This window comes from Arvicanthis niloticus, chromosome 2, assembly GCF_011762505.2.
Source record: "Arvicanthis niloticus isolate mArvNil1 chromosome 2, mArvNil1.pat.X, whole genome shotgun sequence".
Taxonomy (NCBI): domain Eukaryota; kingdom Metazoa; phylum Chordata; class Mammalia; order Rodentia; family Muridae; genus Arvicanthis; species Arvicanthis niloticus.
Genome location: NC_047659.1, coordinates 36,955,733 through 37,244,090, shown reverse-complemented (window position 1 = coordinate 37,244,090; position 288,358 = coordinate 36,955,733). Strand labels below are relative to the sequence as shown.

The following is a 288,358-nucleotide window of genomic DNA, read 5'->3' as shown; positions in this document are numbered from 1 at the left end:
GGGACTGTCCAGGTGTTTAGCGGTCTCTACAAATGGGCTAAGTTTTAGAAGCTATGCTTTGTGCTTCCCATTATTTCAGTTAACTCAGTCATTCTGGATTTCTGATGGGGTTGAAGACTTATAGTCTCATAGCCAATCCTGGCTATTTACTTTGAGAGAAATGATTTGAGTGGATGATTTTCAGCTGAAATTCAGTCTAAAGAAAAAAGCCAAGAAAAAAGCCAGGTTCAGAACTAAGACTTTTAGTTAGGAGAGACAGAGGTAGAGAGACAGAGGCAGACAGAGAACACATAAGAGGTCTAAGAAATACAGCCCCAGTCAGCAGCTCTCTAGGAGCTGCAGGGGAAGAACAGGGAGGGATCAGTCACACAGATGAATGACCGGCACTGGGAAAAGGCTGTCTGGATGGCTGCAACGTGTTTTCCAATGATTCAGAAAACAAAGGATGCATCAATACTCAAATACAGATGAAGCAAATTTGATGAAATGTTAACTCTAGGTGGTAATTGGATGTTCCCTATTGGGTGTTATAATTAATTATAATTGTCTTTCTTTCAGCTTTTCTGAATGTTTGAAAATTTCACAAAATAGCAAAAGCATGTTATACTCCTCCATGAAAGATCATAGGAAACCAACATGATTATGACCATGGAAATGGTAAAAGAAGACACACATTGAATTGAGCAGTTTTTCAATAAATCCCTGAAAGTGAAATGGATGAAATGTGATCCAAAACACCACGTTTCATTTTGTTTCTGCCTCTAACATTCAGAGGTTGATTTGGGTATTTGCCATTCTCCTAGGGACATCTCTGTTATCAGTCCCACACTTACCTCATTTGCCAACTTCAGGAAAGCTAGGAAGAGAAACAGAGAGATGGTTCAGTTGTTGGACAAATATGAAGACCTGAGTTCAAATCCCCAACACCCACATGAAAAGCCAAGTATGGTGGTGCACATGTGTAATCTCTGTCCCAGGGAGCCAGAGACTGGCAGATCCCTGATGCTCACTGGCTAGGCAGATCTACCTTAATCTTTCCTTCCAAGTTAAGTGATAAACCTTGTCTCAGAAAAGCAAGGTAGATGGCTTCTGAGGAAAGAAAACTGAGGCTGTCCTCTGGTCTACACACACATGTGCACTGCCACATATACAGACACATGCATATAGACCATACAGACAGACACACTCAGAGAGAAGAGGGAGATAGCAGTTGAAGATACTGAGTGCCCTCTGACCTCCACACCTAATGAACTTGGGTATAAAAACACCCAGGGCCATCTCCTGCACTCAAAATTAGAAAAGAATGGATGAGAATCTGCTCTACTTTTTTTTTTTTAAAGGAAACAATTTAGTTGGGAAACATTTTACAGCCACTTACAACACACCAGTGTATTGTGACATTAGAATTGAGAAACCTTGAGCTAGAAACATAGCTTTATAATTACAGAGTCACAGCCATGAGGGAGCTCCTCTCCCTGAGCTGATGATTAATGCACAGGTGTCAGCTGGGGGGAGGGGGGCTCCTGGTGACATCTAAGAGTTTTTTGCCTTACTCCAGCTCTTGGTCAAGACTTGGGATGACTATGGGATGCCATACACATACAATCAGACAGCTGGAATCCACTCTCTGGTTCTCCCACTAATGATCTGCATAAATGTCTGCAGGACATTTCATCTCTCATTAAGTGCCTCTGTTTCTAGTTCATTGGTCAACAAATTATAACAGCCTAGTGAGTCCATATATGGGAAGCAGCTGAATCATATTTTTTCACAGAGTAACATAAAAAAATGTTGCTTATTACTAGGGAGTGTGGCTGTATTCTACAGTAGGAGTATGAGCTCTATTAAGTAACTGATACACATTAAAGAGACTGTATTTGTGGGATGGGGTTGCAAAGGCATCTATGATATTTAAGGCTACATTCATTTTAGTTGTTACTGGGATACACACAACAAACTTAGCCATTCTAAGTGCACACTTCAGTGGTGGTAAATACATTGTGTTATTTTGCTACATCATGACTATCTATCTCCGGAATTCGTCCCACCTAATAAAACTGACTTTCTATACCCATTGAACAATAAGTCCTATTGTCACCAGCCCCCAAAACTACATTCTTCTTTCTGGTTCTACTATTTTAACTACTTCGAGAAACTCACACAGTATGTGTGTACCTGGGACTGGGGCTTATTTCACATCATTTCCTCCAGAGCCATCCCTCTTGTAGCATATGTCAGAATTCCTTTCCTTTCAAAGACTGAATAATACTCCATGATTACAATAACAAAATGTTTCCGTACTCTCTCCTCCAGCAGCAGACACTTGGATTGTTTTCACATTTTAACTACATGAATGCTGCTATGAATATAGATCTTTAAACATCCCAAGTGAAATTCCCATTTTAATTATTTTGGGTATATACTCAGAGTGAAAATGGTGGATCATGTGGGAAGTTGGTCTTCTTGCAATTTTACATTCCTACCAACAGCATGAAAAAATATTACAAGTACACACACACACACACACACACACACACACACTCCCGCATTTCCTTTACTGATGTTTCTGTGATGTGGTATTTTGTCCTGTTGTCATTTCAACTTAGGTTAAATTTACATACTGTGCATTGGACACTTGTTTATCTTCTTTGGTGAATAGCTGAGTGAAGTCTCTAGCCATTTCTGGATTTGGCTGTTTGTTGTTAAGAAGGCTATTTTGATAGAACATTTCTTTGGATGAGGTTGATGAATGTCATCTACTCTGTTCTGCTCAAGGTGTTACTAGAGCCTAAGCAGTCCAGACTCCATGTTATAGTTTCAAAATATCAGACAAATTAAAATCTGTTGAACACAGAGCTGAGATTTGGGAACTATTGTCAGAATTAGACAAATCAGGCTGTCTAAAAACTAAACGAGCTGTAGGGTAGAGTTTTGAACTTGCTTTTTATGATGCCTATTGATTTCTATAGTAAAATGAGTAGATTTTAACACAACAGACTCCATGTCCATATAATAAAAGTGTGTCTGATGGTGGTGGGCCACCGAGATGGCTCAGCTGGTAAGGATGCCTGTTATCAAGCCTGATGACGTGAGCTCTAAAGAACTGATTTTTATAACTTGCTTGCAACACACACATCACACATACACAGAGACACACACACACACACAGAGGGTGGGGAGGATAGAGGATATAGATATGATATAGATAAATAAACAGGTGGACAGACAGACTGACAAACAGACCAACAGACAGATGAACTGTTCTTTGTGTCCTTGTAAGCGGGCTTGGGAGAGCTGTTTTGATATATGCTAAGTTCCCTGGCCCTTCAACTATAAGGTATTATACATCAAGATAGCCACATGGTGAGTCTGTGATTATCTCTTAGTCCTCTGATGTGATTGGATTAAATTTCTTTTAAGATTAACCCCCAGAAATCTTAAGATTTTTAGCTAATGAAATTGTAAGGATTCTGGATGTTTTTTTCTTCCTAAATACATACTTAACTATTTCCCAGACAGCTACCTCTTAAGCTCTTATTGGGTTTTTTCAGGCTCTGGGCCAAAGAGACTGCATTTCTTTCTTTCTTTTCTTTTTTTTTTTTCTTCCTTACCAAATAAGTTAAATACTCAGTGTGCTCGTTTTTTTTAAGGAAATGAAGTTGAAATGATTAAACAGGAAATGTGCACTTAGCTCCTAATGTTGGCTACCTCAAGACAAAATCAATTCCATTTCAAATGGAATGCTATTGCAGAGCTGTTTAGAAATGTGTTGATAGGAAAGAAATATTGAAGGTGAATGCTCCAGAGACAGGAAATGAGAAACTTAAAGATATCTTTTAACACTAAAAGGTACTCTGTCTTTCCTGTCCTGAAAACCTTGAGAAAAAAAAAATCTTTAGATTGCTCTGCACATTTGAGAAGCTAATACGTCGGGCTAAGAGCCAATGACACCTGGATAAAGAACCAAACTGTACTCTCCCAGGTCCCCCGTGCAAATTCGGAAGTTTACATTTGCAGATGCCCAAATCGCTAGCCACACCTGCCCCCACTAATATGAAGGAAAAGACAAATTGAAAAGTGTCAGTTCTGGAGCCTTGATGTGGACAACTCATTTCTCTATCTTGAAGGCCCTGGGTCCTCTGTGGATAAGCATCTTAGGCCAGAGGAGCAGCTCTCACGTTACAAAGAGCAGTGCCTCACTTGCTTCATGGCCAAGAGAACATTTCTAACCATCTCCAATGTAGTTCAAGGCTTTCCACCAGACTACAAGTTGTTATAGTTGGTCTTGTCCATCTGCACCTTGCTTGTGGGTTGTTTTAAATTTAAACTTATTTTTTTTGTCCAACCCACATTGCTTGTGGGTTGTTTTAAGTTTAACTTTTTTTTTTGAGAATTTTCCTCTCAAGTCCTATATTTACATCACGTCTATCCCTCCTTCTCCTCCCCCGACTCTTCCTGTGTCCTCCCCGCTCTCAATTTCGTGACTTCTTTAATCAGCGATCAATAAGTATATTTTGAATCATTGACACTCAGAGCGGAGGATGGGAGTTAATATATCATAGCTACTCTGTGTTAGCTGTGTGTTTAAACCATGTGTGTGTGGATGAGAATCATGTGTGAGTACACACACACACACACACACACACACACACACACACACGGGTTTCTGTGCTGGCTAGTTTTACGCTAATAGAAAACAAGCTAGAGTCATTTGGGAAGAAGAAATCTCAATTAAGAAAATGTCCCTACAAGATGGGCTGGTGGGCAAGGCTGTGGTGCATTTTCTTGATCAAAGAGCTCCTAGTGGATTGTGAGCGGTATCACCCCTAAGTAGGTTGTCCTGGGTTGTATAGGAAAGCAGACTCAGCAAGCCATGAAGAGCAAGCCAGTAGGCAGCACTCCTACACAGTCTCTGCATCAGCTTCTACCTCCAGGTTCCCACCCTATTTGAATTCCTACCCTGGACTTCCCTTACTGATGGAGTATGTCCTAAGAATTGTAAAATGAAATAAACTCATTCCTCTCCATGTAACTTTTTGGTCAGTCTTTTGCCACAGCAATAGAAACTTAACTAAGGCAGCTTTCTTGGAAGGTGGGGATTTTGTGATCTTGAAATTTAAACAAATTAATCTTCCATATGAATTTCAAAAAAACAAACTAATTCAGTACAACTTCTGGAGATAAGCAACACTTGAAGGGATAACAACCACAATTTGTTTTAAACTAGTTTTAAATACATGTTCTGTTATGAAATTCTTTTTCTTCTAGGATAAATTATGCATACATATAGGCAGAGTAAAAAAAAAAAAATAACCAAAAAGGATGATTTTCTGCTTCCAGAAAAACTCAGGTACAATGCTAGGAAAAAATTCTGCCTGTTCTTAGCTTTTCCTAGGTTTTCTTGTGGGGATCATTCAAAAATGGATTTTAAAAAATAGATTTAATAAAGAACATGCTATATTGTAATTCTCATAGGAGACCATTCAAGTCTTAACAACAGTCTTATCATAACAGTTTTCTATTTACCTGAGACATATGTGGACTGCAACATAGTGGAAAATTAATAAATGTTTATTGAGTAAATCTGTGGCTAAAGAAATATATACGAGAGTGGCTGAAGAAAAAGTAAAAGTACCATACCATGTTGTAAGAAGCTGAACTATAGCTAAGTTTCCAAAATGATGATTCTTCTGGTGTAATTGCATTGATAAGTAAGGGCAAAGAGATATGTAATTGTATATCACTTTTTTAGTATATTTTCTGATTTTCTTCTAAGAATAAGCCCAATAGGCACTTACATGTGCAAAATCCGTATTTAGAAACTGCAGGGTTTTAGGCAAGAAACTTGAGCTCTTTGAGATTTCAGTCTCTTCCTCTGCAAAATGGTAATGACCAAAGTAGCAAAGCTAAATGATCTAGGGTTCATGAAGTCCTCATGCTTTATGAGTACTGGTCTGTAATAAATAATAATTATTAGAGTTGGGATTATCCATTTCCTCTGCAAAAATCATTAGGTGCAAGAAAGTAATAAATTATCTTCAAAAGATTTTTTAAATCAGATCCTTCTGTAGCAATGAGTTTTATTTGTCTAAAACTGGAATACAAAAAAAAAATGGGAACATTAGTGTTCATATTTTATACAGCACTGCACCACCTACTATGCCACAGGGTCCAGCATACAGGCACAGATCTAAGGCAGCCAAGATCTGTCTTGGCAAATTACATAAAAGGACCAATGTATGAGAGAACAACTTCTCTACTGACCTTGAATTTGCTTCACTAAAACTTTGCTCATGAATTCAACTTCTACATTTTTTTTCCAAAAACATCAATTATTTCAGGTCCATGATGGAGAAGGGTTTTTGTCCTCCTAGTAGTAATTAGCAAAGGGAATTGGAAAAACTGGAAGTTGACCAGAAAGGTAAAGTACATGACTGGACCCAACTGAAGAATTTCATCATAGAGATGCTTGTCAAAGAAAACAATGCAGAGGACCCATTTTGGAGATGTGCATATCTATATGGAAGGCAAAAAAGAGATCCATCTCTGGTAGGAAGAGACCAGCAGACCTCACTAGCCCTGGTGTGAAAACAACTTCTTGACAAAACTCATTGAGACTTTATTGTGGCAGCATCTTCAGAGCAGTCCTACAGGAGAGACACAATGAACTTCACTTGAGGGATGAAGATGCTGAGTCATGAAAAGTTTGAAACATGCTCAGAATCACAGCTGTGTTGCTGCCCGGGTTGCCCCACGTTTGGGGGCCAAGAATGTTGGGGGCCGCTCTATCAATGTTGGAGCCTGCACTGCCAAAAGCCTTGGGGGTTAAATTGTTAGAGCCTGCACTGCCCCAAGCTGCTGAGGTCCACGGGTCGGGGTTCAGCAAGAAAGAGAGTGAGGATGAACTTGAGGAATGGAGACCAGACAGAGTGTGATTCAATCCCATTTATTCTTCAGTCTCTCTTTCAGTCTCTCTTCCTAGTCCAAGTTCCAAGTCTTGAGTTCCTAGTCCCTAGTTCCTAGTCCCTAGTGCCTCCAAGTTCCAAGTTACTACTTCCAAGTGCTAAGTGCCTTATGTCTAATTCCAAGTTCTTCCCCCAAGTGCCAAGTGCCTAATACCTAATAATAATTATTATTCTTCCAAGTTCTCTAGTCCAAGTGTCTTCTACCTCATGCCTAATAACTAACTCCAAGTTGTACTGAACTCTTCTGCCTGTCTCTCTCCTTTTATATGTCTCACTTCTAAGCCACGCCCTTAAGTCACGCCCTTAGGCCTTATCTCTAAATCTGATCTCTAAGTCACTCCCTTAAGTCTGGCTCTAAATCACAGCTTTAAGTCTCACATACCCAAGGGAAGATCCTGGGTATCTAAAACAAGATGTTATCAGAGTGTGCTCAGCTGTTGTAGGCTAATGTAATCAAATCTCTGTCAGGGTATATGGCTCAAGATGGCTGCAAGGATGATAGCTGCCTTCTGTTGGCTCCCCACACAGCTGGCAAGTGGTAAGTGCAAGATTTAAGTCCAGGCAAGCAAATTGCAACTACTGCTTAGCCAGCACGTGACATTGCCCTCCTCATTAAATTTGCACTGTCTTCTGCACTGTGGCTGAACACATAGGTTTGCTTGAGAAGGGCTTTGCTGTCTGTACCAAAAGGTTAAATAAAAACTAAGCAGAGGATTTGTATTCTACAAGTTCTGGTTATTGTCCCTCTCTGGGTCCAGAGTGAGGGAAAAGTTCAGAAGCCAGTAAAAAAAGGAAAATGATAACAAATAGAGAAGGAACAAGAAGAAACTTCTTGGAGCGAAAAATAGGAGTAAACTTAGACAAGTCTTACTGAAGTATAGGAGAAGATTCCAAAGATTCCCCTAGTGGAGCTCACAGAGGACAAATGGAAGCCAGTTGCACGCTGATCGCTAGAGCTGTGGTTTTTACCCCATGACCCAGATTTAGTTGCTGAAAATAGTTTCCTGGTTTCCCTTTAAAAACAGCCTCCCCTGCCCTCCCCTCCTGACTCTCATATGAATTCTGGAGTTGATTCAACTACAGTCCTGTGCCCCATGTTCAAAACACTCAGCATCCTTATGGTAGCTGGGATGAGTGAGGATGGGCAGAGTCCCAACTAGCCATGGGTTTTTGATGGATTTATAAGAAAGGAATTGGATCTTCTTCCTGACAAACCCTGTACTCTGGGCCTGGACTTGGCTGTGGGCATCCTTTTGTACTAATGGGCATAGCCTGGCTCAAATGAAGAGAGCGTAAGGGATAAGACAGCTGGGGAGGCATGTGGTTTCCTGGAGGTCTCAGGTCAGAATCTGCTGAACCTACCAACTTGACTTACTAGTTCTGTGGGTTAGAAACAAAACCTGCTTCTAAATTCACTTAATTTGGTTTTCTGCCATTTATAACAGAATCCAGACAAGTCTATTGAGTCATGGAGAAAGTCTGATGATGGTCATTTTATTTACTCAGACATCTTTACTATTTTATTTTGTGTCCACACAAAGAAATGTCTAAAAGTATAGCTTCATTTAGAACTTCAGTCCCATGATCACTTTCTTCCTTTAAATTCTAAAATGTCTTTCTTGTATATTTTTTTCCCCTGTGGTGTTTTTAAGACCCTAGATCTCACAAATCAAAAGAACAATCATATAGTATGTTAAATATTTACCCATATAGCTGTCTTATTAAGCTGCCACTTCTAAGCACAATAAAAAAAAAGTCCTGTTATGAACTTGATACAGGGTCGTTCCTTAGACAGCATGTGAGATAACTTAGGAAATTTCCTTTAAAAACCACTATGACTGGTGAAAACCTTAAAGTGATGAATTCAAGTAGAACAGTATTCCTCCCATTTCAATAAAAGTCACAGAGGAAGCTGAAGAACTTGAAGGGTACGTTAGGAAATACCAATGCAGAAAACGTAGCACAAAACCCAGAAGCATACAGTCTCACTAAATCTTTAGGTAATTCCAACCTTAAGGAAGTCTTGAAGTCTTATTGAACATCATCGAAGATACTGTTCCAAGGTTATAGATATGGATCTGAGTCGATAGAGGCAGCCAAGAATGGAACCTTAAAGGTAAACACGAACTTTCACGTTGTGTTTCATTTCATGTGATCATTGTTAAGTGAGATGATGCTCACGAAGGTTGTTCAACAATTAGCATGACTACACACTCATCAAAATAGAACTGAAACACACTTAAACATTCTAGTATATGTACATAAAGTCCGCTTCTTGTGTCTCGCTAAAAGCGTTAAGATTAAAAAGGGCTAACCACTGTATTGGCTTTAATCCTATCACACCAAACCTTTTGGGCTTTCCAGATTTAGACACTACATTTGTCTGTGCTTCTCTGACCTATTTTCTAAGTGACTTGAAGGTTACAAATGTAAAGTCAGCCTCAGAGGAGGAGATCGGCAGTGTATCAGGTTTGCAGTGCAAACTGCTTTGACACTTCTACCTCATGCTCAGTATAATCTAGTGTTCAAAGTACATGATCCCATGCAAGAATGTCAGACAAAGGTCCCCAGATGTTCTGAGACTCTTACTGCCTCCCACTTCTCTGTATATTAATTCTCTCTCTCTCTCTCTCTCTCTCTCTCTCTCTCTCTCTCTCTCTCTCGGCTCTTTTCTTTTTTCTCATTTGATGTAAGGTTCTAAATTGCTCACAAGCAGTTTTTTTTTAAGATCAGTACCCATGACAGTCACTAGATGTGGAGTGGATTATGTTGACACTGGCAAAGTTACATAATCCATATCTGAATTAAGAAGAAAGTCACTTGCTGATCTTAAATGATTCTGAGGATGAGACTTGTCTTGATGGCCCAGATTTGAAGTCTGGTATTTTGTTTTGAAGTGCCTTGTAAACTTTTATAGTAATCCCTGTCTGCATATTTATTAGTGTTGTAGAAGCCAAATGCGTGAGCCCCAGAGTCGTGATTGTTGCCACACGGCTGCTGTCATGCCAAATACTTCAGCGAGTGATCATTCAACAAAGAGAACAAGAAGGCCCGTTGATTAAAAAGATAAAATCACTACTGCAGAAAACTCACTTCACAAGTACAGCCGGCCTCTCAGAGAGCAATGCAGATATGGAGAGGCCAAATCCAACCAACATAAGAGTCCCTCCATCTGGAAGGGTGTCTGATTAAGCAAAATAACAACAAAGGCTACCCTGTAGCTGGCTATGGTGGAGAATCTGGGGATTCAGGTAAAAGCCATAATCTTCAATACTGTACCAAGACTCACAAAGCCTAAACTATGACATTCATGATAAGCAAGGTGAGGATGCATTGTGTTGAGGCAGCTCATTCTGACACATATGTTCTTAGATAAGACACTGGATAAACAGATTCAGTGGCAACTCTGCTGGCCACTGAGCTACAGATAAGATTATACCAGCTGTTTGACTGGTTAAGGATGCTGACAAATCCCACAATGGCAAGACTGACTCTGACTAACTCATGCTTCATAGAGCATCTACTGATGGATTCATTCACTCAGAAACAACCTGTCATTCTCCAACATACAATTCTCTTTTGACATAGCAAGTTCATAATCTAACTTTGTATTTTCAGTTGGAACTTCATCGCCCAAATGTGGTATGATCAAATGGTACAATAATCTACCAATAATTTGCTACATGCAAGTCATCAGACAATATCCTGTTACTGTATATGCTTTGATTCAATAACCACTCTAGTACTGTTTTCTCCATAGACAGAATAGACAGTGTGGAGAATCACCCAGGGATAGCAGTGGAGTAGTTGCCACATCAGTTGAGACCTCATCTCCCAGTGTTGAATTCTGCAGATCTGTAGGTCTTAGAGAAAGACCAAAGGACCACCAAAGGGAAAAGTGATAATTCTACTGAACTATAAAGCAAGACTTGGCCATTTTGAGTTCTTCTTGCCATCTAATCAGCAGCCAAGACAAGGGCCACTCCATTGGCTTGAGGTGTTAGTCCTGCACAGTGGCAGTAGGAAGCAGTGTATGGAGTCCACATTCTTTCAGTAGCAAAGTTTGTTGCAAAATAATCAAAACTAAAGGAAAGCACGGCCACTAAAGGTCTGGACACTTTAATGTTAAAGATCTGGGTCACTTACCAGGTAAAGGAATTAGACCAGCTGAGCAGCTGACCCAGCATGAAGGAGACATGAAATTCTTCAGAAGTTATTAATATCACTAAACCTAAGAAAGTGATGTATTTCTTATGTACTATGCTGTGTTGTTTAATAGGATTTTATCATATTTTATTACATATCTGCTAGGGTATATAGAATTGCCAATATACTGCAGATTAAAACATATTTTACACATATTAGTAAAATTATTTTCTATTCCTCTTTTTCTCAATTATTTTGGAAGGATTATTGATAGTGATTAATTTTATAATGTAGGTTATTATATCACAGAATAGTCACTGGGAAATTAATTAAGGAATCAAATCTAACCTAGAGATAGACACAATGTCACCCATATTAAATATGTTAAGATAATGTTTAATTTGACTACAGCAACTGTATTTCTCTCTTTGGTAGGGAGATGATAGGGTGAAAACAATTCCTATAAAATAATGAAAATATTCAAGTGTGTTTATAAGGACTATGTTTGTTTTTTAACCCTTTCCCTCTCTGGTCTAATCCTATTTTTTCTATTCTGACTTTGAAAGCTCAGGCCATCCTCTTCAGCCAGTTTGATAAGCTGTATTAGAGTATGCTAGAGAGGGGCCATCTAAAGCTAGAGTATGAAGAAAGAACTCTTGTCAGTGCAGTCTCAGCTCAGCCGCTCATTCTGTTGTTGGTGTTGGTTCTGTCTGATCATTTCTGACACTCCCAGCATCAACTACACAGTATCGATGCAGACATACCAGACCTGGCTAGGTAGTGTCACCTCCTCAGAAACTGGATCCAGGCTCTCAGCATTTTCTAGGTTGTGAAATTTCCTATTAATTTCATTTTGTCCTTCCACCCCAAGTGGTGGGTTTCCCTGGTGTCCACACAAGCTGTGTAATGTAAATGTAATCTTTTTTCCTGTAGGTGTGATGAAAATACTCTTCCAAATGCAACTTATGGTAGAATGGGTTTGTTCGGGCTCACGATGAAGATGAAAAGGTATACGGTATTATAGCAAGGATTTCAAGGCAGCTAGTCCCACACATCCACAACCAGGAAACAGAAAGGGGAATGTTCAGCTTACTTTCTCCATTTTATACCGTCCAGAATCCTCTGCCAAGGGAATGGTCGCATTCACAATTACCACTGGCCTTTCCACATCCATTAGAATAATCAAAATGATCTTTTACAGATATTCCCTGAGGACCATCTCTCCTGGGATTCTAGATTCTGTCAAGTTGACAATTAGCAGTAACAATCACAGCCCCTTTCTGCTTTCTCATTTTTCTGGCATTTATTTAACAAAAGCCTCTATGTTAAAATGACAAAGATGGATTGTGTTTTCTGATTGAACACTGTGGTGTTCAATAAGAACAGCCCTCTAGGCTCATAGATTTGAATGCTTAGTCACCAGGAAGTGGCACTATTTGGAAAGATTAAAAGTATTAGAAGGTGTGGCCTTGTTGGAGGAAGTGTGTCCCTGAGGGTGGGCTTAGAGGTTTCAGAAGCCCTTGTCAAGCCCAGTCTCTTTCTTTCTCTGTGCCAGCAGATCAGAATGTGGATCTTAGCTACTTCTTCAGTACCATGTCTGTCTGTGTGTAGACAAGCTTCCCACCATGATGATAATGGACTAAACCTCCAAACTGTAAGCCAGCCTCCAAGGTAAATGCTTTCCTTTATAAGGGTTGCTTGGCTACGCTGACTCTTCACAGCAACAAAATAGTAACTAAGACAGACGCTAACACAGACAATAACACTGTTGACCATATATGGTATTGAGTCAATGGGTTCACCTATGTAATCAGTCAGCAAATTGCAGTACTATCATTCCAATGCTTTTGTGTGGGGCAACAATGCTGTGCTCAGTTTTCAGCACCAAAAATGTTTCTAAATTCTTCCAATTTTAGAAAGGCAACAATACAGGTACGTGATGTCACATGACAGTCCAGAGGAATTTGGTGTGGAGCCTCACAGTGAAACACTTAAGAGAGTAAATGCTACTGTGGGTCAGTTCAGTTCTGGTCTCAGCATCAAAAAACTTGAAAAACAGATTTTAAAATATTTTAACTTTGGAATCGTTGATGAGGCATTTTGAACCTGTACTGAGGGAAATGATCAAAGATTAATCAAAGAGCTCAGTTTTTTTGGTTGTTGGATTTTTGTCTCACACTGAAGCCCAGATGGCCTGGAACTCCCAGCAATCCTCCGACCTCAGGTGCCCTAGCGTTGGGATCATAGGATCCTTTAAACAACAACAACAAAAATCTAAGATATAATTCAGGTGTTTTCCAGAAAGCACTCAGTAAGTCTGAGTGTGGAAGCAGAGTCTGGCTTCAGCACAGGAGGGTGACAGTGGGCACAGAACCTTTGCAGCCACTCTGGTTGTCTTTAGGGAAAATTACCCCCATTTACCTGCCAATCAGTGAGCTGGTCCTAAGCTGGCTGGGAAAATCTACTCGGAAGGCCTTAGAGCAAACCATAAGAAGTTCTTAACTGCAATGAGGTGAGTGAAGTTGCATACAGAAGTCAGACAATCCAACTCTACAAAGAAGATGATCATGCTGCATGGGACATGTGCGAACACACCCATTTGTTATTTGGGCCTTTGGTAGTTGCAAAATTAACAAGAAAAAAATGTGTAGAAATGTATTACTGGTGATCTAAATACATCCTTCTATCTGCCAGAAGAAATAAAAAGAAAACCAGGTAACAATTACTTCTCCTGGGAATTAGGGCTGAGAAAATGGAAATTGGGAAAGCAGCTGACAGCCCTTTGCCCCGGTTTTTCTGTATAATTTGATGTATGACTAGGTGAATGTGTTAATTCCAAACATTGTAACTACTGTTCTAAAATGTGTGCTGGGAATGCAACATGTCTCTGCCAGTTGTGGAAAGCAAGGGCTTATCTGAGAGAAAAATGAATGCAGTTTTGTACTTTCTGAACAGCAATTTAAAATTTGATGCAATAACACTCATTTAAACCAAATTCAGTCAACTTGCGCATATAATTAACCCAGAAAAGATTCTCCCCCAAAACAACCTAAACAATAGGAATGGTCTTTTCTGTAGCTGGGAAGATAGCTCATTCAGTAAAGAACCTGAGTTTGAATCTCCAGTATCCCTGTAAGTTAGGTCACATGTGTAACCCAGTGTTGGGAAAGGAGCAGAGACAGGAGATCCCTGGAGCTTGCTGGGCAGCCAGTCAGCCAGTCAGCCAGTCTGCCAGTCAGCCAGTCAGCCAGTCAGCCAGTCAGCCAGTCAGCCAGTCAGCCAGTCAGCCAGTCAGCCAGTCAGCCAGTCAGCCAGTCAGCCAGTCAGCCAGTCAGCCAGTCAGCCAGTCAGCCAGTCAGCCAGTCAGCCAGTCAGCCAGTCAGCCAGTCAGCCAGTCAGCCAGTCAGCCAGTCAGCCAGTCAGCCTGTTAAGCAGAGTCACGGAGATCAAGTCCAGTGAGGGATCCTGTCTCAAAACATCAAATGGAGAGCAATTGGGGAAGTTATCCAACATTGGCCTCTGGCCTACACATGCATGTGTGGGCACGCAAACACACACACACACACACACACACACACACACACACCGTGGGGGAGAGACAGAGACAGAGAAACAGAGAGACAGAGAGAGTTTTGTTTTTTTTCACTACTAAAGGCAAAAGATTCTGGCACAAATTGCAAGTCTAGAAAAAAGACAGATAATGGCAGAGCTTTTGCGTAGGCCAAGTTCTCCAAAAGCATTAGGCTGTCATAGAGACCCTGGGTCCCTTAGCTGGGACAGTGAATCCTTAGGGTTCGCTCAAGAATGGCCAGCAGCCTGCTCCAACCTGTTGAAAGACATGGAGCCAAATGGTCTGCCAGTGGGGTAGGATGAAAAGCGGGGTCTGATTTTGCAGTAGGTAATCACCACACCAGTTGGGGTGTGTGTATGCTCACTTGCTGTCTGTGCTGTCAGGAACTACTCCACAGCCTTTAAAATTGGTAAGTCAATGCAAATTCGATTGCATTACATTGCGATCCAAATTCACAGGCATCATGGCCAGGCTGTGTTACAGGTGAGGTGCCAGAGGCATTTGGAGTCTAAGTGACTTATTTGCCTGAGGTTACTGCCTGGGAGTGCAGAACTCCAACACCAGACAGAATTTGTCCAGAATTCCTGCTCTCAACAACTAATTAGGTCGTAGTGCTTCTTAAAGATAATGGTGGATGAAAGAAAAGGGGAAGAAAAAAAAGGAAACATCACACAGAGAATTCACTGTGTACCAGCAGTAGCTAACCAGAACACTCAAGAATGCAACACAATGTGCTGAAAAGTACAAGAAAGGTAATATGAGAGAATAAAAAGAGTCAACTGTGTGACTGTGGAAATTGTAGCTAGAAATCAAAACAATAATACAGCTAATTAAAATTAGTAGCTAAATGAGGGGTCTGTGGAAATAAAAATAAATCCATTTCTTATTCATGGTGGTCAATAGGTAAATATCATCAAAGTTGATGAATAAAAACTTAAGACTATTGTTTTTATTGAAAGGGTACTTTATTGTTTATTTATGTGTATGTTTGTGAGCATCTACGAGTGAGCTTGGGTGCCCTTAAGAGGCCAGAAGAGGGTATCAGATCTTCTAGAGCTAGATGCTGGGAATCGAACTTGGATCCTCTACAAGAAACTGCATGTTCTTAAGCACCATTAAGTAAATTCTTAAAAGCTCTAAGATAACCAGCAAGGGGCTTAGAAACACATGATTCTCTAAATATCAGAAGAAAAGTGCAAGCCAGGAATCTTGACACATGCTTGTAATGTCCAGGTAGGGCCATTGGAAGGCTGAAGTAAGGGATGGGGGTGGGGAGAGCAGGTGAATCACCATTTTAAGGCTAGCTCGAGCAACATAGCAATATCCTATCTCAAGAAATGAAGTTGTGGGCAGGAGAGGAAAACTATATCAGTTACTTTTCTGTTGCTGTGATAAAATACCATGACTAAAGCAAGTTATAGACAATATTTGCGCTTATGGTTCTAGAGAGAGTCTATAATGACAGGGGAGGCAGCAAGTAGCAGGAGCAGGAAGCTGAGATAGCACATCTTCAATGAGAAAAACACAGGAAGCAAAGAGAACAAACTGAAAGCTGGGCAAGGCTCTGAATTTCCAAAGCATTTCCCCAGTGTTCTTCCTCCAGCAAAGCTACACTACTTCCCCAAACAGCACCACCAACTGGGAACCAAGTGTGCAAACACCTTAACCGGTGGGGGACATTCCTCATTTAAACCACACATTTAATTCTTATAGTGTTTGCCAAACAAAAGTATGAGGACATCGATAATGATTGAAATCACAAAAGAGAAGTGAGGTCCAACATATCATCTTATGAAGACAAGGTGAATCTACCAACTACAACCAGGAAGATCTCAGGAAGGTTTGGAAAACTAAACAACTATTCATCACATGCAAAAGATAGATAAATCTCAGGCACACATCACAAAGCAATTAGAGAGAGAGAGAGAGAGAGGAGAGACACAAAACAATCACATTATTAATGTCCAAGTTGATTGCCCTCAAGAAACATAAGAGAAATAAGTTTAATTGATAATGATAAAAGGGTTGATCAATAAAAATATGTCATGGAATACTAAGCCTCAGTACGGAAATTACTCATTCAAATAAAAAGAAACAACCCAACTGTCTGAAGTTAGGACCATTAAAGTTTTTTTAATTAAGAATATTAGAAACTGAAATTCTAGGAAATTCAGATGATAAGAACAATGAGAAGACTATATGTCAGACTGCACGTGCTAGAGAAAAATGCAAAGCCTTACTCAAAGTATTAAAAAAAGAAAAAGAATTAAAAATTATTTAAAACAGGGATAAGAAAAAGAAAATAAATGTAAGGAAAGCTGTAAAAGTTAAAGGCAAAGGTGGGTATTAATGACTTGTGAATAAATTATGTAAAAATAATAAACATAAAATTGGTTCTTCGGAAAGAAATCGGAGAAAAAGAGTCAAAGGGCAGCTTATCGAATTTACAAAAGTACAAAGAAAACCCAAACATACAAAGTCAACAATTAGAATGGACTAAAAGCAACTTAAATAATTGTGTGGGAATATTCTGCAAATGCACTTGAAAATTTAGATAGGACATATCTGTTCCTGGGGAAGTATGACCCCCACCAAAGAGTTCTGAAGACGAACACAAATTACCAGTGATGACGATATGGAGAGGTTGTCAAAGATAACTTGCCACAGAAACACCAGATGCCATCAATCTCTCTAACGACTTCATTCAAAACACCAAGGAATGGGCCCTCACCACACCAGCACTGTTATCTCTGTGTGTGTTAGGGTGGGAGAGAAAGAGGCCACTGATATCAGTCCTGAGAAACAGATCAATGTGTAATTTATAAACAGTCCAGCAGCATTGTGAAATGAAAGGATCTGGAAGTCAGTGCACAATAATTGAATGGAGTTCATTCGGGAGCTACAAGGAATGTTTCAAAATTAGATTATCTAGGTACCTATAATTAACTAAAGGAGAGACCTCACTAATCACCTCTATAAATGAGATGATTCATTTTGCAAAATTGAATAGTGGCACACACCTATAATTCCTACCATAGGGAGACGGAGGCAGGAAAATCAAAGACTCACCTGACTAAGCAAAGCCAACCCAGGCTACAGAGCAAGATGGTGTCCAAAATGAGCAAACAAATATCAGCCCTCAAAAATAACAGCAAAAGGGGGGGATCATACTGCACACCCCAAATTAAAAAGACAGATATGCATGCAGATAAATGTGTTTCTATGTGTAGAAAGATGTAGCTCATACACGTCTTCATGTAAGTATATGTGTACACATCACACATGCACATAACCAAAATCTAGCATCATGCTCAAAGAAAAATCATTGTAAGTAGTTTCATTACCATAAGAAACAAGATGGATACAGACAGCCTTTGAGAAAAAGGCAGGAGACATCAGGGCAAACCCAGTGGCAGCTGCTAATTATGAGAGCAGCTTCAGAACAACAGGAGGGACACTTGGGTGTCAGTTAGCTCTGTGTCCCACTCAAGGACAATATCAGAATAGGCGGGAGGATTAGCCTGGCAGGCTCAGGAAATTAGCTACACTCAGGTAACTGGACAAATAAGCCAATTGTCTAAGGATAATGAGAGACAGGCTTTTCATTAATGAAGAGGAGAAACACGTGAATTTTAGTGAAACTAAACTCGGTAAAGAATTGGAAACCAGACTCCTGCATTGTGAAAACACTTCTCTGTTTCTCTTAGCAGTTAGCCATGGAATTGTTAGGCACCATGAGATAGCCCTTTTCTGCAGCTGACTTTCACCTAATGACTTTAGCCCTTAGCATCTCTGGATCATTCCAGCATGAGTCAATTATTTCACTGACAATTACAAAACGATGGTTTTTTAATGCTGTCATTAGAGCATTAGACACATAGACTAGCTAGTGTTCTTCTCTAGAAACAATTCTTATTGCCTTAAGAGGAGAAATACATTACATTTTTTCCCTTTAATTACAGATTTACAGAGTGAACATTTGATGTAAAAAGTCACCTTCAAGGTAGAAATGAAGCAGTGCACTTTCTCTCCTCCCTTCTTCCCCTCTGGATTTAAAGGTTATTTTTTTTACAGTTTTTTTTAAATGTTAAATTTACCCCAAATTTGACCAATGGGAGGAGGTATGTCTCCTCAAGCTGGTTCTTAGGTACACCTGCTGTGGGCCCCATGATCTCTTCTTTGCTTTGGCAACAATGATATATCTTAAGCCCTGCTTTATACTTGCTCTGCCATCTACACCTGGGATTCAGTTATAGGTATTTTTTTCCAGTTCCAAAATATGTAGAAAACAACATGAGAATACTAAATGCACAGGTTGTCACTGGGGTACCATTGGTCTTACACAGTGTGCAAGTTAGATATGTGTAAAGTTTGATATGAAAACCAGGTGTTTTGTGTTTATATTTCAATTTAGATTTGAATAGTATAGATTTTCCCCCTAATGTCTTTGTCATGTATATTTTTTGCTCATTTTTTTTTAAAATCTGGGTTCCCAGTCTTATTTGCTACTGTATATCAATTGTTTCCCATTTACAGTGATAGCATTAACTGTGAACAGTAAAATTAATTCATTTTGAATTACCTTTGTTGTTATTTTTTCATGTGTGTATGGGAGCATGTATAGACATACGTGTGTGTGTGTGTGTGTGTGTGTGCATGTATGTGTTTATGTGTGTGTGTGTTTGTCTGTGTGTGTGTACAAGTGCATAAAGGTCATAGTAGACTTGCTAGGTTCTTTGACAAATCTACACTTAATATTTTAGGAATACTAAAATACCAAGCCTGCTTGCAAAGCAACTGAAGCCTTTCAGTGCCCCTCCCCCTGGCGGGCGAGGGTTCCAGTTTCTCTGCATCTCAGTCAGCACTTGTCACTATCTTTGTTTTGATCATAGCCATGTTATGGATATGATGGTCTCTCATTGTGGTTTTGATTTGTAATTCCCTGATTGGATCCTTAATGTGATAGTGTAAGGATGAAAATAACTAGAAACAGCTAGGAAAATGGTTCAGTGGGCAAAGTGCCTGCCACACTAATGTGAAGATGGATTTCAGATCCCTAAAACCTACTAAAAAAGCTTGGCAGGTCACTCACCCATAATCTCAGCACTCAGGAGGTAGAGGCAAGTGACACCTGTGGTAAGATGGCTAGCTATGCTATCGAATTGGTAAACTCTGGTTTAGTGAAATACTCACCCCTTTTTAAATGAAGGGTGAGTCATCACAAAAATACCCGATGCGACAGGAGAACGGCACTGCTGAGGAAGGAGGATGGCCGAGCTGCATGGCACAGCAGCTCAATTCCTTGCCAAAAGCAGGGAAGAGAACATGGAGATCCAAGCCATGAGCTCCATCCCCAAGAACCACACGAGAAAAAGAGAAAACTGACCCTCTGACCTACACACACAAAACAAACAAATAAATAAACTTAAATTTTAGAAAGAGTATATAAAAAGGAATGGGAAGAGGGGAGAAATATTAGTAATCCATCCAGCAAAGATCTTGTGTGTAGAGTATATGAAAAAATCTTGTAGGTGATTAATTTTTGTAAAAAAGTCCAATTTTAAAAAGCTTTGAATGGCCACTTCATACATAAATGGTCATGAAGTCGTGAATTGACCGTCAACATTATTTCCCAAGGGTGTGTAAATTAAAATCACAACAAAATACCACAACACATCCAAATCAGAATTACTAAAATTAAAAAGGTCAAAAAGAACAAGCATTGGCTTATAATTCTCATTCTTTTATGGTGAGACATAAAATTGCTGCTTCCACTGGGAACAGCTTTGGCAATTTCTTACAGCATCCAAGATGCACTCAGCGAAACCCCAACAATTAACTTCACACTATTTATGCAAGAGGAATGGTACTGTTCAACAATGTGTATGGCACCTGTTTACGCTTTGGGTGGTAGAGTGTTTAAATGTTAGAATATATGTCATTCAGAGGCAGTAGAAAATACCTAATATATATATAATATATATATAATATATATACCTAATATATATGTGTGTGTGTGTACGTATATAGATATATAGATATATAGATATTTATCATATGAACAGATACCTGTCAGTGGACATTAGGAATAAAGAGCTATATATTTCCTATAAGTGACACTAGATACTGTTCCTTTATAAGAGACACCAACCAAACAGGAAGACATAATGGCTTGGACCGCTGATATCAGTAATCTCACCTAGTAAGGTAGTAAGGTTATGGACCCCTTCCATCCAGAAAGGACCAGAGGTGAATCTCTCAAAATAAATATATAACCCAGGAATAAGCTTGCCTTTCTTGTTCACAGGATTTCAGTCAGTATCATGATCTGAGGATAACAGTGTTCTTAATCCATTAGTATAAGGTCCTCCACATACTTGGGGATCCAATTCGGATCAAAGAATATATGCCAGAATCTTCTGTGGTTCTAGGATCCACTGTTACCAATTGTGCATAACCACCGTAGCTTGCTCACTTACTGGGAGAAACGATTTTATAATATTATCAAGCTTATTCATGGCTCCTTGATTTGTGCTCACGAATTGAATGGATCTATCCAAAAATCCTTTCTATCCACTGATTTTGACGGTCCCTACATGGCCACAGTGTGGTGGTTTGAATATGCTTGGCCCAAGGAGTGGAATATTTGGAGGTGTGGCCTTGTTGGTGGAAATGTGTCACTATGGGGGTAGGCTTTGAGGCTCTCATCCTAGCTCCCCAAGAAGCCAAGTCTTCTCCTGTTTGCCTTCAGAATAAGATGTTGAACTTTCAGCTCCTCCTTTGCTATGCCTGCCTGGGTGCTGCCATGTCCCCACCTTGATGATAATGGACTGAACCTCTGAACCTGGAAGCCAACCCCAGTGATGTATGGTCCTTATAAGAATGCCTTCGTCCTGGTATCTGTTCTCAGCAGCAAAACCCTAGCTAAGACACATAGTTAGGGTGTTTCTCTAGATAGAGAAGGGTTCTACAGTTTCTGCTCACATAGTTGGCTTATGCTGTCTGGTCTGTGATCAGTCCTAGATGGGATCAATCCTCCACCATCTCTTAGAAATGACTCCTTGCCAGTTTGGCCTTATATTGACACAACCCAGATGATGAGGCAGGTTTCAAACTCATGGACATTTGGCCAAACACCTCCCCAACCACAGGTCATTTGCAGCTGTGGAAATGTGACATTTTAGATTATCTTTACTTTCTCATTGGGCAGTTTTGCTATCCAGTCTCCAATTTGTATACATAAATTCCTGGAACAACATAAACAAAAGCTGAGGAACTGAAAGTGAAACAACAAAGGCCTTACACATGCAAAGGGTGCTGACTTTCAACAACTGAGATAGAACTTCTGTCTTAAGGTTTGAATGATTAACTTGCTTTTGGTACTAATTTTGTTCTTGGAACATAAAACAAAGCTTCAGTTCAAATATGACTAAAGGTTTCCAATGCTTTGGCATGTTCTCTAGTTTGCAGCTTTGTCTTTATTTTATTAAGCATATTAAAGGTCCTATGATTAATATTAGAGCAGTTTACTTTTCATTAAAATCTGGGCAAGAATGAAAATAAAGTAAGATAATCAACTTCTTACTTGATTCAACTAAGTATCAAGGATGTCAGTGCTGTCAGAACTGAACTGTCACTGGCTCCCAACATCACATAGAAAAGTTGAGTGTTCATCTATCAACTAACGTTCAAAAAGTAAGTTAAGCTACATGGACAGGTTTTAGGCATTTGAAAGGTTGTCTAAAAGTCAAATACAGAGATCTATTACTGCCTGTATTAAATTTAATTTAAAATTTAAATTGAATTACTGCCTTAATAAAAATGGTATTTGACAAGCTGTGACTTGAAACCCACACAAGCAAACCATTCCAGGGGAAAGTGACTGCTGTAGTGTTTGACTAAGTGTCCCCCAGAGGCATGCGTGTTTAAGGGCTTGGTCACCAGCCTGTGTTGTTATGGGAAGTTAGGGGTGAGGAGGGTAACCTTGAAGAGGTGGTAAGGTCCAGGTAAAAGAAGTAAGGTCAATAAGGGCATATCCTGGAGTAGGATATTGGGACCTTGCCCTCCCCTTCTTCCCTGGATGCCATGGGGCAAACAGGCCTTTCAGCACACACTCTAGCCTCACCACAGGCCCAAAGGCAATGGAACCCAGACCATCAAGTGAAACCTCAGAAATCATGAAACAAAAGAAACCTTTCTTCCTATTAAGCTGATTGCCCCCAAGCAATTATTAGAGTAACAAAAACACAGGTCTCTCTGGCATAACCACTTCAACCACTTCTGGCCATCTCCGTGAGCCCTGAGACTTTCAAATGCCTTTGCCAGAGGTACTGAACACTGACAAAGAGTGAACACCCCTCTTCTGCCTCCCTCCTAGGAGTCCTCAGTGAGTAAGTGGATTTGTCACAGTCCAGCTTTCTTGTAAACAAACTGGGAAACATGCTTTATGTCATTCCTTAAGCTCTCCCTCTTGGGCTAAATTAATGCCACCGTCACTTGACAAGACCCCTTCTCTGGCTGCCTGACCTTTCTGATCCTCTTCCCCATCACCTCCAAACACTCCCATATCTCCTCCACAATCTGCATGTGTGGAAATCCTCCCGGAATGTGCCACATCACTTGACACCCCTACTCCCACAACCAGTAAGCAGAACGGGAATTAGCTGTCCAGTAACCTCTTGGTGACCTGTTTTGAGACCTAGAAGGGTACTGAATGATGAACAAACTAATGAACCTCAGCAGAACCGCTCTTGGGGTGTGTACATGTGGATTGCTTAGGGACAGAGTTGATTGTGGCAGCAGTCAGGGGACAGGAAGGTATAAGATACAAGGGGTGATACAAAGCATTGGCTCAAGCTTTTCTCGTAACTCACGTTTCTTTGTTTCTTTTGTTGAATGAGTGAACCCATACTTGAAACCCTTACTGCCCACCTTTAATGTTTAATGTCACTGCTCAGTGCTCCATTTTCTGTTGGAGTCCAGCAATAGTTTACATGTTTCAAATATATCATTTCAAGCACCGTGGTATTCCAGAGAAGCTATGTTCTGCACTTGACATTTCAAAGGTTCAATAAAATTCCTTGGATTGTCAACTGCTCCAAATGGTCCTCAACCAGAATTTGGTATCTTTCAAGGTTTTAAAAAAAATAAAATTTCTAATCCTTCTGCCATCTGCTTCCTTCCATAGTTTCAGTGTCAGTAAAATGTCCTTCAAGACATCATCAGTCTGCTTCCTGTTAAAGGAGGGATGGTAGATGTCCTCTTTTGTCATAACCCAGACTGCAGCTAAGAACACACTGCTGCAATTAGGGACTGGAAAGAGATTTGGGGATCTTTTTAAAAACAGTTCTAATAGCCTTGCAAAGCTGTTGTACATAAACTGCACAGCCATTTGCAGCTTCTTGGAACCCAGTAAATGATAACACAATATGTTAGAGGTAGTTGGAATATTTCTGTACATGAACTGTGATCCTGGCTTGTGAATCTGTGAGACCAACAGGACACATATTACCTGAAGGACGTGAAAATGGAAATGTGAAGCATTTTGCCAACTCAACAAGGTTTAAGTTAGCAGCTGGGAACCTGGGACCTGAGCCTCCTGGTCCAGAGTCTCCTTGTCTTCCATGACAAGGATGTTGGGTTGTCTGTAATCTGTGGTATAAATACTGTGACTCCTTTGAGGACTGGGGTTATGCATTCCAATTTAAAGGCTGGGGATGCACACAATAAGACATCTATCTTCTAATGTGACCAAGATACATTAAAGAGAGATTTTGGAGCAAGAAATAATCTCTATGACCCAGATTAGTTTTGAAAGAGCATGGTGCTTAGAGTTAGATCTTTTTTAAAAGTCAGAAATATCCCAGAGGTCAGCCCGCCTCTTTGTGCATTCAATCTAACACCTCTTTTGAAACACTGAAAAAAATAAGAATGTGCAGAATTGTTTATTCTGGAAGGGAAACAAAGATTTTTCAAACAATCTAAACTTCATTTCTAGCTAATTGTGGCATCGTGGTGCTGCATTTTGTCCCGTGATGCTGTTTGGCTAGTGATGGTCGCACTAAGTACTAATTTAAAAGCTACACTAGAGAAATAGGCATCACAGTTTATTGTGACTTTACCATTTAGAGCCTATATGTTGTCCTGAAGATAAGCTTCAAGGTTATTTGGTTGGTTGGTTGGTTGGTTGGTTGGTTGGTTGGTTGGTTGGTTGGTTTGTTTTCGGGGCTTTAGAATATCTGTGTTGTATTTCTATATTCACTAGACAATCTAGAACAGAATGAGCAGTTGTGAATAATGCCTCCTTTTAAGAGATAAGCTGGTAAGTTGAAGCTAACAGCTCCTTTCCTTATGATTCCCCATACTCAGGACAGAGGCTTTCTAGCTGAACTGTTAGTTGACCTTTGTTTCTAGCTAACAATGGCATGGTACTTCAGGAATCACATAATTATACCCTATGGACAAGCTCCAGACTCAGCTTCCAAGGAGGCTGCTGAGAGGGGATTCTGTGACAACATTTAGCTTCAGGGCAGCAGGAACCAGCCACCTTGGACACTGCTGGGATTCCTTCATCACTCTCAGAGGTCTGTGGGAAGATGCAGCTTTGTGGTATCTACCTTCCCAATACTCTAAAATGTCTACAAAGATGTCAATGTATGCAGAACACAGAGAGATGTGTTTCCAAAAGCCCAAAGTAGCCACAAGGTAAAATTCACTGTTCTTTTCTCCCTACATTTCACCCAGATGTCTTCCCAGGCAGTTTCTCTGGCAGATGAAGATTGTTCCCCACAAGGTCACCTAGAAAGCCCCTGTGGAAATTTCTGAATGTGTTTTGGGTTTGAGCTGTCAAAGCACATTCTTTGGGTCACAAATCATTCCTTTCTCCTTCTCCTGCACTATATCCAGAGCTCAGAACAAGCTGCATTTTGAGCTGAGAACTCTTGAATTAACATTGATCGTTATAATGGGTTTAGAATCCTGAAAGCTGGGGGAAAATTTCATCTGTGAAGGCTGTCTGTTACCCCTGACAACACTGTTTCTTGGGAAAAGATATATCATAGCATGTTTACATGAATCTGACTTATAATATTTTGAACTCTTTGCTGTGTGTATATTTACTTTACCAGAATGAAATACACTGGGTTGACAGGTGAAGTCTAAAGAATACACTCAGCATAACTTAGCCAATGAGTCTTGTTTGATAGCTGATACAGAAAAGGAGAGATCAATAAGTAAATGAGCAAATAATTACATAATTAAGAAGTCATTTTACTCTCTCCCCTTTTAAGTCTATAATGTGTTAAAATACTCACAAGATGATATTTCTGAGCATTAAGATGCCATTATAGATACTCTATACAGAGGCCATTAGACAGTGTGTGTGTGTGTGTGTGTGTGTGTGTGTGTGTGTGTGTGTGTGTGTTTGCACGTGCGTGTACACGTGCATAGGTCTTTGCCAGAAGGTTATATTCTACAAGTCCTGTATACATTTTTGAAACAAGGTATTCTCTGGCCTGAAACTTACCAAGAAGGCTAGGTAGGCAGACCAGTGATCCATAGAATTTTGCCTGTGTCCATTTCCCTAGTGCTGGGAATAGCAAGTGCATACCAGCAAACCTAGTGTTGTTGTTGTTGTTGTTGTTGTTGTTGTTATTGTTGTTGATATGAGTTTTGCATGTCAAACCCAGGGCCTTGTAGTTGCAAGTCAAGCACTTTAACAGATGAGCTATCTTCTCAGCTCTAGCACTGGTCATTTCTAACTATTTGAGACCTATTTCTGCTTGGTATCTGTCAAATTGTCTATGAATACTTCTTAATCCAGAAGCCAAAATGATCCCCAATATTGCCTAGAAAGGGCATCAAGTTTGGCCACTCTATGAACTTCAACCAAAATTGTTTGAGGAGGGTTCATAATTTGCATAGGGGCAGAAGTTTGGGAGCCAGACCATTCCCACAGTGTAAACTTTATCATGGTCTCTGTAGCCAACAACACTGCTTTAGCTCGTGTTCATCCTTAAGCCTTGCACTCAGGTTTCCATTCATTTCCTGTCTCATTTTATCTCTCCCCACCAAAAAAGAACTGTTGCTTACTTTTTAAAGGAATGAGCCTAGAAACAATGTGCTAAATCAGTTAAGATTGAAGGAGAAAGCAGAATGCTACTTTGAAAGTCTCCCAAAGAAGCAACATAGTGTCCCAGTGATCTGAGCTCTGTCAGAAGTGTTATAGCACCTTGATTGCCAAGTTTACTGGATTGAGAGATGCTAAAACAAATCAATAAAGTACATTAGATTTCTGTGAACACATTTCTATAGACCATGAAAATATGGGCCAGTGAACTAAGGAGGAAAGAGCTATCCTGAGTATGGACCACACTTCTATTAGCACCAAACAATAAGAAGAAAGCCAAAAGGCACAAGCATGCTCTATTCTAATTCAGTGGGCCCATATATTTCTGCTGTCAACTCACTGGGATAGCTTTTTCCAGTCTTTGAAGATGGGCTCCCACCTGAGATTCTTCAGAGACTTTCAGGTCTTTAGTCTTGGACAAGGATAGCATGATTAGTCCATGGTTCTGAGGCTTCCAAACTGTTGAACTGAATAGCCATTGGTCTTCCCAGCTCTCTAATTCACAGAAAGTCATTGTGGGACCATCTAGCCTCTGATCCTTTGAGCCAATCAAATGTTTTCTCTTTATATGCAGCCTCTTAGTTCTTTTCTTCAAGGAGACATTGACTAGCACAAGAAGCCCACTAAGAGGGGCCATAGATGACACTGCATTCAGCCTCCCAGAGCAGGGTGCAAGCCAGAAAGAGAGGAAATGAGTCTGAGTGAAGGAATTCCAGAGACAGGATGGTCAACACAACAACCCTGGAGAAGTTTGAGACTTTTTAAATGTTTGCTATCCCCTAGCAATTCTTAAGCTATAACTAAATATGCTATAATAAAATAACTAATGATAGTTATTTTATTTGACACAAAATCTGTGGCATTCATTCCAAATAGAAAGTAAAGGCAGCATTTATAGGTCTCCACCACCAAACTTTATACTATATAAATAAACATTTATATAATGTATGTATAAACATTATATATAATTTATATTATAAAATTTAATTTAAAATCTCGAATTTTCATATTTCCTTTTCCTGTCCTTCACTCCGATTCCCCACTTGCTGCTTCTCAGTTAGCCACAGTGAGAGCAGCCCCCTGCCTCACACTCCCACCACGGCTGGTGTGTCTGCTCCTGTGTGCATGCATGCCTTCCCTATCATGATGGATGGAAACATGAGAAACTGGAACTAAAATATACCTTCCTTTTCTTAAGCTACATTGCTGGACATTGCTGGACAGTGATGAGAATGTGATTAACAGGAAAAGATATTGTGAGATGATATGGAATGGGCATATAAATTTTATAACACTCAAAATACCAGGTATTATGTATGTAGAGTAACATAATGGTAAGGCAAAACAGGGAAATTTGATACCATTAACTTATGCCCATTGATTTATAGTTAAGTTAATGTCCCATGATGCACTTGGATGATGAGGCCTTGCACATAAGTGAAACTCTATCAGGGAAAAAAAATATAAACTACCCAAAGGATACCATGATTACACAATATCAGTCAAATAAAATTTAAGGCAAAAACTACAATAAAGGGATTCCTTTATAACAACAAATGTCAATTTTGTATTCCTGAGTGACAAAATCAATGAAGTCATCAAGTCATACAACTACGCTTCAACATATATAAAGCAAAAAAAAACAAAAAACAAAAAAAAAAACCTCACAACATAAAAACCGTGACATAGTATGTCTCTACTTCTTGACATATTCACCAAAAATTACAATATTGAAGAAGTATATCTTTAAAAACTAATTTGTGACTAAAAGTGGAATGTAGTGTTCAGTAAACAGAAAACATTACTTCTATTTTAAAGATCCATGGGAAAAAAATCATAAAATTGATCACGTATTAAGACATAGAAACCCTCAGTGGAGTTCAATAAAGCAGAAGTCAGGCAAAGCAGAGTCTTTGACCACAGGCCATTGCAACTAGACATTAATTTCAACACTGTAAACTGAAAAAAAAAAAGACAAATGGTTATAAACTGAAAAAAATAAAACCAAATGGTTATAAACAAACATTAACAGATGACTCTTGGGACAAATATGAAAGCCTGAGTAGAAAAGAACAACAATGGGAACCCAGTGTCATTATCAGTGAGAGACAGCCAGCAAGAACACTTGTCTGAAGCAAATCAGAATACAAGGAAACAAAACAAACTGAGTGATTATTTCAAAAAGCCAAGACAGAGCAACAAAATAAATGCAAAGAAAGTATAAATGAAGAAGTAATTCTAAAAGACATTAAAATAAATTACAAATAATACAAAAATATTAAATAAATGTATCTAAGAGCTACATGTTAGACATTTAACTGATGATACTAAGCACACACCAAAAAAAAAAAAAAAAAGATTATCCACTATGGTCAAGTCGACTTCTTCCCAAAAATGCAGGAATGGTTTGAGATATATATATATATATATATATATATATATATATATATATATATATATATATATATTCCACCATAAAAACAAACTGAAAGGAAAAAAAAAATTGAAAAACTGATCATCTCGTTAGATGCACAAAAGACTTTTGAAAAACATCTAACATGTCTCATGATAAAACTCCTGGAGAGTTCAGGAATACAAGGCACACACTTAAACACAATAAAGCCGATTTACAGCAAGTTCATAGCCAACATCAAATTAAACAAAGAGAAATGCAAAGCAATTCCACTAAAATCAGAAATAAGACAACGGTGTCTACTCTCTTCATATCTATTTAATATAGTAGTTGAATTTTTAGCTAAAGCAATTAGATAACTGAAGAAGACCTAGGGGATATACATTGGAAAGGAAGCAGTCAAAGTATCATTATTTGCAGATGATATGATAGTTATACATATGGATCCTAGATAGACCACTAGGGAACTCCTACAGCTGATAAACACTGTTAGCAAAGTGGCTGGATACAAGATTGACTAAAAAAATAACAAACAGACTGAGAAAGAAAGAAGGGAAACAACACTTTTCACAATAGCCTCAAATAATGCAAAATGTCTTGGGGTAACTCCAAGCAAGTAAGTAAAAGACTTGTATGACTAAAACCAGACAACACCTTTTAACTTTAGAAGGAGTTTTTAAAAGTTATATAAGTTATAACATGCCATGCCATTTCTCTACTTATATGCTTCCAATTACACTCCATTTTCTTTCAAAGTGAAAGTCAAAGCTATTACAATGGCTTCTAAGCACTTAACATGGCCTGCTTGTCAACCAAAGACTGCATGTATCCACTGTTCCTTCCCACACAACCCTTACTTGCCCAACTCCACTCATCCTGTCCTTTATGAAATTTCTTATTGAGGGAAAACGCATTTCTACCCCCAAGGACTCTGTACTTGCTGGTTCATCTACCTGAAAGCTCTTAGCTCAGATAAAGGGGCAACTCAGTTCAATGCACACCCACAGTTGTCTGTTTTATTTTCCTCCAAAGCATTTCATCATTGACCTAGCACATACTTTATTTTATTATATATCTGCCTCCTCACTAATGTATAAACCCCACAGGGAGCTGACTGTTCCATCTACTCTAGTCTAACCCACAGTGCCCAGTACATACAACGCTCCTAATCAAAACCAATCACAAGGTAAACATACCAAAAGGATTTTGGAAAGAGTGAACCCTACAAAATTGAAGAATTTACTAAAGAAAAATTTTTTAAAGTCCACACAAAGATATCTATTTAAATTATTTTTCAATTAATTTTCTTCATTATTAAGAACATAAAGTAAGATTATACTTATTTGTTTTTATACTTTAAAAATTCTTAAATTAATAATTGCTAGTATTGAGAGTAAGAACAAAATATAACACTGCTAATCTTGCTTAAACTGATACAAGTAGCTTGGTCATATGTATAAAAAAAAAACATTTTTAAATCATCCTTTTTCATTGGCATTGTTCCTGGAAAATCTGTTGTAAGGAGCTTGGTGAGGAGTGTTTGGGAGGAGCAGCCTGCAGACATAGTTTCCCCTGCCCAGTTTGTCCTAATCTGAAACATGAGCAGAGGAAAGCCCCCTCCTGGCCTGCCTGCAGACAGGACAGTCTGTGTCAGCTTGAAGGTGGGGTTTTAGTGTTGCAGAATCTGAAAAACAAACAAAACACCGGGTAGACTCATAACTGAAGAAGAGAGCATGATGATGTCAAAAAGCTGGAGGCCAGCACTAATTGTTTTTGGTGTGAATGGATTCCAGCTTACTTTTATACAAACTTACTTTACAATACAATTTCTCTACCCTAAGTGTGATTTTCAAATGAGTGACAACTAAACAAATTGGTTTTCCTAAAATGGAAACGGAGGCTGGAGAGATGATAGATAAAGCACTTGTCATCCAAGTGTTGAATTGGAATCCCCCAGAGTCCATACAAACTGGGGTGATGTCCTGTGCCAGTTGCAGTCTGAGGGCTCCTATAGTGAGCTAGAAGGCAAAGACAGAAGAATCCTGTGAAGCTTGTGGACCAACTAACATGAGCTAATCAAACAACAGACCACCAACAGAGAGGAGATACTGTCTCAAAGAAAGTGGAAGACAAGACCAAAAATACCCAGACTTGCCCTCTGCCTCTATGCATGTGTTCTACATACACACACACACACACACACACACACACACACACACACATAAATAAATGTCACTGATATAATATTGAGAATGAGTGAAGACTAGCAATATGCTTTTCTTTCTTCCTTTCTTTCTTTCTTTCTTTCTTTCTTTCTTTCTTTCTTTCTTTCTTTCTTTCTTTCTTTCTTTTTTCCTAGACAGGGTTTCTCTGTGTAGCCCTGGCTGTCCTGGAACTCACTCTGTAGACAGGCTGGCCTCGAAACTCAGAAATCCACCTGCCTCTGCATCCCAAGTGCTGGGATTAATCAGCCGGGCAGTGGTGGCAATATGCTTTTCTAGAAAGATTATGAAGTTACTGATGGTATCAACAAAATCTTTTTAATTTAGAAATTAAACTAGAATTCGGGCTCCAAATGAGCCAATAATTTTGGGCATTCGGGTTCAATACAGTACCTGAACACATGGATTTTTCTCTTTACCATCTTGAAACACATTTAAGAAGAAATGAAGGATTTAAATATATATTAGCAAATATAATTGCACAGGAAGAAGAAAGGTTAGGAGGCATTTTTAGTTAGGTCATACGTGATTTCTCCAAATTTCAAGAAAAAAATGATTAAAAGGTGTGTATTGATAAATGGGGGAAGGGAAAGAGAAACGACCTTGAACGTGCATACAAGGAGCCACAGACAGGAAAGGGAACATGATAGAAAGTAAGAGAAGCTGTGGGCCCATAGCTTCTGAGAGCAACCAGGACTCATTAGTCATGAGTAAAGCATTGAGGAAAAGTCACTAATTACACCTCACCTTTACTGGGGCCTCACTGGGTGTTGGTTAATTGTACTCATAAAGAGCTTTCTAAATGCTTGCCAGCTGTACCATCTGTAGAGCTGTGTGATGCTCCAGGAGCTGGAGGTGGAGACGCACACTCTATCCAAAGACCCGGAGTCCATCTGCATTACAGGTCAACCGTCAGCACAGACCACCACTTCATATTGCCTATCACTATAGAGAGACAGAAAGCTGGGCCTTGAAGAAAGAGATAACTTAAACAAGCTATATTTTATTTGAAATTCCAGGAAACATTACACTTTGAAAATAAGAAAAAGAACAATTGCAGAAGGAGTGAGTTCTTGACATTTTCAACTATAATTTCAAAAAATGCCCACCCAAAGTAGGGTGATAAACCACACAACTTCTCTTTTGAAATGCGAGAAGACAGAGAGCAGGACACATGGAAAATCATCAAAAAGCCAAACATGCATCTGACAGGTGCAGAAAACCTTGTAAGGCAGGAAAGCAGGGAAGGGAAGACAAGGACAGGAAGTCCCTAACTACCTTTCAGACCCAAAACAAGAAACGTGTCTTCAGACAGTAAAACTACTGTCCTGATGAGGACCAAAACTCATGCACCTGTGCTCTCACTTCTGAACCAAAGATAAGGTGAATCCAAAGGCCTCTAAAGAGAAAGAATTTACAGAAACATGAGCACTAGGCAAGCATCAAAATTCTCATTAGCAACTCTTAAGATAAAATTAGGAAAATTGCTTCCTCCCTCCCTCCCTCCTTTCTTTGTTTCTTTCTTTCTTTCCTTCCTTCTTTCCTTCTTTTTTCCTTTCTTCCTTTTTTTCTATCTTTTTTTTTTTTTTTTTTTTTTTTTGAGACAAGGTCTTTCTACATAGCCCTGGCTGTCCTGGAACTTTTTATTAACAAAGATATTCCTAGGAAATGTATCCTATTACAGAGACACTTGCTTATCTATGTTCATTGTTAATATTTTCATAATAGGTAAAACAATTTTAAAATCAGCCTAGAAATCTATCAATAATGAATTGATAATGAAAATTTGTTAAATCTGTACAATGTAATTTTATTTTTTCCCCAAATAAAATGTAATTCTGCAATTTGAAGGAAAATACATGAGCGGAACTAGAAAATATTAACTGAGGCAACCAGACTTGAGAAGAACACTGAATATTCTGACATATGAAGGTCTTAGTATCTAGCATCTTCTAAGACATACCATCCATAGTGAAGAGGGCAGATGCCAGGAGACCAAACGGGAGCCATTGGAGGGGAAAGTTTGCTAGTAGCAGAAAATTATCCTATAATTAAATTTCAGTAATTGTCATTTCAGTATGTGACCTAGAGATTGTTTTGTGGTATTTTAGTGAAGAATGTGGATAATTTTTGCCCTTGTCTGAAGAGTGCCTGAGGCTAAGGTAAAGAGACTCAGATCAATTGCACTGACAAAGGAAGTCTCAGAGATGCCCATCATAGACTTTGATTTCTGGTTAAGTCTCATGAAGACCATTTTAAACAAGCATAGCAAGCTGGAAAAGGGAAAATATATAATATATGATTCAGCATTAAAGGGGCATCAGGAAGTGAAATGGAGCTGAATCCTGTATTCAAGTATATTAAATTGAATTAAGGGAGTAGTGACCTTGGGGTAAGATCCCACACAACTAAATTTAGGTCCAGGCACGGAAGTACAAGTCTTTAATCCCAGGAGGCAAAGACAAGCAGATCTCTGAGTTCAAGGCGAGCCTGAGACAGAGCATTCTAGGTGAAGAAAAATTTAAATCCAGGCATGGAGAACCTCATCTTTAATCCCATGCTTGGGAGACAGGCATGCAGATCTATGAGTTCAAAGTCGTCTACAGAGCAAGCTCCAGGACAGCCAAGCTTAGGCAGTAAAGGAGTTGGAAAACAGAAAGCTGGTGATGATATCATAGAACAAGGGAGCCATGTTCCAGCCCCAGAAAAACAGCAGCTTTGGCCATGTGGCTCTTGACTTTGCAGAATGGATTACTGGGACATTTGATGCTGGTTAGCTGGAGCTAAAAACTTACTGGTGATGTAGAAGAGACCAGCATCACTGAGGTAAAATCTTCTTGGAAGTGTTTTCTGGGAGCACAAAGAAGCTGTGTTCCACAGATAGCCAAAGTGTACCTCCTGTAGCAGCTGTATAAGTGTCACCTAGGTGGTACTGGTTTTGAAGGTATGAAGGGGTCATGAAGAACAGCTGTGGCTTGACACTGTGAGAGGCCATGGAAGGACATTGGTGAAGGTGCAGCTTCAACTGCAATTAATGGCCCGGGATTGAAGGGATCATGCAAAAACGTTGAGGCTTGGCATCATAAAGAGTGCCTATGAAAAGCTATTAGTGAAATCTAATTGCAGCAGAAGACCCCAGTGTATTGGAGAAGCCAGTACCATGAGATGATCACCAAGAACAGCAGCAGCAATCAGTGGAATAGATCAAACTGAGCTTAGAGTGCTACAGAAGGCAGAGCTGGAGAAGTGATGCTGACCCTTAGGAGAGGCCCAGAAGATCATGTATGGATCCCAGACATTGAAGAAGCTCTAACATTGAAGTTGCCTTGGAGACCCCAAGATGGTCAAAATATCAGAGCTGTGGGTTATCTGCTACAGAAAGCTCCTAACGTGGAGTGGAACCAGCCCAGGAGAAAAAAGTTTGTTGCAGTCAACAAAGATAAAAAAGTAATGGAGATCTCACTTTGACATCAGCCATGGTGATACAGAGTTTGGAGTTTGCCCAGCTGGTTTCCTGTATTGCTTTGGGAACTACAGTTAAATGATTAGATGAATTTCAGAAGAGACTTTGAACTTTGGACTTTTAACATTGTTGAGACTGCTATAGACTATGGGGACTTTGGAAGTTGGACTAAATGTATTTTGCATTATGCTATGTTTAGATATGGCCCCCCATAGACTCACATGTTTGAACAAGCCTATGGGGGCAAAGAATAGAATGTGGTGGTTTGTATGTGCTAGGCCTAAAGAGTGGCATGATTAGAAAGTGTGCCACTGTGGGTGTGGGCTATAATACTCTCATCCTAGCTGCCTGGAAGCAAGTCTTCTATGGCAGCCTTCAGATGAAGATATAGAACTCTCAGCTCTGCCTGTATCATGCCTGCCTAGATGCTGCCCTGTTCCCACCTTAAAGACGATGGGCTGAGCCTCTGAACCTATAAGCCAGTCCAATTAAATGTTGTCTTTTATAAGAAAAAAATGAATTAGGAAAATCTCTTCAATCAGAATGGTATATGAATCAAGATTATCCAGAAAAAGTAAAATCTATAGAAGATGCATGGATGTATACATGACAGACAGATAAATATTTGGACACCTAGATATATACATAGATATATAGATATATACATGATAAAGACAGTTAAGTAGATAAATATGCACATATATAGATGGCTATGATTCATACATAAATCATACATTCAAGCATACATAGATGTATACATACATGCATATATAGATAATAGATGTCTATATATACATATTCATATACATATACAAATGTATGTATATATCCATAAACACACATACAAGCATGCATGCATGCATATATAGATAATGGATGGATATACATATATATATACATACACATTTACATATATATATATATATATATATATATATATATCCATACACACACACACACAAAAGCCACATGCATGCATACATGAATAGTAGAAATAAAGAGAAAATAGGTATAGGTCACTGTAGGGAATAAAGGTGCTTTTCAGCAAGTTTGAAGATCACATGGTAAAAGGAGATCCCAAAGCCCACATGGTAAAAGGAGAGAACTGCCTTTTGCAAGTTGTAGTCTGACCTCTACATATGTGATGCGCTGCAAAGTCACACACATTTACACACAGTATACAAGTAAATACACTTGATCTTAGCTAAAAGGCTGTAAAGTAATTCAATAAAAAATAGAAGATATATGAGATAGATAGATAAATTAGATAGATAGATAGATAGATAGATAGATAGATAGATAGATAGACAGACAGACAGATAGATAGACAGAGGATGGATGGATGGATGGATGGATGGATGGATGGATGGGGAGTTTAAAATTGGCACACAGTGTGAAAAGCAACAAGCCTAAAATTTTCAGACAGGACCAGCAGAATGAAAAACAAAGCAGGATTTGAAGATGCTGCAAGTTTGAGGTTGACTTTCTGTTGCTCTAAGAGCCTCCCTACTGGCTCTATAAAGGCCACCCGGGTTGTTGAGTGTAATCTCCCTTTCTTAGTAAAGCTTCAAATCAAGTCAATTACAAAACGTCGAGAACATCTCCAAGTTTCAAGGCAACCTCCATGTTGGATTTTATGCTGTGTTAAAGCCTCAACAAGTTGGCAAGTCCAACTAGCCACCTGAGTTACACTAGCCTTTCTCTTCCATTGAGTTTTTCGTTGTTGTTCCTGTTTTTCAGATAAACGCAGGACAGGGGCTGAAGAGATGGCTCAGGAGTTAAGAGCAGTTTTGTTCTTATGGAGTGTCAGCAGAACACAGTCCAAGCAAGAATGGAGTCCTGTGAGGAGAACTCTGAGTGCTTGTAAGAAAACTTCAAGGAAACAAGACAAAAGTCTTGTGACCTGAGTTTCTTCAAAAACACTGAATTGTTCTTGGAAGATGCTTTTGTGCCTCTCCTAGGTGTAGCAGATAGGAGTGAGTTTACTTCAGATTAGTCATTACAACTGGCCTTTGTTATTTGGTTATATGCCTCTGAAAAAAACATATTTTTTGACATGTACAGCTTGTCCTTGTGATTGTACATTTTTCTCACATGACTACACTTAACACTCAAAGTATAATTTGTCTGATGCTCTGAATAAAACTGGCTAGTGCATGAGTGTGCCTCATTTATCAGCTCCATTTTTCCGGATCCCACTGCCTTTAAATCAGTAAACACAGAGGACCTAGCTTTAGTTCCTAACAACTACACAGTGGCTCACAGCCATCTGTAACTCCTGCTCCAGGGGATTCTATGTTCTCTACTTAACCACTGAGGGCACCATGCATACACATGATACACATACATACAGACAGAGAAAATGCATAAAATACAATAAAATGTAAATAAATGAAAGATAAAATGAACACAGGATAAGCAGCATACTGGCAGTGTCCCACAACTTTGCCATCATTTCCCTTTTCATTTTCTCTTCTCCTTCCCATGGAAATCCTAGAAGATGTGAGGTAGAATCTCATCTCACATCTTGTTCCAATTCCACTAATAACTAAATAACATTGAACATCCTTTCATGCGCTTCTTGGAAATTAGAATATGTTCTTTGAGTAAATGTCTATTCAGAACTATTCTTTGTATTTATCCATCGTTCAATTGAATTTTTTATTGTCAATTTGAAAGAGATTTTTATATATTCAGAGAAGCAGGACTTTACTAGAGAGATGATCTTAAAATACCTTATTCCACTGGCTGTTTTTTCTTCTCTTAGTAGAGTGCTTTGAGGAGTTAAACCTTTTCGTTTTGATGAAATCTAATTTATTTTTCTTTTGTTCCTTGTACTTTCAGTGCTACATCTAAGAAACAGATGGTGTCAAGGTTTAGCCCTGTGCTTTCTCCTGAGAATTATATAGTTTTAACTTTTACCTGGGCCATTAGTATATTTTGAATTAAATTTTATACTGGAAGTAAATTAAGAGCTTAAGTTCATTTTTTTACCTATATCCAGTTGTCTTATTTGAATTATTGAGGGTCTTCTCTTCACAGTAAGTGGTCTTAGTACTTTTGTTTAAATCAGTTGGCCCAGAAGTAAATAGGGTTATGATCTATACTCAGAACTCCTAGACACTGATAATTTACCTATCCATGTACTGATATGATGACTGTAGTTCTGTAGGAGATTGAAAAGGAAAAATGTAAGACATCTAATTTTGATGTGTTTTTTTTTTAAAATATTGGTTTAGACTTTTTTTAGGCTTACCATTCTTAATGAATCTGAGAAATGGCTCCTTGTGGGGAAGAAACGGAACCTTGGTGCACATTACATTTGATGTGCGCTGCATTTTGATGCACATTGCATTTGATGCATGTTGCATTTGATGCACATTACACTAGGGGTCAATTGCTTTGGGTACTACTAGCTTATCAATATCAAGTCTTCTAACACATACATGTGTATGTATCCACTTGTTTAATCTCCTTTCATTTCTTTCAGCAATGCTGTGCAATTTTTTCTTACACCTTCCTCAACAAAATTTATTATATAACTACCAATTTATTAAAATGTAATAAATTTTATTAAAATTAAAACATAATCCCTAACTACACTCTAAATATTTGTCCTTGTGTCCATAGATAAGTATAGTCCTCACCTCTCATAAAGGAAATGTTTCTTTGCAACAGCAGAGACTACTACTACAAAAAAACAAACAAACAAAAAAACCAAAAAACAAAAACAAACAAACAAACAAACAAAAAACCTACAACTCATCAAAATAGAGAAGAGCTGTGGAGCCCAGCCCCTTGGTTACATCTACAAAACACTCACACCTAAGGCTCAGAAAATACTACAGAAGAGGAGGCAATTGTAACAGTCAGAAGATCAGGGAGTTTGTTGTGAGATAGTGTCTCCTAGTAATGTCAGAAGCTACACCTATAAAGTCTTGTCAACATGACTGTCTTAACATGAGCTGAACACAGACGACAACAATAGACCTAACAAAGTGGATGGGGGAGCTCATGAGCTCTCAATTCCACATAAAGAACCAGAGACAACTAAGGAATTCAGAGTGGGAGAAATAGTGTTTCCTGGGGACGAGCACTACAATCCAAAACCAATTGATCAGCCCTGAAAACACACAAGCAAGTAACATTATAGGGACTTAGCATATTATATTTAGGAATATGTATGCATTGTGTGTGTGTGTGTGTGTGTGTGTGTGTGTGTAACAATAATTTGAAAAAAATAAATATGCCATGAATTTGAAAGTGAGCAAAGAGGGGGATGTGAGAGGGTTTAGCAGGGGGAAAGGGAAAGGGAAATGATGCAGTCATAATCTCAAAAATAAAAGAAAAAAGTAAAAAAAAAAATGTACTCTTTGAACACTTCTGGAAATGGATAATTTCCTCATTTTCTTTTTTGCTTGCTCTTTGGTAAGGAATAGGAATATAACTGAACTTTGTATATTGATCTCATGTCCTACAATTTTTCGAAATTTACTTTTCCGGTTTAATTATTTTGAGGAATATTTTAGGATTCTGCCGTGTATAAGATCAAGTCATGTGTGAACAGAGATGTTTAGTTCTTCCTTTGTCTTTCGTGTGGCTTTACTACACCTTCTTGCTTGCTTTCTCTGGCTAAAACATCAATACAGATTTGAACGGACGTACCAGAAGCCGCCTTTAAACATCGAGGATGATGTTAGTGGTGTGGAGATACACTCCTTTTTATCATGTTAGGAAGTTCTAAGGGATATTTTTTTTTCCAAGCTAGACATCTGCACTCAGCCGAGCTCTCAATCAGAAGTGAGAACAGAATAAAAGACATTTCAAACTTGTAAAGTCTCAGAACCTTTCAGACCAAACATCTTTTCAGGGGCAGTTGCTTGAAAGGGAGAGCTAAAGGAAAACAAAGGGTCACCGTGATCAAAATGAAGGTTCCAAGAAGCAGCAGATCCAGCCAGTCCAGGACTGCAGAAAACAGAGCCTTACGATGACGGTACGTCTCAAAAGCAACACTCTAATTATAATACTGGCCAGACAAAGACATCCCAAAGAGACCTGGGGTAACAGTCTGGGGAGGCAAAGCCACCAAAATGCTACTTTGCCCAAGAACAAGCTAACAAAATCAAGCAGGAAGTTGGAAACATTAGGAAATAATAAAAACAGATTCTACATAGTAAAAAAGAATAAGAGAGAGCTATTTAAATATAGTGGGGAAGACACCATATACTATCTCAGCTTGTTATTATGAAGTTAAACTATGGAATGATTTGAAGGCTGTCCTAAGGAGGACACCTTCATTGGTACTTAACACAGGAAATAGTCCTTGGAATGGCCATTGGGCAGCCCCTAGGTAACCAACAGTCTTTTTTTTTTTTCTTTTCTTTTCTTTTCTTTTTTTGGTTTGCAAAGTCTGCACATTTAATCACCTTAAAACCTCTAACATTATCTCATGCCCATTAAATAGAACCAACAACACCAGGCCTGTTTAAGTCTTACCATTGCTGTACTGCTAAAAGCCACTTGCCGGCCTGTAACACTCACAAGTCTACCAGAGATTTAAAGATAGCTGTGGAGCACAGTGAACATGGAGTCCATCTGATGAGAAGACAGAACACATGTTTTAGACTGTCGCTTGGACAGGTGCTTGTTTTCACTTGTTATCCATATTATGTGCTTTATGGTGATAGAGTCAGCCAACAAGGCCTTCCAGATGTGTGCGGAGAGCGGCAGGTCTTCAAGGGACTATGAAGACAGGCCTCATGATGTCCTAAAACGGAAGGAAACTTTGCAGACATGTTGCTTTGAAAACAAGTGTGTTTTTTTCTTTCATGTCCCGGAGAAGAATAAAGGACTGCTGCTAAGAATACTTGAGGTGGATGAGAAGAAAATTCCCAGAGATTTTGCCAGAATTCTCTGAAAAAAATCCTGTCACTATTTAACTAGTTTCTAACTTTTGCCTGAAAACTGAGAATGAAATATTGCATCCAATTCATTTGAGGCATAAATTTGAATCCATGAATAAAGTTTTTCATTTTTATAGACGCCACACCCTTTCCCGTTCTCTAGTTCTTTTCAATTTTGTTCTATAAGACAATCGTGCCATTATGCTCCATGAAAATCATTCCATGCATTCTTGGCTTCAGCTTCTGGTCCTCTTGGTATCTTTAACTCCTATTAATATGAAGAGGCATGACATCAGTATCAAGAGGTCATGGAACTTGGCACCCAACCTAAGATATGCTTGTAATGGATTATTTTCTGTGCACGTAATATATACAGATTCGAAGCTTACTCAGAATATAAATAGTTCTTGAACATATTCTGTCCTTTTTGAAAAGCAACGCTGTATTTATATGCATAAACCTCATGATTTCTCCTAGCCATTTTGGACATATGATATGTGACTTCACCAGAAAAGCAAAGTGGAAACTTTAAGCAATGATCCAGTGAATGTATTGGATGGAGCCAGTGAGTCTGGACCACATAAGTGGTAAGACACTTTCTCAGAAACCCTTTCTGAAACTGGGAGTATCAATGCAGACACCTCAACCTTCCCATTGTTCGTGTGTGTGCTGCAAATTTCTTAGGATGAGAATACTAACTGGCAATATTTACCTGTTTTTATAGAAAAGAATAAATAGGTCCTTTCTAAACTAATGCTAAAACCTCTGAGGTAGATGCAGTTGAGATTACATTTTTTTCAATGAGGTAAATAGTATAGCATAAACTTTGACTGAATTCTGACGAATGTGTGTTCTCCAGTCATTTGACCTAACATTTTAGAAGTGGAGGAGCTGGGGGGGGGGGAGGAAGGGAAGGGGAGACCAATCCTTCTAGATATTTCAGTGAGTCATCCTACAGGGTACTCTACAAGTTTGTCCATGTTATAAACAACTCTTGGGGGGGGTCAAAGTACAAATTATTAAAAATGTATGAATCAGCACCTTGAATCAAAAGTCAAGGTATGTCTCTCTTAAGCCATGCAGTACGTATAGACTCTCCCTCCTACTCTTCTGACACCTTAAGATGACAACACAGGAAGCAAAAGGAAGAGTTTTTATCTTGCTGTCCTCACAGCCTGGCAGTTCTGTCCCAGGCAAAGGCAGCTCAGTAGAGGTAACCCAGCAGGCTTATTAGTGTCTGAGCCTGATCCAGCAGATACTTCATCCAGGCTTCCTTTCCTGTTTACAAGAGCTGTATAGAACACAACGACTATTGAGATGATATCAACTATAAAAGATAAAATTTAAATGCACTTACAATTAACTATAAGACATAGCTAAGAAGTTATTAATCTACATACAGACCTATCTACTATTTTCAGTGTTGTTTGGCCAAATAATTCAGTTGAGAAATTTCTGCAACATACCTGTATTTCTTGGGGGACTTTAGTCTTTCTTTGTGTGTGTAAACATCTTCATAGCCCATTCTCAGTATTACTTTTCTTGAAATTAACCCTGTCCTCCCTTAATCAATGAATATGTTATATCTTCTGCTTCTATTCTTTGATACTCATGAGCTCACGTACTCAACTTCCCAATCCTCTACCTTGAAAAATCTCAACTCCAGAATTTCCCCATCAGTTGGGAAGTTTTAAATTTGACATCCATCCATCCAACCCATCCATCCATCCATCCATCCATCCATTCATCCTTCCATTCAACCCCATTTTCATTTGCCTATGAACAGACCTCAGATATCCAATACACATTTTTAGCTTTTCGATTTCACTCTGTCCGTCCTACCTTGATAGTCTCCTTAAAGGTGCCACTTAGAGATAAGTCCGCCTTTTTTCTACTTACAAAAAAAATGTGTCCATCAACACATGTCCCCCTTTAAGTTCAGACCATGCATACAGTGGGTGGTTATATATGAAATAGTTGACCATTTGAACAAAATGTTCATCTAAAATCCTTTCAATATTTGCTGTTTCTGGCAACCACCGGCTGCTCTTGGGCAGCTGTGTTCTGTTTTTGTTCTTTCCTTCTTCCAGCCTCCTTCCCATCTTTACAGCAAGCCACGGAACCTGTTCATGAATGCAGTTCCAATTCTATGCCAACCAAGCTCTCTTGTTATGCCATTCTAGCCAAGTGGTTATTTGAGCTGCTCCTGGCATTTTTTCATTTTTCTGAACTCCCAGTATGTTGTAACTATGAAATGTTCCCCATAGACTCATGTACTAGGGGGCTTGCTTGCCACCTGTGGGGCTTTGAGGAATTGATTAGATTATGAAGACCCTGTGTTCATTGGTGAATTAGTTATCTATGGATTCAAAATCTAAATGGAATTGTGTTGGAGAAAGTTGTTCCCTCAGGTTGAGGGCATGTTTTTGAAAGATATCTCATAATGACACTTTCCTTATCTTTTTCTCTCTCTTCCTCATCATATCCTCCCCCTCTTCCTCTCCTCCTCCTCCTCCTCCTCCTCCTCCTCCTCCTCCTCCTCCTCCTCTTCCTCCTCCTCTTCCTCCTCTTCCTCCTCTTCCTCCTCTTCCTCCTCCTCTTCCTCCTCTTCCTCCTCCTCCTCCTCCTCTTCCTCCTCTTCCTCCTCTTCCTCCTCCTCTTCCTCCTCTTCCTCCTCTTCCTCCTCCTCTTCCTCCTCCTCCTCCTCCTCCTCCTCCTCCTCCTCCTCCTCCTCCTTCTCCTCCTCCTCCTCCTTCTTCTTCTTCTTTTCCTTCTTCCTCTCCTTCCTGGTTACTATGTGGCAAATACCTGTATGGCTCCACTATTATGTGGCTCACTATTATTCTCCTAATGCCTGCCACACTGTGGCCAGTTACACAGTTACAGTCTTAAGGGCCCTCCCCCTAGACTGAACCCTCTGAACCAGAGTTAAGTAAGCCCCTTCTCACCACAGTTGTTTGTACATCACAGAATACATGAGGTATTTTGCCTCAGTGATGTGAAATTTCACATGGCCCTCAACTTTGCTCTTTATTTTTCTTTTTCTGGGAAAAGGCTTGGGCATCACTAAAACAGTAAGCATCACCTGAGTTGACACATCTGGCAAGATTCCTGTGGTCTTTGCTCTTGTTATATTTTATTTGTTGCAAATCAGACTGGCTTTTTCTTTCCTAGTTCATGTCTTATTACTTCCCCGGGGGCCTTGTCTTGCTCTCTGCACTGCTCTGCCATGGAGATGGCCAATAACTTACCCATAATCACATAGCTTGTAAGTATAGAGCTAGCCTTCAAATCCAAGCAGCCCTGTATATTCCGCATGTTTATCCATTGTGCACATCACCTGACCTTTGGTTACTCCTCTCTCTCCTTTCCTCATCTCCCAGTTTCCTGGAAGATGTTCTATCCTTGGTTGTATTGTTCATGTTTTAATCCTGCTCAATTTTTCTCATAGCCCATCTGTTATCTGAAATGACTTCTTCCAAGATGCCTTCTTCCAAACACTTTCTCTTGTGTACACCATCCTCAATTGTTCTAGGGGATTTGAGTTTATTGGTAGGACAGAAATATGAGAAGATAACTTTCATTTACTGTGTAATTATTAGCTTTCAGAACCTTTGCATCTGACACAATCTAATTTTCTTCTTACAGCTCTATGAAATAAGTGATGTTTCTTTTCCTCAGCTGAGATAAAATATTTACAAAATAAATGTGCTAAAGGATTCACTGAAAGAAGAATTTATCTTAAACTAAAGAGACTTATTAGCAACCACCAACAAGATTCGAACCCCAAATTTCTAAATAAGCCAAAGCTTTGAGCAAATGCTTTACCAAAGAGTGGCAAATAAATCATAAAAAATTTAACATCATTGATTATTAGAAAACCACAGCCTCCCCTCCCCCAACACACTTGAATGGCCTAAATCAAGAACACTAATAATATTAAGTGTTGATAAATATGTGAAATAGTGGTACCCATTGTCGCTGTGGTTGAGAAGTGATACAGTCAAAGATGAGATTGTTTGGTGGTTTCTAAAAAGTGAAACATACATCACCGCATGATCCAGTAGTCTTATTCATATACCATGTATGTTCACACAAAGACTCCCACTCAGATGCTCACAACAGTTCTAGTCAAATCTGCCAAAAACTGGAAAAATTAAAATCCTCAGAAAATGGCAAATGTATGAAGAATTTGAAGAAAATTTTCAAATTTTATGACTATTCAACAATAAAAAAGGATGAGTTATTATACCTGCAACTATTTGCATTAGTTGCCAAGATATTATGTTAAGTAAAAGCAAGCAAGCACAAAAAGTTACATATGTCCGACTTTGTTTATACTGCTATGATAAACAAATGCGAGCCAGGAAGGAAAAGATTCATTTGACCTTACACTTCCATAGAAAGAAGTCAGGCAGGAACTGAAGCAGGAACTATAGAAACACACTACTTACTTGTTTGTTCAGGTTTTTTTTTTTACACAGCCAAAGACCACATACCCAGAGGTGGAACTACCCATTGTAGCCTGCCTCCCCCTACATCAACCCTTCATCAAGCAAACACTCCATATACTTGCCTACTGGAAATCTGAAGGAAACATCTTCTCAATTAAGGTTTCCTCTTCTCAAAGAACACTAGTTTATGTCAAGCTGGTGAAAATCAACCAGCACTGCACATATACATACATACATACATACATACACACCCATATATACATAATACATACATTCATACATACATATATACAAACATACACACATACATATATACATATGTACGGACATAAATACATACATATGCTCATACGTACATACACATACAAACCTACATGCATATATACATACATACATGTACACATACAGTCATATGTACAGTATACATACATGAATATATACATACATATACACATACATACATTCATACCTACATACATTCGTATGTCCACTTTGTTACTGATATAGTTGTATTAATAAGAAGATATTTATGATAAACAATTCAGCTGTGCTCTAGCCCAGTGCTGAGAGGAAAGAATCTAGTGTAGAAGGTAGGCGAAAACCTCAGCATTGATAAAAAATGCTGTCATGATGGCCATGACGCATTAAAGCTATAACATTTGTCAGCAACAAAGAGTTCACACATTGCTAAATTTTATTACACATAAAGTATTCTTCAATAAAGCAAATAACTAGAAACGAAGAGGTGAGAACATCAGAAAACAATTAGCAACTAGTAGACTCACATCAACATTACTGGTTTCCTTCGAGTTTCTAGCCTATATTCCTCTGTAGTACCTACCCTACATTGCTTAGCAGAATTAGCAGCATTGCTTAGAGGAAACAGAGCAGTTTCCTCTGAGATTGAAACATTCCATGCAGTAGGGAACGCTCCTTAAGCCAAAAGGTAAACAACTCAAAATAGATACAGGAAGTCCCTGAAACCGATCAGAGTTACTAGGTCCCTCCCTCCTGGGGTAAACAATAAAGATTGCTGAGAGTCACTCTCAGACAAGCCAAGCTGCAAAGAAACTCTGAGATCAGACCAGCTGCCTAGGAGAAGCAGAAACCGGTTACCCAAGAGGCCTAGAAAGGTGCAGACCAAGTGGGTTACTTGGAAAAAACACTCTGCAACACCACCAGTTGCACTACCAACAGACTGTGCAATGTGCTCCAGGTATGGAGTCATGTCACAGAGTCTCTTGTGACTTGATAAGCAGTTCTTTACTAGAGAGATTCAGAGCATAGTTATGCTACCATGAATGTTGGCAGCCCAGAAGCATTAGCCAAAACAGGCTGGTGCCTGATCTCTTACTGCTCAAGGTTGACACATTTGCTCCCTCATTATTTCCACGGTCTGAATTTTCTATTTCTACTTCCCTGTCCTTAACATACATCTGTTCTTCACGAGCCACCTAAACACATTTAAGGAGATAAACAGAATACAGAAAAAGGAAGTAAGATGATGATGATGCTCGTGATAATGTTGCTAGTTCTATATACGGGAAGGATTGTGGTAGTTTATACTCCATTTATAGTCCTTTTCCCAATGCACAGAGGTAATTAGTATTTTCCAGTACCAGTCTGTAGTGCTCTGAAATTACAGGGGGGGGTGGGGGGGAAGAGAAAGGAAGATCTCATTGGCTGTTTTACATATAAAATAACGTCAATCTTACTGCTGTACTTGTGAATGTGGCCTTGTTTGACCCATTAATTTGAGCACTTCCTTGATCCTCTTCAGGAGTGCCAATAGCTTGATGCACAGGCTATTTTCTGGTAGCCACTCCAGATCCTCTACATTCCTCTTCTTTGGATGGTCTCGGTGAGCATCTTTTTTCTCTAGCATCTGTTCTAATATGACCCTCTAAGCCATGGGAAGAGAAAGGGGCTACAGATTTATCCCCCCAGCTCTCCTTAGGCCAGTCTACAAGTTAAGTGAATTTTGTCCAGAAGTCACACTGCTGTGAGGCCCCATCCTACACTGCAGTGATTGGCTCTACCTTCCATGGAGTAACCCCTTCCTTTCCCTCTGCAGTCCTAGGTGCAGTGAAGATAAGCCCCATAGTGTCTTAGTATCACTTTCTTGTTTCCCCCAGACACGCTACAGTGTTTCAAATGGTAGCCCCCAAAGTAATAGGTCTACATCCTAACCCCAGAACCTGTGAGAGTCACCTAATTGGAGGGAAAGAAGTCGTTGCAGGTATGATTGAATTAAGGACCTGGAAATGGAAAGATAGTTCTTAGTTGTCTGGGTGGACCTCAAAGCCAATGAAACAAAAGATTAAAGGAGATTTGATGTTATGGAAAAGTAGATGTGGGCAGGGCAGACTAGGTAACGTGAAGACTGCAGAGATGTAGTCATGAGCCAAGGACATCCGGAATGCCAACAGCCACTAACAGTGGGAAGAGACCAGGAAAGGGTTTCCCCTTGAACCTCCAGGAAGCTGGTGCTACGCAGGGAAGCTTTCAGTCCAACCTCAAGCCTTCATCGAACACGGGGTACATTTCTCTTGTAAGCTAGCCATGTTGTGGTGATTTGCTACAGCAGTCTTAGAAACATATACACCCGTCTGTACCATATATATATATATACATAGACCCTCTTAAAATTTGCAAATTGCACAGTCTGTGGGCTCCACTGTCCTGACAAGATCAGCTTGATGTGTCTGACAATGAGTAAGTGTCTCATCAGTACAATTCTAAACTCTGAAGGTGTCCTAGTAACATAAATGCAAAGTTGGTGTTTACAATGCTTGTTCTTATTAAGCAGCCTTTAACTTTATATGCATTAATAACTTTCTTCTCAGCATGTATGAAGTCTAAATGAATAAGATAAGCTGCAACCGAATCATGGGGGATCTTGGGGATCATTCCATAGCAAAGAATTACCACTTTAAAAATGTTCCTTGAAAGTTACAGCACAGTGGGAGTTGATATTTTAGAATAAAACTATCAGTTTCATGAATAATAATTTTTATTGCCAATTTCCACAACAATGGTTCTCATAAAGAATACATTCACTAGGTGGCCCTTCTAAAACAATCATCACTAGCGAGGTCCTAACAAGACAGTAGCAGAAAGATTGCCTATCTTCAGCTCAGAGGAGAGAAGAGTATTACAGCCACTCATGGGTGCTCAGGGTGAACAGAAGCCTTTGGTGGGCAGCGTTGGAGGAGAGCCAGGTGAGTAGTCATGACGGTGTATGTGCTGTTTCTAAACAAGAGCCATAAAATTCATAGCAGTAAGTACTAATAAAAGAATGCTGGCCTGGGGACTTTCAGAAGAGTGCCTGGGACACAGGCCAGATCAGGAGGGTCTGCTGACTACTGATAAGGGTCTACAGTGCTGGGTCAACTTCCTAATACACAAACACCACCTTTTTCAGGGCAGTGGTTTTGGTGCTGGCTCTGCAATTTATCTCCTGGGAGCTTTTAAACATTGCCAGCACAGGAAGGGCCATCCCAGACCACAAAAATCAGGGTTTGAAGGAATGGAGTCCGGGCAATGCCAGTGTTAAAATGTTCCTAGATTTTTCTAATGCATTTTTCACACCTGAAAGTCACTGTGGAAGAGTCCACCAACTACAGCCCCGGCACAAATCCAACACACACACTGTTTTCACAAAAGGAGCTTCCAGGAAGACAGCTGCACCCATTCCACAGACAGGATGCTCTCAATGGCTATGCTCAAGTCACAGCGGTAGGGATGAGTGTAGATATGCTAGAGATTATGTGGCCCACAAAGATGAAAAGAAATTTCTGGGCCTTTCTGAAATTAGTTCCAGTAAGACTTGCTATTCCTTAGCCTCCTTGCTTTCAACATTTTTTATGGAATACTTCTTTATAGTGGGAAGCTGTCTTGTTTGTTTTAAGATACTCAACTGCACACTTGGACTTTGCACTGCCAGTAGCACCCGCTTGCACCTAGCTTTGATAATGAAAATGCCACATATCCCATGGTGTACAACTTACTCCAATAGAGAAACACATTGTACAGTACTGAATTAAAGGATAGTTGTTCTTCATGTTCTTCATGGTAGATAGTTCTAGAAAGTCACTGCACACAGATTAGTGAGAACTGAGTCCTGGCTCCTAAGGTGTTAGTGAGCCCCTCAGCCTCAGCCTTCCCTTAATAGATTAATTCACATTCTTGCTTTCTGTATTATTTAAAGATACGATATTTAACATGTATTTCTTAGAAAATAATTCAATACACGATTTCTTTGTTATAATATATTAGTCAAGAGGAGATTAACATTTTCCTGACCCAGCCAAATGTGGCTGTAAGTTTCTTTGGTTGTTAGCTTCACAACAATTGTTCCTTGAATAAGTTCAGCCACTTTCCACAGCATCACCGCTCACTATTGCCTCTTGAGTCCCTCTTAGCGTGGTCTCGTGGGAAGACTGGGGAATTGCCTCTTTATTCTCCCAAAAATGTAATAGTATCGATTCATTAGCACCGCACTGGATGCTGACAGCGTACAAGGCACGCTTGGATACAGCTTGTAGCATGTGGATTTTCTGCATACCACACAGCACAGTGCTCTTGCTGCGAGGATCTCAAAACAGCATTTTAGCAGTACACTCGGGGTCATTTTGAATTGTAATGTCATCAATTAAAAGCACAACATGAAAAACAAAGGAATATGAAAGAGAGAAGATAAAATGGCAATAAATAGGCCACAAAAAGGGCAGCATGTTTAAAGTGAGCTGGCAGACTCTCCTTTGTTTGACTGAAAACAATAGTGATGGGGACTGAAGCTCTTCAGAAGTTTGCAAATGATGCAAAAGTACCACAAGTGTTGATTTCCTACCTACAGAGAAACTTTGAGTGTATCAAATACTAGTGAAGATGTGAGAAGCTAATACTAAACTATCAGTGTTTACTTACCAAGTTCTTAGACATAGGTTATTCGGTAACTGGTTATGTAATAGGTTAATAAGTAGTCAAAGCAAGTGTTCAAATTTGCTAAGGTCTTTTAGAATGAACAATTCCTAGGTGTGACATGAAGAATAAAACTATGTTTTCAGAGTTCTATTGATTTTTTTCATAAAGAGGTCTTATTTATTTTTGTTTTATGGGTGCCTGCCTGCACTTATGCATGTACCTGATGCCCTCAAGTCCAGAAAAGAGCATCAGATTTGCCCAGAATTGGAATAACAGATAATCATGAGGTCGTTTGGGTTCTCTTCAAGAGCAAAATGTTCATAACCACCAAGCCATCTCTCTAACTCAGGTCCTAGGGACATTTGTTGACTGCTTCATGCTACCCAAAGAAGTCTTCAACTTCTTAGCAACTCGTTTACAGATGTCACACAGATGATACTCTAGATGTAAGTAGAGAAAGTGGCAAGTAAAAGTTGGGCAATGGGCAGGATGGCTTTGGTTCAAGAAAGTTTACAGCAGTGGTTCCAGACCTTGCAAATGCTGTGACACTTTCCTCATGCTGTGGTGACCCCAACCATAAAACTATTTTTATTGCTACTTCACAACTGAAATTTTTCTACTGTTATGAACAGTAGTGGAGATATCTATGTTTTCTGATGGTCTTTGTTGACCCCCACAAAGGGGTTGTGACCTACCTGTTGAGAACCTCTGGCTTAGAAAATGGAAAGACATTAACCCATCCTGACCTATACAGGTCTGATCAGACCAGGCTAGCTCTTTCCTCCTCAAGAAGAATAAGAATGGCTTCTGAGACTCTTCATGATAGGTACTAAACCTGACATCACAAAAAATAGTGGAAATTTAGACCAATAAAGGAAAAATTCCTCTTGTCTACATGTCACCCAAGAGTTTCTGTACTACCTGGAGTGCAGATATTATTTGAAGGTTTCTTTATCTCTTGAAAACTATTTTCAAGCACCACAGTTTTTCAAGATTGTGGTGGTAGCCATGGCATTGAGATCTAGCCTCTTAAAATTAGTTATTGTAGCTAATATAGAGTGCCTTGTTACTCTTCTAAGTGATTTTACTATCATTTAATTTAACAACATATTATAGGAATGGTTATTGTGCTTGTCTTGTAGTGAGGAAACTGAGGCAGAACAAAGATTAAGTAGCTTTACCCTGTGACCACCCAGCAAGTCAGAGCAGGTGGTGAGGATGCTATTAACACAACTGTGGTAATCATGTCACAAAGAAGACAGATCAAAAATCACACAGCACACACACACACAAATGCATGTCATTGTCATTTGCCTGTTACATCTCAATCAAGCTAGAAAAATTAACTAGATAAGAACAAAACCAGAGAAAGTCTGACTCCACACCCAAATTTACCATAAGCAGGTGTGCACACAATGTCAAGAGACCATGCTATAATTTCATATGATAAGCAAATTCATCTTTCATTATAGCTCCCGAGTCTGCAGACCTATTAACCACTTAGTAGTATTTGTAGATCATCTGGCTCCTCACAACTCATAAAATACAAGATTTTGTTGCCCTTGGGGAGTTTGTAGATATTTTACCAGAGCCTACTGAGAAAGATTTAGTATTTTCTGTTTTGTCTTTGTATTTTTTTTACACCATCTAACTCAGACTCTTAGCCTCTTTTGCTCAGTCTCACTAATGTTAATTCTCAAAATTTGTTAGATCCTGCAACCTAAGGTCTGACTCTGTTCTAAGGATCTCCCAAGGCTACATCAAGACAAATTGAAGAGATGCTAACTAACTGTTTTCTTAAGAAAAGTAACTATCGTTGTGGAAAGCTCAGAAGGGGCTGTGGCATGAGCAGAGAAACCTAGCGTTTCAACCAAGACAGACTTTATTACATGGACACAGATGATTTAAGAGTAGGGATAGCTTCCTCCTGCAGCTGCCACAAGAGCTCAGAAAACAGATTCTATTTTGCTCACAACAAAATTAATCATGTGCAGAACGGTTCGATCTGATCGACGTTTCTTATCTAGTACCTGTGGCTGCGTATCTGTTTCAGGGCAGAAACAAACAGATGGGAAGGCAGAGATCAAGAGAATGTTTACATTTTTGTTCATAGTTTTTTTTTTTTTTTTTTTTTTCAGACAACAGAAACTGGAGGAGAAAAAAGAAAAGAGAAAACCGGGCCTATCAAAATGTTGATCCTAGAAGATAGCAATCCGTTTCATAGGATGATTTAGTAAGTGAGCTACTCTAAATGAAAGCAATTAATGCTAGGTGCTATGGGGAGGCGTGGCTGGTGGGAAAGACTCTCACAAGAGAAGCATTTAAATTTTAGCCTAGGCAGCATGGAGAACACCGACTGATGACACTGAGGGATATTCATCAGGTATGGATTAAATCGACACTTCTGTCCTGGTCTAACCTTATCCTTTTAAGCTTCCTCTAATTATTTTCAGCTTTCTGATGATCTATCTACCTATCATCTATTTAACTGTATGTCTGTCTATCTATCTATCTATCTATCTATCTATCTATCCATCCATCCACCCATCTACCTACCTACCTACTTACTTACCTCCCTCCCTCCCTCCCTACTTACCATCTGTTTCTGTATCTAGGATCCATGAACATGTTTGTGTGCATATGCAGAGACCATCACACAACTTTGGCTGTCGTTTCTTGTTCCTCCCCAATGTCAGGATTACAAGCGTCAATCACCGCAATTGGCTTAAAGACAAACAACAACAAAACGAAAAACAAGAGTCCTGGGGATAAAACTCTGATTCTCATGCTTGCAAGGCAAGCACTTTATTGACTGAGCTATCTCTCCAACCCATCTTTCTTATATTTAAGGGAACTAAAATAAAAGCCAATGGGAGGCAACTAGTAGAAAATTAGCAGAATGATAAACAATGATTTGTTTTTTTCTCCAAAGCTATCTGACCTCGTTGGACAACAATAAAACCTAACTCTGTGTGTGAAAGGAGTAAGGGGTCATCACTAATGTGTACTTTAGATATAATCTAATCCAATGCAAGCAAGAAGGAAATCATTTGGATGAGTAAATGTGTATCATTATCTTTTCTCTTATACATAATCCTTTCTTTCAAGTCAAATGTCTACAGACATATAACATCTGTATTTTGTTTTAAATTTTTAATGTTTTTCATAGAAAGTATGATAGTGTGTGTTTTAATGTCATGACATGACATTATGCTAGGATATCTAATACCATAGAAAATAAGAAATACATTCGTTCTTTAGGTCTCTACTTACTATTTTGTTAAGTTTAAATTCATAAAAGATGATGACAACATTAAATACAGCGTTTTAAGAGATGTATAGAAGTTCTTCATTCATAGTGTCAAAATTAAATTGGACATGTGGCTAGGCTCTGAAATGGAGTTGCTGAGCAAATGAGGGACACTCCCAGGCTCGGCATCTTGTTAAAAATAGAGTCTCATCTGTCTGCTGAGCTTGGGTGTGGCCTCAACTAGAAGGAGCAGGATGGACTAGAATAGATGGCTGCACAGTATCCTGACTTCTGAGAATATGATTCTAGCAGCATTTGGACCAGGACACATGCCAGTGTATGAGAGAAAACCCCTTCAGAAAGCCCACTGAGTTACCAGAATCTATAAAGTAACACGTTCTTCATTCTTGTGGATTTCTGCAACGGAACAATGCCTAGAACATATGACTAACATTGTTTGACACAGTCACTGTAGCAGCCTGATCTTGCTACAAAGGATTGTAGATCTTCATATACATGGGGGAGTAACTCTGAGAAAGTGAATCTTCTAAGGGGAGTATTGCTTTTTTATTCTCTTTGAAAAAAACCATTTAGCTTTTCCTTTGCTTTTTTCTTTGACTATATGCTATTTTTCAAAAATAGGGTGCATTTGTGCTATTTGAACCTCACTGAATTTTTTTTAATGATTCAACACTTAGCAAACATATCTATTGTGCCAGTACTAAAATTATAACTGTAAAACTCTACCATGTAGGAAAAAGCAAATTTAAAAGAAGAGATGGGTTGGGAGCATGTCTTAGGTATTAGCAGTAGTGTTTTCATCTGACTTTGATCCCAATACTACAAAAAAACAAAAAGGAAGCAGAGAAAGATGGTGAAAAGAATATTATGTGAGATGATGGAACTTGAACCCCTGAAACTATGTAATTTTTTATTGTTATAACCATACAAACCTATAATTAATTATATGTGAATTAAGATCAGGAGAAGTTTTGTAAAGATCAAGGTGACTAAAAGTTGCAGTGTTGCAGAAAGTTTGTGTACATGTGCTTACTAGATTCCAAAGAAATTGTAAAAATAAACCAAATGGTTGTCTCTTCCTCTGGCTCTTTACTTACAGTGAAGTAAGGCAAAATGCATTAAGGATGAATTCAATTCAAGTCCTGATTCCTCTACCCCGAAGCCTTGGCAAGATGTAATCTTACACAGATTTGTCTTGTCATCTGCAAATGCAAACCTAGTAGCCTACGAAGCAGGGAGATTGTGGGGATTAAGGGAGATAACATTTTTTGTAAGTGGCTGACATTGTGTGAGAGACACCAAGTGCAAGGCATGGAGTCAAATGAGAGCCAACTATAAAATAACTGACTAGGAACTTGATGGGCATACTTTGCCCATTCTCTGCCAGCATCAATTACCCAGGGGCTTAGTAAGGGACCAAATAAAGCAGATCCTCAGAAACGTACAGCCAATCTTGTCTTAGTGCACAGCACAAAAAGGTGCTGGCTCTTACCTCTAAGAACAGAAAAGATCAGCCTTTCAAAGAGTGGGGGCATCGTAATCACTGCACAATGCACACACTATAGCCTCCTAATCACATTATCCCAGCATCTAACTTCCTTCCTTCTAAACATCAGGATGCAGGGACTGCTCTTCTGAATGCTAGATAAGATTTCCTCCTCTCCCTTAGGCCAAGCATCCTCCATGTACAAAAAGTTCCATCACAAGCATCTTGACAGCCCAGGATTTCTTGCATTTCATTATCGTTGCTGTGTTGATCACAGCATATACCAACTACAGACAGTCCTGACAAGGATTGGATGGTTTACAATACTGCATGCTGTATCATGCATACAGGAAATGGAAACAATTGAGGTTCCTATGAGATGGAATTCAGCCCTCTAGACAGATTTACAGTCTTGCTTATGCTCCAATATCCATTAGAGGGAGAGGGACACAGACATGGAAAGGTTCATGCAATCTTAGGGACATAATTTGATGGAGAATAATATCCCCCCGAAGTGCAGGTGAACAGCTTAGTATCGCTCTAATGGAAAGCCACCACTCTGGGGTGAATTTTAGGTCCCCACTGTTGTTTGATATCTCCATTCAGTGATGAAATTGGGAGATTTCTCAATTCTCGGAAGATAGAAAATTTGACATGATTATTAATGCTTAAAATACAGAGAGGGAATTTAAAGTGTTCTTAGAGATACATGTGGAACAAAGCATTTTAATAGAAAAAAATGGAAAGGCAACCTTAAGGTATGTTCAGAAATTAAAATAGTCCCTACCGACACAATAAGAGGAATGATAAGACAGATATAAACACAAATAAATGGGCTAAGATCATGGTGAAACAAGTCAAAGACACTGACACCAATACATCAATAGGGATTTTTCTTACTCCCCTTTAAACTGCAGTACAACACTGTAGTTCTTTAAAGGAAGGTAGACTACAGGAACTTGCAGGAAGTATGAGACAGCACCTTATGGGATCCTTCAGCTGAATCATAATGCTGCATCATAATGCAGTCAATTACAGGAGACCTAGAGTACATCTCACTGTTAGAAAACACTTAGAAGAATGTCCTGGGTTATTTAGTCAAGGAGTTATTTGTCTTGTGGAGCACAGACTAAATATTGTCCATGGTCTACAGGGCAGAAGGTGCATTCTTTATGTCATAAGTTACATTCTGAGCACCTAGAATGGAGATATTTCTTGATAATAAAAATGGTTTGAAAATTTACATAAGTTATTCAAGGAAAACTTGATTCTACAAGGTCTTGGGGGCAATGAGAATTGAGAATCTCTGCCTTACTCGTGATAGTCTGACATTTAACCCAGTTCTTGTATACTATAAACACCACAAGTTTGCTCTTTCTTTGATCCGCTGCTTTGTGTGTGTGCATTCTCTCCTGAGATGATACAACCCCCCTCAATTTTTACCATAACTCATATAGCAAGACTGACTCCCAAGTCTCTCCCCATCTCTGTTGTTTCCTCTTAACTGCAGATACCAATACTGATTATCCATTATACACATTCATTAAGATATTCACTGGTATTCTCAAAATCAGTATTCTTATTTTAAAAAAATCTAAGAACTGGTGTATATGCACTATTTTGGTAGCCCAAAATGCAGCCAACTTAAATAGTCATCAACAGTTGAATGCTTTGATAGACTGTGATATATGTATATATGTATGATATATGTATATGTGATATATATATGTGATGTGTGTATGTATGGTGTGCATGTATGATATGTGGATGATGTATGTATGATATTCGTGTATGTGATGTATATATGATGTGTGTATATATGATATATCTATGTATGATGTACGTATGTATGTATGTATGTATGTATGTATGTATGTATATCCAAATAACAGAATTCCATCCAGTCGTCTGAAGGAATAAAACACAGACACTGTATTGTAGATGAGCCAGCAAAACAGCATGCAAAGTAAAAGGACACTGACACAACAGTCATGTGAGGTATGATTGCATTTAAATGAAGTATCCACAATTAGTAAATCAAATAGAAAAAGCAGACTGCTGATTTCCAAAGATTAGGTAGGGGAAGAAGGGAGTGAGGATCAACTGCTTAATGGGTAACCCCTTGAATCAGCATCCATGCTGTATATGGTGTTTACTGAATGAACAGGTAGGGTGAGTGAATGGAAACATATAGCTAATGGAAACATATTCAGCACACATCGTCATGACAGTAAATCTCCAACACAGCATCTAATATCCATCTCATCTCCTTAATGCGTAGTCAGTCCCTTGATGCATTCTCTCATAGAATGGGCAGAATTGAGTGTATTTCACTTCTGAGACAAGGCTGTAGAGAAAGTACAGCTTCTGTCTTGGATAGCCATGTGCGTAGCCCCCCTCCCTGTTCCTCATTCACTTTTGAAGCAGCTAGCTGTCCTGTCGTGAGTATTTCCACAAATATGCATACATACAACAGGCTATCAGCCAACAGCCTGGAACTGGATCCTTCAGCTCCAGGGCAAACATTCCAGCGGCTTCTCCAAGAGATGGCATTGATCTCATGAGAGACCTTGAGCCAGAACCACCCAGCTAAGCCACCCCCAAATTCCTGACCCTCAAAAACCATATGAAAGAAAGTATGTTGAGTGGCTAAATTCAGGAAGCAATATTCAAACAGCAATGGGTCATTAATATAATGTAAGATATAGTCCTTATTATTGCATTACATCCTTAAAAAAGCCAACCTCTTTACAGCACCCACACGAGATGAGGTTCCAGCACATGAATCTGAGAAGTATTCAGACCATAGCAGCGGGTGCTTGACATTCTAAACCATATTGAACTATTTGTAAACTTTCAGTTATGTTTACAGGAGCATATAACATGCACACAGACTAATCTTTTTGCCCAGAATTCTCTAACTTTAACTCTTGTCCTCCTCTGTTCCAAATATATCCCTATCTTCTAGGTGACTTCATATGACTCAAGTCACAGAACAGCACACACTGGATGTCATGGGAGGAGTACCACATCCAACCGGAAGGAAGTCCTGAGCAGTTCCAGGTTAAGGAGTACAGGTGAGCCAGGTGAAGAAGTCTGAAAGGTACACAGAAGTCCAGAGCTGGTTGGAGTTGTACAGTCTGAAGGCTGGGAGAAGCTGATGTGGATAAGAAAAGAGAGCTGTTAAGACAAGAAGCAACTGTGGAATCTTAGGAATGGAAAGGCTAGTGAAGACAAGAGTCATGAGTTGTGCTAAGGAGTATGAACCATCAAAGCATGTCAGAGTCTGGTGGGGAATTCTTATATTGCCCTTCATGGTCTTTTAAGATATACGTTACTATTTACAAACAAACTACTTTTGTTTAGCAACAACGCAGAGTGTTCAGGGGAGCTTTTGTTTATTTTTTGCAAGGAGTTTTTGTTTTGAGGCAGAGTCTTGTTATGTAACTTGAGTGGCCTCAAACTCACCATCCTCCTGTCCTCAAGCCTAAGGTTCTAAGATTGTAAGGACAGAAAATCACCCCTGGGGACATTCAAGGCTTGATGTGTCTAACAAAATGAAATCTGAATATAAGCAAATGCAAACATCAGTCCAGAAGATTTAGAGATAACCTTTCTTGAAGACTGTAAGACAACACCTGATTCAAAACCCTATTATGGATTCAGGGTATTGATTCCTTTAATCTACATCATTATTTGTTCAGCCCTCTAAGAACCTGGCATATATATGTGGCAGGCATATTTCTGTCTTATAGAAACTCCGTGGCACTTCTTTCTAAGTGTTTTGCACATGTTTTGTACACATACCTCACATAGTGTATGGAAGGAAGACTATCCACCTATCAGTAATTTTTATTTTTTGCATAAAATATTTTCTCTTGAGCCTAAATCCCACGGGCAATCTACTGATACTTGAGCATGAGGGCTTTATATGGCAAAATGACTAATTGTATTATTCACTTATTTCAATACATTCAAACAAATGACATGTGGGGGGAGAAGGCGTTTCTCAAAAATAATTTGTTTAGTCTGCTTCTGATTTACTATAACAAAAATGTTTACCTTTATTTCTAAAAAGAAAGCAGATTGAAGCGTCCAGACAAACGAGTTTCTGCCTCTAGGCTGTCTTACGCAGAAACACAGAGCCTTTAACTTTTCACCCATATAAACTCCTTTCTGCTGACCCATGCTTACTGCATACTCAAGCAGCACTTTCCTTCCGTGACTTAAAATTCCTACCCTAGCTCCCAGTCTTCTCCCATTAGTCTCTCGCTCTCTTCATAGATTTTTTTTAACTGCACTTTGTCAATACCTTATCTCTGTCACTATTCTTAGCCGTAAGTCTCATAAAGCATACAACAGTTTCACTGTCTTCCAATGACCGCTCATAGAAAATACTTCTTCAACATGGTCTAAGGTGTAAGCACAAAACCTTTTCAGGGAAGAGCACTCAATGGCTTGGTTTCTTCAAGGAGTCATATAGGCATCAGATTTCATCAGGAAGTCTTCACGAGCTCTTTGCTCCAGATGTGGTAAGCACATCTGGTAGAATATACTTTAAACCCTCTGTTATTATTGTAAATTAACTTTTAAAAAGCAATTCAAGTTTTAAAGTTTTAAAAGCAAAGTACGATACCCATCACAAATGGTTCCTTAAAATCTGAACAAAACTGCATAACCCCGTGGAACTACCTTAATATGCTAAAAAATAAAAAAAAAAATTATAAAAGACTATTGAGGTGTGATAAAAAGAACCAGCAGCTAATTCAAATGGCTTCCATTGATCAATGATGAGACAATTTGAGCATCTACAAAAATGGTGATGTAAAGGATTGAAGCAACCCAAACTGTATAAAGCCCATGAAATCAAAATGTTTACAATGATAACCTTTAGCGTTTCCTATGGAAACAAAACAATATTCTGAACTTGTCAAATGAAAGAAAAATTGTTTAAGTTAACCAAAGAGTTGGAGAAAAAAATCTTCTCCAAAGACACTTTCCAAATAGTTAACAAGCAGAATGTTAAAATTAGACAACCCCAAGTTTGTAGCTCCTACTGAAATAACGTGTTTGGTTAATTTCTAAATATTAAAACTGCATCTAGTCAAACGTTTAGAGCTTAACCATCTCTTCAAATACTGCTACAATGTTGCAGTCAGACAGGTGGGAAATTCTACAGGTCAAATATTCCAAATCCTTCAACAAATAACAACCAATTTAAAATGAGTGGGAATGAGGTTTTAGATGTTGAGAGACACTCAGGAGCACATAAACCAAATTGATATGCAACATCATTTCGTTAAGATTTAAATAATCAAACTATAAAAAGAAATTTGTGACGATGGAAAAAAAATGAGCAAACACTGGGAATCAATTGATGCTAACAAAGTATGGTTCAATTTATTAGGTGTGATACTATTGACAATATTATTGGTTAAAGGGTACTAGAGATTTTCTTTTTAATGACTCTAGGAAAATAAAAATAAGGTAGGGGTATGTGTGGAGAAATAAAAATAAGGTAGGGGTGAGGGAGAAAGAGAAAGAAAGAGAGAGAGAGAGAGACAGAGAGAGAGAGAGAGAGAGAGAGAATGAAGATGATATGAAACTAAAAAATTAGGAAAAGAAAGGTCATTATTCTACTGTCTGTATTTTTGCATTTACTTAAAAACAATCATGTTTAACTGATTTTTGTTTTAAAATGTATTAGAGTAAGATGTAGCACATGTATATGTGTGTGTATGTATGTGTATGTATGTGTGTGTTTGTACATATATGTATACATACACACACAATCATTAGACCACTCAAAGAGAATATATTGAAATATATTCCTATACATCTATAATCCAGAGTTACCCTTGGTCCCTTCCTGCTTACTCCCAGCCTTCTGCTCCTGTGGAAAGAATCATTATTCTGAATTCTATGTTTATATTAGCTATGTTTTATTTATACTTTAAAAATTATTCGTGTGCTTATTCTTACATACTGTGTTTACTTCTTCTGCTTTTGAAGCTCATTAAAATGGAATCATGTCTTGTATATTGTTGACTTGCTGTTTCTTTTAAAACAGATTTTATAAGTAAGTGTGTGCGTGTCTGTGTGTGTCTGTGTCTATGTTTGGGTATGCACACATAAGAACAGGAGTCTGTGGAGGCCAGAAGAGGGCAATGCATCTCTTGGAGTTAGAGTTACAGGTGGTTGGGGGCCAGAACTTAGATTCTGGGAAACATATCTGGGTCCTCTGAAAGAACAGTGTACACTCTTAACTGCTAAACCAACTCTCTAGTCCCTTGATTTGTTTCTTTGCTCAGCATTAAACTTGAAATGATGTGTACTGATGCTTTTAACTGTGGTTATTTCCTTTTCTATTGAAGTGTCTCCTTGTGTCTATATACCAAGGACTTTTAAAGCATTCTAATGGTTGGTAGACATTTGAGTTATTTCTAGTGCTGTATAAAGATCCCTGTGTACATTTCCTGATGCATCTATAGAAGACTCTTTAATATGTTTGTGTCTGCACCTGGATAAAGCATATAAAGTTGCATAATGGCAAACTATGTTCTGCATTGATGGCAGTACAAACACATGCTTCTGATATTACTCTGATCAATACTCAAGAATTTCCTTCTCCATCCTTCACCTGCTCACATATTTTTTTTTCCCAGCATGGCAAAGAGTAAAATGCTACCTTATCGGAATTGCCAAATTACTAATTGAATGTTACTATCTTTTCACATGTGGGTTGAACATTTGTTGGTCTCCCTTTATGAATTTAAAAAAAAAAAAATCCCTTTTATCCTAACGAGTTGTTTCTCTTTTTCATGTTGATCTGGAGGATTTCCCTATAGGTTCTGCCTATTAACCTTTTGTAGTTATTTGCAAAAGTAATTATTTGGGGGCTCACTTTCTTATTCTTTCTTGGCTCACTCTACAAATCAAGTATTGCAATAATCTCACACTCTTTCCCCTTGTTAATCTTCCCCCACATCAGGATCAGGTAGCTATCCCTCCTGTTTGTCCCCTAACAGCTTGGTGATTTAGGTCTTTTGAGTGTAATCTTTAGTACAGCTGGAATCCCCATCTTTGATATTTGTGAGTCAGGCCTTTATTTTATTTTATTTTTCCAATGTGGATAGCCAATTGACCCAGAATCATTTATTGAAAAGTTCATTCTTTACCCACTGCCCTGTAATACTGACTTAGTCGTAAATCAAACCTCTATACATCTGAGTCTGCTTTTGGGCTCTTGAAAATGGACTGGATTTTCATCATCCAGAAGGAAAAAAAAAAAATGTAAGTAGAACAGTCTCACTTTGGCAATTTCCTGTGTCTTTCAAACCTAGACTGAGTTCTTTCTCAACTTATTTCTCTTCAGTCAGTCACCTTCAAAACCATTATTCCTAGTTTCTCTGGGTCCCCCCAACACAGCACGTTAGCGAGTTCTTTACTTACAAATCAAAGCGTTCTCATATGGAAACAATATGAGAAACATTTTCAGCTCACCTAGTTAGACTCTAGACCACTCTAACCTGCAGCTTGGCATTAATCTCCATAGTGCCCAGCATGTGACAAAAACTAAGTAAATCTAATTTCCTTGTGAGACTTCATATCGATGAAGGAGGAAGTGCTGAGCTGCCTCCTGACATGACCAAATCGTGTTCAACAATTGCATCTATTTTACTTTTTCCAAAAAAAAAAAAAAAAAAATGTATGGCCTAGAAACTTGTCTAAATCATATAAAGATAAGGGTTCCAGCTAACTGTTTTATTATTTTTAAAATATAATCATATAAAGATCTGATTACTGAAGAAAATCGAGCATCTCTGTTTGGCTGGAAAACAAAAAACAAAAAACAAAAAACAAAAAAAAAAAAAAAAAAAAAAAACAAGAAGACAAAACAAAGCCACCGAGCTCTGTTCAATAAATGTTTTTCTCCTTGTCTTTTATCAGCCGGGCAAGGACACCAACTTAGGGACATTTTCTTCCCCATCTTATTGTACATTTCGTATTGTCTCTTTTTGAGCTAGAATATAAAAGTCTTCTGCAGGCAACTTCAGGGACCAATTAACTCCATTAAATTATATCCAGTTATGTAGTGAACTGAACCGCTGCTCGTCTGGGGCTGTCTAGAGCTGAGACAATTAGGAGATGGAGAGAAGCAGAAAGGGAGATTGATTTTATGTGTCACCGAAGCACACTGCAACAATATGCCAGCGTGACTTTCAAAATGGCCTTAAAATATTCCAAACTCAGGGAGTTTCCTTGCTCCTGAGTGGGAGTTGACAGACTGTCTGGCAGCATTAGAAAAGGCAGGGAGAAGCTGATGTCTATATTGTGTCCTCTAATAACGTTCTTCCTCTTTTTGGCATCTTTCCCTTAGACGGACCCGCCAGTTTGGTGTGTGTGTGTGTGTGTGTGTGTGTGTGTGTGTGTGTGTGTCTACGCAAAGAGTATGGTTTCACATCTGGGAAAACCAAACCAAAGGACACTAACCTTCCCAAGGTCACTTAGAAAATTAGTGTTGTGACCTGGTGTGTGGGTGGAACAGAACCCAGGTGTCCTGGCTCCAGCTTTGTGGTTGGACAATAGAGCATTTTCCTTTGTGGGGAGGAAAAAAAAAAATCACCCGTCCGGGAATTTGGGGGAAGTGAGAGATTTATCAGATTTCCTCTTTCCCCCATTCCCTCCCTCCCCCACTTACGAAGATTAAAAACTCGGAAAAGCTAGAGGTGCCTTCTCGGCAGTTCTTAAGCAGGGTCTCTCAAACCTATTCCCACCCTGGACACAAAGCGATCGCCGCTTCCAGAGATTCTGTGCGTTCTCTTGAGAGCCTAGGAGGTGAGGAGTGGTGGAAAGTCAGCCCTCACCTCCAGCGGGTCCCGGGCTCGGCGGCGCCCAAGCCCCGCCCCCGGCCGCCCTTCCCCCGCGGCCTCGGCAGCCAGCCCCTCTCCCCTCTCGCTGTCGGGCGCACCCACCCCAGATGCCGCCTGGCACCGAGCGCAGCCGCCACCGCCGCCGTACTTTCCACTTGTATTGATCACTCCTAGCTGGGCTCAGCCTGCTCCCGGAGCGCAGCGCGGCCAGAGCGCCAGCCCTTGGCAGCTCAGGCACAGTCGGGCTCCCAGAGGAAACTCCTTGGGAGCGCCCTGTCCGGGGTGTCCTCTGCGCTCTGCAGTGTCTTTCTGTCTGCCTGGAAGGAGGAGGAGGAGAAGGAGGAGGAGGAAGAGCAGAAGGAGGAGGAGGAGGTGGAGGAGGAGGACGTCGTCTGGTCCCGGTTGGGAGGTGGAGCAGTGGCAGCAGCAGCCGCTGAGGCAGCCGCCGCCGCCGCCTCCGGAAAGGGAGAGGCAGGAGAGATCGGGACTTGGAAAACCCAAAGTGTCGGCGACCCTGCACGGCAGGCTTCCTTCCAGCTTCATGGGCAAAGTGTGGAAACAACAGATGTACCCTCAGTACGCCACCTATTACTACCCCCAGTATCTGCAAGCCAAGGTAAGGAGGTACGGGGAAGGGTCGCCAAAGGAGGGGACCGCGGAGGCGCACGCTGGCCCGGGCTGGGGAGGGGCGCACGGCGACCCTGCCGCCTCCGGGCGCAAGTGCTGGGGTTGCTAACTATAGCGCTGGCCTGGGCAGAGCCGGGCTGCGCGCGGGGCGGCGGCTTCCCGGGGAGCCGATCGCGGCGATCCGGTTACAGAGAGTAGCGGGGGGAGCGACTAGACAGGAAAGGACAGCCAGCCCCTTCCTGGCCAGCGATGAGGGAAGGGTCTCGCGGCCTCGCGGCGCCCCCTCGTCCAGTCCGGGGTTGGCGGCGGGCCGACGCTTGGGGCCCGAGGCAGGACCTCCTGGTGGCACGGCTTTCAGACCTCTCCAGGGCCTCGCCCTACGGGCAATAACTGTGGGGTCCCCGTGAGTGGCGCGCAGCCCCCCGCCCCGCCCCGCCCCGCAGGACTACCCTCCAGCTCCCGCGCGCGCGACGAATGTAGCCGGAGGGGGCCAGGACCGTCTCCTCCCCGCCTCGGGCCCTGTGCGCCCGCCCCTCGCCTCTGATCTTTGTGCGGTGTGGCACTTCACCTGGTTACTGATTTCCACTTTTACGCTGGTGTTTTGGGTAGAGAAGTGGCCAAAGTTCACTCCGCATTCATTGATGTCCCCTTTAATCTTCTCTGAAGCCTTTACATGGGAGGGACAATGGACAGATTTCGATGAGTAGAAAGAAGTGACTTTGTATTTACTTTTCTTTTTTTTTTTAAACTGCCTTACGTGTTTACCATAGAGTGATTTCCAGTTCTGCTCAAAAGTGGCACACTCTTGAGTAAGGACCGCCGATGACATGTAGGCAGGCAAATTGTGGCTGGCTTTCCAGAGACCCTGGGCCTATGCTAATTTTACAACAGTTTGATGTCTCCTAAGCTAATTTTAAAAATTATTAAGGTTCACGAAAAGTGCATCTTACCGTCCTGGAATCATCTGCCACAATTAGGGAAGGGAGAAGGTGACGGTGGGTACAGCAGCCTCCTTCAGCTGTTAACACCTAGCATGTCCCTCTAGATCACAAAACAATCAGGTATGGATACAGTGTTTGAACTTTCTTTAGGAGGTTGCTTGCTGGCAGATGGTCATTGCTGACCTGGTACCAAGAATTTATGCTTCAACCTTGAAAGCTTTTTCTTCCTCTCAATGTGTGTGGTCCATGTTGCCCTATCCCTACAACGTAGCTCAATGTTTGTCCATGTAAAAAGGACTTGTCAGCAGAGGCCAGAAATTTCCCAGCACCCAAAGGCCTCGTTGCTGCTCTCCTGATTCGCTACTTACCTTCGATCACCAGAGATCTGTAAGGTGCTAGCAACTGCAAGTGCACTACTGTTCATCTCTGTGTGTGTGTGTGTGTGTACACGCGCACACGCGCTTGCTCACGAGCTGTTTGTAATCAATGCACTACCTTTTAGGTGTGTTATATATTTGATGCACTCATTTAAATTATGCAGCATTTGGGTGCCTGAAGGACAAGCCTATTCAACACTTAACTCCATGAATAATAAATACACACATTCAGGTGAAGAAGGGGGGAAAAAAGGCCATGTTTCTATGAAACATTTACCTTAGTAATTTTTATGTACCATTAGTAAGTTAGAAACCAACTACATAGCATTTAATACAGCTAATGCAATGCCATTTGGCTTTTTTCCCCCCTGTAAATAATTGAAGAGAGAGACAAACGGCAAAAGCCTGCTGGAGTAATTAGGGCTGGATCCCAGGAAGCTTTAGGGCCCATTTTCTGAAAGTATGCTTCCTGCATAAAGCATTTAATATTGATTTGTGTTACAGTAAATGACAGTCTCAAAACATATTTTGCTGTTTCTCCTATGAAATTTGAAATCTTATTACTCTGAGTCCCTTTGTTTCAGGAGATAGGTGCGTCCTCACTTGACCTATATAATGCGGTGTTTTAAAAGTTTGGTAATTAAATCTAAACTCCCTATTGTAAAGGTGTCATAATTAGTTCAGAAAGGAGTGTCTCCAAAAATACAAAGAGACCAGATGCAGCTCTAGATGCCAGAGTCAGAGTCGGGGATACACCTCCCCTTTTCTCCTTCCTGTAGTCACTGGTAAGATGGTGGTAGTGTAAGTTATTGAGAAATGTGGAGACTTTATTTGACTTCTGGTTTAATAACAATCATAATTTACCTGAAGAGTTAATGAACTCATGGAGAATCTGTTGTCTACTGTGCTAATGCTTGCCTGTGTGTGTTCTGACCTTCCAGAAATAGAATACGTCACTCTCTGTAAAGTATGTTGATATGTTTGGCTAGTTCCAGCTGTTGTGAACTTCTGTTTGAAAGCTGTGCAAAAACTAAGGAGTGGTAGGTTAGTTATTTAAAAATGTATTTTAACCTGAAATTCTAAAGAAGTAGAAATGTTTTTGTTGGATCATGAAGGAATAGATAGATTTGATGTATTTCATCAGAGGACTAGGTGAATATCAATTTTAAAAAGTTCCTTAAAACAAATGTTATTACCACACTTTCAAACGTTGCCTATGTCGAATGCTTCTCGTGTTAATCGAATCAGAGGCTGTTTTGGCAAATTTATTTTAAAACACACTCCCATAAAATGCATCAATTCTTCATTTTGCAATCAAGAAAATAATATTTAGAGCCAACAACTACATCGGTGTACATCATGCTTTGACAGAAAGAAAAGGTAATAGCATCTGTGCGGAGCATCCGGTTCAGGGAGCATCCGGTTCACGTGAGGCTTCTGAGAAGAAAGCAGGCCTGGACAGGCATAAAATGTAAAGTATCCATCATGCCTCAGCCTACAGTAACACGGAAGTGGAGCACCCCATTTTATCCCATGGGGTTGGATTTGTTTTGTTTTGTTGGTTAATTTCTCAGCCAGTGTCCTGTTATTTCAGCAGGTCTACCTTATCACCTGGCAGTCAGTCTGAAGTATCCTTTGATGTAACTTTGTAAACACACTGTTCTAAAGAATATTCCAGATGTTAAAATGACTTACTGGATAGCATTAAGAGTTAAATTTGTGCTACAGGTTTTAGCTGTTCAAAAAAAAGAAAGAAAGAAAGAAAGAAAGAAAGAAAGAAAAGAGAAAAGGAAGGAAGGGAGGAAATTTTGATTAACATTTTAACTTTGTACATAATAAGATTTTTATGTACAAGTTGTCAGCCAGTGGCTATAGGAATTTCACTTCTGCACAGGCAGCTCTGGAACGAATCATAGCTAATGTACATGAGAGAGATCAGAACATACATTACTGCTGAAGCAAATATTTAAATGTTTATGAGGATTTAACAAAATTCACTCCTCTTTGGAAGAAAGAGAAATATATGTTTTCCTTAATTTATATTGCTTGCTGGATATTTTGTACCCATTGAAGGCAACATGATACATATAGTAATCTTTATTCATATATCTTTAGTGTACAGTTTTCTAAAATGTATCAAAAGCTTCTAGTTTGTGCATATGTTTTCTGTGCTAATGAAATGTTTTGTATTAAAGGGATGATTGCTGGTGAGGGAAAATAATTTTATTTTAAGATGATTTTTGTATAAATGGAGACCATAGGATATGTCTACACTCAGGCTCAAAATGTGAGAAATAAAGTAATTTTGAATTCCACTAATTAAGGCTGCAGGGACCAAACAGTTCCGACCTCAGCCTCTTTCATACACTTCACCATTTCACTGGACTTTTAAAACATTATTTATCTGTAGTCAGTATATATTATGCCAAGCAATCTGTCTGTTCTAGAAATCAAGATCATGATTCTAGGTGAAAAAGTAGCAACTGTAACTAGGAAGACGTGATGTTACAAGGACACAAGCCTTGGGTGCTTTGAGTGAGTCTTAAGATTTGCCCGCCATTACCAGGTGAGGAAAGGTCACTTAAATACATCAGCGGGAAGAAATGCAGCATTTCACACGGATGTGCTAACTTGATTTCCCTTGTAGGATATTTTGAGTGTCTAGACATGGCATGAAAGACTCAAGGTTATGGAAATGTTAAAAGTAAGGCTGTAGTATAAAGCAACATCATTGCACCCTTTCCTTCAGGTATCTTTAGAGTTTTGCAGAATGTAGATATTTACTAGCTCTGGGTTGAGAGGGAAACATTAAGCTGCTAGAAAAGACAGGGGAAGATGTGTGAGGAAGGAGCACTGATCACTACGCTAGACACTCCTCCAATATCTGGCAGTGTTGAGGTGGAACTTACATTCAAATATAGAGAATGTCCATGGAATACATTTTTGGGGCACCTTTACTAATATGTACTGTGACTGTCATTTGTCTAATGGTTTATTGAAACCCTGAAGTTACAACCTAATAATAAAGTTATTATAATAATGAAGTTATAACCTAATAGAATTTTAAGTTATAGATCTCTTAGCTAAATAGAAAATTCCTCTTTTTTTTTTCCTTTCTTTTTATTTAAGAAATAATATCCATGGAAGCAAATTATTTTTTAAAAATATATTGCATTATCCAATAAAGATCTATGAGAAAGGTCTATCTAGAACAGAGAAGTTAAGTGTTCCATAGGAATGGTGTGAATGACTAAGACTTTGTTTGTGCTCATGGGGAAGAGTGAGCCCTTACCTAGTTTGTTTTGCCCTGGGCACTCACAGTTTAACTAGGTTTGTTTTCTCTAAGCACAGTACCACAATCCCTTTAGAACCCTGTCCTCAAAGACACAAGGACTTCCCTGGTTCCAGGCCCCTGATTTCTAAAACAGTAGGTGCTGAATAAATACTGCTGGTGAACTAGTATTATTCATGCAACCAAAAAAAAAAAAAAAAAAAAAAAAAAAAAAGAAAGAAAGAAAGAAGGAAGGAAAGGAATACTGTTTTATTGAGCTTTGTATTTTCATGTACTTTTTTCCTTTAGTGAAATTTTCCAAATGATTTGTGAATTTAGTTAGAACCCTAAAAAGAATTGTATATTAATGGGTCAATGATTTACACAACCCAAAGTGTCCTTCTCTCCTTTCTCTTCTTCCCTCCCTCCCTTCCTCCTTTCCTCCCTTTCTCCCTCTCTCCCCTCTCCCCTTCTCTCCTGAGTGTGTGTCTGAGAAATATACAGTCAAGAACATGGATGCTAGCAAAAATGTCACTGTGGTACTTTAAGGAGATGCCACACAGTGAGTTGGTAAAACAGCCTACCTGGACGTCAACCATTGGGCTACTCTCTTTTACCAACCCTGCTTGAATGTTTTCTGCTTAATTTTACAGAAAATTCCTTTTGGGGGGGGGGAATTTCAGACTTGGCAAAAAACATCTGCTCATCTAGTACATAACAACTAACACACACATTGAGGCTGACAATGTTGAGAGTCATAGTTCTCACTATGTAATCCTAAACTTGGCACTTATCCATCTAGCTCTTGAATCCAGAGAATAGGGTTTTTATTTTTAATCTCATTCATTGTGATAGTTAAATAAAAACAACCAGAGAATGTATCAAGCTGTCCTGAAGGAAGAGCCTTTTTCAATGAAAGATAGCTTATTGAAACGGAAACATAGAATGACGTCAGTTACTTAAACGCAGCACCATAATATTTGGTGGAACGTCAAGGTAAATATTCAAAAGTTGAACATTGGACTCAGGGATGCTGTACAGGGTGGATTGAAGTGTTCTCGTTCCTCTGCTATCTCGTTTTAACGAATAAATAGTGGAAGCTGAACTTGGCAGGGCTTCATGAAAACATTCTTTAGGTGACAGAACTGGGAGTTGAAGCAGGTGACACACAGAAAATGGCCTCTCAGACCCACATGTGCCAGACACATGCACAGATTCCATATTGGAAGCTAAACATGCCTGAGTCCAGTAGGTTTGAGAGGGACAGTGAGAGGGGTTGTGGTAGCCATGCCAACAGCCAATGAATGTATCCAAAGTCTGATTGCCATGCCGACAACTAACTAAACATAATCCAAAATCTAATTTTTCATATTTGCTTGGTGTAGATATTCTCCTTACCATCTTTATTATTTTAATTTTTCAACCAATCCCAGGAAGGTAAGCATGTTGAAATGATGAGAAAGAAACAAAAAAAAGGGATTAAAGAGGAGAGACTGATGTTTTGACCTCTTGGTTCAGCAAATCTGGAATAGTGAGGGTTGTTGTCTCTCCTGCATTATCTTTTTAGCAAATTCTTAAATGGATGCATCTGTCATTTTAGAAGACAATGATGAAAAAGGCTTCTCTGGATAATGACTAAAGATATGGGTTCTCAAAGAGAGATTGTATGCTAATATGCAACTAACTGGCATCATAAGCATGCAAAATCGTCATCTGGTACATGATGTCCTACAGTGGCCATAATATATGTGTGTTGAAATTAGGTTACGTTTTCAGCTGGTTGCCTGTTGGTAAATTGCATGTTGCCCATTCATTGTGCTTCTGAGTGAACCCAGTGTCTATCCTCTGACAGTAGGTAGGATGTGTCAGGGAGGGGAATATCTGCTCCCTGATTCTAGCACACTGTAAGACACCAGGAAGACAGAAGAGACACAGTGTAAGGATCGTTATAATATAGCACAGCTAGACACCAGCATTCCAGCCAATGGTTTGAGTGACAGAGAAGGTACTGAGATCTATATGGGATTAAAAATTCATGTGGATTTTCGTGAGGAAAAGTAGAGTTCCATGAGAAGCTACCACTAATCTGAGGATTTTAGAAAGAAATTGGGTTTTAAATAAATGAATAGAAATTCCTTGAATTAATAATCAGCTTTATTTTATTTTGCTCCTTTGCTTTGTAAGTCTCTTGAGGGCGCTTTGAATTTTAAAAGAATTACATTTTGTTGTACTCTATGTTAACTCCGTCCCTTAAAAATTCCATACTCGATTACTTTATTTTACATTATTTTCAGTGTTCTGCTTACAAATGTGCTGTTAAGCCAACCTATTAGTGTGGTGGCAGGCTGGTAATGTAATCTTTAAATGACGACATAATGAGCGTACAGAAATGTTATTTGTATTGTTATATTTTATTTAAAGCAATGTTTATTTCTCCCAACCCATTAGCTGTGCTTATGGAAAAAGGAAGAAAACAAATTTAGGGTTCTAAATGTTTCTAACTAGATCTCTGCCTGTATCGTAGGCACTGGTGCTATCCCGTGTAAGCCAGCATGGTTGAGAGATTGCTTTCAAAAGTATTCCTGGTCTTTTGTGAACAGCCATTTTACGGGGTCATTTTCTGACTTTATTTTAGATAAGCTGTTATTCACCTCTGTAAATAGATCCAAGTGCTGTAGGAGTCGTATGGTTTTCTGCTTGACTCTGTATGGGATCCAGGACCCATCCTTCCACTGGTTGCTCCCTGGACATGTGTTACCCAGTTGGAGCTCCTGGGTCCTAGACAAAGGGTTTTCCGAGAAACGTTTTTACGCAACAAAATGAGACCATTTCATAGATGCCTGCCCTAAGTCATTTCACTGGTCTTGAGGGACTAGTTTCCAAGCTCTGAAAGCGTGGACTTATTTTACAAAACCCCAGTTCTATTTCCTCCGAGTTGGAAAGTTGACTCTTCAGAATGGCACACACGGGTAGGTGCCTTCACTGAACAACTATGTCTTTAACCTGAGATTCCTGGCAGGGGGAAATATAAATATTACCCAAAATGATTTTCCTGTCATACGCTTACATCTATGTTAGCCTCGGCATTACACCATTTCCCCTGCTAGGTGTTTTTGTCAACAATAATGGTTTTGACTTGACAACAGAAGTAAATTTGTGCAGGGGATTCTCTGGTAAGCTTCCGCTTAGATCACAAGAAATATTTTCATAGTTTGTATTACAGTGTGTCAGGTAAAGTGGTTACGTAAAAAAAGTAAACTTTACTAGAAATTTGTAATATCATCAAGGCTGCTCTTCTCAATGGTGTTTTGGACTTGTCATCAAGCCAAAATGAAGAAATTTATAAAAATAAAGATTTGCCAGAAAAAAAATATTTCAAGTTATTAACTGAAATTACTCTGAAACCCCTCTTGACCTTCTATACAACACAGTTCTGATTAATTCTCTTGTTTTAAACATGCAAGTCTTCTTTTAAAAAGAAATAAGTCCACATGACATTTGCATACTATAGGGTTTTTTTTTTCTTCTTTTTTAAATAGAAAAAAATCGACTCCTGCAGAATTGACGGATATTTTCCTCATCCTCTGTGCGATTCGTTTGGTGATTAGTCATGCCTTAATTTTAAAGTGAGTTGGATATGTGCATGAGTGAGTGAGTGACTGAGTACATGCATGTGTGTGTGTGTCTGAATGTGTGTGTGTGTATATGTGTGTATGCATGTGGTATGTGTGTGTGTGGTGTATGTGTATATGAGTGTGTGTTTATGTGTGTGTATGTGTGTGTGTGAATGTGTGTGCATGTGTGTATGCATGTGGTGTATGTATGTACACCACATGTACACACATGTGTGTACATGTGTGTATGCATGTGTATGTATGTGTAAGTGTGTGTGTATGTATGTGTGTGTATGTATGTGTGTGTGTATGTATGTGTGTGTGTATATGTATGTGTGTATCTGTATGTGGTGTATGAGTGTGTGTGGTGAATGTGTTTAAGTGTGTATGTTTATGTGTGTGTGTGTGTGTTAGAAAGTCACTTCAAGGTCTATACCACTTCCATCACAGACTCCAACCACCCCCTAGGGGATGCTTCGTGGAAAACAGGATGAGTGTTAAGAGTTGGAATTCCTGGAGCTCATCTTGGCCTTCTTCAGTGCGGATGACTTGGTTTACAGTTCTGAAATAAGGCTTTAAGTTTTTAGAACTGAGGAATGGGCTTCTAGGACCTGAGCCATGTGGCTCAGGATATCAGATGAGTCAAAGCAAAGCAGCTGTTGACTCTGGAGCCTCAAGCTGTGGCCAACCTCCTGGGGCCCTCCTCACTCATTGGCTCTCCACTCTCTACTTTTATTGTTCTACACTAATCTAGATAATCTCTGGTTTGCTAACTTCTTCCCAATTAAACAAAAAAAAAGCAGCCCCAAGTGGTGGTACCAATAGTACTTTTCATCTCCAGCTCATACTGGTTCTTTCTGTAAAGCCTCTGTTTCATCTTTTGGTGACCATAGGCCCAAGCCAAGCAAAGCTGGCCTGGCTGGTAACAGGGAAACACAAACACCAAGTCCCCAACCATCTAGTTTCTCTAGTTTCATGGATAGTTTTGTTTTTATCTGGGTCCATGCTGGGCTCAGAACTTCCAGGGAACCCTGCACCTTCTTGAGACAGTATGTATTTCTACTTATGTATTATAAGTTTTTAACCTAGACTCACCCTGTGGAGCACAGATTAAGAATCTGACCCTGTGGCTGGGGAAATGACTCTGTGTTTAAGAGCACTGATTGCTCTTCCAGAGATTCTGAGTTCAAATCCTAGCAACCATATGGTGGCTTGCAGCTATCTGTAATGGGTGACATATGGTGCCCTCTCTGGTGTGTCTGAAGTTGAGGCACTCATACACATAAAATATAAACCTTTAGAAAAAAACAAAAAAGTATCTAACCCTGAAAGGAGAAAAAAGAACAAACTAGCCTATGCTTAAGATGATCCCTTGGGATTCTGTTTGTGGACTGTGGCGTCACCAACATCTAGTGTGAAGAGCTGGACAAACCAGTGTTCTTCAGGTTGGGGAAGGTAAGAGGACATAGCCATAGAGGCTTTTACAAATTCGAGGGTGAGGGTGTAATCCTGCCTCTCCCCACCCCCATCCTCAGCTTTTCTTCCTACACTAAGAGTTGAGCCACTCCCACTTGCTCTGGCTAGATCATGGACCAAGTGTGTCCCACTTATTTTGACTAAAAAACGTCTTTATTACCTTTTAATGCTACAGATCATGACTAAGAAATTGCTAACTATAGTTGTCCATTTGAGTTGGCATTTTCTTCTGATTTTTTTACTCAATTTTATGTGGAAATATAAAATACAGTTTTATTTGTTAATGCATAAGCATTATAGAAGCATTAGATGTGAGGTCATAATTTGGAAAAGACACATAATTAGCATATTCGAACCTATTTTGAGGACAAATATGTGTTCTTGGTGAGATTATAACTTAAGTATGCACAGTCAAAAGACAGGTGCTTACAGTTTTTCCTTGATCCACAGTAAACTGTAAAGTCACGTGCAACCTTTTCTATTTCTTAACTATTTCAATACTTACTTAACCAATAATAGCAAGAGAATTCTGCCTATTTTAAATATGTTCCTTACTTAGTAGCCATTCCCCAGATTTAAACTTTAAAAGCAGAAATCTTAAACATGGATTTGGTTTTTTTTATTGTTTTTGAGAAGGAGATTATTTTTAACAGACACAAAAAGGGGGTGTTCGAGATGATGTTGGACAACACTTAATCCTCTTCTGTGTCTCTCACAGATGCAGATGCATTGTCTCAGCAGCACTGGGTGTTCCAAAGCCTGTGAGGCTGCAGAATTTGATTTGACCGGGGCTGAGGGTCTCATGGAGATCAGTTCGCTGTGATAGTGATCTGTGTCTGGGCCCTAATGAACATCTGCTTTCCAGGGCTCTGCCACAGCGCCTCTCTTTGTTCCCTGTTTCTTTGCTTCTTTTATATGAATCTTGTTAAACCCAGCAAATGGGGGTCGTTTTGTTTGTTTTTCAATATGCAAATGCCCCTGTCTCTCCCTTTATGGGGGAAAATAAAGCCACATATTTAAAGAAAATGTATCAATTAATACACAGATATTGAACAGCAGACCACAGAATAGCAAGAGCTACAGCTCTTTCCCACAACTCGGACACATTATATAAAAATCATCTAGTTGAGATCACATACATGGAATTACCTAGCCAATTGAATTAAGGTGGACTATAACACCTATGGTGCAGGCATTGTGTTGTACCCTGAAAAGTATGAGTATGTAGTGAAGACATGATTGTACCATATGCAACACAGTGCGGTTACATATTTAGTTAGTTAAAGGTTTGCATTCAGGTAGAATATATTCCAGTACAGTTATACACACACACACACACACACACACACACACACACACACACACACACATATATATATATATATATTAAAGGATAAGTTTATATAGTCACAGGCCAGATGCCTAAGTGACAAAATAACATTTCCAGCTCCCCCAAACAGCCTCATCATACTGACCGCTCATAGCCATTCTGGCTTTGAAAATTATTCTTACCTTTACATACGTCCTAAAAATCGACCATGTATCTCCTCTTGTGTTCGTCCTTTCTAGTTCCTCACTGTTTCGGTTTGAGTCTTCAGTGTTATTGTACGTGAGGTGTTTTTAAGATCCTGTGATAGTAGTCTATCACAGATTGTACTGTGTTCATCTATCCTATTATTCATGGGTGTTTGGATTATTTCAGTTTGGGGCTATTTTGCATCAAATTGCTATAATTATTGTTGTTCATATCATGCCTTCAATGCATTACCCCTAATAGTGGAATTACAGGTTGTGGGGATATGTGTGTGCTCTGCTTTGGTAGATATTAACAGATTCCTCTTCTGCCAACAGAGCGCAAGATGGCTGACTGCTCTGGGTCTTTACTGACACTTGATACTGTCGGTCCTTTTTACTCTATCCTGCTGGATAATAGTCCTCCCTTCTTTACTCCTCCTCCTTTTCTTTTCTCCTCTTCTTCTTCTTCCTCCTCCTCCTCTTCTGCTGCTATTAAGATGAAGATCTTGTCTTCCTCCTCACCTAGGATCCTCATGTCTAAGATGGTCTTGAGCTCCTGGGTTCACGCATGTGTCACCTTGTCTAGCTTTTCATAGAACTCAGTGTTCAGTTGGTGTCCTCTTGTAAACTCTGCTTCAGGATTTTCCATTCACTTTTTTAAAATAGCAGTTTTATTGGGCTGTGATACCCATAGCATATGCCTACTTTTCACTACCTTTGGATCACCTTGTGGGGTTTTTAATATGTTCTGGCAGCCATCCTTCATCAAGCATGTATGGGGTGTCCCCTAATTTTCGGTTTTTCCATTCTGTCTGTCTGACATCTTTTAATAAGTGCAGTTTCTCGTTTTAATGATGTTTTATTTGTGAGTCTTTTCTGACCATTGCCTTTGGTGTCTTTTAAGGGAATCTCTGCTGCTTTGAGGTCACGGGGTTCGTTTCCTGCTTCCTACTTTAGAAGTGCTTTGTTCCCCACATCCAGGTCTGCAATCCATTTCTAATTAGTTTCTGTGTATCATATGTATAAGCTCAAGATTTTTCCCATCTGGGTGCATAATGAACCGGCACCATTTGTTGAAAAGACGTTTTCCCTTTGTGAATTTCCGTGTTGCTTTTTAAGTCAAGTGACCGCATTGGTGTGTGGGGTTTTCGTCTGGATTCTTACTTGGTTCCACATTTAGTCTTGTGCCCAAAAATCATTGTCTCAATTACTGTAGCAATACAGTGCGTGTATACATTGTAACGCTGAGCCATTCCAGGTCTTCTACATTTCCTTCCAGATTTCAGGATCACTTTGTCAGTTCTCGTCCAAAGAGAAATATACTAGAATTTTAAAAAGTAAAATGATATGAAATCTATCAGGGAAAAATGGAAGAACCATTAAACATTGCTGAGTCTTCCAAACTGTAGGTGTGATATATTTTCACTTGAGGTCACTGCCTGGAGCGATTAATAAGAACAACAGAAGGCTAGTTCTAAATGTTTTGTTGACTAACTGTATGGTCTGATTTCTTTAAAATGTATAGTATGGTAGTTGTTGATAGAAACTGTGACAAAAGCACTTACTTTGAAGAACGAGTGAATAATTTTTATCGTCAGAGTCTAAATTAAATTTGAAAAGCAGCTTGCTATGGACACTTACCCTTTGAGAACAAAGGACATCTTTCTGGATTGTTCATTTATTCCATCCAAAATGCATTCTTCACCTTTCTGCTCTGTTTTCTCTTAGGGGCTTTGTTTGGTCTTGTCCTGAAAGTACTGTGATGCCTTATGTACATATGTGTGTGTGTGTGTGTGTGTATGTATGTATGTATGTATGTATGTATGTATGTATATTATGTGTATGCATGTACATAGCAATAAATTTGATTCAATGACTTTGGTTTGGCAAATTTTCTGACATCTCTTAAGATTTTTTAAAATATGCATCTGATATTGTAAAACCAAAGGCTGGGATTTCTTAATTCAATAGTAACTTCTGAACAAGACATCATGCTGTTCTTTGGGCTTCCCTTTCCTTCAAAACTTTTCTTAGATGTTCCAAAAATTTACATATATGTTTTTCTTGCCTTGTAAAATTTTAAGCTTTGATTATTGCTGTCTTCAATCAGCCAAAACCAACTATGGAGAACCTTCAAAGCTTATTAGTTCTGGCTATGTTGGCCTAAGTTGAGTGGGTGGTTAAATAGATGATTTCTGAAGTTCCTTTCAACTCTAAAATTTATGATTCTGGGAATTTATAACATCCAAGAACCACAGAATGCTAGACTTGGAAGGAACTTGAAGATCATTTGGTCCAAGCCCTCCTTTACAGATTTGAATGGCTATCCAGGGTGGAGAGACTAGAGGGGAAATGGGTAAGGATGGCAGGAGAGCCAGAGTAGGGGGCTGGGTCTCATTTCACATGACTGTCCAGCATCTTGGCCATGAAGGAAAAAGGGAGACCTCACATGAGCCACAGGAGTCACCCCAGGAAACCAATCACAAGGCTGGATGGTACAAGTATCACCAGCTGGTAACAACAGGAATTAGCAGTTCCCATGATCTGAGGTCATCCTGCAGGGAAGGCTGGCTGGACTGCCCCACTTCCTTCTACCAGTAGAAGGTTACAGTAGGCTGCTTCTCCTGATTTACCAGAGCCAGGCTCTGCACTAGATCTGATTCTCTCTCTGGTTTCAGAGTAGCTGAGCAGCCTATAGGAGGACCTCCTCGTCCTCTGTGGGTTCCGGATTATCTGTGTCCTTGTTCTGTTTCTGGGTCCTTTTACCATATTCCTGAGGGGCTTTGTTTTTATCCTAGCAGAGGTAGACTCCAAAGTGTTTTAATCTGTCCCTCGCTGTCACTTTTTATATTGACTTTAGAGTCAATATAAAAGCTGAGATATATTAAGTAGACAGGCGGAGATGCTGGTTCTATACTCACCAAAAGATCCAACCAAGGTCTCCTTAGTTCATGTCCATACACCCAAGATTGTTACAGGCCACCAGTACTCAGGCAGAAAGTATAATTTGAAGTTGCACAATCAAGAGGCCTAATGACTAAAGATTAATTAGATATTAAGAAAATTAGGAAATTATTTTGAAATAATTGAAGTCCGTTGGAAAAGAAGAGTTTATGATATTTGACTGACAGCCTCCCAAGATTACATAATGGAGTTAATTGTGACAACTTTCATTCACTTATTTTTCACTGTTTTGAGCATCTTCTGCCTCAAACCTTTTTTTTTTTACCCTTAAAGTGTGTGCAGCAGTAGCTGGCAAACTCTAGAAGCTACGGGAACTGTCAGAGACAGCTGTTGGGCAATTTCAAATCCCGTTATCTATAATAGAACCAAGCTGTGCAAACCACTGTTATTTGACACATATCATGGGCAGAGAGACTGCAGTGTTTAAAGGATATGGAGAGTCATACCCATGTAGACAGCTGAGGGAACCTTTTATTATGAAGTAACAGACTGCTCGGACTGAAGATCTTAGTTTAAATAGAGGAAATTGTGTTAACGCGTTGAATCAAAAGATTTTGTTGTTAATTACATTCATGTATATTGTTCTGAGTAAATTGTTCCGAATCTTTCCCAGACACAGCAGAATCCTTGTATTCAGACCTCTTTATTTAAACTTTATTTGTGAAACATGAGTATGCTTACTGCCTTAGAAGTGGGGTACATTGTTCCTCTGTGTCAGGAATGCACATAATCAATAAGGGAATTAAAGTCTGAAAGAAAAATGGAAGTTCAGATCAATAGATAGGGCATTCATTTCAATGAATGTTTTTATGAGATTTACTTTTGGTTTATGTATATTGGGTTTTGCCTGTATGCATATCTGCCCCCCCCCCAGTACATTCCATATCCACAGAGGCCAGAAGAGGGCGTAAGAGTCATCTGGAGCCAGAGTTATAAATGGTAGTAAGCCACCCCCTGGATGCTGGGAATCAAATGCAGGTCCTATGTAGGCGTGACCATGCTCTTAGCAAAGGAGCCTTCTCTCCAGCTCCTGCCTTGAATTGCAAGATACTCCTTTCTCAACCAAACCAACTTGCTAACTTACAAGTTTTAGTACTTTAATCTCACTTTCTTGATGTGTTCTGAAGCAAAGTTTACTCACTTCTTGAGAATCCATAGACATACTACCTAAATAGTTTTCTGTTGGGGCCTAAACACTCTTCAGCAGAGTGGAACCTCGTTCTTATCAAATATAAAAATGTAAGGCACATAGAGTTTGTTAATTGGATTGTTTTACTTTTACTTAAGTGGCACTTCATTCAGACCATTTGTATAATAAATTTATTTATATTTGATCTTAGGAAAAGATTTACAAATAAAACATTATGGAGGTATACATATATTTGGTAGGTTTAGTATAGCTATACTATAGTATACATTAAATATACTATATAGTATACATTTAAGATTTTTTTTTAATGTAACAGGGTCTTATTAGGCAGCTGATGTTAGTCTTGATCTTATGATCATCCCTAGTGCGGGGTTATAGGTGTACAACTGATGCCCAGCAAGAATGTGAGATTTTGAAAGATAAGAAATACTGGTTTTCACCTAGTATAATGTTTTGGAACTTAAACTTTATTGGATTGAATCCATGTCTTTTATTTACTTCAGAGAAACGGGAGGGACTCACCAATCTCTTCAGGGACAAAATGCATCCACTTCAAGTGCACACCTGATTAGACTGACAGGAGCTGGAATCTAAATTACCTTAGCAGTGTAACCAGTGTGGAGTTTCCCCAGTAGATTTAATCCTGTGTCCCCACAAAGGTGATCACGACTGCTAAAGCTCCTTTGTTAGTATCATATAGGAGTACAAGAGCAAGATGTCAATGACTATTCTAAAGTAAATGCATTTGGTGCGTGGGGCACAGTAGTGTGTGTCTGCATTCCAGTTTCTTAGGAGACCAAGCAAGGAGGCTCATCTCACCTCAGGAATCCAAGACCCTGGTGGACAGTATTGCAAGAATACCTCTCAAGCAACACCACCACCAACAAAAACAAACCAAGTCCACTTGTCCCTTGGCTTCCACGGGGAAGAGGTTCCAGACACCTCTCCCCAACAAATACTCACATCTGCAGCTGCTTGTTGCTCAAATGGAACACATTGTATTTGCATATGATCTAAACATTTCTTTTCTGTATTATTTGAATCATCCCTGACTACTTATAATACCTAGTACAATGTGGATGATGTATTTGTCATTGTTACACCATATTGATTTTGAATTTTTATTTTCTATTATATGGCTATGCTGGTTTTATCGCCCAAATATTTTTCAGTTATGGTTGTTTGAATCTGAGGATGTTGGACCCTCTGTGACAACTGTGTGGCTTTTGAATATAGAAATAGAAGAGCATTAAAATGAAAATGTTTAGTAGAATTCTCTTAAACAACATAGATGAGGCATTACTATTTGAAATTTTAAACCATCATTTTAAAAATAAAAAAGAATAAGGGGCTACATTTCTAACATCCGTTTTTAGGATCAGCTATAGGTTGTTACGCTAGATCCTTGCCTGACAAGAAGCCAGAAAAGAAAATTCAATTTCTTTATTACTACTTTTCTTTGTGGCTAGTTTTGTTTCCTTTCCTTAGCAATTCTACTTATTACCTTCTTGGACATCTATCACTACTTAGGAATATAAAGATATATTTAGTGGAGACCTACTACGCACAAAGCAGCTGATAGGCAAGCCACTCTCAAGAAAGGATAACTTTGTAAGAAAATTAACTGTTGGTAGAGCTGTGTCTTTCCTCCCACATTAAATGCGTAAAACCACCAAACAATTGTTGGCAGTAAGTATTTGGAAATAACATTATAAAATGACATTGGGGACTTCCTATGTAATTACTCATACAGCCCGTGCAGCTCTGTCTACCAGAGCTTCACAGGGATGAGAACATTCTGTGTCTATCACTGATCTCTGGAGAAGCATTTAAAGTTGGACTAGTATGACCCGGGGACTGCGTTTTAAGTTTTAATCACCTGCTGCTCTTGTGTGGGACAGATGTGGCTAGAGTAAACTCGCACAAACCAGCACTCCCTGGCTTACTTTTTGGAGTGTCCATTTTGAAATAAGAAGGTGAACCTTGCAATTCCAGGTTTTTAAATCATTGAGAACCCTAAAGGTGCTGGTGACTAATATGCAAAGGGGAAAGAAAGCAAAACCAGCAAAGATTAGAACGATCCCAATCAGTTTGCTAAATTAACCTGTAGGCCAAATGTATGAGAACCCTTTCACGTCTGTAGTACATACGTAATAAAGGTAGGTGTATTTATTCATGCTGAATTGTCACTAGGCCACTGTACTCAAACTTCCCACCATTTGAAGGGCTACTTCAGTGAAAAAGAACAGCACTTAGGTTGCAAAAGCACACTTCCGTAATGTAGTTGATCTGGACATTTGCCCCTTCCCACACTGGTTCCTCTTCAATGTAGGCAGCTGGTGGCTCACACACAATGAAGAGCTATATACACAAGTAGAAGAAAACATGCAGTTATGTTATAGAATATAAAGATGTAAAATGGTAATGCTGTATTTACCTTCTCTTTAAGATTTTTGACATTTATTAATCTTAGTTCTCTGCTGTTGGTCCATTTTCTTTGGCGTAATGATATGTTGTGGAGATCATCTTCGAGATCTTGTCTTTGAATCTGATGTGAATGTTCTGCTTGCCCTTCTGAGAACATTGAACCTTCTCTTTTAAAGCATTCAGAAGTCTGGGGGGAAAATGACCAAAGCTTATGGTTGTTACATAAAGAGAAACATGTCACACTGTAAATATGAAATAGCATCTGTATTGCAAATGAAAACTATTTTGTGCCCTTGAAGTCCACTGACATTTCCTGACTGCTCCTCTTCTGTATGAGCCTGCCTCCTGCCTAACTCTTCCAACCATGCTTTCATTGGCCTGTCTTTAATAGACTGAAGGATTAGATCTGAGACTTCTGCTGTTTAGAAGGATTATGTTCTGGGCTGGAGAGATGCCTCAGAGGATGAAGGTTTTGCATTCACCTAAGTAGGATGCCTAGGACCTCGATAGAAGGAGAAACAACTCTTGTAAGTTGTGTTCTGCCTTCTAAACAAACACTCGACAAAAGTATTTCACATGCACATTACACACACACACACACACACTCACTCACTCATGCACACACTCACCCACACACACGCAGAATGAGCAAAGCAAATCAATTTCTAATTTTTATCATGACTTATAATTACAAATGTCTATTGCTACACATAAGAATTTTGGTTTTTATTGTGTGAAGCTAACACAAAATTTATTATGCCTTTTCATCCTTAAGGTGAACATAAAAGGTAAGGTGATGGTTTTGGTTTCATGGGATTTTTTTTCCTCTTGCAAAAAGAGCATCACTGAAATTTTTCCAAGTCCCCATTCATCTCTGTGTGGAGACACTGCTAAAATTCCACCAAGTGACATTTGCAATGGTCTCACACAGCACACAGAGAAGTCTCCCCCAAAATAACATTTAACATAAGATGACACTGTAAGTAAGAAGATGCTACTATGTTGCTTCTTTCCATTTGTCTTCTGAAGGGATTATGTCAGAAACCCGGCTACCACTGAGGTCCAGTGATGGGCTGTGCAGAGCAACGCCCCTGCTTTTAGTGCACAAGCAAAGCCTCACTTTGTGACTCACGCTCCTTTAATGCTGTTTTTTAAGTATGTATAATAATCTTCAGAATTAAGCTCCCTTTTTTTGTCCATTTAATTGAGTTCTTGAGATGATAATAGCACAATGCAATTTTTAGCTTACTTTTACATGTGGTAAAACACATAATTAACTCACGATGTTTTATGAAAACTATAAAGGATAAAACCACCTTTCTTCCATAACATGGGTGCAGTTTACCTGTTGCTATGGTAACTAGGTAAACACTAATATAGCTAGATGGGTATGAAATTATTACATAAATTGTGTTGAAAATTCTTCATTGGACCCTTTTAAATAGGCATCTGATTAGAGAAAGAAAAGGCTAGTACCAGAAGGTGCCAAACTTCCCAGGAAGAGAAGCAAAGAATGGTCTTACCCAGCTATGACACCTACGAAAAACAACACCAACCAGCATGACACCTGTCAATAGGACTAAGGGTATAACACTGGTGCACATACTTTGGTGATGACCAGAGTACATGGGGCTCATGATGACTTCTTGTGAAGTCATCAATCTTGGAGGAAACTCTACAACCACTCCTTTACTGCAGCATAACCCTGAACGCCATCTCAATATTTATCCTGTACCCACAGATAGTTGTGGTTCTCATCCCTCTTGAAGAAACTTCTCTGTGCAACAGAGATCATAACATAAAACTACAATGTATCAAAACCCACAGAACAGGTGATGACATGGTACCCAGTCCCAGCAGAAACATGAACACAGAGCTCCTGCACCCAAGGCTCAGAAATTGTTGTGGAAGAGAGCATGGTAGAAAGATTTTAGAGCCAGAGAACAGGAAGTTTGCTGTGAGACTGTCCCTCCTAGAAATGTCAAAGAGGCTATACCCATGAAATCTCATCAACATGGCTGCCTAACACAAGACCTGAACAATGGCCACAACACAGCGGACATGCAACATGGAGAGGAGAAAGCTCAGGAGGCCTCAACCCTAGACAACTATGGACAACTGGGAGTGGAGAGGGTCTTCCTTACAGGAGACCCTCCCAGTTAGAAACGCAATACCTAGTGGTCAATTCTGAGAGCATATGCACACAAGTAACACTGAACATACTGAGAAGGTTGCATCTAGAAATTGATGTTGCATATATGAGAAAGCTGCATGTATTTAGGAAGAGATGTAATGTAACAACTAAAGAAAAAGAGTCCATGAGTTTGAGAGAGAGAAAGAGGGGTGTATGGGTGTGAGACGGAGGGGAGGGATTTAAAAAGGAGGAAATGATGTCATTATCTTCTAATTTCACAACATTTAAAAAGTCATTATACAAAAGAAAGAAAGAAAAGACATGAGCTCCAGAAGAGAAGTAGTCAAACTCTTTGAATATTGAAAAAGAGCTGAGGGGGTGTAAATGTGAGTCGGTGAGAAAGAGAGTTTTCAGAGCAGACTGTTCGGGTATTTTATACCAATTATGTGCAGCTATTGCTTTGAATAATTTCACTGCCCTGCTGCGATTTCCTTTTTACAAATCCTGGCTCAATTATAAGATGGAAGTCTGGAATGTATAAACAGTGTCCTTTGAACAGTAAATGAGGCACATTCTTCTAAACTCAAGAGGAGGAATGTGCTACCTCTTACCCTATGGTTCTCTGCCTTCCTCTCCCTCTTAATCAAAAGCTCAGAAACCAGTGTGGAGTTCAACAGCGTATAGAAACATGATTTTTTTTTCTTTCTTCAAACAGTTTAAAATAATAAATTTCATCAAATTACCAAAATCTTGAGGTTGCTCTGACATAATAGCCGGTACACTTAATTCCATTTTGTGCAGCCAATGTTCAGAGATCCCATTCGGCTCTGTTCTGTTTCCAACCTTAACATGAGAATCTGTGATAGATTGTCTTCCTGTATAGCTTCGAAACAAAACCCAGCACCAAGTCGGTGCGCTTCAGGGGAAATGACACCCTTGGAGCTCAGCCTTCGATTCTAAGTTTCTGAGTTCCTAAATGCCAGCTTGTTTTATGTGGCAAACCAGTGTGTACTAGTAATGGCAAACGCTGTGTAAAACCCTGAAGAGAAGTGAACTGTCACTTGACGTTAACTGTAAAAAGCCTGAACTCCATTGTGTAGCAGAACTTACAGACCTTGCACAATGTTTACACTAAGGTTTGGAGAGTTGCCTAGTGTCGGACTACACACAATTAAACAACGTGGTTGAACGGCCTTTTATGCTAGTCCTGCCAGAGGGCGGCCAGCATGCTCACGTGACCATTCTTGGAACTCTTAACATAAACAGGAATGCAGAACATTGATGTGTAATTCCAAGTGCACGCAGGATTTTATGTTTTTCACATAAACCCCCATAGAAGCTAAAGATAGCAACAAAAGGGGATCGCCAAAAGTGAATTATTTCTCTGACTGTCAAAGAATGCGGTACTTTTTATTTTGTTTGCAACTGAGCCTAAGCATTTTTGTTTAGGCTGAACTCAACGTAGGAGTGTTTAAACTAATTACAAGATGAATTTTGTTGGGAAATAATGCTGGAAAATGATACAAAAGAACGTTTCCTGGGTCCTCCTTCCACGGTTTCTCTGAAAAAAGCTGGAACGATATTATACTTGAAAGTGAAACAAACCAGGGGCCAGTTTCAGTCCGCGCCATGTTTAAGAAGTTAGGTTAGACCAACTTCACCATTACAGCTAGCCTAGAAGGAGGGATTCCTTGACATTGATGGTGACAATAGGCGGGAAACTATACAGTGAGGTTGATTTATTTATTTTTGGGGGAGGGTGGAAATACATAAAAGATTGATTCATAGTTCTGTTGTCCAGAAATATAAATATATATTTTTTAAATGTACCTATTGGGTTTCCCCTGAAGTATTTTTCCTGTCAGTTTCTCACGGATGTTTGGCTTTGTAATTCTGAAAAATAGTTTATATCGACACCAACATGAAGCATGGCTCTGTTGTCTAACTTGGAAAGACCAAAGCCTGACTCAGTACCAGGATGGTCTGAGCTCACTCAGGGCCCCTGGAGCCAGTGGCTCCAGCTGTTTCTACCTCCAGTTTCTATTCTGTTGTCTGACATCAGGAAGTGTGTTAAGCACGACATTAGAGAGGTTTGAGCTGCTGGATACAAAGTGTGCCTGTTGTGTATGTAATACAAATGACCACTGCTGACAAATGGGAGAATTTGTGGTATATTTGCTTGCTATGGGCATGGCAGGGCACCTCAAACTATTAAAAGATAATCTCATACATGTAATTTTACAATATAAAGTGTCCTGTTTACTTCCCTCTATCCCAGTCCTGAAACTCACAATTTAGAGTCTATATTATAAATCATGTTTTGTCCTTTAGTTTCTCTCTATTATAAATCCCCCACCTCTACTTCTCAAAATTTTATCAGCAGAGGTGAAAGTCTGTATTGAATTAGACAAAGAATATCTGGGACAAGGGTTTGAAGGTACTTGTGGGCATGAAGGAGGGACTTCAGAGTATTGGCTGTCAGTTAAAAAAGATTAATCAGTTGATCCAAATATCCTTTAAATAAACAGCAGATAAACTATCTTTAAGTGTGACTGAACCATGCTTGGGCCTGTTTATGTATTTTGGATACAGTATTGTAGTCATGCATATTTATGAATTCCAACTGGTTTATTGTTCCCAAGAAAATAAGCATTTTAAATATCTCTTTCTAGTATTAATTTTTTATAATGTAGAAGAAAGCTGATTGCGATTTTTTTACAAACAGTAAAAAATATCTCCCATAAATTAATATTTTCTCTTCTACTGAAAAATCCTAATTTAAAAGTGGATACTTTGTAGAAACATCTCTCTTTGGTTCTTCTTTTGTTGTAATTAAAGGGTGCTAATCTTAGCATCTTAGTGTGACCAGTTTAAATGCATCTGAATTCTGTATCTGGTAACACCATGTTTTCAACTTTGTTGCATTAGTAATTTTTTCTTCATGGTAAGTGTTGTTCTTTTGAGTAAGAGATCATGCTGGGCTGCTATCTTTAGCAAGTGATTCTAAGTCACCCGACTAGTGATCCAGTTGTCATTGATAATGTAGTGGCCTGTCAGAGTATACCTTTATACATGTAAAAGGCTGTCCTCTCAGCTTCGCATTCATTTTTCTATTGTTTCTTCGTCTCGTCTTCTATGCAGATATTGAGATGACTGTGGACCACTTCTTTCTAAGGCTATATTTATGCAGACATCAAATGAAGTAGATATGGGTCTGAGAAAAATCATTCTTGGAACTGAACATAACAATCTTTTCGGTGGTACTTTTAACAAGGCATATAGATAGAATTGGAAAGGCATAGGCTCTGTGTGAGAGAGAGACCACAATACAGTGTGGCTGGAATGGAGCGTGACTGTCAACAGCAGTAATCCGAGGTGAGAGTCAAGGATGGCTTCTGGAGAGATGCTTCTGGAAGAAGCGGACAGTAACCCTCACTTTTGTCCGGGGGAAATAAAACATCCTCTATGGGTGAGATGACGCTTGTGTACAGTTTTGGAAGACAACAGTGGTGGGCAGTAGTGTTTGTTTGGGAATAGGAGCAGAAAGAAGCAGGACAGAACCTGTGTGTCTTGGTCTGCTCAGACTGTCACAGCAACATACTGCTGACTTGGTGGCACTGGCAACAGAAATGCTTTTCCTCACAACTCTACAGGTAGAAGTCCTTGATGGATAGGGGAAAGAGAGAGAGAAATGGGCTTAATCCCTACTATAGCTAACCCAGTCTCCAGAGCTAGCCCACTCTCCAGAGGAAGGCATCTGTCTCTGAGATCCTGTCACCTTCCATTTGGCTGTACTTCCCAGTACTGCATACTAGGATCTATGGTTTTCCAACCAGTTTCAATGGGATACACTGTCTTCAGATCCATTCAGGTAAACCAAAATAACTATAATTTTTAAAACTATTTCAATTTTAAATTCCAGTTGGTAAGACTGAACACTAGAAATAAATCCTACATAGCTGAGGGAACTTCCCGGCAGGTATAGATCGTAGTACAATTAGAATTTATTAACGGAAGGACATTGTTACTAACAACAACAATGACGGTTATGATGATGGCTATCTTTAAACCTTATTAAATATTTACACGTGGCAGGCTCCGATCCAGGAATTCATATGTATGTAAATCTGTTTAAATTTATAGCTAGGCATAAGTGTATTTCCTGGTAGAATAAACAATAAGACAAAAAAGGACAGTGATAAGTTAATATAGTTGATAAACAGAATAAGTTTCATCTACAAATATCCATTTTGTGTAATCAGGAAAATACATATGCACTCTGCTGTGCGGGGAAACGATGTTGCTGTTTTACCCTGACAATTTGAAATTGTTGATTAACATATGCTAGAGAGTAAAAATAAATTCGGTTGAGAGAATAATATTTGGGGAGTGTGATGTGAAGCTATTCCAAGCAGAACACCAGCTTGAGTCTACGTCGACACCCGCACAACCGTTGTGCCTGTACGAGTTTCCCGTCTTGGCTCTGGAGTGAGTTTCATACTCAAACAAAATCATACTTATCATCATTTCATCGCTGAGCTTCAGGTGCAGCCGGTGCTAGCCGAGAGTCTTTTGTTAAGAGTCTCCATTGTCATTCCCCCTTTCCAGATATGGGAAGTGTTTCCACACAGCCCAATGTACATTGTTTCCTCTGTGTGCTGAGTGATCAGCTTTATATCCTTTAGGTTTTATTTTTTGAAGGTGTTAATCCCTTGCAGTGTTACACTGAGATGTGTGCATCCTATAATTATACATGTTAGCTTATAGTAACTGGCATCTCTGCAGAATTGTTCCCAAATTTATATACTTGTGTGAGAGCCAGCCATAGGCTTGCCAGTAAGGCCCTCAGCGAAAACAAAGTGCTCATATAGACTCTAGAATTAATGACACCTTGAAGATGGAGGGTCTTTAGGGAGGTGGTGATCAGTTGTGCACCTACAAAGCCCTTGGTTACAACTCTAGTGAAGTGGGTCCACCCACCCATGAAGAAATTAGAACCTGCTAAGGAAATGAGCTTAGAAGCCAACCCCCCCCACCCCCCGCCCCATGCCTGTCTCTCAGTGTGTAGAGGCTTTGTGTGGGCAGAAACCTCAGAGACACGGGATGAGACTGATGGCTAGGGAAGCCTCAGGCATGGGAGATAGACCCCCGGAGGAGGTCTGGATTCTGCATCTCTGGCAGATGGAGTGAAGGTTGCTTTGAGTTGGACATGAGGGTGAACTTGGAAAACAGTTGGCAAATGCCACAAGAGAATGTACTAGTACGTCAGCAGAACTGGACCACAAAAAATTTGAAGACTATTTATTTATAAGAATGTCTAACTTTTGTATTCTTTCCCTCTCCCATTCTCTCTGTGTTTGTTTACAAACCATTAAGTCAGTCAGCCTTTTTTTTCTCTTTTTTCTTTCTTTGTTTCTTCCTTCTTTTTTTTTAAATCTCAAATGATTTTCTGAAATGACCCATAGAGCTGAAGGACCCAAGGTACGGATGAAATGTTACTTATAAGAAAAAAAGACCTGAATCCAAGTACCTATTAAGGATGGAATTTCCGCAAATTAAAAAGAAAAAAAGCTGTAATGATGCCTAGTTATATTGTATCTATAAAACAAATCCCATAAAACTTTCTCTGCCCTCAATAGCAATTAATCATGCCCACATAATCTATATATTTAAACCAAAAGAATTACCTGTCTCGCACGATATATATAGTAATATCGTGGCGGATGGAAGCTAATAAGAATAAATAGAAAGTACCTTACTTTGTTTTGTTAAAATTGGAAGAATGAGAGCAAGTTCCTTTCTACCAAAGCTGACTTCCGATGGATACCCTTTCATGTTAGATCAAAAAAGTCTGACCTGAGGTCTGGGTAGGGACAATTACTCACCCTCTGTAGCCAGCTGTGCTACTGCCATATTGGCAAAACAGTCTGAATCGAAAACAGACACAGGCATGAAGCCACATCCCAGAGGTACCTGTGAGCCAGAATTGCTTCAGAATTCCTGATACTAACATGCAGATAACACTCATCAACGCCTTCAGAGTAGTCCAGACCAGTGCACAGTACTTCCTCATTCTTTGTAAAATCTGGCTGCTGTGTTTTTTTTTTAAGTCTATTTACACATACTTTCCCCATCTAAAACGCCCCTGAAATCTAGATGTATCTTACGATTGAGAGCATGTTTGAATGGCTTATCAGCTCAAACGGAGCCAAGATCTTCTGTAGACAATCTATGGATTGCCTTTGCTTGGAATCCCCGCCTAGGATCACGTCCCTTCTCTGCTTGAGGCGTGCGCATTTCCTTGCTCTCTTTTGGTGTGGTAAATTGACCTCTTGTGTATTCTCCTCAGAAAATGGGGTCTTTTGCTAGCTTAGTGTGTGTATGGTGGCCTTTTATAACATTATTTCTTTGGAGACATTTTTCATTGACTGGCTCTAAGTAGAATAGTAGTATAGGATGTCATTTTTAGATTTGACAAAACACTGTCCTTATTCAGATTGTCATTATGTAGGAGATCTGAGGCATCTGGAAACCTGGAAAGGTGTGGTCTACTTGAAGGGTTATGAGGCATGTTTTTATAGATGATGTGGTTATGATGTCCTTGAAGACTTGAAATTAGAAGTATGCCTCCCTGATTGGCTCTATCGTAGCAGTCCGTCCTCTCTACGGTGAGCTTTAGATGGTACTTAAATGATAGATAAGGAGTGGTCCTTGATTCTTCCTCTTGGTCCTTCATAGTCTTTCTTTTTCCATGTGACTTGGCCAGAGAGCTTGTTAGCCTTTTGTTATTACTGTGTCTCTGGATGACTGTCAAATCTCCATTGAGGAACAGATGAAAGGAAGGGAATTAGTTCTTACTTCCTACTTTTGTGATGCAAGACACTTTATGAAATTGTTTAATTCACACAGCCATATATAATTTTATGTCTAATATAATTATTACTACCCCATTTTCATTAAGAGAACAGATTCGTGGCCTCGTGTGTGTGTGTGTGTGTGTGTGTGTGTGTATGTGCGCGCGTGCGGCGCGCATGCTTGTGTTTGTGACTGTGTGATTGTGTGTACACAGAGCCATTCAGTAGCTGAGGAACACAGCTTCCACTGGGCAACACAAACTTCTGCCTGACTTCAAGGGTAAACTCTCACTTTAGTTCACAGTTTCCCTGGAAGGATTTTGTTTGTTTGTTTGTTTTTCTTGCTTTTTAAAAGTTCTTAGATACGCATCTAAATTATTTATTCACAACAAAAGCCTCAAAACACAGAAAAATCAAACAGAAACTAATGTAGCTGGTGGTACTTAAGTGCAGGCTCTGAGGACTGAGATGTGTGTTGAATTCTTCTCTCTCTCTCTCTCTCTCTCTCTCTCTCTCTCTGTGTGTGTGTGTGTGTGTGTGTGTGTATGTTTGCACACGATAGCTGTTGGCTGCTGTTTCCATATTTGACAAATAACTACTTCAAATTTTAAAAAAGGCTGGGATCCTTCTTGTTCTATTTCTCAAATTAAAAATTCTTATATTTAGCTGGGTGGTGGTAGCAAATGTTTTTAGTCCCAGCACTCAGGAGGCAGGGGCAGGGGCAGGGGCAGGGGCAGGGGCAGGGGCAGGGGCAGGGGCAGGGGCAGGGGCAGGGGCAGGGGCAGGGGCAGGGGCAGGGGCAGGGGCAGGGGCAGGGGCAGGGGCAGGGGCAGGGGCAGGGGCAGGGGCAGGGGCAGGGGCAGAGGCAGGTGGATCTCTGAGTTTAAGGCCAGTCTGGTCTACAGAATGAGTTCTAGGACAGCCAGTGCTACACAGAGAAACCCTGTCTTGAAAAACAAAACAAACCCAAAACAACAAGAAGAAATCTTATATTTAATATGACATTCTCTTTGGCATCATTTTCCCATGAATGTCTAATCCAGAGAGTTCTTGTTTTCTGCTTTTCCTTTTTACAATGATTTGATAAGGTATCAATTGAAAGCAAACAATATTTTATATTTACATTTGGTTATGTTCTGAGGAATCTTTCGAATGTGTCACTGTAGTATAGCTTATTGGATATATTTGATTCCATAAAGGGAAATGATGTCAGAAAGCTTTTGTTTTTTTAAGAATGATTGACAGATGTGGTGTAACTCCTTTGAGACGGCAATAAAGTACAATAAAAGTGTAATAAAAGATACTGAGTGCTTACATACTGAGTGATAAGACACTTTAAGCTAATACCTGCTTGCTGGTAAATGTTAATAGTGTTAGGCTGGTGAGAGCTAAATGACAGCTACCAGATAAAGATTGGAACTCTGGGCATATAAATGTGTGTATGAAAGAGAGAAAGAGTGGAACACGCACACGTGCCTGCACACACACACACACACACACACACACACACACACCAGCAGTACGCTCTTGAACTAGCTTGTCCCTTCATTCTTGTTGTTTAGGCCCAGCACAGGCTTAGATCATGTTAATCAGCCCCGTAATCTGACTGACTATTGGCCAGTATACCCAACGAGAAGAAAAACTTGTGGCCTTCTACTCTCCAGCCATCAGTATGGGTTCCTGGGTTGAGCCACTATAATAACTAATTCCCAAATGGTTGTGACCTGACTTTTTTCTTATCCATACACTTGTTACTTTGTATCTATCACACAGAGCAGCCTGCCATCAGAAGGGATGATTGACATTTAATAGCCTAAAAGTGCACTTCTATCATTGTTATCAAATCTACAGGGTAAGGAAAAAATTTAGGAATTAGGTAGGAACGGTGATGTTGAAGTTAACGGTGATGATGCACGTTTGTAAGGAAAACCAGGCCACATATGACTTTCATTGTTAAATTTCTGAAAAATCAAGCCTTGGTATGTTGAACTGCTCATGCCAGTTTCAGACTCTATCCTATCACTTGCTTTTGTCATTAATAGTGACAGGGTGGCCAGTTAATCTGTCTCCTTGGAAAACCTTCAAAGAAAGATCAGCTAACTTCGTTGTTATGACTGTCTGTTTGAACATCTTCAAAACTCATTTTCTTAAATGACCTTTAAAATCTCCCAGCAAGAAGATAATAAAACACTGAAAATTATATTTTTAGAAATACATTAGCATGATATTCTGTAAAGAAACACATCATATTTATTCTTAGGCAACTTCAAAAATAGAAATCCTTTCTCACTGTATACAAAAACTAGCATTGCACAGTATGACAAGATTCCCTGATAGAGATGAGGACAGTCATGGTGGAACTTGCAAGAGAGGGTATTTGCTTCCTCTGGGGCTCAGAATATTTGTTGAGTACTCGAGAAAATGGGCAGGCGAATAAAAAGAAGAGGTGTGACTGTCCGAAATAAAAACAAACTACGTTTTAAATTCTCTGCATAATTTAGCCATTGACACTTGATCAATATAAGGATATAGGTTATTAATAGTTTCTCTCAGTGATTGAAATTTTGGGAGAGAAGGAACATTCCTATGTCAATCTGAATGGGTGCATGCAGTGGCTCTAAGGTGTATTAGAAGGTGGAGTGTAGGGTTGTGATTTGGTGTGCTTTCTGCAGTGTCTGACTATGTTCTCCTTACATTAGTGTACAAAAGAATATCTTAATGCATTCACAAAGGGGCGCCAGTGTTCAGTTACTAGAACAGTGGCCTTTTAAACAGTCAAAGTACTATTTGAGTGTTTGACATTCAAATTCTTTCCCATAACTTCAAAGAAAGACAGACAGCATAATACACAAGCTGATGAATTGGGGGAGGGGAGATGCACTGTAATAGATGTTGAGTTAAAATGACTTCTGTTGCCCTGCATAAAGGTCTCTGTTGAGTTCAATCCTGTTATCCACGAAAGAGGCAGCCATTAATCTCCCAAGAGCAACCTTGGTTGAAAAGATCATATAATATCATTTTTAACCCTAAATTCTTAGCCTTGTATGGGCCTTAACTAGAGGTTTTGTTTTTTGTTTTGTTTTTAATTGGGAGGTGTCTTGCAAAATGTAAGTAGAAATAGCATTGAAAGGTTCTGTATTGAAGTGAGTTGAAATCAGGTTCTATAGTTACTGGATTAACCACCCTCCACTTTGAATGGTTTATATCTAGATATTTCATATCCAGAACAGATTTTTTAATATGGAAACTAATTTTATTAGAAATTAACTTGTTGTCAAAAGGAAAAAATATAACTAATTTTTATAGCTAATGGTTTGTTGGTTTTAGTATTTGTTCTGTTGTGACTCAGGACAGGCACACAGTTCCATTCCTTCTTTTATTTAGGAAAGCCCATTTCCTGGCCTGGTTTATCTTTTAATGTATAAATGGTAAATGTGACCCTGTCTCAACCTTTCGTCTCTTGTATTCATTTTTGGATTTTATTCTAAGCTGAGTTGCCTGTTTCAGTCTAGAAATGATTATGGCTGATAGAAGAAACGTTTGTCTCTATCCCTCCTGCCAGACTTCTTATTCTTGAGGGTGTCATTATGCAGTATTAGAGAGTGTCAAAACCTGCTCATTGCCCTTGTCATCAGAATGTCCCCTTTTGCCCCAACTCCTCCCATTTCTTCCTTACCTTGACCAGTGCTGCACAGTAAATTGATAACTAAACCAAAGAAGCGTTTGTCAGGGTTACTACCCAGGAATCCCAGGACTACGTCTTCGGCAGGTCACGGTAGCACTTTCTACATTTTTTTAACTCAGGAAATACGAAACACAAAATCCCGCGTATGTCTACTTACCACTTCCATGTGATCAGTGACTTGGAACTGAATGATTTTCCTCAGAACAAAGCAGACTCTTGGGCCATTTCAATGTCCTTCCCTATGAGTTTTATCCATGTTTGGATTGTATTGTGCTAAAGTGAGGAGAGCTCAGGCCAGGTGTCCAGCTAATATCAGGAACAATAGCACTGATGTCATAAGGTTGTTGCTTGCCTGTTTTTATCGGAGTAATCTGAAAATGGATTGAAATCATCGAGATGATGACAATGCTAGTTCCATTCAGTTGCCTACAGCCTTGAGAAATTCCTTTCTAACTTAAGCTAACAACACCTTGGCCAGTGTCTAAAGGAAATGCGTAGCAGACACATGGGGTATTAAAACCTCCTTTCTGAAATGTCCCTTTCCATTTTTTTTTTAAATGGATATTTGTATTTGTGCAAAGTTTCTGAGTTGTTTGCTGTAGGCAAATACTTGATTAAGCTTCGTGGGAAACAGAGGTTGTAACTCAGGAAGGAAGGAAGGCATGTGCAGAAGTGATGGATGGGCCGGGTGGGAATGCCTTCCACAGTTGCTACGGTCCTTAGCACATGTGGTGGTCCTACATTGCTTATGTAGAGGATGACAGAACCAGCCATCAGCTGTCCATCCAGAGTGATAAGTGTCCAGGCTCTGGCACCTCAGCAAACACAGTGCTCACTCCACAGAAATAAAGTAGGAAGGACAGGAAGTCAACCTCTGGCCCTTCTACCTGCTTGTGTCTGAATGAGGAAAGTTCTAGAACATTTGACATGGTCACAGCTACCCTGTTTTACTCTGGCGCTTGTCACACCACCACATGCTCTTTATTCTTGTTATTGTCAGCTTCTATTTTTCAAGAGCAGATTGTCTACCAAGACTAATGTGATGCTCTATTGCTCATGTACCACTTATGGAGAATGGCTAAAGAATGGAGAAGAGCAGAAGATATTGTCTGTCTCCAGGGAGATAGTGAAGGTCATAGGCAGAGAGCAGAAGAACAGGGCTACTACTCAGAGCAGAGATAACACACTTCCTTCCTCTCTGCCTCATACCCACTTAGTGGGATTGTTGCACTAGTTCCCAGTTCTAAGTGCAGCATTAAAAAGAGCAAACCCACCAGAAAGGAAACTGAAAATACTCCAAGCTGTTGGGATAGTCTTTGGTACAAAAAGGAGTGAGCCATAGTGTGCAGAAAAAGCTCAAGAGGTCTCTTTTCTGGTAGCTGGTTAGTAGATAACCTTGTGGTCAGTGGCCACACCTTACTGATCTCTGCCAGATGCCAGTAGTTCTACTGTGACCTTAGAGAGACTGGTAGTCTCTTACCCCAGTTCTCTTATCTGAAAAGCTAAGGAAGCTGCCTACCTGGCAGGGCTTCTTGCCAACACTGAATAGATAGCCATTTGCAATTGTTGGAGGTGTGCATGTGTGTCTGGTGTCGATTCACCTTAGCCTTGGTCATGTGCCCAGGGAGGAAAGCTTGCAGATCAGGCTACCACACTTTGTTCCGGCTTCTCAGACTCAGCACCTTTCAGAATCATTAAGTGGTTTTAACTTCCTTTTCCTCCCAGAAAAGCAGATGCCACACACAATTAATGACCAGAAGCAAGGCACTGACCCCAGTGCATCTGGTCAGGTAAAGATGAGTGGACTGAGGGAGGAGTGGAGTCATGTCTTGCTTCTAGGAGCATCTCCCTTCTGTGGGTCCAGAAAATTTAACTTATCTACCAAGTTAATGGATTTAATTGTATGTTAGATTATGATTGGGAATTCTTCCCAGTAATGTTACTGGTGTAGGAAAAGCTATAAATCCTCTCAGGGCTTACAGACTTACTGTAAAGGGCCGCTGAGAGGAAGCGATGGTCTAATACATACTCCTGTGCACACCAGTTCAATCAATATTGACGAACTGACCTCATAGGAAGACGATATGTGCATTAAACCTCAGCTCATTTATTAGTGAGGCAGTGGAGGGGCTGGAAGTATTAGTGTCAGGCGCTACTCTGAAGCATTGCTTTCTGAGTAATGGAAAAGTGAAATAAATTATTTATTAAGAACTTCGGTCATAAAATATCCACTGGTTACTGGAGGCAATGAGATTAAGCATAGAAAATGTGAAATAATACACATTTGCGTTCACAGCTGATAATGATACATGAGGGAAGGAAGCAGAAAACACTGTTTTCAACAGGTCAGAAACACAGTGGTCATGTCAATTCTGGCATCTGCGTGGAATTGCTAAGATTAGCGTATATATCTTCTTCAGTTATTTGGAATAGGCCATCAAGAATAAAGGATTCAGAAGTTTCTCTACAATCTGTCTAATCTTTTGAGCATTTGTGCCACGAGGAAGATCATGGGGGGTCAGGGTAAAGCATTTTAAAGGAGAATCTTGGAAGCAGAGAGGATGGCATTGCTTTGTGTCACGCCCTGTTTAAATTTTTCTAAAATGTAATTGAATTTTATCTATTTGAGGAGTCAAATCAGACCTTTTTTTTCTTCAAGGAGGAAAATAGCTTAGAAACCCTGAGAGGTAGTAGATACTTACGGACTTGGAATGTGTATGCCATTGTCAGGAAAGAGACAAGAAAGCTTCAGTCTGCATGAAAGGAAAGTACCTAAAGTACCCAGACACTCCATTAACAGACCCACTGAGAACACAAAAATAGGGGCTAACCCTGGGCCAAATGCTCTCAACACATTCTGCCACAAAAACAAAACAAAAGAGAGAGAGAGAGAGAGAGAGAGAGAGAGAGAGAGAGAGAGAGAAGAAGAAGAAGAAGAAGAAGAAGAAGAAGAAGAAGAAGAAGAAGAAGAAGAAGAAGAAGAAGAAGAAGAAGAAGAAACAAACAGACCACCTGCCTGCACCAGGTCTGCTTCCTTTAAAGCAGAATCCTAAGAATGCTGCTAAAGGATCTCCTTGGCTTTTGTGATTTGTACTTAAGCAAAGTCACAGCAGCACTGAAAGACTTAAAGGCTGTGAAGAGCCTGCTCCCCCATAGACATCCCCCACCGCCCAACATAGTTTATGTGTTAGTTGTTGGTCTCTGTGTTTAAAATGTTCTCTACTGTTTTCTGTCTGAGTGTTCTGAGAGCCAGGAGCCCAAGATGTGCTCAACAATTCTCAACATAGGTCAAAGGACCAGTGTTTGTTTTATTTATTTTATTTTTTTAAGCAGGGTGATTTACATAGGAAGCTATGTTAACCGTAAGAACATTTGACTGAGATGCATTTTAATGTCATATGAACTTTGAAATAAACAGACAAGGTTCTGAGTCCTGTTTAGTTTGGGTGGGGGTGCGGGGCATGGTCTTGTGCATGCTAGGCAAGAGTTCTGTCACTGACCTGTATCTTCAGCCCTCTGAATAGGCTTTTAAAAGATTGATAACTTTAATGATTATTGGGAATGAATGCAGATTCACACCAGTCACTAACTACCTAGACTTTTCCTGCCTGACACCTACTTAGTTTTCCTTCTCTAGCACCTAGGAGTTTCTTCATACTATGTATTCACTAGGAAGAATGCAGACAACCAGGCCATAGGGGAGACAAAACAGGATTTTTGAACAAGATTACCCTAAGAACTTTTGTGTAACAATATGAGAAAAGTCAATGTTAGCAATATCTTTATATCTAACTTGGGTTAGAGAAACATATATTTCATGGTGTATTTGTTTACTCCTGTGCAGTAACATTCCTTGCAAGTCCTAAGCTGTGCCGAAGAATGCCAGGAGATCATCATGGGGGTCACTTGACATGCAGCTGCTACCAGTTCAGACACAGGCTGCACTCTCTCCATCTGGCCGTGTGTGTTGCTCTTCTAGAGTGAATTCTGGCTATTTCTTGGAGCCATTACTACAGCAATAGAAGGTTGTCTTGTACTTTCAAACCCATGTGGCAAGAAGTGGAAGGGCAGAAAGAGCGTGTTCAAATCTCAGCTGGTTCTTTGCCTGTCGTGAGGACCAGAGTTTCTTCTGTTTGTGTGCTGGAGATCAAACCTACAGCCTTTTATGTGCCAACCGTGTACTGGGCTACACTCCTCACCAGTAGATATGAGCCTGTTTATTCTGATATGAAATGATAATACTGTCAATTTACAGAATACTAAGTTATACAAAACCCTCAGCTCTGGTAAGCTGAGATTTGCTGGAGGGTAGCACATAGTGTTGGGTCTGGCTTAGGATGTCTGCAATTACTGCTAATGAAGTCACCCATGGAGAAGGACCCACCAGAGTAGACTTTATAAAAATGTATTGAATTGAGCTGATTGGAATTTGATAGACAGTAGATGATGCAGGAGGGTTTTGGAGAAGTGGACAGTTTGGAAAAAAAGAAAAGGCGGGTTCCTCGTAGAGTTCAGGATCCTCATGGCAACCAGGGAAAGCTGAAAGCCGAGCAGTGTAAAGAGCCAAGGAAGACAAGCCAGGAACAACAAACTCAGAGAGCATTCTGCTTCAGTGGAGGATAAAAAGAAGACAGGCCTGTGGATCTTAGGACATCCTGACCAGACATGTTTCTGCTATGCTCAGTCTGTGATGAATTCTTCTGAGGGTAGCATGTTCAGGAAACATGGGAAACCTAAAATATGATTTACAGACCTTTTCCTTTAAAGGATTAAGATAGCCATTCATGTCAGCTGTAATTTAAATCCCCATTACCTAGATTAAAACAACAGAGAAATGTATATGGAATTCATTTGCACAGGCTGCAGATGGATAGAGCTGACCTCTCGTTCACAGGCCAGCTTCCAGATCCTACATTTAACACAAGTTTCCTTATCATTGAAACAGAAATAGCTGTATTCCCTACTGTAGAGTTCATAAGAAGTTTAAATCAGATGAACCACGGAAGGCACTTAGTAAGAGGACCAAAGCAGCCTGTATTAAATATTTTCGCTTTAATCTTGGCAGTGGTGTGATCTGAGGTATAAGTAGTATTCTCCTCCCCCCCCTTTTTTTTTTTTTTGAGTTTTCCTTCTCTGTTTACATTCCTTTAAGATGTCTGCTCCTTACTCTCTTCTTTGGTCTTTCCTTTCCTTCTGTTGATTTTTCCAAAGATTGGTTTTTTATAACACGGCCTACAATCACTGCTTATAATACAAGTAGGAAAGACATTTGCACGGTAGTGTGTTTTGGCCTTGAGTTTTTCTTTACTGTCCTTTGCTTGGCTGTTCATTGGCTACTGTGGTGTCCTCTCAGTGAGTGGACAGTGTTCCTTCCCCAGTCCTAGCTAGAACTCAGGCACTCATGTGACTCCTTGGCATCCACATACTCAAGTGTGAACTGATGCCTCCTCCTGCCGTTGTTGGCTCTGAGGATCATTGCTCCTTTCTTGCCTTTTCTGACTGTACCATGTTTCTTGGCTTCAGAAAATGCCACAAGAATGTTCAAGCAACGATACTGCATTTTTATCTCTTTTTCTTGTGTGACATAACTGTAAGTATAGTGAATTTGTTCTCTACAGAGTGAAGGCCTATGACATTTCTAAACAAACAAAAATAGCAGCGTCTGCTGTGTCGTGCCTGCCACTCACTCACAAAGCATCCACTCAGGTGGGAAAGGCTGAGTTTTCAACTGAAGTTAAAATGAACATGGTGAGTTTCAGCCTACATCAGGCGACAGCTTTATCTTGACAGGAAGTTTTAGAGATGTTGGTGTGATTAAAATACCAAGACATGTTCAAGGTGGCTTTCTAGGAGCCCAGGTCTGTGCTGTATGAACTATGCTTTTCAGAGAAACAAGGATATAGATGTGGTTTAAGTTAAACTTCAACTGGTGAGTATATTTGATTGACAGATGTTCAAATAACTAGTATTCGAAATGCATTGAAAAGTCAGAGAGCTTTGTCTGTTTCACTAGCAATCTGCCTAAATTTCAGCCTCTCTGTTAAGGGTATATATATTTTTAAATGTAAATTTGCTAGTTGGAAAGGTGGCCCAGTAGGGAATTTCCATACCACACAAACATGAGGACTTGAGTTCAAAAGCTGGGTGTGGTGGACCGCTAGGGAGCCAGCCACAGAAGGATCCCTGAGGTTTGCCTGCCAACCACTTTAGGTGAGTCGGTGAGTTTCAAGTTCAGTGAGAGTCCCTGTCTCAGAAAATATGATAGTGAGAGATGAAGAGACACATGACGTCAACTTCTGGCTTCCACGTGCATGCTTACACATGCGCATGCACACCAGGGCACACATGAACAAACTTTCCCAAGTGAACAAGCCACCTCCCTCAGGACCTTTCAGTGTATTCTCCTCCTTCTTGAATGCACTTTCTCCTTTTCTTGATGTGACTAATTGCTCCTTGTTCATTACTTCCCATTATTACAGCTGCTTCCTCAACCCTGCCCCCCTTAGGTCATTTCCTGTTCTTTTCCTCTCTAGCGTTTACTACAGTTTACAATTGTATTTGTGTTTGTAAACCCTTATATATAACAGTCGAGAAAAGAATAAACAAAAACAGTATGCTGTCTTTGCACCGCTTCGATATCTAACCTAAACAATCTACTTCTTACAAAGCTCCCTCAAAGAAACCACTCTAGATACCCTCGACTAAGTTTTGTTTCTTTTTAAGGCAAGATCTTTGTATGTAGCCCAGACCTGCCTCTACCTCCAAGTCCTGGGATTGCAGGCCTGAGCCAAGACTCTCAGCTTCCATTCTAGTATCTTCTGCATTGGAATAGCAACAACCCAGACAATTACGATTTTTAAGTTAGATGTAACAACAAACAAAGCTTATGCAGACATAGATTCTGTCTTGATAGAACTCATAAGCTGAGATAAGCATTTATGAAGTGTGCTGTGGTGAGTGTTTTCAGGAGAAGGGTCTGGAAGCTGTATCATGGAGAGGTGGACAGAGCAAAAGATGAGGCTGAAGCTCAGTTGGTTGGGAGAAAATAATTAAATTTTGCTACACAATAAGGTTAGAAGACTATTCTTGACATGAAAAATGAAAATGAGCCAGGGTAGAGTGTATGGTGTGTTTGGAAAACTGTGCGAGCTCTATGTGACTGAAGTGGGTGGGAGTGAGGGTTAGCTCAGAGGTTAGCACAGAGAGTCACAGGAAATGGCTTTGGAACAATAGACAGGCTTTGGTCCTGAGCCATTTGGGCAGTTTTCCTAAGGATCCTGGGAGTGATATTGTAGGGTGTGTTTGCTCTGCATGCTCTGATCCTGCTACTGAGGGCATCCAAGTTGAAGGGACATGACCAGCTCTCTGTGAGGCCCTTTCTAAGAGAACCTATGAAGTAGGGCAGTTAGGGAAGTGGACAGTGACAGATGCTGAGGAGAGAAGCCATACCCTGGAAGACTTAGCTTGTTACAGATGAACAAGTAATGAAGCATTGCTGTAAAAAATATATATATATATATATATATATATATATATATATATATATATATATGTGTGTGTGTGTGTGTGTGTGTACACATATACACATATATATGCTAATTTTCTTAGTAGAGAAAACTTAGAAAATGTAAAAATTGTGAATAAAGATTATAAAAATAGATGTTCTTAGGGTAGTTAGGATGAGAAGAAGGACTTTTGAAAGATGCAGAAGATTTTTATTCCCTTTTTATTTTCTTTAGAGATCTTAATTCTACCTACCTAGGACACCAGAAGCTTTGTGCATAATTTGTGTGTAAATTTTGCATTTGCATATAATTTTGTCTCTGCCTTGACTAGTTCTTCATGTTGCCTCCCTCCACTCTTTTTGCCACCTAGGTTTAAAAAAATTTTTTTCACCCAGGTTAATAATTAAAAGAATCACAATTATTGTTGTAATTATAAAATAATTGAGGAAACACATATGGATCGTTAATACAATTCTTGTCACTGTTGTTAATGATTTTGTTTGTCATCTAATCATCACAAAAGTTCCACAGGGTTGGTACTATTTCTCCATTCTATAGATAAAGATACTAAAAAGTATTATAAAATTAATTGGTTTGAGCAAACAAAAAAAAATAACTTTGTCAAGCTGCTGTGCTGCCCCCTTCCAAATTATGAACCCCTAGAATGTCATTTTACAGTTTCTATTGTTTCCTGAGAAACTTTTTGCTTATGAGGACTTGTTCATGACCATCAGAGATGTGTTCCCTGGAGACTGTAAGTCCCGTGGTAGCAGAGCTTGTGTATAATGTTCCCTGTTAGTCCAGCCAGTGCCTAGCTTGGTGATTTCTGGCACACAGCATCTTTGTGTTCTCTATCTTTATTAACAGATCAACCTATGGGGGGTCACACAGTGACCTGACAAAACACTCACTGGAAAGGACTGTTGGCTCGCTGGGACAGACAGCCATAAAAGTCTATAATAAGGACACTGGCATTTCCTAGGAGCAAGGAGACCTCCAGATCAAACTTGCTGTTGCATAATCCCATGAAGCCTTCTCACAAGCCATGTGACCTTGTGGGTCTTGATTACATCCCTACAGATTTCCAGAAGACAGGGCCTCCAGGCCAGTCCACACTCACATGCAGGTTCTGCAGTTGGTCTTTTGTGTGGGGCTCAGATGTGCTTTACACTTAGGCTTGACCCATCTGGTTTGCACTGCAAGCTTGTAAATTGAGGACAAATTAGAGGGAAATCATAAAAAGGTAATTTCATAAGATATCAGTGTATTAAAGTTCCATTTTCTTATTTGATCTGATGCAATTGAGTTAAAATAGATTGCGATATCGTTAATAAAAAAACCTCACCAAACTGAAAAATTATTGATGTTCATATTTTAATTCAGATTTAAGCTCTAAAGTAAATTGCTGTTTGGGTTAGCTCAGAACCTGTTGCTTCTTTAGTCCATTTACCAAAGGAGATAAAAGCTTATGACATGCCAGAAGGAGACCACTCAGCCTTTCTTCATCAGGATGCTTTGACAAGCCCCATCAGCAGCCAGAGAATAAACACTTAAATTAGTCTAATGTTAAGCAGAAATATGTGGAGGATATTGTCTGTTTCTCTAACACTTATTGTAAAGTGTCAGGGAAAGAAGCATTATTATTATTATTATTATTATTATTATTATTATTATTATTATTTAGTTTTAGGCATTTGAGGGTCCTATACCCTCAACAAAACCAAAAATACCAAAACCAAGCCAAACCCCAGGCACAGTATTTAGAAAGATGCTTAAGACAGATCAACACAAGTTGCAAAATACTGGCTCGGGAACACTTTAATCTTTCTCTTTGCCTTCTTGTTTATTTTTAGACCAGGAAAGGAAGGCAGCCTTTCCTGCTTTTTCAGCTTCCTAATGATATCTCAACTTGCCCTGACTCAGTGTAGAGGAAAGGAGTTTTCTGCATCTGTCGAGCTGGTGTCATCAAATGCAACTAGTTAGGGGACTTGTGACATTTCACTTTAAAATTCAGTACTACTTTCTAAAAATCTTCCTGGCACAAAGTACATTAAGAGCTGATGTTATGGGAATGATCGTGTGTGCTAAGAGTGTTATTGACGTTTGTTGTAATCTGTAGAAAAAAAAAAGCAAACAAAAAACAAAAAAACTCCATGGCCTATTTTGCTGGTCTTTCTATGAAGTATTGCTACTTTTTGTCTGAAATGGAATTACCACGGCTGTGAGCTCCTTAACTGACTTATAAAATGGTCGTGCTTGCGTCTGTTCACCCAACATACTTTCTCAGAGTGCTGGATGCTGAGGGCACCATGGTGAGTGAGGCTCAGCACACAGTCTCCAAAACAAGATGGCTTCCGCTTGTCCATGCTCGTGTCAGGATTCACTCAGTTCACTGTGAGAGATCCCAGTCCCTGCTCCAGTACTTAATCTTCAGGTCTTTAAGTACTGTTTCAGCAGTCTAGGTAGGAGTCCAGGAAGAGCACAGAGACTTAGTCACTGATCCATTCATTCACAAGCACGAACTGACTTTGTGGCAGGACTATCCTGGGCTACATGTGGGTAATATGAAAAGTAAAGTCATTACCAAGCCAGTTATGGCGGTGTGTACCTGCTAATCCTAGCACTTAAAAAGTTGTACCAGGAAGATTAGGAATTCAAAGTCAGTCTAGGCTACATAATTAGACCCTTTCATGAGGGAAAAAATAAAAGGAAAAGAAAAGAAGAGTCACATTGCTGCCTGCCAGGAACTCCACATTTCAACTGGGAGCCCAAATGAGTAGAATTTTACCATCCGTTATAGCAAGTGTTATTATGCTTATGTAACTACCCTTTTATAATGGAGTGGTATAGTGTTTTCTTACCTCTTTATAATACCAGCCCTAATGAGATCAGTTAACAGGGCCTTTCCTGGAAAACCCCCATGGAGCCTAACCTTGTTATATTTTCCTCCTATAGCTATCTTTCCCAGCTTCCTTTGCAGACAGTTTGGGGCCCTGTGGTTGAGTGTGATTGAGCAGAAGTAACATGTATCTCAGTCTGGGCAGGGAAACCTCTACACAATCATTTCTGATCATTAACTTTTCTAGGTGGATCTTGAAGGCCAAAAAGAGTATGGCCTTCTTAGACAGGAGGGGCCTGAGTTCTTAGAGACTGTGTACACTCACCTACTCAGCTTTTAAAATGTCTTAGCACCCCAACAATATTGTCCTGTATTATAAGGAAGAAGCTATTGTAGTGTACCTCAGCGTTGAAGGTTGTTTTTTATAGCAGGTAGCTTATACTGAGAGGATCTTCTCTTCACTCCCAGGCTGCCTGCCCACAGGAAGCTTTAGTTGCTTTAAGAGAAGGAGAGAGGACAGTCCAGGCTGAGAGGATCATAAGAGAGGGAGAACACTTGAAAATTTCCACCTACATTAAGTAGCTGAGTATAGCAGGCAGGGTGTGGTGGGAGTGAGGGCAGGATTTGCAATAGAACTGAAGATGGAAGTCAGGGTAAAAAACGTGGGACGTTTTCTGAGAGGGAGAATCCTGAGCCCTGGAGAGTGAAGAGTAGAGTGTGGTTATAAGTAGCTAACTGCCGTTCTGGTGATTTGTTTTATAATAGAAACAATTTCCTATGATGAAAATAGGGGTTTTTGTTTGCTTTATTATTATTATTATTTTGAGGCAGGGTTTCTCTGTTAAGCTCCAGTTATCCTAGAAATCGCTCTGTAGACCAGGCTGGCCTCTAACTCAGAGATCCTCCTGCCTCTGTCTCCGAGTGCTGGGATCAAAGGTGTGCACCATTATCAGCCAGCACGTGAATAGGTCAGGGGATTTCATCACAAACACAGTCTCCAGAAATGAGTGACTGTGGTTGCAGAACATGAGAAAAGTGCTTAGCTGAATGCAGCAGCCTTGCAAAAGCCATCGTCTTTGCCTCTTTTCAACCACCCACTGGAAAGATTGCAAGAGTCCCGATTGACTGAGTATCTCCGAAGGTTGTTGACTTAAGACAAATTTGTTGAAGGGTAGGCTGATAGAATTGAGCTCAGTCCAAGGAAGAGCTTGGTGCTGATTACCTATAAAGCATCTGGTCTATCTTGGAGAAGGGCAGCCATGAGCCTTGAGAAGAGGAAGACTTCAGGCAGACTGGTTTCACAGCCAAGTAGTTACTTTAAGCATTTTTGTCAGATATGGATACAGGATAACTTAGGTGACTGTTGCTTGTAAGTCTCCCATTCGATGATACTTGTCCAAAGCTTAAAACTTTTTGAAGGTTATTATCACTTTTGATTTCAGTGTGAAGGAAATGTTTCATATAAGGTTAAAAAACACTCCCACCCCCCAAAAAGATTATATTTGCCCAAATGCTTAACCATTTGGTTCTTGACTCATTGTAAGGGGAGCTGATAATTGTGCATTTGGTCTGATTAACTTGGCAGGGTGACCTCACAGTGGTAGCACTGATGAGTCTCTCCAGGAGGGTTAGATCTCAAGAATCAGGCAGTGGGTGCCTGAATGAAAGGCAAATAGTATCTTCCTCTGAGATCTGGGGGAGTGATCACTCCCTTAACTCCCCATTTTCTTTCTCTCTCTCTTTCTTTCTTTCTTTCTTTCTTTCTTTCTTTCTTTCTTTCTTTCTTTCTTTCTTTCTTTCTTTTTTCTTTCTTTCTCAAAGACAGATAGCTCAGCTGCTCCTCAGCAACTGTCAGAATTTCACATCGACACCTCTGAACTGATGGATGGGAATCAGCCTTGCTTACTAATTGTGCGCTGTAGCAAGACACAACTTTATTTAAAATACCATTAAGAAGCAAACGCATTACAGCTACTCTGAAGGCCTCCTCTTGCAACATGAATTATTCAAATAGCTTCTTAATAACTACATTGATTTCCACAGTTAAAAGCAGATCCGATTATGGAATCTGCTCAATACCACTTAAATGTTTACAGATGTTAGAGTTGACAAAGACCTTTTAGACACTGATAATTCGTTTCACAAGCTCAGAGTGCCGGGGACTTGGCATCACTAGTATGGGCTGTGATTATTTTTAATAAATGGGACCACTCAAAGAGCCACCATTTAAGGTCTTCACTCTTATTCCATTTCAGCCCCGTGGACGTTGCTTGAAAATCTAGTTATGCTAAAAATATGGCCAGAAACTTTTACATTCATATTGATCAGAAGCTTTTATGTTTCTTTTGCAAAGTCGATGCAGTAAGCGCATCTTAACCTGCATGTATTGGGATGAATATTGAAAATATCTATGAATATTTATAGTGTTAAAATCCAATAAGATTCCAGTTTCTTGGTCTCATGAAAGGGTACAAAGGGGAAAGTTTGCTAGGATGGAGAGAATGTGCAGTGAGCAGTGGTTCATTTCTGTTTCTTCTGATTTCGGAGTTACTGGGAAGAGTGGTCTACAGCCTTTGTGTTGGCTCTGTCTGTTATAGATTGTGTTGTTTAAGCAACAGAAGTTTATTTTCTCCCAAGTTCTGAAACTAAAAGTTCGAGATCAGGGTAAGAGCAGGGACTGTTAAGGGCTGCCTTCCTGGCTTACAGATGGTTCCTGCTAGCTATGTGTCTGTAGGAGGAGAGAGAGAAAGAGACAAAGGGTTCTTCTCTCCCCTTTACCTCCTAAAAGTCTCCTGATCCTTCAGGATTAAGATAGGACTTTTACGACCTGCCTTAGGCATCACTTCATCTTTACAGGCCCATTTCTGTATATGGCCATGTTGGAGATAAGGGCGTCAGAATGTGAGTTCTGGGAGAGACAGGTTAGTGCACAGCAGAAGGTTAGAGCTCTGGAGTCAGACTGCCTGAGTTGGAAGTACCTCGGGTCAAGTTATTTACTCTCTGTTTCCCTGAAGACTGAAGAGAGTTTTCAGTTTGCACTGAAAGTAAAGATATTGTTTGCAACCTTTTTATGTTGAATAAGTGACTTAAGACGTGCAGCGGTATTTGGAATGGTACATGGTCTATATATTTACTAATTACACTGTCAATGTTAGGGATCATTAAGTATCGGACTCAGTAGTGAAGCATTTAGCTGAGATTTCTGTGATGATGATGATGATCTCATATCAAATGGAACCCTCTCAGTGACTCACATGCTTGAAATTGCCCCACAAACCTTAATAGATACTTAAATAAATGTAAGAGAAATAAGGATGTTTGACTGTGTAACATTCTTACAAAGAATGTGTTCCCACTAGCGCTGATCTAGTCACCTTGTGCATATGCAGTGTGCTCTCCAGGTGGTTTCAAGACCTCCTCTGTCCTAAAGATATTAGGATCATACTGTACACATTCTACAAAAATTATCAAAATACAACTGTCCTAGAGGGGAAAAAATGATCTCTTTTCCTGTCTTTCTACTTATCTCCTACACACACACACACACACACACACACACACACACACATACACACACACTTTTATAGTTGTACAATCAGACACATGATAGTGAACCTTCTTGCTATAGGAATACAAGTAAGTCAAACAGAGTAAGAAATCCCGGCATCTTCAGACTCCTATAGGAAGGAAGGAAGGGGTTAAGCCTCCCCCTCCATCTTAGGAATCACAGCAGGAAATGCTTGACAGCCTATTGGAAGCTCTGCACATCAGCAGCATCAGCCAATCAGTTTCTTCTGTTGAACTGGATCCAGAAGAGAAACTGCTCTGGATTGGAAAGGTAGAAGAAGGAAACATACTTTATTTCCAAATAGTTTTTTTTGTTGTTGTTGTTATTGTTGTTGTTTGTTTTTTTGTTTTGTTTTTTGTTTTGTTTTGTTTTTCTGATTTGCACCACATACTATCAGCTAGTCTCCAGACCTTCTGGAATCCTTCAAGGCTGGAGGAGTAGCTGTGTTCTTTTTCTGCCCAAATCAAGGTCATATCTATTTTGTAGGCAGGACTTTTCTTTTTCCTTTTTTTAAGGAAGGAGATGAAGGAAGGACTACCCACGAGCTCTGCCAACAATCATCAAGCAAGCAGCTGTCCTCTCCTGCCTTCTGCATTCACGGTGTCTTAGCTGGAGCCACGGCTGCCTCTCTAGTCCATTTTGGTAGAGGAGCCAATCATGGATAGCTTACACTTATAAACATTTCATTCTAAATACTTGTGAGTCAAATTAGAAAACTTCTACTAAAATTAGAAAACCGAAAGTCTTTTTATATCTGAGCTCTTGCTTTAAAAATAAAATCAAAGCGAAGTATTTCTGTACAGCCGCGTCTCTAGCTGCTGTAGTTTGAAGACCTCTCCTTATGATGCTTCTCAGCGTTAGGGTGGCTGGTTCTGGTAGAATATCGATGGCAGGAGGCAGTGAAATCAGAAGGAATAGCCATGTGCTACTTATGTGTAAGCTGAGACGTGTAAGCTAGGCGCCAGTATTCCCAGCACTGTGGGCAGATACCTTAAGAAAGAAAATTTCTTTGTGAGGTGGCACAGGCTTGTAATCCCAGCCCAATCCAAACATCTTTAGAAAGACTGAAAGGTCAAGGTTAGCCTGTAAGACTCTGTTTCATACAAACAAACAAAAAAATCAAATCAGATACTTGAAAAGACCTCAATAGCCTGTGATCTAAAGGGGAAAAAAAAAGAGTGCCCAATGTCATTTGCCACCCGGAGTGACATCAATCATTGGGGGAGTGTAAATTGGCCTAATCTTTATAGAAGTGTTCAAGGGTTGTTTTTGTTTTTTAAGTAAATTACTGATATTATATATCTGTAAAATAAATTTACAATTTATTGACATGTTTGCCACTCCCACTTTTAAAATCTCAGCTGGGAATGATATGGCTTGAATTAGCTGGAGTACGGACTACTACATAACAACAAAAAAGACCCATACTGAAGGAGCAACAGTGTTGAACTGGAGAGACATCTAGAGTACAAGAGGTCATTTATTTAAAAAAAAAAAAAAAAAAAAAAAAAGAATCAATCCTTAGTTTGCAATATCATTTACATGAAATCAGAAACAGGCAAAACTCATCTCTGGTGAGAGATGTCACATAAAAGTTGGAGAGGGAATTGGTGAGAACTAAAGATGAAGGAGCATCTTGTGGATTGAAAGGCCCACCCTCTGCCTTGGGAGTGATGACCAAACCCTTCATCTGTGGTGTTTTTTCTCAGTTAGTTATATGTCAGTGTGTTTCGTTGTTTTGTTTTGTTTTAAGAAGCCCTCTTCCCTTACTGAAATGATTGCAGTCCGATGCATGAAGAGGGAATATGAGAAAGCACTCTAATAGGACATCACAGAGAAAAGAAACAGCTGCCTCTGGTACTAGGATAACCCAAAAGACTGTTAGAGAGGAGAACCTATAATGGAAAGCATGGCCTCAGTACCAAGAGATCTCAGGATGGCGCTGAGAGCCCATTGAACAGATTTCGGTGAAGAGGAGAGGACGAGGCAGAGGGGGTGGGGAGGTATGAGTTGCCAGCAGTAAAGGGAGTAGAAGGTGGTATGCAGTGGTCCTTCCTGGGAGGCCTCTCACATTCCTTTGCTTGGGCCTTGACTCCCAGACCAGTTAGAGCACATGGTTGATGGCAGAGCTGGCGTGGGAGCCTCCTGAGTACAGGGTTAGTCTAGATGTTAGGATTGTTCCACCTCTCATATGAGGCCGAGTTCTGCTTCCTCCAGGAGGTGGAACTTTGAGAAAAATGCTTCCTGAAAGGAGAATCCTTTATGCTCCTGGATACTGGAAGGCATGGACACTCCATAGATTGCCTTTCATCTGCATGAACAATGGGAGTATATAATTGGACCCCTCCCCCAACCATGGTGGAGCAGCAGGGCCCAGAGGCATTTCCTACTTCTTGTCCAGATTCTCTCAAAACTCAGCCAATGTACCCACCTGATCACAGGAATAGTATAGGAACAGGCAATGTAGCCTTTTGTATATTTGAAGTCACTTGAAAACTATCTCAGGGTGTTTTCCCTATAGGTCCTAATTCTCTTAAATAAGGAAGTATCTAACATGATACACTGTATTCCTTGGTTCCTGCAATGGTTTAGGCCCCAGATTTTTATTTTTTTTTTTTGCAGCTGCAACTGTTTGTGTTGCTTGTGCCGTGGACAATTCTTCTATAGCTGCGGCCTTCACAATCTGAACATTTCCTGTGTTACACATCCGAGTGATGCAAAAAATAAAAAAAATAAAAAAAACAAAAAAAAAAAATGGTATGAGACATTGCCCATCAAACCCTTGCAAAGCTGACCGAAGCCTCATCTGCACACACTGCCTGTGTTTATATTGCTGTAGACATTTCAGGATTCGTTTGTCAGCTACAAAATTGGTCACATTTCAACCTCTGTTACCCCTGCACTGTAACTGATGGAAAGATGAAGAGATGAAGATTGTATGTGGTGAATACTGGATTGGAGTGTTGGCGTTTCTGACAGAACTGGCAATTTTCAAATTGAGTGAGGCGTCAGGTTGCCTTTGCTTTATGGATTTTATTTCAGTTTCTTATGGATTAGATACCAGTCTCGCTAATTGTGTTAAACTGGGAGAGGCCACAGGACAGTGAGAACAGCCTGTAAGGAACTTTCAGAGGGGCCCAAAGTGGGTTGTAAGCTATGTAAGAAATTTAGACAGTAGCAGGCAGAATGAGAGTGACCCAGTGTCACTAACAGCATACAGTGGGGCTCTGGGTGGTAGCCTTTAGAGCACCAACTGCCATTTGCCATTCTGTTTTTTTAATGTAGGTGTACTCTTGCTTTTGCTAACTCTTTAGGGGTCCCATCTAAATAGGCATAGCACTTGAATGCAAGTTTTGGCTTAGAGAACGCCTCCTTTAAAAAAGAAAATTCCCATTTTAGGTTCCTCTAGCTTATCCATCTCCTCTCCCCCCCCCCCGTTTAGAAATAACATTTATGCTTATGATTTTATCTATTTAAATAATTTTTCAAGCATAATTTCATGGTAGGGAAACAAAGCCATCTCCTCCACAGCAAACAAGATGGGGGTGTAAGTGTAGCACTGATCTACCCAGGCTTACAATAGTTGAAAATCCTCCCACTGGTGCATTAATATTCATGACATGAAAGAAAGAAAGAAAGAAAAAAAGACAGCCTGTTGGTTGGGCAAAGGTGAGTTCTAGAATGGGCTTCCCGGATGGGAAAGCCAGTATGCTAGGTTTATCCAGCCACCGCCCCCTACCTTCAAATCCCAGTCTCACTTAGGATTCCTTTGTTGAGCACATCTTTTCTAAGTGGTAGAAAGCATGAACTTCCGGGAACCCAAACACTTCCGGGAACCATGTACTTCTGGGAACCTATTACTCCATTAGCTTGCATTTTATTTACTTTAGTTGCCGGTGACAACAAGGATGAGGCCAATGTAGCAAGAAACCTGGAGGGTGAGCTTTGCAGATGGTGACACTCAGAGATGTGTTCAGCCCCGCATAAACATGAATGAAACTGGACCACTCAATCTTCCTAGTTGCTCCTTTCATTCAGAATAAAACTTTGGGAGCAAGTTGGGCAGTGGAGTTTAGAAAGACACCGGGTAACAAATCAACTCCAAGCTTTGTGGCTCAAAACAACTGCAATTTGTTATTTCTCACGATCAGAAACTTAGACTGTGTCTGGGCTGTGATGTGCCGGTGGGTGACATTCAGACAGCTTACTCAGCTACATTCAGCTGGTAGTTCAAAGCTGTATGTGATGGTGATACAGTCCAGTACTTCTAGCTTCGTGGGATTTGGAGGCAAGAGAATTGCTTGATTCTGGGAGTTCACTGCCAGCCTGGTCAACATGGCAATTGCCTGTCACAAATAAGCAAAGCAAGCAAACTAGCACACAGCTGAGTGCTTGCATGGTCTAGGAAGCCCATTTTACTGTTAATAGCTGGCTTATCTTGCTCTGCTGTTAGCTTTTCTATCTCTTCACGCAGGTAGTCTGGTGTGTGTCGCTTCTGCTGGCTTCATTTCTTACCTGGTGGCTGGCTTCCAAGAGGGAGAGTTAAAGCTGCCAGGCACGTGTGACTTACTCTGTTGGTCAAAGCAGGCCGCCATGCCAGCTGATACCAGCACAGTGCTATGCCCATGTCTGAAAGAAAGAAATCCACTGTGGTTGCTTGCAGATTACTTACTCAAGTTATTTCCATGTGTTGCCTAACCATTTTAGAGAAATGGCTAATTTTAACTTGCCACGATGAAGATTATGCAACCCTTCTTAGTGGGTGCACTGCACAGGGGACTTTATAAATCCAACAATGTTGATCAAAACTCCTCCCCCAACCTGCTTGCCATTATGTATACTTATTAAATGATAGCTTGCTTCTGTGATGGAATGTTGATTTATGTTTTGTAACTAAGTCTTTTGGATAATTTGATGAATGCATTCTTAATTGGGAGCAAATTTAGACAAAATTAATTTAGTCTAGACCAGGACCTACTTCTGGTATTGCAGCATCGTATCCTGGTTGGCCTCTTCTTGTAGCCCCTCCTATTTCCTGGAGGAATGGTACAAGTTCATTTTCTTATATTTAGGAATGATCTTTAAAAATAAGTGTAGCATAGAGAGTCCCAGGATAACCAAGGTTACGCGGTGAGACCCTATCTTGAAAAATCGAAATGAACGAATTAGTTAATTCATTAATTAATAAAGCTGGAATTTCAACATGAAAAAAATCTCAAATACAAAGACTAAGGTTTGATGAGTACAAATACCTGACATTGATAATTAAAAAATGTGTTTTATAACTCATATGTATTTAGTTCTCTGAAGAAAAGGAAGATAGAATAAGTTATAGTATTGATGATCTAAGCACCTTTAGCTAGTTCCAGGCTAAACTGGTCTACATACCAACTTCTTAACTAAGCTACAATAATGGATTAAAACAAGTCCAGTCATTTCTAGAGGTGATTGACAATAGCTAACTTTTTTGTTTCCAGTTCTGCTTAGTTCTACAAATTCTATAGAAAATCTGGGTCAGGCTGAACCATGATTCAACCCCTTTTAATGTCTGTTCTGAGAAGGTTGTTGACAGCACAGAGTGACCACAGGACTCAGGACTGGGCTCCTTCTTTGAACTATGGTACCCTATCCATGTCTTCCCTTTATTGACAGTTTTTTCTGTCTTTGCAATTGAAATTCCCTTTCACGGCAGAGTTGATGAGGCATTTAGAAGATAATTATAAACTAAAAAGAATTCAAGATTTCTGGTGGTCATAATAAAATAGTTGCCATATTTAATCCTATGCAATGGGTTGCTTCTACATTTTTCAAGGATTGAGCAAGCTACTTGTGACTACTGGAATTTTAAATAATTAAAGTAGAATGCACAGATCTCCAGTCATGTTATGCATGTATCCAGGGCTTACATATGTCTGTGCCCAGCATCACAGAAACATGATAATAGACAGCAATGTCACAGGACCTTTGCTAACCCACGTGGTACTGTTTTTCTTCTTCAGAGTCTCCTTTTTTTTTTTTTTTTTTTGGACTTTTGAGACAGGGTTTCTTTGTAGCCCTGACTGTCCTGGAACTCACTCTGTAGACTAGGCTGGCCTCAAACTCAGAAATCTGCCTGCCTCTGCCTCCCAAGTGCTGGGATTAAAGGCGAGCGCCACCACTGCCCGGCCAGAGTCTCCTTTTCACTTCATCTGTTTTGAATAAGCAACAGGGAGAAGAGAATGCAAATATTCACCGTTTTTTAAAGTTGTGATAAATTGATGGTAATTGAATAGACCATTCTGCCAACTGGACTGACTTTTAAATACTTAAATCTTAATTTGTATGTAATGTTTTCTAGAGATGATTGTAAATGATTTTTTTGCTTGTTCTCTTAGATTTATTTATTTTATATGTATGAGTGTTTGCCTGCTTTATATATATGTATCACATGCATACCTGGTGCCCTAGAGAGCAAGAAGAGGCCATTAAATCCCCTGGAACTGGAGTTAGAATGGCTATGAACCACCATATGACTGTTGGGAGCCACACCTCGGTCCTCTGCAAGAGCAGCAAGCACTCTTATCCACTAAGCCATCTCTCCAGCCCTGTTTGCTGGTTTGTTAGTTTGCTTGCTTGCTTGCTTGCTTGCTTGCTTGCTTTGACTCCACAATGGCTAGAATCATCTGACAGTTAACTTTTCTTATGAACTGGTGACCACACATTTTGCATTGAATATTTTATCATTTCTAAAAGCCTTACAACAGACTTCTTTCCCATAGCTGACTGAGCAGGTACGCTCACATTCAAGAGCGTTGAAGTAATATGTGCCCTTTTCTCAGTTTAAACAGAATTTCTAATCCAAGATCTGTGCAGATCTTGACATCTGCCAGTTAAAATATTGACTTTAAATAGAGAGGTCATAAAAAAGCGTGAGATTAAAGTGAGTCGTCGATGAGTCCTTATCACACAGCCCACAGTAAATGGAGATTGCACAATGCTGGGCTGAAGAAGTTGTAGGGTTGAACTGTGCAGACATGCTCCTAGATTTTCCGAACCCGGTTTAAATCACAGTGCTTCCTGATGAGAGACTGATGGTATAAGAATGCTTGGGTCAAAATTTTACTTTGTGTTGAAGGGTTGCTGAAAGGCATTAAGATAGTGAGTGCCACGAAGCTCTGGCAGGAAAGACAGCAGTTCCCAAAGCCAAGCCACATTTCTTGGGATCAGAATCAGAAAATTTTGTGTAAGCATCGTGGTTCACCAGACATGCCTTCCTTAACGGAAGTCTGTTTTCCACCTTAATATCGATATAATTTATGCAAGGCTGGGAAACCAAATTCTACCTTAATGTCACTTAATGTTTGTCACTTGGGCCAAAATTTAGTGATCTTTATTTTGAAGCTAAAAGTGAACTTTTGTGGCCCACATCTTACATTTCCTGTCTTGTCAAGAATAGCTGCGTACCGATGAGATCCGGCAGTTGCGGATAGCTCATCGTATTGGATCTTGGAGAAAGAAAAGACAAGTGGAGACTAGGCTGCTGGGGCAAGCTCCCTAGAGGAACTAGCTTGTCTTTAAGACCTCTCCACTATGAGATGATCCTCAGAAGAGAAGCTGATGGGGACTGGTGATCTAGATTCAAGGTTTTTTTCTTGGACCTGTTTTTTTCTGGAGGTAAACCGCTTTGTTATGAAAATCAAGTCTAGCATTGACGCTCCTAAGTTCGCTGTTGGTATTGTTGCCTAGATCAAGAAAATGGCCTTTTTGAGTTCAAAGAAATGGTTCTCCCAACCATTTACAATTCCTTTCCAAGAACACTCATGGAGAGATCTCCATGTCTTTTTGTTGCTGGTGCTGTTTGCCCTTATCTATCATGGGCAAACTCTTAGGTAACTGAGGAGAGGTGAGAGGACCAAAAGGTTCAGGACCTGTGCTTTGGTGCCTATCATTGGTTTTGTTGAGCTGGAACTCAGTGAGAAAGAAGAGTTGAAAAACTTGTGAATACAAATGAAAAACAAACAAACAAACAACAAAGACCATCGACATGTGCCTGTGACATGGTTCATCCCTAAAGGAGCTTGCTCCTAAGCCTAGTAACCTAAGATCTGTCCCAGGGACCCACAGGATGAGAGGGGAAAGAAAAGAAACAACTCTTGCAAGTTGTTCTCTGACCATCTTAAACATACCATGCACCTCACTCCAACACAAATAAGTAAATAATAAATTTATTTAAAAATAGAAAAGAAATCAGGTATCATACAAACATGTTATTTTGATTATCTTTTGGTGATTATCATGCTATGGAAAACAAAACAATGAGCTGTTGATTTTCATGATTCCTTAGGTAGGATGGAATTAGCTTGGTGGCTTTTCTGTTCCAGGTGACTTTGGCTATGCCACTGATGCAGGTGGATACAATTGGAAACATAGTGCTCTCACTCACTTCCTTGAGCTGTCCAGTTGTGGCTAAGAGTGCCTTGGTTTCCTGTGTGACTTGTCATTTTGTAAGACACGGCTCCATGTGGACTCTAACTACATAGGAGACTAGTCTAGGCTTCCTTAAACTTCTTGATGCTTGTGCTTCATGGTTAAAGAAAGCTTGAGGGCCTTGATGGGGTTCAGTTGGGAGAGTATCTACCTAGCACAAGTGAAGCCTTGAGTTTGGTCCCCAGCACCAAATAATATCAAAAACCTGGTGTATCAGCAGATGTCTGTTGTCTCAGCTCTCATTTGGAAGGCAGAAGGATCAAAAATTCATCCTCACCTGCATATTGAGGTTGAAGCCAGCCTGAGAAATCTGAAACTCTATCTTGAAAATAAAACAAAAGAAAGCTTGGGAAACTAAAAGACTCCACTCCCAATGATTAAGCAATTAGAACCAAATGCAGTTTATAGCAGTTTCAGAGATTTGAGGGGTTTTGTTAAGTTGCATACATAACTGTCACATACTTACAGTGGGTTTTCTTGTTTACCCCCATCAAAACCTTATTTTTAACTTATCCCCAATGAGTAATGAAAAGGAAGTTTACTCTAGTCATACTTAATATCGCTCCAGATGTTAGCTTCATTCTTCCAGGGCATTCACTGCAAAGGCAATTCTGAACCCCCTCTAGTGGCAAAATTTTTTTTCTTTTTTTCTTTTTTTCTTTTTCTCCAAAGAGCTTGCTTTGAGTTAATAAGATGGCTGACTAGCATATAACAAAACATAGTTTCAGAACTACATGGTTTCTAGCACAGTGCCCACTGTGTGTGTCGTAAAAGGTTCTTCGGTCCCCTGGGACAAATGCACATCTCCCTAAGCAACATTCAAAACAAAAGGAGGCTTCCCGTTAACTTTTAAAGTATTAAAAAAAAAAAAAAAAAAAAAAAAAAAAAAAAAAAAAAAAAAAAAAAAAAAACCTGCTAACTATTCTTTGTAGTTCATGCTTTTAAATAAAAATGATATTTTGACAATTAAAACATTCTGGTGACTGATTTTTAAAGAAATAAGCTGAATTTTAAATGTTCTCTAAAGATTTTTTTTTTAAATAGATGTCTGTCTTCAGATGGAGAGCAATAGGTACTGATTGGATGTGGGGCTTTGCAAAGCAATGGTAGCCAAACTTAAACAAATACAGGTGCCAAATCCTTATATTTTCATTTTTAAAAACCAAAGCTTGAATTTGTTTTCCTCGAGCCCGTGGAGAGGCAATACTTATAACTATCTCCATCAGTCTGCACAAAAGAGGCCACTAGTGCCAAAGATGGGAACAGGGAAAGAGCTCCATGTTGTGCTGATTAACTCCACCCACTCCACGGCTGAAGTTAGTTAATGATATTCACTAGCTTACCGCATTACCGGCTCATCAACGGACAGAGCTAGTGCTGTCTTTTAATATGATATTTTCTATACTGCTCCTGGAAAAGACCTTCTTACAAAATAGCATCCCCAATTATTTGTGGAAACCCGCTCATGCACCCCCTGGCATGTTGAGACCCACCTCCCTCTACCCCCTTTTCCCTGACCTCAACAGTAGGGAAATGTAAGAATCCACAATGGTTCTATTGTTTGTTTTTAAATCTCTGCAAAGTAGAACCTGGGGTTACCCAAATAATTTTCAGAGATTTTTTTTTTTGCTTTGTCTGAGAGTACGTAATGGACAAAGTCTATTCAATCAAAAGTTAGGCTGCTTCCTTCCAATACCTCTTAAGTTCAGCGTTTGTAACCAAGTGCTCGTCTCTTGAGGTCTCAATTACATCCGGTGTTGTGAGCTGGCAGCATTTCCTCTGTTGAGACCGCCCCCATAATTTGTCAGGCTACACTTCTATGAAAACAGAGAGAAGAAACAGTGTCGCACTAAAGAGTGACATTTAAGTAAAAACTGAGTTTACGTAGAACTTTGATTTTGGAAACGAGCAACCAAAAACTCCAACTCACTATGTATTGTCAACAACCTGGTGAGATGATTGTTCAAATATATAGGTGACAAAGGCACATGCTGCCCACCTCAGAAGCACCCTGCTTGTTTTCTTTCAAATAATTTTTTTTAAATCCATTTGGCTAACAGAGATCAGAGATTCCGTCCCTACTCTACTTGAAATAATGAAAGTGAATTTGCATTTCTTAAAATGGTCTTCTCATAGAAATATTTCTTGGAACCGTAGTCTGTGCACACAGCTGCATTCAATTGAGTAAAAGTTACTCCCAGACAAGAATGAAATTCAACTTAACGGTTTGAACTTTCTGGGAACACAGTCCTGTAGGGTGACTAAACCACACGATTGGGAAACTGGACGCAGGTGTCCTGCTGGGGAGATTTCTTGTAAATACCACCCAATGGGAACTGTCAAGCAGGGTTGGTATTTCTAGCCAAAGATTTTGCATTCTAGAACAGTGTTCACTCATACACATGGCAATCTTATTTTGAAGAGTTTTCCTCTCTGATCATTTTAAAATTTCATTTTAAAGATAACAATTCCCTTTGGAATTATATTCTTATAGACTCTCTGTCATGGTGTGTATACATAATCATTAGACGGATACATACAAATGTGTTTATGGCCAAGCTTTTCAGAATTTAAAAACTTTGTCATTCTTCATTCTCAGACATTTTATTACCTTTCAGTTTTAGTCTTTCACTTATTTCTTTATTTCAGGGTGAGTACACATTTTCTCTGTGTAGCCTTGGCTGTCCTGGAACTTACTATGTAGACCAGGCTGGCCTAGAACTCAAGAGAGCCGCCTGCTTCTGCCTTGCGAGTGCTGTGCCCATACTACCCAGTCATTTTAGACATTTAAATAGGTTTTTAAAAGATCTATCTGTTGGGTAGACATTGCTGACTTCTGTTTTGCTACATATTGTACTTCTTTGGTTTCAGAGGGGAATGTTGCTTTGCTGTAACTTGTATACTGCCTTAATGACTTAAGGTCCTCAATGAGAAAATTGTAACAAGACACATGGGTTCTCTGCAGATCATTTTTGTCCTCTAAACATCTAGTAGGCACTTTTCAGTTAGAGGTTATCAGTCTGAAATAAAGTCTTACTGCATTAAGCCAGAATTAACAAACATACATTCCAGCCTTCTCCATTTGCAGGAAGTAAAACTATTTCCGGCCTTACTTTGCTGACAAAGAAGCCAGACATTTTTTTTTCTTCATTTTTTTTTTCCTTGACAGGACTACTAAATTGCCTTGAAGGCTTTTGTTTATAATCCATCCTTCCTTCCTTCCTTCCTGCCTTCCTTCCTTCCTTCCTTCCTTCCTTCCTCCCTCCCTCCCTCCCTCCCTCCCTCCCACCCTCCCTCTCTCTCTCTCTCTTTCTTTCTTTCTTTCTTTTTGTCTTTCTCTCTCTTTTGCATTCTTTTCCTCCTGAGGAACTGCCCTCCCTCCAGCAGTGAGATGCTTATTAAAGAGAGACTGACTGCTCTGCTGTGACCCGAGGTTGTTTAGAAGTCACCTAAGTCACCAGGAATGAGGTTGCAGCACAGACCTGGACAGGAAGGGCCCATTCCCAAAATATAACACAGTTCTTAAAAGTAACTCATCACAAATCTGCTGGCTTCTAGTAGCAAGAAAAATGTCTCCTTTGACATAAAACATATACGCTTCCAACCAAATGAGCCGCAGACTCATACACTGTGAGAATTCACCACAACTGATATGAACTTATAACTACAAATTTACAATTTGTTTTAAAGGTATTGATATTTGTAAACATTAAATATGTATTTTAAAGTTGAGGAAGGATAGTTCATTTGTATGTGTTTGTGCTTCTCTCTCTCTCTCTCTCTCTCTCTCTCTCTCTCTCTGTGTATGTGTGTGTGTGTGTGTGTGTGTGTGTGTGTGTGTGTGTGTGGGGGAGCTGTTTCTAGTTACTCCTGTTCAAGAATATGGGGCAGTTCACAGTACAAATGGAAGGCTTTTTACTATCCCCAGAACCTTTAGTTGGAATAAAATTAATGGCGCTGACGTAGTTGAAAGGACTACAGTGTCTTTAGTAATAAATGTTTAGAAAGAAAAAAGATAACAGATAAGCAAGCAGGACTGACTGACATTAAATCTCTCCCTTTAAAATGGCTTAAGATTGGCGAGTGCTAACCTATAAGGTTGACAGAGTGCTCATTAGTTGAGCACAAAGCCCGACTTTGAGCCCAGAACTGCACAATTCGTGTAATTGAAATTAATCTGTAAGAATCTGTTTCTCACCAAACTCTGTTAGTATTTGTTAAGCAGGCCATTTTGATTGTGAGAGAGACTCATTACTGTTTATCTTAAGTAATGGGGTGAGGCTGTACTGAGGACATATAAGGGAATCACCTTGAGTTAGGAAACCAGAGCCTAGGCATGCTACCTTCCCCCATCTCAGTACTGACTAGTGAGCATGGAGCCTGTGAATGCCAACCGGATAGCCTCCCTTGGTTCAGGCATAGTTTTCAAGGGAAGGGTTCTAAAAAGTCCTCCTGAACTCTGACCGTTCCTGTCTTCCAGTTGCTCTTGGCTTAGTGAGTTTCAGAGGGTGGCTCTCTTGCTTCCTGGTATCCACAGCTACTCTTTCTTCCGGAGTCTATGTTGAAATCCTGTGAGTCACCATGTGTCATTGCTTCTAGCATCAGCTTACTCCTGGCTCCTCGACCACAGAAGACTCCTCCTTTGTGCTTGGTGTCCAGTGGCTCGACCATATTCAGTTCACCGACACTGTTTGAACAGACTGAGGAACAACCGGTTAAGGGATGCAAAATATTTTTAGAGTCTCTTTTACTTTAAAAAATGCTAATAAGATATGAAACAACTAAGAAAAAAAAACAGCAACGGGACAGGAAAAGATGTTTTGAAGATTTTAAGAGAACTCCTCATCCCTTTAGGTGAAAGAGAATTCCCTATGGGAGCTGAGGCAGTGGCTTCTGGGGGAAAGTGATTGCCGTGCCAGGTTGAGAGCATCTAGGCTCTCCCATTCAAAAGAGTATTGCTCTGAAGCCCTCCCACTCCACGCTGTCCCATATAAGCAGCTGGATCTTCAGGCATGGATGATCTTACATGCCAAGTAGATTTGTAGTCCTGTCAAGAGGCAAAATTCAAGTTTCTAATAAGATTTGAAGAGTACTTTTACTAAGCCATCAGATATTAATAATTTCTAAACGTAACAGAAATTTCAAATTACTTTAAGGTAAGCATCCTGTGTTTATTTATTGTTGCCTGGAATTGAACTCAGATCCTTACACATACTAGGCAAATGCTCCACCTCTGAGCTGTAGTTTCACAGTTGCAAATGTCCTCTTCATATTTGCCTTTAAAATTCCTTTCTTTCCGGTTACTGCCCACCTTTTCCCTTTTAGTTGCTCAGGAAGTAAAAATAAACACCAGGGACGGATCCTTAATTATTCATTCCTTCCCATCCTTTTACTTTTTAAAATGTGAACAGAGGTTCTGAAATTCATTATGCAAAATCAGTTTTAGTTTTTGCTACATGTCTAGTCACTTGCGGGTGAGTAGACAGGAGATATAATTACATCCAAGTGTGTGATTTTTCTTTCGACTTGAAAGTTTTCGACCAAAAATTGTGTTGACATTCAGTTTAAAATTCAGTTACTCGGCTCTTAGCGCATATTAGATCCAACAGTTGCCCATTAACGGGGCTTTCATTGCCCTGCACTTTGGAAGCCGTAAGCATTCCCAAATGCACTTAGGAGTATTTCCACTCATTAGAAACCAATGTTTCTCAGAGCCTTTGCTGAAGGTTTCCTGTGTGAGCACCAAACAAAATGGGCAGTAGGACTGCCATATGAGTAGAGGAAAACTTTGTTCATAATTTTATAAAACTATGATTTTTTTCTTAGACTCTTACGTCAATGTAAGAGATCACTTCTGATTCCAGTAGCATACAATACAGGTGAATATATCGAGGAGAGATAGGTGATAGAGATAGATAGGTAGATAATAGATAGGCAGACAAAGGATAGATGATGTATAGATGATAGGCGGATGATAGATGATAGAGAGAGAGATAGGTGGGTGATAGATAGATAGATAGATAGATAGATAGATAGATAGATTATGATGTGGAGACACAAAAACTCAAGAGAGTATGTCCATGATAAGTGAGTTTGGCTTCCAATCAAAAACCTAAGTTTGGAACCATATATATAGGCTTCTTTGGTCCAGTGGAGATTATTATGATTTCTGTGGGCAAGATCATATATTTTAAAAATCTGGAATAGGGAAGAGAGGGGACAAAAGAGAACTCGGGATTCCATAAAGCAAGTGGATGACATGCTTACAGAGCTCAATAATGTTGTGTAGACAGAGAGAATGTAATAGGGAGATGGTGGTCTAGATACAGTGGTCTGTATCTAGAATGTAAGCTGTCCATGTTCAAGCTTCTATTGCTGTGCAGTCACTCAGGAACTTTGGCTGAGAAAGAGAAACAGCTTAAATAACAAGAAATGCCTTCGTTCCTTTTCTTGGGATAGAGAAGACATGAGCGAGTAAAGACCCTAGGAAAAACCACCACATCTTCTTTCCTAAAAGGAAGACATATTCATAGATTTATTTTGTACATGTGTGCATGCTCATGTGAGCATGGGTGTGTGCATATATATGCTTGTGACAGTCAGAGGACAATTTCGGTGACATTCTAAGGAAGCTTTCTTTGTGAAAGGGTTTCTCATTGTCCTGAAAACTACCAATTAGGCTAGCTGGGCTGGCCAGCAAGCCTCAGGGATCCTCCAGGCTCTTCCACCTGGTATTATGAGTACCGGTCACCATGCTTGGCATTTTGACATGGATTCTGAGAATGAAACTCACGTCTTCATTTTTGTGAAGCAAGCTGTACTTTCCCACCTGATAAGCTATTTCTTCAATCCTGAAAAAGAAATCATTAATGGAAATGAGTTGAAAGCAAACAGACAAACCACCATTTGAGGCGGACGTATCTGGATGATGCTGGGACAAGGGATACAAACCAAGCATCTACATCTTCTAAAGAACTAGGGAGATTTCTGAAACTACTGGCACAAAGAGCAATGCCAAGAAAATCTGGAAAAATATAGAGATGTGTTTGAGAAGAACTGAAGACATTTCCTGTAATTGGTTTCAGGTGACATCTCAATATTTGGAAGTGAAGGGGGAGCCGAGGGTTTGAATTCTAATTTATGGAGGGATGGGGCCAAGAACATTTGGAGATGAGTAAAATGGACATTTCACAGCATCAGGGGTGTATCTAAAACCGGGTAAATGGTGAGTGAAATTTTAAGTGTGCATTACTACAGTTTGCACGGGAGGTTGTTGGCAGTTCAGGAAGAGAAGTAGAAAGCTTTTATCAAAAGAAGAGTGGAGGACCTACATGCTAGAAACAACACTCTTGATTGGCCCGTTGTGACTTTAATGAAGCGAAATGAAATGGTAGATTGGTGATGCTGTGGGTAATGATATGGCCTCATGGGCCACTGAGTTTGCCCAGATCCATCTGTGTAACTATGAGTTTAGAACTATCCACTGGAGCTCCGTAAGCCCACAGTGGATATTTAATGATGACAATGAGCCCCCCTCCCCCCAGTTCAACAGGGAGAGGAAGGGCCTGCAATTCCCACCCTGATCCATGCCTGACTGTTGGTATGCACAGTCTCGGGCAGCCCCCCACGGTAGTCAGTCATCTGCAGGTGCTCTGGGACTGCAATGGTTGTGTCATGCCCAGAAGATAGCTTTTCACAGTCCTCCTCCTTATCTAGCTGCTCCCACATTTTTATTTCCTGATCCCTCTTCTGAAATACTCCCTGAGCCTTAGAGGGGATTGTGTAAATGTCATGATTAGGGTTGAGCACTCAACCGTTTCTTATTCTTAGTATCTTTGAACAGCCACAAGTGTCTGCATTCACTGCTGTTCCTTGCAAATGGAAGAGTCTCTGATTAATGCAGAGAGTAGCATTTTCCTATTAGTATAAATATGTAGACAGTTTGACATTATGTCAATGCAGCTAAATAATAGCAGTAAGTTTTCCCTAAGGCCTAAGACCTCTCAGCCATAAAGTTTAGGCCAGGCATAAATTCCCTCCAGTGGAACAGGCTTCAAATTCAATCTGAGCAGTTGGTCACCCTGTAACAGCTGTGCCACTATTAGGTAAGTGAGTGCATAGGCACTGGCAGGTTGGTATTCATAGTTCATAAGTTGACCATTGATGTTATATTTCTGATACTCTGCATAACACCCTGCGGCGCTACAAAAACTAACCAGTAAAAAGGAAGCTTCCAGATCAGTTCCAGCCTGATTAGTCTACATATTAAAACCAAGGTGTGTGGTGTTTTCCACAGGGTCTTATTAACCACTTCTTCTGAATAAGGAAGAGGAATGGCAATAGTCTGTATTGTCTTAGGGGCTTTCCACACCTGAAACAGGATGTAGTTTAATAATCCGTAGATTTTTTTTAAGAGCAATACTATCTAGCAATTCATGATATATTCTCTCTCTCTGCTTACAAAGTAATAGATTTTTATCTTTTCCATATACCTCTCCCTTTGATTAATCCTCCTTCCCTTTCTCGTCTTTCCCATTTCCTATCCCTGTGTTGACACACTTCCACTTCAGTGTTACCCACCCTCTCTTCATTTTACATTAACTATGTTATACTCTGCCTCCTTCCTTAAGGCACCCTCCACACCCATCTAGATTCCTGGCTTCTGCAGGCACTCCAGACCCAACAAAAAAATCTATAGTTTTGAACCTAAGAGCTACATATAAGAAAGAATGTATAGCATTTGTCTTTCTGAGTCTGGATTACCTCACTTGTTCTTGCTGTTGTTGTTCTGTTTTGTTTTATTCCAGTCCCATCCATTCACCTGAAAATTTTGTATTTTAATTTTCCCTCACCGCTAACTAAAATTTCATTGCGCATCCACACCACATTTTCATCGTCCACTCATCAGCTGATGGACATCTAGGCTGATTACATTTCGTAGCTATTGTGAGAAGAATGGCAATGAATATGAATGAGCATGGCTCTCTGCAGAGGAGATAGAGTCCTTTGTGTATGTCCAGAAGTGGTATAGCTTGGTTATATAGTAGTCATAGTTCTAGCTTTGGGGGGGGGGGGCTCTAATTGATATCCATAGTGGTTATACAAGTTCATACTCCCACCAACAGTGAATAAGGATTCTCCTTTCGCAACATCCTCAAAAACATTTGTTTATCATGTGATAGCCATTCTGACCGGGGTGAGATGGAATTCAAGTGTCATTTTGGTTTGTGTGTCCCTGATGGCTAATGACAGTAAATACTTTTTTAAAAATCATGGTTATTTAGTCATTTATAATTCTTCTTTTGAGAACTCTTGTTGAGATATGTAGCCCATTTATTTTATTTTTTTTTCCTGTGTATGGGTATTTGCCTTCATGTCTGTCTGTGCACATGTGTGCCTGGTGCCTGTAGAAGCCAGAAGGCATCAGGTCCCTGAAACTGGAGTTACAGATAGTGTTACAGATAGCTGTGAGCTGTTCTGTGGTTGCTGGGACTTAAACCCAGATCTTCTGGAAGAGCAGCCAGTGATCTTAACAACCACCATTGTTTGATTGAGTTGTTTGTTTTCTTGATTTTATATTTAAATTCTTTGTATACTCTAGTCCTCTGTTGGATCAATCACTGACAAAGATTTTGTGTGCTGCCAATTGATTCAGCCAACCATTCCCTTATTGTTTTTATACTTTGTTGGTTCCATTTGTGTGTTGTTGGCCTTCCTGGGTGACTTGCAGCATTCTTAGAAAGCGCTTACTTGTATATGATCTTGTAGCATATTTCCTCTCTTTTCATAGTTTCAGGTTCTTAGTTGAGGTCTTCAATCTGTTTGTGCTTGATGTGTGTGTGTGTGTAAAATGAGAGATAAAGATCTAATTTTATTCTTCTACAGGTAGACATCTACTGTCCCCCAACAATTCACTGACAAATCTCTCTTTAGTGTGTATTTTTTGTCATCTTTCTAAAAGTAAATAAATAAATAATACAAGGTAGTTATAAATTCAAGGAGATTTATCTGGGCCTTCGGAGTGGTCTATTCTGTAGATCTGTGTGGCTCTTTTTGTGCCAAAACCATGCTTTTTATTACTACAGCTCTGTAGTATGACATGAGATAGGATGTAGTAATCCCTCCAGTAGCATAGCTTTGGTTCTCAGGGGTCTTTTGAACGACATAGAACCTTTGATTGAGAGTGCATTGGAACTGTAAAGTGTTCTTGGTAGAAGGGTCCACAAGCATAGGGGGAGTATTTCCATCTGCTATATCTTCCTGTATTTCTTCCATCAGAATTTTAAAGTTTTCACTGTAGAGGCCCTCCAGCTTTTAAGTTAGGTTTGTTCCGAGGTGTACATATTTAAGAGTATTGTGGATGGAACGGTTTCTCTGATTTCTCGCTCAGGGTCTTTTTTACTGATATATAGAAAGACTGCTGATGTATGTGTATTAATTTTGCATCCTGTTACTTTGTTGAAAATATTGATAACTTCTAGGGGTCTTGTGATGGAGTCTTTAGGGTCTCTAATAGGTAGAATCATGCCATCCAATAACAGGGATATTCTGTTTGACTTCTTTTCCTATTTGAATGAACTTTATTTCTTTTTTCTGTCTTATTGCTATAGCTAAGATTGTGAGCACTAATTTGAATGGGAGTGAAGACAGTGGACAGCCTTATCTCATTCCTGATTGTAATGAGATCACTTCAGATCTTTCTCTATTTAGCATCATACTGACTATCGGTTTGCAAACTGGAGCCTTTATTATGCTGATGTATGTTCTTTCTAAGATTTTTCTGTCTAGGGCTTTCATCATGAAGAGATTCTATTTTTTTTTCAAAAGCCTTTTTGACATTTATTGAAATGATCCTGGGATTTCTGTCTTTGAAGTCCATTATATAATTTATTATATTTATCAATTTGAATAAGTTGAACCAGTCTTGTGCCTCTGGAATAAAGCCAACTAGATCATAGTAAATATTGTTGATGTGATTGAGTTTTCCCCTCCTTTCTCTTCTTTTGAAACAAGAGCTGACTGTGTAGCCCAAACTGGGTTTGAACTGATAGTAATCCTCCTGCCTCAGCCTCCTGATTGCTGGGATTATAGATATGTGTCATGCTGCAGGGCAAAGACTGGAATTTTAGGTGAAATAATATCACTCATGAAAATATCTTGGCTCTGAGCTGAAGGTATATTAAGAAGGCTGACATTGTTGATGATAAATATAATAATTTATCTTAATCGCTTACTAAACTTGTGGTTCTCATAATTATTTTTCTCACAGAAATTATTTGGTAGGTGTTATCTTTTTCTCTTGTTTGGCTATAGATTTAGATAAAGGTTGCTAAGCTTATTGGTTTAGACTTTTTTTTATTGTAGTTTTTATTGAAGGCCTGTGCTTTGTCCACTTCTCTGGGATACAAGTGGCAGTGGCAGATTGTGGTGTTTGTAGACGGTGTGGCAAGATGAAGTGGCCCTCTGGGAGCTCTACTGTTTGCATTAAAGAAGAACCAGGAAGAAGCAGATGCTTTGGAAAAATCAACCACTGGAGTTGCAAGGTGGTGTGTCATGAGGGAAAATAATTCTTGGTGATGACAATCATTCTAGAAAGCCAGAGCATCTTGGTACTATTTTTGATTTTAATAAGTAATTGTTTGTTCAAGAGAAACTAAATATGTATTTATTTCCAAGCCTCTTAGTTCAAGAAGCTGTATTTTGTATATACCTTATAGTAAATTTTTTTTTTAACTAATAAGGGAAGATAGGTAGGTATGTGGTTGGGTGGATTATGGCTGCACGGATGGATCCATGGATGGATGGAAGGATGGACTGACTGGAGGGCTCCTATCCTTTGTGTTCCTGTAACCATTCTCAGGTTCATTCTTTGTAATAACTATCTTCAAGTTAGAATGAGAATGGGTGTCTTTAATGGGTGTCCTTCAATAAATAAAGAAGTCTAAACCGATAAGCTTAGCAACCTTCGTCTAAATCATTAAGAACTGAGCCACAGGAACTGCTGGGAGTTTATACAGAGACTCTCGAAAGTGCTGGACTGGCAAGGACACTGAGAGGGACTAATTTATGGTGCAGCCAGGTCAATGAGCATGTGCTGATCTCCTGCTGGATGCCTTTCTACAGAGTAAATAGTGCAGAGTGCATGCTGTATCTTGGCACAGTTTCCTCAAGGGAGTTCATAATGTACAACGTGTTGTGTAGTAAGATGGCCTAATTTATGCATTAAGACAGCCCTTAGAAAACAAAGTGAGAAGTCTGGGGAAATGGGAGCCTGAAAAGCTCAGAGGGGGCAGACTGTAAACTGTGATCTCCACAGAGTAAACAGGGAGGGGTGAGTGTCTTTGTCCAACTCTTCTCCATTTCTTGCCTAGCAAAGCTCAGAACCAGGAAAGAGCAAGTCTGTGGCAGCCAGAGCCTGAGGAGTAGCTGAAATAGAGGTAAAGGGGCAGCCAGAGCATGAGGAGTAGCTGAAATAAAGGTGAAAAGGTAGAGGAGTCAGAGTGGAGTGCTGCACGTTTCAGGTGTGTGTTTTAGGAGGAAAATACAGTCTCTGATACAGTCAGAGATAACAAAAAGCAGTTTTGAAACCTTAGAAAACAACATTGTGAAGGAACAAGGGCTGGCTGGCAAGAACACGGAGTAAATAAGAAATAGTCACAGGAGAAGACAGAAGAAGCTAGTGCTTATAGCCTGGGGAATGGAATGGATAAAAAGATAGAGAAGGAACCGGAGCCAGTAAGAATCACAGTTACATAGTTACTTCTAACTCAGAAATAGGAGGAGGGCTTGCCATCAGTTATGGCAATTAGCTGAATCCACTCCATTTGTTCATTTCGATTAACGTCGTTTCCAAATGGAGGCCTTGTTATTACCCTTACATAATTAATTACACATCTCAGCTTTTTAAATGGCTTGTCTCGTTTTTCTTCTTTCTGATGAGAATATTTGAGAAAAGGGGAAATGGGCAGTTAAAGGAGTTGTTTGGAAGAAAACCATCCTCTGGGTGGTCACTTCCTATACATAACAGCACTAAGGATAAATTCAGCTGAGGTTCAGTTCGGTTCCCCCGAGGGTCAACCTCCCAGGACATTTTTATGCAGCCATCAACTGTTTGTCTGCTCTTATCAGGTAAAGATACTTTAATTGTGGAGATGTTAAACAGTTGCCAGAGTGGAGTACTAGACAAGCCTCCGCCACTGAGCCACATCCTCACCCTGTATGTATTTAGGATACATACATGCATGTATTTAGGATAAATGGTTTGGTTGTTAATTTACATATTTATGAACTTATATTTGAATACTTCATGCGTACCAAGTCCTGAGTTAAGCGCTTGGTATATATCCTTTGTTAGGTGTGAAGATGATTTTTCAGGGTTATAACAATGATAATTTTCACTGGTGATAAGAGAAAGTTAACAGGTAAGTGAAATTTATAGGTAATCCCAAAGCTTTGGCTAAAATCAGTTGGCTTTGTTTTCCTTGTCAGTCACGCCATGGAGGTGACAGGGTGAGCTGTGCAAGGGCTAGGGAGGAACTGCAAAAAGACCAGTCAGTTCCTGAACACTGGAGTCCTTGCATGAGTGTTCCAAGGACAGAGCAGTCGGTGGCATCTCTGCCTCTAACTGGCTTGTCTTGCCTGGGAAGTGATTGCTTTTCATCCACTTTGTTATCACCTCTCAGTTTTAAGGACCTTGATAGCTGTTTCAGATGCGTCTTTTCTCTAACTTCACCTGAATACACTACAATTGCTTTTCTAATCGAAAGCCCTAGGAAGACTTAGGACTGCCATGCCGGGTGGGTATATCTCAGGCTATGTCGGCCGTTGATACCTTTCAAAGCACTCATAGCGGGAAATGGAGAAAAGCTCTCCAGCTTTCAAACTTACAGATTTCAGTTCATCTCCCTCTAATCTTTCCTTATTATATAAGTGTCTGTAATGCATAAATACTGCATAGATCACTGGATATGATGGTGAGGAAATGGCCGAGGGGGGAAAGACAGCTTAGCTCTTGGTGACACATGTTCCTGGCGAGAGTAGAGAAACTTTCTCATCTTGATGTCCAGTGACTGTCCCTGCTATCATCTTCCTCTTTAGGAAGATTGAGTATATGATTTCATTTCCTCTGTGATCTTAGTTCCTAGGAAGGTTTAAAATGGATGTTTGACAAAATGGGTTTTTTTTTTTTCCAGAACTGAAGGTAAATTGTGAATGGAAAAGACGCATCTGACCATTTGCATGCTGTATGCTCTGCACCTGTGCGCTGTTGATACTAAGACTCGTTCTTCAAATATCAAGCTCTTTGAAATTAGTATACATTATAATTTATGATGTCTTATAATTACTGTCATCCGCCTTTTTAAAATGGTAGCATCTTAGTAACTTTGGGCACTTATAATCAGTAATATGTTAGATTACATGACTTAATATCTAAATGTTTATAGGACAGTGGTGGCAGAAACATAAGAAAGATACTTCTTTCTTTTAATCCAAGAATTCCATTTTCTTGGAAGTCACATACAGGGCCCAGACAGATGGTTCAGTGGTTAAGAGCATTTCTGGAGGACCCACATTTGATTCTTAACTCACAATCACTTATAATAAACTCCATCTTCGAGGGATCCAATATCCTCTTCTGGATTCTGTGTGCACCTGTTTTCATGTGCACATAATTACAGATAAAAATCATTTTTTAAAAAGTCACATAAAGATACAGAATGCAGCATGTGCTAGAATCTCTCTAAATCCCAAATAATCTATAGATTAAATGAAGATTTTCTGTAACAATATATATTCTGTAAAATATATTCGTTTTGATCTCCCTCTTTTTTGACACTTAGTTCTAACTTAGGTTTTCATGGTCTTGTATAGAAAAATAAAACAGTCACTATGCCATTATTTATGTATTTATGTGTGTGTGTATGTATATGTATGTGTGTATGTATGTGTGTATGTGTGTATGTATGCGTGTATGTATGTATGTATGTATCTTGCCATTCTTGCAGCCAACAAAACCTCCTAGATGCTAGACTATATGTTAAGTAAACAATCAGAAGTTCTATCCTAGAAGGTTGAGGAGACCCCACAAAGATGGCTGCACCCACTTTTTAGGGCTATAGAACACAGAAGAATTTACCATCAGTCTCCAGAGGACATAGATTCTGACCCTGGAATAGGATTGATGGTTCCAGAGGCTATTTAACCGAGAAGTTTGTTATAAATGTGGGCAAGGATGGAGACAGGGAAGATATTTATCATTGGCCAGTGTGCCCAAGGAGAAAGGGCAGTGTTCATTCAGTTATTGAAGTGCTTGTTGAGGGCTTGTGTGGTGGCTCAGAAGAAAAAGAGGTGTCACCAAGCCCGATACCCCTATTTTACTCCTCAGGACCCACAGAATGAAAGGAGAGGACCAACTTCTACAAGTTGGGTTCTGAGGTTAGAGCACATGTCTTTCCCACCAAAAAAGGAAAAGTAATAAAATAATCCTAGGTTTATTTAAAAAGTATTGTGGAATGATTATTGTACATGCTGGACACAGGGACTGGCCCTTATACAATTATCCTCTGACCTTGAAATTCTGTATTTTTGCCTTCATAACTTTTGGCAAGTTGCTGAACCTACCTTTTCTCATAGAAGCATGGAAACCTCTGCCCTGCCTACATTTGAGTCTTTAAGGGGATAATAAAGGGTTTTTATATATGGTAGCATGTTAATTAATGTGTTACTGCTATAACTATGACACAGAGAGTCAGAGAGACAGAGAGATAATAAAGCATTCTAATGTCTTCTGAGAGTCAGGATTTTTATAATAACTCTATGGTTTACATATCATTTTTTCTGTCACTGTACTTAACATAAAGATGGGGGTCAGATGGATGGATGCTCAGGAGTGGGTATGTGCTTAATACAGCCTGAGTGTTCTAGGAGTGTCCTTACAATCTGGAATTAGGAATTGCTGATGTCATGATCAGCCATATTGTCATGACAACCCTAGAATTTCCTCATTTGCCTTCTCTTCGCCTTGGGAGTATCAATTTGCCACAGGTCTGTAGTCAGTATACCCCATGTGTTAAATATGTTAGGTAACCCAGAACTTGTCGTTCTTAAAAACACTTAGGGTGGGGAGTCTGTGTAAGCTCCTTAGGTATCCTATTTCAGGATTCTCAGCTACATATCCCAATGTTGGAAAGTTTGCCTTCATACATATTCAACTGAATGGAAATCCACTTGTAATTCTATTCTTATTTGAACTTTATAATTTGGTGGAGAATGAGAAACTTTTCTTCATTCCCATTTCCATAAAGGACATCATTAATTATTCTAGCATCTTCCTCTTCAGGTGAAGTAGACCTAACTTAATGATGATCTTAGCAACTGAAGAAACCAGAAGCCTTTTATCAGTTTTCTTTTGTTTTGGGGATGCTTTGAGCTGAACTCCTGTTAGGGACCTGCCCCCACATTTAGCATTGTGTTCTAACAACCTTGTTACCGGTCTCAGCTGACATGGGCTTTGTTTGTCCCAGGTACAGTTTGCTGTGCACTGTCAAAGTTGTCATTCACCCAATTGAATTTTACTCATGGAAAGGAGGTGGTTATTCCAGGTTTGAACTAATTTTGTTTTCCATCACTTAAAGATTTGGGCTTTAGTTTTGAAAAAAAAAAAAAAAAAAAAACTCTGTTCATTTTTCTCAATACTCTGTCTCTTTGAAGATGCTGCAGCAGAGAAGAAGGTGCAATTAGCAGTTTTCCAGCCTTCCTTTCCCAGCTGTTATTCTTACCCCCAGTTCACACATGCACAGATGATTATCCTACTTCGAGCTCCTCAGGTAAACTAATTTCAGGGACTACCCAATAGTCGTAGCTTTCCTTCCTAACTTGTGAGCTTTAACAGTTTGTGGAAACACTCCTGAGTTATCTGAAGAGTCTGAAAATGAGCTCTCACTATTTTATAGACCTCCCCATAGCCCAGCATCTCTGATGCTACATTTCCACACTCCAGGGAGTGGAAGGTAAAAGAGTTTCCATTGGGGTGTTTCAGGAAGACAGCAACATGCAGTGTTTGGGAATGACTTTCACCTTACCCCAGTTACTCAGACACTTGACATCTTTTTCCTATAGACTCTGAGCAGCAGGTACAAATTCATTATAATACAAACCGAATCAATATAAACTATTCAAGTTTTATTCTGTCCACATGAAAGATTTTGTTCTGTTTTGTTTTAGAAAGACTAAGCTATCTGTTTTTATATTTTTTAAAATGGGGAAATTATCTTTTTAATTTTTTTATACCAGAAATTTAAGTGAGCTTTTAATTTGATTAACCTTTTCAAGAAAAGAGTATCAAAAATATTTATCTACAGCTTCTAAGAAATTTAAAGCATTTTTTTCATAGAGATAAATGTCTTAAATAGTTAAGGTTTTGGTTGTCTTGACTTAATATTACAATTAAGCTAATCTTAAATTGGTCTTATATTACTTTTTGAGGGAAAGCATGTTGCTGATTTTATTTCAGAATTCTAGATGTTTCTTAATATCGTGTCATGCTGTAGAAGATGCCTCTTTCACAATTACATCCCTCCAACTGACTCCCTAAAATAAAATGGTTGCAAAAGAGTCAACCTTAGCAACCATCAGTAAAGTAAGATCTAGGCACTAGGTCGAAGCCAGACTTTATATCTGGACCATTCAATATATATTCTAATAGTGGAAAGTTTGCCCAGTAGTCAACTGAATTGAAGTTTAGCATCCAGATCTCCTCAACCTCCAAAAGCACAGTGTAATTTGGATATATTCTAAACTGAAGACGCATGTGTTGGTTTCATCTAGAGAACAGCATGACTTGAGAACACCATAGTTGACTGCGGAATATTGGTTGTCTTCCCTTGACTGTGGCTAATGGTAACTATGGTTTACACTACTTACTAGCATTGTGTGTGTGTGTGTGTGTGTGTGTGTGTGAGAGAGAGAGAGGGGGGGGAATTATTCATTAACAGTTAATAAGACATCACATTGGTATGGGAGTGTAAGAGATCCAAGTTTAAGCCCCACTTGCCTTGCCCTATGGGTTAGATCTGTGACTTTGGGTTCAAAGAGACAGGCATTCTGGCATGTGTGGTGTGTCTAATATGTTCGTGTGGAACGACGCAGCAAATGACAGCTAGTATTAGTTAGTCATCCGTTCCGACAAGCTGCACTTGTGCAAAACTCAAGTCTTCTGCTTTCCCCATTAGGAGAGACTTAAGAGTAATCCAAGCATGGCTTCTCCTAAGAGTCATCAGCGTAAGGCTATGTCTATGGCGCTCTGTGTGGATGGATGCTAGACTTACAGCTACAGTTTTATTTTATTGTGGTGGTTTCATCTTTATATGTGTGATTTTGTACATATCTAGGGAGCCTTTAAGTCTGGAATAAGATTTGCAACTTTTTATATATATATATATAAAGGAAAACAGTACATACTAGAAAATATTGTTCCTATTTCAGAGATGGGGTACTTTCCTAAATATTTTGTATAGAACCGGAAATATAAAGAATTTTTGACCTTATATTTTTTTGCTTCTATTTTGCTAGCAGGCAGTCAGAAGTTTTGTGAGATTTTAAACAACTCTTAAATGAGTTCTTTTTCCATGTGAATGACTTATACTAACCATTAATGTACTCTTACGTTTTGTGATTTGGAACAATGTTGAGTAAGTTTTTATTCTTCCTTTCAGTGTTTGATTTGACCTAAATAAAACAGGGTCCTTTTGCTGTAGTAGGATGTGACACAAGGACAGAACACACTGGAGATCAGCTTTTTACTTGTAGACTGATATATATATATATATATCCAATATATCCAATATATCCAATATATATATATCTATATATATATATATCCAATCTTGTTGGATAGCCTTTCAAAAGTTAGCTCCACCACCATACTTTATATATACTTTATATATACTGTCTTCTTACTAATGTGTGTGCATGTGTGTCTTTGTTCATGAATGTGCATGTGTATACGTTTGAGTGTGGAGACCAGAAGATGACTTTGGGAATCATCCTTAAAAGCACAGGTTACATCCTTGGAGGCAGGCGTCTCTCATTTGCCTGGGTCTCACTGATTAGACTAGACTGGGTGGCCAGCAAGCCTAGGGATTTGCAGGTTTCTACCTCCTCAGCCTTGGGGTTACAGGCGTGCTCCACCACACCTAGTGTTTTCCATGAGTGCTGGGGGCTGAACTCACCTTAAGCTTGCAATCCCTCAGCCCCACTGGGTTTTGTTTCTTATTCTTGTTGTTTGTTTGTTTGTTTTAATGTTTAGTAACTTCCCTCAAATGCGCCACCCCCACCTCAACCCCAGATGGTTTCTCTGTGTAACCCTGGCAGTCCTGGAACTCTGTAGACCATGATGGCCTTGAACTCAAAGATCCAGCTGCCTCTGCCTCCTGGGTGTTGGGATTAAGGCCTTCGACACCACTACCTGGCAAATGTTCCTCTCTTAGAAGACGTGCAGTAGTGTGGCTATGAGAATGTTTCATGAGAGGAATCCTTGGGAATTTGACTCTTCCCCAGTTTTAACGGCCCCACATCTCCACCCTGCTGCCTACCATGTCTAGGTCTGGTTTTCCTGGTCTTCTGTGCAGTGCTTTATTCTGAACATGAACAAATCATTGATAAGCTGAGCATCCCACACACTCCCTGGTTGTGGACACCCACATTGCGTTACAGTCTAGACCGCTTGCCCAGTCTCCACTTAAGTCTTTGCATTACTGCCCAGGGGGGTTACAGATAGTTGAGTAGGGATTTGAGATGCAACATTACAGATTTTGAGACAGTGCAGGACTCAGCCTTTGAACCCTACCGGAGCCTCCACTTTTAACACTACTCTGGTATTACTTAGGACCCAAATAGGTAGATGAATCCGGTTTTCTTACCTTTTACTTTCTTTTCAGCATTGTAAGCCTTATAACCCCTCTAGCCTCAGAGGGTCCTTATGGAAGCGAAACGTGAAAAACCAGTCTTGTTTTCAAATTGTTTCTGACGGATAAACGTCATCTAATGTCACAGCCTCAAATTCCAGTTGTACAAGCTCTTTGCTATCACAGAAGGCATCACTACCCATGTCTCATCTCCCCAACTGGCACACAGGCTTCTGCTTGTCCAGGTTGCTCCATTGTTCTTATCCTTGTGTGTATACTTTGCCTGCCCTACAGGATGATCTTTGATACCGCTCAGTATTCCTACTCATGAAGTAGCTCTGTTCTAATATATGGTTTCTTAAAAGGAGACTGGAGAACAATAGAGAAAAAACTATTCGATGTATCTAAGCTCTTGAAACAGACTCTTCATCAAACTATTTTCTCTCCTTGTTGCTACTATCGGTGTGGTTGGATAGCCGCAGAGAGCATGTTCCTTCAGCCATTCTACAAACGGGTACTGAAAATGACCTCCCTTTAGCTAGATATGTTTGTTACTTGCCATGGAGTACCAGTGTACCCTGCCTTCTGTTCTTTGATGGCCTTTCACACTTATTATACATGCATGAGATACTTGACTACACTCCCTCTGCTGTAAAACCTAAAGACAACACTAATAGCTGCCATTTATTGAGTCTGGAACCTTTTTGATGTAACACTGTCTTGTGAAGACAATGTGGGATGCAACTAACCTGCCCCAGATTGTGTGTGGAGTAAGTGGGGATCTGAAATATGGAGTCCGGCTTGCTTAGCTCTTCCTTCATTTTGTCTCCTGTGTTACAAAGAGACAAGAAACTCTTTCGACTCATCTAACCAGGGCTGTGACTTAAGTGTGTCTACACAGTGTCTGAGGGCTGCTGCTATTCCGAAGAGCCAAAATGTCTCTAGGGACAGCAGCTCCCTCCATTGTCTGTCTCTCCCCACCAAGTGCTCAGGGCTCCTGGTGTCTGCTCTGCTGTTCTCCTGCTTGCTGCCAGTCAGCTTCCTGTTTACTCATAGCTTCTGCTTCCTCATAAGCTTGGCTTGCCTATGGTTCTGGCCTGTTGTGGCCTCCTCTGTACCCCCAGGCAATTCTTGCTGTTTCTGTCCCTTTCCTAACTGGAGTTTTGTGAATCAAATTCCCAAGGGTGAGAATCACACCGGCAAGCTCATGTTTTCAATCCCACTCAGATCATAGGTCACTGGCCAGTCTGTAGAGTGGCTGCCCCTGGGTCAGGTTCCCACAGCTTCACCTAGGGCTGAGGGTGGGGGAGGAGGAGGTACACATGCTACTGTAGTCTCAGTTTCCCTGCCAAGAGGACAAAGCTCCACAGCACTGAATTGTCACCCTAACAGTGTACAGGCTCTCTGGTCAGTTCCTCTAGTTTGTGTTTAAAAATAAGTCTCTCAAAAGCAACAACAAAAGTGGATTTTTCTAGATGGACCTCACTGGACTCCGTCCCTATAAGTGTTCATGGATTGTCTATAATTGATTGTGTATGTTATATATACAGAGTTTCATATTTCTGTTATTTCCCTTAAGTTTGAATTTTTGGGTTTTGGTGATCCTATTTTGAGGATGGAATAACAATCTTTTTTTCTTTGTATAATGCTTGATAGGTAAGAGATGGCGTCTACTTAACATTTGGAACTTTTGAATCTTAAGTTTACATTTATTTTTTAAAAACCACATGTCTGTTTTTTTCTTTTTAAGCAATTCATGTGAAACTATAAACAGCATGCTAATTCTTTGATCTTTTTTTAAGTCTTAAAAGTCAGTCCGTTCAATGTTCTTTCAGTATTTTTTTGCACATTTTACTAGTATCAGAGTTTTTTTATTTTGTCATCTCTTTAACTTTTCTTATCATTTAACATTTTCTTATCTGGAGAGAACTATTATCAGAATGCCAATCAAGTGTTAGCATTTTGGAATAGCGCAGTATCCAATGGGTCAATGACCCAGCAAGTGCATCATGGCTTGAGAGGAAAACTAAAAAAAAAAAAAAAAAAAAAAAAAAAAAATTAATGTTGTTCTTCTGTGGTTTCGATTGTGGTTTCCTAAGAGACCAGTCAGAACAACTGAGGTTGTGCAGTGCCTTTTTCTATAGATGACTGGTGGGAATCATGGTAACGGTGCAGGGGGTAGGGTGTGTCTTGAGTCCTCAGGAAAAGGCATCTTCAACTTGAACAGTTGGAACTAAAACTGTCCACTTTGTATTTGTTCTGGGTCATAGTGAGGAGAGACAACAGGTCATGCCATACAACCAAATGCATGTGCAGTAGAAAACAGTTTGGGTGTCCCTACGGGCGCACAGTCTGGCTGTGATGTAATCTTTAACCATTTTAAGAGCAGATAGCCTGTGAATTTTAAGTTTTTATTTGCCCAGTGTGCACCTAGTACTTTATCCTTTGCTGTTTTTTTTTTTTTTTTTTAAGTGAAAAGAATTAGGATTTCCCGTGTGTTGTGGGTGTGTCTGTTTTCCATAGGTGAGACTATTTCTTGTTACTTTTACTGGAGCTCTGGGGACTTTGGAAGCAGCTTACTAAGTCATCAGCAGGATTTCTGGGAAGTGTATTTTTCAACTTTGCCTCTGAATGGCTACACTCTTGCTAGAAAGTTGACATTCCCCGCATCATTGTGACAGCCGAAGTTGAGTTCCCTCTCTTGTTAGACAAGCTGGGATTTTTCATTATCATAGCAGATGGGCCTTTCCAGGAAGATGTTAGAAGCCAAGGAAGACCTGTGTATGTGTAACGTGGCTGTAATCCCAGAATTCAGAATACTCACCAGGGACCAAGTCGCCAATTTAAAGATGGCAACCAGCCTGGTAATCCTACCCAGAAATGGCTTGCTTGCCATTGACCACCCTCCTGAGGCCACCACATCACACAGGTTCAAAGCCTGCTACATCCAGAGAGGTGACTGCGAAAGGGGCCGCAGGAGAAGCAGTTTTTATTTTTTTTCACTTGAGAACAAAGGAAATTACTCCTGTCTTTGTCCCTTTCTTGCCTTGCCTTTTTAATAACTAAATTGAATTCCTATTTATCTTCTGTCTTTTCCAGGAAGGGCAGGTTTCCCTCTCGGATGGCTCACAAGGTTTTTTGATACTGTTGTCTTGAAGGAAAAACTCTTCCTCTGTGACACAAGAATGAAATTGAAAACTTTCCCGGGTGTATTTGGGTGAGGGACTGGAAAGAAAGAAAAAAAAAAAACCCGTTTGCTCTACAAAAATGTAGCATGTGAATAACTGGGGGGGATGGAGAGGTGTCCTGGGAGGTTGATCTGGACCGGGAAGTGAGAGTAATTATCCGCGCCTTTTCGGGACCAAGGGCTGCAGTGGAAGATGAAAGAAAAGGCGGGACGTTGGCTTCCTATCCAGGTGCTCCAGCGGTTCCCGGAGCGATGCCCTTAAAAGGGGCAGCCAAGTGGGGCGCGAAGCCCCGGCGACGCCTCGCCGAAAGGCCTGGGGTGGTTGCTCCCAGGAATGTGCGGCACGCGGGGCGCCAGAGCCAACCATTGCGCGGGATGGGGGCGCCGCGCAGCCCGGGTTGCCGCCCCAGCCCGGGAGGCCGAGCGCGGGGGCCGAGGCCAGGGGAGCGGGCGCGGCCCGGCGGCGGGCGGGCGGGAGGCGCGGGAGGGTTGGGCGCGGCACTAGGCGGTGCGCGGCCGCTTCCCCGCCCCCGGCCGGCGCGCTCTCGGGGCGGTGGTTGAGGCGGCGGGAGGTGGGGACGCGGCGGCGCTGCTCGTCCGCTGCCGCCGGCACCGCGCGCGAACTCCGGTCCATGGCACGCAGGGCGGCGGCCCCCGGAGCTGCTCGAGAGTCGCCGGCCGCGCGCGTCGCGCCGCACTTTTAGGGCGGGAGCCGCGAGCCAGTTGCCGGCCGCATCCTCCCTCCGCCGGCCCGGACGGGCGAGAGAGGGAGTTCCCGGAGCGCCGCGGCCCGCGTTGCCTCAGCTCCCCGCTCCCGAGATGATCTTCCCCAGCGGCAGCGGCCACCCCGGCGCCGCCGGCGGCTGCAGGACGCCCTACCGCAAGCAGGTGAGGCTGCCGCGCTCCCCAGGCCTGCGCCGAGCGCGCGGGGCGGTGACCCGGTTTCGGAAGGAGGCGGCGGACGGGGAGATGCCCCGGGGGACCGGGACGGGGAGCGGGCGGAGAGGAGGGACGGGCGGGCGCGCGGCCAGGGGCTCCGGCAGCCCGCAACAAGTTTGGGGTTTTCCTGGAGACCTTTGTGTACAGAGGAGCCGGGGATACGTCGGGGCAGCGCTTTGCATTGCACTGGGGACCTCCGAGAAACCTGTCTGATTCATGGGGAACCCGGAAGACGTGTGTGTGTGTGTGTGTGTGTGTGTGTGTGTGTGTGTGTGTGTGTGTGCGTGTGTTCGTTCGCGCGCGCCACCCTTCTTATTTAAAAAAAAAAGACAAAAAAGAAAAGAAAAACAGGAACTTCTGTCACTTTCTCAAGGTTTTCAGAAACACAGGGAAATCCTGTGACAGAGATATGAGGATAAGCCTGAGTCATACACACGCCTTTTCCTATTCTAATTTTGTTTCATACATTTTCTAACAGATTGAACTCCAAAGGCACTTGAAAGGTTACATCCGAATCCCCTGCCTGGAAAAGGAGTGGAACTGGCAGGTTTTAGTTTCGGTCTTTTGTTTTTCATCTTTGTTTTTGAAAGAAGGTTACTGAAGCCATGTTGTGATAAAATCCCACAGCCTCTCAGCAGCAGCAATAACAAAAAAACCCTAGCTCTAAATTATGTTAAAAATGTGCAGGTCTGTTTAGAAAAGGTTAAACTGATTTAGAGGTCAGTGGCTGGATGCTTAGTGCAAAATAAAAAGGCAGCATTGCAGATCTTTCCCCCTCCATAATAAATCTCTAGTCTACACCCTCAGCCACGGAGACAGATCAATTAAGTTATCCCAGTAATGATAGCAGCAAACTGTATCCTTCCACGTAAACTGTGGTTCCATTAAGATCCAGATGTGTGGCACTGGAGCCTGGTGACTTCTTTGTGGCGGGTCGCATGATTATTGTTCCGGCTGTCCCAGCATCAGTCCATCTGAAATGCTTCCTCGGGGTCAAAAAGTACTGTTTTCTATTTTCTTTTCTTTGCCTCTTTTGTTTGTTAAAATTTTCCCTTCAAAAGAAGTAAATGCCCTGGGTTTTATAGTCACGATATCCAGGCCACCGCCTTTCACCTGGATTAAGAAGTCCAATCTTTGGATTACAAATTTAAAATCTCTACTGATGGCTGAGGTAGATAGATATCCACGATGTCAGGATTCACGAACGGGCATCTCGAGAACTTACTGCATGTGGCTTTATTTAAAATAAGTGCCCTCAGATGCTGTGTGCCAGCATCAACTTCAGAAGTGAAGCCAATTTAAGCTAAGTATTCTCCCAATCCCTCCTCCCCCACCTACCTCTCTCTCTCTACCTGAAAAGATGGCTAATTATGTTAGGGTCTTGTGTATTCATTTATTTGTTGTCAAAACCCAGCAGGGTGTTAGCTCTGAAATGGGAAAAGGCTCTGAGGGTGAGGCCTTTAGCTGAGCGAGGCTGGAGGTTTGGTTGTGGAGGGGGGACGGCCTGCTGGCTGGAGCATGCTGATAAGATGCTCTTTTCACTTGGCTCTCCTTAGACTCAAAGACTAAAAGGGCTGACTGAATCAGAAAAACAAACAGACTTTCTTTTTTTCTATAGGCAAAGAAAGAAATGAATGTGTAGGCATTATACAGACACAAGACCCTGGGTACCAGTGGTATTTGAGTCAAAGGTTTCTTTTGTTAGTATTTTGCCATTCACTGGGAAAGCACACTTTGAGCACAGGGACCTGGTTACCGTGAGTGACTTCATGATCTCATCCTGGCTTAGCCTGAATGGGAAATCTAATTAATACTTTTTTTTATAAGATGCTGTGATGCTAAGCTTTTCGCCTTTCAGTTCATAAACGCTTTCTTCAGTTTGGCGACAGAATTGGCAATTTTCAGGCATATAATGCAGTTTGATTTTCATCTAGAAATACACAATCAGCTGTTAGAGCTGATTTCAGATAACTTCCTTGAGGAACAAGAAGGAATGTAAGGGATACTTAAATCACCTTTGGGAAGCATACAAGTCAGAATCACTCTTATTATATACACACAGAATAGTTGTAGCTAACGATCACCGAACACCTTACTACCTGCTGGCTGGTATTTAGAATGCTTTCTGTGGATTAACTGATTTCATCACATTGGCAGCGGCCCTGTGTGGTAGGTAATACTAGTCCCTACTTTACAGTGAACATTGAAGCATGGATTAAATAACTTGCCCATAATCCATACCACCCAGTGTGCAGAGCCAGGACTTGAATTCTGGCCACTAGGCCTTTGAGACCTCATACTACAAGGGTCTTTTCTGCCATGAACATCCCAGGGAACCCTCATGTAAAGCTTCTCCATGCAGTATCTCTGACTCCCTAGTTCTCTGTATGTGAGTGTAGTTTGTGAGAGAGAAGGTGAAGAAAGATGTTCAGAGTTTGATCTGAAGGATGAGTTGGTGGCGTTTAGTGGGAACATTGATGTCTGCATTTTGCTCTGGTGAGTGATTGTTAGTCCCTTTTGCATTTTACATATGAAGGAGTCACCCAGTTTCAGTTGGAAGCAGAGGTGGGCCTTGCTCATCCTTCTTTCCCCAAGGGCTGTAACCAGGGCACCTGGGATAAACAGGATTTTCCTGCATCACAAGCCTGTGGGCACATACACCTGCTCAGCTCAGGCCGGTGGCCTGAGCCTGAATACTCCAGTGACTCCCTTGCTAGTCAGTGCTAGATAAAGGTTATTAGTGTAAGTTTCTGAAGAAATGGGCACATCCTCTCGCTGTGGGTTGTGACTTGCAAATATGATATTCCTTAAGTAGATACAGTCTGATTATGTGAAACCAGCGTCCCCCAACAGAAATGAAACCATTTATCATGACTTTAGTAATTGTGAAAATATTTCATTGTGGCTTAAAAGGAGAAGAAAGTGCTTCATACTTTAAAAGTCTTTACAGACTGCAAGCGCCTATTTCCAGTTTTATCTCAAGTTATATTTCTTGACTTTTTAAATATTATTATCATCATCATTATTGTCACTATTTTGCACTTTTGTCATGTTTCCTTACTTCTTTCAAGCCACTTCTTTCTTGGGATCCTTGACTCAGTGACGTCATGCAGTATGAGTGTTGCAGATAGTGACACGTAACGAAAGCCATTTTGGCGGAGAACGTCGCCCTAGTGGTCTGTCACAGGGTTTTGGAAGTAGGTGAGGGAGTGTTAACAATTTTGGTGTGTGTCTCTCTCTCCTCAACAGATGGGCTTGCCTTCTAACAGGTGACCTTAGCAAATCTTGCTTGCTTTTGTCGAGTGAGGTACTTGGCACCCCAGTTTAAGTAGATTGACACAGTTTGCTGCTTTCTCGGAGATTAGCTGGGTGTAGCTGCACGTGAGGAATTCCAGTGATTCAGTGTTTGGCCTTGTTTAGAAGATGACGTAGAGAGCTGTCGGTTTCTGCTCACGGCCACTTGTGTTTAGTGGGTCGTGTTTTGTAAAGTGTGTAGATTAAAAAGTTTCATGGACGATGTTTTAAGTGACTAGAGCCTAAGCTAGCCCCTACTTTTCTTTCTTTTTTTTCTTTTTTTCTTTTTTTAACACAAAAGGCAAGCACTTAGGCAGAGATTGGCAGCTTTCTTTGGAGGAAGTATCGAGAGACAAAATTGATTTGTGTAAATAAAGTTCCGTCTTTTTTTTATATTCTACTCCGTGTGTTTGTGATTCAGTAGTAGTTTTGATTGAAAGTGATGGGTTTTAAATGCCTGCCCATAGGCTTCTGTGAAGTGTAGACCCCCTTGGAGCATGCTCGCTGTTTGTGGTAGGTGTGCCTTTTGGCATCTATCTAAATTTCCCATAGTTCACATTATGTTTTGAACACGTTTCTGGATTTTGTTTTCTCCTTCCTTTTTGACCTAGACAGACAGCTGTCAAGAGCACACACCAGAGACTGTTAAAATTATTGTATTCTTGGTCTGTTTCTTTGTGGGAGGGGAATCTCTAGTCTCGTGGATGTTTCTAATGTTCTCAGTGAGCAGTCAGTACTTAGGGCATATCCTTTCTGTTTTGTTTAATCCCCCACCTTATCCGTCTAAGATGGAGAAGAGACTGGGAATGAAGTGGGCAGTGAAGTGCAATGGCCTGCTTAGTGGAAGGCAGGTCTTTGAGGTCAAGGGCTGGGTCTACTACTAGGGGAAGACTGTCAAGAGCCGCTGAACCTCCTGACTTCCCTTTACTCTGTGACTCTGAAAGACATGGAGTGCACCCCGTGTCCAGGTTTAGCTTGGGGAACTGAGGTACTGTAATTTATTGGTGTTTTCTTTTTGTTTGTTCCATAAACACCTTTGCTCCAGCCAGGGTTATCAGCTAGCGTATTGGATGTTGAGGAAACTCAGAATGTCAGATAACCCTGTTTTTTAAGGTATGAGAGTCTCAAATATGTTGGGCTGTGTGTTTTTATTTGCTAAATCCAGCAATTCTATCATAGGAAACCCAATTTTTAAAAACGAGTTATAAAACACAATTATAAAACATCTATTCCTGTTTTCTTTTTTTCCTTTTTTTTTCCCCACTTAGAAGTTTGCCTCTTAGCACATCCCTTAAGGCCCGAAGGAAATGCAGTTCTCACCCTTTACCTCCTTCAGCCATTTTGGTCAGTGTTTCCTCCTGCAGTCCATGTCACTTGGCTCAAGTCTACCTTTTTCCAGACCTGTCCACTTCCCTGCGCCTGGGGTTGTGCTGAGTAAAGACAGTTGTGAGTACTCACAAGGTGGTTGTTGTTAATCCTTCTAAGGTGTTACTATTATTAATGTCCCCACAGAGCAGGCAGCAGCAAGTGGTCCCAAGAGGCACTGTGAGATCCTAGGAGGACTCAGTACAGTCTCTAAAGATTGGACCCTGTTTACAGCCTCGGAAGAAGGGGCGGTGTGTAGGCTGTGGGCAGCCTCAGAGGAGGGTATGAAGGCTTGGAGCTGGAAATGAAGTTCTCAACCACATTTAAAAGAGATAGTAGCAAGCAGAACCATGGGTCTCTGCCTCTAAGCAGTTCATGTGGTATGTACTGATGCAGTTTGCCTTCTCTCTGCACAACCAAGTCCTCCGACCTCTAGGCTTTATTTTATGCAGGTATTTGAAAGCAAAAAGTTAAAAAAAAAAAAAAAAGGCACTGATCACAAAAAATGAAATGTTTAAATTACTTGAAAACTGACAGGTTTGATCATTAGTGTGCCCAGGATTGGTTTCCTGGAGTCTATCCTTTGTGGTGTTTGTATGCTTGACTTTTCAAAGATGTCATCTTTACCTTACTCAGAAATGGAAACTTTTTTTTTTTTTTGTCTGTAGGTGTTTGGTAGGTGTTTGTTTTCAACTCTTTCAGGAATGATGCTTGGCTTGCTACATTCTAATGCTTTCTGGAGTTTAAAAGACATGGTAGACAAGGAGAAAGGTGTTTTCCGAGGGAGGTCAGGCTAATGTTACGGGAAACTGAATTCTGGATCAAGCTAATGAATTCATGCAACGGTTGCTATTTAACACTTTTTAAGATGACAGAACAAATCATGCTTTTCTTCAGGTTACTATGACCTGGAAAAAAAACATTCTGTGTGGGCCCACTTTAAGCACAGGGAATTCCAAAACAATGATATGCAAATCAGGGAAGTTTTTTTTGTGTGTGTGTGTGTGTGTTAATTGCATATCAGATATAATTTTTAAAATTCAGCTTTAAAATACTGGGGCTGAGCATAATGGTTCTAAGTGTAGCACTAAGGAAGCTAAGACAGAAGGATTCCCAGTCCGAGGCTAGCCTGAGCTACTCAGTCAATAAATAAATAAAAGTAAGCAGTATAAAAGTAAACCTGGGGAAATGTTCTAAAAGCAGCAGCTCAGTGCCTCTGGTGTTGTAGAGCATGCATGACTGACTTCCTCTCTTTGCTCTTTGCATTGTCCTTCTACCTTCCCTTCACTCTGTATCCTGAGAGGATACAAGTATAGCGTTCTTGGGTTATCAATTTTTTTTTAAAGTGAGAAATCTTGAGATGGTAGTTATCTTTAGTTTTTCAAAATTGTAGTGAAAGAGTAAAGACTTCTTTCATGTTGGGGATGTCCAGAGCAGTATAGGCTGGCCTCCAGGGTACATACCTGCTGTCCCAGCTGCTGTGTAGAACCAGGTGAGAGGACCCTCAGGGTCAGCCTGGGCAGCTGAGTAAGAGCTTAGCTAAAAAAATTAAATAAAATGAACCACACACACACACTCATACACATAGCACTGTATTTCTTATGCACATACACACACACACAGCACTGTTGTGTCTCATGTAGATGCACACACACATACGCACACACATACACATTCAGATGCTCATTCATACACACAGCACTGTTTCTCATGCACATATATACACATGTGCTCATACAGACAACACTGTTGTTTTACACACATACATACACAGACACACACACACAGACATGCGCGCGCGCGTGCGCGCGCGCTCACACACACACACACACACACCACTGCTTGTTTCTCTTTCTCTTCCCAGGCCTCAGTTTTAAGGTGTGATTCTTGTTATTTCTGATTCTCTACCTTAAAACCGAAATCCTATGCCTCTGTTTTGGAAATTATTTTGTGTGTGTGTGTGTGTGTGTGTGTGTGTGTGTGTGTGTGTGTGTGTAATAACATTAGATTTCCTCGTTTGGAACACACCACCTGAACTTTAAGAAAAAAACAAAAACAAATTTAAGGCACTAATTTATATACATGAACTGGTGTAGGTGAGATGCAGCCAAATATGTGAAATTTCCTATTTTAGGTCACAGTTCTAGTTTGGTTTCTGTTGCTTTGTTAACACTATGACTAGAAGCAACTTGGAGGAAGAAGTTTATTTCAGTTATACTTCCCTGTCAGTGCTCATCACTGAGGGGAATCAGGATAGAACTCAAACTAGTAACTTTGGAGCAGGAATTGAAGCAGAGATGGTGGAGGAACACTGCTTGCTGGCTTACTTATTCAGCTTGCTCACCTCTGCGTAGGGGTGACACTGCCCACAGTGGATGACATCAGTTACTAAACAAGAAAATGGCCCCCACACATGCCCACCAGCCAATCCCGTGGAGGCAGTTCCTCAATTGTGGTTCTTTCTTCCAAAAGACTATAGTTAGTTTGGGTCAAGATGACAAAACTAACCAGTATAGTTAATTTATAGAATGGCTTTTGTAAGGGTTGAGAAATACAACAGTTTTATGGGCAGATAAATGTCACCCCCTCCATTGAATTGCTGTATTACACAGGACAAATCCAAGCTGTTCCGCTTCTGTCACATTCCTCTGGTGGTGATTTATTTTGACTAGTCCTGATTGTCGTCATTGGGAACTTCCTTTGCAGCCTTTTTTTCAAAGTGTAGCACGGTGGGAGGTGCAACTTCTGAGAGGCAAGTTTTATGTATAATGAAGCAGAGAGGATGGCAAGCAGCAGAAGACAGGTCAGTTCAGCACTGTAGAAGCACCTCTCAAGTGTAACCTAGGAGAGTTTCAGTGGCTGGAGGGCTCTCCTTGGTAAGTGCTGCAGAGAGAGGCTCTAAGAGAAAGGGCCAAAGGCCCAGGGCAAATGGATAGAGTAGGAGAAAACAGAGTTACTGTGTTAGCTTTTTACTTCACTCATCAATGCTCATCCGTAGGTCGGTTGGCCATATCTTAATATTTTATTTTAATTTTAATACAATTTTGGTGCTGTGTGTGGGCTGTACCCTCATCATTTCTCATTAATCCAGATTCTTATGTCCTCTTCTCCCTTCCTCTTCATTTCAGTCCCATCATCCAGCACTTAGGTCCTCTGTTCATTGGCCTCCTTTGAGGAGCAAGCTGTAAAACATCGTTTGGTGGGGTAGTGGTACTGCATGACTTTATTCCTGGCATTTGGGAGACAGAAGCAGGTGGCTCTCCGAGTTAAAAGGAAAACAAAACAAAACAAAACAAAACAAAACAAACAAAAATGTACATCAGTTTGGTTTAAGACTCCTAAGATCAGCAACCCTACCATTCCTATTCATGTGTTCTAGAGAATACTTTGTATCTATTTCCTGGTCTCAATTTTACAGGTCAAACTATCCACAAACTCCAACAGTGTTCAATTTTTTTAGTTTCAGGAAAGTTTAACTGCAACTTTAAAATGTTGTGTTACTGAATGTGTAGCATAAGTAAACTGGTTTTCTGAATAGACATAAGTCCGAGGAAGTAAAGAGCTGGTCCTGGAAGGTCCTGCAAGGTCTAGAGAGTGCTGAGAGGCCCCCCACCCCCACCTGTTGAAATAGCTAAGAGATAATTAGGACCCAAAAGAAAGCAATTCAGTTTTTTTTTCCCCATAGGCAGAGTTACCAAGTTATGCAGATGACAGACAGTATTCAAGCTCCTAAATTGGCACTTAAAATGTTACGTTTATTGACTGATTTCCTCCCAAAGATTTTGCTGCTGGTGTGAAAGCTAGCTCTAAGACCGTGCCATTTGTTTCTGACTCAGGAGGTGAAACATTGACTCTTGCATGTTGCCTGCGTTTTATTTCAAGTAGATGCTGAATTAAAATCCAGGCTTTGAAGATGGAGAAGACAGGTTTTACTGGGGGACCAGGAAGTGATTGAGGTTAGCAGGATGCAGGGCAGAGAGCTATGAGATCACTCTAACTAAAATAGATGAGAGTAGAGCCTGGGCTTAGGAGGTGCCACAATTGAAGTAGAGATGTCAGGCAGAGTAGTGGCACTGGGCTGTAGTGGCTGTCACATACTGCTGGAGAGTGAAGGGTTTCAAGCAGAGAGGTCCCAGATTTTAGTCTTGGTTAGGAGGTTGAAAAGCTACATAGCTTGCTTGCTTATCAGTGGGCTAAGTGATAAGGACAGCTCAGGTGGTCTGTTACAGAGATTTTCTGCATTTTTTAGATGTTATAATAAGGAGGGGTAGGATTGCTAAATTCTGTGGCTGGCTTTCTGTCCAGACACCAGGAATGCCAAGCGTCCTGTAGCGTTCACAGCAGTTTCTTGAAGAGAAATATCCAGTCTTTAATGGGTCTTTGTACTTCCGGGTAAGAAGCGCTGTGCTCCATACGAATTTCAGTGCTTCCTTGAGGGTTGCCTTCAAGTCAGTGTGAAGGCTGCCTCACCTGGGTGCATAGATTTATTTTTCATTGGTCACATGACATTCTCCAAAGTGGCAAACATATTCTGCAAATGTTTTTAAAGTTTTTGCATTTGTTTTGTTTGTTTGTTTGGTGTGTGTGTGTGTGTGTGTGTGTGTGTGTGTGTGTGTGTGTGTGTACATTTAGACATGTGTAGATCAGAGATCTCCTTCCACCATGTGAGTCCCAGGGATCAACCTCAGGTAATCAGGTTTGGCAGCAAGCATCCTTTCCCACTAGGCCATCTCAAAGGCCTCAGATGTGTTTGGTTGTTGTGGTTTGTTTGTTTTGGTCATCTATGTCACTGTAGACCAGGCTGGCTGGAGAGCTCTCTTTTGCATTTATGAAATCAGAAAGGCCACAGAAGCTGGGTGTGGTGGTGCATGCCTTTAATCCCAGAACTGGGGAGGGAGAGGTGGGTCTCTGAGTTTGAGGCCAGTCTGGTCTACAGAGAGTTCTAGGACATCCAGGGCTACACAGAGAAATCCTTTCTTGAAAGACAAAAACAACAAACAAACAAACAAACAAACAAGTGCCACAGGTTAAAGCATCTCCCAGTTCAACAGGAATATGACAAGTTCAGGTCACACGGTGAAGGGGCTAGCCAGCTAATTGTCATATAAGAAAAAAGTTTCCATGGAAGGGCAGTGAGTTTGCCCTGACCATTTTAACTTAGCCCCGCCAATTACTTGTTATTCTCCCCACTTGTCATCTCAGGTTTGTTCAGGAGTCAGTTAACAGTATAGCACTGGAGCCTGGAGAGAGGAGTATTGGGAGTAAGTGAACGTATTCCAGGGAGCATGGTATCAAAACAAAGGAAGCATAAGTTCTAACCATCCAGGAAGAAGCAGGCTGGGCCTTTGACACAGTAGGTGACAGAAATACCAGAACTCTGAAAGAATGCAGAGCCTCAGAAGCCCTTTCAAGGAGAGCTTGTTGGCTCTAGCAAATGATGCCCAGAGGTCATGGAAAACAAAGGCTGGTGAAAGGCAGCTGGAATTGTCTGTTGAGAGGTCATGGTGTGTGTCTCCATCTGACGTTTCCACAGAACGCTGTGTGTGTAATGGGCCAGGAGGGGAGAGCAAAAGGAAGCACATTCCAGAAGGTTTAAAGAAGAGATGAGTGAGGAGGGAGTGTCTTTCTGAAAGTCAGGCACCAAAAGAAAAAGAAAGAGTCCCGCCCAGTTGAAGAGTGACAGCCCTGACTGTTTTAATCTGTGTTGAAGGTCCTTGCAAGAGCTGGTGGACTAGGCTTTGCTCTTAAGAGCCACTGAGGCAAGTGTTGGCCCTACAGGAGTACACATGAGAACGTCAGAGCCATCTAGGGTTAGTTGTGACACTGGGGTGCTGTCAGGGAAGAGAAGGTCAGTGGGGTACTGGGTGTTCAGTTCCTAGAGACCAGACAGGAGAACATCAGAGAGGGAACTGCAGTCTCAAGGAGTTCTGACAGAAAGCTTTAGAGTTCTTGGGAAGCTGGTGAGCACTGAAACAGATGAAGAAAGGGTGAGAAGTGGGGGGAGGGCAGGGTGGCTGGGAGCAGGGAGGGGAGCTGGGAGGGCCAGCTGCCTGAGTCAGCCAGACACTGGGATCTTCAGCTCAGTGGGCCTGGTTCTGGGGAATGGATTAGTGTGGTGTTTGTCATTGGTAAAGTGAGAACTGTATAAAACTTTAGCCTTGTTAGGAGTGCTTGAGGAGGGTGAAGGTAACTCAAGGGAGGCCAGACACCTTCAAAATAAGGAGCCTGCCAGTTCCTTCAGATGCAAAGAAAAGTCTGGAGAGTAAAAAAAGAAAAAGGAAAAAAGAAAAGAGGAAAAAAAAAACTTGGTCATTTCAGGAACAGTGTTTTTTAAAAATAAAATATGTTTTGACTATATTCTCTCCCCTCCCCCACTCCTCCTAGATTCTCCTCTATATATAACTTCATATTCTTTCTCTTGCTCAAAACAAAAGAAAAACCAGACAACCAAATAACAGCAAAAAACAAAACAAGGAAAACAGAAAACTTAAATTAAAACAAAAAGAAGACAAAATTACTAAAGCACAACAAAAGACACACAGAAAAAAAAAAAAGAAAGAAAAAAAGAAAAGAAAGCCAAAGGGGCCCCTTTCAAGGTGGACAACTACTTTTAGGCATGGGGCCTGCCCTGAAGTGTGGTTGACATGCAGGGTCAAAATTGTGAAAGTGTAGTAACTGTAAGACTGCCACACCCTAAATCTCCAGTGTGGGAATGGTGGTACAACCATGATCTTACCTTGTGGCCTTGTTGAAGTAGATGAAGTGAAAGAACAGTACTGTCTTCCTTGTACGGGCAGAGGATATGAGTGGTCACTACTATAATGAATCAAGTTGTGTTAATTTTTCCCTCTTTCTTTAAATGAAACAGGATCTGCCTTTGTCTTTGTAGTCCAGGCTGGCCTTGGGGTCAGCATCATACCCAACATCCAATCTTGTTTCATAGAGATTACAGCCAACCAGGAACCACAAACTGATTGTTATGGGTTTTTTTTTTTTTTTTCCCCACCTGACCTACAAGCTTACACTTCAGTTTAAGAAAGTTCACTGACACTTGTTTGAAAGCATCCCAAGTTGCTTTGAAAGACAAGATGTGGAAATAGCTGTGGCTTTCAACTAACTCACTAGTTGTATGGCTGTGAGGGCATTTCTTATGTTTCTTAGATCTTTCATCAACACAAAAATTCATGGCAATGGATGCTTGACACTCTTGAGATGGAAGATGGACTCATGTGTGCCATCTGACACAGCTGCTCTCCCTTGTCCCTGTTTCCCTTGTGAGGTGTCCTCTCACAAGTCAGTTTACATAAAAGAGTGTGGGTCAAGGAGGCTGTGTAATTATAACAGTGGCAGAAATTGTCATTGTTCCTATCATTGTCAGAAAATGTGGTGAGAAAGGTCTGAAACAATTCAGCTCTCTGGAGAAAGAAAGCATACACAGGTATTGTGCTGAGACCACCCAGACCTGTAAACAATGCCAAGATGCTCACATCTGTGAACAGTGCAGCAGTGCTGAGGGATCTTGAGTGGATACCCCCACAAGTAGGCATTTTGATACCTGCTTTAAAAAAAGCTGCTTCTCAACTGCGTGTTCGCTGAGACTTTCAGATTCTACTAAACGTTGAAAGTGTTCCAGGAATTGAAATACTCAGTGTTAAGAAAGTTGGCGCTGTCATATGCCGCATAGCATTGCCTAGGAGAAGTTTTTGCACTTCTACAAGTGAAGGTATTTGTCTAGTTGTATGTATTTCATTCATTTTTCTGGAATTATTTGATCTTGGGATTTCTTAATCCTACATTATTAACATTATGTTTGAAACAGTTTAAACCACACTAGCTTTAAAGGAACCTTTGCGTTTGGTGTTGGAAGGGGTAGGAGAGTTTATCTGGCCAAGTGTCTGGTTTCTTCAGAAAGAACTAACATCAAAGCCATCCAGTAATGGTGAGGTCTCCCAGCCTGGAAAGCTCAGCTTTTTGACTCAGCAGTGTGATATCCTGTTTTTACCATTGTAAGTTTTCCACGTATGCCACACCCTAGCACACTACATGGCTATCCTATTGAACACTAGTAGAGACTGTATCTTTTAAAGGATGGTTGAGGGGGCCTCAGAATTACATTCATTGTGTGTTTGAAAGTCCTGTGGCGGGCTTGTGTTGAATGAAGCCACTATCAGTCAGCTTTCATTTCTCACTTGCTTTTATTTTTTTTTTTTTCTCTTAAGGCCAATTTCTCCATCTCTTCTATTACTTTTTCAAGCATCTATCAAATCAGGATAGCTATGACTTGGGAAATCAATCCAGTTTAAAGTACCAGTGATCTGGAAAAGCCACACACAATTATTAATGAATACTCTTTTGTTCTCAAAATTAGCTTTGTCTTTTTCATTTACTTGGCTGTGTGTAGGCAGATTTGCATGATGTTAGCGTCTTCCCGCTTTACTCTAGCATGCAGGGCTTGCCCTGTGGTTTCTAAGTGTAAGTTCCTGTGTAGTAGAGAACTTTGCAATCCCCTGTTCCAAGAGCCCACCAGGGATGCCTGTCATGTGCTCTGAGTGGCCACTCCCCTCATTGTTATCACTGAGATATTGCAGACACCAACTGCTCACGTATGGTATTTGTTTTTAAGTGTATTATCAGCGCTCATAGACTACTCTTCAGAGTAATAGTGTAATTCCAGGCACTCCTAGTGCACACCTGTAACTAGCACTAGGAAATCAGATGCAGGAGGGTTCTGAGTTCTAAGCAGCCATAGACAGATACCTAACAAGACTCAACCTCAAAAAAACATCACAGAGATACAGGAAAACTGGAGAGTATTGATAGAAACAAGGGGGAGAGAGTCTCAGATTCTGAAAGGTTCTTGTCATTGTCATTTAGTCTGCTCTATGAAGTAAGATAGGACACAGTGCCCAGCAGGGTTGGGATTATTGATGGTCAACAGGGATAATCAGAGGTTTACTACGGCATTATCAGTGCATTTCATGGCTTACCTAGTGCTGGGCTGACAAGAGTTTAAGCTTTGTAGCTCTCAGTCTCTTCCACAGTTACCAGGTACCAACTTTACAACTTGGAAGCAACAGGGGTGGCTGTTGTAAAACTTAAGTTCAGAAGTCAGCGTGGGCTGTGTTGGTTCTGCGTGCCACAGTCTGCCCACCACACCCCTCATATGTGGATCAGTCTTTGTGGAATCTTTTACCTAGAGTGTACAGAAGGAATAGAAAGAAAGTAAAGCCAGAACAGACATCACTGTGAGCATAGTTGGTGTAAGATAAACAGCAAGTGAAACCATATGAAAGTGGGTTTGAATCATAGCTTGCTCAGAAGGTTTTGAATTTAGGGTTCAATCTTAGATAACTTTAGTTGTACATGGGAAGGCATTCTTGTGTTTATGTCATCCATGGGGTGTGTCCTCTCCCCGCACGCATGCCCCGCACGCATGCCCCGCACGCATGCGCGCACGCATGCATGTTCATGTGTCTGTGCGTGTGTCTGTACATGTGTGTGCGCGTGCGCGTGTGTGTGTGTGTGTGGCCATGCATATGGAGGCCTTAATGTCAGGTGTTCTTCTCTATCAACCTCTATCTTATTTTTGAGATAGGTTCCCCCACCCCATCCCTAGCCCTGGTGAATTTGGAGCTCACTGATTTGATCAGACCACCTGGGGTCTTCCCGTCTTCCTCCTTCTGACTTACTTTGTTGAGTGTAAGTGTTAGGATATGAACTTAGGTTCTCATGTTCCCATAGCAAACACTTGACAAACTGAGCCCTACTTTGGTCATTTTTTTTTCTAAAAATATGGTTATAATTCTGAAATGGTGAGAAAGTTGTAAAACACAAAAGGCTACCTGGAGCAAAATGTTTTCTTTGAACTGGTTTTTAGTGACATAGCTGTTTTACTGGTATAGAAAGAAACAGCCCGGAAGTACCATGCAGTAGTGGGCGGGGCCACCGCGAGGTGTGTCATCCTTTACGATCATTTCAGCAGCAGAAGTTTACATCCTGTTCTGGTGGCTAGACTGATGAAGGCACTGGCAGAGCCATGCTTCCTCTGCAGGAGCCCAGAGAGTGCTGCAGCAGGCTTCTCCCCTGCTTTTTGCTCTTACTTAACATGGTGTTGAAACTCTTGCTCTCATGTGTCTCCCTGTGTCCAGAGTTTCCTCTCCATTCATCTATACCAGTCATGTTGTGTAGGACCCTGTGTTTAGACACTTGGCTATAAAGAAGGTCACATTCCTGGATAGTGGGGGGTGGGGGGCAGGGATCAGAATTCTAGGCAGTCTTAGGAGATGTATTTCATTGCTGACAGCCTGGTATGAAGCATTCATTTATTTGAGGCAGAGCTCCACAGTTGAGCCTTGAGTGACGCTAAAATACTTAATGAACACATCCGTAGTCATAAGAACGTTAATAATGGAAGTATTATATTGGTGACACACTGTACGTAGTTGTAAGGATGTTTTCTCTTTTCTGGCTGATTTTTAACTTGTAGGTTTGAAGGTTCATCTTCCTACAGAAGGCTCAAACGTACAAATGATTCTAGAAGAATCTCCTTCCAAGTGTAGCCCTCAAGGAGCTTTAGAATTCCTGCTCTGCCTCAGCCCAGTCCATTGCAACCCTTCTGGCCAGAAGCTCCTCCCAGCTTCTAGAAGTCATTTCCTTCCCTCCCCTCCCTCTCTCCTAGGCCTTTGTTAGACCATTACAAATGGCAGCAGAACTCTGTTTCCCATCCTCAGGTCACCTCCCTCTGGTCTCTTAAGTTCTACCTGAAACTTGAGTCAGAACAGAGCCCTCCTGGTGTGGTTTTCATCCACTGCACCTGGGTGGTAGTGTGGGTAGAGTGGAAAAACCCAGGCACTCTCTGCCTTTCTACTGAAAAGGGGATTCCTGGGCTACTGTGTTGGAGAAGTCAGGTTGCTTGTGGGGGAGTGCAAGTGACTCCTACCATTATTAGGGAAGATTGTTGGAACAGATTGGTGCCCATTTGTAATTTTCATTTGAAAGTTATTGTGTTAGAATGTAAAGGGGTGTAGAAATGTAACATTTTTATACTTAAACAAAAGTGTGTGTGTGTGTGTGTGTGTGTGTGTGTTTCATTAACAATGTTTCACTTTTGTTAGCCTTCACTTAATTTTTTTCCCTGATTTGTTAATTGAGAACAAATCTCAGTTGGCATTAATTTTTAAGGAAATCTGCTAAATTAGTCATTTCTTTGTACAAAGGATTCTTTCTTTCTTGTGTGTAATGATTGCTTGACTTGTTTCTTAACCTTTTGATTGGGTGTATTTCTTCTTAACAACTTAGATTGCTAAATGTATATGAGCCCTGGAGTCTCTTCCCTTGTAGCATTGTGTTTATGTAATTGGTGCATATTTTAAGGGCACAGTATTTGCTGATTCTATTCAGTTTCTTTCAAAACTTTTTTCTTTACTGTATTTAAAACAGGGATTTACTCAGGCCGAATTTTCAGAAACTGCACCCAGCATGTGAAGTTAGGCATGCCTAGTCATCACTCTCTCAGCAAGCTTATGTCTGTCCTTGTTTGGCAGTGTTAAGTGTCAGGAAGTACAGCTTAGGTGCTCTGCACTTTCTGCCCAAAATGAGGTCACTGGAGTTTGCAAAGGAGCAGGTTTTGTTTGTTTTGACCTAGGGAAGCACATGGAGTTGTAACCTAGAGAACTGGACGTTGAATTCGTGACATGTCAGTTCAAGGGAAGCTGTGGAACCTCTCACGTCTGAAAGATGTCTAAGCAAGGAAGTAGAAACTGCTCAGCTCAGCTTGCCTCAGGATCTGCAGGGTGTGTCCAGAGAGGGTACAGGTTTAGAATCAAGAGAAGCCTTTTCCTGTTGTCCCTCACGAATCATCGGAAGAGAGTCAGAAGGCAGAGTCTGTGGGGAATGAGGGACAGGGTAGTGGCTGCTTTGTAAAAGACATAGACACAGAGCTCAAAGTACCCCAAGTATGCAAATGCATCTTAGGGACCATGGACAGGACCAGGCTTACAGCAGGGTCTCTGAATTTCAGGGACAGACTGCACTAAGCTTCGCTCTCAAACATGGAGGTGATGGTCTCTGTTTGATGCATTCCCAACATGATGGGGGCAGCCGAGGTTCCGTGGGTGATTTAGAAACTTGTAGAAATCTGAGGAGTTCCTCATAGGGGTTACTGTGCTTTCTCAGTGGTAAAAGTGCAGTCTCATAACAGGAGCCTTTAAGCCCAGAGGTAATACAGACAGGAAACGTACAGTACATGGTGCTTGGTAGAGAATGAGCAAGCGAGTCAGAATTGACTCTGAAATAAAACAGGGACTCTTCACCTAAAGCTAATGTAAGAACGTTCCTCCGAAACTTCTGAGTCCCGGCAGAGCCAAACTCATCTACTAGAACCCTGCAAGAGACTGTCTGCAGGTTAGGGCTTCAGGTCACGCTGCATAGGTGCTGAGCCAGCAGAAGCTCCGGGGGCCACTGTGATTGCAAGGCCCAACTGAAACTCAGAGACCCAGGATGGGGAGTGGCTTCTTTCCTTGTTTTCTTTCTTGACACATTTGCCCTGTACATTTTCAGGTAACTCCCTGAAAATGTGTGTGTGTGCGTGGGTATGTGGTGGGATCCAGTAGCTGAGGGTCTTGTGGTGGAAGATACAGCAAGAAGCAGAGATTCCAATGCATCTCAGAGACCAAATACAGGGATGGCAATAAATTGGCATTTCCTTCTATTCTGCCAGTCTCTTCATCCTCTCTGCGGTCACCCTAGACAGGGCTTCTTCCTTTGCCAGCAGATACAGTGCAGTTTGACCCCACCCTCAGCAGGCAGACTGGTGGTCTAGGCAAGAGGCCACGAGGCCATGGTGTGCAGCTCCTCTCACTGTCCCCAGATGTACAGCATCTGTTCATACAACTTTACGGTAAATTCATTACTGCTTATTTTAGGGGGGAAATCAGTGATGCAAAGCTTTTACTAAACTATAGAGGCTTACCCAGAACTTGCTCATTCCTCCTTGGGAAAGGCTATAAAAAGAAGCATTCTGAGAAGAAGAATTGTTTCTATAATATAATCTTTTTTTTCCCTCCTGTTTCATCATTATAACCCATAGACAGTACAGAACACTTCGGAAAGTTTTGACTTCTCTACATGTCATCTGCAGTGTATGGCTTTGGAGTAGCTAGGAGGAAAAGCAGGCAGACATAGCCAGAGTTGGAACTGCCATAGATTTGATAAACACATTGCCTGTCTTGCAGTCAAGTTGATTGAAAACGGCAACTATAGCCAGGTAGCAAACATGCCTGCCACTTGTTCAGATAACAACAGCTGGAAGGAACGGTGGGCTACATGGAATAACTGTTAGCTTTTTACTAGCTTACCAGAGGCGAGTGTCGCCTAAAAAGAGAGTCTTAATTGGAATAAATAATGGTAAAATCTTCTATTTCAGTGAGAAATACTGAGAGAAACAGAACGTTTTGAGAGGACACATGGTTACTATCCCGGGTAGCTTTAACAAAGGAGAGTCAGTGGCTTCTCAGTGTAGGGAACTTACTTCTCTCACATCTAAAAGGCAGATGTGTACACTGGGTGCCAGCATGGTTGTTCTGGTTGGAGCTTTCTTTCATATTGCACACGGCATTATCATGGTGGATAGAGCTTACCTCGTAGAGGTGTCCAGGAGTCTGTTTTCATTCTTGAGGGCTCCACCCTCATGACTTGATTACCTCCCAAAGGTCCAATGTTTTAATACTGTCACATTGGGCAAGGGTCATAATTTTAACATATTTCGGACAGAGATAGTTTGGAAGGGACAAATTCAGTTTGTAACAATTGGTTTGAGTGTAAATAAATACCAGCCGACAAACTGATTTTTAATAGGTTTAGGTCATAGTTTAATCTATCATTGGGTATGGTTTTGTACTCATATAATCATAGCATTGGGGAGGCTGTTGTAGGATAATCAAAAGTCCAGCCTGGACTGCATATAGAATTTGTTGCTAGCTTGGGCTTTAACTAAGCCCTCTCACAAAACAAAACAATTAAACTACTAAGTAGATCTCATCCAATAATTCTGAGACTTTTACAGTCAGAATGAATACACACACACATACATGTGCGCGCGCGCACAGACACACACACACAAACCATCTGAAACACTGTATTTGGTGGTTTGGCTCTTAAATTTTATTGTTGAAATGTTGATAATAGTCAATCCCTCCCCTTCCCAAGTTGGTTCAGATCACAGTCTTAATAGAGTTTTAGGACTGATGGTGCCATCTTAAGTTCCTACCTTCTTATGAGCAAAGATCGATCATACAATACACTGGGTAGAGGAAAAATATCCTTAGTGATAGTGAAAGATGTAAATTGCTGGCCTTTTATCCTACCCTCCTTCAAGCTTGAGAACAGCACAAACAAAGCAACCCAAATGGAACATGTGCCCAAGTTTAATACTTCTCCACCCATGCTAGTCTCCACTTCAGGTATTAGAAAGTATGTGCTGGAATTCCAGGATTTCAGAGAGACTCTAGCCAACGTATGTGTAGTTAGAACTCAACAGGTCATAACTCTAACCAATGAAAAGGTTCAGGAAGTCTGGTGTTTTGAGGATAGCCTTTCCAATTGAGTTTTATTGGACTTCCTTAAAGGTGTATGGGTGAGGAGTTACTTATTAGGACAGCTTCATTACCAAGGCCTACCCCAGTATATGAGAACTCAAAGAGTGGGGGACCTGGAGCATATCCTACAGTTTGCTGGCAGCTCCACAAGTTGGTGAAGGTCCTCTCCAAGTGGCTGTGCTCTAAACCTTTACCAGACAGCTCAGCTGGTTTGTACTGCTTCTGGACGGGGTAGCTGGCCTGGTCTTTGCTGCTTGGTTTAGCTGAAAGTCTTTTTTGTAGTTTACACTCAGCTTTTGTGGTTTACTCTGGCAGGGAGGGGCCTAAGAATCTGGTCAGTTTCAGGGACTTCCTGAAGCTGTTTTAAATTGTTTGCCTACTTAAAGACCGTTTCTGCAGGATGGATTGTTTCAATCTTAGAGTAACCTGCTACACAATGCTCCACCCCTTCCTCTGTTTGCATTCTTTTGCCTGCTATTCCACAATGATCCGTGAGCTATGGATAGCTATTAGCTATAGTTGTCTACCTGTGTTGAAGAATTTGGCCACTGTGCTGCAGGTCACTGTGCCACAGGTTTTCCAGACACTTGTTCTCCATAGCATCACTAGTGGTTAGGAGTTGAGGCTGACAGCCATGGTCATTTCTGGGCATAAACTACATGTTTAGAAGGCAGTTAGGCATCACATTTATCTAGTAAAATAATAGAAGTTGCTTCCCCATTGGGACCTTTGACTTTCCCGGCATGATTTTTGTTTGTTTGGTAGGTTGGTTGGTTTTATTTCTTTCCTGGCTTACAGTACCAACTTCATCTTGTGGAGCAGGCCTTAAATCCAATTGGAAAGCTGTTGGTGTTACCCACAATAGACAAGCCATTGGACAAGCAGGTGTATCCCACCTAGTACTGTCAGTACTGAACCACACAGGGTCCATAAGCAAGCAGGATTGTAGGTGAGAGTTTTTCATCAGCACCTGCTACGCACTATAAAGGTTCCAGCACTATAAAAGCTAGCGGGGTGGAAATTTTCAGTTAAATCCCAGCTTACTTTCTCTGTGTCCTGTAGTCAAAGCATGTGGTGTCCTCAACAATAAGGCCTTACTATCTAGTTCTGCCATATAAACAAGAGCAGTAGCAATGGCCTTTATTGGTCTCCTCAGGCTTCCCTGGCCCTCACAGGGAGGTGGGGTTCTCATTCAGTAACCTTATGGCTTCTGGGAATGTCCCTTTTCTGTCCATTAGAGAACTTTTGGATCTATCCCCCCTTTCAGTTAACCCAGTCCCATTACGGTTGTAAGATACGTGGAAATGGCATTGCACCTGGTTGTCTCTCCATTGGTTTTACAAATCTGCAAAACGCTCAGAGGTTAGCATTATATCTGTATAACAAAACCTTTCCAGAGGATGAAGTAGGCCAGGCAACATCCGGAACCACCATTCCAGGTTAGGGGTTACGTAGATAGCCGTGGTGGTGGAATGCTCTAAAAACCCTTTGTTACCTGTCCTCAGCCAAGTGTCAGGTGACCCCAGAGGTTCACAACTCAGAAGATACTGAAGTAGAACATCAGCACGGTCTACATGTTCCATGCCTTTCTATTAGTTGCTTCCGCCACAGACCAAGATGGGGGCAAAGCATAGATGGGAGACACTAAGTTAGTTAGCTCGCTGTAATCCTCAGTCAGTCTCTCTCCGAGCTGTTTTGCTTCCATACCTTACAAGCTCTTCCTCAGAGCCTCCCTGCAGCATGGTTCTCCATACTCACTAACTCAATGGGCCTGACTTACATCTGCTCAGACCCATGGTTAAAGCAGTAGATGACCTTGTTCTCTTGCTGTACCTTGTGGCTCCCTGAGTCAGACAGGCCCTGGGTTTGCACTGTAGCTAAGGCCTCCCCATTCATCATACTTGGCTGTTGGGGAGTTTCTATGTGGGCAAACCATTTCCACCCCCCAGCGTTTTTTGCTGGAGGGACGTATAGCATTCTCAGTATGAGTGGTAATTACCCAGCTTTGGAACAGGCTGATCATCTTCAACTGTATTGAAGATTCCCTCTGTGAACTCCTCCTCAGGCTTGAAAGCCCCTCAGCAGCTCCTTAGCACACAGTAGCTTTCCGTCAGTTTTTCCTAGGAAGTCCCACTTGCCACAGGTCTTGCCACATGTGTCTTTGAGGAATCTGGGTAGACCTCTTCCTGTGCTTTACCTTTATTTCCTCTACCTTGTCCCTTTACCTTATGGCCACTCTATACATGCTGATCCAAGTCACCTAGACCTGCCAAAGCTTTCCTACTTTTTGCCCCACAAAGGGCTCAGCAAAGCCAAGAATCTTCCGTACCAGCCTCAGATCCCTGCTGTATCAACTTTTTAATTCCTCCGTGAACATAGTTCTATCAGCCCGGAGAACTGGGGTTCAAACACGGCTCCTCCTATTCCTAGCTCCCTCGATAGCACCCGCCCCTCCTCTGTGGTTTCCCATTCGTGGATGTTTATAGGGACTTTAAATGGTGATGGCCAGGTGTTCCCAATGGCTATGATAAGCCAGTCCGTTAAGGACCGATTTCCCTCATATTGCCTCGGATTATGCAGGCTTTACCTTAAGGAAGGATGGGTAGATGATATTACTCAGTTTTCCTGCCTCCACAGAAGTTGGATTGATCCCATCTGCTCCCGTGCCCAGCAGCCTCACAAGCCAGGCTGAGACATACTCTTTCGTTGCCTGTTTAAGTCTTCCCTAATTTAACAGTTGAAGTGCTGAGTACCCCCTCATCACCCCAGTTCCTTGCCATGTTAATGTCCCCATCTGAGTGCTGGACCACAGACTTGTCCTCTTTTGTTTCTAACGGTTGGACTTGAGCCGTGTCTTTTTACATCTTTACCATAGTGCAGTCATCTTGTTTATCTCATTTCTGTGCCTGATCGGAGGCTGAAACAGGATACTTCCTCGTGTTCCTTTCTTGTTGCGCTTACCTTTTTTTTTTTTTTTTTTTAATATGATAAAAGTTCAGAACATGAACAAGTTCCTGCTTGGCCACCATCTAAGCCTCAGGTGCATTTCTAACTACACACAACAGGCCAGCCAGCCTCTGCTGCTGTTTGCTCACAGTCACAATTTTGTGTGCAAAATTCCCTATAACCTTAAACTGTGTTCAGGGCATCTCCATATTCACATGGTGGAGTCCTTAAGCAGGCATACCACCCCATACCACAGAGATGAAGTCTGATGTCATCCTGGGATTTCTCCCTCAGACACTTCCAATCCTGTTGGCTCACCCTTAGTTGAATATTTTAGTACCTATAGCAAGGTCCATGCAACTGCTGTCATACCACAAAGGCCACACAGCAGAAAAAGATAACTCTGGACTTTCCTGGTTGGATGACCCCACACCCCAGACTCCTCAATTTCAGTTGTGTTCCTTGTTCTCTGTAGCCAGGACTGTTTAGAAATCCCTCTTCAACTTATCTTTGATTCCATCATGTCTTTGAGTTGAGTAGACATGGGTATTGCATCTCCCTAGTAAAAGTTGGGTCACACACCAATTGTCCTATGTCTGGGAGGTCCCAATGGGGAAGCAACTTCTATTATTTTACTAGGTGGATGCAATGTGCCTATCAAATTGCCTTCTAAATATGTGGGCTTATGCCCAGAGATAGCCATTGTTCTCAGCCTTAACCCATAACCAGCGGTAGTGCTCTGGAGAACAAATAACTGTGGCTTTGACACAGTTGTCTACTTCTTAGCCATAGGTGGACATCTATAGTCACCCCTCCAAAGCTCAGGATCATTATGGGAGATTCTAAGAGCAGGAGGAAGAGATGGTGTTTTGTGTAATAGTTTCTTTCAAGATTGAGACATTCCATCCTGTAAGGAAGCTCTTGAAACAGAAAGGTAAACAACTCAAAATAGCTTCGGGAAGTCCCTGAAACTGACCAGATTCACTGGGCCCTTTCCTGCCAAAGTAAACAGTAAAAGCTAAGAGTGGCCCTTAGACCATGGGAAATCAAGCTGTAAAAAGACTCTGAGACAAGCAAAGCTTCAGTGAAGACTCTTTGAGACCAGACCAACAGCCTTTTCAGACCAACTGAGGTACTTGGAAAGGACACTCTCCAGCCTGTTGAGCTGCATGCAGGCCTGGTCTGCTCTATGTTCCAGGCTCCCAGGTTTGTGAGCTGTCGCCCATGCTGGGGTGGACCTTAGTAATATAGCTATCTTTGAGTCATTTTTGTGCCTGTAAGTAACCCTTCACCCATATTACTGTAAGTATGACCCAAATAAAAACTCCTAAGTTCAGCAGCTTGGGCTTTGGTGATATCCATTCTTTGGTCTGTTGTGGGTTCCTGTCTGGGTTGAGTAGACATATATTGTGTCTCCACAGAAGAAGTCTTGTCACACAATACCCCTCTCTGCAATATCCATGCCATAGGTAAAAGTTCAGCTTGGATAAGGGGGTGGTAAGATGATACATGTTTTATGATGGATCTGAATGTGGTTACAGAATTGATTGGTCTGAAAGCTTATGTAAAATAGCTCTCAATGCAAGTCCTATAATACACTGCCAGGTGTTTTTAAAGAATACTGGGAAGCCAGAATAGCCGCTTAGAGAAACTACTGTGGTGGTTTGAATAATACCCCCATAAAATTCATTGAACTAAGGCCTTAGAATGTGACTTTATTTGAAACAAGGTCATTGTGGGGATCTTGAGATAAAATCTGACTGGCTTTAAGTTGTGAACAGGTGTGGTTTGAATGGGAAATGTCTCCCATAGACTCAAGTGTTTGAACATTTGTGCTGTTTGGGAAGGCTTCAGAAACTGAAAGAAATGGGTCTCTTCTGGAGGAACAGTGTCTCTGGAGACAGGCTTTACAGGTTTGCCTGCAGCTTGGAACTATAAACCAAACTAAACTTTTCTCGGTAGGTTGCTTTTGTCAGGTTATTGTGTCGGAATAACAGAAACAACTAAGGCAAGAAAAAAAAAACAAAAAACAAAAAACCCCAACCTGGTTAACTCCACAAAACCTCATTATCTCCTACTTACCTAAGGTTAAAACCAATTATAAAATATTGGAGTGAAGGTGTCATGTTTAAGTTGAACGTCTAATAGAGTGAAACCTGACTGGTATGAACACCACCCATCTGAGCAACCTGTCTGAGCAGATGTAGCCATCTCCAAAGGCCAGAGGAGCCCAGAGTGACTATATCCTCTGGAGGGCTTATCGTGATTCTGATTAATAATGTGTGCAGACAAGACATACCCCACACAACCTGTGTATCCAATGGCTGCAAGATTAAGATTATTAGGACTCAGGTTTTTTTTTGTGTTTGTGGGTTTTCTTTCTTTCTGAATTTGAGTTATCATTCACATGGAAGTGAGAAATTGCGCCGAGAGGCAACAATCTGGAGATAGAAAGTTCTCTAATGATAGGAAAGATCCAGTTTCAACCAGGAAAGTGGCACAGTTAATATATTTCTCCCCAGATGTCAGACTCCTTCCCGAAGTACTTAGGCATCACCACTAGCATTGGCTGATACGTCCACCTCTTTATGCCCTGGGGCTATTAAGCGTTCAATGTTTGAGTCGAGGCAGTAAGTTAATGGTTCCAAATGTGCTAGCCCATGATCTTCACTTGACCTCTGCAGCTCTGCGACAGACTCTGGGTAATAGGGACTGAGGACACTAGACATGGCCTCTGGTCCTCAAGGGGTTTATAGGATAATATGGTGGATTTGTTCTTTCAGAAAATTGATAATCTTTTGTTGAGATAAATATCATACATACATTGGGAGCATTGAAAAGCAGTGTGTTCTTGAATGTCTCTTAGCTGCAACCCTTTGCTCCTGGCAGTCCTGTTGGAATGCAGGAAGGACATGCCTTTTGGTTTCACGTCTGACAACCAGTTTCTTGAGCCAATACTTTGGGTTATGTTTATTTGGAAAGGTTTTAATAGCAGTTGTTAGGAATGCTGTTCCTAGCAAAGATGAGTTTCTATAAAAACCTTATGTGGTAAAATAGTATTGTGTTACCAAGTAAGGCCCCAATGTAGTGAAACCAAGTGTCACCCTCCCTTCAGTTTCTATTCTGATTAGCTACTGGGTAGGTCACCACAATGCTTTGTTTCATAAACAGACAGCCACCTCCTCTGTAACCTTGAGGAAATCCATAGATGTCTTTCTGCCCTTATCTGCAAAATGGCAATAAATGCACCCTTTTGTCATTAAATGGGATAATTTACACAGGGCACTTACTTTGGTATGAGAAACATAAGCAGTGCTCAGTAATATTAGCCATCAGTGCTATGAATGACAGTTCCTTATGAGTAAAATATTTCCCATCAATGGTCATGGTTTAGAATACTTGAGCCTTTTGAGTTGTGCATATTGAGCAGTGCTGGGATCAAACCCAGGGCTTTGCAGGAGCTAGGCAGCACTCCACTGCTGAGCCATATACTCTGACCTTACTTTGCTATTTTTAAAGACACCCTATATTACTTTGATGGTAAAGAAAGAAAGGAGTTGGGGGAACTAGTATATGCACAATCAGTGCGGGTAAACCAGCAGGTGAACCTGTCTGCCTGTTAAGAAGCAACTGCAATTCTCGTTTTTTCCTCATTTAGGAATAGGATGATATCTGAGATTTGTATATCAGCTATTGTTAAGAGGTAATTGTTATTGGCAATTTACAGTAAAGGATAAAGGCACAAAAGGAAAGTCTGTAATGCAAACAGGCCTGTCTGAACTTCTGGGGAGAGCATCATGATAACTATCCTATTGAAGGACAAGTTCTGGCCTCTTATTATAATTTAAATATATTTATTAAATATAAACGTCTAAATAAATTATATTTATATATATTTTAAAAACCAGTCAAGACCGGACAGTTTGATTTTTAGATCCTTTTGATTTAGATCCTTTAGATCTTCTTTATTGGCTTTGTGGTAGAGGTCTGAAGTCATGTGACTGGGATCAATTTCTGTCCTACAGGAAAGAACTCTGCCACAGGCAGCTGATAGACATCTCTGGTGTCCTGCCCGTGGTGTAGACATGGAACCTTGCCTTTTCCTTCCTACTTAGTTTTCCATACTAGAAGGTTTCTTTCGCTACCTCTGATTCTAAGAGAATAAGCCAGCCCACCATTCCTTTGCTCTAGGTCCTAATTCTTAAACCCGACTGATACTACTTGAGGTTAAATCTAGTTGAATACTTCTCCAAAGACTTGACTTTCTGAATCTGTGAATTTGCCTCTACAAAAGAGTATTTGTCTTTCCCCTGAATCCTTGTCCTTTTGAAAATGGTTTAGCAATGCACAGTACTCTGGTTTCAGCGTGTCTATTCACTTAACTCGGAGATTGTCATGTCATGTCTTGTTCCTATCTGCTCTGTTCATGCGAGGACTGTGCAGTGTCTGGCCTGGGTTTCCCTTTCTTCTTCTGGAACACTTGGCAGACGATTGAGTGTGGGTGGGGTACAGAGCTGACTCCTTCCACTGTCACAGTGTGGAGTCCCCAAAAGCCAGTTTCTCCTTAGCTCTAACTTGCCTCCTGTTTCCTGTGGTGGATGGAGAGGGGGTGGGGATGGAGGCTCCTCCTTTTTTTCCACTCAGAAGACCAGGGACTTGTGAGGCCCATTGCTAATAATTTGGATTAATATGAGATAACAGTAGAAAGTAACAGAAGTGCGTGTTCCGTTTTGTGCAGCAAAAGTAAAATATTTATAATAAAGCTAACTTTAATGAAAGGATGGGGAAATACAAACACAAGAACCAAGTATCATCCTCAAAGCCCCGAATAAGGACTGGAGAGCCAGAACCCTACGGGGAGGAGCTATGAGATGTCTTTAGTGCAGAGTAGCATGTGCCAGGAGACGATGAGCCCATGGCTTGTAACCTTAGTAACAAAAACGTAAAAGGTGTTCTGCAGCCTTCATGCTTGTACTTTTCTATTGCTGAGCAATTCATTTTTATACAGGATAATGTGGAATAATTTTAGAATCTTAAGAAACACTATGATTGAATTGCATAATTTTTTTTCTTTTGAGATGGTGTCTCATTATGAATCCCTGTCTGGTCTAAAACTCACTGTGTAGACCAAGCTGGTCTCAAACTTACAGAGATCTACCCACCGGCTCCTGCCTACTGAGATTAAAGGTGTGTGCCACAGCGCCCAGTTAGAATTAAATAAAATATAAGATTCTGCTTCACAGAACTGGGTCCTCCTTCAGTCTGCTTCGTTAAAGATAAGAAGAAGAAATACCTGAGCCAGCATTGACTTCTAGTTTCCAAGATACCTATATTTTCTAAGCTTGATTCTTCCAAGGTTGTACTGATGGACAGTCATGCCTAGGGACAACTTTCAGGTGTCACCAGAGTGTCCCAGAGTGTCCTGGGAGCTTCTGGGAACAGAATCTATACAGATTCTTAGACTCTGGAAGGAAACCATTTGTCCAGAAAGTTAATCTGAACTTTTGCATTTATGAACTTCTGATAAAAGGAAACACAAGTAAACAAAAGAAAGTCTTACAAATAACCCATTTAAAATAGCTAAACAATCGGTGTCACTTTTTACAGTGTATGGGTTTATGATATGTAATGCAGGCCCTCCAAGAGGTCCTAATCCAAGCCAATGAAAATGCCAGCTAACCTTGAATGTATTCCTTAAACAGAAAGGCATCAGACTGCTGCAGTTGATCCTTTTGAGTCTTGTATTTTCTTGGCAATTGTACAAATGAGGACTAGCTTTACTTAAAAAAAGAATCTGAACATAGCTATGGACAGCCCTGTGAAGTCACCTAGAGGTTGGCAGTGGATGATGCCAAGAGACACAGTAAGGATACACTCACTGTTTCCCCAGTGTCCTAGCAGAGCTAGAATGTCAAGTCTACTACTGATCCTGTGGAAGTTTCTTAGGGCAGTTCCTGCTATTGTCATCCTTGTTGCTTTCACAGCCTGTGAGCACTGGGGCCTTATGACAGCTTCTGTGGGAACACAGACCCTGGCTTTCCCTCTACTTTTTGGGGTGACATGGGACACATGGTTTGACTTTGGGAGGCCCAAAGAGTGAAAAGTTAGGCTCAGTTTGTGGTTCTCAACATTTGTTAGCCCAGCTCCCTTTTGTGAGGTGGTGGGGGAATCCCATTCTCTTCCCTTAAAGGAATGTCTTTACTAAACCCCTCCCTCAAGGTGCTCAGGGTTCTCCCTTGGGGATCTCCCAGGAGGAGGCAATGGGAAGAATGTAAGAGCCAGATGTGGTGGGTGATGAAGGAAGCAGCAGCTCTGGGCACTGACTATTGCACGTGTGAACTCAGACTGTGGCAACACATTCAAGACTCACACAGCTTCTAAGGAGACAGAATCCCTGCCAAAAAGGGGAACTGACCCACAGTCCAGCCTCTAACCTGGGAACCTCTTTGCTGACCCCTGCTGGGAAGGGGAAATCTGTTTCCTGTGTTGCAAGTTCCTGCACTTCACACTCCAGGTGAAGCCCCATGCCCAGGAGTTGGTGGCCAGCACAAAATGGACTCCATGGGTCAGTTCTGTGTCTTGTTTTTGGTATTTTGCCTAATTTATTTTTAAGTTTGTTTTGATTTTTTGTTTAGTTGCTTTTGCTTTTGAGAGATGGCGGGAGAGAGAGAGAGAGAGAGCGAGAGAGAACATAAAAGTTGGGTGGGTAGAGAGCTGAGGAAGAATTTGACAGGAAAATATGATAAAAATATATTGTCTGAAAAGCCTTTATTAAAAATTTAACAGATTCCATTCCAACCTCTTGTTCCTTCCTGTCCTTTGGGATTCCTGTTTTTCCAAGTGGGTGTATTTGTAATATCTGGTGCTCCAGCCCATCATGAGTTAAAGGTTTTATTCTTTGCCTTAGCTTGCTCCACCTTAATGCTGGCCCGGGCCTTCCTGATCTGTCCCCAGGAACTATGAGAAAGGCAAGGTGGAGACTTGTTAGAATGCGTTAGAATCAGTCAGGTGTTACATTCCACCTGCTCCTGACTGTAGGCACTTGAGGTTGAGAAATGTTTACAGAGTACTGGTTTTGAACCTGGAGGTGGCTGGTAGGAGGGATGTCAGGTGAACTCAGTAAGTCACTGCCAGCATATCTCTATAAAATAATAATAATGATGATTATGATGATGGTGAACAACTAAAAATGTATATGGTGTTATGTATGGTAAAGAAATTATCCCACCAAAATTTGTTTCAGTTTGACATGTCTGCATCTCTGTGTGCATACAGGGTGGAGCTCGGACAAGAAGTAAATTTCTAAGGCAGATCCAAAGGGAATCTGTTTGTTTTTTTTTTTAAATCAAAGTTGTAATTGTAGGCAGTATTAACTGATAGACACTACCCACTCCTTAGACTTTTTGGAAGCCTTGCACAAGGCAGTGCCATCCCTGTCAGAGTCTCTCATGGTCACCCTCTTGTATTGTGTGTAAACAGCCAGATCATTCCAGAGAAAAGGAAACAAATTCAAACTTTACCAGAGCATGGTCACAGGTGCTCACAGGCTGGAGTGCTGGGTTCAGTGCACAGGGGTACAAAGAGAGGAAAAGCAAACTTTGTGTTTTTAGTTCTGCTAACTAAAAATTTGCTATAGGGGTAATATATAAATCACATTGTCAGAGGATAGACAGTATTTCATCTGTGTTCTTAAACAAGAAGAGTTCAGATATTCCTTACTCGGTTTTCGAAAAGTAGACAGAATACTTTTCTCTCTGGGGATTAATTTGTGAAACCACAAATGCACTCACTCACACAGGTGTCCCTCTGCATCAGATATCAATGAGTGACTCGGATCAAGTCGTTCAGGGTCTTCTGTTTTGTTTTAAAGCATGCTCCTAAATTTTCTAACTTAATGCTTGCTCCGTTGTTTTGCAGCGTTTTCTGTAAGTATTGTTTAGTGGGGAGAATTTCAGAATGCATAATTGCGGCTCTGAGAATTTTGCAACCTCAGCAAGATTTCTTCTGTAAGGAACTCTAAGCAAAGGCACGGCCTGCGCTGAGGATTAGATTTGGAGAACAACCCAGAGCATGGGTCCTTAGCCCTGGATTCCTTCACTCCCCAAAGTGTAGCACGGGTGCTCAGCTGAAGTTTCACTTCCCCAGAAGTTTTGTTGGTTTGTTTTTAGTTAAAAAAAAAAAAAAAAAAACGAGAGGAAACTTTTCCTCTGCCTCTCGAGGCAGAGAATTGGCTCAGCCTGGAAATTCCACATTTGGGGCTCAGGAGGAGGCCAACACTGCACACCTGGGTTCAGAATTCCGCAATGCAGTCCTTACTCTCTCACCCGCGAGTTTAGCAACAGTTTGTTACCATGTACCTAGAGCTGCTTGTCTGCGGTGCAGGTGCAGTTTGCTTTGTCTTGAGTTTTTCTCTTAAGGTGGTTTTGGAGCTGTTGGAAGTGAGCAGAACTGGAAATGTCACCTTTATTCTTGCCCAAACCCAGGAGCGCCAGGCTTCTGGGGAGCACGGAGCCCCACTGTAGCTGAGACAGTTGATTTTGTTTGTCAGTAGTCTTCTCTGTGCCCTCACATTTCAGCTTGTTCCTTTTGGCGGCCCCTTGTGACTTTAGCTTGTACTTGGGACCATTTCTTCAACTGAGCACATAGATGCATAGTGCTGGCCCAAGTGTAGGCGGCCATGGTTGCTGTGTAGTGTCTGCCCTGCTTAGCTGCACAGGTTGGACAGAATGCTGTAGTTGGGGTCTGCCCATCCTCTCTGTCGCTCCGTTTGTCTGTCCACCTGTCTGCCCACCTGTCTGGCAGCAGCTTGCTGCCTTCTGTCTCAATGTGCTTTAGCAGGGCTGGCCAGGAATATGAGCCAGCTGTAGACTTTGAGAGCTGGAAGAGAGCTTAGAAGCCCACCAGCCTCCCTTGCGAGTTTCCCACAGGAGCAACTGAGCTGTGCAAAGATGCATTCATTCTTGTTCCTGGCCAAGGCAGACTGTGAATCTGTCCTTGCTGATTGCCCTACCCAGAAGTCTTCACTTTCCACTGGGGATTTGGGGTGAGGGTGGCTAGTTTGATATTCCCCATAAGCAACCCTCTTAATCTAATTGCCATCATACTCTTCCTGTGAGACTTGGGGACCTGTGACATCATGGACTCCAACTTGCTTTCTAGGTTCTACCTCAGCCTTTGCAAATCTCCCTTCCCATCATGCTCTCAGAGCTTCCTGCATACGGTACAGGTTGGGCGTTTGCCGTTTACTCAGCTCAATTCAGGCCAGGGTTATCTAGGAAACTCCAACTGAAAAAGTATCTCATGAAGAAAATAGAGCATGACTGAGTGAATACACAGACCTCTTGGCAGATGTGAGAGGCTCTCTAAACAGAGGGAAGTCCTTAGGGTTCAGACAACTGGATAAACATGAGGTGGTTGCTGGAAAGGGGATGAGAAGAATGCATAGCACACATGAGTAACCCATGCTAGGAAGCACACATTACCCACAATGCATGGTTTCGGAGGTCAAGTTCTTTCTGTTTTTGGAGAGCCCAGCCCACGGTGGATGAAGCCACCCCTGGACAGGTAGTCCTGAGTTGTGTAAGAAAGCAGGCTGAGAAAGGCAATAAGCAGCAGCATCCTTGTTTCCCTGTGGCCTCTCTGTGTCACGTTCCTGCCCAAACTTTCCTCAGTGGTAGACTGAGCCCTGGGAGTGTAAGGTAAATACATCATTTCTTCCCCCATCATTTCTTCTTTGGTGACGTGTTCATCATGGCGGTAGAAAGCAAACTAGGACAGGTGTGTTCCTGATAATCTTGCATAATGGTTCTTCCTCTCTCCTTGCTAGTTTACACCACTACTGTCCAGCGTTACTGGTACTTAATATGCAGTGTAGTCTTTTACCCACCTTCTCTGTCATCCTCTCTTCTCCCTCACCTGCCCTTGGTTGAACTGTGTTTTTAGCAACACATACTATGGTTTACAATGCAGTTACGGGTGGTTGAGGCTAAGGGCACACTGGGCAATTTTTCTAAAGATGTATTTATTTTTATTTTATGTAAGTGTTTTGTGTACATGCACACCTAGTGCCCACCAGGGCCAAAAGAGGGTGTCAGATCCCCCAGAATTATAATTACAGACAGTTGTGACCTAACCTTTGGGTTCTGGGAACCACCTTGTCTTCTGCAAGAGGAGCAAATATTCTTAACCTCTGAGCCATCTCTCCAGCCCCCCATTAGAGAATTTTTACTTTTAGATTTTGCTTGAATAGCTAATGTGACATGTATCCCTCTAATTTGGCAAGCTTGCATCCATCCCAAAAGTACTTAATAATCTGTTGCCTGTTTTCATAATCTCAAGGGACTACTACCAGCTTGATTTCCAAATAAGGGACAGCAAGGAGAGAAGAACCAGTTTCATCACCTAATTAGCTAGGGGATTGAGCACTATAATATCCACCTGTGAGATAGAATTAATAGCTACTTCCTTGCATCCTGGGCACAGGCCAGTGGGACACTATCCAGCAGGTGCATCAGGTCATTCTGCTTTGATCTGCCTGTAAAGACAGCAGCATCCCGATTCTTAGCTCTCCAATTCAGTCTCCTCACGTCTCCTCCACTTTCCTTCACCAGCACGTGATTTCTCAGCCTCCATTCCAGCCCCTGGAAGTCAGCATCCCAAGTGGGACAGAATTGACATGTTTGTGTACACTCATTCTTGCTGGCTAGTTTGATTAAATGGTTGACTTTCTTTTGCATCCAGTGTGTAACCATTAGCATCCTCTGTAGTGTTGTTACTTAACTCTTGCTCATGAAGGCGTCATAAGCGCTATTTCCCTGTGTCCTATAAGGTCTCTGCTCTAAGGAGCAGTAGAGAAAAGGGAAGTAGTTGGTGTTTGGGTGGCAGTGATGTTTGTATATCTGTATGGGGACTACAGAAGGGGCAGGTTATAACTTTTTAAAATTAGGGTGGGCATTCTGTCTACCCATAGACAGGGTAATCGTAAAGGAGATCGGCGGCAACTTGGCAGATATATCCTAGGTTTCCTTTTCCTCTAAAATATTCTAGAATTCTTAGGAAGGTTTGTAAGGACGGACCACGGGAGGGGGATGGGCGTTCTTTGGCTTATTAATGATAGAAGGGAAATGAGGCCGTTCAAAATGCCAAGTCTTGAGCTCTAGTGGGCTTGGCTGAATTACTACCACAATTACATGTGACTGGTTGGTTTTTAGTTCACATAACAGTTTGTTTTACTTTTCCCGTAAAGATCTTTTATCTTTGTATCGATAGAGAAGACATGCCTGTTGCTGTTTGGGGGAGGTAAGATGCCAAGGGCAGAACCGTGTTTACCTTTGGCTGCTGCTGATCTGTGAGTAAAGAATTCTGAGGGTCTTCATGCAGGGTAGACATTACTACCTTTGCAGGAAGTGCTCTCTGAGTGCTGACCACAGGGGTCCCATAATGCTGTGCATTTAGGAAGCCCTCCTGAGTGCAAACAAGAACTTCTGATGTCATCTACTCACATATTTTTTTGTAGAGGGCATCTTAATTGAGAAAATGTTATTGTAAGATTGGCCGATAGGCAAGTTTGTAGAACATTTTCTCAATTACTGATTGATAGGTGAAGTCCCAGTCTGCTGTGGGCCATGCCACCCCAGGGCAGGTGCTCTGCAGTATAAAAGCAGGCTGAGCAAGTTAGGAGGAGCAAGCAAAGTAAGCAGCATTCCATTGTGGTCTCTGTATCAGTTTCTGCCTCAGGTTCTTGCCCTAACTTCCATAGATGATGGACTACAGGTGTAAGATAAAGCCTTTTCTGCCCAAGTTGCCTTTGGTCATGGTGTTTTTTATCACAGCAATAGATACCCTAACTAAGATACAAATTAACCTCAGGTAAATGTTACCATGGAAACTCTGTTACCTTGTTTTCCCTACTCACTGGAGAGACAAAGATTGTGTCCTGTTTGTGGAACCTCAGCCAGTGAAAACCTAGAGAAGCCTGAGACAGACATTGGGCTCTTTGGGGCCGACTGGGTACTAACTGTGGCCTGGGGTCCCTAATTGGATTGAATGTGTCTTCACATTGCAAGGCAGTCTGGGGATTTTCCTAGGTAGATGTTGAAGGTCAAGCAGTGACAAGACACTCTGGTTGAAGCCCATTATTTTTTTTTTTTTTTTAGGTAAATTTCTATTTGTGCCATCTATGCACATTTTCTGACTATAAGTAGTCACTTGAGATTTATCAAGTTCTGGAGCTATAGTTAAAGACACAGTCAGTGTTTGGGTTTGTTGTTTGTGTGTTTGTTTTAATTCTGTTTACAAGTGAAGGTTTAGTTATGCTGTATGTCATGTCAAACATTAAAATTCTCACTGGAGTTTTCAGTGTTACTCCATGGTAGCTTTCAGAAGGCATGTGCAGAATTCAGTGTTTTTAATAAGTTCAATGAGATCAGTGACTTACTTACTTCCATCAAATTATTTTAACTGACACATTAAAATATACAATTTTACATATTAATGAGGTATTGTGATATTTCCATAAATTTATTATCCATTGTATAATGTTTAAATGAGGATAAACTCCTCTCCTCAAAAATTACTTCTTGATGTTGAAAACTTTGAAACTCCTTTCTACCCTTTGAAACATACATACATTATCAGCATTCATGCTGCTACAAAGTAGATGCTGGAACCTCCACTCCTATTGAACACTGACTTGGTTGTATAGTAAACCAGTCCACAACGCCCTCCCCTCTATGCTACATAGTCTGTAGTCTTTACTGTGCTCCCAGCGGCTGCAAAACTGGCTGTTTCAGATTTTACTTAGGATGAGTACCATTTATGTATCTTATTTCTCTTAACATCTAACCTCTAATTCCATCCATGATGCTGTAATGCACTGTCAGTTTTAATGGCTAAATAATACCCCACTGTGTATATATGTAAGCATTTTCATCACCCACCCATCACTAGATGGACATTTAGTTTGTTACCGTTTGTTGGTGTTGGTGAACAGATGGTGATGTCATCAAGGAAGTGTAGACGTTGCTTTGACACACTGCTTTCATTTCCTTTAGATGTGGTGTGATTATTGGGTTGTGATGGCTCTCTTTTTGTTTGTTTGTTTGTTTGTTTGTTGTTGTTGTATTGAATCTTACTATATATAGCCCAGGCTGGTCTCAAGTTTTCAGTCCTCCTGCATCAGGCTCCCAAGTGCTGGGATTATAGATGCTAAACTATTATTTGTAACTTAAAAAATAACCTCTATAATGTTTTCCATTGTGGCTGTTAAAATTCATTCTTTTTTCTGGACATAGTAGTACAGACCTTCAACCCCTGTGCCTGGGAGGCCCAGTAATTATGAATTTGAGGCCAGCCTAGGGCTGTGTATCAAGACCCTGTTTCACAAAAACAAAAGATTCATCTGTCTATCCTTTCTTGTTGAATATGGAGTTGATTCTAAGGCCGCGTGCATGCCAAGCTGTCACCTCTTCTCTGGCTCTCAGAACCCTTTCTTTAAAGGAACAATTTATAAAGCAGGATTTATTTAATCCTTCGCTTTTCGAGCTAATGGGGTTTTTACCTCCACTAGTTCTTGGTGTGCTAATTAGACTAATCCAGAGGCACCTTTTGCTCTGGCATAACAGCCCTTGGTACAAAGAGTCACACTGCAAAATAACAAGAACTTGGTAATTAGGTTGCAAGAGGATGGGCAGAGCAAATGAAGGGAAGCAGTATGGCACATGGAAGAGATGGGAGGTGTTTGGAGGTCACTTAGGGTGTTGAAGGCTCTGACTTTGTTATCTGGCAGATCTCAGTTCAAAATGCAGCCCTGCCCCGACTTACTGTGTGTCATTCATTGCACAGTAGTTAAGTGCTCCTAAGACAGTTTCCTAATCTGTACAATGAGAGTACAGTGCTGTGCCTGTTTATTGAGTGAGACAGAAAGCAGGACACAGGGCACACACAGCATGCAACACTTAGCAAACTGGCACCCATTAATGCTCAGTAAGTACTCAGGCTGTTTAGACCCTTATCAATCCTTTCTGAATGTTTACGAGTGAAGTCTCTATTGTTTTGGGATTTTTGTTCTTAAACATGTAGGGGTTATATTTTTAGATTCAGTGATCTTTGGAGCAGGGATGGGGGGGGGGCGCGGTGTCACTGAACATGGATTCTTCTGCATATCTACTACTGAGCTGTATTCCCAGCTCAGACTTGGTGAATTCTAAAAAGTTAATGTTTAATCTAAAATTTTCTATACCTTTTTTTTCTGACTGAAATCGTCAGTTCTCTCTCAGGCACCTTTCTCTGTCTTCATCTAATTCTGGGAAGCCTTGTTATTCAGGTAAACTTTAACTTGAACTTTGCGTTGTAGAGGAGTCCTCATCCTCACCGTCCTCACTTGAATTTGAGACCCTCTTACCCTTCCTGGAATCTGAACTCTAGAAGGTCCTGTGCCAAAATATGCAGCCCAACAGGAAGATCCAGGTTCCCCACCTGCTTCCCTCCGTGGGAAACTTTTGTTGTTATAAATATGGATGATTGTCAAATATCATACTGTAATCGCTATCGACAATATATAAATAAATAAAATCTACTTTTAATTCTAAGTAGTCCCTGAATTAACAATAACCCATGTTTCTTCTAATCAGAACAAGTTCACACCCAACATGCCCCCATCAGAACCAGATAAGATCAGGGGTAATATGGGCCCAGACTTGGATTGAAATGCAGTGTTTAGAAAATCTGTTGGTCCATATGCTTGTCCCTGCTGTGTTTGGACAAAGATACTAGGAGTTAGGAGAGCCCCAAACCATAGCCCTTTTCTACTTTTCCAGTTGTCATTCATGGTGTGACTTATAATTATTGTACCCAAGACTCTGAATTTTAGGCAAATGTTCTACCTCTGACTAGTTTTGCCTAGCCCTTCATCCTGTTGTTCAGTAGCCAGCATCTTCTATCCTGCCATTGATAACAATCACCTTTTGCTCTGGGATGGTATCTTGGGCACTGATCATATGACATTTAAGAGAACATGTGGTCTTACCTACTCTGTCTATGGTTACCAGTTTTCTGTCAGTCAGAGGCTTGGGAGATGGGAGCTAATGGTACCTGTCTAGTACCTCAGTTTAACTAAGAAGAAGAGAAGTTTGTGTGACATCTATGGCAGAGCAGGGGACAGGGACAGGTGGATTTATACTTAGAAACCAGTGCCTTTAGTTCATAGAGTGCAGACATAGCATGTGAGTTTACTTGTCCCTAAAAGCTATGAATCATGGTTTGGAAGAATGGGATCTCAGGCAGGGCAGTTTTGGTTTTAGATTAAGCAATACCAGTATTCCTAGCTCAAGTTCAGCTCTTAGGAAGTAGAATTTCCTCATCCTTTGTTCATTTTTTCCAGGTATTCTCCTTCTGAAAGAGTCTCTTTAGATGAAGTAGTATTTGAGTAACAACTTAGCAGGGACCTTGAACAGAGGGAGAAAGGTAAAGGACCAGGAGAAAGAGTTACTGAGTTCCCAGCTTGTTAAGATGTTGTGGAATTAGCCTGCCCGTGGCAGTAACTAGGCACAGATCATGATGTCTATGGTGGGCATCTGAAATTGCTGGCAAGATAAATGAGAGTTGTATATTTCAACTATTTACATTTTCTGCTATGGAGTTTAATTTTTCTTCCATATACCTTACATTTTTGTCTGTATTAGTAAATGCCTGGCATCAATATTTGAAATCTTTGTTGAGTGTCTAGCAAGTATTTAGGTTTTCATATGTTCAAACTGTTGTTTAAGTGCTATTCTTGGCTTAATATGTTTATTGCTTAGAAAATATGAAGGCGAATCCTCCCTCTGCCTGCTGCATACTGGCTGTGAGGACAGTTTGGGTCCTCCTCACTGTCATTGGGCTGAGGCCTTTAACTTCCTCAAAAGTCTTGTGTGGGGCCTAGGGTCGGAGAGCTGTGGTTTTCTTCTACCAGCTAGCTCACAGAGCAGCAGTATCTGGTGTGTATACTTCAGACACTCTTCCTAGGTGGCTGCTGACTGGAGAGCCAAGCCTGAGAAAGCTCTAGCTGCAGGCTTTACTAGATGCCCTCTTGGGAAGGTTTCCAACCACCACAGCATTCTCACAGGGGTTAAATTTCACAAGGTCAGCCAGAGTGAAGCAGCGTGCAGTGAATCGCATCCAGATGTCTCCATGAAGCCTCAGACCTAGCTTAGAAGTTTGAGGCTCTGGGTGAAGTGCTAACTTTTTTACGTTTTAAGAGTAGTCTCCTTTTAAAGAGTACTCTAAATAATCATCTACTTTCAATCAAATATTCTTCAGACTCTGAAGGCTTTTCAAAAGCCTAGTGATTTCTAAATTACTGTATATTAAGATGACAGTATCATGTGACCTCATGCAAGTTAATTTTCAGTCTCAGGAGATGTGTTCCTTAAAATGTGTGAATAAATTGATTATCCATAAATTCATCCACATTTTTAGATATTGCTGAGTAAAATTCTATTATTTAATATTGAGAGGTTTTTCGGGTTTTTGTTTTGTCTTAACATGAATAGATATTTTTTTCACCTTAAGTTAGATTTTACATCATAGTAGCTCAGGATAATCTGTGTTTAGTTTTGCTGTCTTTATTTTTATTTGGTAGCTCACATAGCCTGTAAGTGGTGCTTGATCCCTTACTTCTGCTCTGACACTCTCTGGTTTTTGTTTTGCAGCAGTCTCTGGTCCCAGCGCACCCCATGGCCCCACCCAGTCCTAGCACCACCAGCAGTAATAACAACAGTAGCAGCAGTAGCAACTCAGGATGGGATCAGCTGAGCAAGACAAACCTCTACATCCGAGGCCTGCCCCCCAACACCACTGATCAAGACCTGGTGAAGCTGTGTCAACCGTGAGTATAAGTGCTCTGAGACCCTTAGCTGCTGAGACTTTCCTGATCATAGCCATAGCGAATGTAGGTTGTGTTAAAGGAGGGGTACATAAGGTAAATATATATGTGAAAATACATAAGACCCTACATGTGCAGCTCTTGGTAACTTTCTTGGTATTCACGTATGCTCCCAGAATGCCTACATACAAATGAAATTTGCATTTTCTTGATTTGGCATTTGAGAAATAAAATATGAATTTAAGAAAAAATTGATGGCTAGATTCTTTTTAAGAGTACTGGTCTTTCATAGAAGCCTGTGGGGAGCCGGTCAGTCCCATAGGAGAAACCAGCTGATGTTATTTGTCAGAAACATAATTATCAAGCTAAGCTCATCTTGAGTGTGTGTAAATTCTTGGTTCCTGCTGGGCTGGTGTCCCTCTGGTTTCCTGAGCAGCAGGAGCTCCGTGGTGCAGATCATTCCCTCTTTTCTCCTTGGAAATGAGACCACCTCCACTTCCTGCATCTTAAGAGAAGGATGCATGTGCATCAGGTTCCCTAGTAGATCTGCATTTCATACTAATGTTGATGAATAGAATATAAATGTGTTATTCCCTTGCAATTAAATTATGTCAGCTAAGTAACGGAGTTCTAATTTAAACTAAGGAGCCAGAACTACCTTTGAGAGCAAAGATCATGGTGGGAAGAGTAGACACATCGAATCACATCAAGCAGTAAATGCTTACACATACCAGCACTTTGTATTTATCCTAGGACTGTAATGGTCTTTTATAAGAGGAAATTATGGATAACTGCATTGAGCCTTCTGCTAGAGAATGTTACCTCTTCCCTTCAAAATGACTTGCTTGACAGCATCTCATTTCTCTTGCTCTGGGTACAACTCAGATTCATTACTCATTTTTTTAAAGGAAAAAAATATTGAAAACTGAGGAACAGTATTTTCAAACTCTGGCTGAAGCTAACATCTGGCCTTGATTTGCTTTGTTTTGAGAAGCAGGATGGGGCAATGGGTGGTGTTCCTCCAGGCTCTCTAGGGCTGTGTGAAAGGCCATCCCTATCACACTAAGCTTCTCATGCCTTTTCTTTATCACCCTCTCTGCCCAATCCTCCTGGACTCTGGGACAATGAAATTACAACCCCCACTAGAGTCTGATCTACAAGGAAATCCAGCTCTTGGATGGTTGTCAGCTCTGGCTGGAGACAGTGGGAACTCTGCCAGGCTTACCTGCTCTGCTGCAGCCATTAAGACCACGACAAGGTCTTTGCTATCTTGTCTGCTACTGGCCTTTCATTGGTGTCTTCTGATGCTTCTGCAGCAGAATGCCAGGTAGACTGAGTGCCATAGAGTCTAAGGAGCTAAAAATAAGCTGTAGAAACAAGGGGGTGAAGCAAATTCTTGCAGTCTTGAGGAGAGGATTTCAGGAGACTGTTCCTCAGCTGGTTTTACATAAGAGTTGATGTCAAGGAAACAGGAACCATAACTAATAGATCCTTGCCATGCTTTATAAATAGGAAAAGTGCTTGAAAAATAGGGCCAGTGTGTGTGTGTGTGTGTTTTTTTATTTGAACCAAATCATTTTCTAAAAATAATAGACGAATACATTATGATTTTTCCTAGACCATGAATTCCACTTTTGTTTTTAGACTCTTTGGTGTGTGTAGTTTTCTTAATGTGTGTAACCATTACTCTCTTCACTGTTACTATTGGTAGAAGCAACTCAGCCATCCTCACCCTGTCTTGTAATTTACAAATGAAGGCTCTTGCAACATCCCAGGTTGGGTATTAAATGCTGGTGACAGTTCTGGCGGCTGTATCTATGGAGACAAGACATAGCCCCACTAGGAAATGCTGTCCCACGACCTTTGACTTCACACAGGAATTGAGTAAAGGGGCGTTTGTGCTCTGATTTGTTTCTCATAACAAATCATAAGAGTAAGTAGCTGGTGACTTGGAAGTGATGTGAACTTTAGGGAAGTGACTTATTCTAGGACTTAGGAAGTCCTTGGAGCATAGACAACATAGCAGGAAGGGTAGATCAACCCATACCTCTGATAAGGGGAACAGCATCTTAGAAGTGCAAACTTAACACTGATTGTAAGATGACCTGGGATGGGGAGGCGGCGGCAGTTGAAATAAATGATTTGTTTCTTCTGAAGCTTGGATGTGCTCTAGTTGTCCGAGAAATGGAAAAGGATGCCAAGAATATTTGTTCCACACAAAATGTACATGGAGCTTAAAAGCAAGGACGACAGAAGATTTTACATACTGGAGAGGAAAGAGAAGGGTTTTTGTTTATTTTATTTTTTATTTTTGAAGTATAAGATGAGAAGGTTGGAAGGTTAGGAAAAATGACAGTGAGAACGTTGGGAGCTGTGACATTAAGTCATGACCCCAGGTGATGGAGACCACCATGGTCAGGAGGAAGGGCTTAAATGGGAAGACTGCCATCTAAGTTTAGGGAACTGAAGCAAGGAGGGCCTGACTGGGCACGGTGGTCATGGCCAAGTGACGCAGACTGTGAGTAGATTACATCTACAAGTGTACTTTAGGAAAGATACCAGCAGGCTGTAGGTAACCTCTAGATTCTGAAGTGTGGATGCAAATACAGGAAGCTTTTAACTGTCCCAGACAGTGGCAGATTTTCTCCATTTCTACAGGCCGATCTACTCAAAAAAATATGACATCAGTGTGCAAACACAGCATGATTAGGAGATAAAGTGGTCCAGGTAGCATAAAGGACCACTCTGTTACACTGGGGCCACATAACAGTATTAATTCTCCCCATTTTCTGAAACCAAACCAATTGGATATGTTTGAGTGTATAAATAAGTATAAATACACACACATACACACACACACACACACACACACACACACACACACACACACACACACCAGAAATCAATAAAGTAGTTCTTTTCTTCCTAGTTCTGAGCTGAATTCATAAAATGCCAAGGGCTCTCCTTGCTTCTGCGTTTTGCCTCCTCAACCATTCGGGTTGTCAGCTGCCGCCACCCGGCCCTTCTCTTCTGGGTCATGTTGCCACTGTTGCCCTCTCTCCTATGTAAGGTTTAAGTCTTGGCCCCTTCATTCTGTGTGCTGTGCTTCATTCTGTTACGCTCGTAGGGCAGTGCTCCACACTTTCTCACTTAGCACACATTTTTCATTTCAGTTTCTTATTTGAGCCCCTGGTTCACTGTGACCTGTCCAATTGATTTGCTCCGCTGCAAAGCTTTGGCATTATTCTTGATGACCTCCCATTGTCCCTTGGTCTTCAAGTAGGTCCTTCCTTCTCACTGGGTAACACTGGTCATTTCCTTCCTTGCTCCCTGTGGTGTGACCGGAAAGAACATTTCCCAGTTCCCGTCTCACCTAAAATAATCTCATCACTCCCCGCCCCGCCCTGCCCCACCCCACCCCCAGTTCTCTGAGGCCATGGCCAAGGCTGCCTGCCTCCTTTATGCTCGGCCCCTGCTAACAGTGCTGCACTTCCTTTATTATGGCTCAATGCTCACGGTCAGTATTTTACTCCCGTGCCATCCTGCTGACTACATGCCTGTTATTGAACAGCATGTCTCAATGCTAAGTGTCATATCTCTGCAGACTTCTCACCTAGCTTATAAAAGCAGTGATAGGCAGGGCTGCGAGCTTTAGAAACCCCAGTGCCGTCTACTACTCCAGGGCTAGGCAAATATCTAGTGTTTCAGTCCGTAGCCTGCAAAGTAGGTCAAACAGTGCTTTCAGTACAACGTTGTTATTGAAACAAATGAAATCTAGGTTGTATATCCTCTGTTAGTGTGCTTGGGACAAGAAGTATTTTGTGTTTCAGGCTCTCGAAATATTTTTATATGTACAATAAGATGTCTCGAGGAAGAGCTCCAAGTCTACACACAAAATTTAGTTATGTTTTCTATAAACATACAACTTCATATGTTTTCACTGTGCCTGCGTTTTGGCTATGACCTACCACATACAGTTAGATGTGGGATTTTCTACTGTGGTGTCACGTCACTGTTTTAGATTTTGGCCCACTTCGTAGTTTGCGTTCTTTGGAGTAGCCACAGAACTTCCCTGGAGTGCCAAGCAAATATTAATCCTCCTTTTGTCCGAATCCTGTTAGAGAAAGATTTAATTATATGTAATTTTACATTTAGAAATAAAAAAAAAAAAGACCCCACCAGAAAAGAACCCCACCAGATCCTAATTTTGAAAGCTGTGGACAAAAAGGAAGAAGTTGGCATAGACACACCCTAAGCCTCCTCTTCCTTCAGGCTTTTGTTGGGGTACATGTAGAAGGCTGGTTTCAGGGTCACACAACCCTCCTCATTCCTTCCTGGTTATTATTTTTACCACGGCATGGGAAATTTTCCATTTTGTTCAGACTCAGATTTCGAAGACTTAGAAACTGCATTTGAAGTGGGGTATATGGTTTTCCTTGTAAGCCCAGCATTTGGGAGGTGAAGTTATGCATCAGCACCCCGAGTTCAAGGTCTGCCTGGACTAGAGAGAGACTGTCTCAAGCCAAGTAAACAAATAAATACAAACAGTGTGTGTGTGCACAGTTTGTTCCATAGAGCATCCTGACTTCCTGTAGGAGCCCGGGCCAGCTGGCTGAGAGGTTGCTGCAGCTCTGCTGTCCATTGCAAGGTCCAGGGAACTGGCTGTCGGCAGGAGCTATTTGAACTGAAGGGCATTCTGTGGATTTTCAGAAGTGTTCCCACCCTGCCATTCACCTCTTTCCTTTGTTTGGTAGCACTTTTAGTTTGTTTCAAATGTAGTAAAACAGTGTGTATTACATGTGGAACTGTATCTATCTTCTGATGTGGAACTGTATCTGTCTTCTGATATGCTAGACTCTTACTAATTAGAAGGGCTGTCCTTGAAATAGAGCCATTTAGGCTGATCTTAATCCCCATTGTGTTTTGATTTCCTCTCTGTTTCCTGTTCTCTGCAAGTTTTCCTGGTTATTTTGAATACGTGACAGTTCTTTGAAAGTGAATTAGAAAGGCAAGACAGGCCAACAGAAGTAGACAGAAACAGCCAGCCATCACATGAGAAAGAAGAGTGAAGGAAACTTTTTCTATCCGATGGTGCTTTGAGAAAACCTGAAGCAGCTCGGGTTAACATAATGTGAGGGCATGGACTAGCTTCCAGGAATGAGATGACATTTGGGCCTCAGATGACACAGAGCATGCCAGGAAGGATAACTGCTGGTGCCCTTCAGGCTCCAAGAAGGGTTCCCAGAGGTAAGAGAATGTTGGCTGCTTAAAATGCACAGAGGAAGAAGGAAATGAAGGTTTATTGGTGCACAGCTGGGTGTTCTGCAGCTTTGGTTAGTTACCCAGAGCTCCTGGTGAAGGAAAGGGAAGAGACACTGGTGGGAACATATATCTATACCTTGGACCAGAAGCTAAAAGATTTGGCATTGATGCTTCATGGAGGACTTAGTTCTTGTTGGAGGGGAGGAAACACATAATTCCTCCATTTTTTCCTTTCTCCCATCGTTGATCCGTCAGAACACAAAAGGGACGCTTGCTTTGAGGAGCAGATAGATACTCCTATATAAGAGGACGTAGCCTCTGAGAGACATGGAAGGGATTCCAGGGGCGATGGCATCCCTGTAAGTAAGGAGCATGACAGGGTATGTCTTACCAGTGAGAACACTGAGATTTTAAACCTGAATGAAAATGACTGTTAGAGCCTAGTGCTTGATACAGGGAAAGCTTGAGGCCTGCTAAGAGACCACAGAAAGGCACCAGCTTTTGAGGGCTCCCTCCTGGGAACCCAAGCTCCAGCACCTCTCTGTGTTCCCATGGTGACCATGCTTTCCCCATGGGATCAACAAATAAGGCCAATAAACCCAAGTGTTCTGAAACCACTGGTTTGTCAGGTACTGATTTTTTTTAAAAAGTCACTGGAGAAAAGGCATTTACCACAAGCCTGATTACCAGAGTTTGATCCCTGGAATCCACATGGTGATAAAAAAGCACCTACTCCTGAAAGTTGTTGTCTGACCTCCATACATGTGTGCTCATGTGTACATACATCATTGCACATGTGCATGCAGGTGTGCATATATACACACAAATAGAATTAGAAAACTTAAAAAAAAAGAATTTAGATGCAGAAGGTTTTAAGTTCTCAGCTTGTGGGTTGCAACCCCTCAAGGGGGAAATGGGGATCACCTAAGATAATTTGAAAAGACAGATACTATAATCCATAACATAATTCAAAACAGTGGCAAAATTACAATTATTAAGTAGCAACAAAAATGATTTTATGATTAGGGGCTGTGATGGTTTGTGATAGCCCTGGGAGTGGCACTATTAGGAGGTGTACCCTTGTTGGAGTAGGTGTGTCATTGTGGACCTGGGCTTTCAGACCCTCATCACGCTGCCTGGAAGTCAGTTTTCTGCTAGCAGCCTTCAGATGAAGATGTAGAACATTCAGCTCTCACTGCACCATGCCTGCCTGGACACTGCCATGCTCCTGCCTTGATGATAATGGACTGAACCTCTGAACTTTGAAGCCATCCCCAATTAAATGTTGTCCTTTATAAGTCTTGCCTTGGTCATGGGGTTTGTTCACAGCAGTAAAACCCTAATTTAGACAGGGGGTGGAGGGATCACTAGACCATGACCTATATTAAAGGATTGAGGCATTAGGAAGGTTGAGAACCACTGGTCTAAAGACAGAAGCTATCGAGACAAAACAACCTGGGGTGGTCATCATTCTCTTTCTATCTTCATCTCCTCTAACTAGAGAATTCCTTAAATTAACTCCTCTGGACCATTTCCCCTCTCTTCTCAGAATAAGTGGCCGTTGCTTTATTCCAGAATGAGTAGGTGCATCAGTCACTGCTTTGTGGCATTATTAATAAAAACAAGTGGCCCTCTTGTCACTATTCATGTCTTAGGGTTTTCAGACTTGCATGTTACAAGTCTCTATTGAAAGACAAAATTGGGTTTTCATTTCTTAGATGTCTTTAAGGGGAAGGGAATAAAAGAAACAGAAAATATTAGGAAAATAGTCTTGAGCCTCACAAGAGCTTTATGTAGAAGATTTCCAATAATAAAAAAGAAAAGAGAAGAAGGAAAAAAGAATGTAAATCACAATGGTTTCTGGAACTGTGCTCATTAGCGTAATAGAAAAGCACATAATACAGAACACCATGGGGCTTGCCAAGGTACCCAAGCGTCTTGCCTGCTGTTTTGACTTTATCTCATCATTTTATGAAGAAATGCCAGTGGAGCAAGCCAAAATGTTAAGTTAGGATTGTAATTTAGCTCTGTCTTCCTGGCCAGTACTTCTGTGAGATTCCCAGTAGTTGAAGACCTGAGCAAATGTCATGTTTGAGCCTGGGAAAAATAGATAATCTTCATACTTTCTTTCCTAGTCAAAGCACAGTTAAGAACTTAGACACAACATTGTGCTTCATTGACTCTTCCGCCATTCATGTCTTGGGTCGGCTGTGTTCTTAATCACGTCAGATGCTGCTTTGCTGTGGAAGAATTCTGGAAATGTTAAGAAACACTTATAGAGCATATCTAAAGACTTTCGGAATTCACAAAAAATAGCTGTAGTATTGGGGGAAAAAAGATCCTAGGAAATACAAAGGTGTGTTTCCCAATAGAAAACCATATCGCTTCGATTGTGCCTTTGATTTTATAATTAGAACTGTTTGTTTTTAGGATATAGGCAATTCTCTAATGTTAACACACAGTATTTAATCCTTGTTGCCTTGTACAAACACGGATGAAAACCGTACTGAAATGTGGGTCCAGGGAATGGGCCTGGGCATCTTCAGGCTATGCGACTTCCCTGCTCTGCTAAGACTCCCTGCAAGTTAAGTACTTGCTGCAGCACAACTTAGAAATAGTGGTAGCCCGTAGACTTTCTATGGCTTCTCGAGTAGCGTAAGCCTCAAATACCACTTTCTGCTGTGTACTTAGGTACCTACTTTTCTTTTTTCCAGCTGGCTCTGGTGGTAAGGTGGGGTGTGGCACTTCCCTTGTCATGTCCAAACTGTATTATGCAGGTGGGACTCCAACTTTAGTATTAGCCTTGGCAGAACTTACCTGGGAAGCCCCGAATAAGATGATCGTAACCACACAGATGTGAAAACTCAGCCTGTCCTCTGTGAGCATAGACAGAATTTTCTGTATACCTCTTTCTGGTTTATTTATGTGAACCTTGAATTTCTGTAGCAGCACCTTGGAGGTGTTTAGGCATTATATAAAGGTAAATGGATTGCCATCTGGAGTGAAAGCTTTTAAAATCTTTATTTGCCAGTTACGATGGGTTTTATTTAGAGTTTTTTATCAGTTACTGTGAGTCACAGAGGTTTGCGATCTTTCCTTTGACCCTTTCCCATCTCCACTTCATGTAAACACAGGCGGGTGAGAGGGATAAGGCGTGGTTGTGTTCTCTAGGTGCAGACCTACGGCATTAGGAGCTGACACAGTGCACATGGGGTGACTAGTGTCAGCAGTATGGTGTATTTAAGATACACATTCTTAAATATTCATTTGGTCATTCCTGCTACAAAGGCATGATGCATGCTTAAGGTGCAGGATCTCCTAATTACCCTCAGTAGATCATTCTATAATGTAAAGACACCAAAACATCACATAGCACTTGGCAAATATGCTGAATTATTATGTGTCAATCAAAAATAAACTTGAGGAAACATATGTGGAAAATCCATGTGTTACATATACATGCCTACATGATCCTAGCTGCCAAGGTTTATCTAATTCTTGCTAATCGCTGTTTGGTATGCAAAATGACTTATTTAATCCTTAGAGCATTTTTTTCATTCAGTAATGCTGCCTGTATTTTAGGATGAAGTTGAGGAGAAGCCTCTTTCTTATTGATCAGTATCAGACTGCTAAGAACTTGGACTCAGATGAGACTGACTCCAAAGCCCATTCTCTTAAGGGCTGTGTCTGAAGACACTTGTGATCTGCCTGTTCCCAGCCATGCCATTGTTTTTCCATTTGCCACAAACTTCGGAGACTCATTACCAAAGGCCCCTGGAACGACCATGATAGGTTTAGGAAGACTTAAAAAAAACAAAACAAACAAACAGGCCTTAAGTCCACTTAAACAAAAGCTCGAAGCAAAGATCTGAGAATAGAGGCAGAGTCTGGCTTTCCTGACATCTAGTAGTAATCCCCTTGGGCGTAGCTAGTCACCAAAACACAGCTCATGGTTAGCTAATGTGCAACACCCTGAGATTACACAGCACAGAGAAGGCACGTCATGTTATTTACTTGGTGCCTGGAAGAGTCAGATAAAAAGAAACATTCTTTTAGGGATATTGTCTGACAAATCTTGACACTGCCTTAGAAAATAATGGACTTTGTAGGAACATTATAATTTTCCTGTGAGTGAATAATATGTTTGATTAAAACAGACCAAGTCCCTCTTTTGCAGAGGTAAGGGATGAGTGTCCTTTATATCTATCTTAGCAAATATTCATAGCATTATGCTGGTGATTTTGCTGGAACATCTTCTGGGGTGGAGTGGGGGTCTGAGTACTGTAGAACAGAATGTTGATCTACAAGCTGCTACCAGGATCTCGTATGATAGAAGTTACCAAAAAAAAAATCAATAAATAAAGTTAGCCTTTTTGTGAGCCTTCAGACTGCACAGGTCCAGGACTGAAGCGATACCTTCTTATCTGGCTGCTCTCTTGTATTTGCTGGGGAGCAGGGACCATGTGGTGGGTGGTCTTGAACCCTGGAGTAAATCTTGTGCTTCACAGAGAAGGGAAATTACACAAGTCGCCTCAGGGCTTGCCCATGACCTAATGTAGAATAGAGGGTGTATCCAAGAAGGAGGAACATGACTGAAAGATGACTGTAAGGATCCAGGCTAAAATCAGGGAGTTTGCTATCATTACAGATATGGGAATCAAGGGGAAACACTTATTTTTATTGTTGCTTGAAATGCTTGCCCACTCCTAGGGGAAACTTTGGAAATTGGAGGCCTGTCTGCTTTATGAGTTTGTGTACTTACTTGTATGTAGCCACTAAACGGAAGGCATTCAGCCACCAATCCCACATGAGTGAATCCTCAGTACAGGGAAGAAACTAGTCATTAAACATCATGGTTGTCATTTGGAGTAAGTGACCTGTTCATGAACTGTTGACTGACCACTTGGTATATAGGAAACTTTACCTGAGAGTCCAGTAATGATAAATGTATGTTTCTCCAGAAAGGAGTCTTAAAATTTTATAGTAGAGCTGGACCTGGTAGTGCATGCCCACAATCCCAGGATTTAGGAGGCTGCCTCAAGAGAACTGGAACAAGTTTGAGGCCAGCCTGGCTTACATAGCAAATACGCCACCAAGCCTGGCCTTCAGGCAAAACCTGGCTCAAAAACAACCAACAAAAACTCCAAAGCAAGATGTCATCGTAGCATTTCAAGAGATTAACTCATCGAAAGTTGTTTTTTGAGTAACAAATGCCTGTCATATTCCTTGACTAGGATCATTCAGCTTCAAACTGGAGACTTTGGAGAGAAGAATTTTAAGAGTCAAAGAACCTGGTTAGAGAGAGAAGTGGGGATGCAGTTCTGTAAACGGGGTACCTAGAGCTCACAGGGAGACAGACAGTTGTGGTTCTGCCACAGTGGAGTTCTGCCAGGCCTGTCGGTTCCCACCTCTTGTTGCTTGCTCCCTCACTCACCTTGACCTAAACTTCAAACCAGCATCTTTTAAAATTTCTCTTTATGACTTAGCATAAGGCCATCACATAATGTACCTCTGCATGAAGGGGACCACTTGTCAAAACAAGACGTCGCTGTTTATACTCCCACTTCTAGATTTCCAGAATTACAAAGAATACTTTGTTACGGCACAAGAGCTGTTTCTTTTAAGTTGATAGGAGGAAGCCATCATTTCTGGTTCTGGAAGCAGATGAAGCCTGTTAAAACATTGGCACATGAAGCGTTCCTCCAACGTGTTTCCTGGTCACCTCCAAAATTAGGCCACAAATGATGACGTTATCACTGCCCCTTCATATGAGGCAAATTGTATATTAGGGTCTTAAGCCCCTGCAGATTGTGGTGTCAGAGCAGGTGTGCTGGGGATCAGGGATTCACTAGGGAGGACTACATTTAAGACTTTCCCCATACCATTCTTTTATTCATTAGCTTTAATTGATGTTCGATATTACACAATTAACTGTTAAAATACATACTAATTAATGTTGGCTCAGGTTTTTGAGGCTAAAGAATTTGTGCTTTGATTTAAAAATTTATTGAGCTCACACCCCTTATAGATTCAAGAACTTTGTACCTCCTAGTCATATTGCTGTGTTAAAGAATGAAGTGTTTGCTCTGCCTGTCCCTTGACTGAATTATGAAACACCGTCCTGGTGGCTTTTGTATTTGACATGCCCCCCTTCAACCCTTTAAAGAAAGAACAAAGGAGTTCTTGGGAGTTTGAAGCTTTGCATGCCCAGACTCTATCCTTGAGCCTCTGAGTCAGTGTAGAGAAGGGGCAGTGATACGTGATCATGCATGCCCCTTGCTTGAGCAGATTGTTCAATTCCATGTGCCCAGGCCTCCTCCCCGTAAAGCCAGAATGATATCAGTGTCTGCAGCACACCATTTATTTGTACTGGCTGGTTTTGTGTGTCAACTTGACACAAGACAGAGTTATCACAGAGAAAGGAGCCTCCCATAAGGAAATGCCTCCATGAGATCCATCTGTAAGGCATTTTCTCAATTAGTGATCAAGGGGGGAGGGCCTAGCCCATTGTGGGTGGTGCCATCCCTGGGCTGGTGGTCCTGGATTCTATAAGAAAGCAAGCTGAGCAAGCCAGGGGAAGCAATCCAGTAAGCAGCATCCTTCCATGGCCTCTGCATCAGCTCCTGCCTCCAAGTTCCTGCCCTGTGTGAGTTCCTGTCCTGACATCCTTTGGTGATGAACAGCAATGTAGAAGTGTAAGCTTAATAAACCCTTTCCTCCCCAACTTGCTTCTTGGTCATGATGTTTTGTGCAGGAATAAGAAACCCTGACCTAAGATACCATTCTTGAAAGGGCTAAAGGGTTTAAAGAGCTTTGCACATTTTGGGGGCTTGGGTTTATGTTCTGCTCTCATAGAATTAGTTGATCATTTTTTTGGTTTTGTTTTGTTTTGTTTAAAAAAAAAAAAAAAAAAAAAACTTCCCAGGAAGTTTACAACTGAGAAAACAGGATTAGGATGTGCCTGAGTCAGAACAAATTGTGTCTTCTGAAACACCCACCTGGGCTGGCTTTGACCCTTTTCATTCTTTTGTTGTTTGTTGTTGTTGTTGTTGTTGTTTGTTTTTTTTTGAGACAGGATTTCTCTGTGTAGCCCTGGCTGTCCTGGACTCATTCTGTAGACCAGGCTGGCCTCGGACTCAGAAATCCACCTGCCTCTGCCTCCCAAGTGCTGAGATTAAAGGCGTGCGTCACCACCGCCCGGCTACCCTTTTCATTCCTGAGTAGACAGAAGCTCAGCTTAGCCCTTGCTCATACGTATGATGTTGCTGCACCTCCATTGCTTTCCAAAGAACATACCCATGTCTTCTCTCCGCTGCCCAGTGCTTGTCAACAGGATGAGAAGCAGATTCCTGAAGAATAAAGTGACAGCTTTGGAGCTTCATTCACTGAAGAGCTTCTCACTCTAGACACTAGACACTAGGACAATGTCTCTACTGTATTGTGCTGCTATTGTGTTAGATTATACTTGATGGCCACTAGATAAAGCTGCTCACTGCTGAAGATGGCAGGTACCACTCAGCCTTGGGACCTGATGGGACAGAAGCCTCCTTCTGCCTGTAACAGCACTATCTCAACCAGGTTGGGGGTTTCTTGTTGTTGTTGTTATAATTTTTAAGTAGTAAACTTAACTATTAAACAGAGGCATACATAAATGTTTAAAAGTGGTGATTTTATCATATTTTGTAAATGGAAACTTAACAATTTTTGTAAACTTATCGGTGAGGCCAACTCACGGAGCTGAAATCAGGGCTCCTGGGTGACAGCTGCCATAGAACAATGACATAGACAGTGTAAACTGTCCGACTTATGTCTCTATTCTATTTGGTTGTACAACTTTGGGGATTTATCAGTTACATACATAAGCAATTTTACAGTATAAAAATTGACAATTGCTAATCCCATTTTCTAAGTAAACTTTTGAATTAAGCTGATCTTGAAGGTGCACACAATGAGAGCTCCTTGCTTCTCCATTGAGTCCCTAATAACACAGCTGTTCACAGGTTTCACAGTAGACAGAGAAGACAGACTGGAGCACCTAAAACGTAGAACCCATGCCAGCCCCTGATGTCACTTCATCATGATTCAGCTGGCAAGGCCGTTCTCTGTTATACAACTGGCCCCTGGGTGCTGGGAGCATTTGTGCCAACCAGTTGTACCTGCTTCTGGCCTGGTATTTGTTTGAGAGTGATGTGTATGTAGGACGTTGGTACAATTTTATATGAATGAACATGCACGGGCTTGAGCTCACCAAAAGAAAAAAAAAAAAATACTAAGGCAGAGTAAACTCTCCTAGTGACTCATGTATAAGTTCAAATTTACCAGAGATGGGAGGAAACACATTCATCCAGTATCTGCACATGAAGCAACATAATACAGATGTGATCATCAGCGTGTCTTGCATATTCACATTTCCTATCATCCGTCATATTGAAAGGATAAGAGGCAATAAACAGAAAGTTAATGATATAGTAGCCTGTTTGGCTAGTCACTCCAGGGAGCACAGATTTCACTGGGGGATTCAAAGTCATCACAGCTTTCTACATGAACCCTAAAACTATCTGCATGTGGCTCCGGCCCTAGTCAGTCATCTGACTGGCATCGCACACAGGATATTGCCACTAGAAAGACTCAGCCACCACCCATCATCCTCCCACCCTGAGGAAGTGCCTTCTGTCTGTAGAGTTGAGAAAAATCAAAACTCAGGACTTTGCTCCATTGAACACTCAAATTTCATAATAACGTTTCCTTCTTATTCTAAGTTGAGATAAACACAGTGTTGGCAGGCCCAATGAGTTGCTATCTGGTTCTTGTATCTAGGGAATAATGTATTCATGACTTTACTTTCTCTTCACCTTTAACTCCGTATCTATTTCTGTCCGGAGTTACTGCACATATATTTGCCAGAAGCCTTGACCTCTTCAGGGGAAGAGGTATACATAAATATTTCCCATGCTCTCTGACTACTTGTTCTGAAGTTGTAGCACGAGGAACATGGGTTGGTCATCATCTTTTGTCAGTTTGTATAGCAGTCATTAGTTCTATCAGAGTGGCTCCCTTGGGAATACTGGTGCTATTTCAAGTATCTGGTGGCCAGCCTTTCCTCTGGAAAGGAAATCTGATCCCTTCTCTTAAGGGTTCTTCAAAGAAAAGAGAAGATGTGTAACAGCTCCACGAATTTGTCAGTAATCATTAAAATCAGCAAATACTCAAACTGACTCACAGCAGCTCATAGCTTGATTGATCTCTTCCGTGATAGGAAGGTGTGTGTGTGTGTGTGTGTGTGTATGGTGTGTGCTTTTACTCATTCTCACTTGGGGCCTCACTCCGTTGCCTTTCTTCTTAATATTGAAGGCAAGAAACAACCCATCTGGGACATATGTTTTAGCTGCAGAGGTTTATTTCACTTGTATTTTAGCTACCTTAAAATAAAAAAGTAACAGTTGTATTGGGCATGGGACCACACACCCTTAATCCCAGCACTTGGGAGGCAGAGGTAGCTGGATCTCTACATTTAACGCCAGCTGGTCTACCTAGTGAGTTACATTCTAACCAGGCTACACAGTAGGATCCTATCTCAAAAACTTTTTTTTTTTTTTTTTAGTTTAAAAATTAAGTAAGTGCAATTATAGTTTAGAGTTCTTAGTTGTAGCCTGCGAATTGCTCATGGGCTGGAATTCCTCTTCCGGAAGTAGCTCATCCTGCACATGCTAAGGAGTTGTTCTCAGTTGCCTTTCTGTTGGGTGTTAGTACCACCTTTCCTGCCCTACAGAGACATCAGATGGTAGGTCATCTGGGTTTCCCAGGATTGCTTATGCTTCTTCACAGAGCTCTTGCCGTTGAGTCTTTCCACAGATGTGATCATTTGCCAAGTTTGCTGCTCTTAGAGTCTGGGCTGCTGCATGGGCCCCACCAGTGAGCCTTGTCCAGAGCAGAGTTTTAATGGCATTGGAGAAAAACACGGTGACATTTTTCTAGGCACCTTGAACTGTAGCACATTAGCGGCCATTCTCTCTGCACAGGTGTAGCTGATCATTTATAAACATCCCAGCAGTGTGGCCTTAGGCATGCTAGGACCACAGTGTCACGGTTGGAGACTTGTTCCAGTCTGAGCATGTCTTTGCATGTTTTTATACCAAGATGAGTCATAAGAATAAACATCTCTGGGCATGTTCCTGAATGCTCTGAATCCCACTGCTGTCCACATCTGCACAAAATGTACAGGTTGACTCTGGTTCTCGATGCTGTTCTGGACGAACCAGAGCCTTGGCATACTCCTTGTGGCTATTTCACACCTTTTGTTTTTCTCTGCTGAGACATTCACAGATATTACTAAGGCTATAGAGCACACCTGCTCTTTGCCCCTTTCCCATGAGTTTCTGACCCCTCCCCCACTATCCCATGCCAGCAACAGAGAACTCCTTAGTGTTTATTCACACACTAGACCTCTGTCTGCCTGGCCCCAACTCCCTTTATCTGCTGGTTAAGACTCTGCTTGTGTCTCTGTCTGATCAGCCTGCCTTAGCCACCCTGTGCAGAGACTGAGCTGCCTCCAGCTATGCTTGGCCCTCACTGTCCCCCTTTCCTGGTACCACTCACTTGTCAGGACACTTTAACCCTCTAATACTGTGTTGTGTAAAGGCTGAATGGGGGATAGATAGCTCAGTCAGTATCTGACTGCATTCTCCAGAACCCACATAAAAAGCGCCTGGCATGGTCATGCCCTTCCAATCACAGTGCTGGGAGGTAGAGACAGGTGAATCCTTAGGACTTGCTGGCTACCTGGTCTAGCCTAACTAAAAGACCCCATCTCCAAGAAGGTGGATGCTGTTCCTGAGAAGGACACTCAAGGTTGTTCTACAGCTTACACACATGTACAGATCTGCACACGTGTATACCTACAGACATTGAACACATACAGGCATAAGATTAAGAATCATATTGTATATAATTTGCTGGAAATGTGTACACATATATGCAAGTATCAGTAAATAATTTTTAATTAAGAAATAAAATGCCTCTGTATACATCACCAAGAAGATTAGGGTGTGAGTTTAGAGCCCAAATTATTTAGAATTATTATCTTGATGACCAAATAGAATCAATTGTCTCCCCTCCCTTGCTAAGCTGCTGTGAATGAATATGTATTACTCAGTGTTGGGAAAGGCCTTGGTGAAGGAAGGCTTACTTTGACCTGCCCCATGATACGTATTTTTCTCCTTCATCCTGTTTTTCTCATCTGTTTACTGTTATCTTGTTATGTATATTTCTGTAGCATCAACCACTTTTTGTTAGAAGGCAAGCCACCTACCCGTAACTGAATAGATTAAAGAATGATAAATAAGAAACCAGCTGCTTTAAGCTGCCTGCTCTAAACTGTTGATATCAGCAAACTGAACTAGAGGTCAGGAAACAACAATCAAGCGGCCACATGCTAGCACACCTCTCCAGTGGACCTGCTAATATGTAGATGAAGACACACTTCTGCTTGGCTTCAGAGTCCCACCCTATTCACAGGACCACAAGTAACTCACCATACTCAGCATGCCAGTTAAAAGCTACTTAGAACTCCCAGCAGATTCCTTCTGGCTCTGATCCAAAGCAAGGAGAAAGAAATGGCCACTCTGTTTTCTACAGAACTAGAACCTTGACTAATTTCAGGGATTTTTTTGGTTGGTTGGTTTGTTTTGTTGGTGGTGGTGGTGGTGTGGTGATAATGATGATGGTGGTGGTAGTGGTGTGTGTGTGGGGGGAGGGGGGTGCTTGAATGTACATTTGGGTTTTTGTTTTTTTTTTTTTTTTTTTTTTTTTTATTGATTTCTTGCACAAAACAGTAATCCCAAGTAATCATTAACTGGGATATCTTCCAGTATCATCAAGAAATACATGCTACTAATTAATCTGGCTTTCTGATTATGGAGTTTCACCTTACTGTTGGTTTTCAAGGCAACAGAATCCTTTGAAATCCATTTTCTTTCTCCATGATTCAGTTACAGTTAATGCTTGTCCTTGAAGGCCATTATTAGGACCAGTCATCATCAAAAGATGGGTGTATCTTAGAACAGCTTGGAATAGACTTCTTGTCAGGCAGACAGTTTGTCTCCAGGTCATTTTCCTGTATTTGGTCAGCCCCAGTTGATAGTCATTAGATAAACACAGGGCGGAATCTTACTCTTAAAATAGTATACTCCCGTCAAAGCCATTATATTCCTCCCTAGGTTTTGTCTTGTTTCATATATTCCTTGTCATTGGTTATTTTGATCTCTATTTTATCTTTTTATATGTTCCTTTATAAGTTAATCGAGACTACATTTCATGTACTTATTTGTCTGTGTCACATATATATGCACACATTGGCATACATACAGACTTAGATGTTTGAATGTAAGATAGATACATGCTTTGCAGGCTAGTTTAAGATCAACTTGACACAAGCAAGAATTATCTGAAAGGGGGGAATGTCAGTTGAGAAAATTTCCTCCAGTTAGAAAATGCCAGGTGCTGCCTCCAGGTTCCTGCCCTGTTTGAGTTTTTGTCCTGACTTACTTAAGTGATTACTACTTACTATGCTGTAGAAGTGTAAACCAAATAAACCCTTTTCTTCCCAACTTGCTTTCAACCCTGCTGTTTTCATCACAGCAATAGAAAATTCTAACTAGAAGACATACAATTTTTATTTCTCTTGTTAAGAGAATATTTTGAGTGGTTTGGCTTTCTGAAAGACCTTACAGACAACATCGGTGCATCCAGTGTGTGTTAATTAACAAAATGTTAGGCTGTATAGGTTATAGTATGATAGTTTCCTTTCTCTCTGCATTATAAGAGCAGTAAATAGAATAATGATCCTTAATTGAGAACAATAAAAAAATTGTTTTAAGTAATAACATTAGAGATAATTACTATGCCAGCCATTGTTTTCTCAAAGGGTCAAAACCCAAATATTCTCTGTCTCTGTCTCGCTCTCTGTCTCTCTCTCTCTGTCTCTCTCTCATTATTTTTACAGCTTATTTTAGCCTCTTTCTCTGCCATGAGCTTTAAATTAAGATTGAGATAATGAATGTGAAAGAGACTTATGAAGTATAAACATGTCATCCAAACAGGGTATCCCAGCCTCTCTGGTATGCAGTCGGGTTAGATGAATTGGCCCCGAAATGCAGAAAAATCTCTCCAATTAGAAACACAATTTATATGATAGTATATGAGAGAATGCTTTCACATGGTTTTATAGATTGGTAAAATAATAGTTGGTAATTATACATGCGAAAAGTAGACCTTGTTGTTAGACTTGGAAGTTGGTTTCATCCATAGTGTCCCTGGTTAACCTCTAGGAGGAGCTAATTAGTCTTGCTCCTGTCTTGTGTTCACCACTCTTCTGCTTAGAATAATTTTCTAGTTTCACAGTCTCACTTGATCTTTCCTGTCAATGAAGTGCATTATTGTGGTGATACTCTTGCACCACTGGATGGCACATGAATGTTAGTTACACAGGGATAAAAAAATAAGGGCAGAACAGCATTTCAGTAAAGAAGCATAGCACGCTGTTAGAACCATGAACACTTGTTACATAAAAGCGTGTTTGAGGATCTTGTGTTTGGTCAAGGTTGGATTTACTTTTGCTGGGTGGTTTGAAGTACCTTGTGAGCAATGATGTTAGGGATTTCTATGAAAATTAAGCCTTATGAATTAGACCTTCAGAGGTAATAGAATCTTGTTCTAGTACTCTAAGTGATTAACTGCTGACCCCTGGAAAGGAAAAGATATCCATGGTCTCACTTCTGCATTGATACTAAAAACAGTCTTATTCCTTTAGTTCAGTCATTTCTGTTTTCTCTGATATTCTTTTCTCTTTTCCAACAGAATTTTATATAGCCTAGACTGGCCTCAAAATCACTGAGCATCTGAGGATGACCTTGAACTTCTGATCCTCTTGCCTACCCTTCTTAAGTACAGAAGGTAAAGGCATGTCTCACCAAGCCCATTTGATGAGGTGGTGGGATTTGACTTAGGGCATCCTACATGGTAGGCATGCAGTCTACCAGGTGTTGCTCCATGCTAGCCATGATACTCAATGTAAAACACAAAAGGATTACTCTCTGGGAGTGCTTTTACACTGTTTGGGGGGGGGTGTTTAGGTTTGTTTGTTTGTTTTGCTGATAGCAAAGGGATTTCTTTCATGTGTGTTAGGAAACCATTTTAGTTCATCATCTTTTTTAGTATTTTGTTTTGAAATTGTTTAATATTTATTTTTAAAGTATATAATATTTACATTATGTTTAAGTTTATTAAGTAACCCAAATGAACAAGTAGCGTTGCTTTTTGTGTGGTTCTCCCCCCCCCACCCCCGAAGGTGGCTTTAAGAGATTTTGTTTGGAACCCTGTAATGTTCAAGAGACTTAGTTACTGGGTCAAACAGGAGCACTGGTTTCTCCTCTCCAGCTTTTTTCTGGATTTGAATTGCTTTCATAATCCACACTTTGAAGAGTAGCTTACAAATGGCGGATCCATTCCTGATGAGAGTCAGAAGATTGAGTATTCAGCCTCTAGCTTGGTGGCAGCTTCCACCATGTTCCTGTCTTGGTGGGGCATTCTTTAAAAGGATGAGGAGAGCAGAGGTGAGCCAGCTTTCCCATCAGCAGCTCAGGTCAGCCAAGACTAACTACATATGAAGGCTATTGGGATATTTTCTGTGGTGGTTGTGTGTGTGTGTGTGTGTGCTCAGATTCTTGTTTCCTATAGTATTAATAAACAAAATGCCCATCTTAGGAAACCAGCAAAGTGAACCACCACTGAGAAAGAATGATCAAGCTATCTAGGCATACATGCAACATCAGACAGGCTCACTGGCTACTGCCCATTGTATCTGTATCATACTGGGAACTGAATATGCTTAGGTATACATCTGGACTAGTTTGCCCATGTTAATGAGTAGAATTCTGATGGTAAATAACATTGTAGCCTGTCTTTGGGAAGAACTTACCTGAAGTGTCTTCTCCACGAATAAGTAAAAGACAGAGTGTACAACTTGAAGTTAGCATAGAAGCAGAGTACTTGATTGTAAGCCTTGGATCTGCCAGCTACTTGCAAGGGTTGGATAGAAATGAACCCAGAGCAACATACTAAGTATTTAAGCTTCCTAAATGTAAATGAGATTGTGTTGTTATATGTGTTACATGGCATATGAATCAGTGTCCCTTACCTCAAGTCTCTTAATTTTCTTAGAAGTCAGTGGTTTCAGTTCCCCTTAGAGGAACTTGTCACAGTCCTGAGACACTAGCCTTATGGGCTAACTTTTCCTGCCTTGAAATGCTGACAACTAATTTTTCCTCCACCTCCTATATTTCCAGCTGCTTTTCATACAACAGTAATAAGCCACAGTGTGGAAATGTCTGCTGAGCCCCTTTGCCTGAGCTTCTGCCATCTTATATCTGTCTGCTAGGATTCAGAGCCTGACTGTCCTATAGGTTGTTCAGCTTAGCATCTGGGGCTTCACAAGAGGTAGGACAGGGTTCTCATTTCATCTCCTACTAGAGTTACCATGTGACTTTAAGCAGATTTTTCTGGAGGCTTGCTCTCCACATTAGTAAGATAGGGAAAGAATGCTAATGTTCTAATTTATGTTTAACCACTGTGTTCCGCGCGCCTCCCGTGTCCCCTTCGCCCGTGGAAGAGAGACACGAGAGGCAGTGTTCGGGTGGTTACCACAGCGAGGCTTTTATTCTTGTATAAGCAGAAGCGGAAAGACGGAAAGACAGGAAGAGGCACAGCTTAAATACACCCTAGAGTGACGTGTTCACTTCTGATTGGCTATTCACTCATCACCCATAATACGCCCCGGGATGGGCAGTGACTTTGGCCCTCTTTTGCCTCTTGCACCTGCGCAGTTAGTTGTTTACTAGTGGGGAGGACACAATGTCCGCGCCATCTTGGAATGGCGGATGTATCACCACCGCTAACCGCCATTTCCCACACCACTGCGTATGTCCTCATTGCCATATAGACCACCAACTTTACAACACACATAGCTGTTTCCATAAAAATTATTGGAGCCCTTTTACTTTAAGAGATCATGCATGATGGATTACTTGTCTGGTGTGATTTTAACATCGAATTATTCAAGCATTATGCTAAATGATGATACTATTTATGTTGGTCCTAGCCTCAACCGGCAGGGAGAGTCTTGAGTCCACTTGGAATCTCATAAATGTTAGAAGTGTAGTGAACGAATGGTATTTAAATGAATGGTATTTAAACAGAGAGGCATAATATAAAAGTTCATCAATAAAAGACATAGTACATGAAAGCTTATCTGAGACACTTGTGTTTGGGCATTGTACCTGACACTGACCCAGTTGTCTGGTAATACTGGGTTTTTCTTTTCTGTCCTCATGGCTGGTATCTACAGTGATTGCCGACATAGTAGGCACTGCGTAGATATCAAATGGTTTAGTTCAGAAATGTTTTACTATTTCAACACACTTCCCAAAAAAACTAAAATTTGATGTCGTCCCTTGAAATAAATAGCTTGTGTTTTTGCAGAAAACCTTGGTGTCTCCACGTATTAGAGTCATAGACTAAAGTGCGCATCACAAGCATCATAGATATGGAGGGCATGGGGAAATGTCACAAGCATCATAGTTATGGAGGGCATGGGGAGATGTACCTCTTGCTTTCTGCCTTTGGCTACAGCCAATCTGGAAGAATTCGGAAAGGTAGATGCTTAGTCTGAGGTGGCTGTTCCTGCAGGATAAACTGTCTTCTTCAGTGGAGACACCTGCTGCTGTGTCCCCAGTCCCTACCTACTTAATCATTTACCTGTTTTTATGTTGCCAGCTGTTATAGGACAGTAAGATAATTAGTAGTTTTGTAATTGAAATAGTTTGTAATTGAGTAGTTTTGTAATTGAAAGCTGAATCATTGATTTCACATTGACTTTAATATATATATATGTATGTATGTATATATATATATGTATATATATATACACACACCCATATATATATACACATACATACACACACACATATATATATATATATATTTTATATATATATAATATATATTTTTATATTATATATATATATATATATATATATATATATAATGTTCGAAATGTTTAAAAATTACTCTTGGGAGGCAGAGGCGGGAAGATTTCTGAGTTCGAGGCCAGCCTGGTGTACAGAGTGAGTTCCAGGACAGCCAGGGCTACAGAGAGAAACCCTGTCTCAACGAATAAAAAAATTACTACACCCAAGTCATTTTTAGTTCCAATGTGTTTGAATTTCTAATTGATTACTTTTATCAAAGTTTATCATGGAACAATCAGAAATGACTGGTAGTATTCCCAGAAGATCTGGATGCAGATTTGGCTAGCAGGGGATAGGATAGAAGGTCATATATGCAGTTTTAAAACATGTATTGACAGGAGTTGTGATGCTGTTTTAAACATCAGCCTAATTTCACCGAAGGTCAGTCTCTTGTAGCTCATGGTTTAGTGCTTTGGAAAATATACCATATAATTTGCTGAATTAATAACACATGAAAAGATACATTGTGGTCTCACTTTCTGGATTTCATTTTTAGATTTCAGTAAAAGGTTTTCTGTAATTACTCTGCTAATGGCAGAGCAAGTGTTACCAAATAGTACTTAACAATCACATGCCTCACAGGAAGCCTGCTCCCACCATCCTCACTCCTGTTTTCTCCATGTGACAATTAAGTTTTAGCCCAGGTGACTCAAGTCAGAGGTCAGAGTTCCCATCATAGCAGCAGTGCACCTCGTTGAACCATGTGGGACCTGGCGTCACTGTTCTTAATTATATCAGTAGTTGAGTGCACTTCACAGCAGAACTTGAGGGCCCATTGCTCTGTTTCCGGTTCCAGAAGCAGGCGTAAGACAGAGCCATGACTCTCATCTGGCTGCAGCTACAAAATGTGGTCCCACGCTACCAGAGCCTGTTTCCCCTTACAGTGTAAATGTAACCTTTCCTCCCCCTGTGATGATATTCAGAGAATTTGGGAAATGCAGAACAACTGTTGTAGACAGTCCTTTGATGGGCACACTGATGTTTACCTTAGGAATGTTCACTGGAAATCTGATTCTGTACAGAAAGGAATTCTTGAGCTTACTCTACCCCTCTGGATAATTTGAAGTGAACATTTTTCACCCACCTGTCAGTAGCCTGCTTCCTGGTATAGCCTGGTGTTGTGGTTTAGTCCCAAAGGAAGTATTCGTGGTGGGTTCCAAACTAAAGAAATTAGTATGTGTTCTACTGCTTCATGAAAAGATGAAACTTCCAAGTTCAATTGTCAGAAAACTGAAATACTCTTAAGGATGTTAGCAATACATAGATTCTTTTAAGATCTTAGGAATAAAAACTCACATACGTTTCAGAGAAATAGCTAATAGAAATACGTTTCAGAGAAATGATACTGTTAAGTAGACCTCAGTGACCCCTTAGTCGTTTGTAATACCTAAAAGTCATGGCCCTTGTTCCAGGGGCTCAGTACATTCTCAGTCTGTTCCCCTTTGTAAAATGTTCTCTTTTGTTCTTGACCATAAACTTGCTCTTATAAAATTGTAGGATTACTAGTTTTCCTGGAGTTGGGCGAGTGTGTGTATGTGCTTGTGTGTGTGAATAGGTGGGTGTGAATATACTGTTTCTGCTGCACATAAGAGCGGACAAGAGTTGAAGGCCAGTGTGAGCTACAGAGTAAGGTGTGGTCTTAACATGTATATGTATAAACGGATAGATAAGTAATAATTTTATCAGAATAGAACTACGAATGCCTATGTATTTGTTTTACTTAATGGTATAGTCAGACTTTTTCATGCCATTAAATATCCTTCAAAACCCTATACTAATTTTGAGTGGGTACTACCGACTCAAATGATTTCTACACACTCAAGTTATTTCCAGCTTTTTATCATAAACAGATGATGCTATAGCAAATGCTTCTCCCTGATCTCAGCCCTGCAGCCCCATCCTCGACTGCTCCTGCAGCCTTGGAAGGCGTCCAGGCCCAGCTCATCCCCAAACTGAAGCTGATTCCTAGGGTCAGCTGCAGAGGCTGGAATCCCCTTAGCACACTCAAAGACAGGAAGCCTTGTCTTCCCTATGGGGCAGGGAGTTAAGAGTCTACCAAGCAGAATTGAAGAGAAGAAGCAAAAATCCCATTAAACCTCCACAGAAAGAGATATGCTAATTAGACATTACCTGAGGACACTTTCCTTGTTCTTAGGGACATCTCAAAAGGAGTGTGTCTAATTAGCAAGGAGTCGGGCATTTGAGCTGCGCCATTCTGTTATAAATTGAACCAGCAAGGCACACTAAAATGGCCAAAGAATTTTATCCCCCATTTTGGTTTCCCTTTTACTTCACATTTCACAATAAATATTGTTGTGGATAAGTCATTGTAAGGCAGTATCTAAGGTTAGATTTTTACTTCTAACCTAGTCACGTGATTTTACAACTATATTACTTAATGCAGCTTTCAAATGATACTGAAGGAATGAACTCAAGAGTTTAATTCAAGCTCTCCCAAAGATACGTTTCATAAGCTTAACCAGTCATTGCCTGTCATTGGTCTGTCCAGCATTGGCCAGAAAGTCTCATTTCATAATCTCCATACTAGATCTTAAAGTCTATTAATATTGCCTGTGAAATCAGGAGACTGTAAATTCTTTGTATGTTACACGCACACTGTGTTCTGGCCACTGCTGGTGCTGCACATACATCAGCCTCCTGTGATTTCTCCCACTGCTTCCTGAGGGCCCCTTCCTCGAGTCCTTTCCCCTCAAGTCAGTGGTCAGCCACTGTTACCGTGGGACTCCTAAGATAACTGAGACCAGAGTGTGGGCTCCCTAGGAGTGTACTTTGAGAAGTTCTTCCCTCTAATACGTTAATCGCATATTTACCATGAGAACATGAGCTCAGTGTTGACCCTTGTAAAAAGCTGCTAGTGGGTGTGTACAGAATCAGACATGTATTCAAATGATTGTCTCACTCTTTTAAAAATATTTTGACCAATATTCTTTAAATAGCATTGATCTAGTGATAAATTATTGCAAAGGAATGGGATGTTCTTATAGTTTGTTCTCAAAAGCAATATGTTTGTGAGAAATTAGAAAAATATAAAGAGGAAGTTGAAAATTTAGAAGTTATGAATGAACTGTTCCTTCTTTTCCTGGTTGATAGTAAAGACGTGTGCATTTCATTAACAGAAGCTAATCCATTAGAGTTGTGTAGGACAGCACACCACATTTCCTCCTGGATGGCTCTGTTCATGTATATGAGTGAGGATGACTGACACATCAGAATCTAAAACTGAGAGGCTTCTAAAGTGAAGGACATAGAATGCTATTCAGTGTTCTGAATATAGTACAAGTTCAATGCCCTGGTGATGATTCAGACATTAGTGTGAAAGTACACACACACACACACACACACACACACTTCAACTTAAAATGTATTTTTCTGTAACAATACAACCCTATAAACTAAACACTAACCTAACTTTCAATAACTATACCTTATTATAATTTACTTCAATCACAAAGGTTATTGTATATACATGAATATAGGACATTGTTTAAAAAATTGTATCTCTTGTATGTATTTAAAATGAATGGCCACTGGGCTTCTACTTACTCATTTTGCTAATTTGGTTCCTTGTCTGAGAACCTTTTTAAAAAGACACCCCACAGTGTATAATAAATACACTATTGTGTCCCAGATCCTGGAATTGTAGCAGAAACTAACTTACAAATGCTGTTCCCAGAACTTGTAGTTCGCCCCAAGTGGCTTCAAAGTAGCAACATAGCTTCAACGTGTTTGTTTTCAGCTACATCAAAAACACAAGAAGAATTAGCATCTGAAATCTTGTTATCAAAACGTAGAGCTTGAAGTATTTATGTTTCCCAGGGAAATTTTTACTGAACAATATTAAAATAACTTGGTCATCAGTTTATTATTTGTATATCAATTTATAATTATCATAAGAAATGAGATGTGTCACGGGTCATAGAGGACAGGGAGATGACCACGGACATGGACAGCTACAGCCTGTACAAGCCGCCATCTTGGCTTTTTATTAAACCGTTTTCCATCTAGGTCATGAGGAAAGGAGAATATAGCCTGATGGTAAGGCCTGGGCAATCCTGGCTACCTGCACAGTTGCTTGAGGTTGGCTGGGCATGCTCATTTTCCTGTCTAACCTCCATGGTTCTCGGTTGATAAGATGGTGATTGTAATGACTGCTGTGAAGATTATGTGGCATGATGTGTGTAAAGTTCCTGGACAGTGCCCACCCAGCGCACACAGGGAACATAACAAAGGCTGTTTAATCCCCTCCCCTCTTCCCACAGTGAGTGTTCATCAGGTTATCTTACATACTCACCCTTGTATCTCTGCCTTATAACCATGGCTTTTCTTTCCAGTGTAACTCTTTTTAAGATTAAAAAAAAATTAATTCCGCTGCCATATATTAAGCACCTGTCATTTAAAGAGCATTGTATTAGATAGTAGATTAAAATTTTTAAGCAGTGCATATGACATAGTTCCCATCCCTAACAAGGTCAAAATATATTTGAGAGGAAAGGGAGGGTAAGCAGATAGATGAGTGGAAGCAGGGAAGGGAAGGAGGGAGGAACGAACGAACAATGGATGGGTTAGGATTCTTGCTTTTCTGATATGCAGAAATACCAGATTTGTTTGGGTAAATGAGTTTGATTGCATTTTTATTTAGACCATATTTAAATAGTTGACTATAATGTAACTTTCTAGTATCAAGCATAGCAAGTTGAGTGCTCTGTTCTATATTTTACTTCTATGTCCTGTCATTATAGTAACAGAGAAATTCAAAGTCACATGATCCACAAGCACCAACTCTCCAGTTGTGTCATCCCATCATCTTTCGTGGAATCTTTTTATGTGCCTCACAAGTACCTATTTTTAAAAGTTCTCTTTAATTTATGACATACATACAGTAAGAACTACCTGAAGTTTTGAAATTTTTGTTTACAGCTTATAGGGTATATAGCTCTAGGTTGTTTTTTTTTAATTGTTTTTCTCTATATTTTCTTCATTTTCTTTTCTTTTTTTTTTTTTAAAAAAGATTGTCAGTTTTTCTAGTTACAGATGCTGAGGTGTTTGAAGAACACTTATAACTTACAGACATGAGTGACAGCTTTCTGCACACTTCTTAACCCTGATGAGGCTTTGGTCCCAGGACCTTTCATGCAACTGGGGAATTGGCAGAACAGAATCTTCAGGGTCAAGTGAGACTCAGTCCTGCATAGCCTTCTTCACCAAGCCTGATATACCTGAGCTATTGGCCCCTCCTCTGCAGGATGCCCATTTCTGGTTTGCAAAAACATTGCTTTAAGAGTCAGTAGATGCCCAGGTTGCCCCCTTAGTGTCCTATGGTTTGAATGTGAAATTGGTGACAAACAAATCACAGATCGGCAAGGCTGGCTAGCTTTAGACTTACTCAGGATTATTGTGGTTTTTAATTATTATTACTTTCAGATAGTAAGTATGGCTGGTTTTCCAATGTAAGTATTTTTTAAAAGCCTGTGTGTGTGTGTGTGTGTGTGTGTGTGTGTGTGTGTGTGTGTGTGTGTATAGACTTACAGACAGGACAGCTTGTGGCATTCAGCACTCTCAATGCCACACTTTCACCAAGTGGGACCCAGAATTTTGAACTCAGGTTATCAGGCCTCGTGGCAAACAGGCACCTCTACCATGTAAGCCATCCTGCAGCCCCCGAATGTGGGCTTTCTTAAAAATGTGCCATTCTGACATGGGATCTCACATCATATACGCTAATCATCCATAAAGTGAGTGCTGCAAAGATGATACAAGAAAGTTTTAAACGTTAGTGTTGAGTAAATCCTCAAGAGTTGGGGGTGACCAAGAAAAAATTACTGAAACCTTACTGTCCACATGATATAGCCTAAATGGTCAGAGGAAATACAGAACCTTACCTACTAAGCTGAGAATGGAAACAGTGCTAGAACTTCTCAGGTGGATCTTACTATTCAGATGTTCTCAAAGATCATCACTCTTATACCCAACTTCAAAAGCAGACATAACAAGTGTGAAGGCTGGACTCTGTTGATGATTTTTGCCCACTTTTAATGCAGCTGTTAAAAACATAAGCTAGTACCAAAATCCCTTTCACTGTGATTTACACATAGTGCCAAGCTACCATTTACCATAGTAAGAAAAATGTTTAAGCAGAAAAGAGGCATCCGCCCAGAAAAAAAAAAAAAAAAAAAAAAAACTGGATCTGCATAGTTAACAGCAGCCAGTACCCACATGTGGCTCTTCATCGTGGGGGTGAGGCCAGTCCAAGTAGAGATGCCTTGGAAAGATACACACCAGATCTCAAATACTTGTGGGAACATGGTACCCTGCTCACTGCCATTTTATATTAATTACAGGTTGCAATGAGGGCATTTTGGATATATTGGGTTACAGAAACAATTATTAAAATTAACTTACATTTTTTATTATTTTAAATGTGGCTACTAGGAAATTTTAAATTATAGATATAGTTGCATTTGTGGTTCTCTTTCTGTTAGAGAGCAGTGGTCTAAGTTTGTAAGGAGTATTATGGTTTCTTGACAGTGTATCACTGAATCTCAATGTTTCCATTTTTTTTGTTTCCTAGTGTCTCACTGAACCAAGGACATAGAGTGTCCCCAGTGACGTGATCTTTTCATTCATTGGCTATTTGATGGGTTACTCAGTATTAGATACTTAGATTACAATGTTTCCATACACTCTTTGTGGCAGTCCCTTGTGTATGATTGTAATGCTTTTGCTGCAGTTGGCAGATTGACCTCTGAAGGTGGCCCAGGAACTTCCAGCAGAATCATATGACCATTTGGCCAATTGCCTAAAGACTTTCTCTTTTTGTAGTTAATACATCTTTGCCAGTTGGCTCAGTAGTATGTTGTCTCTGTTTCAAAAGAAAATTCAACTATTTTTTATACTGTGAGAGAAGCTGCTCAGTGTCAGGTAATGGAAGAGTGTAGCTTGTTCTGATTCATTTGTACTCATTGCAGAAATACATCAGACTCCGTAATCATTCCAGGCTTTATTCCTAATGAATGGCTGGTCCTCTTTGTCAGCCACGAAGACATAAGAAATATTCATTTAAAATTCATTGAGTCCTAGCAGGGTGAATCTTGTGGGAACCAATCCATAGATATGACCTAGAAACTACATCACATGAAGTTTTAGAAGTACATAATGACGATCCTGGGGGAAGGAGTCCCTCTCAACTGGGAAGTTTTTAATTGGCATGGCTACTTGGGATATAGTTGCATCAGGATTGCACATCCAATTAGCTAAGAGTTTTCCAAAAATCTTCGCTGTACTTTCTGAAGTTGAGAAGAACACATGAAAGAGAACTCTGAGCACACTTTAGCACTCCTTTGTGTTTAGCAAGGGTAATGGAAGTTTATACTGAGAAATTGATGGTCACTGTAGTCTCTAGCATGCCAGCGTTTTTCTCACACAGCCACTTGAATGAGCCCCCTTGGAACTTCCTGTCCTATAATTTTCATCTCTGGGTTGTCTCTGGCTGTCTTTGTCACCATGACAATAACAGCAGCTCAGCCAGTGGACAGCTTGGATGCACCCAGACCCTTTTTTGCTGCTTTCCTTCTGAGTAGCATTTGATCAGCTGAAAATTATCATTTCCAAAAGACAGTTCATTACTTTCAAAATAAACTACATTTAAGGAAATACTCCCCCCACCACCTCACACACACAAAAAAACAAACCTTACATATTCTCTGTCTCTCTTTCTGTGCCTGTGTCTCTGTCTGTCTGTCTGTCTGTCTCTGTCTGCCCCTGCTACCTTTACAAGCGATAGGTACGACAGTCAGATAACCATTTTAGCCTTAGTAATTGTGTCTCTGATGTGCTTATAGGTAGAAATAATACCTCTTAGATTGTAAAACTAGTACTCTTACTGTGCTGTGAAGACTTGGTGGAATAGTTTTTTAATACTCATTATTTTGCTCTCATTACATGGTGAGCTAAAGGATTTTAGCCTCTTTTTCTAGAATAAATATCCTTTTTCCCTCCATTTCAATATAAATCTTAGGTATATATTATATAGCATCCATGTTTTACTTAAAGACTATTATTGAGGTGGTTCTCCACCCCCCCCATAATCTCTTCAAGTTTCTACTTGTTTTTATATGAATTTAAACTTCATGCCCTGGATCAGTATGACTAAAGGATTAGATGTTAGTTCTCGTTTTCCCTGAAGGAGAAGGTTGTGTTACATGATTTCCTTGGCTGGTACTTTTCGTAGCTAGAGTCCCATCTCCGTCCTAGTAATGGTCTGTTCTGTCTTGGCTAACCATTTCCTTAACACACATTGCTACTCAAGTTTGGCAGCTAAGTAAACTCCAGAAGGAGCCTGACACAAAACCATTCTTTCTACTGCAGACTTATGAAATGATAACTATTTCTCTGCCTGACTTGTTTCCGCTGCAGGGAAGTGGAAAGGTGTAGTGTGTTGGTATGTTTCCCTGCTTCCTCTGGAGCACGGGACTCGCACTGTACCTGCTTTGCTGGCTACCAAAGGTTCCACAAGATTGCATGTGGAAAACCCTCCTGGGTTGACTGTCACATCTGTCTCAGAGTTCAGCACAGCAGCCCTTGGCATAGCTTTTTCTGACTCTTACTCTAAATGCTCAGATATTCATTATAAACTCCGCAGAAATACAAATCTCACATTGTCCATCAGTTTAGTCAGCGTTTTGTTGTGACCCTAAAATACATAGTACACACTGTCCTCATAGAATGTTATTATATGAGGGAAATAGAATAGAACTCTCTGGGTACCGTAGATGGATGCTCTACAGGTAGTAACACAGTATATCCTCATTGAAAAGCAAAGCGATTTCTAGAATTGAGTTCCCAAACTGATCATCGTGAAATGATGTGCAGGCGTGGACATTTTGGGACACGACACATGGCTCTAGGTTTGGTCAGGCAAATCATGCATCTGTTCTCTTTCCTGTTCAGGCAGGAAAGTCCTATAGCTTCATCTCTCTGAAGCGCTGGCTTGTTTTAGAAAGCCTGGGTTGTCACTTACTACCTTCTGAATTCCTGTCACAGTTGTTTCCGATTCTTCTGTCCTTGAGGGTGTCTTGTGTTTTATGCCCAGCCACTAGAAGGAAGTTTGATATTTCATCGAATGAACCTGAAAACGCTTATTCTTGTCCACTCCTCACACATTTCATCCTGTCCTGCTACCTCTGTAATAAAGCCGGGCTTTGAAAAGGGTTGTGCGTCAGGTCTAGGCATCCATCTACAGCTTTAGGCTGTTCTTTGCCTGCTTTTTGAATCCAGGTGTTTTGAGAGGAAACACACAGGACTTGGAAGGATTAATGAGCCCAGTGTAGGCCTGCCTGGGTGTTAAGGGGGCAATTATCACCTTTTTTGAATGTGCTTTGGAACAGGTACTGACCTGTTGGAAGATCTCAGGCTGGCCTGGCAGGCCTGGTCAGGTAAAAGAAAGTGATGTTTTGATAAGCTGAACTTCTGACCACCAAGCAGTAAGGAGGGTACTTGATTTTTGTCTAGGACTCTATCTTGTATTCTACTGCAGTTCTAAGACAAATGCCATGTTCCTTATAGGAGAGAGAGAGTTGCAGTATCTTGATTAGAATGAAGATTGTATGTAACTTGTAGTATTCAAATGAGCAGAAAGGCCGCATTAGGGTTGTGGAGATGGCTCAGGGGTGCTAGGGAAATAGTTCAATTAATAAAGTGCTTGCCTTACAAGCTTAAGGAGCTGAATTTGGTCCTCAGAACACATATGAAGATGCAAGGATGTAGCAATACACTTGTAATGCCATCTCCTCAGAGACAAAGGCAGGAGGAGCCCTGGAGCTCACTGGTCAGTCAGTCTAACCTAATTGGTGAGTTCAAGGCCAGTGTGTCTCGAAGAAGTTCCTGAAGGTGACACCTGAGGTTGTCCTCCATTTTCCACTGCACACTTAACCACACACGTGTGGATGTCCATACAAACATGTATACACACAGACACAACTTTCAAACAGAAAGTCTGTCTATAATAGTTGTCTCTCAATTACACCATTACCCAACAGCGCCTTGGATTGGGTCTGCAAACAATAGATTCACCTTCATCTGAATTGTACTATAGTCAATTTCCTCCAGAAAAGGTACACTTAAACTTTAAAGGACGAGTAGTTTATACTTGAACTGTTATATGCACATATATGTATATATATGTGCATACAGTATTTGTGTGTATAGCTGTCCTGTGAGACACTCCTTACTCTGTTCATTGATGTCATTCTTTATTCATATGATGTCATGCTTTCAGATTTTTTTATAACACTAGTATTTCAGCTGTCTTTTGAAAAGTTGTCATTCCAGGTTCTAAGGATTCGTGAAATACTTCATGAATGTTCAAGACACATTTTACTTTCATTTAAATTGTCTTTAATGGTAGTTGTTTGTATGTGTGTGTTTGTTTCTCAGGGTTAATTCTTTCCTGTCACCCTTGGTGTGGGTTCCAAGAATCCTACTGTAATTTATCTGGCTTCAGGGCCAGCCTCCTTTACCCACTGGCTGTCTTGCTGGGCTCAGCCTTTTAAGCATAAAGTTTAAACAAAGTGCAAGGGAAGCAGGAAGCTGAGGAGCTGCCTTTCTGCTGCCTCAGCAGGGTGGAGACAGGAAATGCATGGAGACACCATTGCTGGTTCGTACTCACCCTAGCCCTGGCCTGGAGGGATAGGAAAATGTCAAGCTTTCTTGCTGCTGTCTGGATTGTCACATGTGAATTCTTTTGTTTATGGTCTTCTCAGTTCATAGACTATTCCACAGAATTTTTATTGAGTTTTGTTGTTGTTGTTGTTTTGATTTAAAAGTAAGAATTACACAAAGTAAATCCTGTCAAGTGTGGTTTTTAAAGGTTATTTTGGGCCTTCCTTTCCCCCCAGTCATCTATATAAATAACCCTCGTTGTTACTGACCTTCAGCCTGTTGGTTACTCCAGGTCCTCTCACAAAGCAGGAATACTCGGCTCCTGCCATCCAACACAGACTATTTCCAGGGTTTTGGTTTTTTTTAATTTAACTGTTAGTAAGGTGAACAAAACTAGGGCTTTTTGGGTAGTTTTCAGGTAGAGTTAAAGTTTTAATGTGATGTTAGAAAAGAAACTGAGGCCTGTGTGAACTTTCAAGGAGGGAAAGTTGGAATCATAGAATTCATTTCGCTCTTGGGAAACTCCTTATACTTACTTTTTTGGTTGCCACTGGTGCCCAGCAGTAACCATGTAACCCCTCTTAGGTCAGTAGTCCCCTAGCTCACCCAGACAGCTCTGCCAGCATACTCCCACTGCTTCCCAGGGAAAATAGTCTCCTACAGTCTCCTCTCCCCGTCAGTGCCCACCAGGCCTTCATCTGTGGCTTCCTCTAGGCTAAGGCTCTAGACTGTGGTATGCAATGCTTATTCCCTTCAAGTGCTTGTACAATCAATACATGAACTTCCTTTTTGCTGCAGCTCATGCTGTGAGAATACAAGTCTGATGGAGGGCTGGCACTGTGGCAGAACACCCCTCAGCTCTAGTGGCAGGAGCATGAGGCTGCTTGCTCACAGCTCAGTAGACCAGGAAGCAGAGGGTAGACATGAAGTAGGACAGACGACAAAACGGAAAGGCCACCCTGACGACTCACTTCCTCCAGAGGGGCTTTGTTTCCGTAGGTTCTTCAACCTCCTCTAAGAGCACCACCAATTGGGGTCCAGATCTTTGAACAAAGAGGCTAAGGGGGACCATTTCACTTTGAAACCATAACCAGGTCAGTGGAGGCGTTCAGAATAATTATATTAAGACAGAAAGCACTCAGTCAACCCAGGCTGCCGATACTACTTCTCCACGCTTTTCTCCTGAATGTTGAGTGTTCATTATTTAAAGAGGTAAGCAAAGGGTTCAAGGGTGCAAGTCTAGTTAGGGCAGAGCCATGAAGGGAGCACAATGGAGTTGAGAATGCTACTTTCTGTGGGCACAGTGCAGAGGCAGGGCTTAGCACATCCCGCAGAGGTCGGGAGAAGCTTGCTGTAGGGAAGCACTGTTAAGCTGCAGAGTGATAGTACATTTACCACGTGAGGTATTGTCTCACAGAGCAGAAAATAAAGATTGAGCAGAACAGGTTCGAAGGCCTATAAAGAAATACACCTCTAAGCTAAAGCTTTATTTTTTCTGTTCAGTTGCCATAACCAAGTACCACAAGCTGGGACACTTAAAACAACAACATGTCTGTTGGCATGCAGTTCTGGAAGACAGAAGTCCAAGTTTGACATGTCAGGAGTGCCATGTCCAGGAGAAGCCTCCCTTGTCACTTCTTAGCTGTGGCGTGTGGAGATTGTCGGTGGTTCTTAGTGCCACCAGCATCCCATCCTCTGTGGGATCATGTTACAAGTTTCCTTATAGAAGGGTGCCAGTCATACTGACTAAAGCCCCTTTTGACTTGGGGCGGGAGAAGATGGGGAGAAGAAGGCACATGACCTTGATTACATCTGCAGAGAGAGCCCTGTTTCACAGAAGGCATGCAGAGGGTTTAGGACGTTGACATAGCTTTGGGTGGTGACATCATTCCACTAATAACTATGTGGGGAAGAACACAGCAGGAAGGACAGGAGCATAATTTACTTTTATAACAAGGGTCCATGCAACATGAATTTTAGTTATTTAGAGAACTTGACATACCCCCTATCAGAAAACCCAGGGTTTTTTATGTGCATGAGCCAAGCCATTTTCAGTTGGGTTTTGCCACTTCAGAACTTAGGAGGAATTCTTTTTTTCCCTATTAAGTATGACTGGGCCATCAATAGCAGAGTATTAATCCCAGTTTGTTAAAGTCATTAACTACACTGTCCCAGCTAACTCTGGGACAATGATATTTCTGATGATATGCCACCAACCATTTGTTGTAGGTCATAGTGTTTAATGTGCTGGCTAAGGACTGAGCCGCGGGGGTGGTTACTCTGTGCTTTGCTCCATGCTGACTGAACACTAGTTTGGCGAGTTAGCCACTTACTCAAACCAAATTTCATCTTTCCTGATCTCATCATGTGTCTTACAAGCAATTTTTTTTTAATTTGGCACAAATAAAGCAGCCCTTTCTTTGTCCCCAATTCTCTAGATAGAGCGAACATTTAATGCACATGGGTGGCTATTAAGGAGTCCACTGGTTGTTTGAGTTTTCCAGGAGGACATGAACAAATGTCTGTTTAACCAAGAGAGAGCACAGGTGACACACTGAGGAACCATTGGGTTTACCAGGGCCATTTCCAGAAGCGTTGTCCAAGGCCAGTTTGGGTGGGGAAACATGGAGAGCTGCTCCTGGGGCTCTGGAACAGTTTGCAGGCCACTCTACTATGGCATCTCCTCACTTCCTGCAGTGCTTCCTGCCTGTGCAGCTCCGTGGGATGGCCATGTGAGTGCCCTGAGTTTCCCTAGGTTCCTGAGTCCCTGGAGGGGCCTCTTCCCTCCAGGAAGGAGTCTTCCCACCGGGAAGGAGTCTTCCCATTTGGAGGAAACAGTCCCACACGCTGGTATTTGGTCTTTCCCCTGGACTCTCTAGTTTTTCTCTTCTCAGGCTGCTCCAGAACTTGGCTTTCAGTCAACTTTCATTTTCCCAGCTTCTAATTTCTAACATCTTGGGGATTTTTTGTTGTTGTTGTTGTTGTTCTTTCAAAGAATCTAGCATCTTGCAATCCATGATTACCTGTCCTGTTACATAAGATTTCACAAAACAACTGAGACTGGGGGAAATTCTTAACTGACTGGGCCATATAGTAGAGAAGCATTTAACACACCATGGCTACTCACAACCCTCTCCCTTCCAGAGTATAACCAGAGCACCTTCCAGAAAACCCAGTGAGTCTGAGTTACAGTGGGAGTGAAGCGTGGCACCTTCATTTAGGACGTGGCAATTGAGCGAAACTGACATGAAGTAATTTTACAGCATTTGCTTCGCCTCGGCTGCATTCTTTCAGACAGAGATCATTTCTATCTGCCTTTCTCATGGTGCAAGGTTCCGAGCCCTTGCGTCTCTCCCCTGTGCCTTTGGAATGCTTGCTCATCTTTATCTGCAGTATCTAAGGACAGTGTGGTTCAGGGGCAAACCTGTGGGTAATCAGTATGGGAGCCTTATTTATCCCTCCCTTCAGCTCTGCTCTTGGGGCTGCAACTACTGTTACAACTGACCTTTTGAGCTAAGTAAATTTAAAGATGTCAAGCTGCTGGCTGCTGTTCCCTTATGTCCATGGACCAAGTGTGCCCTTCCCTGTGAGGCATTCATACCATACTTCCAAGTTTGTCAGAAGTGAAATAAGGAAGAAAGATAGATACTGTTTCTCTCACCAGTCTCTTCTCTGCCTGGCTTCCTGGGATTGTGTAGCAGTGGAGAATTGCTGTTCTACAAAACGGTGAAGTGTGTTTGGTAGTCAGTGTACTGATGCCATATTTTGTATCACAGCCAACTTTAGTGTAAGTCCAAGAAATACCCAGTCTGATTCCTTTGTCTTGTGGCAGAATCAAAAGAAACGCTGAGGTAATTTTGCATTCTGTTTTCAACTCTTGTGGAAAACACATTTGCTTTAGCCCTCTGTCATTCTGCCCTGCTTTGATGAAGCAGTCATGTTAGGCTTTCAGTGTTGGACTTGAACACATTCCCTTTCTAATGACTCTGGGGTGTGGGGGGGGGAGGGAGGGAGGAAGGGAGAGGGAGAGACAGAGACAGAGAGAGAGAGAGAGAGAGACTATCTCTGTATATCTGTGTGTCTTAAGATTTTTCTGGTTTGCTTTAAGTGCAACACACACACACACACACACACACACACACACACACACACACATATATTTGAAAAATAATCACCTGGGCTTCTCCCATGCCACAACTGTGTAATTTCTGCTACTAATTTTTTATTTCATGTTAAATTTCTAAATTGCTTTCCCTCCTATGTTTCTTTATAGAATACAATTCTACCCATATCTGTTTTCCAAGACAATATATAATATTTTTCTTCTGTTTCTGTCAATCCCTTCCCCCCTCTTTTTTTCCACTTCCATCAAGGGAAAATTATATTGCCTGTTTATGTTTTAATGTATTCACACAATACATATGGACATTGCTGTCATTGGTATCCTTATTTGGAGTGGGGGTGGAGGAAAAGCCATGATGGGCCGATCTGTGTTGTCTTCTGTGATGTAGATATTTTTGGCAGTTGTATTGCAGAGGATAGACTAAGAATGCCACAGAGCTGCTCATTAGAACTTAAGGCCATATCTTCATAATTGTCACTCTGCCTTCTGTCTGTTATAACCAAGTTTTCCTTATGGTAAATCATTACAAAAGGTGAGTTATCAAGGCAGCAAAAGAAATACATTATATACTGTAGTGGAAGAAGAAAACATTTTTAAAATAATCATAATGGTTTCCTCAGTCCAGAGATAAAGACTACTTTCTAGCCCGGCAGTGATAGAGCAGGCCTTTAATCCCAGCACTCAGGAGGCAGAAGCAGGTGGATCTCCGAAGTTCAAGACCAGCTTGGTGTACAGAGCAAGTTCCAGGACAGACAAGACTACTCACAGAGAAGAACCAAAACCAAACCAAACCAAACCAAACCACCAAACAAAACCCTAACTCCCTTCTATAGTCAAGTTGTCTTTGCTTTTGGACTTACATATTAATTAGTCAGTGAGACTTTGAGATCAGTTCAGTGACATACACTTAAAAAACACCATTGGTTCTGTCTCGAGCATACATTATTTCCCTCTAACATAGTAAGTAGTACTGGGGACACTGATTTGGATCCAAGCAGCTACGACTGTATCCTGCAGAAGTGCAGTACAGTCATCTGTGAAGTAGTATTAATGGTGTGTGTCAACATTGGTGTGCTGTGTGCTCTTGTAGAGCCACGTCAGCTTGATTGCCAATCGGAATAGAATGGGTTCTAAACTGTAATCATAAATCCATGCGATAAGTCAAAGTCTCTGTAGTGCTTTTATTTAGAAGAGAGGCTATACATTTTTTTCACAGACTATATGCCCCACCCACCTGATGGTCGTCTTTGCTGGTTTTAGTGCCATAGTTTAATGTTCATCTAACTGAATATGGTAGAACGGTACTGCGTTCATATAGGAAAGGTGATGAGGATGGTTTTGAGGTTAGTGAGAAGGTTTATCAGTTCTAAAGTCTGGAAGGAAATTACCAATTTCATTTGAATTTGAAGGGTGGATTCGTCTTTTGAAAAAGAAGCGTGGCATGGTGCTTTGTACCAGAGCCTATGTGATATTGTCCCATCAGCTTACCTGCTGCAAGACAGCTGGGCTAGCTGCCCCTGAGAGAGAACACATGACAAGGAGCTGAGTTCTGCTCCGTATCCCAGCCTGCAGACTCTGGGCTGAAGTCACTGACCTCCCCAGTTCAGAAATGTGAACTGGAGGGTCTCCTTGCCCTGTCTTCTGAATTCACGAGCAAGCCGCTGGCTCTCCATCGCAGACACCTGGGACTGCTTTCCTCAGAAGTTTAATTGAGCATTTAAGGCCCCTTCAGAGAAGCCATTTGTCTTAAATCTCTGCTGGCCTCTGGAAATCCCAGCTCTCATCAGTCATCCATACTAATTTTTAAGCATACAGCAAAGCAAATTAAAAGGCATGGCTCTCTTTGCTAATCCTGGGCATCAACTTTTTCATGAATCCTACTAAAATCTTGCTTTTGCTGTTTAATTCTACAGTTGTTATGAAAAATCTCCCCAGGATGTGTTCCCTTCCTCTGGAAGGCAGGCGACTCCAGGCCCTTCCCACCCTTGATTTCTGTTATTCTCACATAGGTGTGCATGAAATGTCTGCTGGTCATGACTCTTCATAGCCTGCCAGGGTGTCTGTGCCCCCCAAAGGCTGCCTTGTTCAACTTGACATGCCTTCTGTATTTATGCCTTCTTTGCTTAGGATTCTGCACACAAGATTTTTATTTAGTACTAAGGTGGGTTTATACAGAAATTCCTCGTATTCCTCAAAGGATTGGTCCCTTCATAGTAGATCCAGCATCTTATACATTTTTCATTGGTCTTGTGTGGTGAAGGTCACACCGGGGCATGCTATGAATATTGGTGAGCTGCGTTCTTGATTTCATCTCTTCCTTTGTGCTACGCTTGTCTTTCCTGTGATCGGCTGGCCTTCCACACCAGGGCTTCAGTTGTATCTGACCTTCAGGTCCTGCAGTTGCTTTTCTTAACAAGCATTTTCCTTCCGGAAACTCAGGCTTCATGTCTAGCCGTGTACGGCCCAGTTCCCTGTGCTGTGTGTATGCCATCCCTTGCCATAGAGCACAAGCAGACGGGGTAGTTATTTGAGTCTAGCTCAAGCAACTGAAGTGGAAACTGAATGTCCTTATATATGCTTAATATTTTCATGTCCTAGACCAGTTTTCTGGAAACCATGAAAATTGTCAGCATGAAACATTAAAGTCTTAGGAAATCTGTTTGAACTTGATTGCCTGGTGTAAATTTTTCATATCTTGTATCTCGGATTCTTACTATTTCTTTTATTAAACAGAAAATATTACCAATTGAATTATTTATGGTAGTGGGGATTCAGAAGAGCATGGGTAAATCACTCCTCCTATGTTACTTTAGGCCTTGTTCATTAACAAACCATTCTGTTAAATGGGCTGTCACTTGTACTTTCCTTTCCTTCCTCTGTCCAACCACACAGTTCAGTGAGCTGAAGCTTCCCGAGGAGCCCTTGACAAAATAAATCAAGAGAAGAGGTAGCTGGAAAACTCTCATCTGTGTGCCTGTCGGGGTAGGAGAGGGGATATGGTTGTGTGGGGCTGGGTAGGGGTGTGAGCATGTCTGTCAGGGTAGCATATAGCACACACAGGATGAAGATACATTTGTATTTGTATATTAGGGCTTTTTTATTTTCCCCTCACAATTGCAAAATAACAAGACGGGGTTGACAATAGTCCTCATATCTCAGCTCCCATGAAATTGATCCATGAATGATTCCTTTTAGACTTTAAGGCCAGTTGTACTTCCTCTCACTGACATATTTTATTGGGCATCTGTTCCCAAGGTAGACCATGTGACCTCTCTCTGAATGTCATCAGCATTCGTCCTAGAGACATGAGCAGTGACAGTCTGCCCTTTCTCCATCTAAAGCATGCAACTCAAAGTGGAATTGCTTTGAACCTATCTGCGATCGGTGACCCAAGTCTCTGTAATTGTCAACATGCGTGGCCTTTCAGCTCCAAAGCAAACTTCCTGCCCTGTGTCTTTGCTACTTGCTAGCTGTGTAACCCTGAGTAGACTCACTCTGCTCCTGAGTTTCACGTGTACAAAGTAGAAGCAAAAACCACCTATTCAAAGGTTGCCGTGAGGATTAAATTATGAGACAGTCACTCAGCAGTTTGTGCACAAAAATAAGAGCTTATTAATATGCCGTATGCCTTTGCTCCCCCCACCCCAAATCTCCCTAAGTCAGCAGCTTCTAATGTTTTTTCCCCTTAGTTTGATCCTCATTTCATGATGTCTGTCCATCCTGCTGTCTGTAAGCACTTACATAGAGACATCTGTCATCTTGTTAAGGAGCACTCCTGCGTTTAAACATAAGCCATCTTCCTCTATTCATGAGAAATAGTTGGCTTTTTCAAATGTGTCTTTTTCTGTTGACATTATAAATACATTGTTTTTAATATGCCCATTGCCAATTTATAATAGTAAATAAGCAACAAATCATGCTTTAGCAATGTCCATAGTGTATCCCAAGTCTAGCACAAGCACCGCCAGTATTTAAACTTTTGAAATGGCAAGTGTTAATGTAACATATCAACCATGATCGCCATCTGTTGGTGGTGGCTGGTGTAGACTCCCATTCCCTAAGCTCTCCTGTGACTGGGAAGAGGGGAAGGGAAGGAGAGTTTGCACATACACAACCAATGCTCACATCCTGTAAGGAGGTACACCGCCACTTAGACCTGGGACTTTCGGTGATTTTAATTTGGCCAACCTAATAATCTGTGTTGTAATTCCAGTAGTATGTTGCTTTTGTGATTAAGATAAACCAAAGAAGGGGGGAACATAATTGTGGAAGGAGAAAGCTATGGGGACAGCAGATAATTTTTTAATTAAAACTAAAGTGTGTTTGGTTTAGTTCATAGGTGGAAATGGGGGAGAGAGCAGTAAGGCTATATTGCAAACCCAGAAGCCTTCATACATTCTGAGCGGCTCTCCAGCCCAGTCCGCTGGAGCAAGGAGGTCTAAATGTGGGTCCTGAACTTGTTATCCTCTCCTTTTGAAATTCTAATTATTCTGCAGTCACGTCTCTTAATTACTCTTTATCCTTTTTCTGCCAGCGCTTCCTCTGGAGTGGATTAGCTCCTCTTAGCAGAGAGTATTCTAGTCAGGGTAGTGAGGGCTGTGGTCTGAGCCTAGCTACTTTGAAGTTGGGTAAGACCTAAAGAATCAACCTAGACACGCTGGCTTTCCCCCCACCCACCCCCCTACACCTTACATTCCGGGGTGTGTCCTGTTGGTGTTCTCAGAGTGTGCGTTCTGCCAGGCAAGTGCCCCAGTATACCCAGTACAGTGTCTCTCTCTCTCCCTTAATAAAAAAAATTACAAATAGGAAAAAGGGAAGCCAAAAGTTTTTCTTTCTCTATGAATTTGTATCCAAACATCTATTAATCTTGTGGGTGCTGGTGATTGACAGTAGATTTAGACTAAGTTCTAATTACCTGTAACACCCCTACCCCCACAACCTTCACCATTATTAAATCTTATTGCAAGTAAAGCTGTCAGGGCAATGGTGACCATTTGCCATTGTGCTCTGAGCGTAGCTTCTGAGTGGACAGCACGGAGATGTTTAGTGAAAGGGAAACCCCTTAACACCCCTCAGTGGCTCCAGATAATCACCTGGCCATGTGCAGGAGCCAGCAGACCGTAACTCCACAGACAGTGAAAACCCTTGTAACTTTCTGTGAAATCATAGTCTTCCCGTCCTAGCCCACGAGCTGATGATGAAAGCCACAAATGGAAAGTAAAACTGATAAATTTCAGAAATGCCTCCTCTGTTCCTTTCCTCTTTGTCAGTCTCGAACCATGTGTTTGTTTCATGCTAAAAGTAAATACTGCTCGGCCTTGGAAAAAACAAGGCTCAGTACTGAGGTGGAGGAGACCGTCTGGTCTTCCCAACTCCTTTCATAGCTGAGATGATGAAAAACAAACTGTTTCTCACAATCACTTTATATAGACAGGTTACAGTGAAAACTTAAAGACTGCATTTTTTTGAGCTTGTAAACTTAGGCAAATCATGATCTTGTTTGTTTGTTTTTTTAATCACTCACAAAAATGGGAGTAGCAACCGAGTTTGAAAGTAAGTAAAACACAGTGTGTATAACACAGCACGCGTAATGTCACTGTTGCTCATGCATGGCTCTTAAGAGTGTAAGTAGGACTTCGGTAACTGTAATCCCCTTTATTGTTGCTTCAGTGAATCAGTGAGACAATTAGGGCTAGCTTCTGGGGAAAAAAGATTTGCACAGGGCCTTCAGGATCAAGGTGGGTAAGCTGAGGTAACAGGCAGGTGGCGTGAGCATGTCTAAAGTGGTGTTTGAGGTAGATTTATGCAGCAGATGGGTCCTCTTAGAATGTGGAGGCTGGGGGATTTTTTTTTTTTTTTTTTTTTTTTTTTTTTTGGTGCTTTTTAAATAAGTCTAGACAGTATATGGAGTTTTGGAAGCACCAGAGACAAAACTCAGCAGGGTTACAGTCTGCATTCAGAATGCCTGTGTTGACACAGTCCTGGGTAACCCGAGCTTGGTGGAAATGGGAGAGTAAGGTGTTACTGAGTAAAGATACAAGGAGGAGGTGGAACATGTGTTTGGGATGCTTTTGAGACTCTAGATGTTAGACAGTGGTGAGCACGAGGCAATTTCTAACTAATACTTGATAGCCTAGTGTAGTATTAAGATATTTAAGTAAAAAGAAAGGTTAAAAAGAAAAGATAGGAAAGAGAAATAGCATTATTAGTACATCTATGTCTCTGGATAAATGTCCAAATAAAGATGGTCAAGGATCAAATATTAAATTTAAGGAGGGAGTAAAGAAGCAGAATGGACCAGGCACACCTGAACGGGTCACTGGAATGGAATGAGAGGCACTCCTGTGACTCCCGTCCCCCACAGTGAGGAGAAACACACACAGCATAGGTGTGAGGGTGAGCTTCAATGTCACTGGCTGCGGTGGAGAGGGAGAGGCTCGGTGTGCAGTCATGTGCTGCAGCCTGTGTGTTAACCTCTTCATCTCCCAACGTCTCTATGTCTTTGCCATCATGAAGTGTTCAGAGCAGCATCGGAGGACACAGTGCCAACCCCTGACCTCCTGAATGTCCTACTGTCTGGCTGGGTTCTTAGAGACCTCAGGCATACTATCCTAACTTCAGTGACTGTGCCCTTATTTGAAGCTGGAGTCATACCAGCTGTTCCTGCTTTTGGAAGAGTGTGACAGAATCTAAGAAGTACTTCCGTGGACGACTGCCCATGAGAGAATGAATAACTGCTGGGAATAACAAAGCGTGTGACCTTGGAGAAGGAGTGACTGCTAAAGGGCCATCTTTATGTCTGCCTGCCTTTGTTTTTAGCGTTTGTGCTTCTTTGTATCCATTTCTGTAAACTTAGTGATCCACAGTAATGTCGTTTTGAGTGCTCAGGGTTTCTTCAGGGAACTGGGGGTGTTTGTGCCGCATTGTGCCTCTTGGATGTAATTATCATTTGAACCTTAAATTATCCTTCCTCTCATGCTTAGTTAAAACTCACTTGACGACATGATTACACAGAGTGGAAGGAGAGGACTTAAATGGACAAGAGAGGTGGCTCTCGCTCTTTGGTTCTTTCAGACAAAAGCATTTCAGCTGCTTTTACATACAACAAGTTTAAGTGTATAATATTCAGAGTGGCCTAAAATGTAATGTAGAACTCTTTGATTGCCTAACACGCTTAAGACATTTATAAGTTCCTCTTCTTCCTCGGCGCCTCAGTGTACTTGTGACATGATAGACAAGTGCTCAACCACCCACCCACCTTCTCAGCAAGAAGACTTCATTTTTTTTAATCCTCAAGAGACAATTGTGAGAAAGACATAAAAGAACATGATTTAAAGCATGTAAATTAACCATCAGGAAAATGGAATTGTAGAACTCAGTATGTATATATTGAGGAAATTTAGGCCTCAGATGTAGGAAAATATCTCCTGCACATTTCTCCAAAGTTTACCTTCATTTTAAAATCTTAAATACAATTTTTCAAAGTTTCCCCTGAGCGTTTAGAAATCTAAGTACAAGTTGTGGTGTTTTTCCTCGGGGTCTGCACTGAGAGGGTATGGGGTTAGTACTCTGTCTATAAATTATATATTTATGTAATTGTAAATTATATTTAATCTTTAGCAGCAGTGCACTAACTAAGTACATTCTGCATTTTTCTTCTCCCCGGCTTGTGTGACACCTTAAGGAATTTGACCCCATTTCTCATGAACACAGGCATAGAACTAGTGATAAATCCCAGTAGTCTCCATAGGCCATGTACATGCTCACTCTTGCCAACTGAACAGTTATTGCTGAGTTAGAAGTGATACCAGTAATATTTATAAATATAGAAGCCTTTGGCAAAAGAAGAACCCTCCCCCGCATCTTTTGCCATTAAGTCTGATAAGCATGGTACATACGCACCTGCCACCCAGCTTGTGACCACACAGCACTGTTCCCTGCAGCGGAATGAATAGAATAATACAACAGCTGTCTCACTGTCTGTAGTTCATAAAAAGCTGTGTGGGTCATAGAACTTTAATAGATGGTGGCCTTGTATTTGGCTTTGTAGTTGGTCACAGACATAATGTTACCAGAAGGAGAAAAAAGATTTTTTTTTTTTTTTGTATAGAGTGTTTCCTTCATTTTTTTTTCCCTGAAGATTGTCAGGAAAGTACCTGTTCTTCAAAGCTAAACATCAAACTTAATACAGAGCTTCAAAGGGGAAGCCTGGCCATTTTTTTTTTCTTAGTTTAAAGTTCAGAATTCGCCTTGCATTTCCCCTTAGTAAAGAACATTTTGTACTTTAAAGTTTGCAGATGTTTGGGGGGGGTGGGGGGAATGTGTGTTCTTTGGACTTAGCATGAAGAGAGCTAAGAGCTCCTTGTAACTTCTTCTCTTCCTTTTTGTTTTAGATACGGGAAGATCGTCTCCACGAAGGCGATTTTGGATAAGGCAACTAACAAGTGCAAAGGTACGTTTCTGTGGGCCGCCGTGTGCTCAGTCATGGCTGTAGAAAGACGACACAGCGGCCTTAGGTTTCACAACCAACCTCATGGTCTGAAAAAGCACATCTCGTGTGGCACCCAGTTTCTCTCTTGCACAATATCTCCATATTGCTTACGTTTGTTTTGTCCCTGGTTGAATTTTGGCTGGAAACCCAACAACTCGCAGTTTGCCAGGATTCTGGATTTGGCGCCAGTAGAGTTAACACACAAACTACGAGCTGGCTTCCAGCCCTTGCCTTTAAAAGGGGGAGCAGAGCTGGAGAATAGCTTTTCTTTCCTGAGCCTGGGGAGATTAGAGCTGCTTACTGAAGACCATTGGGCTGTACTAAAGAACTGAAAAGATTACATATTGTGTAAATTGGCTCTATTAATTAGAATAGAGTAGTTTTAAGCAGTACTTAATTACATGTTTCAATACTCCCGATTGTTCTCTGCCGAATGCCTGTTGACAATATTGGCAGCGGGGAGGAGAGAGACCATTTTCACTGACCAAATTGTACAGGGGAGAGGAGGTCATGTGCCCCTTTGAAATATGCTGCTGCATTAATTTGATGCACTGACCTTCAGTTTTCCATGCAATTAGGATGAGCTCATCCGGCTCTTTGAGTTGGGAGTGCAAGCGGCTGGAGCAGGGCAGTGCAGATGCTGTGCCTCTGACTTTTAATGATCCAGCATCTTAACAATAGGCATGTGATTTCTAGGAACATGGAAGAATGGAGTCAGCTGACTTTGAATCTAACTACTGACCCTGAGAATTGGCGCAAGGTTGACGGAAACAGGCAGAGAAGGCAAATCTGCTCATTAATTAGACCCTAGTTCTTCAAGTAGTGGTGATGGGGCATTGGCTTAGCAATGAAAACTACAGGGACATAAATGGAGCCTATGGTGTGGCCTCTGCTTGTAAGCCGGTCCTTCCCTTTAATCTAGACTTGAAGTGGTCCATTGTACTCTCTCCTCTTCAAAGTGCCTAGATTTAAAGGAGCTATTGTGGCAAATATCTAAGCCCATGTTTAATCAACATGGCATATTAAGGCAGTTTTGCCTTAGGACAGTGAATAGAGTGTGCTTTATGTAGAATGGTACCCAATAAATATTTAAAATGAATTAAACCGGAGAGAGTCAGATGTGTGCGGAAGTGCATGCACTTAGCTGCCAAGATTAGTCTTACTTAACATCAATAAATGATTTTGGGCAATCCGAGAGACACATACACAAATACAAACAAACAAACAAAAAAATGCCCTTTGGTTTTATGGAGAAAAATAGGCTCTTGGCAAGCCCAAAGCAGGAAGCTGATCTCAAAGTGAACCTCAAACTGGGAGAGAAATAACAATGGATAAATGCTTTTAGCCTGCCGTACCTCTCTCCCTTTCTTCCTTACCCCAAAGGAATCTGATGTAGCAGTTCAGGATGCTGAAAAGCCAGAGCGGCCCCTATAAGTAGTGAAGAACCCTTCCTCCCAGTTAAACTCTCCAGCACATGCTACACCGAAGGACACTGCTGTTGTCTTCTCCAGTGGCTGCTGTTTTCTTAGAAGCCAAAATTCTGCCCCATGCTCAGTGTGGTCTAGGCAAGGGCATGAGTAAAAAAAAAAAAATGACAGCTAATCTCACCCTACCATATGCAAAGCTGCATGATTGGAAAGGGTCTATAGATAAAGTAGAGAGATTAATGAAGCTTCTAAATACAAGGGTGATTCTGAACTGACGTTCAATCCAACAAGTGGCCTGGACAGCAGGTCTTGGGAGACACTGCCCTGTGTGGGGCCAAACATCATCCCTTCCAAGATTCTCAGTCTCACCAGCCTCTGGGCAGTGTACATCAGCTGTGTATGGGGTATGGCATATGGAGAAGAGGAGAAGGTGATCCAGAGTGGGTTTATAAAGTTTTGTAGACCAGGATGAGTTTGTGGGATGGGGGAGTAATATTGAGACAAATGGGAAGTAACTGTTTGGTTCATAATAAAGCCAGATAACATGCTACCCCTGGTAACTTGCTATGGTTGGTATATGTGTATATGTTTGTGTATGTATGTATGTGTGTGTGTGTGTGTATGTGTGTATATATGTATATGTGTGTGTGTGTATAGTTTTTTTCACTTACAGTTGTGGTGAATATAGATAACTTAGAACATAAGAGATTACAGGAAATTAATATAAGAGAGAAATACTATATTGAATATAATTTTCAGAGATTAAATATATTCAAGAAATTCACACATGACACCAAGACATCTTAGAAGTTCAGGAGACTTTTTCGCAAACTTATTTGGGGGCTCCTATTTTGGACAAAGTCAAGCTAAAGAAAATGGTAACGTATGTTAGTTTTTGAAGATTCAGTTGGTATTTTATACTTGAATGTGTTTTAAGTGCTTAGCACACAGGCAGGCCAGGGCAGAGAAGCTCACAAAGGATGGACCAGGAAACTGAGTCACAGATGAGAGGAGGGCTCATACATGCTTTAACACGTAAGGAAAAGGTGGACGAGGATCAGTTACACTGACAGAGCAAGGGCAGAGACTTCATTTTATTACCAACAAGCCTGTGTCTGAAAGAAGCCAAGGCAGAAACGAAAAGCACAGCTCACCCATATCCAGCCATCTCACAGTGGGGACAGACTTCAGTAAGCAAGATAAACATGACAGTTGGTGATCTTAAGACATGATGATTTGTCTCCTGGGAGCATCAGTGAGCAAATCTGCATGTGACTTAGGAAGCCCAAGATAGCAGTGCCCCTGTTTGTGTAATGAAATCTAATTAATCCTGTAGACACTGTATAATTTTACAGGTCTTTACTTGAAAGTAGCACAGGTGAACGGAAAGCACACAGTTGCGCGTTTACCTGCTGTTCTTACCTTCAGTAAATAGTTAGGAATTCTCAGAGTAGGCTTCAGCAAAGACCAGAAACGCACACTAGCAATGACTGAACGCGACAGCTGTGTGTTTCTCTTATTAAGTCAATAGAAAGAATGCCTCTATTACATGAGCAGCCTGCAACCTCAAGTACAGTACATAGCATCCTAGTAGAGATGTCCTGCTTATTGTAGTGTATTAGCAGTGGCAGAGTTGGTGGTAGATGTGTCCATCAGTAAGAGCTGCATCGTTTTAGTATAGTGGGGTGTTCATTTTTGATCCCCAGCTGCTGTGTTGTATGAGAAAGACAGATCCAGAGCTTGCCTGATTACCCAGAGTGACACATATTAACACAAGCTCCAAACATGCTCAACCTGTCTTCTAACCTGGCATTTGGGGGCCACTCTGTGCTGTAACTAGGATCAGCTACCTCCTCTCCCTTCCCAACCTGGCTGTTTCTGTACTGGATAAATCCAGTGAAGTCCCTCTCAGCCCAATTCTGGGTAATGCAAAGAAGCCGCTGCTCTTTGCTGTTTCCGCCTCTGTCTCTCCTGAAACAGTCACTTCTGCAGTCGAAGCATTGTTTGAGGCTGGTGCGGCAGCATGGCTGCTGAGTGTTCGGTTTGGCTTCATTGCTATATACTTGTCCCTCTGATGCCAGGACAACACTCTGGGAACTAGTAGTCCTTCATGAATTCTCAGTATCAATGGTAGGCCTGGCTCCTCCTCTTCACAGCCTTCTAAAGAGTGCTACTCTCTTTCAAGTTATACTTATTAAAATGAATTTTAGAGCCCAGTGTGGGAGTACATGTCCTCATGAAGCTGACGAGCAGTGCAGGTCCAAGGTAGCCTGGGCCACATAGCAAGTCCTTGCCTCAGACAAAAATTTCAAAAATCTAAATACATTACATATATGTATACACATATGTACATACAAGTATCATAGAGTTATGTGCCTACACAAAAATAAAACATAGGTGACATGTCATAAGTGACATGAGTTCAGGAAAAAGCTGATATTTAGGCGGGTCTCCTTCAAACTCTACTAAATATACTTAGGTGTTCCTCAGTATGCAGTGAAAAGGGATTGTCTGTTTTCAGACAATGACTTCTGACGCATCTACGAGGGTGGTGGGCTGTTTGCGCCTTACTGTGACCGTCCTTCTCGCTTGTCTGCACTGCTAGGTGCCATACAAGTACATATTTTGCAGTCCTGACCACCTCAGCCCTCTGCCTCTTAATTTCCGGTTTTAATTTACTGTGGCCTGGGAGCAGAGATAATAAGCTCATTAACAGTGTTTGTGAAAGCACGAGCAAGTGAGCTCGGTAGAGTGACCTTCCGTGGGTGGTTATATGTATCACTACATTGCACACTGTCTTTAGGCATTACACAGAAATGAAGTAACTATTTCAGGTATCTTGAGGTATTTTCATTGTCTGTTAATTTGAAAGGAGCTGTGGTTATTTTAGGTAAATGAGTACTTTTAACTAGGTACTAAAATTTAGATTGTATTTGAGTATCAATACTCAAATATTTATACTTAACTGCTAAAACTAAGGGATAGTCTATAGATACATAATGTTTGTTTCTGTTACTTTTCAGCTCAGTCAGGTTGCTCTGTCTGTTTTGTTGTATTCTTTAAAAGTTTGTCTGAAGTTGTCTGTCGTACACCCCTAACACTTTTTTTCCCCTGCAAAGCAACTTAATGTCAGGTTTTTTCCAACTATCAGACACCTGAGCAGATCTTTAAGAAGACAAAGCTCAAAGCTACCCCTTCCCCAAACATGCACACACACTCGCACATGCACACTTTTAAGAGATGTTTTGAAGGACCTGTAGAAGCCAATATACCATGACTGTGGGTACCTGTGTCCCTGCAGGACACCTCTGCTTCTGTTGCCTATATTAGAACCAAAATGGAGTCTTTTTTAAAAAACACCTTATATAATTAAAAAGTAATGACCTAAGGAGGGTGTCTTTTGCATTTCAGGTTATGGTTTTGTAGACTTTGACAGTCCTGCAGCAGCCCAGAAAGCTGTCTCCGCCCTGAAGGCAAGTGGAGTCCAGGCTCAGATGGCAAAGGTGAGTAGAGGCCTGTGTTCCTGAAGGTCACTGTCCATCCATCCCTCTAAAAGCTGAGGCGCACCCAAGCCCTCTCAGCAATAGCAGTGACGCAAAGGCTTTCCTCCTCATGGTCCAAAGGAGGATTGATTCATGTTCTAAAGGAGAAATTGACAAATTGATATATTTTCTATACTGTTTAACCCCATGTGTAAATCCAGAAATAGCACCTGATTTTGGTGGGTAATCAAAATTCCAGAAGGCTTTCAGATCTATAGTTTTCTTAAAATAGAATTTTACAATCCTTTGCCCAAGGATTTAATCTTTTGTAGGCAGGCCTCAGAGAGAAGGTAATAGAATATGTCTGTCTCCAAACCAGAATGGAAAGCTGTCTGAAGGGAAGGGGGAAACCAACAATAAGGAGAGAGAAGGAATGGGGAAGGTATATAAGAACAAAATATCATAATATATCTATATATTATGTCACAGGGAAACCCATTTCTTTGTATGATAAATGGGAAATTAATTTGATAAGGTAATTGGGGAGGAATTGGAAGATGACTGGTTGCTAAAGTGATTACAAGCATAAGGCCTTGGCTTCAGATCCCTTGCAGACATGTAAAAAGCTACCTGAGTAATCTCTGCTGGACAGGGAATAGGAAGAGTTCATGGGCTTGCTAGCCAGCCAGTCTAGCTGAATTAGTGAACTCCGGGTTCAGTGAGAGATCTTGTCCAAACATAAGGTGGAGAGCTATGGAGAAAGGCATCTAATGTAAACCTCTGACATCCATACATAGATGCACACAATTAAAGATAGAAAAGGTGATTGTGCACAGAACGCCGTATTTTGAAAGGATATATAACTGGCTCACACGTGGATTTATACAACTGAGAGGCTGGATATAAATGTATGCCATGGACGCTGTTTTACATGTATAATAGATGATTTTTTTGTGGTGATTATTTAATGTAATGTAAATCTATCCTTCATTAGTTTCACATAGACTTTATTCAAGACTTGTTTCTGGTGAACTTTTATCATCCTAGCTGAGGAATCTTGCTGAAATACTCCTGCAAGTGAGGAATATGCCTAAGTGATCAAGGCCTATAAAAGGGAGACCATATGTTCCATACTTCATAAGCATTCCAGCACAGTATGCATGGGTTTTAATTACTGTAAGACATAATGCTTTTCCTGAGTTGTGTTCTCTTTTCCTAGTTTCCTAGCAAGGTTAAAAACCTAAAGAATCTCTGTCTCAAGAACAAACAAACAAACAAACAAACAAAAACCTAGAATCCAAAATGCCGTCACTTAGAAACGTGAAGGTATTGACTGACTAGCCTGTGTTGTCTTTTCGCCTCAGATTCATCGTCAGGGTCAGGGTGCTTCTGGTGAGATGGCTCAGCCCATAAACATACTCACTGCCAAGCCTGATAATGTCACTTCACTCCCTTGAACCAGTATGTTAGATGGGGAGAACTAACTGGTATAACTTCCCTTCTGATATCAGTAGCACGCTGTCGCACATGTGTGCAAATACATCCACGTGTATAAAACTGATCCAGTGTACCTACAGTTCCAAAGTGTTCACTGCCAACCTGCATTCAGTGAGCCTTTTCTTTTTTCTATTGGGTAGGGTCTCACATAACCCAGGCTGCTCTTGTAGCTCCCTATGGAGCTGAGGATGACCGTGAACTTCAGAGTCTTTACCTCCTCCTCCTGAGTACTGGGACAAAAGACATAAACCACTGTATGTAGCTTTCCAGTAAACATATTTTTATTAAAGAGAAGAATCAGAAAAGAGGCAGCCCTTGAAGCACCATGCATCTCTTACATGCAGTGTTCAGTAGCAGGAATTTCATTATGCACTAAACCCTTCTCAGAGTCATATTAACTAAACCAATACTTAACTTGGGCCCTGGTCTTCATAGACCAAATGTAAGCATGGATGACGTCCTTACACCTAGTACCTAAAGTACAATAATGAAAGTAATTGAGGGTTTTCCTTTTCTTTCCCTGCATCAGTTGTTATAGCAAATACCTTCAAGCCTAAAATTTGGCAGTATGTTATTTCAAGTCTTTTCAAAAGAGCAATAGTTTTTTATTATCAGGCTTTAGGAAGTGCAGAGGAAAATAATTGAGCACTGTCGTTGGCTACTTCTGAATGAGTAGCGCACGCTCACTCCCTGAGGAACTTTCGCGTGTGCAGGAGAGAAGGCTTATGGAAGTTCAAGGACTGTAAGGAAGACATATATCACCTACAAGGGCCTGAGAGATAAGGTAGCAGCTCAGAGTCTACAGCTGCCAACATGGAGGGACTTTGAATAAGAGCATCAACACAGATAGTTTTAACAATTCATAAAAAGGATTCCTTTTCTAAAGTAATCTCTTCCATATAATCCTCATGGCATGGCACAAAGCTGGACTATGGGTATTCATCACCACTAGAGTAGAGATTAAGCAGAATAGAAAACAAAAGTAGAAAGCATCCTGGTTTTCAGATGATTGTCCCATCCTATGAGCAATGTCCAGTTTGATGTTGAAAACCCATGAGAGAGTAAGCAAGTGAGACCACAGGGAACCTGCTTTGCTTTCTGATTTGTAGGACATTTACTCTGGCCCTGCCATTAGTGTGTAACTAGACATGGACAAGCAGGACAGGGCTTACCCAGAAAACCACAGTGCTGTCCTTCACTCTCCATCCTAAGTCACTCTGGGAATCTCCCCCTTTCTCTTTAGATAATATCCAGGATGATTCCCGTGGCTTCTGCAGTTACTCCCATTTTAGAAAGTCCTGTCTCTTGATTTTTCACACCATAAAATATAGCATCCCTTTCAGTACATTTACAGCCATTCCTCTCTGTTCATGTTGCCCAACCTCAATCAATGATATTTAAATAAAGATCTATTAGAGGGAAAGCCTTACTATGTTTCAGAAGCAGTATAATGTGGGGGCATACATAGAGGTTTCACAAACTGCCCAGAGCGCTACAGAATACATGAGTGTTGGCTGCTGCAGGTTCTAAGGGAGCCGGCATCACAGCCTACATTGCAATTAGTTGCTGGCATCTGTATCGACAATTTGGTGATCTGGAAGCAGCATTTTGAAGGTTTCCATCCCAACAATCATTAATTATGTGCATATGTAGAAGGACATGTGATGAATGGGCTTAGTTACATTGTAGCTCAATCTAATTACATTTTAGAAGATTGGTTGGGGGGGTTTCATTAATGTATAATGTATCACAATCTTTCTTACTAAAATAACGCAAAATATTTTAACATTTAACATTTTGAAGTTAAATACCTGATTTTCAAGAAGAGATTATTAAGTCATGGTGTGTAGTGCTTGTAATTTAAATATATACTCTTATTTCACAGAAATTCTGAGTATCAAGCCACATTGGTGAAGTTTCCCTTCCCTGAGTCAGGCATGTTTGCAGTGTGTATTTTTACCCAGTCTCTCTCAGCTCCTTAGCTGTGTTTTTTAACCCCTTCAGAGTTAGAGCAATATCAAATATGGGAAGGTTTATTGACCTATCAGTGATCTAGCCTGGTGTTGACTTCTTTCCTGGGCAATACACTGATGCTTTCTCATAAAGTACGCTTGGGAGTTTTTCTGAGCTCTTTACCCAGTCTATCACCCATCCCCCAAGCTAATCATCAGCCTTGCTCTGATGAACTGTCTCCCCACCCTCTAGGCAGCCTTCTGAGAGGAATCTAATTCACACCAGGGCCACTTTGTGTGTCCACTTCTTTTGAGTATTTGAGAGGTCCTACCACATAGCCTGGGGTGAGTTTTAATCCGAGATTCTTCCACTTGTGGCTCCTGAGTGCTAGGATTCAGTGTGTTGCCAAGCCAGCTTCCAGTGAGTCCTAACTTCTATCTACCCCTGCCAGCCATCAGGAAGAGAGTAATTACTTCCCAGCCATTCTGGTAGGCCCTTTCAATCAGCTTTCTCCTTTCCCATTGTTCAGCTTTTGAATCAAGCATAGACCCATTGTATACAGCAAGCTGGTGGGATACAGATCAAGCTTTGTGTCAGGTCTGCCGACAGCCCTGTTGCTCGGCTGGTAACAAGAGGGTAGCAGACCACATGTGGAGGCTCAGAACATGGCTGTGTTTCTCTCCACGTGAATGTCATTCTCAGTCTCTGTGTCTCTTTTAGACAGATAAGAGCTAGGTGCACACATCCTAATTCAGTTCTCAGCCAGATTCTGGCAGGCTTTCTCTGGGTCCTCTGCTTTCTTGCTATGGATCCTGCGATCACCAGCACACATTGTTGAAACTGAGTTAGAAAGAAGCCTGTTTTATCAGCTAATTGAAAAGCGCAGAGGCCTTTATAGGGCAGTCCCCTACACATAACCTAGCACCTGTAATACTAAGGAGCATAGTATTTTAAATAAACTCTGTTTGGAGGAAATCTTTACCATTCACTTACTCAAAAGAGGATTGACTATCTAGGTCACATCAGTGATGCACTCTGAATTCCGACTCCATTCAATGACTGTGTGGCTTTATTCTGCAAGCTAGCTGGGGGGAATGATTCTCCATCATCTATTGGGAGGACCAGCGCACAGGTTCAGGGATGCTGGCTGTGTACCATCATTCTGCAGAATATAAATTTCAGGACCTGGTTTCCTTTTTATTTTTAAATGCCAGCAGCTCTCTTGTTCTCTATGATAAAATTGTGGGTTTGAGTGTCAGGACTTAATTCTCTTATGCTGATGCAGTCAAGGATTACCTAGAGAACATCTTTTGGGGAGTTGTGGTTTTTTTTATAAAGGAAGTTTAAGTCTGGCTGTGTTGTTCTGTTATCAAGAGAACACCGAGGTGTCTGTTTCTCTTAACTCCACAGCCTTGCTTAGTAACTACCATGTGGTGGGCATGAAGTGCCTGCTTTATTGATTTAAAAATAACAACTAATTAAGAGAAAAGCCTTATTCCAAGGTTGGACAGAGACTGGGAACTCAGAAAGAGATGCTTGGAAATTGTGTCTGTGGAGCAGTACCTTGATGAAACTTAACAAACAGAAATGGCCTCGGGCCTTCTGGAAAGCCTCTGTATATGTGAAACATAGCAGATGTTTTAAATGTGTCTTCTTCTCAGAGGATTCAGATTCTCAGCCAGCTGTGATGATGGCTCATGCCTGAAGCCCCAGCATGTGGCAACTTGAGGCAGGAGAATTGCTATAGTTTGAGGCCAGCCTGTGCTACATGCAAAGTTCCAGTCTAACCTGTCCTACACAGATGTGAGACCCTGCCTCTAAAAGAAAAAGAGAAATCAGATTCTATTAAAAGACACTCAGATAACTGGCTTAAAGATGTAAGGCACAGCTTTGAGGATGATGCCTGTGATAGAGTAGCTTCTACAGGCCTTTCTGTAACACCTCCTGAGGTTGGGTAGGGGTCAGCAGAACATCAGGGGCAGCAGGCTTGAACACTTTCTCAACAAATAAGCAGGCAAGTGAGCAGGAAATCAGTTCCCCTTGCCGAGAGGCCCATCGTGCTCTGAGCAGTCGGCAGTCACCCACCCGTCAGCGGCGATCTGTTGGTGGGTGAACCTATTCAGTACAAGAGAAAACAGATGTCTGCTCTTTCTGCCAAGTCCCTCTCTTGCATTTTAGGAACCGTTCCACAAGCACAGGGAGGGTTTGTTAATTTCTTTCAGATGGTGACTGAGTGCTTTACACCGTGTGGGACCTCCAAGCCTGGCTTTTCTACTCAAGTGAGCATTACTGCCATATAGCCCCCTCGCAGCCGGAATGAGACCTCTTTTTCCATTTGTTAGAAAAGCTCCTAAACCTCATCTGTGCCTGGGGACATAAGAGGCCCTTTGCACCCTCTGCTCTTAGCTACCTGTAATTGACAGCATAACTTTTTTCAGGCATCGTAATTTATTGTTTAGACGTAATGAAACAGTTAGGGTCATGACTGATTTTAAAGAGACTAAATTAATCTTCATTCAAAACACCACCAGTTACTATAAATACTTTATGTCCCAATTCCTATGAATATATACAGTAATGAGACTTCATGGAGGTTTAGAGGATTTGATGGGGTGGGGGGAGGCTGACTGATGTGACCAGCCTTGGGGTTTCATCCCAGTCTTTTGTGTTTTAAAGGTTTAAATTACTGCAACATTGTGGGTAGTGTTTGTAGGACAGGTCAACCTCATAGACAGAAAGAATACATAACACTCACTGTAATGGCCATCCCAGATGAAGAAAATTAACCAAGGAGGTTGTTGCTATGGGAAACAAATACCAGCAATCTTAGCAGGCCTAGGACAGGAGTTAGTGGATCAGTGTCTGCTAGCATGCAGAAGTCTCGGGTTCAGATGCCCAGGATATTTTTTAAGTCATAGGAAATATTTACATATATTATTCCATTATATATTGCTCTGTCAGAGTGAGAGAACCCTCTCCATTCAGGTTTTAAGAGTTTTAATATTTGGGGTTTTTTCCCCCTATTGGTCAACCTTCAAGTTAAATTAAAACTCTACAAAATGCATAGCTGCCTGTTTATCCCAGAGGCAACTAATGCATACACTAGAAAGTACTCCTATCCACCTTGTCAAGCCCCTTTTTAAAAAGACCCAAATGTGTAACAAATTCTGTGAGCAGGCTTGAGTATGAGCCATTGAAATCTTTATAACATAATTTCAAAAGTGGACAGAATTTTAGTGTGCATGTCTCATGTACATATACATGTCATGATTTAGATCATGACAGTATATCTTTGACTAAAAGGTGTGCTTTCATGACCTTTAATTAGCCAGTCCCTGCCTTAGTATGAAACTAAGCATGGTTTAGGAATCTTAATCATGTCGCTCCCCCACTGTGGTGCCTCTAAAGCTTTCTTCTGCAGAGTGTGACTGTCAGGTGACAGTCTGTCTGCCATTCTGACCCAATCCACCTCTAGGGAAGGAGACTGTTCAAAACATGGTGTTTGTCTCCCTGAATTATCAGTTACTTAATGGTGTCAGGTTATCAAGCTTGTCTCTTTCAAAATTCAAATTGTTTTGAACTAGAAAGTAAGGTTTAACTCCCTTGTTGGCTGGGGAGCGATGCTGAGATATGGTCTCACACTATAGCCTGGGCTAGTCTAGAACTCACTTTGCAGCCCTGGACGCCCTTCACTTTACAGCAGTTTTCCTGTCTCAGCCTCTGAGTGTCAGGCTCACAGGCACGAACTCTGAGTTAAAGCATGGGGCTTCAAGTTTTGTAGCTAAGGCTATAATGGCCATTTTCTTCAATGTCAGTACTCGTGGAGTGGAAAAAAAATCTACCACAGTAACTGACAAATTAAAGCCAAGGTGTTCCTTAAGGAACGCCTTGCAGTCTGGTTCAGTGTTTTGACTTTAGCTTGTTCTCAATGCCCTGTATTCTCTCAGCAAACTAACTCTCCCATCTTTAAGAGAGCCCCCCCCCCCATTCTCCCAACATGATGTGTACACATCAAACCTTCTTCACATATGTTTTCTGTCTCTTCCGTTGATCTGTAAGCTGTTAGAAGATGGGATTTGGGTGACAGTCTCGGATACGTGACATGCGTTGGAAAAGTCTCTTTTTCTGTGAAGCTGTTTTCAAGGAGCAGTGACCCAACTCCTGTAGGCTTCCACAGTAACAAAGCTTCAGAGACTTGGGAGGGTGGGTCTGAAATGACAGGGCTCATGGAGGAACTCTGATTGGCTGGGTGGCAGTAGTAGAGGCAGCACGGGAAGTAGAAAAAAAGAGTCAAGGCTCCCCCTCTCACCCACCTCGGGAGAGTATGAAAACTTTTACACCTAAAGCCAGCTTTATTGTCTTTTCTTGTATTTTGAAACACTGCATGCATTATTGCCCTGCATCTGTTAAATAACTTGGCATGTTTTCAACATTAAAGATATACTTCCATCTAATTGACAATAAGATGTTTTGTTCAGCATTGAGTTAACGAGTGGTCCCACAGTAAACTCTTAATCTCAAAGATGCAAAAGCAAAGACAGGTGCTGATTTGATTAGCCTGTGGATGGTTAATGAAGGAGTTTGTAGTTGCTAAGCATTTTGAGATTTTTTTTTCATTTGTTTATTGGACCTGCCTATAACATACTTTAAGAACCCGTGTTCGGGTTCCTCTGGGCTCAGAGCCAGTGTTCTCTGTCTTTGGCCTGTTTGTACATTGTCTTCCTTCATATCTGGGCCAGGAAGGAAGTATATGTTGCCTATATTTCTGTCTCTGTTAACTTTAGCTCTTGAGAATACTAGGACATATGTCACTCTGTGAGAAACTGAGTTACTTCATTCATTTATCCATCCTAGTCTGTGTTAATGTATGTGGTGCCAGGATCATGCGCAGGATCACGCCCCACAAGAGCTCTCAGTGAGCTGAAGCCCAGCTCCAGGGCATCTGGAATCTTAAAAAGACAAATAGAGCGCAAAAGGGCGGTGTTTGTTGTCACTTGAAAATTATATGAAAGGAACGATTTCATTTCAGGTTTAATTAATGCTCAGATATATTACAAAGACTGTGCAATGCAAACATGCATAATGCTTCACATATATTTTTAGAATGCTGTGTACTCCAGAAATCGAGGAATCCATAATGAGGATGTTACTCTGTTGCCAAAGGCTAAGATATCAATTAATTACTTCACCAATAGCAGTCATTAATGAGAAGTTAACTCATATGCTTTAATGTGTAAAGATAAAGTTGGAGGACTGGGAATACAGTTCTGTGGTAGGACACTTGCCTAGAAAGCTCAAGGCCCTGGGTTTATCAAAACTAGAAGCAAGGGAAATACAAGATCAAAGGAAAGTTTCAAGTGAAGATTGTGCCAACCTCAGTCGCATAGGTGAATTTTGACTTAGGAAATATTCTTGGTGTTAGCAGGCCTTCCCTCACAACTTGAATGCCATGCTCTTCATATGCACACATTTCGGTCACTGCTTATCAGGAAATTCAGTCATATGTCTTTGTCCAGCTGAGACCACTATAACCAAAGAAGGGTGAATGGAAAATGATCTAATGAGAGTGTCACTTCTCAGACTTGATGGGCTGCTTTAATCAACTGAGCGTGCCGCTAAAATGCGGCTTCTGGCTCTGCAGGTGCAATGTGGGCCTGAGGTTCTAAGTTTCTAATCCAGTACTCAGCCAGTACAGTCCACTGACCTATGGGCAAATGACAATTGACCCTTTATAGAACAGAGATTACCAAACCTGCCCTCTCCATCTATTCTCAATTCTAAGATTTGTTCTGCCTGTGTTGTATCGTTTGCTAAGGCATACAGTTTCTTGTTTAGGTTAGAAGCTATCTTTTTCTCGCTAATGACCATTATTTAAAATAGAATAGTAGCCAAGCAGTTCACCACACCTTTAATCCCAGCACTCTGGAGGCAGAGGCAGGTGGATCTCTGAATTTGAGGCCAGCCTGGTCTACAGAGTGAATGCTAAGTCAGCCAGGGCTACAGAGAGAAACCCTACCTCCCAAAAAAAAATTTAAAAAGTAGAAAATAAAAAATAAATTAAAAAATGGAGCCAAATATGGTGGTGTAGACATCGCTAATCTCAGGTCTCAGAAAGCTGAGACTGGGGATATTGGTGGTGTGAGGCCATGTATCAAAGAAAAGAGAAGAAAAGAGTAAAAGTAAGCATAAATAGTGTTGATTGTACCATGAGGCAGTGGGGGAAAGTTATCTTTAGCCTGCACTGGACTCTACAGGGTTGGTCCTGAGTCTTCCTTCACAGATTTCTAAGTTGAATTATTAGCAGTGATAGCCTCCTGTGTAACAGTGAGCTTGCAATGGACTTCTAGAAACAGCAGAGGTCAGTTAATTTTGGAATCAATGCATGCTGCAGGGACTGTCTTTCTAAGTGCATCCTCCACAACTCAGTGCAGGCCGGTGGTGTCACTTCCACAGATGCTGAGGGTGACACTGGGGGCCACGGCAGGCCTCTGCAGGTTGTTCAAGACTCAGACATGATTTTCAAGTGTCCAGGGTGACTTGAGTGTTCCATACACACCCGGCCTCACTATGTAGTACTGGAAGGCCTTGCAGAGCCAGTGGCTGAATGCAGAGTGCTACTGTGAGTGCTTCCCTTTTGTTTAAAGTGACAGTTTCTCTCTGTTCTGCCTTAGCAACAGGAACAAGATCCTACCAACCTGTACATTTCTAACCTGCCACTGTCCATGGATGAGCAAGAACTTGAAAATATGCTCAAACCCTTTGGACAAGTTATTTCTACAAGGGTCCTACGTGATTCCAGTGGTACCAGCCGTGGTGTTGGCTTTGCCAGGTGAGTAGGCTGCTTCTCTCCTTATTAACTATAGTAGGTCTGCTATGTCACTCTAGAAAAAGGAAAAAAAATAAAAACCAAAAGACTGGAACGAGAATGCTTGAGGCAGAGTTATAGGAGCCTTTTGTACTGTGGACTTAAATTGCACATGACATTACACATAAGCTTTTTCCGAATCTTGAAATATTTTAGACTCCACAAACCAAGTACACTAGTGGCTTGTTTCTGGAACGATCACAAGAACTGTGGCCCTGGACATAGGGTTCTGACAGTTTGATTCATCACTTCAAGATGCTTGTAACTTCTCACAAATAAACAGTCTCCTAAGGTTCATAGATATATCAGTATCTTTTGCTCAGATAGAAATTTGATTCATTATAACTATTTAGTTAGGTTTTTAAGATAAATATTTCTAACATTCAGGAAAGAAAAAGGATATTACCTAACCATGTCATCAACTTAGCAGTTGTTAACAGTTTATAATTCTTCAGGTTTGGTTTTCTAATGACTGTTCTAGGTATAACTGAAGCGCCCCCACTCCTCCTATGGAATCCCTATCCTTTTCTTCCTAGAAAGAACACTGTAGTGGCTAAGTTGGTTTCTAGAGAATTAAATTAAACTGAATGAGCTTTTGATTTGTGGCAGAGTTTTAATCCTAAAGCCCCTACACAAAAGCTGATTTTACAGTGAATTATTTAAGAAGTTTTAGCAGTGGGCACTGACAGATAATATCAGCAAGCGTTAAATTATTAGCTGATTTTTGGAGGGAAAATGCTGACATTTACTTAACTATACAAATCACAGTCACATCTTCATGCAAAATTGTGATTTCAGCAAAGCATTCATTACTAAGGGACCTTCTTGTCACCTCACCATTAAGTCACAAAGGCAAGGGCTGCAACAAGGTTCTGTTGGCTTTTAGTCACTTGTTCTGTTGGGCCACACAGCCTGGAGGAAAACCCAAACACTTTCCCAGCAATATTAGTAGCACATACTCATTACTTCATTGGTGAAAAGGCACCAGTCGAGACATTGGAGGTCCAGCCACACCATCCTTCCAAGGTACTCTTCTGTATGCAGTTAAGTGTGACATTCTTAAGAGTCCCGTGGAACTGTGTTGTTTTTTAAACCCCTCTTGCTGCCAGTTAAAACTAAAGTGTGGCTGAGAGGACCAGAGTATGGTGAATTTTGAGTAGGTGATTGATGTTTCCACTGAAGAAAAGCAAGTCAAAGTAATGACGTCCCCAGAAGTACTTCTCAGATGTATTTAGTCACCTGTAGATGTAAAATCAATTGAAAAGTGAGGCCTCAGCCCTTAATTCTTCCTTCAGAGTCAAGATGACAAAATATGTAACTAAGTTCACTAATTTAATTTTAAACCTCGAGGGAAAGATAAAAACATACAAGGTGCATCCTCTGGTTGACAGCAGCCAATCATTACAACTCTTTAATCTTGTCATTTTGTAAGTTCATAAAGGAAGGACCACCTTTAAAACAAAATTTCTAAACTGTTGTTTTTTAATGCAAGTCATGACTAAGTATTGTGAATTAATTCTTAAATTTCTTAACAATTAGAAAATCCTAGTCAGAAGTGATTGTGATGAAACACTCTGCAGAGAATTTACTCTGTCTTTTAGAATTCGGGACATGCTCTGGAATCAGTTGTTTATGGTAGAAATGCCAGAGCAATGGTTCAAAAAAGAATAATTCCTCCTCCTCCTCTTTATCTTATTCATGGTTTTCTGCTAGGTTCATTTGTATCCTAAACCTAAAGCTATAGTTATAAAAGTCTCTTTGGGCTATGGGTGTACATGAGTGTACAGTTTGTGAATGTCTTATTTTCATATGACTAGGATGGAATCAACGGAAAAATGCGAAGCTGTAATTGGTCATTTTAATGGAAAATTCATCAAGACCCCACCAGGAGTTTCTGGTATGCTGTTTTCCTGCAGTTGTTGTTTTTCCTACAGTTTCCTACAGTATGTAACTTTAGCACATGATGGCTCTTAAGACCAAAATCCTCTCGCTTTACTCTTGAAAAGGAGCTTGTTTGTATTAGCAAATAAGATTTTTTTGTTTCTGACAAGACTAGTTGGCTTGGCGAGCAAATGGAAGAAAATCCACAGATAACGTTCTAGTTTCATTTGTATTGCTGTGATTAAAAATACCCTATAGAAAGCAACCAGAAACGGGTTTATTTTAGCTCAATATTCCAGGTTACACTTTGTCACTATGGGAAAGTGGAGGTGGCAAGAAATTGCATCACACCCACAGTTGAGAATGGGGAGAGGATGAATGGATTCATGCCCACTTGTTGGTGCTTGACTTCATTTCCCTCTTCTTCTATAGTTTTGAACCCCTTGTCTAGTGAATGGTGTTACCCACAGTGGACGTGGCTCTTCCATATCAGTTAACTTGAGACAGAGTACCCCAGACATGCCCATAGTCATTGGGCTTTGTCCCAGGAGATTGTAGGTTGTGTCAAGTTAACAAAACTTATCACAATTAAAAAACAAAAAGTTGCGACTGTAGCTGTAATAGAAGTGTTTTTAATCACGGAATTTAGTGAGTAGGAGTGTAAACTACTTTATGCCAAGATATTTTTCAGAAGAACATATCCATTTGTGTTTGAAATCATCTTGGACGTTAGTTATCTCAAAGTGAAGTAGGGTGGTCTTACTTTCCATCACTCCTCAGTTCTCTGCAGTGTAGTATCTTCTACCATGTAGCTTAAATTCGGGCAGGCATTCTGTTTACAAGGGCAACTGTACCAAAATAGCACAAACGGTAGATTAGTGTCTCAGACTCCTGGGGGCCAGATGGCCAAGCTAAAGGAATACAAGGTTGGTTCCTTCTGAGCACTGGGAGGGAAGGGTCTGTTCTAGGCATCTCCTTGGCCACCCTCTTCCCATGTCTCTTGTCTTCACCTTCCCACTGTGTCTTTTCTTTTAGGAGAATGCTAGCCGTGGTGGTTAATGGCCCACCCTAGTGATATCTTCTTTACTTTGAACCTTAAGTTCCTGTCTATAATGGGTCACATCACAGGGTGCTGAGGGTAAGGGCTCTAGCATGTCCTTCTTAAAGGGAGGGAGAAGAAGATGAAAACATAGTTCACTTGCTCATGACTGACATCTTCTGCTCCATATCACCATTGACTCAGTCACTCCCGCTCCCCCACCCCATGAGTTTGCTGGTTCTGTATCACATTTCTGACTAACATTTCTGATAGATTTCAATCTTGAGCATCCAGTCCATTTTTCTGGTCTCAGTCATTCATCTCTTCTTAGCTTTCTCTTGAGTCTCTATAGGTTCACTGTCTCCAAAACTAGACTCCTTGCCCTCAATGTCGATAATCTTGCCTTCTTTACCTCAGTAGAATCAGACACCCAAATCAGAAACCCAGCACTGGATTCCCCTGGCCACCTCTGTCCTTCCTCTACCTTATTCAGATAATCACTCAAGTGCCTGATTTTTCTTCCTAAGTATTTCTGCCCCCTCCCTTCATGCCTGCTATCACTGCCCGGTGTGTCTCTTGTCTCCCATTAAAGCAGCCTGCCATTGGCTTGTCCTGTCTGGCCTGACCTTCCTCATTTTGCTTCCTAAATATCCAGAGAACTTCAGACAAAATGCACATGTCTGTTCACTCGGCTGTCACGCCCATCACCACTGAAGAGAAGATCCAGGGTTCCCAGAATGACACTGAAGGCTGTGTAACTAGAGCCCTTACCCCTTAGTGCTACCCTCCAGTTCTACCTTTTGGCCTGTGTCCTCAGTAATGACTCACAAGTAGAGCCCTAATATATGTCATGACTACCTGTGTTCTCTCTTGTGGCTCCTATACCTTGATCTTGTTGCTTCCTGTTAAAATAGAAGTGTTCTCCTTACCTCCCTAGACTGTTGAGAGTCTGTCTTCTCCCTGTGGGACCTACTCTGACCCAGCTGGGTTACATTCATTCTGCCTGGGGAACCTCAAAAGGGTTCACACTGCCATCATTACAGTGATTATGTTCATACGTGTCAGTCCCACTGTACAGGAAGCTCCTAGAAACACTTCTCGTCTCTTTATGTTCATGCTTTGCAGTGATTAAGTTATACTAAGCAACAACCAGTGTTCATTAGCTTGGAATAAATTTTGCTTTGTCATAGCACCAAGGCAACACTGGCACCTTACAGGGTAGAATGTGGGGAAGACTGACGTGCCTTCTGGTTTACAAGGAGTCCCCAGCAAGCGATGTCTCAGAATTAAGAAACCACCTCACCTTGCTTGAAAGACAGGTACTGATGCTGTTCCAGTAGGAAAAGTGAGAGGTTCCTGCTTCTTTGTTACATCCTAACCCCCAGTGTACTCTCAGACTTCTTGCTCGGCAGGCCTAAGACATCTGCTTTCTGCTTCTGGGTCTGGAGTAGCAAGTCTGTGGCAGCTGCTAAGTCAGTCTCTGTTCAGCATCATTGTCTGTTTCTGCATACCCATGACCTACAGATCTACTCTTGCTTGTGTGGAAGTCTGGAGAGGGGTCTTTTCATGGTGTTTCTCCAGCCTCCTGCTCACTAGTATCTTCAATAAATCAGCTGCATCAGCAAGAATTAGCCCAAATGCTTCTGTGGGTAACAGTCAGGTCCTTGAGCTCACCCTGAACCATGGTGGCCTCTGTAGTAAACAAACATGCAGGAACCCAGTAGAGGAGAACATGCCATTGGCCAAATGCATCTTCTCCCCCACAGTCTGTTCAGCACATTTCATATACAAAAAGGGGATTGCAGTAGTAAATAGATCTGTGAATTAAACCTGGGTAACATAAAAGATTAGTCAGGCTCCCCCTCTAAATGGCAAGAGCACACACATACCCTAGCTTGCCACACAGAACAGAGCCAGAAAGCACAGAAGTATGCTGAAGTTAGATTCATTCCGCCCTGGAGTCCCCAGATCAGGCAGCTGCTCTTAGGCTGTTCATGGGTAATGGTATTGGGTATTATTCTCCCAGAGCTCCCAGGTGCCATCTTTAACTGGATGACTGATGAAGATGATTAGAAAGTCATTTGAATTTTCTGTACCCAGTTCTGTTTTGTTTCATAAAGGAACTAATTTGTCTAGAACCTCAGGCCACACTTGGTCTTGTAACATTAAAACCTGACAGCACATCACTTTCAAAGCTGCTACTGAAGATGAAGTGCTCCTAGGCACACATTTGGAACTTAAAATCTACGTCCTGCAAGGACAATACCTTTAGAGAAACTTAGTCTAGTGGAAGGGCTTCCTGAGTGGGTGAGTGGGTGGGTGGGTTGGCTGGTTGGTTGGTTGGTTGGTTGGTTGGTTGGTTGGTTGGTTGTTTTTTCCATCAACAACACTTGGATGAAAGAAATGAATGTTTTAACCTCAAACTAGTAGAAACCTGCCCTGTGAGTTTAGCACAGTGCCAGTTTGAGTACCGTCTGCAAACTCAGAACACCAGCCACACACACACACACACACACACACACACACACACACACACACACACACAGCTTTCTTCCCTTCTGAGGACTGGTCTCCACCAACTGGTGACCTCTTTTGGTTTATTCTTCATGCAACAGCAAGATTGGTTGAAAAAGGAAAAGAATCCAGGGCCATTGTATCAGCCCTAGATAAAATCTGCCAGCTCCTCTGTAAAACAGACCTCACACTTATCACAGACTGGGTGAACAGTTCCCTTTGTTCTTTAAAGGACTTTGTGGTTCTGTCCTTAAATTGTTTCCTTTGAAGTGGGTTTGCAGACCGCCGGCCACACCCATTCAAGAAACCCCCCCCCTGGTTTCCAAACCACATGTGGATGATTGTAGGAGCCTGGGGAACACTGGTCAGCTGGTAGAGAAGAGTTTCCTCCAAGTTGTACCAAGGGACAAATGAATACAAGAGACATAAGTCTCATCTACACTGCAGGCCTGGCTGCAGAGGCCTAGCTTTGCAGCTGAGGCTGTATTTCCATCCAGTGTTTCATGCTACTTCATTTCTGAACCCTTGATGATTTCCCTGTGTAATAATCTGGGTTCGGGACTAGGTTGCAAGTTGTTTGTGGGCAGGAGCATTTGTGTTTGTTTTTTTGTTTGTTTGTTTGTTTGTTTGTTTTTTACTTTTGTACACCACCCGATACCTGCAGGACTCACTGAGTGCTTTCTCTGAGCTTTTGTCATGTCATCCTCATCCCAATACTCAGAGCTGCTTGGAGGCCTCTGACATATAAATTAAGTTGACCTGCCTCTAGGCTTAGTGTAGGATTTGGAAACACACTTTTGCAGTAAACTCAACCTTTTGCCAAAACAAGTCCCTAGCACACGTTGGAACCCATGAGGAATCTGAATAGTTTTCTGCTTCTCTAGACTTGGTACGTTCATACATACTGAAAAGAGCTTTGAATGCTAGCTAGTGCTGTCTCAGAGATAGCTTTCTCTTCATCTGGGGAAAGTTTGAGTTTATCGATCAGATTGGGTAGAAAGTAAAATGATGGGGTGAGCAGGTTACGTTGAGTGTGCCTTCCTGAATGGTTAGAGCCTGCAGGCTCCTTGCTAGATAGACATAACATCTCATAAACACAACCAGAGGATGGCTTATTTGACAATGCATTGTTTAGGTAGCATAAGCAGAATTACCCAGTATGGTTCCTGTCAGAGTACTTGGATTCTTGCACAGTTGGCAGTTTGCCTGTGACACCGGAGCCAAGTTCAGAAAACAAAGGCACATAAGCTAGAATCGCATCCTGATACAACTTTTGTCCTGGTGTGCTAGAGTCCTCAAATGATCTGCTGCTGGCCCTCAGTCATTGACAGAACCAGTTAGTATCCAAGTCACAAACATTCTCCCCAGTAAAAAGGAAAAACTAAAAGAAATGTAGTCAAGCCCCCAAAGATAAGTTTTAGAAATAAAAGGAACAGTGTAGTCATCTTAGCTGTAACACATGTATACCAGCTTCTAGAAGGCTAAATGCAGGAGATCAAAATGGGCATGGTGGTGCATGCCTTTGAGGCAGAGGCAGGTGGATCTCTGATTTCAAGACCATTTAAGCCTACATAGTAAGTTTCAGGCCCTGTCTCCAAAAAAAGAAAAAGTCATGATTGAATATTTAGTTCTGTGTTATCTATCATCCTGCCAGCCTGTGTTTTTATATTAAAGTGACATCAGGATTCCCCATGCCAGCTGTGCCCACCGTAGCTGGGGCTCTGACATAGAACAGAACATGTTCATAGCTCTATAAAAAATCTGAGGCATCACATTATATAAGTTATATATAGGAACATTATTATTAAATATTGTCTTCTGTTTTCTAAATGCTTTTTAACACACCGTTTTATGTCTACTGTACCATATTTTAAGGAGGCATCATGTTTTCTCTTATAGCGTTTTTAAATTGCTTATAAGTCCTTTTCTTCCATCTTCCCTGCCCATTATCTCTTAAAAATACTGGGGTATTGTCTTTGGATTTACCTTGGTTTTGAGTGCTTGAAGGTTTAAACTAGGTTAGATTGCCTAGGAAGTCTAGGGGTAAAAGAACCTTGGAGAATTCCATGGAGTTTTTTTAATTGTTAATACTGATTGATAAAAATCCTATTCTGGAGAAAGACCATGGTAGTGGTTTTCTACCTAAGGGAGCATTGGAAACAGGCTGGGAAATTTCCCTTGTGTAGAGCCGGTGGCCAAATAGGAACTGTGCTCTAGGCACAAACAATGGTCATGCTCAGAATTTTGGAAATTGTCTCAAAATGTTCCTGTACTATCTTCCTAAGAGTAGGCATGTTGAAGAATATTTTTAATGGAATTTGCTGGAAAACTGGAGCAGTGAATACCCCTGCCACCTTCCTGTCACCTTATACTCCTCTTCAAGGATGGCAGTATATCTGGACCGCCCATCGCTCTGGACCTCTGCAGTACTTTGAATAAGTCCATGTGTATAAAGGAAGAGTGGCTTTGTTAGTGGTGCATTTTATGTGACCAGGGTGGGAGTTGCACATGTATATACACCCACCATTGTTTACATTGTGTTGGTTGGCATCACTCAGCCGTGTCTCACACAGCAGGTTCATCTCGGGTTGGAGTGAACTGTGGGTTGACTGCACTGGGTGCAGCCAGTGGTCAGTCTGCTCTCCATCTGCTGTTGTGTCCTCTGACTCATCAGCCTGAATCTGCACTCAGCAAGACTTAAAGCCCATCTTTACTCACACTTCATAGCTCTGCAGATAGAGATAGCACTAGGGCATTGTCCAGTACCAGAATACAAAAGGGCTAAATATGAGGGAACTTTTCAAAGAATTTTATTGCTTATTTAAACATGAATTTTTCTTAGATATACTTTGTGTAAAAAGAAAAATTTGAAACCTCTGGGACAAAATACACTTAAGTCCTTCATGCTTACAGACTACATACATCAATTTCACCAACCCCAGATGGAAAATATTCAAGAAAATTCTTCACATGTGCTGAACATTGTCATTAATCCCTAAACAGTCGAGTGTTACTGTTTATATAGCATTTATATCATCATAGGAGGTAATTAATCCAGAGCTGTATACAGGAGGCATGTAAAGGCTCTCTGCAGACCCGGTTTCATATAAGGGACTTGAGCAGTATGCCTTGGGTAACTGCAGTGTGTCCTGGAGCCAGTCCCAGTGGGTATCACAGAGTAAACTGCCTCAGGATTATGGGATGCTCTGGTAGCATTAGAATGCCATTACCATTCCTAAGGAGGTGCTTCCTCCCTCCCACTGCTACAAGATCACAGCAGCATTAGGATGGTACAGTCTTAACTGTGGAAGTGCTCCTTCTCCCACTGCTCAGGAGCATGGGTTCAAGTGCTCACCTTGGAGTTGCCCTTATGAAGCATTGCTGTCATGTTGGGATGATTGGGAATGACCCCCAGAGCAAGGGCTTCCTGTGAAACATACCTGAGAGACACTGTAGAGGAGGGAGGTCTTACTTTGACTCATTTGGAAAGGTTTCGATCCATTGTGTGTAACTTGTGAGAGGATAGACTCATCATAGTGCTGAGGCATGGTAAAGGGAAGCTGTTCACCTCATGCTGGCCAGGAACCAGGGAGGAAGGCAGGCATAGGTTAGGGACAAGGAATGCCTTTGCAGGACACACTTCCATTGGCTGTTCTCCAGCTAATCCCACCTCCTCTTTACCAAGTCCCAATGACACCATCAGATCAATCCATTGATAGTCAGCACCCTCATTATCCAGTCATTTTCCAAAAAGTCCATTGAGAACCTGGCTGCACTGAGAACTGAACCTTCAACACACAGGCATCAGTGGGACACTCATGAGACACAGCTGCCCTCAGACCCATGTGCAAAAATACTCCCTACAATAAGGGGGAGTTAGTTCTTTTAATTTAACAAAGGTGCTAGTGAGATGGCTTAGCAGGTAAAGGTACCTGCCACCGATGCTAATGATCTGAGCTCAATCCCTGAAACCCACATGGTGGAAGGAGAGAACCAACTCACACAGCCCACTGTCCCCCACACAAATTCACACACAAATTAATGCTACAACTACCCACATGGCTGTGTCTTCTTTCACATGTGCTCGGTGCCAAACCCCACTTGGGATGAGCTAGTTTGCAAGGAAGCTGTCCCAAACTGTGCACAGCCCACATCATCCCTGCAAAGAAAAGCTTTACCAAGTTCTGCCTCTAAAGAACAGTACATGGAGAAATTGTGTTAAAGCCCAAGTATCTCAGGTAGAATACGTGGGCGTTACAGGAGCCTTCTAAAAGACATTTGCCAGTAAATTTACTCCGACGCCAGCTTGAATGGATCTTTATTCTAGAAGCTCATTAAATCTCTCATAATCAAATCCTGTGACAGCAGGCAGTCCACACAAACTGCTGAGCCACCAGTCTCCTGAGAAATCACCTTAATCAAAAGTGAGAAAAGCTGTAACTTTACAAAGCCTGAAAACCCCCATTGTCACAGTCCTAGTAGCAGTAGATGACACCAAACTGTTGTAAGCACTGTGTTAATTAGAACCACCCCTGAAAAAAAAAGTATTTCGCCTCCATTCCACAGATTATGAAAACAGAGACATCAGATGGCTTGTAGGCCTTAGCTAGTACATTTCAAACCTTAGAGGGCTAACCTGGTCCTAGTACCCAAAACACTGTACAGTACAACCACCAGTATAGAGCTGTTGGTTACACTGCAGAAACTATGTGTGACCCATTTTCTTTTCTTCTCTTTTCTTCTCTTCTCTTTTCTTTTCAAGATTTATTTATTTACTTTGTGTGAGTACACTGTAGCTGTTTTCAGACACACCAGAAGAGGGCATCATGTCCCATTACAGATGTTTGTGAGCCACCATGTTGCTGAGAATTGAACTCATGGCCTCTGGAAGAGCAGCCTGTGCTCTTAACCTCTGAGCCATCTCTCCAGCCCGTGACCCATTTTCAAATAAACACTGTGTAGCCACTAAACAGATCGGTCTATGGTCAGGTAGGAAAGACCCACAATATGAAAGGTAGAAGGGGACAGACTTACCATTGCAAGTAGTAAAAATGAGTGCATCTGCATAGACTGAGAAAAAAAATCACAGACACAGAAGAGTAAAGTGTTTGTGCTGTGTGGGGGTCCTGCTCTGTCTTAGGGTTCTAGAGCCTGTGGTGAGCTGAGAAATGAGGTGAGAAAGCATTCCAGTTAAGATTCAAAAACCCAAGAGGAATGAGGCTAACACAAATACGTTGCCAGTATCACTTTCCTTACACTGTGTAAGAGAAAAAAGTGATTGGGGCCATCAGATCCCACGACAGCAGCCCTGGGAAGAGCATCTGGAGGAAGGTGCCACAGCCGTGCCCCTTAGTGGGCTAGAAGCAGGGCACAGCAGGAAGCAGTGTGCACAGGAGTGGTGGGCAGTCATGAATGGAGGCACAGGATGAATGTCTTAGAAGCCTAGCCCAGGCAGTTCCTGATGAATTCTTAGCTGAGGTATATTTTTAACTTGTAATAATTACATTCTTTTATTTTTAATAGGAAGTCATATTTATTACACTGATCATTAAAATAAAAAAAACACTGTATGTACACATGGTTGGCTGTAACACATTTTGTGTGGTCCCACATTCATAAGGAATGCTGAGAGTGCCCATCAGGGTTTGTGATTGATCTGTATCTCACAAGCTAGTGTGGCTAAGGTTGTGAAATCATTCTGAACTTTACAGGTCGTTGTAGGAAGTAAGGAGTTCTGACTTTGCATAGGAAGCAATTTTTTTTTTTTCCTGTATCCATTTTATGTCTTGGAACTGTAAGCACATAGAGGCTAGAAATACAGTCATCAACTTTAGATCTGTTTGGGCATGTGCGTATCACGTGTCTGCAACACAGATGTTGTAGTATGTTGTCCTCAGCAGCATGGTGAAGAAGTTCTTTGTGAAATTGCTTTTCCTCTTCCCTGTATTTCTCACTAGATGTTCTGGTTAGGGTTTCTATTAATGTGACACCATGACCAAAAGCAGCTTGGGGAAGACAGGCTTGATTTCTTCTTACAACTCTCTGTATCACTGAGGGAAGTCAAGGCAGGAACAGCAGCAGAGGTCACAGAGGGGTGCTGCTTACCTCCTTTGCTTTCAGTAAGGCTAGGTACCTCTCCTATTAAGGCTGGACAAGGCAAACCAGTCCAAGGACAAGGGTCTCAAAAGCAGGCAAGAGCTTCAGAAACAGCCCCAATTTCCTCTGTTAGGAGTTCTACAAAAACACTAAGCTACACAACTATAACATATATACAGAATTCTTGCTCAGTCTGCTTTTCTACACCATCCAGGACCTCAGGCCCAGGGGTGGCACTGTCCCTCCTCTCCCATGAGCTGGCCCCTCCCGTACCAGTCATCAGTCAAGAAAATACTCATTGGCTTGTCAGGCCAATCTGATGGAAGAGTTTTCTCAATTATACCCCCTCTAAAGTGACTCCAGCTTGTCAAGTTGACAAAAAGCTAACTGTGAACACTAGACTTTTCTCCTTGTTACCTGTAAAAGCATCTACACAGTTTTCCACATCATAAACTGCTCAGGTCGTTTCCTCATACCTCACTGCATTCAGCAATACTTGAACAGCATAGCCAATAACGTCCATGCAACGAACACCATGATTACACCTTTAGGTCAAGACAAATATTTTTAGAACCTGCTCTGTTCTCAGTCGTGTTCTCATAGCAGAGTAGAGATGATCTAGTAACTTCCTCTCAATACAGATGACCAGATTACATGATGTCTCAGTGGTAGTAGCCATGTGGCGTCAGCTACTCTCTGAATTCTGAGAGCACACGGGAGACATGTATAGCTGCTGTAAAGTAGAGCAGTAAAATGTTGATTGTGTTTTCTAAAACCAGGGGTCAGATTTTCTGGGAAAACTCCACTCTCCCTGCCCCCCCTTTTTTACAATGTATAGGTTTTTTAAAAATTTAAAATATTAAAAGCAGTTAAATGCAGCTGAAATAGATGGGGAAAGCTCTACAGTAAAAGTGGTTCCTGCAGCTGTTGGGAACTTGCATTTCTCTCAGGCACTGAAGAGTGCTGATTAGTATGAATAGCACAGGCCTTCATAGCCTGGGTTTTGGAAGCTGATAAAATACAAGATGGAGATTGCAGCGAGGCATTATGGGTATAGCCACCCCTGCTCTAAGTAGAGAGTGCCAGCATCACACAGGCAGGCATGTGTAAAGAGCCTCTTGCTCCAGCTCTGTTGAGACACTGGAAAAACCAATAGTCCCATTACCTTAGATGGCTCTCAAGCGGTGCCAGGAAATATGAGATCAGTGTCTATCTGGGGTACTGCCTGGGGCCCTTAGCAGTATTCAAGGTAGTCATCAGAATTTGGAAGGTGCATGTTCCTGTTGGTCCAATGCGTAAGAAAATAGCTTTCCTGAGTTAAGTGATGAGAGATTGTGACCTGAGAAATTACACAAAATGGCAGAGCTTACCCTTGGGAAAGCCAGTTGGTTCAGGGTAGTTATTTATATATTTATATGTTTTGCTCATGTGGAATGCATAAAAAACAATGTATCAGGGGTTAGGTTGATGGCTCTGTCAATACACTTTTTGACCCATAAGCCTAAGGACCTGAGTTTGTATTCTTAGCACCCACGTAAGAAGCAGGCCGTGGGCAAGCATGCACCTGGAGTTCCAGCACCAGACACACGGATTGAGGATCGCTGGGGTTAAAAGAAAAAAGGTGGAGGTTGATAGAGGAAGAAGATACCAAGCATCACCATGTCGGCTTGCATATATATGTGAACAACACACGCACAGAAGCCATCAGAACTCTGCCATTACCCTTTGGCACACCAATGTGAAGATTACTTACTATTCAAGGGGCTATAAGATGGCTTAGCAGTGTAGAGCATTCAGAGCTCTTACAGATTTCCCAGAATGTATGTTGACTAACTCAGAACTGCTTGTAACTCAAGCTCCAGGGGATCCGGGGATGGAGACACCTCTGATCCCTACCCTCCATGGGCACATGCACTCATCTGAACATATACGTGCATATAATTAAAAATAAAAAGAATTGTAATTCTGGAAAAATGATCATGTTAAAGATTGTTACATACTAATTCTGTAGAATTCATCCAGCCAAATTTAGCTATTGCTCAGTATTTCTGGTACTTCTGACATGTCATTGGTGCCTCATTTTCTCCTTACTGAAAGACAATAGGCTGTCTGAAGGGTCTGTGCCGTAGAATAAGCTGACCTCACACAGGAACTCCTGGCTCTTTAGCCTGGAACCTGTGCTTTGGGCTTCCAGAGGCAAGCAAAGGACCTGCACTGTGGTCTGGTATGGAAACACCAGAAAGGCTGATGAAGCAAGACTGCCCATTCTGTAACAGGCTTACACACATGTAAACAAAATAGAAAAAATCTGGCCCACATCTTGTTCTCCCACCCAAAAAAAAAAATCTAACCAAACTCATTCAAGGGTTTCACAGTGCCAAGAGAACTGTTAGTTCCAGTGAATTAAACCCTATGTTACCAGGAACACCAGGAAATTCCCTAACTTTGTGTGAGTTGATTTTCCTAAGGCAGGTGGGTGGTCTTGGTAGTGAACAAGGCATGAAGAGTTTGTAAGCGTCGGCTCTTTCTTACCAGTGCCCCCAGGTCAGTGGATAGTGTCAGGAACTAATGTCAGCTGTTCTTGCATCTGTACTTTTTCAATGGAGCATTCTTATTAAAGCACACTTGTCTACACGGTCTTCTATCCTACTGATGAGTAAACAGGCTTTCACAAGAGTGGGCACATCCTCATTTACATAGCACACAAGCCCTGAGGAAAATCTGATTTATAGACTACTACACAACCTGCTCCTGTGGACCTAGCACATAGTAGACACTGAGTTAGGTAGAGCGAAGAGAATTCTGAAAGAAGAAATCTGTTAGGACTTTTACTGTGTCCCATGGGATACTTAGCACGTGATTTTGCTGAAACAGGAAGCTTGCAACTGTCTGAAAGACACACCGCCACGTCTAATGGCTTGCAGTTCTTTAGGAGTCTGCCTGAAGTGAACGCTGCCAGTGTGCACACTGCTTTAGCTACTTACTGTTTGCTTTTAGAGAGGGGAGAAAAAAAATCTTAATGATAGCACAAAATAATGTAGGAAATAGAATTCATTTGGGAAAAAGCCAGCTTCTCTCAGTCTGTTCGTTTCAGGTTAGGTGGTGTATTTATAAGCACGACATCACTCTCTGGACCCTCACCTCCACACCATACAGTTGTTGTCACTTGAGATTTCTTTCTGACAGGGCAGAATCTAGTTGAATAAACTTACTCAGGAACCATGTTGCCCCAAGGTAGGGCATTGGTTGTTGAGCGCATGTTGGGGCTCTTGCTGAGTAGCCAGAAATGAATTTTAGAATGAGTCCTGCCTGGTTGCCTTTTTTCTGGGGGAGAATTTTATGCTAATGAAAGAAGTTTGCCTTCCTGATAACCCGTGTAAACCCAAAGGTAGTTTTGCTAAAGGCTCTGGTAGCATCTTCTCCTCACTGTGAACATGGACACAGTTTCAGCTAGCTCCTCACCCTGAGGGATCACATAAAAGTAACTCATACAGCCTGGAATAATAGCACTAGGCTGAGAACAGTGGACCTTGCCTGTCCCAGATGACCTTGATTTGTCCTTTGTCATCAACTGGGGTATTTTCTACCACCTTGGCCCTTTCTATTCATGGTCACAAGCTTGCTCACAAAGGGTCCTTGGATGGGTGGTTTTAGTATTGGGGCTTAAGTACTCATTTTTACTGCCTAGAACTTAAGGGACACATCAGATGTGATCAGTCTGTCCTCTCAAAAGGGTGAGTCTTTTATCTGCAGCTTTTGGCTGCGTACCACATTCTCAGCCCTGGTTCCCTTCTGTCACATGATGGTCCGGTTAGAGTTAACAGGACTGTAAGTAACTATTACAGAGTTGTCCTGCTCTGTTGCTCTGCCACGTCATTATATTTACCTCTTGCAGTTATTAGAAAGGTAGAATTTCCCAAAAGGGATCACCTTATTTTGATTGGACAAGTGGTATAGTTCAGTTACATAGGAGAATGTTGGCCTCCGCCCATTCATCTCCACCATACTCCATTTGCATTAAACAGGATTCCTTATTTATGAATGCCTGGAGTAGAAGACTTAGAATCAGAAAGTAAACAAGAAGGTATTTTTATCAGACACTTAGCAGGTTTTTATTAACTCCTCCTTTTTTTCTTTCTTTCTTTCTTTCTTTTTTTTTTTTTTTTTTTTTTTTTTTTTTGTACTGTAATAAAATACCCGAAGTGCCATTATAAACAAGAAGTTTATTTAGGTCATAGTTCAGGAGGTTGAAGGGTCTGGTGTATCTTAACTCTAGTGAGGATTATGTGGCAGTCAGGAAAAGGTACTTAAAAGACAAAGCCAGAAAGCTCTTCAGTGGCTTTGCTCACTTTGGGGAAAACTTGAGATCTCATGAGAACCACCCTTGATGCTTCTGGGGGCGTAGCCCCAGTGGCCTAAGGTCCTCCTGCCAAGCTATGTCCTGTAATATTGCCACAACTAGGGACTAAATTCAAACGAGAGGAAGATAAATTCTGTCGACACCATAGGGCATCCACTAGAAGTGTTTGACATCTGGAGCATCCCAGGGACAGAGGCAGAGTTCTAGACCCTAGGGAGAGATAGCAGCTCCTGGTGTGCTGTGTTTTTTGGCAGAGAAGTGGTAAGAGACACGATGGCTTGCACCCTGTCATTAGTGGGTGGATCATAGTGATATAAAATAAGAGATGAATTAGGATAATAAGAGGCAAAGGAGAAGGGAGTAAATTTTCCACAAGTAATGTTTTTCTCTTCATGGTTATTTAACTTTGAAAGAGAACTTGAAAGGAATAATCATGGTTCTTCAGGAGACAAAGGACTGAGTGCAGGAGCCAGACAGGAGGGTGTGAGAACCTTTATTACATTAACTAGAAACATATAGGGAAACACACAACTTCTAGGAACATGCCAAAGTGAAGGAGAAGCCGGGAGTGGCCTGGTGTGCCACCTGCATCTCATTTCTCCCTTGGCTCTCGTGAACATATCCTTTCAGTGAGTGTCCATAACTTTTTTGTATGTTCCTTTCTTGGGTGTCTCTTTGGATTGTGGTTGAATGGATAGAAAAATAGCTAAATGGATGGATCTGGGACATTGAAGTACCTCTAAATAAACAGAGCAGGTATTTGTAACTTTAAATTTTTCATTCATGCATATGTGTGTTGCACATACTTGTGCTCACATGCATATGTGTGCCCTAACAGGCTAGAAAAGGGCATTCCTAGGCTAGAAAAAGGCTAGTTACCCTGTGGCTGGGGTTACATACATGTGGTTTTAAGCCACCTGATAGGTGCTGCTGAGAACAAACTCAGGTTCTCTGCAAGGGCAGCAAGCATCCTTATCTACTAGTCTGTCTCTCCAGCCCTTTCAGCTTTCTTAAGTACAAATGAGACCCACCCCTTCGTATTTATCCATTGACATAACCAGCAATAATAAATGTCTACAGAGTGGCCATACTGTAGGCACTGTGGACATGGTGACAAAACAGACAGGGAGGAAAGACAGGCAGTCACTACACTCAAAACAGCTAAACGTGCTGTAAGCAGAAGCATGGTGTGGTTGGCATAATGCAGGCTTACTTTCTGCCAGGGGCAGAGCACTGTCTGGGAAGCCAAAGGAGTGTTTCAGCTTTTTTTTTTTTAGAGATTGTTTGCTGACTGTCCAGTGGTGGAATTGTAGGGTCCAGCAAGTGCTGTGGTGCCGGAGGGATTAGAGATGGCTTCCCTTTGGCTCTCCAGTTGGAAACAATAACTAGCACTGCTCTTTATCCTCAGATTCATAAGGTATGAGAGCATGCCTTCAGAGTGTTCCTTCATAGTGCTGACAGTGCTCCTACTGAAAGAAACCCCCTTATGTATTGTCAGATGTTGTGGGTTTACATTATCCGACCCTGTGTTCACAGCTCCTACAGAACCTTTACTGTGCAAGTTTGCGGATGGAGGACAGAAGAAGAGACAGAACCCAAACAAGTACATCCCTAATGGACGGCCATGGCCCAGAGATGGAGAGGTGAGACTCTAAGGCCTTCCTTGAAACTTGAGTGTGGGTGTGTGATCCTGAGCACTCTCATGGAAAGCCCCGCAAGGCTGGGCTGCCACGATTCTGAAACAGCCCAGAATAAGCCTTCCTGCTGGTGCCATTCCCTCAAGGGTTGACAGCAGCTGTCTCTGTGCCGGAGTTACTGGATGCCCGTTCCCCAGGAGGGCAAGTAGATGAAAGGAACCAGCTACACTGTGCTTAGTAAAAGGATAACTGAACGTATTGTGAGCATAGAGGGTTTCAGTTTTATATAGGTTTATAATGTAAACCTTTTTCAATAGGTTTACATTAATAGTTTTCAAGAATCTGTCCTTAACATTGCAATAAATAGTATATTTGTCATTGAGAATTTAGTTTTATATTTTGGGTTTTTTTTCTTACTGAAAAAAATGTTGTGCCATACTGATATATTCTTATCATGGTTTTCCCTCCTCACCTCCCTCCACACACCGCTTTTGAAGCAAACAGACAATCTTTTGAAGTTTTCTTTAAACAAACAAACAAAAAGAAATTTTTAACTTTAAATTTTTTAATGCAACATGGGGCTTCCTCTTCCTTGTATTTATTTTAATACAGTTTTATGTTTAAAGATATCATAAGGAACCTGGAACGTGTGGAAAAATATCTTGAACGTGTGCTGTCCAGTGTCAGCCACATGGGGCCCTCTGAGTGGTGTCTGCCTATTTTACTGGAGAGATTGGTTTCTGTTTAATTTGCAGTAGCTCCCTGCAGAAATGGCTGCCATGTGGGGCAGCACAGTACAACTCCCACTTTTATCACATGTGACTTTTACCATCTTATGTTTTGGGGAGTCTACAAAATGCAGCTTCACACATCTCCTTCCTAGAAGGGTTCTCATGGTTTTTTCTGCTTCCTTCCATAAGGCTGGAATGACACTCACTTATGACCCGACTACAGCTGCTCTACACAACGGGTATGTCTTTAGGATAAATACATCATGGCTTGAGGGACAGTGAAGGTGGAAGGTATCAGACTTTGTTCCATGAATGATTCCATTGAAAGGATTACTTAATAAAGGCTTTTGTGTTTGTTCTAGATTTTATCCTTCACCATACAGTATTGCCACAAACCGAATGATCACTCAAACTTCTCTTACACCCTATATTGCATCTCCTGTATCTGCCTACCAGGTTTGTACCTCAGGACTTGTCAGCAGTGCACCATGCATCTCTGCTGCATTTTTATATGTCTTCAAATTCTGAACAGTTTTTTAAATGAAAATCTAAGTCAAATTGGATGCAGCTTGGATACCTAGTTTGGAATAAGCTGCCTTTCGTTTGGCACAGTAATTTGCTTTTCCTTATAGGAAAATGTAAAGCCAGGGAAGTGGTTGGAATCATCACATGGTTCTAGGATTGGGATAAACCCTTGTACTTTCTCCATCACATGTCCTAGAAATTGAATCTTTATGAGAGTCACAAAATGGAGAGTGGATGTGGGTTCCTGTTTTCTTTTCTTCACTAGCTAGAAGAGATAAAAGGAACACAGAGATTGTCTCTATTAGGTAACATGAACTGATGCAATTAAGATTTCAGGTCCTTCCCTGACCAAAAAGCAAGAGGTTGTTAACTCCTCTTCTGTTACTTTGTGAGAAGGCTTTACCTTCAACCAGGCATGAACCCTTGTTAAGCACCTTGTCCAACACTGATCAGATAGTATTACAGGGCTAGCAAGGCCAGTGTGCCTTTCTCTTCCTGTAACAGAGTCTTCCCCACAATGATGTATGGCCTGGACCCAGACAGGAGCACTGTCACTGAGTTCAGTTACCGACCTACAAGAGAGTTCTCTTCTGTTGATTGCTGGGGTCTTGTGTGACTAAACCCTGGGGTATTCTTGTTTTGAAAACTGAATTAGATGTTGTAGTCCTGACGTCAGGGGTTAGGGGACTACAGCATCTGATCTAACAGCTATATTGTTTGATAGCAACAAGCCTCAGTTTCCTCTTCTTTAAAATGGGGATAATAATGGCTTCTGCTTTATAAACTAGAGAGAGTTCCGAGCACCTTAAGAAAATAAAAAGAGCTCCACCTCATACTGATGTATCACTGATAGTAAACATGCAGCAGCAGCATTGCATGTTAGTTACACTTCTTACTAATGGCCAATGTGAGACAGTGTCAAAGTTATGAAAATAACATTGAAAAAGAGAAGGGATTGTATACTGAAAGCAAAGTCTCACAGCATGGCCTCCACCTTCAGACTTTAGTTTCTTTTCCTCTCCCAGACTCCACCTTCAGACTTTAGTTCCTTCCCCTCTCCTAACCTCCACGCCTTTCCTTTCCTTTCTTCTCCTTGTTACCTGACTCTGAAGTGTCAGTCTTCTAGGCACACTATTCATTTATTTATGTCTCTTTAGCTGTTTAGAAGTTGAGATTTTTGTCTTTTCTTTGTTTCTTTGTGAGAACAAGTGGATACAACACATTTCTTCTCAAAACCAGTGTCTATAACTGATATTAAAATGTAGTCTTTGATGACCTGAAAATGACCGTCTGTCATTTCTGTATCATTAAAAATAAGGGCACGTATAAGCTCACTCTTAAGCAAATGAAGACTGTATTACCATGTTGCTATAGGTACGCCAGCTCTTAATCCATCTGTCTACCACTGACTTTTCCTCTTTTAAGCCATTTGGCTCATCAACCATTTTATGAGTAAAAAGTCAGGAAGCCAGTGTTGGTAACCAGCTGGACATGGCTAACTGCAGACAGCCTGTCATTTCAAGGATTCATTTTCTCCTGGGGGAATTCTGTGGTTTTGTAAGACCCGTGTGGAATTTACTCCATTTGCCTGACAGTCAGAGGCATAACCTCTCAGTCAGTGCTGAGCAGGAGTCAGGGCATGAGCCCCAAGTAATCTGAGGTCCCTTTAAGTTGTGTGCAAAAGATGTTACCTATGTACGGTTAGTTTGGGATGGGCGTTCTGTTTCCTCGGGTTTTCAAAGAAGCAATGGTAAGAAGTTAGTAGATTATTATTCCCATTTTATAACTAGGGAACATTGAGGAACAGAAACTGACAGTGGCTACTTTGCTGCTGAAATATAAACATGGGATTAGATGTCATAGCTCCCTAACCCTGTAATACTTTAAGTGCATAGGCAGTTATGGCCATAGAAGCATACAGAAGTGGGGGCATCTGGCCCAAATCGGGGTTTCCAGGGAGCTGAGTGCCTCTCGTGATACGTTCGTAAGGGCCCACACTCATTGGAGTTGGCCTTCTTCACTAAACCACCATATGCTTATGCAGTTGGATTGAGAAAGTGGCACCTGCGAGAACCCACCAGTACCCCAGTGGGGCAAGGCTGCAGTCCAGATAACTGAAATGTTAACAAGGCAGAAGCACTTAACTTTGGTCTGCCTTAGGTGGCAAAGGAAACCAGAGAGAACAAGTATCGGGGCTCTGCTATCAAGGTAAATCACACTACATTCTTTCCCCATGACTCTTCCCCGTATTCTCTCTGTAGACTCTCTGAAGTTAACACTCAGGGACAGAACACAGGAGGGTGCTGATAAGAACTGGAAATCGAAATGTACCTTAAAATCCCATAGACCTTGAAAAGCCGTGGGCATCAAGATGCAGACTCAACTTCTCCGTGGCAGGATGGACATTTCTTTCCCGCCACCAAGCCTGACCCTCACATCGTATTTCTCAGTTCAGAGGGTTACCGTGTGGATGCCCTTTTAACTTAACTGTTGGCCTTGAGATCTTCTATCTCCCATTTGATATCCTAGGTCTGCATTTCAGATACTCTTTTCCTCGATAACTAGAAATTGTTGAGGACTACGCAAAATTGCCAGTCTTAACTTTCCTTATTATCAGAGATTGTGTTTGGTTATGCTTAATGAATAGTAGAATAGTCTGTGTGCACTGTTGTGAGGGTTAGCGTCTAACTAAATGTTCTATGATTAATCCTCATCCATAAGTATTCCTAAAATGTAGTTCATACCTTGATTATAACACTTCACTAATTTGGGTTGTTTACATGTTTATTTCCTTTGCGTAGACAGTCTCTTTCTCAAGGGTGAAGCCCCTCCGTGCCTTACCCTTACTGCTCCCTGGTGCCTAGTGTTCCTTAAGTATGCACCAAGTGGGCACACTGACATTGGTTCCAAATGATTGCTTCATCTCTAAGTTTAGAGTGACCAGTTTGTCAAGAGTTCTAACTGCCTTAACCTTTGTAATTGATAGTATTGTCTCCATATCTTCCTTCTGTAGATTTTTTTTTAACACAATTAAAAATTCTGGAGAGTAAAGATTCTTTTGGCAGCAGAAATCAGTGTTTCTTTTGAAATCCTCCCTTTTCTAGGTGCAGAGTCCTTCTTGGATGCAACCTCAACCATACATTCTGCAGCATCCTGTAAGTTTCTCATGTCGATGACTTTTTGTCCTCCAAGTAAGCTGTGTGTGTAGCTTGTTGAATGAAAACTCCGTACCAAATATGGTAGAGGAGCTGGGAAAACTCAAGCATTGAATATGAAAACACTCCAGTTTATTATGAAATTTAGCTCACCTTCCTCTTAAAATTATTTATAGACATTAATTTTTATATAAGAGCTTAAAATACATCCTATTCTCTGCTCATGCCAGGTTAGCAGGATACCATTAACAGAGTGACCAGATATTTTGCATTGCATAGAAAGAAATACCTCTTCCCCCTTTTATATTTTGTAATTCAGACATAAAGTTCAGATCCAGACAGAGCTTTTCATCAGTGTCGCTTGGCCTGTCTGTGGAGTGGGTAAGCGCCAAGACAGCAGTGCATTCTGTAAATAACAAACATGACTTCTTCATCGCGTTCAACATTTATTATCCTGAGGTGTATAACATCATTTCTAGCATTGTACTAGACCTTTTTATACAGTATGTTTTATACAGTCAAAAGTTCAAAACAAGTGTGTAGAAGAAACTCACGAATCAGTCTAAGAATGCCATGGTAACACACAGGGTTGCCGCAGAAAGGCCACAGATTTGGCCCTTTGGTTTCTAGTTACCAGTGCAAAATAGGCATTCTCCTATGCAGGACACATCACAACATTTATAATACAAAACCTAGACCAAAATGGGGATTCCTCTCATGATTCTTCTACATGGACACTGAAGTGTAGGAAAAAGAGCGATCGAGAACTAACAAGTTACTGGGCAGGAAATGTTGAGAGAGCCTTCCAGACACAAGTAAAATGTGTCATGTACCTGCTCTTGTGTACACATACACACACACACACACGTTCATAAATCCACACATCCTGCATGTGGATGTCCATGACATGCATCCCACATTCCCATGGCAGTCTGTGTCCTGAAACTTCATGGTTAATTTCATAGAAAGCTAGAAGTTAGCCCACTCTTAATTTGGAGACTCCTTAGTATGCAGGAGATGAGGGATAATCTAGATTCTGATAATCTAGATTTCTAATCAGTCTTATTACTCTGTGCTTTTTGATGATACACTCTTAAAAATGAAATGTATACTATTTTTATTTTTGGTGACTTTTAGAGGCAAACACTGCATGTATTTTAATTTAACTGTTTGGGGAGATCTGTGTTACTTTCCTCCACCCAGATATAAACTATATGAAACACTTTGTTGGTGCCATGAACTGGAATCTGATTATCAGCAAATACCAGTGTGTTTTGGGACAACCAGCTACAGTGATTCCCAAACCACGTTTTCATATTCATGGAGTTCAACAGAGTAGTTGCTTGCTATAGCAATTGGGTGATTGCAGAAATGAGAGGGAATGTAAAACCCATTGATTGTGTAGAGAAATTTAGACAGATGTCCAGACAGTTCAGTTTTAGGTGATGTATAGTCTATATAGCATGATGTAGCCATTAAAACTGAAGACAACAAGGCAGTTACCATTTCTAGTAGAAAGCTAAGTTAAAAACAAGAACCCAAAGTAGGAAATTGCTCGTATTCTCTGCTGCAAAGTCCAGCTTCCAGGTAGAAGCTGCTTACAGTGGTTCTGTTAGAAAAACCGAATTATGAGTGGTTTCTTCTTTTTCTTGCCCTCTGTTTTCTTACACACATTTAATTTGAATTTTAATGGCAAAAAAAGTTCCAAGCAAAATAAGTGAACAGGGAACTGGGGTGGAATTACTTCTGCTAACTGAATTGGCTTCCCAGACCTGGAACAGGGAGTTCTGAGAAATACGCAGTAAATGAAGAACCCACTCCTGGTCCTGACTACTTAGTCTTTAACCAGATGACTCTCCATAAACAAGCTGCACTGTTGGCCGTGTTAACTTTGTGGCTGTAGAAAACAAAAACTAGCCTTTTCTCTTCTTTTTCTTTCCTTTTTTTTTTTTTTTTTTTTTTTTTTCCTTCTTTTAACATTTGGCAGCCCTTATAGTCAATGGTCCTGAATTTGTTTTGTGTTACAACCCTTCCTGCTGGGCTTTCTGGCTTTACAGTTAGGTCAAGTTGAGCACACAGATTTCTGTGGGATGAAATAACAGTGTTATTTCCTCTTAACCCTTTTATGAAAGTTTGAGGGAAACAGTCTGGAAGATTTAGGGTAGTTGCTTGGGATAGCTCTCGCAAGCTGAGGGAGGTTGTGTTTGCCTTAACAAAGGGTTCTCCTTTGCAAATTGTAGCTGCAGAATCTCAATTCTTTCCCCCCCCCCACCTCCCCCCCCCCCATTTGTCTTCTGTACCTCTTCCCTTCCCTTCCCAGGGTGCCGTGTTAACTCCCTCAATGGAACACACCATGTCACTACAGCCTGCTTCCATGATCAGCCCTCTGGCCCAGCAGATGAGTCATCTGTCACTAGGCAGCACCGGAACAGTAGGTGGCAAATTAATATCCTGTCTTTCTGCAAATAGGAAAGTGAATTAAAGCATGTGTCATCCCCAGTGAAAGGCCAAGTTGGGGGATAACAGTGATTGTGTCTGACCCCCATCTGGCACTGATTTCTACAAAGTAAGATGGCACTCAGAAAAATCTTGATTATTTGATAACTTGTTAATCCATCTCTGAGTCCCTCTCGCTCACCCACACAGCACCCATACATGCCCATGTCTAGATTTTGTGACCCATGTTACAGGTCACAAAGGGGAAAGATGCAGGCGTACATGGTGGGCAGGCAGGTGGTGTCTGCTCATTCTTTTATGCAGTGTTGCAGCCCTGAATTCCAGCTCCCATAGGGACTTGTTTTCCTACACTCCAAGGGATGGGTTGGGATCTAAGGCTGAGATAATACTAGGCTGGCTGGCAGCTTGGTATTTGTAGTGTAGAATGTAAAAGATGGACAGAGGCATTCAGTGCAGCCTGTGTCTATGAAAGGCAAAGGGTACTGTTTTCCCTCTTACTCTGAAAACCAGCCACAGCTTCTCATGAAAGTGAATCCAGAACAAGGCTCAGCCCAGAAGCAGGCCCCAGACCCCACCTGCCTTTGGGAAATGAGACTGCTGGAATCGTCTAAGTATGGCTCACTGGCTTTATCCATAGTTTTTTCAGGTCTCTCCCTGCACAGACAGTATGAGGTATCAACTCAGGGAGTGACCAGGAAAATAGCATGGCCTCTTGAGGAGAGATGTTTCTGATACATTGATGATAACTAAATTACTGCAGATGAGAAACATTAGTGACCTTCACATGGGCACATTGTTTTGTTGTTGATAAATTCAAAGAAACACCAGGTTTTCAGCTTAATGGGTTGAAAGCATTTTCCTTTGCCTTTCAGAAGGTGTATGCAGCAGTTAAGCTTTAAGGGCTGCCCATATAGATGCATTCTTTGAACCTTCTAAGTACTTTATATCCATCTCTGTACCACCACCCTAGTAATCTAACCTTTGCATGGCCTGCCTCTGCATACACTAACCACCTTCACCTTCTCCTTTTCAGTACATGCCTGCAACGTCAGCCATGCAAGGAGCCTACTTGCCACAGTATACACACATGCAGACTGCGGCGGTTCCCGTTGAGGTTGGTATAGAGCATCCAAGTGGCCTCTGTGGCAATGGGTACTTTTACATCTGAGTCATCTAAATAGAACAACAAAAAACGGTTATCAAGAGTCAAATAGTTTAACAAGGCACACTGACACATGCCTGTTATCCCAGCGCCAGGGAGGCAGAAGCAAGAGGATTGACGAGTTCAGGCCAGCTTAGCCTACATAGCTAGACCATCCTTCAGAAAAGGAAAAACAAACAAACAAATATTTACATAAAGAAATGGATGTAGAAAGAGTATGCACTTGGTACTATTTTTTAACTGTAACATACTCTCCCTATGCAAATTAGTATTGCAACATCCAGATCACATACCTTTCCAATCTTGTAGCAAAATTAGTATTCCAACATCCACGTACCAATCTTGTTAACACATTCCGTGCCACTTCAAGAACTGTCTTGTTACCCCAAAATGATACAGGCACATTAAAGTAAAATTGGAGTTTGCAATTCTAGTCCTAAAGATTGAATCAGTGATAATAATTACAGAAGTAAACCAGTCATAATTCAGATAATGGGAAAAAAAGAAACCTTGCATTTCTAAATTGTAACAAGCATGCAAAACCATACCTGTTTCTATGGCTGACTTCTCTTCATTATGATTTTGGAATATCTTGTATTTGAAGAAGTCCAATGTCTGAATTATGGTTAGACAGGAAGCATAGCATTTACCTGCAAAGTTGCCTCAAGAGTCTCGGGAAGTTACCGGTCTAGTTATCTGACCTGGGAGGCAGATCCCAAAGGTTCCTGAGAATTGTGGTTGTATTCTTTACATGATCATACAGCTTTGAACAGCAACTACCTGAACCCACAGCTTTTTATGTGCAGTTCTTCACAACATGAAGCCACCCTAACAGTGGAAAACAAAAATTTTCTCTGTAACTACTTCAGCAAAGCCTGACCTATGACTCTTCAAACACAATTTGAACTGAGATAAGGCAAAATATCCAAAGGGCTTTTTGTTTTTTGTTTTTTGTTTTTTTTTTTTTGGCCTTATTACTGATTTATTCTTATTTTAGTAGAGGTACAGTCAAGGCCTCTCATATGCCAGGCAACTCTTCTGCCACTGAGCTATGTCTATGACCCTTTTAAAGTCGTGACCTCACTCTGTAAGCCAGGCAGGCTGTGAACTTGTAACCCTTCCGCCTTCCATCTCAAGCCGCTGAGGTTACACGCCCCGCACTGCAGGCCCTGCTTCCATTTACTGAGTTGATGGACATTTTTCAGTGTATAAGTATTGAGATTGTGAGGTATAGCTGATGCCTTCTGAGGGGTGGGCCTACGACACACAACATATACACCCTGTGTCTCAGACTCCAAAAATCTGAAAATAACGGAAATATAAACTTTATGTGGCTCCAAGGAGACGAAGCCAAGAGCTTTCTTTGATCAATATTTAAGTTAAACATTTGGATGGGAGGTTCTTGGGGGTCTGTCGTATTTCATCTGCATTAAGGCAGTGATGAGACTTTAAAAGCTCTATTTGACTTTTAAGAAATTCTCTTTGAAGAGTGTTTGTATTAAAGTGTATGTCCTTGGACTCGGGCCGTAGCAGCAGAGTTAAAATTTCCTTGCTAACCTGTCTCATGCATTCTGCTCTGTTGTAGGAAGCGAGTGGCCAGCAGCAGGTGTCTGTGGAGACGTCTAGTGACCATTCTCCATATACCTTTCCACCCAATAAGTAACTGTGAGGTATGAGGGAAAAGTCTGTAACTGCAAGGCTCAAAGGAAGCACTCTGGGGCACTGTTATCAATCGATGCTTAGAACAACTCAGATCTAATGTGTTTATGAATTTCTAGATTCTGTCTAGATAACAAACAATGCTTTATATTGAAATAAAATACGTTTTTCTCTACCTCAAAATTCATAAAATCTGAGGCATCATAGAACATACTGGGTCCAAAAAACTGTCCTATCAAAGAAACATCTTCTACCATGTTGCTTAAATACTAAGGAAGATAAAAGCGTAAGATGTTGCCTAGTTAAGTCTCTCATGATCAGCAACATCTCGGCTATGAATCCAAATTATTAGCATCCTTGGAGCAAAAGATTACATTAGCAGCTCTCACTGGAGTCACAAACTTCAAACTTCACTCTACCATGTGTATCTTAGTCAAATAACTATACGGAATCCAGTTTCTGGACTGTCTGGTAACGGTATGTGTTGTTTGTTGGTCTCACCAAGTCACCCTTTGAGACCCATGTGTGGAGTTGGCTGTGGCTCCCTTAAGGAAGAAAACATTTTGCAAGTCCCAAATTTGAAAAGTAGACTCAAGAAATTGAAAGCGATCCCCAGGTCCCCAGTTTATGTCCCTCCGTCTGTCACCATGGATGAGCACCGCCTTCATCTCTTTAGGACAAAAGATGACGAAGCACTGCCGCCTGTTTATTAAATCAGCAAAGACATTGGTCTTTTATCTTTCTCTTCCAGATGTACCGAAGGGAGTTCTTACATGAAGAAGGGTGTGAAGGCTGAACAATCATGGATTTTTCTGATCAATTGTGCTTTAGGAAATTATTGACAGTTTTGCACAGGTTCTTGAAAACGTTATTTATAATGAAATCAACTAAAACTATTTTTGCTATAAGTTCTATAAGGTGCATAAAACCCTTAAATTCATCTAGTAGCTGTTCCCCTGAACAGGTTTATTTTAGTAAAAAACAAAAACAAAATGGAAAAAAAAAAAGGAAAAAAAATCAAAGATTTTTATCAAATATAATGATGCAAAAAAAAAAAAAAAAGAAAAAGAAAAAAAAAAGAGAAAAAGGAAACTTCAATTTTCTGGGTATGCACAAAGACCACAAAGACTTATCCAAGTGCATGACCAGATTTTTGCGGTTTTGTTCATTTTATGTTTAATTTGTCTTTTTTTTTTCAGCTGTATGAAATGGGCTTTCTGAAGTTTCAATTGTCTGACTTCACCCATGGTGTTCCGTGCTTGCAAGTGTCGCTGTAATTCAGTGTTGGCCTCACTGTCTTTACTTAGCTTTCCATTTTTCTTTCGACGTAGTGTGAAGTGTCTTATCCTTTTCTATGAATTCCAATTTGCCTTAACTCTTTTGATGCTGTAGCTGTTTCAGTAAAGTTAGTTCAACCTAATGATGTAGAATGCTTTGACCAAATGGGCTGGTCTATTACGCCTTGTAAAACAGCAGCATAGGGCTTTTAAAAGGTAGTCAATAAAAGTTGCTGAAATTTTGGCTTTTTTAAATATGTAGTAGGTGTTTTTAATGATTTTTCACATAACGTGTAAGGTAGTGAAGTGCAAGGAGGGAAGACTTTTTGTGTGAAACACATTTTCTGACTGGGGGACTTTTAATAGGGTAAATTGTTTGTAAGGCTGTACACTGACAGTTTCCCCTGATAGTGTGACTGATTTAGGATATCTGCTGTATGATGCAATGTAAAGTCTTTTTTGCCTTTTTTCAGGAAGAAAAAAAAAACTTAATGTTCTAGATTTAGTGTAGGTAGCTTTGGGATTGGGGGCTGGGGGGGGAGGGGCGGGGGAGGGGAGTCACCGAATGTTTTGTCCTTTATACTAACGATAGTGCTTTAGAATGAGAATCATACACTTGCGATCTGAGAAACCGATGGAAAAAAAAATGGTGTTGTTGCTGTTAACTATATAGTTAGTGAAAGCTCAAAGTAAGGATTTCTCTTCAAACCTAAGCTGAGATATGAACAGAAGCAAACCGATTGGCTACTAGCTCTTTCTTTCTCTCTCTCTCTCTCTCTCTCTCTCTCTCTCTCTCTCTCTCTCTCTCTCTCTCTCTCTCATTCTCTATTAGGTAAATTTGAAAAACTAAAAAAATGACTTGGCACTTTTAAAGGTAACTTCACCAAAGACCGACGAGCCAGTAGCCAGCAGCTCCACCTTGTCTCAGCGTCATACCCTGTCTGCCCTTTCTTTTTGCCGGACCAGTTTGCGGTTAGGAGAATGTGCCTTTTTTGTACCTTTGCATTAGGTTTTATAATTTTAACTGATGTATGGACTCACAGAGACAAAAAAAAAAAAAAAAAAAAAAAAAGCATGAAGGAAGATTTGAATCCAGGCAGTGCCGCCCTCTGATGTCATCACTACAGGTGTTTGCGTGTAAAGAAAACCAACTTTGAAACTATGAAATTCCTGATTCATAAATACAGTTATTTCTACTTTAGTACATACGAAATAATTCACTGTTATTAACACTCTTTTTATTAAGGCAGTTGCATACTTTTAAAAGCAATGGTAAATTAAGTTGTCTTCCAAAACTGTGTACTTGTCTGGTCAGCTGTACATGATCAGTTATCTACCTCAGAGGCTGTTTTTCTTTTGTGCTGGGACAGGTTGCTGGCCCTCCCTGTTTCCACCGACCAAATCCTCCTAGCTCGGGAGCTAGGACTAAGCCGTTATTTCTTTTGAGTATTTTTTAGTTCTTAAATTTTATTGCTTGTATTTGATGATAGATGTCAGCGACATTTCATAGTTTCAAAAGTCCTTGCTGCTCTGAAAGTGTAGATTCTAGTGAAAATTACATAGTCATAAGAGAAATGTGTTTTTTGTTTTTTGTTCTTGTTTCTTTTTTTTTTTTTAAGAAGTTGTGGTATTATTGGTTCTATGCTCCCTAAAACATTCTGCTTTGTGAAGTCCAGACTGAAGGCAGCACCCTCCATGGACCAAGTATGTTTATCAGCCCGAGACTCTCACTACTTGATATTTTTTTCCATTAGTTAAGACAGAAAGTTGATAGCTCAGTCAGTATGGGAGGGGAGATCTGCTGCTAGGTATGTCTGAACTAAGTGCCATACTCGTCTGGGTCAGATTTGGGAAACAACCTCTGTACATATAAAAGAAAAAAAAAAAGTCAGTTAAACATCACATAGTAGACAGCCATTAAATTATAAAAAAAAATTAATTTATGAAGAAAGACCTTTTGTACAGATTGAAAAAAAAAGATTTTCATAGAGATATCTATATGATCAAGAGAGTTAATTTTTTATTTTTGTTCTACTAGTGCTACATACTTGCCAGTGGTGACTTATTTACCGGTTCAAGATGACTCTGTAGTTTTCTTTCCTAGGACTTGTTAAACGCCAAAAGACATTTTTGAACTGTACATTTGATCAGATTGTTAGCTTTTTCTGTTTTATTTCTTTTGAGAACCTTTGAATAAAAACATCTGAAACTTTCTTCTTCCTGTCGGTTTTTGAAAGTAGATGAAGCCACACATCAAAAAATGTCACCTCACCTCTGACCTTGCTCTTCAGCTCAGTAGACTGGTTCAGAATTGAGTTGAAAATTATGTCAGATTCTGTGTGAACTGAAAATTCAATTTTCTTGAAAGAGATGAGAAACCTTCCCAACCCTGTGTTGCTACTTGTTTAAATCTGTGCTATGACCTTAGATAGTACATATCACCTTGGCATAAGTTGAACCCCAACTACCCCATTCATGGTCTACTCTGGAGTTTTTTGCTTCTTTTGTGGCATTGGTAACAATCCTGAGCCTCAGATATCCTAGGCTAGGCATTGCTCACTAACTACCCATTGTTTGGAACAAAATAAAGACATTTTCTTGTTTGCAGACAACACAAATGTGTCAAAATAACCTTATATTAAACCATAGCCTTTTAGAGTGGGTTCTTAGTTCCCAACATGAGGCACCCATGAAGCACTTGTGGAATGGAGCTGGGGACTGGGAACTCTATTTTCCTTCCCTGACTTGCTTTATTGAAGGCATGCAATACCAAAAATTGTTACCTACCCAAAGTAGAGTAAATGTTTTAATGTAGTTTGTATAGTATTGTCTCTCTGTTGACTTGACCAGAATGGTCCTGGGGTGGAGGCGGGGTATAGAATTCCCACTACATTTCTTACATTCAGTTGTTCAGTTATTCCATGTCTGTTTGATGGAAGGCTGCCCATGAGCCCCAGTGTACACTTGGTAGTCAGAGGACAACTTGTCTTCTCCCTCTACCATGTGATCCCAGGGAGAAAATTCAGTCAACTCACGGCACCATCCTACAGGCCCTCATTTCTGACTCCAGAAGTCCAAGGAGCACGGTCTGAATTAGATAAGAGACATTTAGATCCCTTTACTTGGCACAGCTGAGAAATCCCCATACCCGGTTCTTGATGGCTCCCTGAGAAGAGGAAGTATGTCCCCTTGATGCTGACCAATGCATTTCAGAACATAAGCTACAGATTCCACCATGCATACTGACTCCACACTTATGTGCCCTTCCCTGGGAATAATGGCAGGAGCCAGAGGAATTACTAAGTGGCATGGCATCTTAAGCTTTTTTAATCTTATTTTCCAGCATTTGTCTCAAGTTCCTCTAGTATCCAACTGACTATATTAGGCAGCCATCCCTTGGTATCCACAGGGTTATAGGTTCTAAGACTCCACAGATGCCAAGATCCACACATAAGTCCATTAAATAATAAATTTGTGGCAGCTAAAGAGATGGCTCAGTGGTTAAGAGCACTGACTGTTCTTCCAGAGCTGAGTTCAATTCCCAGCAACCACATAGATGGCTCACAGCCATCTATAATGAGATCCAATACCCTCTTTTGTGTCAGGAGACAGCCACAGTGTACTCATAAATTAATTAAATAATGTGTAGTATTTGCATATAACTGCCTATATAGTTTGAGTTATTGCTAGATCTTGTGTGATGCCTAATGCAACATAATGCTGTCTAATAATTATATTGTAATGTTCATAATGACAGGAAGATAGTCCATGCATGTGCAATGCAAAGGTAATTTTTCCCTTAAATATTTCATTGTGGACTCTTTAATTCTCGCCATTCACAGGAGTTTAGGAACACCTATATGTACATGGAACTTGACCCAGTCACATGTTGACTTAGTATACAAAGACAAAGGGCAGCACTTTGTGGATAAGCCAAACTTTGCTGGGAGGTTAGCTGTTGTCAAAATTACCCTGTAGGCTGTGAAGTGGGAAGGTGGAACTGTGGGTTGGAAAATGGAAACGTATGGATACAGCAATTCTCTAGTGTATGTTTGTTGCCTTTGGTGGCATTGGGGATTGCTAGAGTCCCAGTACCCCAGCATCCATGGCTTGATGAGTGGTGGCCTCTCTCATGTCCAGGGGAGCGTGAATGCAATATCAGAGGGACAAAGGTGGTACTCCTTAGCCTTTCAGTTAGGGGCTGTTTAAATGCTGGCACACAACCGACAGAACGTAGCCTTTCCCCATCTGCATAGCCAAAAACAGATCCAGCAACATTGCTACAAAGATCATCAACCTATCACATTCTCCCTCCTCTCCTTTCCACAAAAAGCCTAAAGCGTCCAGTAGTAGGTGGAGGGCAGAGGACTCAGAACTTGGGTTTGAGGAAAGCCAGGCAGTTTCTTCTCAAATAGCAATGCGATGAGATCAGCATCTTCAGCCACGGCTGGGAACCAGGGTGGTGATCATGTGTTCTGTGGCTGCTGGTGCACTGGTCAGGATCTGGGGTCATTGGCACAGCCAGGAGGTGTGCATGCATAGCCTTCAGGGGGATCAAGTGCTCAGCAGTGGAATTTGAATCCTCCTCGTGGGCTCCAGAGTGTCTCGGGCACTCAGGCTCTGTCTCTGTAGGATAAGATCTTGTATGAGCTGGAGCCACTAGAGGGAGGATTTTATTATTCAACCTTGAGCCCAGAAAGAGACCAGACGCAATACGAACTTCAAGGCCAACTGCCAGAGAGGGTTGAATGTCTCTGAACATGTACTGCTCAAATTTGGGCTTCTGTAGAAGAGCCCAGTCTTATTACGTGGGGATGGGAACAAGTACCCGCATTGTGGTCTTTGTTGCTTAGACTGTGGGCTAACTTGGTGGGATTTCTAAGGCTGGAAGAAGCCAAGGAACAGAAGCCAAAGGCCTGGCAAGCACATAGTTGGGCACAAGAAAGTACCAGCAGGTCTCCCTAGCTGCTCAGAATTAAAAGCAGGTGGTGTTGGCTTACACATGTAAAACGTATGACTCAAAGGTGATCATTCACATAGACACAGTCATAAAGGAGAATAGGCCTCCCCCATCCTTCGGTGCCCCTAAAGCTGTCCTGCTTGAACATCTCTAATGATGCGTCCCCACACATCACAGAGTATCTCTCTAAACAGCCTTCAAATCTCATTGCCAAGCTGAGATTGTTGCCATTTCACCTCCTAGCATTGGTTCTGCTAGGTTCTGGAATAAGCCAGAATCCTGTTCCGTAAGAAGTCAGTCTGAAGTGATCAACTGTCACTCAACGGCAGTGTACTTCTCTGGGTGAACATCCCTCCTCAGTTTCACCTTTCCCCCCCTCACGGCTGGCTACACACGCCACCACGGAAGCTTGTCTCCCCCATGTACCTCAGCTGACAGCAGTCACCAGGTCACAAGGGTCACCCCCTGCCTTGCTCCGTCCTAAGACAGTTTTCTTCCCGACTAACAGGGAGCATGATAGATTCTTGAAATTTGAAACTTAGGAAAATTTGTATTATCTGGGTTGCCTCATCCAGCTGTAATACGAGGGGTGCTCTGCCATGTTTGGTGATATCCATGGGAGGCCTCCCCTTTTCTGAGGGGAAATGGAAGAGGAGTGAATTGTGGCAGAGGGAGGTGCAAAGGGGAGGAGGGGAGGGACTGGGAGAAATGGTGGGAGGGAAAACTGATTGAGATGTAATATATGAGAAAATAGCATTGTGTTGCTTTGATTATCTTTAAAATAGCGATAGTTAATAATGATTTAAAAACATGTAAGGGAGTACTGTGAAGTCATTCTGAAGAGAACTTTGGTGACCAGAAAAGTACCCATGCCAAGGTATTGAGTACAGAATAGTAGATATTATGCGACCCTAAGTGTGAAATACTGAAGTATGAAAGTTGACAATGTGTTTCAGAGTGCTTAGCAGTGGGTGAGGACCTTATGGAAAGGGTTGTGGAACTTTTTTTTTTAAATCTATGTCTATAACTATGCAAATGACTGGGCTCCTAACCTTGCAACTTTGATTAGACCTTCGTCACATTTAAAAGACACTGTCCTAGGGCTAGAGAGAGATGGCCCAGTGGTTAAGACTGGAGTAGCTCTTCCAGAGGATCCAACTTCTGGTTTCTAGTACCCAGGAAGCCCATAACCACGTGTAATCCAGGAGATTCAGTGCCCTCTGCCAGCCTGTGTGGACACCCTAATAGACAAAAACTTCTTTTCTTAAGATACTGTATAATACATCGGAAAGCAAGATAAAATGACATGATCTTGAATGAATCGTTAATTGAGGGAGAAATTTTAAGTTTATCTTCTTGAAGTGGTAACGTCATGAGACGTAACAAATGAGCTTAAGTAAGACGTTTGGGAAGTCTGTGACGGACCTCAGCATTTCCCCTGAGAAGCTCTGACATGCCAGCCTATTCCTCATCACTGAGGAGAGTCACTCCAGAGCACTCACTGCTTCCTAGAGCTTGTGACAGGTACAGACAGATAATTCAGCTCTGCCTTTGCCCAAGTGAAACTTGGAGCAGATGTCCCACGAGTTGGCATTTCTATGCCACTCCTGCTCTGAAGTTACCGATGTAACAAGAAGGCATTATATTGCCTCCTATTTGTGTATTTAATCATATCAGATGCTTTCCACACAGCATTCTGAATTCTTTAACCAGCAATCATTTGGCCTTGGTTATAGATTATGAATCAGCAGGTACCTGTAATGGTTCTTGAATATCTGTTCATTGAATAAGTGATGTCTTCTGGGGCATGGCAAAGGACTATTCTCTGCAAGTGATGCTAAGATGCTATGGACTCTTACCAGGTGTGCTGGATTATAAGTTCTAGTCAAATGCTCTTAGCCCGTGTACTTCATCGCTCTGAGAGCTGCTTCCCCTCGCTTTACACTCACATTGAGTGTGTGCATGAGCTCACAATACTTGTAGTAGCTTACAGAGCATTTTTAGGCTTCTCTCAAGACACTGTCTACTCTCCCCTTCACCGGAAGCAGCAGCTCAAGGCTGTCACTAGACTGCACATTTGGGTTAAGTGGCCTTTCCCGTAACCAGCACACTGGAGAACAAGCAAACGGTACCTTCTATTCCCTCACACAGTACCTTTTCAGAGGATTCTCACAAAAGATAGTGCATTCGTGTTTTACCAGCCAGCAGACCCTTAAGAGCTGAGAACAGAGGGTCCTGAATGGCCTATAGCCAAACGCTGTTAACATTAGTCCTCATTCCTTCTCCTAAATTAAAGAGAAATTTGTGTTTTCTATAATGTGCCTCCCTGTTAGATGACATTTGATGAAGTAAATATTTAACATTTTTAAAAGACACTAAAGTCACAAATACAGTACAAAGAACGTCTCTGATTTATTTGAAAGAAAAATACCGACCGGCTTAGGACTCCACATAAAGGACAATTCTATGTGATCACAATTCAACTATGAAAATAAGGAAAGTAATGTTAACACTGATGACCCCTCATCCACAGTCGGGTTTCATCATTGAGTCTCCAGTTGTTCTTTGTTGTAAGAAGATCCAGTTGGAAATCCCACAATGCACTCAATTGTCCTGTTTTTATTTTCTCTCGGTATGAAGTAGCTCATGTCCTTGACTCTCATGACTTCAATACAATTGAGGATTATAAACCAGTTATTTGGGGACGTATCCTCCAATTGGTATATGACATTTCTGGGTCATCCACCACTGGCAGGATTACCACCGAGTAAAGCTGGCTTCCATCAAGAAAGCATGATGTCAACTTGCTTTGTTTCCAGGAATGTCCTGCTTCTCAACATAGCCACAGTGACATCTGCCAGCCGTTGTACCATAAAGTTATCCTTTGCTACAGGGCAGTTACAAAGTGGCTTGTAGGAGTACATTCAAATCAGGAACCACTCTCACCCTGTTACTCATCCCCTTATCTGTACAAATAGGTATCTGGGTTTTCTTATTTTATTCAATGGGTTGTAAGTAGTTAACATTTTTAATACATTATTCCAAGTTTGACCAGTGCAGACCAGTGTCTTTCAGGCATGCCTGGTCATTTTATAAACACTATCTTGCTTTCTGCCTTGGTCACACCCTGCTCTAGCTAGAATCATCTGTCTCTCTCAGCCTTTTTTTAGTGAGTTTTAGATGCTAAGATCTGGGCATGCAGAGTTTATTCCCAACATGTCACTGTTCCTAAACCTTGGTATCCCTGATTAACTTGTCCATGTGATCAGTCCTCCATTTAACGAGTCTCCCATCTCTGTTACTTCCCAAGTTACAAGTTTCGGTCTGGATCCCTCAGGCTCCAACTCCTCCCACTGTGGGCCAGGCTAACAAGGAAGTGACCGTGTATACCCAGAGCAGGCAGCTACAAGGGGTTCTACTTCTCAGTGTCACATGAGTGCCCTCTGGCGTAAGCTGGTCCCCTGAAATATCCTCCTCTCTGTCACTCGACACATGATAAAGGTTGGGACAGCTAATGAGCAGGAAAAGTGGGAAACTGAGAGGAGATGGAACGCAAGAACAAGGGCACGAAGGGGAGAGAGGAGAGAACAAAATCCATGCCAGATGGTGAATAGTTCAAAGGGGCCTGCCAGACTGGAAAACGGAAGAAAACTACAGGAGGGAAAGAAGATACACTGAGCGGCCTGTTCCCTCAGCTCCCAGAGCTGTGACCTATCGAACAAACACTTAGCCACCAACTTTGGCTTTCTTTGTTTCTAAGATACCAACAGAGCTGCCATTTCAGACATCATAATGCCAAGTCCCACACTGATCTTCAGAGAGATCTGGGGCTTCCAGGAGTTCTCCAGTACCTCCCAACAAGAACCAGCTTCATGGCACTTGGAGACATTCCTTACCCATTGAACCACTTCATTAAATATGATTTTTTAAAAAAATATTGCAGTTTGTGGTAGTTTGAATATGCTTGTCTCAGGGGGTGGCACTATTTGTATATGTGGTCCTGTTGGAGGAAGTGTGTCACTGTAGGCATGGGCTTTAAGATCCTTGTCCTAGCCTAGTTTAAGACTGCCTGGATGCCAGTCTTCTAGTGGCCTTCAGATGAAGATGTAGAACTCTCAGCTCCTCCTGCACCATGTCTGCCTGGACGTAGCCACTTTCCTGCCTTGATGATAATGGTCTTAACCTCTGAACCTGTAAGCCAGCCCTAATTAAATGTTGTCCTTATAAGAATTGCTTTGGTCATGGTGTCTGTTCCCAGCAATAAAACCCTAAGACACAGTTTTTAGATTTTAATTGTTTTAGTTACATTAAACTGAAAGAGAGGAAGATTGGAAACCAATCTTGAGAAATATTTTGGTTTTGTCTCTATTGTGTGTATACACAATATGCATGTGTCTCTTCAGATTTGAATGTGGATGGCAGAGAGTAACCTCTGGAGTTGCTGGTCAACATCCATGGGGAATAATGACTTGCCTCCAATGGAATACATCTGATCAGGTTATGATCCCACTTGGCTGACTGTACAACTCTGGTCATTTGTAGCCTCGTCCTACCTCCTGCTCCAACTCCCCCAAGTGGATGGAGTCTGGCCTCTCCTCAGCTCAATGACCACCTTGCTGTTTACATCATTGCTTCTTAGGATGTCACGCCCTTGCCACAAGCTGCTTTTGTTAAGTGTATTGTATATCTACATCTTATTTTTATGTTACATAGTGTTCCATTGGTACTACTTTCTTGTGGGTAGGTATGCGGTTCTCTCCAGTTTGAAGCTGTTATAAACACACTGTGTTGAGCATGCTTGCACACATCTACAGGTGTGTCTGTGCATACATTTCTATAGCATTCATGACTTAAGAGTGCAAGTCCTATATCATGTGTCATGCCTGGCTTCTGTTTTACAAGAGTGTATAAAATGTCTTTAGGATAATACTCATTCTAGGGTTATACACAATACTTCTCTTTCTTGCAAGAGATGCCTCTTTTTGGCATACAAAGAACAACAGAAGAAGAGCCCAGTGGTTGGTAAAGATGAGCAGTTACCATGAAGAACCATATCTGGAAGAGGGCTAGCCTTCATGTGAGGGGTGAGAGACAGTGTTGAGCCCAAGGTACAGTGAAGTATAAGTGAGTGTCCATGTACAAGTATTCTTGCTCCCCCCATGAGCACTGCGAAAGGTCCTAAAAAGAAGGGGCTGGGTTTGGCTAAGCATGAATGAACTTTCCCAGTTAAGAGATGCCTCTGTACCTCAGCTAATGTCTCAAGGACTTTCACAGACAACCACACCAGCTGAAGAGCTGACCAGGCTACAGCCAAATAGCTTACTGTTCACTGTCCACCCCAAACCCTGGCCTGGGGAAACTCTCCTTCTAGTCTGACAGTGGCTACTGTGGCTCTGCCAGTCGCAGAGTTAAAATCCAAACGAGTGCCTCCATATTGTAATGTTGCCACTGCGGCGATCTGGTGGTGCAGTGTTCTCACTCTTTACTCATGGTTCACGGACAGAAACAAGGGAGGATGAGGGAACCTAGAGAGAGTGTACCTGGGTATTATTTTGAAGTGGACAGGTTCCCATTTTGTCTTTCTCCTCCTTAGTACTGGGAAACTGGAGCCATGTCTCACTCTTTCCTTCCCATTCCCATTAATGTTCTACCTCCTATCCACACTGCAATTGTGCATCCCCTGAGGGGGAACAAGAGCCCCTGCCCTTAGGATTCCTTATGTCCTGTCATCTGCCAAAGAGTGGTCAGAACAAACACACCACAGTGACCCTGTGAGCTACACCCCTGCAGTTGTGTGGTATACAGCTGTCCAATAAATCGCAGGCTTTCCAATAAATATTAAAAACAACTCAATAAGTGTACCAATAACTATACTTTCTTACAATTAGGTTATCAAGAAATGGTGATCTAAATTAACATTAATCACTACCTTTTGGTATAAAATGGACTATATACTTATTAAGTTCTAGTCATCCAGAGGAGTCTGAATGGAAAAAAAAAAAGCCATGAGTTTGCAGTTGCTTAACAATTTTTTTTCTCATGTTGAACCAGAGGCTACACCTTGAAGAATACACACACACACCAAACAAACCAGCAAACAAAGCCACAGAATTCATGGCATCAGAATCTATTTCAATTCCAGTTCTTCACTATGGAGGCTGGATTTATGACTTCTGGGATGTTGCTGGTCAACCTTAGCCTATGGTCCGGATGTTGTTGCACAGAGTCATGCATCACGTTTGGCTAAGAAGGGTGAACAAGGAACTCTCTGGAAGCTATGCACAAAAAAAAAAAAAAAAAAAAAAAAAAAAAGATTTAAAGATTGCCTAACCCATAGGAGGCACATTTTTTTTCCATGTCCACAACAGAGCTGGTACTACCTGTCATGTCCACATTGTAGAGCCCACAGAGCCAACCTCCCCACTCAGAGCATTCTGTTTCCTCCTTTCTATGTCTATACCTCATAATGCATGTAAATGCTTTCTAAGTTCAGCCACTTTCTAAGCCACGCTGGCCACTACACTTGATCTTCAACGGTAACTTGACTGAGATCCACTCTGAGCATTCATTTGAGTAAGTGTTAACACTCTAGGTGCGAGCAGGACCATCCCACAGGCTACATTGAAAGGACTGAATAAATCACGAGTGTGTGTTGGGGGGAGGGGCAGGAGGGAGAGTAAGATACCTGGATAGCAACACCCACGTCTCTGCTTCCTACCTGCTCCAGGTACCTCAGGGCTTCTGCTACCATGACTTTCCTACCATGATGGTAGTCGACCCCTCAACCCATGAGCCAAATAAGCTCCTCCTTCAGCTATTTTGGTCAGGTATCTTGTCTCTGCAATGAGAAAGGGAATTAACACAGCCACCTTGTATGCTACATGTACTATATACTTCTGCAAATACTCTTTTCTCTGTATCCCAGAAGGCTGACTTTCACAGTGCTATCAGACACCCTCACTTGCCTCTGGTCTAGCAGGAGGTACCAAAAGGCTGCAAAGTGGGCAAGAAGAAAGTGAATGATCCATTAAGATATGATTGTTCAGGCTCCTTCCTTGTGGGACGCAGATTAGAGGTGTCCCTGTGAGGAACCCATTCCTATGCTGAATTTAATAGCCAGAACCTCAGAATATGGCTGTAACCTGAAATAGGACCTAATCAGCAGTGTCTGAGAGTGTGATTGCAAGTAGAAATGGACTCCCTAGCATCTCAAAACATAGCTGCATCCAAAAGTGTACTTAACCCCCACTATTTGGAATGTTATGACATCCGGAGATAGGCAGATGAGTAAAAACAAAATCAATAGGCATGATCTTCCCCCAAGGTAGCTAGAGCCTTATAATACTGGAAAATGTGGGCACAGAGACAAAGCACAGTGGGAGACCACACAAAGGCACAGGGTGAAGACAAGAATGAAAGAATCCTCAGAAGAAACCAACCTTGATCTTAGGCTCTAGGTCTTCAGAACTTCAGGAAAATAAGTGTCCATTGCTTAAGCCATCAATGCTTTGGTAATCCGAGCAGCTAGGACAGCTCCTGTCACCACTGCCACATCCTCTGGCCATGGTTTCCTCAAGGGCTGTGGGCTCTTCCCTTTTCCCCTTCAGGTTTGAGGAGGGCAGCAGGCTCCCTGTTACTTCCTGTCAGTGTTGATGTCTCTGAACTGGGCCCAGCCTTGGCAGCTGCCCGCATTCAAGTGACTTCACTTACCACAGTTTTACAGCACATCTGGTGTCACTTGCAGGGGCACAGACATTCATTTTGTTCCTGTTACAATCTGTCTATGCTGTCCCTAAATGTGAGTACCCTGTCCAAAACAAACAAACAAACAAATAAATAAATAAAAACAAAACAAACCAGCCCAGCCCACCAGGAAGGAGAGCACTACACCTCCATATTACTGAGTAAAACCCTTCAACCTTTCTGACTCTGCAATCTTTTTAGAATATACAATCAAGCACTTAGTTCTGAAAAAATAGAGGCTCACATTTGGCCCTGCCCAGGAATGATGACACTGTACCTACTGTGAAAAATGAAACGGAGAAAACTGTTTGAAGAAGGCTATTTTGCTTGTCTATTTATTTATATAGAGCTGGGTGCTGAACCCACAGCCTTGAGCATGCTAGGCTAGCCCTCTGCCACTATTCTATATTCCCATCCCCAAAAGGGAAGAATATAGAATTATTTTTCCTTCACCACTGTGCACATTTGTTTCTGGAACAATGGTGCCTCTATTAGCTCTTTGGTTACTGTGTGATGGTTCCTGTTAATTGTCAATTCATCAGACTCTAGACTTTCCTGGAAGATCAGCCTCCAGGCACACCTGCGAGAGATTATCTAGATTAAAGTTAGCCTCTGAGAATGTCTGAAGGATTATCTGGATTATGTTCTTTGATGTGGGAAGACCCATCTTAATTGTAGGTGGGATCATTTCCTAAGCAGGGGATCCTAGACTGTAAGTGGAAAAAGGAAACCGGGTAGAAAACACACATTCAACCTTTTGCTTCTGGACTGCAGACTCAAGTTCCAGCCACTGTGGCTTCCCTGCCATGGTAGACTGTAACCTGGAGCTGTCAGCCAAGATACTCTTTGTCCACTGAGTTGCTTTTGTGAGGACCTTTTATCACAGCAACAGAAAATGGACTCAGATGGAGACCAAATACCTAAGAGTAGTAGTCTGAAGGAGTAAAGATTTATTTAGGCTCTGTGGTGGTTTGAATATGCTTGGTCCAAGGAGTGGCACTATTTGGAGGTGTCGCCTTGTTGGAGGTAGATTGTCACTGTAGGCATGGCCTTTAAGACCCCTGTCCTAGCTGCCTGGAAGACAGTCTTCTCCTGTTTGCCTTTGGAAGTCTCAGCTCCTCCTATATGCCTGCCTGGATGATGCTGTGCTCCCTCCTTGATGATAATGGACTGAACCTCTGAACCTGTAAGCCAGCCCCAATTAAATGTTGACCTTATAAGAGTCGCCTTGGTCATGGTATCTGTTCACAGCAGTGAAACCCTAAGGCAGGCTCCCTGATTCAGCATCTTTACCTCACAGTCTGTTAGTGCTATTGCTACTGACCCAAGAAAAGCTGGAGAATCCCACATTACACAAGAAGCAGAGAGAAGCAATAATAAATAAGAAGGAGCCAGGGCAAGGTGGAGCCCAGAGACATCTCCAGGGAGCTTTCTGAAATCAGCCTACATTTTCCATGGTCGGCCATCTCCTAATAGTTTATTCAAGTTTGAATTCACTGATAGATTGATCCACTGGGGCAGGCAAAGCTCTCTGCCTACTGCTTGCATCAGCAACCAAGCCTTTAATGCTTGAGCCATTTTTAGAAAATATTTCACGTCTAAATAAGAACACCCATATTCAAAAGACTTGCCTCCTGCCAGGGAACCAAGGAGGCGGACTTCAGATCTTTACTGCCTCTCCTTCTACTCCAGACCCAATCCCCCAGCCTCATTCCCCGCTCTGACACCTCTTCCAACATCCTGCCTCTATCTGCAGTGAATCACATAGATCTTTCCCTTTTAACTTCTCTCTCCAACTCATTGCTTTGTCCCAGCCTCCAACTCCAGAAGACCAGGAAGCAAATAGACTAACTACAGATCTTCATCATTCCCTCCACTCCTTGAAGTCCAATTCGCTGGTCTCATCCCCAGCTCAACAGCAGGCCTCTCTTACCCTCTGCCCACGTTCCTAGAGGACAAGCAGACCCTGACGGGACACCCTGCTTTCCTCCATCCTGTGGTTCCCCCAGACTCCTTAATTTCTTAATTTCCACACCTAATGCTCAGAAACACATTTTACCTGGAACCCTCAGTGGCCAAACCTACCAGGATGCAGCAGAATTTCCTCCCAGGCAACACACTGCCACACTTTCCTAAGAACCAGAGAGTGTAACAAAAACCAAGGAACAAAACATCCACCCAATAAAGTCAAGACCAGATACAAGCACCTAGAAATACAATCACCCCAATTTCAGATGCCCAAACAGACTTGTAAAAACACTATCAGTAACAGCCAGTATAATATGTCCCCTGTAGAGCCCAGGAACCTTGTCACAGCAAGTCCTAAATATTCTAACATAGCTAAAGCATTCATCTGTGCTCTCTCTCTCTCTCCTCTCTCCTCTCTCCTCTCTCTCTCTTTCCTCTCCCCTCTCTCCTCTCTCTCTCTCTCTCTCTCTCTCTCTCTCTCTCTCTCTCTCTCCCCTCTCCTCTCTCTCTCTCTCTCTCTCTCTCTCTCTCTCACACACACACACACAAAGATCTTAAAATAACATTTATGAATATGATCAAGGTCTTTACAGAGGAAATTAATAAATCCCGTAATCTACGAAAATACAAAGAGTGGGAAGGGATTGAATACAAGAGTTCAAAACATGAAAGTGGAAATAGAATCAATAAAGAAAACCCAAATGAGGGAAATCTGGGAGTGAAAAATGTAGGAACTTGAACAGGAACCTTGAAGGCAAGTCCCACCAACAGAATACAAGAGACAGAAAAAAAGAAGCTCGGGCAGCAGAAGAAATGGATACCTTAGTCAAAGAACATTTTGTTAAACCTCAAAAAATACTGGCACACAACATGCAGGAAATCTGAGATACTATGAAAAGACCAAATTGAATAATGCTAGCAATAGATAAAGGCGAAGAAACCAAGGTCAAAGTCACAGAAAATATTTTCAACAAAATCTTATAAGAAAAATTTCCTAGCCTAAAGGATATGCCTATCAAGCTACAAGAAGCATACAGAACACCAAATAGACTGGACCAGAAAAGCAAGTCCCCTCAGCATATAATAATCAAAACACTGAATGTATAAAACAAAGAAAGAACATTTTTTAGGCTTTCTATTGATGTGAAGAGACACCATGACATCTGTTCAGGCCCTCTGGTTTTTGGAGACTCCATTAAGAAGTCAGGTATTCTTTTTCTCCACAGGGTCATGGTGTCAGCAGCTGTGGTGCTTGGATCCCTGAGCTATCCGGTGCCATCCTTGACACTATGGTGACACTCATATCAGATGCAGCCATGACTGAGTAGATGACCCTTCGTGGGACCCTTAATGGCCATAATGGATGGGTAACACAGATGGCCACCACACTGCAGTTCCCAGACATGATCTTGTTGGCATCTTAAGACAAGACCATCATCATGTGAAAGCTGACCAGGGATGAGACAAAATATGGCATACCACAGCTTGCTCTGTGAGGTTACTCTCATTTTGTTAGTGATATTGTTATCTCCTTTGATGGTTAGTTTCTCCTCCCAGGCTCCTGGGATGGAACACTGTGCCTCTGGGATCTCACAATGGGCACTACCATGAGACGATTTGTCGGCCATACTAAGGATATGCTGACCATGGCCTTCTCCTCTGATAACCAGCAGATTGTCTCTGGGTCCCAGGACAAGATCATAAAGTTATGGAATACTCTGGTTGTCTTCAAGTCCAGGATGAGAGTCATTCAGAATGGGTGTCCTGTGTCTGCTTCTCCCCGAACAGCAGCAACCCTATCATCATCTCCTGTGGATGGGATAAGCTGGTCAAGGTGTGGAATCTGGCTAAATGCAAGCTAAAGACCAACCACATTGGCCACACTGGCTATTTGAACAGAGTGATGGTCTCTCCAGACAGATCTCTCTGTGATTCTGGAGGCAAGGATGGCCAGGCTATGCTGTGAGATCTCAATGAAGGCAAGCACCTTTACACATTAGATGGTGGGGACCTCATCAATGCCTTGTGCATCAGCCCCAACCACTACTGGCTCTATGCTGCCACTGGCCCCACTATAAAGATCTGGGACTTGGGGGGGGGGGCAAGATCCTCATAGATAAATTGAAGCAAGAACTTATCAGCACCAGCAGCAAGGCAGAGCCACCCCAGTGTACCTCTTTGGCATAGTCTGCTGATGGCCAGACTGTTTGCTGGCTATACAGACAACTTGGTGTGAGTATGACAGGTAACTATTGGTACCCACTAAAAGTTCATGACAGAGTCTTAGAAATAAACTGGCTTTCAGAAAAGAAGAAGAAGAAGAAGAAGAAGAAGAAGAAGAAGAAGAAGAAGAAGAAGAAGAAGAAGAAGAAGAAGAAGAAGAAGAAGAAGAAGAAGAAGAAGAAGAAGAACAAGAAGAAGAACAAGAAGAAGAACAAGAAGAAGAACAAGAAGAAGAAGAACAAGAAGAACAAGAACAAGAAGAAGAACAAGAACAAGAAGAAGAACAAGAAGAAGAACAAGAAGAAGAACAAGAAGAAGAACAAGAAGAAGAACAAGAAGAAGAACAAGAAGAAGAACAAGAAGAAGAACAAGAAAGGAGAGGAAGAGAAAGTAGTAGTCAGGTGTTATTCTAATAGGTTTGCCCTTATATGCTACTTGTTCTTTTTCTCTTACAGCTTTTAATACACAACCTATCTAAATTTATGAGCTACAATAAAGACAGTTCTATTAGGCAAGTTTACAGCACTAAGAGCCTACATTTAAAAAAATGGATCCATAGCATATTAGTAACTTAACAATACAGTTAAAAGCTCTAGAACAAAAAGATGTCACACCCAAAAGGAGTAAACTCAAGGCTTAAGTCAATAAAATAGAAACAAACAAAAAGAACATACAAAGAGTTGGTTCTTTGAGAAAAATCAATAAAATTGGCAAACCCTTATCCAAATTAACTAAAAGACAGAAAGGAAAATATGCAAATTAATAAGATTAAATGAAAAGGGGACATATCAACAGATACCAAGGAAATCCAGAGAATTATAAGGACATAATTGATAAATATGTACTACAACAAGTTGGAAACGCTAAAAGAAATAGATAATTTTCTCAATACATACCACTTACCAAAGTTAAATCAAGATCAGATAAGCAATTTAAATAGACCTAGTGAAATAGAAGCAGTTATCAAAAATCTTCCAACCAAAACAAAGAATAAAAACAAAAACTCAACAGGGCCAGATCGTTTTAGCATAGAATTTGACCAGACTTTCAAAGAAGAGTTAGCACTAATACTACTCAAATTACTCCACAAAATACAGACAGAAAGAACATTACCCAAGTTGTTATATGAAGCCACAGTCACTCCAATATTCAAATCACATACAGACCTAACAAAGAAAGAAAAATTACAAATCCTGTTTCCTTATGAACATAGATGCAAAGATATTCAATAAAATATTTGCAAAGTGAATCCAAAAGCATATAAAAAAGATCATCTGCCATGATGAAGTAAGCTTCATCCCAGAGATGTGAGGATGTTTTAACATGTATGAGTCAATAAATGTAATCCACAATAGAAACAAGCTGAAAGACAACACACAATCATCTCATTAGATACAGAAAAGGCCTTTGGCGTAAATCTAACACCCCTTCATAATAAAAATCCTGGAATGATTAGGGACACAAGGAACATACCTTAGCATACAAACGTTCACTTACAGCAAGTCCGTAACCATCATCAACTTAAATGGAGAGAAACTCAAAGCAATTCCACCAAAATCAGGAACAAGACAAGGTTGTCCACTCTTTTCATACCTATTCATTATCGTATTTAAAGTCTTAGCTAGAGCAATAAGACAACTGAAGGAGACCAAGGGGATACAAATTGGAAAGGAAGAAGTCAAAGTATTGTTATTTTCAAATGATATGATAATATACATCACTGACCCCAAAAGTTAAAATCTCCTATAGCTGATGAACACTTTCAGCAAAGTAGCTGGATAGAAAATTAA

The 288,358-nt window shown here is 41.1% G+C and overlaps 1 protein-coding gene and 1 pseudogene across 4 annotated transcripts; both read left to right on the top strand.

Moving 5' to 3' along the window:
* The first annotated feature begins 64,043 nt into the window (after nt 1-64,043).
* Rbms1 (RNA binding motif single stranded interacting protein 1) lies at nt 64,044-269,373 on the top strand. Of its 4 annotated transcripts, none has more exons than XM_034494257.2 (15): nt 64,044-64,436; nt 180,151-180,326; nt 225,860-225,918; nt 230,796-230,887; nt 240,988-241,145; nt 242,999-243,078; nt 258,608-258,714; nt 259,629-259,678; nt 259,802-259,895; nt 262,125-262,172; nt 263,069-263,119; nt 265,440-265,550; nt 266,610-266,690; nt 268,324-268,408; nt 269,149-269,373. In XM_034494257.2, the coding sequence occupies exons 1-14, from the start codon at nt 64,362-64,364 to the stop codon at nt 268,399-268,401; spliced, it is 1,260 nt and encodes a 419-aa protein (XP_034350148.1). In that variant the 5' UTR covers nt 64,044-64,361; the 3' UTR covers nt 268,402-268,408; nt 269,149-269,373. The 4 variants fall into 4 exon arrangements, with proteins under 4 accessions (XP_034350148.1, XP_034350151.1, XP_034350152.1 ...); XM_034494263.2 differs by lacking the exon at nt 64,044-64,436 and adding an exon at nt 140,886-141,212; XM_034494260.2 differs by lacking the exon at nt 262,125-262,172 and having other exon boundaries at nt 64,164-64,436.
* Nucleotides 269,374-285,661: 16,288 nt separating this feature from the next.
* On the top strand, nt 285,662-286,611 carry LOC117703133 (small ribosomal subunit protein RACK1 pseudogene; annotated as a pseudogene).
* The last annotated feature ends 1,747 nt before the right edge of the window (nt 286,612-288,358 follow it).

Bases quoted from the DNA above. Each gene is read 5' to 3' on its own strand.
- Rbms1 (XM_034494257.2), top strand. From the start codon at position 64,362: ATGGGCAAAGTGTGGAAACAACAGATGTACCCTCAGTACGCCACCTAT. The intron at 180,327-225,859 runs GTGAGTATAAGT...TTTTTGTTTTAG, and splicing joins CTGGTGAAGCTGTGTCAACC to ATACGGGAAGATCGTCTCCA. The intron at 258,715-259,628 runs GTGAGACTCTAA...TCCTTCCATAAG, and splicing joins CATGGCCCAGAGATGGAGAG to GCTGGAATGACACTCACTTA.